At 41.4% G+C, this 249523-nt stretch overlaps 14 protein-coding genes and 3 long non-coding RNA genes across 26 annotated transcripts in view; 11 read left to right on the top strand and 6 right to left on the bottom strand.

The window, feature by feature from the left end:
- nlrc3 (NLR family, CARD domain containing 3) overlaps positions 1–743 on the bottom strand; it is a 21108-nt gene extending 20365 nt beyond the window's left edge. The window contains exon 1 of the mRNA XM_085170652.1: positions 627–743. The gene's annotated coding sequence lies outside the window, so the exon portion shown is untranslated. The remainder of the gene's footprint in view (positions 1–626) is intronic.
- LOC146512891 (uncharacterized) lies at positions 627–20628 on the bottom strand. Its single transcript, XM_085170653.1, has 12 exons — positions 20157–20628; positions 18617–19473; positions 18301–18481; positions 17536–17675; positions 10841–11406; positions 10443–10716; positions 10136–10331; positions 8798–8982; positions 7934–8029; positions 7440–7604; positions 5366–5459; positions 627–3715 (listed from the first exon to the last, which is right to left on the bottom strand). The coding sequence occupies exons 2-12, from the start codon at positions 19437–19439 to the stop codon at positions 3652–3654; spliced, it is 2784 nt and encodes a 927-aa protein (XP_085026779.1). The 5' UTR covers positions 19440–19473; positions 20157–20628; the 3' UTR covers positions 627–3651.
- A 43695-nt stretch (positions 20629–64323) lies between these two features.
- Positions 64324–79035, bottom strand: sbk1 (SH3 domain binding kinase 1). The gene is made up of 4 exons (XM_085169594.1): positions 78138–79035; positions 71340–71581; positions 70434–70636; positions 64324–70006 (listed from the first exon to the last, which is right to left on the bottom strand). The coding sequence occupies exons 1-4, from the start codon at positions 78173–78175 to the stop codon at positions 69182–69184; spliced, it is 1308 nt and encodes a 435-aa protein (XP_085025720.1). The 5' UTR covers positions 78176–79035; the 3' UTR covers positions 64324–69181.
- Positions 79036–84042: 5007 nt separating this feature from the next.
- LOC146512889 (uncharacterized) lies at positions 84043–84639 on the top strand. Its single transcript, XR_014875603.1, has 3 exons — positions 84043–84135; positions 84227–84370; positions 84586–84639. It is a non-coding gene; the product is annotated as an uncharacterized LOC146512889 (long non-coding RNA).
- A 2143-nt stretch (positions 84640–86782) lies between these two features.
- On the top strand, positions 86783–92170 carry LOC146512888 (retinol dehydrogenase 13-like). 3 transcript variants are annotated; one of them, XM_085169595.1, is made up of 7 exons: positions 86783–86978; positions 88501–88619; positions 88734–88889; positions 88963–89067; positions 89145–89357; positions 89486–89587; positions 91546–92170. In XM_085169595.1, the coding sequence occupies exons 1-7, from the start codon at positions 86914–86916 to the stop codon at positions 91866–91868; spliced, it is 1083 nt and encodes a 360-aa protein (XP_085025721.1). In that variant the 5' UTR covers positions 86783–86913; the 3' UTR covers positions 91869–92170. The 3 variants fall into 3 exon arrangements, with proteins under 3 accessions (XP_085025721.1, XP_085025723.1, XP_085025722.1); XM_085169597.1 differs by lacking the exon at positions 86783–86978 and adding an exon at positions 87662–88399 and having other exon boundaries at positions 88498–88619; XM_085169596.1 differs by lacking the exon at positions 86783–86978 and having other exon boundaries at positions 88555–88657.
- Positions 92171–93323: 1153 nt separating this feature from the next.
- decr2 (2,4-dienoyl CoA reductase 2, peroxisomal) lies at positions 93324–97931 on the top strand. 3 transcript variants are annotated; one of them, XM_085169589.1, is made up of 10 exons: positions 93324–93612; positions 94128–94229; positions 94315–94383; positions 95292–95343; positions 95428–95563; positions 95955–96079; positions 96273–96366; positions 96483–96587; positions 97235–97423; positions 97611–97931. In XM_085169589.1, exons 2-10 carry the CDS (start codon positions 94129–94131, stop codon positions 97643–97645), a joined length of 906 nt encoding a protein of 301 aa, XP_085025715.1. In that variant the 5' UTR covers positions 93324–93612; position 94128; the 3' UTR covers positions 97646–97931. The 3 variants fall into 3 exon arrangements, with proteins under 3 accessions (XP_085025715.1, XP_085025714.1, XP_085025716.1); XM_085169588.1 differs by having other exon boundaries at positions 93325–93612; positions 94120–94229; positions 97611–97930; XM_085169590.1 differs by having other exon boundaries at positions 93325–93612; positions 94120–94229; positions 97235–97497; positions 97611–97930.
- An 874-nt stretch (positions 97932–98805) lies between these two features.
- Positions 98806–126819, top strand: rab11fip3 (RAB11 family interacting protein 3 (class II)). Of its 2 annotated transcripts, XM_085169583.1 has the most exons (14): positions 98806–101718; positions 107724–107817; positions 110431–110507; positions 113767–113939; positions 117338–117538; positions 119472–119609; positions 120438–120473; positions 120616–120709; positions 120882–121126; positions 121527–121608; positions 122326–122463; positions 122622–122777; positions 122897–123037; positions 123121–126819. In XM_085169583.1, the coding sequence occupies exons 1-14, from the start codon at positions 100123–100125 to the stop codon at positions 123232–123234; spliced, it is 3285 nt and encodes a 1094-aa protein (XP_085025709.1). In that variant the 5' UTR covers positions 98806–100122; the 3' UTR covers positions 123235–126819. The 2 variants fall into 2 exon arrangements, with proteins under 2 accessions (XP_085025709.1, XP_085025710.1); XM_085169584.1 differs by lacking the exon at positions 119472–119609.
- Positions 126820–127831: 1012 nt separating this feature from the next.
- Positions 127832–134576, top strand: telo2 (TEL2, telomere maintenance 2, homolog (S. cerevisiae)). Its single transcript, XM_085169585.1, has 20 exons — positions 127832–128546; positions 128622–128899; positions 129002–129070; positions 129492–129639; positions 129745–129847; positions 129923–129991; positions 130117–130258; positions 130611–130747; positions 130861–130946; positions 131155–131265; positions 132025–132113; positions 132208–132299; positions 132405–132521; positions 132607–132678; positions 132772–132942; positions 133022–133113; positions 133194–133293; positions 133370–133434; positions 133534–133649; positions 134021–134576. The coding sequence occupies exons 1-20, from the start codon at positions 128206–128208 to the stop codon at positions 134140–134142; spliced, it is 2520 nt and encodes an 839-aa protein (XP_085025711.1). The 5' UTR covers positions 127832–128205; the 3' UTR covers positions 134143–134576.
- A 3235-nt stretch (positions 134577–137811) lies between these two features.
- On the top strand, positions 137812–143214 carry LOC146512884 (uncharacterized). Of its 2 annotated transcripts, none has more exons than XM_085169592.1 (3): positions 137812–138371; positions 141321–141365; positions 141458–143214. In XM_085169592.1, exons 2-3 carry the CDS (start codon positions 141326–141328, stop codon positions 142198–142200), a joined length of 783 nt encoding a protein of 260 aa, XP_085025718.1. In that variant the 5' UTR covers positions 137812–138371; positions 141321–141325; the 3' UTR covers positions 142201–143214. The 2 variants fall into 2 exon arrangements, with proteins under 2 accessions (XP_085025718.1, XP_085025717.1); XM_085169591.1 differs by lacking the exon at positions 137812–138371 and adding an exon at positions 139938–140053.
- On the bottom strand, positions 140443–146658 carry LOC146512883 (uncharacterized). 3 transcript variants are annotated; one of them, XR_014875600.1, is made up of 4 exons: positions 145927–146658; positions 144203–145706; positions 143580–143813; positions 140443–143504 (listed from the first exon to the last, which is right to left on the bottom strand). It is a non-coding gene; the product is annotated as an uncharacterized LOC146512883 (long non-coding RNA). The 3 variants fall into 3 exon arrangements; XR_014875602.1 differs by having other exon boundaries at positions 145644–145706; positions 145927–146403; XR_014875599.1 differs by having other exon boundaries at positions 144203–146397.
- Positions 146659–147626: 968 nt separating this feature from the next.
- On the top strand, positions 147627–176051 carry ift140 (intraflagellar transport 140 homolog (Chlamydomonas)). 2 transcript variants are annotated; one of them, XM_085169581.1, is made up of 31 exons: positions 147627–147800; positions 148230–148393; positions 148475–148696; positions 149418–149539; positions 149623–149753; positions 150168–150343; positions 150496–150587; positions 150665–150771; positions 150908–151050; positions 151316–151519; positions 151624–151696; positions 151794–151885; positions 152003–152130; positions 152232–152349; positions 152468–152589; positions 152688–152814; positions 152894–153025; positions 153191–153226; positions 153560–153792; positions 171564–171741; positions 172107–172297; positions 172409–172504; positions 172584–172716; positions 172911–173051; positions 173146–173274; positions 173442–173624; positions 173716–173919; positions 174104–174316; positions 174491–174657; positions 174803–174944; positions 175102–176051. In XM_085169581.1, exons 2-31 carry the CDS (start codon positions 148247–148249, stop codon positions 175279–175281), a joined length of 4362 nt encoding a protein of 1453 aa, XP_085025707.1. In that variant the 5' UTR covers positions 147627–147800; positions 148230–148246; the 3' UTR covers positions 175282–176051. The 2 variants fall into 2 exon arrangements, with proteins under 2 accessions (XP_085025707.1, XP_085025708.1); XM_085169582.1 differs by lacking the exon at positions 153191–153226 and having other exon boundaries at positions 147628–147800.
- Positions 158483–170707, bottom strand: tmem204 (transmembrane protein 204). The gene is made up of 3 exons (XM_085169593.1): positions 169308–170707; positions 165467–165622; positions 158483–159782 (listed from the first exon to the last, which is right to left on the bottom strand). Exons 1-3 carry the CDS (start codon positions 169585–169587, stop codon positions 159538–159540), a joined length of 681 nt encoding a protein of 226 aa, XP_085025719.1. The 5' UTR covers positions 169588–170707; the 3' UTR covers positions 158483–159537.
- A 3019-nt stretch (positions 176052–179070) lies between the features above and the next one.
- On the top strand, positions 179071–185613 carry ccdc78 (coiled-coil domain containing 78). Its single transcript, XM_085169586.1, has 14 exons — positions 179071–179471; positions 180537–180668; positions 180757–180843; positions 180941–181297; positions 181428–181478; positions 181569–181657; positions 181906–181984; positions 182129–182254; positions 182334–182530; positions 182851–183025; positions 183868–183911; positions 184017–184098; positions 184193–184293; positions 184375–185613. Exons 1-14 carry the CDS (start codon positions 179325–179327, stop codon positions 184475–184477), a joined length of 1770 nt encoding a protein of 589 aa, XP_085025712.1. The 5' UTR covers positions 179071–179324; the 3' UTR covers positions 184478–185613.
- A 9033-nt stretch (positions 185614–194646) lies between these two features.
- Positions 194647–199769, bottom strand: metrn (meteorin, glial cell differentiation regulator). The gene is made up of 4 exons (XM_085169587.1): positions 199182–199769; positions 198096–198529; positions 196691–196750; positions 194647–196367 (listed from the first exon to the last, which is right to left on the bottom strand). Exons 1-4 carry the CDS (start codon positions 199286–199288, stop codon positions 196054–196056), a joined length of 915 nt encoding a protein of 304 aa, XP_085025713.1. The 5' UTR covers positions 199289–199769; the 3' UTR covers positions 194647–196053.
- Positions 199770–207747: 7978 nt separating this feature from the next.
- On the top strand, positions 207748–216008 carry LOC146512878 (uncharacterized). The gene is made up of 3 exons (XR_014875627.1): positions 207748–212122; positions 213957–213993; positions 215347–216008. It is a non-coding gene; the product is annotated as an uncharacterized LOC146512878 (long non-coding RNA).
- A 3630-nt stretch (positions 216009–219638) lies between these two features.
- On the top strand, positions 219639–225257 carry stub1 (STIP1 homology and U-Box containing protein 1). Its single transcript, XM_085170751.1, has 8 exons — positions 219639–219791; positions 220526–220741; positions 220905–221103; positions 222285–222450; positions 222557–222632; positions 222768–222824; positions 223836–223952; positions 224699–225257. The coding sequence occupies exons 2-8, from the start codon at positions 220628–220630 to the stop codon at positions 224822–224824; spliced, it is 855 nt and encodes a 284-aa protein (XP_085026877.1). The 5' UTR covers positions 219639–219791; positions 220526–220627; the 3' UTR covers positions 224825–225257.
- Positions 225258–227405: 2148 nt separating this feature from the next.
- LOC146512876 (C-reactive protein-like) lies at positions 227406–230988 on the top strand. The gene is made up of 3 exons (XM_085170752.1): positions 227406–227764; positions 227888–227963; positions 229587–230988. Exons 1-3 carry the CDS (start codon positions 227597–227599, stop codon positions 230195–230197), a joined length of 855 nt encoding a protein of 284 aa, XP_085026878.1. The 5' UTR covers positions 227406–227596; the 3' UTR covers positions 230198–230988.
- The last annotated feature ends 18535 nt before the right edge of the window (positions 230989–249523 follow it).

The raw sequence follows: 249523 nt of genomic DNA, 5'->3' as shown, positions 1-249523 counted from the left end.
AGCGGAGTGAAAGTAGTGCAAACAAAAATTCAAGTTTTGTTTGAGGTTGTGCCGAGAAAACGGGAAACTGCAAATGTTTTCCTGTGTGGTTTGTTGCTCATTGCATCATGTCTCTAAAAGGAAGACGCAGTTTTAGTAGCCAGAGTAAAAATTTATATCCTTAGCAGCCTCATAAGAAGGTCCTACATGTGATATTTTGGAACTATGTTGTATACAAAATAAAGTACACGTCACTGTTAAAAGGCCATCCAGCACAGATAAGTCAGTAAAGATCATTAGGAGACTCAGACAGTATGAAATCTTCCAAACTACGGTATTTGGTAGCAGCAGCAAAAACACACATTACAGTAGCACAATGTGCTGATTCAAGAATGCCAGCATTACACAGCAAGAATTAAAACCCAGGAATATGAGTGTTTGCTGGAAATGTATCAGTATATGTATAGTAAAGTAAGTAAAAGTAAGTGAAAGCCTGTTAAGATTACGCATACTCTATTTTCACTTGCAGGAGCTGATGCTGACTCAAAGCCATGATGGAAAAGTAACGTTTACGACTCTTTAAGCTGCTGAAGGCATGAAGTCAGACACTCTGTAGCAAAGAAAGTAGGAAAACTCGAGTGACTCACCATGGGTTAGAGGAGGTTGTCTGAACGTTTCAAAGGATGAAAGATGCTTCCTTTACCGCGGTCTCATAAAGTAGCCACATGATTATCACAGAAAGCACATATCTGAAGAGTAGAAGTGCAAATTTGACGAATCTTTAAAGATTATAATACAACTTTAAGTTGGCAGGCGAGTGAAGTGAGCCTCAAACACACAGCAGCTGAAGTAGGTCTAAAATCTGCTGCTGGAGATTCGCTTCGTGCTGCACCTCCTTTCCGGTGCCTCATCTGCATTTTTGCACTGTGGTTGGCAGGTTGAACAGTGACAATAAGAAAGAGAGAAAGAGTAACTGCTTCCTGTGTGTGCAGACGAAGTCACGCTCTCCAAAACCTGAAAACCGCACTGTAGGCCTCGTCTCTCCATCGACTGTGCAGATGCTGTCAAACCACAGGCAGAGGGGCTGACACGACATATCAAGGGTCAATAGGAGGAAGTACAAAGAGCTTCAGGTCACTAACATGTCAGGCAGTAACAGAGCAAGGTGATAAACAGTAAACATGCTGTAAATATGAGTAACTAACAGCACCTGCTGTGTTCATACATAAGTGTAGGAACATCTGCAATCAAGATTATATTAATTCATGTTATTTCAGGCTGTCACGTTGTACTAAAAAAAGACTGCCGAAACACAACTGCACATATTTCAAATTTATTGACTTCTTTTTTCAAATAAATGTGCAAAACATTTGAGGAAAAACATGAAAAATAAACCATTAAAAAAAAAGAAAAAAAAAGAGAAACATATTGTAATTCATGACTTGTGCATGCAGATGATACAAAGTTTTTTATTTTTTTAACTTTTCCAGTGTTTTTTTGTGACATGTTGTTTGTTGTGTAAAGTTCTGAGAGTACTTGCTGCGTGTACACACCGTTTTAGTGCTCAGTCACATTCGCACGCTTCTGTTTTCACTCCTAGTTTTGTTAGACTTTGAATACTGCAAAAACCCGAATCTGTGAATGAGTCAGCTCAGGTTTATAAAGCAAGAAGCGGACACGCAGTAGTGTTGCATGAGCCATTTTCTCACAATAGTTTATTTTAGGTTAGAGACATCAAAGTTGCACTCGGCGGCGAGCTCATTTGCATGTCCGTGTATAATCTGTAATCTTGAAGAGCAACTTCTTCATCCTGTCTTTTCATTTTCTAACCTATCAACATGCACTGCGTTTCACAAAAACCTAAAATATACCAGAAAAGACATTTAACAGGCATTACAAGGTGGAACGCCACACCACTAAATCACTGCGAACGCTTAAAAAAAACAAACAAAAAAAATTTAATTGCCTTGACTTGGCTAAATTGACGTAAAAGAAAAGAAGTTGCATGAAAGCAGCAGCGCATCTCTAAAATAAATCAAGCACAGTAGCCCACGAAGTCTAGCTCGGCCTCACATCTGATCTCGACGAGAGCCCACGTCACGTCAGCTGATGGCACAGCTGATACCGTTCTGTGCATCCAGTCTCACTTAGGCCACGCTACTCAAGCTGCTTTAGCCTTCATACACTTGCCGTTGCATGTGCAAACCTCCACCCACAGCTCCTCCTTCTTCATGCCGTTTCTGACGCAGATCTTGCTGCTGCTCTCCCCAGCTCTGGCTTTCCACTTATTTACAAGCTTATCTAGAGCTACATAAAAAATAAGGTTTTCTTTTAACTATAGTGGCCCTGACTGAAATCCTATTTGACAGGACTGATGTAGCTTTACATGGTTGTATTAAGAAATGTTACTGTGAGATTAGAGTTGACGAGAAAGGTACAGGGAGGTGGGGGTGGGGTCATTTCATTGATGAGAAAAGCAACACAAAGAGGCAAACAGCACATCAACACTATCAAAAACAGCATACACATGCTCATTCATGGCACATTATCTTGGCAATTTTGACGATTTTAGGTCTGATATTTATAATCTATTAAAAGTGAACTCAAACTAACTCAACTGATAAAATTCTCTCCGCATCCCTGCAATAACTTATCATTTCAGACTGCTAAGAATGTCTTCCCCCCCTGAGAATATCGACGTCATATTTGTAGTACTGACACTTATGGCTAACTTGTGCTGTCCCCTCTATTAAGTGGAGAAACAACTGATCAAACGAAACACCGGGCAAAGGCACAAGAGCGGTTTCCGAGCCACTAAGAACACAAGCGAAACACAGAATAAGCAATATTTCATCTCTTATAAACAAATTCTCCCCATTTAAGGAATTACTTCATACGTCTCGCACAATCCCTTCTTCTAATTTTCAAAAACGAGACACTGTAAACAGTTTTCTTTGACCAAGAGTACAAAAGTGGTTACAGACACTCATTACAGGTTAGAGACATTCACATTTAAAGGGCAATCAGGCCCTTTGACTACAGTTCAAAGTCATCTATCAAAATATAGAGCAGAAAAACAAGGCAGGAAGTCAAAAACATAAGACATGAACAGAATGTAATCTTGTTATACAGCCTGGTGTTAAAAACACTTTAGTGCCAGCAGGCATTCCTGCAGAAATCAGAAGCATTGTTGTTTTAAATGTCTTAATTTAAAAGCTTCATTCATAGCAACGAGTAACGACTCAATAAAAGAAAAACAATTTAGGACTCAAGTACTTAAAAATAAATCCCTTTCTTATATCTTCCTTTCTTTTAAAAGTAGTAACCAGCACTGTTCACAGGCAAAGGTTGCACATCGATTCTTAGGAAAAAGAAGAAGAAGAAGAATGTTATGACTTTTAAAACGCAGCACACTGGTTGCCTAATTTCATGTCACTGAAGCTATAAAATGTCATGTCACGCACACACTGGATGCAACCACATAGTTAACAATTACAAGTCATTTTGACAGAAGGACACTTTGTGGCGTTTGTTTCACAACAGCCGCACATTTAGTTACCCACAGGTCAAATTAACCCTTTGATTACCCACAGTAGCTCTCTCTCTCTGCTGAAGTCCTCCCCTGCACGTGGCCACTGCCACATGCAAAAAGCTGCTGGCCCAAAGCCTGGATTATAGATCAGACAGTCCCTCCCCGTGCTCACTCAGTTCCATGGTGTAATAGTCCAGAGGACGCCTGGGAAAGCACACGGCAGCGTTACAAAATGTAAAACTTTTATTTTTTAAACAGCTGACAAAAAGTGTCTTTTAGATGTAGCTGAAGAAGACATACTGAAGGGTTTTCACCTTAATTCTGCAATTCATAAACCTGAAAATGTGGGTGTTTGAACCTTAAATCTGCTCTTGTGTTGTTTCGCTCTTTGATACACTAAATATACCTCTAATAACGCATAACGCATATGTGTGATCAGAAAGTTGTAGGACTCCAGCACTCCTGCTAGTCCCAACGGTGACCCCTTAGCTCATGAATTTCATTTAGAGGAGAAAGTCGCAGAGTAATGGATTTCTGTGAAGTCATTTCCTGACTTTTTTTTAAAATCACTGGTCTTTATATAGTGCTGTGAGTTTTACTTCCTCCCTGTGGTAGTTATTCATTTTTGATAATCAGTTAGTCTTCCTCCATGCGCACTGCATGCAGAAACCCAGTTCTTTTAAGCAGGATGGGAAGTGAGTGAATGAAGGTTTCACAAAAAAGATGAGGATATGTCAGGTACCATAACTCAAAGGAACTGTATCCTGATCAATATTATTACAGAGACACACACACACCCAAAAAACAAAAAACAAAGCATGCTCCTGGGTTAGACACTGTTATCTGGTGTCTGGCTTGTAGCTCTCGTTACTAACCGTAATCCTCAAAATGAAACTCAGGTCAGCTCATCAGGCAACATTGTGCAAACTCTGTGCAAGTTTGAGGTCTGCAGCTAAATTGAAACACATGCATGCAAGTGGCTAAAAAGAGTTCAATGTAATCTAATCAGCAACAGTCATGGAACTTCACAAGTAGTGCTGACAGGAAGACGGTCAGTTTTTATAAATAGTTACAGAAGACGTTTACAGACACTCAGATGAGCAGGAACTTCATGGTAATTTGGGGCTTTAATGATTTCTTTAAATTGCTCTTTCTCCATGGTGCAGTGGTTGTGTTTAATTACTTTAATAAACAAGAAGTGGAAGCACAAGTTTGAATTTATTTTGGATTTTCTCTAATCTGCCTCTAATACATAGAGGCTCAAAGATAAACACAGACACCAACTAATATTTTTTTAAATGTCTGTTAGCACTTCGGCCAGATGCCTCTCTTATAATTCTGGCTATGTATTTACCAATTCTGCCAAGAAGTGTGGTCAAAGTTCATTTAAATCGGTTGGTTGGTTTCCTGGCACAGACCCGGCTTGTAAGAGTAGTCCACAGATTTTCAACAGGTTTGAGGTCAGGACTTTGGAAAGGCCGTTCCAGCAGCTTCCTGTTAGCCTGCTTTATCTGTTCCAAAACCAGTCAGTACATGTAAACTTCTGACTAGAACTGTTATTTACTCAATCTTTCACAGCTGGAAGCGTACACCCAAAAGTCAGAGCTCAAGGCTGGATTATAACTTGGACACGTGGTCTTGGCTAAATGAGCAGTGCCCATTGTGGTGTAGTGAACTCTGTCACACATATTTTAATCACTACAAATCAAAACGATTACACACATTTCTGAAAAGATTTATATAGCAAATACATCCATAAAAGGCTTTAGCCATATTGTGATAAGATATTTAAAAATGTCTATAATCTACATTCATATGTAGTATGAAAGGGGGAGATGATGCAGGAGATCTCACCTCCTCCTGTAGAAATACGTGACCAGAGCAGCTCCTAGTCCCAGCACCAGGATCACAGCTACTATCAGCCCTATCTGTAACCCCAGGGCAGATGCTAAAAAGAAGAGCAAAGGTAAGTTACACTGTCCTGGTCGTGATTGGTGTTGTAACATTCAACCTCCTACATGCAGCAAAAAGCCAACGCAGCCATCGCCCTGGACAGGTGGTTCATTCGCCTTTCCCACGTTCCAACCAGCCACACCTGTGTTCACCTGCAGCTCTTGCCAGTCTGAAGGTGTTTGAGGGGGTGAGCTGCTATTTGCTATGACAAGGTTTTCTCATGCTTATGTTAGATAAGGAGGCAATTTGTTTGATTTGTTTGGTGCTCTTTGGTTAGCTTATAATACTTTACAGATTCATTTGTTTTGCCCACTGCTAGCCCCGATTCTCATTCCAACTCCTACACTTCTATAAATCTCTAAAGCAAACAAAATATTTTAACATTTCTAACAAGTTGTTTCTGTGGCTGTTTGGAACTTTGGGAAGGTTGATGTTATGGTCCTGCTGTGTTTCGGCCAGACCTAAAAGGCTATAACATACAATTTCTGAAAATGTAAGCGAAGAATAACAGCATTTTAAACATTAGGAAGGAAATTTAAAAGTGCAACAGAATTTGTTTTATTTAGATATTTTGATGCATAGAAACCTCATCTCTTTTTGCAAAACACAGCTTTCTGGGTCACAGAACACAATACAAAGCAGAAGGAGTCCAAGCAACACTGAGCCGAGAAATACTTCATACGGCAGTGAAACAGAAACTCCAACTGTCTTGTGGAGAGTTTTTAATTAACAGCAAATTATTTTCTCCTCAGTCTATTTTCACTTTGTACTATTAGTCATGTATTTGTATTTGTATGTGGGATCAGTTCTTTATAAATCGTTCCTTACGCTGCCAAAATTCACAGGCACAAGACCCTTTACTTGATTGATAATTACATATTTGGGCTTAAATGTTGCTGTGTTGAATCTAAACCAGGGTCTTTTACTTCTTATGTTGAACTTTTTAAAATACTCTTGTTTAAACCACTGTAAAAAGTGTGTACCTACTATAAAAAATGTGCATAATGTTCCAACATTTAAACTAACAGAAGAACTTATTATTAATATAAATATAACATAATAAGAAGTTACTTTCTCATTTCCTTTTTGTTACTACGGGTAAATACAGGTCAGATTTCATTCTAATTAGGGAGGTCCTTCAGTATTTCACCTTTATAAATCATGCATGATCAATTATATGCTGCATATACTATCTAATAATTTCCCGCAGAGAGCAAGACCTAGTAAAGTTAGGTAATCAGCCTGCTGCAGCATTTCTAATCTAAAAATTACCAGTTCCACTTTTTTTTAAGATAACTTTCTGATGAGCAATCACCAGCTGTCACATTTCTTGCGACTGGTTCACAATAAAAGCCAGGATGTAAAGTGTGGCAGCACAGTACTTTAAAAATGAACTGTATGTAATTAAACATAGTATCAGGATGGCAGTTAACACTTAGGCTCGTAATGATTACTTTAAGTACTTTCAGACTTCGTGGCAGCTGGTTGCTCTCCAGATTTTACATTTTCCACTATTTTACATTTGACAGATTTTCCCTTGCTTTATTTTTGTTTTCAAAGAGGCAAATTCTGTCTTACATCAGACAGGTCATGCCACGATTACCTTTTAAAACAAGTGGAGACACAAGAAATTTCTTTGATTTCATGCAGTGAAATTTGGGATCCGAAGAACCAAATTTAGAAGTATAGACTTATGCCTGATTAAGGCTTCGTATTTCTTACATAGCCTACCAAAGTAGTCGATGACGTTTATGCTTATGTGTGCTGCATTACATGCTAATTACCGTGTGGTATGTGCCAGCCAGTTCCACTTCTCGGGAGGCGGACGTCAGGTAACTAGGTGGGTTATGATGCAGATTTCCTGCTGATTTCCCGCTAAATTGGGCACTTCACTGCAGACTACAGGGTCCTGACTGATTGCTGTAGCTAATCTTTTTGAAACAATTATGCTGAACTGCTACAAGGTCATTCTTACATGTGCTTGTGTAACGACCGGTAGTGGGGGAGGAGCAGACGTCTCCCTGGGTGGACGACAGGTTCATATGCGATGTCTGGATGATCAGGGCCCTCTGATGGGCCGACAGAGCCTGAATGCTCCCCCAAACTCGCAGCCAGCCAGACACACAAGAAACGTTTGCCCCTTGAACAAGAACAGATAGACAAATTTTTCACCTTCTACAAAAAATTGCTCAGGATGTGCATTTTTTTGTATACATATAGACTCTGTAAAACTGGGAGGTTGGAGCTTACTATTGAACAGCAGCATTTGTGGCGGTTTTTCAGTGTTTATGAGGGACATGGGGCATGATGATGAAAGGAAACAAGCCACACCTGAGCCCGCCTATCTCCTAATGATTTCATTCTCCAACTATAGGTTTCTAGAGCTGTTTCAAAGAACAGGGATGAGCTACTACAGTCTTTCATTGAATATGAGCCTAATGTGGTTGGTTTTGTGGATAAGTGGCTCACCTTGGAGATACAGAGCAGAAATGCCACAATGACATCGCTGCTCTAAGTAGTCTGCCACCTCAGAGACCCCCTTCCCCTGGATAAGACCACTGCAGTCTGTGAAAAACAGAGTGTGAGCTCTTAGTTACTGCGTTATAATGAGACCAAAAAAACCCCACAACAAACAAAAGCAATGCATCTCTGAAACTGTAAAATTATCCCCGGGCTCTCTGTCCTGGTCGTTGTGTCCTTGGGCAAGACACTTCACCCTACCGCCTACTGGTGCTGGCCAGAGGGGCCGATGGCGCGATATGGCAGCCTCGCTTCTGTCAGTCTGCCCCAGGGCAGCTGTGGCTACAACTGTAGCTGCCTCCACCAGTGTGTGAATGTGAGAGTGAATGAATTGTAAAGCGCTTTGGGTGCCTTGAAAAGCGCTATATAAATCTATATAAATCTGTATATTAAAATTATACATAAAATACCACACGAGCCACCATGTCATCATCCATTAGTTTACAGACTACCATTTAGGTTATTGTCATCTTGATTTTATTTATTTATTTATTTATTTTTAAGCCGGACGCCAGGAGCAAGGGATGAATCTGACAAACGAAATAAAATGGGCATTAAATTGTGTTCAATGAAGCTAAAAATGAGCACAAACTAACATAAAATTTACCACGAAAATAATGTCTGATAATGTCAAAAATGAGAAATCAGACTGTTTTTCCATTTCTTCATAAATTTGGACTTCTTTTTGCAAACACAGGAGTTGCCTTCTGCTGGCAGTCAGAAAGAATGCAGGTATAAGGCACTTCCATGTAAGTTTCCATATCCTGTAACATTTTTTAAACTTTTATAAACGTTCATTTTAAGATGCCTTACCTCCCACCTGCTCTTGCAAGTCAGTGGACAGCGGTCCGAGGCAAAGATCAATCTGACTTGAGAAGGTGGAGCTAGGACAGAGGTTGGTGCTGTGAGGTGTGGCAGACGAGGTGGTCCAGGATGAGGGGCTCCTCACCTCACAGCATGAACACCGGCTAAGTGTGACGGGACCATCTTCCACTGACCTGCACGTACAGCGTATGTTTGAGTACAGTGATTTTGAATGGTACACATACTGACAGTAATTTGAACAAACATTCCTCAAAATGCCAAAGGTGCATTAGGTACATTTTTAAATGCTTGTCTGACTCAGTCAGTGTTAAACAGCTTAACAAAAAACTGTTTCTTAGAAAATAGTCAGTTTTATTGACTTGGCTGAAAGTGAGTGAAAAAGCAGCCAAGCAAAGAAAAACTTTGGAAAACATTCGGAAAGCCTGGAGAGCCACTGCTCAAGTGCACTTGGAAAAAAATTATATATAGATATGTGGGGTGGCTCAAGACTTGCACTATAGTGTGCATTACTTCAGACGCTTATCAATCTTTTCATCAATTGTCTTGTCTCAGAGACACTCTGCTATGCCTCTTGGACCCTGACCTCTGTTGATCTCTGCACTTGTCCATCAGGCCAATCTTTTCCAGAAAGTGTAAAAAAAATTAAGCCCCCCAAAATAAAATTCTTAATAAAAACAACTATTACTTTGCTGTATGGTCGAATGGTGTAGCCTTTAAACATAGACAGTATAGTCTCAAATGTCTGTTTGCATTTGGCAGTCATTCCTCTTGTTCTCCAAATCTGTGCTGATAGAATATGAGCCGAACTCCACAGTTCAGCACAAACACACACACACACAAACACACACACGCCTCCAGCTGTTTGTTCCTGATTGAACCTTTTACCACCACCTGGAGAAATTTTTTTTTCTACTTTCACTTCCAAGCTCCAATTACCTGAAGTGACGCATGTTTGAAATGTGTTTTTTTGATCAAATCATAGACATGTGCCAAGTCTGACAGACTTTGATTAATCAAATATGGCATTTGCTGTGATTAGGAAACATTTTTGCTACAGGTTTCTATGGTTATATTTCACTGAGTTATATTTGTATAGTAAGTAATGGAGGCAGCTATGCCTACTTAAAACGTATGAAAAGGCTAAATAAATGGTTACTTTCTGTGTTTAAATGTGTTGTTTTATGTTCTTTGGATCTTTTTTCCTGTGAATAAGGACATCTTTTGTATTAATGACAAAGTCTTGAAATATCTCTACAAAGCTGTGGTTTTGAGCGGCATCGTTAATTATAAAGTGTGTGATTCATGTGTTGAGTCATGTGTGTGTACCTGAGAGCTGGCATTACTTGTCTCCCCCTGGTGGTGGACAGAGAGGACAGCAGTTGCCGGTTCTCACTGAACACAAGCACATCTCTGAGGCTGGAGTTGGTCAGAGCGGTTCCAGCTCTGCAGATGCTGAATAGGTCGTAGCACAGGACTACAGCTCCTCGCCCGGGAATTGTGGAGCCCTCTGGGAAGGTCTGATCTATGCAGAGAGAGAAGGTGAACCGGTTACAGACAAAAAAAAAGTGAGGCGAGTCAAAGAGGCAAATAGATTTGGTTGGTTTTAAGAAAGAAAATCTTCAATTGCTCTCACCTGCACCGGTGACATTTCCAATGATGTAAAATCCGTCCCGGTCAATAGATCCGGTCAAGGGAAGGGCAATGACGGTCCCACTACGCTCCTGGTCAAACACAGAGAGTACCAGGCCCTGCAGATCTGTCATAGGTGGCCCGTGAAGCTCCACAAAGGCCCGCTGCTGGCTGTGATTGGTCCAGTGGTTGCTAGCCACCTCACTGATAACCACACCCTCAGGGGCAGGAGGAGGGCGAGGGCAGCTGTTTTCCCTCAGAGGGGTTGGTGGAGCCACCTACACGGGATGACACAAGACGCAGACCTTTATTAACTTCAAAAATGTCTGTGACAAAACAGAAAAGATAATAAACCACCCAATCCTGACTTAGTGCTTTATTGTCTGAAGTGTTAATACTCACTGAAAAAGCAGACAGGTCATAGGGGTAAAGGCCTCTACAACGGCTAAGGGCCTCATCACCAGGCAGAACCTCCGGGTCCTCCAGCAGTGGCAGCTGTCCTGGAGTCAGAGCTTTACTCAGCTCCTGTGCCTCCCTGTCTGACCCTCTCTGTCGATAAACCACAGCATCCAGCAGGCCTTTAGTAGGAATCCCCCTCTGTGTGGCCGACGGTGGGCCGAAGGGGCTGCGATACAGCGCCACAGCATCTGGTCCGTTCTGGATGGTGTTGGGAGGCAGGCGCAGCGATGGGGCTGGCACCAACCTGTCGCTGCCCAGCAGAAAATACCCTTTGGAGGTGGTGAAGTGTCCGCTCAGGCTGATCTCCCTGTACGGTTTGTTATTGTGCGCACTGAAGAGCAGTATCCAGATGTCCTGCAAGGAGACTCGGCGGCCTGATGGGTGCCACAGCTCGATGTACTCTCCGTCCTCAGCTGCGCCGGGTGTATCAGTGTTCAGCTCGTTGATCAGGAAGTCAGTGTTGCCCCAGGGTGGGAGGTGAGGCGGCGAGTCTGTGCCTCCTGGAACCACTGGAGCATAAAAGGAGGAATTTATTAGGGATTTATTAGGCCACTGCAGCTCAGCAACAAGGTGATGTTTTCCTACAGCTGACAATGTCCCCTCTTAAACTCCCACATACAGCGCAATCATGAAACATACCACCGTGGTAAAAGTAATTATGATGTCACCTCTACTACTAGTGATCTCATGATCAAGTTTGTCATCATATTCAAGATGGTTTGATTTGTCATAGGGCTGAACAACCTTAATGGAAACATAAGCTGATCACAGCTGCTTCAGAAGGAAAATACTACGGAGCAATGTTAAAAATATTCCAGATAAAACATATGAAATGTCTTAAATAGATGATTGCACCTCAGAGCACAATGGAAACACATGTAAGGAAGTCCTTAACATATTTATTATGCATTTAATAATTGATGTGTTCATCAGCTTCAGACACACTGCACAGCTTCAGAGTTCACTCATCCACAAATGAAGAGGAATTCCCTCAACAGCAGACCTGGACAGGTAACTGTTGGCATCACATTCAGAGCATATCTTATAAAGTCTTCAAAATCTTGTACATGCTTATATTAGGATACTGAATTATAAAAATTCTATTCAAAACACAAACATTTCTTTTTTAATGACTATTATATATCAGTCGCAAGATTTATAGTCACTCCATTTTCTACACCGCTTACTGCAACAGTCGCTAATAAGACCTAATCTACAATCTATTAATACCTAAATGACAGCCAGTGTTACATAATACACACAAATGGTTTCCAACGTGATAAAATAGGTTATGCAGTCTGAAAATATTTGATTGTTTTGAGATGAGAGATTCTATTGATATTTTTTACATGAGCAGCGAAAGATGATTCTGATGTGATGTTTGGGTTTAACACGTTTGTATGTAAACTTAAAAACAAGTATGATAGCTGATCTTTTGTGTGTGTGTGTGTGTATGTGTGGCATGCAATATTTATGCAGTGGGTTATCATTTAGGGATGCAACAGAACACTGAAACTGAAAATATCTGCATTTGTCCCAAACTGTGACTTCTGCAATGAAGTACCGAAACATGAATTTTTATAGCACTACATCCTTAATAAGACTGACACAGTATCATTTATTAATGAAGACCATATTTCCCCAAACACCGGGATAGCTGCCTGTTTTAGGAAAGCTCTACTTTAGCCCGGAGATGCACATGGATAGGCTCAAGAGAAGCTTCTTCCCACTGGCCATCTGGGTGCTCAATGAGAACACTGCTCGGGGCTACAAAACCCTCCATCAGCTCCACCACTATAGAATAAACAGCCATATCCCATAAAACCAACTCATATCTTCATTGCCTTACTAATCATCATATGTAAACACCTAATTTACCCTAAAACCAACTTAAAGACCTTCGCTGAGAAGGTTGGAAGTTCACAATGCAGAAATACAAACACCTCACTGAACTCTGACCAATGACAGCAAACAATGGAAAAAGCACAAGGTTGCTGATCATTATAACAGTCATGACTTTCCTGCAAAGTCTGATTACGTGTGTACATCTAATTAAACTTCTTGGATGTGTCACTTTCTGATTTGTTGTGGTTTACAGTTTAGTGATATGTTATTGTGGAAAAATATTCATGCACTACATTTACAGCTCATGGACCCAGCCTTCATGAGGCTACTACTACTACCACCTACTAGTTTCTGAAATTTGGATTTTTAAGCCTCAATGTTTTGTTGACAGCATGAGAGGGTTTTTTGTTTTGTTTGTTTTTAAGCCAGAATTGACCATATTTGGATGAGGACACGCACTGCTAAGTTATTAGCTAATGCTAGCAAGTTCCATGTGGATGTACCACACAGCGAGCCATAATATTTGACAGGTAAGTACATAAAAACGCTACAAAAGGCAGCAACAGCACAATAGAGATGATCAGTTCAGTGACTTATGAGGTGAGGTCACATGCCCACATGGCCATGATTGCATGCCTGTCAATCAAACTGGCTACAGCTCTAACTTTAACTCTTAACTGGAAACAAATTGACCACTTATCTCCCCCCCCCCAAAAAAAGAAAAAAAAAATCATCCACCACACATAGTGTGACTGCTTTCATATTCACTTGGTAATTTGAGTACTTCAGCAACTTTTCTGTCTTTTTTTAGCAGCGATTAACTGAAATTATTTTGGGGCCTTAAAGAAATGGATTTGATTTTTTATCATTATTGCGACCTCACTAATTACAAACGCCTTGAAAGCTCTTTCTTATTTGTTTGATCCTAACGGTTGTGAAGGCATGCCCAGGCAACGCATTTGTTAGGCAGCCACCACCACACAGAGCATGTGCAAAGTGGCGGGCGTTGTGCGGTTCCCACACACTGTCACAGAGGATAAACAACCCAAATCTCTGCCTGAGGAAGAATCACCATGGTCATAATTAAGTAAATACATAACAGCTGCACAGACAAAACTCTTGCATTGTTTACTTTGTGAGCAGTAACCTTTTTTTTATTAAAGGATTCTCTCCTATAAATAGTGGGACATTTAGTTTTTTTGGTTTTATGTATAGCCTGTGAAGCGGACATTCAATTTTCCATTTTCTTATAACCTTTATTTAACAAAAAATATTTAATAATAAAAAAATAACTGAAAATACAAATAAAGCTAAACTAAACTAAACTAAAATAACAATAAAATATAAAAATAAAACAAGTAAAATAATAATTAAAACATACAATAAATGACAGACAAACTGATAGATTTTTTTTTAAACCAACCCTGCTGCAAAAACATGCATAAAGGCTAATCAAAGGCACATGTTGGCACGACAAAACATGAGAATCAGAAATGATTGAGCCACATATGCTCAACTATCCCACTTCGAGCTTTAGGTTATTGTCTTGGGACGTAAGACGAGCTAATAAACCTCCAGCTTCTCCTGAGCTTTCCCTCTAATCACATGATCTACATAAAATCTTTCATTTCCAGTTTTATCTAAACAACATAATATTTCAACGTTTGCATCAACGTCTGGTCACAACTCTAACAGCACGCAAATTCTGAATAACCAAATTCATCGTCTCCTTGGGAAAATTCCTGCGACGAGATGAAAAGGAAAAAAAATCAATTTGAAAGCATCCATGATTGCATGCCTATGCATGTAGCTCCTTATGTTACACGTGCCAAAGAATTCAACAATCAAAAACTGTCTTTCCCTGCAAACAGCTCACACAGATTTTCCCACGGACACTCATTGGATGTTTTTTTATTATGGCAATACGTCTTCTTGCATCACTCCCATCTGTTGGAATCAAAGCTGCCAACCAATATCCTTCCTGCCAGTTGTGTTGGGATGGTGCATGTGACGACTCGTCGCGTGAAGAGACTGGCAAATCCTCACAATACCACACACCAAGGCACCACAAAAACTTGGTGGGTGAGCAGCAGGATGAAGCATTTTTAGCCAGCTGCATTATTTACTACACAGAAAAGTCTTCTCTCAAAAATACATTCACATGTCTGTTCTACTATTTATGACTCGTGGATTTTGATACACCATGAATCCAACCTTGTTTCTTTTGTCATGTTATTGTTTCACGACGCACTAAGGTCTGGACCAACCAGCGCAGTTTAGCAACTGGAGTCATGTTGTTGGAATATGTGCAAAATGTGGTTTGGTGGCATCAGGCCTTTACCTGAAAATAAGTCTTCTTAGTTTGGCAGTTTAAAACCTGCAGGCTATAAACGATGGGGAAAATAATTATTCCACGTTATGATGAATTTGTAAGTTTGCTCACTCACAAAGAAATTAACTAAAATTTTTATGGCCTGTTTAATCATAATGGACAGAAAGAGAATATCAACCAAATATAAAGAAAAAAAGTATAACAAAAGTTATAAATTGATTTCCATGTCACTGAGTGAAATAAATACTTTCACTTTCATACAAGCAAAGCATGACTAAGTACTTGGTGGAGAAATCCTTGTTGGCAGCACAGCGCTAAGACATTTCCTGTAGTTCACTCCTCTTCAGAGAAACTCTAAATCCTTTAGGTTTTTTGGTTCCCACTCGGAAACTCAAAGTTTCAGCTCCCTCCGCAGATTTTCTAAAAGACTGAGGCTTGAACACTGGCCAAGTCACTAACCTTAACCTCCTAGGACCTGGCGTCCACATATGTGGACATCACATTTTGGGTTATTTAGACCAAAAACCTCAATTTTGCTCTACAAGGACCTGATATCCACTTACGGGGACATTATACTGCTACTGTTCCATCGAAATTTTCAATGAATATCCTCATATGTGGCTCTCATTTTTCTTAGAAACAAAAATTAGGTAAAAAAAAAAAAAAAAAATCTGGTAATTGTTTGTTTTTACATTCATCAGGTCCCAATCAGCCCAAATATCAAAGAGAAATTAAAAATGCATCCCGTGGAAGAGTTCGGGTCTTAGGAGGTTAATGTGCTTCTTTAGCCAATCCTTTGGTGCTGGTATATTTTGGGTCTGGAAGCTTATTGTCTAAGATTTTATTGCACATGGTCCATTGTGAAAAACAGCCCCAACCATAACTGTTGACTGTGGTGCTCTTTGGGTCATATTCAGCATTTATCTTCCTCCAATCACGGCGGATGGAGTTGATGCTTGATTTTGGCTTCATCTGACCACAAAACTTTCTGCCAAGACTTCAGTTAATCATATAGATGTTAACTGGTAAACTTAACACGGGCCTGTACATCTGCCTACTTGAGCAGGGGAACCTCGCAGGTGCTGAAAGATTTCAATTCATTTCAGCGTAATGGATTGCATTTGTGTTCTTGGTGGCTGTGGTCCCGGCTGCCTTCAAGATCTCTAACTAAGCTCCTCCCTTGTCGTTTTGGGATGATCCACCAACTTTCTAACAGTCATCATCACCCAATGAGGCAAAATCTTGCATTGAGCTCCAGACTGAGGGCGACTGATGGACATTTCATCCATTTCTGAATAATCGCACCAACAGTTCTTCTTACAAAGCTTCTTCCTGAAGGTCTTGTAGCTCATTCCAGCCTTGTGCAAGTTGACAGTATTGTCCCTGACATCCTTTGGTTCTTACCCATGGTGGAAGAAATTGATTCTGTGGACAGGTGACCTTTATACACATAAGGAGCTTAGATCAGGAGTATCTGTAATTGATTGATTGATTGTAATTAATCTGTTCGAGCCAGAATTCTGGCTGGGTTTTAGGGGATTAAATACTTATGTCACTCAACAACATGCAAATCTATTTATAAGTTTTATCTAATGTGTTTTTTCTGGATTTTTGGTTGATATTCTGTTTCTCTCCATTAACCTCTTAAGCCCCAAGCCTACCTGATCTCCTGCTTTTTGCCCCCGTATCAGGGGGCGTTGGGGCTTAAGAGGTTAAAATGAAACAACCATAAAAAATGAGACTGGACATTTCTTGGAAGGTGAGGAAACTTGCAAATTCAACGGGGGATCAAATGCTTATTTACCCTATTGCATCACTCAGCATTAATGGTGCCATGTGCTCTGATGCACCCAGATACCATCACACAGGCTGGCCTTTGAACTGTGTACTGACAACAACCAGGATAGTCTTCTTCCTTCTCTTTAGCTAAGAGGATGCGGTATGTGTGATTTCCAAAACCAGTCTCAGGTCAGTTTTCAACTTTCCCTTAGTCCAACTTAAATGGGAGCTGTGTTTTCTAGATTTTGTTCGCCTTCTTTTACATAGTTTTATTTTGAATTTGTAGACCCAGCAACAATCTGTGTTCAATACTGGTTAGAAATCGAGTAAATTAAAGCCTCTGCTGTTATATTTTAAACCCTCTTACATCTGAGAACTTACTCCGGTCTGAGTGATGTAAATTTCACCATCATACCGTAAGCACAAGCATCCATGTGGACGTACGCGTGTCTGCCTATTTTTGAGACGCCGCTGAGAGTTTGCATTTCAATACACCAAATATGCACACGCCACAGGTGGCAGACCTAAAGTGGACTTCGAAGAAGTATAACAGGAACTGCTACATCGCAATCGGGACTCCAGCTTTGTGTGTCTGCAATGGAGTATAATCGACACTTAAGATTTTCCATTAGAATAATCCAAAAACGTGCATGCATGCCTGGAAAGCATTCAAAACACTTACCATTGCTGTGAGGGCAGATTTTTGGCCAGGGGCACTGGTTGGGCAGCCCAGGAGTTTGTGGAGCCTCCCAGAAGATGCCAGGGTCTCTGGCCCAGGTAGCCACACCACAGCGACTGAGATAGAAGCCGCCCTCCCTCAAACTGACAAAATAAAGAAATCATATGGAGAGCAATCATAGTGAACTATGGGCAAACACATTTAACTCTTGATGCTACCCAATAATAAAACCTTAAATTTTAAATGCAGTTTTTCCATCAGGCTGAGACATTTTTGGCTTTAGAAAAATGTCATTTGGAATTTGGAGCTAATTAATTCCATAAAGTTTGATAACTTTGATTGTAGGTCAGAATTCCCACGAAAACCATACATTCATCCGCTCAGAGCACTTAAGTACAGCCACACAGAGCTAAAACACGGTCATATTTTTATCAGGGACGCGTTAATGAAATGCAGTGTTCAAATTCAAGTGCAAATATCAGCACAAGTCAAAGGCTACTTTTCACGACAGCTCTGCTGTGACCACACAGTGAAGAAAAGAGGAACACTGGTCACAAGCTGACCCTCTCCCCTCCATTGAGTGACTCAGCCTCATGTTGCACAACAAAACTACTGGCTCAAAAATAACCACAGAACATTGCTGACAGTCAAAATATACACACACACAGATACACAAATATATATATATATACTTTTTTTTCCCCCCCCCACAGTTTTACTTTTGAGCTTAAAATCGAGAAAAAACACTAAACTGTCAACAAGTCTTGCCTGTTGCTGAGCTGATACGGCTGCCTGCCCGGTATGAGAGTCTCTGTGAGGTTGGCACTAGGCTTGTTTCCGGGTCCGGCATACACAAATGCATCTAGAGGCTGTATCTGGCTCAGTGGACTGCCTACAGGAAAGTCTGTAGCTTTTCCGTTGTAAATGGCCACTGCCCCAGACTCATCTCCTGAGAAGCCATAAGAAAAGACGAATGAAAAATGACCAACGCACACCCTAAATCTACAAAAGCAGAAGAAACCTAGACCCACAAACAATAAGCTTAAACTACTATAAGAAAGCCATCGGATCAGTACACACTGACCTTTCATGTAGCTCTTCTCTATGGTTACAGAGATCAACCCGTTCCTGGAGGTGTCCACATCCACGTCCACGCTGACACTGACCCGGTCTGTTTTCCCATCCCACACTACCAGTACCAGAGAACCTGCAGAGGGAGCCTCCGTCAGCTCCACCAGCCCTTCCACCTGCCCTCCGCCTAGCTTCAGCTCAGTAATTAAAGGGATGGTCAACGGAGCAGTAGGAGGGGTGCAGTTGTTTCGCTGACCAGGGGAGGGTGAGGACACCTGAAAGCCCCACCGATCTTCAGACAGCAGGCACCTTTCGATCGATTCGTCCCCCTCGAGCGCCATTTCATCCTCGACGAAAGCCGGCTCCCCGGGCGTGAGCATCTCCGCGAGGAACTCTGCACCTCCAGTACGGCGGGTCATGTAGACGACGGCATCCACTAACCCAACAGCCGTGACGTTCATCTTCTCATTATAGCGAGCGGCAGGTGTGCGGTAGAGGACAATGGCGTCCGGGCCGTTCTGGACTGTGTTTGGCGGCAGGAGGATGGCCGGTTTGGGGAGCATGTCCACCGAGCCCACCAAGAAGAAACCTCTGTCATCCGTGCTGTGGCCCTTGAGGTCCAGCACCTTGTAGGCTATATTTCCGTTTCCATTATAGAACACGAGGGTGTACCCGTCCAGCGGGGCCCGCTGTCCGCTGGTGTGATACAACTCCACGAACTCAGTGGTGTCCAGTCTTGGGTTGTCAGCATTGATCTCGCTGATGATGAGGCAGGGGTCACCTCCAACCATCGCCACCAGGCAGAGACAGGCAACGCAGGCTAGACCGACCGCCATGGTTCACAGCTTCACTGAAGCAGCTCGGACGCTTCTGCAAAGACAAAAAAAAAAGGGGGGGAGACCACCAGTTGCATTCCTCAGTGAAATAAACTTAGTTAAGGAGTATTAATAAGACTGAGTGACATTTCACAGTTGTTCACCACTTGAGGAGAAGCCTCATAATATCATGAATGAGTCCTCTATGAGTGTATTTTTTTTCGTTCATGGTGACAGTGGGAATGCACGTCTTCTGAATGAGTCATGAATTGTTGCGAAACGCAGAGGCAAGCAGAAGGAAACTTTGCGTGAAACGATGAAATGCCACACAAGTGAATAAATGGGATTAAGAAACTAAACGGCCACATATAGTTTGAACTATACGAGAGAGGCATCAGCCTTCCCAGCCTTCCTTTCTTATTTACTTATCCCATTTCTGAGTCAATCTAAAGCTTAAGTATTTAACATTAGCTTTTAATTATTTTTTTTTAAATGTGTGTTAAAGAGACTACATTAGATTGCACGGCAGTCACTCTTCTTGGTTGGAGAGAGGAGGGGAAAAACGCCTGTGGAGTTAAATTCTTTCACCAAATTATCTCCCATCTCACTGCAGTTATTCCGGTCACGGTTAGGCTGCTATGCATGCATCTTTCCGTCGAAAAGAAGAAGAAGAAAAAAAGGCTGTCAATCTGATTTCTATCATTGCCACACAAGGTCCTAAAAAGCGTCGCGACTTACAGATTTTTCTCGGTCCTCTTCGTTCAGGTGTCGCTGGTTCGGCAGCTCAAACTTCTCGAGTGGATGTAAAATCACTTCCCCGTCGGAAATATTGCTAAAGTTTGTTTTCTGTGCTCTGCCGCTCCCGTCATTCACAAAGCAGCACTTTCTCCCCCCACCTCCGACACCACCGTGCTGTGGGCGGTCAGACTGACTGAGGGGGATGATGCCTGCCAGGGAGGCTCAGGCCAGTCGCAGCTGAGGACAAAACGCCAGTAAAAAAAAGAAATAAAGAGAGAAACAGAGAGAGGCAGTGCTAGCAGGAAGGAAAAAACAAGAAAACAAAGATTAGTCCGCAGCTGTGTGTGAATGCTGTAAATATGTCTGTCTGTCTGACTGACTGTCTGCAGCGCTAAGCAGCCTAATAATCTTCCGTGAAAGACGCCTTCAAAGACCTGAAGGGGGCCCCTGACCCCGCTCTGTGAACTAGGGGAGAGTGGCTTCAGTAACACTTCAATGAAAGCACAAGTCCCTCCCAGCGCCAGGTTTACTGTTTACTGCTGGTTTGTCTTTTAAAGAGAAGTTCATTAAAAAGCACAACTTCACAAGCATTTCTGTGGACTAGAAAGCTGAGCAGGTATATCTAGTTATATACGCCTCATGCGCAACAATAAAGCTCCTATTTGTTTTTGGGCATAGGCATAACAAAAACTCACGGGGAGATGAATACAAAGCTGGATCACCAACTGGGCCAAGCAGACCACTGACATGGGGCCCCTGACCCCCACAACAAAAGCCCCGGCTTAATAATGTGCCAGGTTGCTTCATTTTTCAAATAATATAAATCATTATATTCATATATAGCCAGTGCCCTCCAAATGTAAATAAACAACATAATTTGTATTAAACACCAATTTGGATCTATCTATCTATTGATTTTCTATTATATTTTATTGCAGTTATTCATAGTTTGTATTATTACTACATATCTGTGAAAAGTGCTTTATAAATAAACTTTACTTAACTTTCAAGAAAAGTAACAGAGAAGTTACTAAAATAAAATTGGTATAAATGATAGTAATCTTAATGATTATTTCAGGATATTTCTTTAACTATAAATGTCCTCTGTACAAGTTTTCTTCCCCTTTCTTTCAATGCTACTCAGGGTGTCTGAAGAGGGTTAACATTTGTGGAAATGAAAAGTCCCAAAACACCAAAGTTACTGTGGTACTTTCACCCTCACTACTCCCGCAGCCTTCTGCTGGGATTTGAGCTCCCAGAGGAATCATCTGATACAAAACTGACCACACCAACCGAGTCCAAGGACACTGTTTGTGTAATACAGAGAGTGAATGAGACAGTTTCATTTCTGCTCTCTAGAAATTGCAAAATTACTGCAGTTGGTTGTTTTTGTTATGATGAAAGTGCGTATGCTTTTCCCCTTTTATTCCTTTCCTAATATATATTTTTATTAGGGCGACTGGTTTAGCAGTAAGTGTCAAGCATTAGGTTTCTTTTTATCTTTTACAAATTTCTCTTAATTTAAATTTAAAACTAAATATGGAAGTATGATTGAACTTTTTCTTTTTTTAATCTCATGTTTATATGCCACCCCTATATGACTCATTTTTTCCCAGCCACACCTACAATAGTTTCACTTTATGAACATCAGCATCTGTCGTAGCAAACGTTGTCCCAGTGTGACTGTAATAAATTTGAAATACAGTTGGATTTGGGGTTGTTGCACCTTGAGCTCAGGTGAATGAGATTACATCATTAAAGACACATTTATGAGTAAAAAGGGAGATTATTGTCGTGTATGTGGCGATGTTAGAGGCAGGAAAAAGAGAAAAAAACTGAGAAAATTCCTTTCTAATGATATTTCCTATGAAAGTAGTCATATGACGGCATTATTTGGGAGGTGGGAGGATGGGGTACGATGAAGGTGTCAGGAAGATCACACAGCCTAACCTAAAAATATGAGCTGCCAAAAGGGAAGTGGAGATGATGCGTATCACACATTAGATATGTGGCAAGCTTGGATGTTCAACATGAAATGAAGACTTAACTTGGAGCAACTCCCGTGATTTTTGCTCATCATCATTAAAAGCGCACTCTTCGCCCTGTTTTTAAGACTTTAGAGGTGTTTTTGAAGTGCTTGGTGACTGGGTTTATTGCCTATGAGCACCACAAGATGGCCCTATAATCATTGGAGTGTGTCTGATGGGTTGCACCGAAGATGAAATGAGACTGTCAGCTGGGGGAAAATAAGCAAAAGTGTCTTTAATAACTGTGGCTCCCTGAAGTGAAGCCTTTTAAACGTGACTCTGATTCAAGGGCGGGTGGTATTTCCTGGTGTTTGTGTGCCTCTGTGTGTGTGTGATGCTATTTGACATCACCGGGTGTATTTTGACACAGAAAAAGGTCAGTTGAAATGTTAATGATGTACGCGTTTTGTTTGTGGTGTGCACACGGTATGTTTTTTTAAAGTTTTTTTTTTTACCGCAGAGCAAGCAATTGAATTGCTGTCAAAAGGGGTGCTCTCTTTTCAGGAGTCAGCCCATTGACAAGGTACATCTAATTCATTTGGCTGGTTTGTTTTGATGACTCACGATTTAGATGTCATCGCCTCTGATTCATCACCGGGCCTCTGCCTGTGGTGGAAAATGCTCTTCCTCACAGATAATATGGAAAGACAGTATGCTATGCTGGGATGCATACCACTGGAGATGGATTTAATTAACATGAAGATTTAATGCCGGGCTCATTTGTCCAGAAGAGTCTTTAAGTGAGATAATTGGATTTCAGTTAATTCTTAGAGGTAACCAATCTAGTAAACTATTAATTATGTATAGCTTTAAAATACCCGTTCAGTGTAATACGGAGTCTTCTTCCTCATAGACCTTGACCCCTGAGTTTCCTTGAATCTGGTGTATTTACTCATCAGAGAAACAAAAACTAGTGGTGTAAAATGGTGTAAAAGTGTACTCGACTCAGCACAATACAGCAGGACGGCACATTTTTATTTCAGACGAGTGTGCTGTCGTGTCACTTTCCGATCACAGCAAAGACTGTGACATCGACTGGATGTGAGTGGTGGATCTGAGCACAGCCATCAGATGAATGTGAGGGCCAGTAAAAGCAAAAGCATGCTTGGTAGGATATTTTCACCCACTGGGAGTGTGGTGTAAATGCCAGAGCGAGCACGGTCTAATAAAACCACAGAGCATCCTAGCCCGGACTCAACACAGAGGGCCACCTGCAGCTCAAAGCAAGGCACGCTGCAGTATTGCAGTATTAGAATTACTCCTCACACCGAAGCTCAAAGCTGTGTTCGGATGCAGAGTGATTAACCTGAGGGAACTTCAGAGCAGAATATAACCTGCTGAAGTCAATCTAAGAGCATTTCCTTCGTGGGGATTTCTTTAAACTTTCTAAACCACATTTCTTATGAAATCCTTTCACCAGATAAATGAATAGTGGTGGAGTAGTTAATTACTCTAACATTTAAGACAGGATTATATTTGACAACCAAACCTCAAGGGTACTGTATATTTATTACAATTGTTGAGTCTTCAACTAACACCCGCTGACGGCAGGAATTAAAGAATAAAGAATAAAGATTAGTTTTATTGCCAATAAATACTACTGATGATTTCTGATGTCTGTCAGTTGTGCACTGTTAGTGTTTAAAGATGGCATTACTGTCACGGCTGGGGCAACAGTCGTGTGGTGGAATGAACGAGGACCCAAGATGCAGATGGCAGTGGAGATGCAGGTGGAGATTTATTTACAGTGAAAAACCCAAGGTGAGGGCAGAACTGAACATAAACCTAAACTGGGAAAACTAACACAAACAGAGGACACGAGGCGAGGAACAGAGAGACACGGAGATATACCAAAATGATGCAGAGAAATGCAGACGACGCGACGAGGAGCACAGGCAGACACATACTATAAATACACACACCAGGTAATCAGGAAATGGCACACAGGAGGGGACACAGCTGGAACTAATGGGCATAACGAGACACAGACCAACAAAGTAAAACAGGAAACGCACAGACTGTTTTACAACACAAAACTCGGGCACCCGAACAGAGCACAGAGGGAAGACACAGGTAGGGATAATAAACGCGACAACCAAACCCAAAGAACTAATACAAAATCAGAATAAACTAGAAAATAATAACAATAAACTCATAATAAACTCCAGTTCCAAATAAGTTGAGGCGCTGGGTAAAATGTAAATAAGAACAGAATGCAACGATTTGCTTATCTCATAAACCCCTCACAACAGAACACCGAGAAGGTTAACAAACAAACGAGTTTAAGAAAACTGTTGACTCAGTTTGAATTTGATGGAAGTAACATATCTCTAAAAAACAACAAGAACAACAAAAACTGGAGCACCTGCTCTTCTTTAACAATAGTCCATAAACCTCTGAGAACTGAGACCAGTAGATTCACAACAGTCCAGGGATTTCTTAGTCATAGTTTTTGTTTCATGATGGACAAATGTTTTCAGAAAGGTCCTGACTGCAGGTAGGGCAGTTCACCATCCAGACTCTATTACTGCAAAACCACGCTGTTGTTATACATGCAGTATGGAGTTTAGCATTGTTTTGTTGAAATTTACAAGGCCTACCCTGAAAAAGTAATCACCTGAATGGGAACATATGTTGTTCTAAAACCTGTATATGATGTCAACTTTACAGACACAAGTGCCATCAGAAATGCAGGCTTTAAAAACGGAGCACTGACTATAAGCTGCAGGCTCTCTCTCCTTGTTACTCCAGAGGGCTGACCACAGTTTTTCATTTTGTCTCAGTCCTTTTTAAACGAGCTTTGGCTCAGAGAAGACGACGGGTCGACATGTGGTTTCTTCTTTGCAACGATAAAACTTTAAGCTGTATTTGTAGATGGTACAGTGAACAAACAGACAGTAATTTCTGGAAGGGTTCATCTCCCAGTGATTGATTGATAGAGCCCGTTTATAATGCAGTGTTGCCTGAGGGCCCACAGATCTCAGACATCCAAGACTGATTTTCGACTTTGTACTTTGCACGTACAAAGATTTCACCAAATTTTTGTAATCGGTTGATGAGACATAAGTCTTCACAATTATGCCTCTAAGATCTGTAGCTGTAAAATGTTCCTCCAGCTGTATTTCTTAGTACTCCTTATTTTCCAGGCTTTTGTCTTTTTTGTCCAAATCGTGTTTTAAGATGTATTGCCTCCATCAAATTCAAAATGATATAATATATCTCACGAAACAATAAACGTGTCAATTTTATCGCTTGATATACCCTCTGTGTTGAGTTTTTCCTGTGCTTTTTTTTTTTATATTTTACACAGCATCCCAAATTTCTCAGATTTGGTTTTGTAGAAGTAAATAAAAAAATGGAAAAGTTTCAGGTCATTATGCAAGTTTAAACTGCAGTGCGTGAAATTTGTCTTCTTCCACTACCCTTGCCATGGACATCAGCTGCTTCAAAAACAGCTGGTGGCATTAATTGTTCAGTCACATGGCATTAAGTCGTGGCAGAAAATGAGGGCACCATAAAGTGATGCCATTAACAGTGTGGCGGTCCAACAATTTAGAAAACACGTTGGAAATATGGTATTTATGTTTGATTTTCTTGTCATTAATTTCACTAAATCTATGAGTATTGCACATTCCTTAAAAACAGATGCATGTAAAAGATTTGATGGTGTGCATTTTAATGATTTAAAGACGACGGTGGAGGAAAAATTGCTACTTCAGACCTTGACCTAAATAATCTGACCTGACACACAGTGGTTTTATAGATGATTGGTTGTTAATCCTGTGTATTAACTCTCAATGTCCATATATGCAGCTGTATCACACCAGAAAGTGCTTTGCATGCCGCTGACCCGAAAACCTTCCCTGGTGTGCCTCAAGCTAATTTTTCACCACATTAGCCTGGGCAGACATAAAAACTGGGCCACCGTGAGGACAAAGCCAGCTTGTGTATACATCCACAGCAGGAAGGCATGGGACAACGCAGCGGAGAAAGAGCTGGAGTGTTCTGAATACTTCACTTCTCAGAGGCATAAAGACAAAGAATTAGGTGATGAGAAAAAAATCCCCAAAACATCAGAGTGACACGTGAGTGCGAGGAAGCATTTCCTGCCTGTGTGTGTGGATATGTGGCGGTACACAGAGACACACACCAGTACAGGCTAACCAGGAGGTGAGAGCAGGGTTTGACATTGATGAATGCCACCCTCTCCTTTCCGTCCTCTCTGTCTTAGAGGCACAGAGGAAGCTTTCTACCGCTTTCCTTTTTTCAAGAAAGAACCTCATCAGCATTCAGCATGCATCACCAGCTCACTGCATCCAATCACGTGCTCTCACCATACAGAGCGAACATTTGTGACTGTGTGTGTGTATAAAGTCTGTGTGTGATGATGGGAGAATGGCAGAGACAGGCAGGGAGAATCCCTTTGTGCTGCCTGTGAATGCCCAAGGTCATGTATGAACACATCTGAGACAGGCACCAAGAGGAAATAATGACATTCCAGGTCAAAGTGTGTGATTTGTTTGTTTGCTTGCAGTTCGTTAGGGTTAATGGAAGCAAAGGGAAGATAAAAGGGTGCTTCTCGTTGGCTAGATTTGCCTTAGATTATTAATCTAAAGTGATGCTTCATCTCCCTTCTCTCCAAGAAAACCCTCCAAAGCTCATACATTTAAATTTATATTCCATCATAATCTTGGGATAATCCAAAATGGTTAAGTGCTAAAAGGGGGATTAGAGGTGTGGGAGCGAGAGCTCGGCCACAAGTCGATTTCTCCGAGAGATTGCACTCATGTTTGATACCCAGTTCCCATGGCAACCAGTTACTGTGGCGTACCTGACCTATATATGTGCTATATGTACACAAACATGTGCTAACCATCTGTTACTGTTGCTTCGTACAGTGGCTCATGGGGACTTTGAGGAGCTGCTTAATGAGTTTTGGTAATTACAAGAACAAACACAGGAGCCATAAGCTGCTTTTCACCATTTCTCATGAGCTGTGCAAACAGAAACCGCCACTCACACTGATGTATGTTGTGTGTTTGTAATTAGCACTTTAAACATAAGAGGACATGATTTTAGATATGGTGACACCTGACATGTAGTACCAGCAAAGTGCTCCAAAAACGTACCACTAATAATAAACCGCCATAACTGCTGCAATGCTGGAAAGTAAAGTTACTCAAGAAACTTAATTACAGTTTTAAGGTAGATTTTACCTCAATTTTATCTATGTAGCACCAAATCACAACAACAGTCACCTCAATACTGTAAGTTACTTACTCTTCAATAATAAAGAGGAAAAACAATTAGATGACCGCCTATGACCAGGTCTAACTGTTGACCTGGCCTATGAGCAAGAACTTGGAAGAACCAGGCTCAGGGAGTGGCAGCCATCTGCCTTAACCGGGGGGACAGGACAAAGACCTGCTGTGGAAGAGAGCTAGAGATGATAATAACCAGAGCTGGCAAAAGTACAAACAATCTGTACTTATGTAGTACAAATCCTACTGTTAAAAAATACTCCAGTAAAAGCTGAAGTACTGATTCAACTTCTCGACTCAAGTAAAAAAGTACAGACTCTGAAATGTATTCAAAGTAAGAAAGTAAAAAGTTTGGAGGATGTTTCCATTTTGTACGAAGCTGAACCTTGTGCTATATTAACATAATGATAAAATAATATCAGTAGAATAAAAACCTTAGTCTTTTTTTAAAAAATTCTAATCATATTGAGCTTGAATCTGAGGAAAAAGAAGGAAAATATAAAATATAGATCTATTTTCTGTTTCCTACATTGTAGAGGGCATCTTTGCCTCTAAACAGGAAGACGTGTACAGTCAGGGGGTTAAAGTGGATTCAGCAGGTGGAAGAACCCTAAAATTTGCTGTAATGGTTCAGTGTGGGGAAAAGAATCATAACTCATGATAATTTCTATTGAGAGCTCCAGTAGATTTTCTTAGTGTGCAGGCTGTGATCAGCTGACCTGCTGCTCTTGGTGGATGTACACAACTGAATTCAACAACATGTCAGCAGATGTTTCATGAGTTGTCCTGGCTCATTTCCATCTTCTACACTGACAGTACACTGTTTATGTTGTCTTTTTCCTAGACGGTATAAAGTTGGAATTTAGTGAATGGATCTCAGCATCATCAGCTAAAATTCATACGAATCTCTGCTGCACTTTATGTAACCAAACTCTGACCAAGAAAGCACAGCCACTGTCCACCAGTCACACACTGTTCTTTACTTTAAATCCATCACAGTACAGCAACCTGTTTATCCTGCACTAACCTGCAGAGGATTTTCATGCAGTTTTTAAATAACACAGTTAGTCTACCTCAGTTTGTTTTGCAGCATGTTTCGCAATATGAAAAAAACCCATAATGTCGCATGTATAGACTCAAAATCTGATTTAAAAACTTACATGTAAGCACTGAGCAGTCCTTACCTCTAAATCTAACCTCTCTTCTTCTTCTCCTGTCCTGTTTTTCTTATCTTTCTCCATCTCTGAATAAAGTTAGCTCTCTTCCTTTTCTCTCCCTGTGAAATACAGCAGTTGACCCTTTAGCTAGCAACACACTGTGTGACAAACTGCACACAAACCGTTTGTGTGTTTGCTGATGTTTGTTGAGCTGATAGGAATGCTACATTTGAAATTCCCTGCTACTTAAAACAACATTACTCCCTTTATGCTCGCTCCTCTTCAGTAGAGCTAGCTAGACTTTGCCGCATCTCTTTTTATGCCACATCTTCTGGTGATTAATACAAGAACAGGACTGCCTTTCACGTGTTACTGTTTAGGCTCAAATCGGTTTGTTTGGAGGCAAAATTATAACTTCCCTCAAATGCGTTAAAGAAGAAGTTTAAAAATGTAAGTAGTAGAGTAGAGAGTAAAAAAGTACAGATATTTGTTTAAAAATGTAGGGAGTAAAAGTTAAAAAGTAGTTAGAAAAAAACTACTCAATTACAAAAACCTGAAAATTGTACTTAAGTACAGTAATGAAGTGTACTTCCTTACTTCCCATCTGGCTCCAAAAATAAACCATCAGTGGCTTAAATGCTAAAATCAAGGCTTCAAATATGGGACATTATAAACCAAGTTTTGCATATGTCAATATTAACCTTACCTCCACCTTTATTTGAGGCAAAATTGGTTACGTTATACATCAACTCTGAAACAGAATCTCTACTTTCACGTCATTGCAGCTACTAGAATAAGCAGCTACCCATTATTAAGACATTTCGCCTTTTAATCACTTGTAAATATAAAATAAGTAGCATTAAAATGAATAAAACAAACCTCAGAGCCTATTTTCATTTGTTTCCAGCACCGATCCACATAAACGTACACACTCCGCTTGTCACCAGATGAACCTTTTGATGTATTTTTCCACTTCCTGGTTGTAAATTGCTTTTCTAACACCATCCATCACTCCAGTTCAGAACAGCACAAAGTGGAGCCTGCTGATAGATTATCAATAGCCAGTGAATGACAGGGTGGAGAGAACCAGACAGGTCGGTAATTTGCTTTAGCTGACATGATGAGAATAAATTACGATCTGTGGTAATAAAAACGTAACTAATGTAAATTAATTATTTTTGATTTTCTGTTTTATCATGACAGAAATGGCACGGCTAACATCAGCCCTATGAGCTGATAAATGAAAGTCGGTACACAAGCTTTTAATTTGCTCACAGACGAAACAAGCTGTGACACTGAGTTAATATGACTCACAGCTATCTGTTGCCATAGAAAGAAACCAAACTACCCCGACACTTATTTGGACACATGTTTCCAGGTGTCTGATGAATTTGAATATGAATTGGACACCATAGCAAGGAAACATCCAGGATCCTGCACAGAGGAAATGAGAGACTAGAAATCTTTAGATAAACAACTGAAAACAGACTTGCAGGCCAGCAGGCTCACTAACGCAGTGCGACACTCAGATAAGCAGTAAAGGGTTGGCTCCAGCTTAAGTGCGCTGCCAGCAGATTAGCTGATGACAAACAGGACGGAAATCCAGGAAGACCCCGCCCCTTTAAGGTAAGGTGTGGTTATCCAGACACACACACACACATCATGTGTCAGAGAGGAAGAAAGAGAAACAGCAGGCAGAAATGCCCATGAGAACTGGAGGACCATGACATATTTAGGTTGAGGTGGAGGCAGATGACCCAATGTGGCATCTCCTTAAGAGAAGCATCAGAAGAAGACAATGCAGGAGAAGTTGGATTTCTATGCCATGAGGATGCCCATCAGTTAGTGTAACAGCATGCCATACATACTTGTGCTGTGTTGGAAATTAGAACCCACAAGGACCCTTATATCTGCAGGGTCGATATACCAGACTATCAGCTGATATATAAGTCGATATTAGCTATTTGCCAATATATTGGTACTGGCATTTATAAAATCTGCAAAAAGAAAATGTAAAAAGCAAAGAAAGTAGAATGGAGAAACTAATATCGGCCAATATATCAGATTTTTGGATTTAACGCGTGAGAGATTCCTGGTTTGAACTGCGGAGGAGACACAAATCTCTCTGAGAAGAATCTCCACATACAAATCTGTGATTGATTTAAAAAATAAATACTGTGACAACCTCTTAGGAATAAAGGAGCAGCTGAAAGAAGTTTGTATCAGATTTTTCTATCAACAAATATCGGTATCAGTATCGGTCTAAAAAAATCCCATATGGGTGAAGCTCTATCGCAGGTGATGCAAAGCTGTTGCATAGTCTGACCTAGAAAGACTGTTCTCACTATTGTTCAGAGAACAGTGACCATGCAGGGCGCTCACACCAACACGAAGCCGAAAAGGAGTGCATGTCAAATAAGGGGCTTAGCTGTGTCTGTCTGCTGTTTGGTGAGAGTAGAAAATGTACAGCAGGAGTTCAAGAGATTTTTGCTGAAAACAGCTGCCAGCTGTGACCGTAAATGGTGCAGTCACAGTGGCAATTTGGGTCACCATGCAAACCTACAATGTTGCATTAGAGCCATTTGTCGGAACAACTAAAATAACTGATTAAAAAGTGTTTTTATTCACTCAACAAGCATTTTAGTTGAGAATCATATCACCACAACCATCTGGACTTGGAAGAGAAACTGCAGTGAATTCAGTGATTCAGAAGCGAACAAGATATGCTGTAGAAATTAATCAGTTAATAAGTTTTGTTGATCAGAAACGCAGACAGATGGACGGCTGTCAGTGAGGATGGTTGCTGTTGCACGGAACGATTGATTGTAGCTGCTTTAAATCTGTTGGGGTTATGTGAGCTTCATTTTCATATTCTGAATTAAAAAGTTTTAAAAGCTGAGAACGACTGACATGTTTCCTCCTAAAAACAAGTAGAGCTTCTCTGCCCTTCATGTCTCATCTATATAAAAGAACTCACTGATCATCTTGCTTCTGCACTACGTGCTCCTTTTTTCTTCTTCTGGATTTTAATTTCTTTTCAAGATGCTCTCGCTGTCTCTCTCTCCAAAATAGCTGTAACTTCATCTCTTTTTCTCTTTTCTATGTTTCATCGATTCTGCGTAGACAGGTCATGGGACAGTGTTCCCCTGTGGGGCACTCTGGGTAATAAATCTAATTCCTGTCTACATGTGGAGGCTCATGGGAAGGTTCTGGCCCACTTTTCATCCAGACAAATATATCCTCAAATTGGAAGAAAGTGGGCCAAAAAAAAAGTAGCATAGAGTAACACCTAAATTTTTTTTGTTAAAAACCAGCCAAGTCACCAGCTGAACTAACTATGATAACTTTAACATTTCATATAATCCAGATTTCTTTAATGGATCTGTAAGTTTTTCTTGCTTTCAGCACAGTTTCCTTAAATAGTGTTTTACATATCAACTATCAATGTCCTATCTTCTAGCTTACTAAAATTATTCACATTAATATATAGAACGTCATAAATAATGGAGCTTTTCATTAATGCCAGGCTTTATAAAAGCGAGTGGTCATTATTAACCTAAAGTTCATAAGGCTGGGGATGTGCCATGTATGACTCACGTTTCCTGAGACCTCAGTCCCCTCTCTGCCTCATTTCATTCATAATTTAAAAAAGGAGGGAAAGAGTGAGCACCGTGCACGTCTCCTGGGACAAAATACATGAAAATATAGGACTGGAATCGACGTCTATTCGCAGCTGTTGTGCTGACAACTAGGTCAGGAGAATCAAGCCATGTAATAAACGTGTCTAGTCACAGTTTTGTAAGAGAAAACTGTGCAGTGTTTGCATGATCCCATGCAGTGAGTCACTGTGATTTTGTACAGACAAAGTTTCATGTAAGAAAATCAGAGCAAAGATGGAAAGAGTAAACTGAAATGAGCATGTCACTTTCAGTTATATGAACCTGAGCATGCTATGAAGCCCCAACAGCAGAACTGTGAATCCTTTTAGCAAAAATGTATGACATCTTTTTTTTCTGCTATGCACAAAGACTGCATGTTTTTTTACTGAGACTTTTTTATTTAAAGACAAGAAATGACCAAAAAAACCCAAACAAAATCTAAACACAGTATTTTTATGTCTTAAAATTATTTATTATTTAATACTTTTGTTTTTTTGCACTGTAAATTCACTCCAAAATACACTATTTTCATTGCTGGTTTAGATATTTGAATTATACATAAATAAAGAGCATAAATTTCTGCGTCTTCAAACACATAGTAACACTTCTTCTGCTGAGGGGCGTTATGTGGGTGTTGGTTGGCCTTTAGCCACATTTTCACACCTTCACCTATAGCCATCTCCTGATCCAGGAGAGGGTTTGACATCTTCAGTCGCTCAGCTGAATGCAGCTATGAGAAACTTTCTGCTTGAATGCATGATAATAATTAAAAATGGAATTTATAGTCTAGAGACCGACCATTTCCGTGGGTTCATTAAATTTTAATGGTTTTCCAGAATGGGAATAGGGGGGAAATTATGTAAGATAATACATCATACTTCAGACGTCACAAGCCACAAACAATGGTAAGTGACGCTGTAGCCACTTCAGACCACTTTAGTTATTTTAAATTTTTAAAAGCTTCCTGTGGAAGTGCATCAGATGCTTGTGAATAATTGCGTGTTGCCGCGTCTCGTTAAAAAGACACAAAAGTAGACTGCAGCATAACGGCTACATTTCTTACAGTTGTGTGATTACTCTGCACCTTGGCCTCAAGATGCAAAAACAACTTAGTTGCAGTTTCTGATCTTTCTTCCATGTTACTTCTGCAAAGAACACTGAGCACAGATGCTCCCATGCTTGCATTCTGAACACAGTTCATTTCCTCACAGCTTCCCACAGAGACTGTATCTGCTGGCACAAAGTCTACCGACACAGCACTGTGCCTGCTGACACACTATGTATGAGAAGGTACCACAATTAGCCTGCAAAACCTTCCTTCTCCCCAAAGTGCCTCCCCCTCCCCTTTCCTCTTTCATCTCCCCATTTGCAACATGAGCACGCTATTTTTTGACTGCCTCACACATGATGAATATTTCTGCAAAAAAACAAAAGAGGACAACCTTCTCTGTCGGGAGCCTTTTGTGTTTTTACGCTAAGCTGAAGGCGAGCTGGTTGACTTGGCACCCGGATTTATCACACTTGAATGTTCCTTCCATTTAGCGATTCCTCCATGCCTAGTCATATTATTTCCCTCCACAGTCACATTATTTTCATCGGGGAAATCTCGGCAGTCAAGGCCACCTCACTTAAAAATGCGATGGCATCAACAGATGTCATCTTGAGAGAAATGCGACTCCAAATTCAAAGTGTAGTGATCTAAAGTCACAAAAGGACTTAAATATGTATTCTGTAATTTAGAATGCTTCAAATATCTTGTCTAGTCCTTTTTATTTACATCCCTGTTTGTTATGAGGAAAAAAACTTTTATTTGTTTATTTGGTACTGAATCCTGTGAAATATAAGGATATCGAACACCATACTTTCTGCTCCCTGCTGATAATCAGCAGGGTTCCCTTATCTTGCAGGGACTTGCTACAATGACTGGATCCACATGTTTGATTTGCACAGATTTTTACAAAAGATGCAGTTCCTGATGCAGCAGTCCCATTTATTCGGGCTTGGGACGGACACCGGGAGAACACTAGCTTGCAAATCCCTGAGGATGAGCTTTGGTTTCAAACTAAGGATCTTTCATCTGGGTGTGATTTTGTAGCTCGAGGGTGCTCATCCTGTTCCTAATTTCACAAAGGAGCAGATACCCGACCTGTTGATGGGTTAAGAGCCTTCAACGGCCTGTCCAGCTCTCCTACAGTAACTGTCTGTGTACCGGAATCTCCTCCATGCTCTTGAGACTGTTTTCAGAAACGCAGCGAACCTTATGACAATTTCACATATTGATGTGTCATCCTGGAGGAGTTGGAATATATGTAGAGTTCAGGTATTGCCTCATGCTAGAAGTAGTGACACTGATCCAAAGGATGAAAAACCGTAAAAATAGTCAAAAATGATGAGGATGGATGGGAACACTCATTTAAAAATGTTTTTTTAACCGGTGTAAAAAAAAAACTAAATTCTTTCTCTTTTCTTCCCTGATTTTGCTGTTCTCTGACTCTTTCCACTGGCCCTAACCCTTCCCGTGTTTAACATAAAATAACTGAAACATGCATCACAACACTTCTACGTTAATGCTTTGAACATCGAAATCTGTATTCCCATGAGTCTTTTGCAAGAGGAGAAATAACATGTTATGCTGTAACATTTACAGTAACTAGCTGTTAGCATTTTTTCCCCTGACATACACAGGCTTTTACAGTTTTCAGCACACATAATGAAACAATTGATGTTGCCGTCATTTGTGCAGAGGACAACACTAACTGATGAAGGAGTTATGTGTCGGTTTATTCTTAGAAAAAGAATGCAGTCTCTTTTTAAAACTGCATTTAAAACTATGAGTCATAACAAACAGGCTGCAAAGGTGCAATTCTATTTCAGAATCTTCAGTCACCCACGTTTATAAAAAATATCCTGTTTTAAATGGAAACCTGAAGGTTACACGGCTGTACATTTAACAAGTCTCTGGCTCCAGGCTGTCACCAGAAATGAATCTATTGTTAAGTCTAGGTCTACTGCTCTTTGACAGAAGTCCTGATTGGTCACCACCCTGGGAATATTATTCACAGTTACAGACGGGATTGGCTGCCGCTGGTTGTGCTGAAAATGATCACAGCAGGTTTAAGGATGCTTTCCCCATGCATAAAGCTCCGGTGCTTTCCCAGCCTGCAAGGTCACTGGCTCATAAGCCTCACCATTTACACGCCTGCATATTCAATCACTGCCGCCTAATGAGTTGTACAAATTTAATCATGTGGAAGGTTATTTTGTACTCCACCAGGTCCTCATTAGAGTTTGAGAAGGACAGAGTTTTCTCAGTGAAAACCCGGCTAAAACAAAATTGATTACCAAGTGAATTATTAATGATTTCACTGGTGCGTGTTGTTGTTGTTAACCACACAGGTACACACAAGCCTGGATGTTTTTTGTATTAGTCACGCTGATCACACAGCCATAATTGTTATTCACTTTTGGTTTGTTTTGCATGTGTGATCAGGTAGAAAAATCCAGTGTTTACTGCAATCAGGAAGTGCACAGATCCTTAGCTTCATTACTGGAGATCCATCATCTGGATGCTTTGGGATCATCATCGTTTTTTTAGGAACTTTCTGTTGGCGTAGGGAGTAACACTGAAAACGAGAGCAGCTTCTCTCTTTGTCATCTTTGGTTCCTATCCACCTCTAAAGTCCCCTCCTCCTAAAGCTATATTGGGGTCTGCATGGCATAGAGACGCGCACAGTCCCACTGCCACTGTCAAACTGGACATGTGACTTTGTTGTGTTCTGTTAAAGATCACCACCATAAATGTGACTTCCTGTTGTATTCCTATACACTAACCATTTTGTATGTTAATCTAACACATATGCGCATTGATTTTCTTGATTTTAAGCCCCAGAACAAGCTGACATGATGACTGTGTGCATCTAATTCAATGTCCATAATAAAAGTTGTCCCTTCATGTCGTTCGTGTTTTGTTAAGCAAACCTGTCATCACCCAAACTTTTCACACTCCTTGCTGCATGCTGTTTATTTATTTAAAGGTGAGCTAAAAAGGCAAAGGTCCCGGGTGAACACGGAGCTCCGCTCGTCTCTCTGCACGTACAGCTGCTTGTTTGAGTAAGTGCTTATGTGGATGAGTACCGGCGTCCTGAGAGAGGACAGGTGTAATATGCCTTTTCAAATATGTACTTTTGCATGCCAAAGCCAAAAGAGATTTTAATTCATAGATGCTTGGCATTTTGCTGGGCTTTTATTTCCATGTTCTTGCGTTGCATTATATAATCTGTAGTCCCAAACTTTATTCCCTTCAAGGAAAAAAATCCTGCACACTAAAATGTCCCACGCCTAATCCTACCCATCCACTGATTTCTTCGCCATTTATCTAATACTGGGTTGCCATGGCAACAGAGCATTAGAGTCACCCAGGCATCCGTCTCCTCGGTGTCCTTCAGCTCCTCCTGTGGGATCCCAAATGTTCCAAGGCCACCTGCAGTATTTCGCACTGTATGCTGTATGCACTAAAGTCTTTCAGCCGTTTCAAAGGTAGACGTTAGCAGGTGAAGTTTGATTTGTGCTTTGTGACTCAGTTGTTACTTCACTGTTACAGGCCAAAAAGATGACATCATCCGCAAACAAAACAGATACCAGCATTATGTCATCAAAAAAAGACTTGGACTCCACCTCGTTCTTCAGGCTGTTTTCACTTTTTAAGTTTGTTGGTGCTTTGGCAGGTTTTGTCACTGCTATAGCATTAAAACTGTTCGAGATTCAGTTACAAAACTACAAAATACAAATAAACAATAAAACGAAGACTACAAAGTGGGGGTGTAGTTCACCCTGTAGGTAAAGGGCCCTAGAAGTACCTCGAGAAGTATCTTCAGAGTTTATCACCATGTTAATCTTTTTGCATTGTCAATGCATTTCAGTAGCTGGGCCCACATCCAGCTAGTGCACATCCCTGTGCACTAAATAGAAATGAAGAAGTTAAAGAATTGAGAAAAAGGACGGAGGCAGGGTGGGGCACATAAACGAGAATGAACAGTTTGCAGAACTGGGGGAACCTATATAGATGACAACCGGAAGGAGCGTGTTTGGAGGCGTGGTCCTGCTCCTGAAATTCCGATAGATAATCTCCAATAGAAATTTACCATATGGGATATCCAGGGTTTTTTTTTTTTACAGAGGTTTGTATTATTTTCTGTTGGACTTGTGACTCAAGAAAATTAGAATCACTGCTAATGTGATGCCATTACATAATCTTTAGATAAAATCAGCTCTTGTTTAAGAAACAGCCCCTGTTCCCTTGTGCTCAATCCAGCAAAACTAATCCTGCCAAGCCGCCTCTTCTTTGCAAAATCTTCTGCCTCATTCTGGTGCACTAAGCCATTATAGGCTAATTGCTGCCCCCAATGCTAACAGGCAGTGAACAGTCACTCTCGCTAAGCCTGGCGAAAGATTTGTGCTTTAAAAATGTTTTTCCAACGCTATATTTTTCTTTGACAAGACTGAAAGCTTCAAGGACAAGGTGGTTGTTTTGCTTTCCAGTTAATGTGTTAACTTCTAGTAAAAGCAGTGCACAGCTGCTCTTTTTAAGTAAGGGGAAACATCCTGTATTATCTGTAGAACTGCAACAGAAGTGTTGCATATAATGATGAATGCATAGTCAACCTTTCTACCCGAACCTTAATCTCACCACAGATCTTCACTCGGCTTAATCCACTCCTGTTCACACGTTGTTTGTTTCCTGTCCCAGTGGCCTAAGTGTGCTAAAGAAAATAGGTCAGAGATGGTGAAGTAGGAAAGAGACGCTGAAAGACGCAGCTGGCTTCAGCCTGGTTCTCCAGCATGCAACTACAGATGCACACAGTCCTGCGCTGTGGGTGCGAGGCTGCATGGTGCGAGGCTGCATGGTGCATCAGTGAAATCAAATGTCCAGAAGAATAACAGCAAGATGCTGATGGAGGTCTGATCCTGAGAGAGGAGCAGTGTGCTGGGGGGGACTACGCATTTAATATGTCTATTTTGCAGGGAAACAGTGTCCATCAATGCTCACTCATTATCTGGATTCCTTCAGATAAATTCAAAGGAAATTCACACCAGCTGTATTTGCACACAGACTTAAAAACGTGCAGTCAATAACAGTGTTAGCGCATTTGAAATGACACTTACCACCGTCGCGTCATCCTATTTAATCTGTGTTTCCTTCACATATGTCAGGATAATATTTATAGAAGCTCATCAGAGTCAATGCCAGGATAGATGTCTGCCAATGGCAGATGGCGCTTCCTCTGGAAGCCACAGCTTTTTAATAATGAGCTTGACGTAAAGAGCTCAGACTGAGGGAGAAAGAAACAAGGCTTGAAAAAACAAACAAAAGATAAAGATAATATATATATATATAATATACAGAGACAAATAAATCAGAGAATTGTAAAACATAACAGACTAAATGTTTCAGTGGAGGTTTTTTTATGCATCTGAAGCTCAGAGAGTCATATCTGCTGACACGTTTACCTCACTGGGTCCTTTTTTATTTAACCACAGCTACCTGAATTTCCGACTCCCTGTTTAGATTTCCTGGCAAGTGCGTGGGGTAGTGTATTTTTGGTCTTCTTTTATTAACTGCCAGTTTAGATGTGATCCATCTTTAGAGATCCAGACTGGGGCATCTGTGATGCTGATGATGATGTAAGAGCTTCTGTGGGCCAAGACTGTGGGAGACCCACCATCTTGGCATTTTTGCAGAGACAGGAAGCCAAACACTTCATTCAAGTTTCTGTCGGTAAAAGACTTCCAGGAAACAGATTTCGAGCATCATTAAAACAGATTTTGCCAGCATGATAGCACTGCTATCGCATAAGATACAGGCCTACAACTTTACAGTGCTCCTTTCCGTGGGGTGAGGGGTGTTGCTTATAAGCCAGTGACCTACAGTTGTGGGACAGAAGTTTATGTCCAGTCAGCATGGGCACAGATGTCATGGTCATTTTGGGCTTTTAATTACTTCTTTGAACTATTCTTTTTCCAGGTTGGAGTGATTTTACAGCACACATCTTTAATGACTTTAAAAAACAAGAATTGGGTGCAAAGGTTTGGATTTACTTTGTTTATCTAAGCCTGACAGGATCAGAAGTATACATACAGGCTCAAATATTGTAGCCAGGTGGAATAATCGGGGGGAGGGAGACATTTCTCCTTTCCACTAGTGAGTGGGATTGTGAGATATTGTGAGCATCTTCTCTGCTTTTGGTAAACAGTAGCTGAAGGGGAATGAAAAGTACAAATGCCTGGACACGAATCAGTCAGGCCAAGGAAGAGGGCCACAGCTGACACTTTTGGAACAAGGCATTCAGTTAACTGAGGTGAAATGCTATGAAATATGCTTCTATCTATCTCCAGATTAATGCTTCGTGTGGATGGGCTGTTCAGCATTGTATTTACCAAGGATTTATAGCTTTTTGCTAAATCCGCAAGCTTGTTGGTGTGGTTGAAGGTTGAATGACCTTGCAGGCCTGAGGGGATGAAGGCCACTGGTTTTCCTTACTGTTTGCAGTATATTTTGTGGTGTTATTTCATGATTTACTGTTCTATTTTATTATATCTGTTGATGCACTCAAAGAATACATTTCACTCTTAAATCATTCAGTTTGTTCAAAATAAAGGACCTTTATTTATTTGTCCAGACAGGACATATATGCATACACTCAAATCTTTTAATAAGTTCTACAATGTCTTTTAATTTCACAAGGTGTATTCATTTCTGGTAGTTTCTCTTAGCTAGCATAAAAACGATTCATTTGACAGCACTCGTCGGATTGATAAAACAGTTAAAAAACTCCTGGGATCTCAGTGAAGATCAAGACGGAGGACAGTAGATTCACACAAAAAAGATCCAAACTCCTTCAAACAGTAATTGTAACTGTCACCTTGGCCTACTCTAACTTGTCCTCTTCTCTTTGGCAGAAATCCCAGCAAAGCTCCTGTAAGGAAGCTACTCACCTGTTCTCTCACCTGTTCCAGCATCCGGATTCTGTGAGTCTTGTTCAGGCTGGACGCAAATGCAGACTCAGAATGCAGTTCTGTGAATTTATTTACAGTGATGTGAAAAAACTATTTACAGTGTCCTTCAAAAAAGGTAAAGCATCCACAGACTCTATGTAATGTATCCATACCAAAGGTCCCGTAGAGTCCACTCAGTCTTTACACTCAATAGTAAAACTTCACTCTCCAACTCAAACACACAAATCCTCCTCGAGGGAAACAGGCCAGGCTTTGCGACTGTGTTAGCACTATGACAGGTTCCAGAGTTTTCTGTAAATAAACCAGAAAACTTAAATTATTTCTGGTCTGAGTCCTGAGTTTGGATCCATATTTTCTTGTTGTATTGAGGTGTTTTATTAGTGTGTTGGTTCGAACTTTCTGTCAGTGTGATAAAGCGATGTCGTTTATTACAGTTTCATTTCATTCCAAAAATCTGTTCAAAATCAAATGAAAAGAGAGCGTGGCTTTCTTTAGGTCTGAGCACCGCGACAAGTTCAATCATCTCAACATTTGAAGGCTGCGGCTCCCTTTTTTTCTCCGCTGCTTCCACTCTCCTTTGAAGATAAGAGAGAAGCAATTAATGAGAGGTAATCCCGGAGCAGCAATAATAACCAACCAGCTTTCAGTGTCAGGGTTGAGCTTCCCATCTGCCATTACTCAAAAGGCTGCCTATTTGATGTCCTTCTAATGCCATCAACTTCTAGGATTTGTGTAATGTTTGGCAGCCTATTCATGAAAGCATACAGGCTCATGAAGAGGATTTGGATGATTAAGCCGAGAGAGAGCCACATAGTATTATATTAAAGGGGAATTTTTCATGCGGGCCGTCGCGCAACTGCAATGTGAAAGAGCAAAAGTCTCTGTCTTTTGTGTTAGACTTGTATGTCTGCCTTCAAGTTAGAAGTAAAAACATGCACCTAAAAAATGTTCTTACAAGAAACTAGATCCAGTAAAAAACTTTGTATCGTGCACCCCATTACCTTTATCTTTTCCTCTTCTTTATTCTCCCTAATTTTCTTTTTGCTTGCATTCTCTAAAGATCCTTCCAGCCCCCCTTTTTTCCTTCCACGCCTATACCTGTCTGTATGCATGAGCATGCATTACAAAAACCCCCGTTTGCCCCCAGGATTCTTAAGTAGGTCTGACGTAGTTGCATGGGAAGAATGACGCAGATGCCTTAATGGGAGTAGGTGGTGTAGTTCTCAGGAGAGAAACACAGGGGGGGGGAAGTGGCAAAAGGGAAACAGGGCACCGTGCAGAAAGGCACGGAGAGGAGCGAGAAATGAAAGGAGACGAGGGAGCGGGGCTAAAAAGGGAGGTGACTGAGGGAGACAGATGAAGAGGGGGAATGTGAGAGGGGACAGATTGATGAATGAATGTTTGTGCGTGCCACGGCGAGGCAAATGCCAATTTACTACACCAAGCAAGTGTTTCAAATTGAAGTGATGTTTAGAAAGTGGCTGGAGGGAGATCCACTCAGATTCAAAGCACCCCCTTTTTATTCAACTTCAAATCCTGCCTGAGTGGAGTCTGGAAAACAGCTAAATGAACTCAACCAATTATTCAACCATTAGGGAGTGATATTTTACTTCTTTTTTTTTAAAAACATGAAAATACCTGCAAGTGTGCACCAGCAGAGTGACATTTGACGTTAACGGCACCTTGGTTCTGCATAAGAAAGTAACACCAGAAGCACCTATAAGATGGACTTAACTGTTAGTGTTCACAGTAGTATGTTTTCAGGGATATTCTTAAATACAGTCATTTAGGTTTATCTAAAAAGTATGTGTCATCAAGATCTGAAAGCCTTTTTGTGTCCTCAGTAGCAGCATGAGCCCAGTGAGTATAAAAACATTTATTCGAGAAAACACATTCTTGTGCTTTTCTTCAGATATCGACAGCCTTCCCATATCTCTTGATTTGTGTGTATGTGTCTTTTTTCCTTTCCTTTTTCTTTCTGTTAATGTGTTCGTTTGCAGTCGTTTTAGGTTTACTCACCTTTGTCAGCCCTGTTACCTAATCACTTCCAGGTCTATTTATAGTCCATTTTTAATGATTTTTTTATGATACAAACTTAAAGAAGTGCTCAGTTGGGTTGAGATCTGATGGTTGTGCAGGCCGTTTGAGTGCAACTCATTGTCATGTTCGAGAAATCAGTTTGCGAGCCTACGAGCTTTGTGACATGGTGTGTTATCCTGCTGTGAGCAGCCATCAGGAGACAGGTTCACTGTAGGCATAAAAGAATGGTCGTGGTACTCAGATAGACTAAATCCCTCACACCAGTACGCCACCGTTGCCGGCATGGACTGCTCATACAAGGCAGGATGGATTCCGTGGTTTCTGACCCTACCATTCAAATGTTGCAACAGAAATCAATTGAATTGTAATGTCTGCTTCCTGTTTCTTAGCTGATGGCAATGGCAACAAACGCTGTCTGCTTCTTTAGCTTATCTGCTTCAAGTTGAAGAGATGCTCTTCTGCAAAACTTAGTTGTAATGAGTCATTATTTGAGTATCTTCCTGTCAGCTTTTTTTTTTTTTTTACCATCAACTAGGGATTTTTCTACAGTGAACTGCTGCTCACAGATATTTTCTCCATTTGATACCATTCTCTAAACTGACACGCGACCTTGAAACGGTTCTCTGAGAAAATCTCAGTAGATCTGCATAGATCTCCATCACTCAGATCAACTCAACTGCCATGCCAAGCTCAAAGCCATTCATTCTGATGCTCAGTCTGACTTTCACAGGTCATCTTGATCATGTCTAATAGCTAAACGCATTAAGTTGCTGCAAAGTGATTGGCTAGTTAGATTTTTGCTTTAGCAAGCAAACAGGTGTGCGTAATAAAATGGCCAGTGAAATACACATTGCTTTTTTCCAGTGTTAAAGAATTTTTGCTCCTTTCCTTGGTTTGTTTTGACTTGAAATGTTTTCACTTGTCTCTTTGTAGCCTTTTCATTCTCTTTACTCAATGTTTCATTACACAAAGCCAAAGAAATACCTACACTTACAGAACAAACTAAAACTCTCATCATAAGCTTCACCATTGTTCTTAAATAAAACAAGTATAAATAAAAGAGGTAAATTAGTAGTCATTACTACCTTTATCCAAACCACCATGATGATTCTTATGTGTGTACACATAATTATGCATATACACAATTATAAACAAGTACACACACCTATGAACGCTGTATATTTATGAAAAAATGTAGGTATATTTTTTTAATTTGTCATTTATACAAGCACAAAAATGCTTTTGTCTCTGTCTTTAATCTATTAAAACTTTCTTTTGAAAACTTTCTGTGTAATTTCTGCACATGAACATGAATACATAAAACGTCAGGCTTTGTTATTTCATTGACAGTTTTCAACAAAGCGTTTTCAAAGCGTTTTCCTTTTCAAAGAGCCGACTCTTAACATAATGCATTTGTGTTATTACACATTTGATCTTAATCCATAAATAACAAAGTGTATTCATTTCTTAAATGTTGCATAATGTAAATACGTATTCAATTCTTCAGCAAAAGCAGAGCAGACTTCAATCATCGCCATTCGGTGAGATTTTATTCAAAACTATTTATTTATTATTTCTACTTCTCCTCTTTTATGGTGTCACTAATTTAGCTTAAACTACTGTCTCAAATAAATTCTTGTTGTTTATAGCCTCGGCACTGTTGAAGCAGTTTATTTGTGGCCCTTTCTGTCCTTGCAAGCTCGTGTGTTACTTCCTGTGTCTCTGCACTTTTCTCTTCTTCTTACTGCTTAATGATTGCGGCAAAGCGCAGCATGAGAGCGCAGACTCTCATCAGGACAGCATGAAAACACAATTACCGCATTTTCCGAAGTGATCCAACTGGCTAATCGGTGGAGTGTGAAGTGACAAACGTTTTGGATGTGCACGAGTCATTTTTTATACTCGCTGCATTTCGTGGCTTTTTTACGCTGTTAAATGAGAGAAAAAACTTTGTGCCCGCCCCAAGGAAAGAAGGAGACAGAGTAAAACACATGAAAAAGTAAAGTATGCTAATATGTTCTTGGGTAACTTCCTTTAGCTTTCTTTTCTTGAAAGCTCATATTTATCAAAAGAACAACATTATCATATGCAGAAAAACCGAGACGATGTATATAAGGCGAGAAAAACAGCGGATCTGAAGGTACAGTGAATTAATGTGTGAGTAAAAAAACAATTTAGTGCAATGACTAATGCAACATGCTAATTAAATTAATCTGGTATGCACAGTGCTCATTTGTAATCACCAGCATGATTTCTTTGGCTGAAAAACTGCAACATTGATCTCATACACTGGGGTTGTGTTGGCCGAGCATCCTGAATGGACAGGATTTTTATGTTATACACTACAAAACTTTAATGAAGGCCATGGTGAAGATTTCCTGTTGGATAAAAAGCTGTTATTGTGATGAACATTTTCTACCTTGCACTCTCAGTATCTCGGTGTTTTCTCTGGATCATTCTCACTACATTGAAATGAAGAGACTTGTACAGAGAAACATGAACACAGCAGACAATGCCTCTGATTCCATTCATCAAACTCATTTATTCAAAGGAAAGCAGGAGGAGGGTTTCATAAGGACAGCAGAGAGGACGCGTGTAGGCTACTTTTTGTTTGCTGGAAGGAGATTTCAGCTTCAAAGCTGCTGATTGACTTGTGAGCGTGTGCGGGTGCGCACCAAAGCTACACTTCATTTCCCGGGGTTTCATAATGCCGAACACCGGCTTGATGGTCGCCTGAAAAACAAGGTCTGCCCGAGCCATTTCTCAAATGAGAAACATCCTAAATGTTTACAGTGGCGCATGCTTTTAACTTCCAAGTTGTCCCCCCTCCTGCGTGCCTCCATCTGTTCTGATTTGGGCCAAGACTCAGTCGGTTCAGTCAAACAGGCCAAAGTACTTTTAAGAATGATTAAATTTTAAACTCTTATTCTGGTGCCAGCCATTGTACGATGTCTGCAAAAACAGCTTTCAAGAAATGCTTATGCAATGTGGCAAAATTTAATCAAGCACTGAGTTGCGTAACCAGCTTAAACCAGAACATATTGTAATTATATCTGGACCTGATTCCTATACACAGGGCATAAAGGCTTATTTGATACTTAATAAAAATGCTTGTATTCTGTTAGACTTAAACGTATTCCCAGGTTAAGGTCTGATTACAGATAGCTCAGGTCTGATTGCTGTAGGTGGAGCTGCAGAGATGAATTTTCATGTGAATCCAGCCCAGTGAAACTTATGTAATCAATAGGTGAAGACTGAGGTTCTCATTGTTCTTCAACACTGGAGGAAAATGACACCAGGGGATTATATAACACAGAGCATTATGCTGAAATTGACTGCAATGTAACAAAGGCTGACAAGCTGTCATTAACAATGTCATCAGTTATTTTAGCTTTACGGGTGAACGGTAAGCTGATCACTTGTACCTTCCTGCAAGGAATTGCAGCCTCATGTTGTCATGGTTGTTTTGACCCAATGTTTTGAGTTTGTTGTTCTTAGTCTTTAGTTTAGATTTTCTACATTCTTTTAATTGTGTTTTTTCATTATGTGATTAAGGTTATTTTTTCATGTTCCTTCCAGGTTATATTTAATTCCTTGAGTTTTCAGCTTATCCCGTCTCCCCTGTGTTTACTGTGTCTAGTTGTAAGGTCTCCATCTGTGTAAGGCATCTCATATTTTAGTTATTTCCTGTTTTATTTTGATAGTTCATTGTCTGATGTGTTGTACTTAGTTTCACTTCCCCTGTCTTGTTTGATCTGATTAGTTTTGATCAGGTTTCTCCTTATACAGCTGAGCTAGAAAAATCAAAGTAATGATTTTACTTTTTATTTAAACATATTTATTGTAGTAATTTTAAATATATTACAGAAAAGTCTCAGCTTGAAATTTGAAAGAGGTAATGGCATCCATCCATTAAGGCTTTGTGCAGATCCATCCAGAACTAAAACTGCCTTTAAACAATTTTATAAATCCAAACAAAAACCTGCACACAGATCGCCATCTGCAACAATGACATATTTCTCTTTCAATTAGTTTTTGGCAACACGGTGATACCAGAACAAGTTGAACAACACTAACATATTTCATTTTAAGTTGATATGGCAAAGCTTCAAAACTCATTGGGCAGTATTTTCCTTTTCTTTTCTTTAAACTTGATTTCTGATGAACTGATGAATCATTTCTCTCCCTTTTATTCCCGTCTTCTGTCTGTACAAACTTTTCACCAGCTTCTTGACTTTGACCGTTTGCTACGTGCTGCTGATGGGTTGGCATATGTTTTGTTTTTGTCTTTTTTTTCTCTTCATCTCGGCGAAGATCTTTCTGCTGTTGCTGAAAACGACTACATTTCAATACAGTTTCAGAGAAGTTTGTGAAATACTCCTGAAGTTTTATCTACAGATTTTCCCGGATCGTTTCGTTCCCTTTATTTCATACTGTTCAACGAAAAGGTTGCTGAAGGTGTGATGTTGTCCTTGATGTTGCTTTTACACTTACATTGCATTTTCCTTCATGAATTAGTTAGCTTTAGGCAATAAAACTGCTCAGTTGTGTTTAGGAACCAAAAGTAATTGGTCAGGGTTTAAAAGTTTCTTAACTGGCATTCTTTTTGCTGCCTTCCAGACAAGTGTTAAACACATATAGTGCTGTTTCTTGTTTGTTTGGCTTTTTTTTTTCCGGGGTTACATATTGCTCATGTTTACAAGATTTCAGATAATAAAAAAACCCCTTTAAGACAAAGCTTATAAATTAACTTTCAAAATGTCCCTGTGTGAATAAGTAATCACAGTTTTGCAATACTTGGCAATGAGTCTTTCACATCACTGTGGAGTTCTGGTCACTCATATTTGCAGAATTGTTTTATTTCTTTGATTGAAGGTTTTCAACCACAAACAGTCTGTTTTAAGTTCGTGTCAAAGCATCTCAATCGGATTTAAGGCTGGACTCTGACTAGGCCACTCCTTTTTTTTTTTTTGTGTGTGTCCCGTTTGGATCTTTAGCCATCAGAATTGTTGTCTTAAGGCCAAGAAAGATGCCAAGCGGATTTATTTTACAAAGTGGATCATCGTGGCCTTGCCATATTGGTCCATTTGATTGACCTTCATTATAATTATGTATTTGTTTTACAAACGGGACAGACATGACTGGGGGATAGGACAGGGAGAAAGAATGAAAGAAAGAGAGGGAGAGAAAGAAAACCAGAGGGGAGAAGAGATGGTGAGAAAGGGGGGAAGAAAGAAAGAAAAACAAACAAAACACCTGGATCACCTGTATGGAGAGAAAAGAACAGAAGAGAAAGCAAACAAAAAAAGAGCAACATAATAAATACAGCACCATCACAATAAACTAGCTAGCAGTAGATAACAGTAGATACTAAACATTAAACGATATTGTGCAGCACGCAAGATAGACAGCGCACAATATGCTTTGAGGCAGCAGCCAAGAAAGGTGTAGTCCGCGTCTGTGAACACCCGTGTGTACACCTGTGTGGATCAGCATGCTTGTATTCCAAAGGTTTCTCCATGTAACGATCTGCTAGGGAGTGTGGGGAGCCATAGCCCCGTCCCCCAGGGCATGAAGCAGGAATGGAGGAGATCCAGGCCCCAGACATCCAGAGTGACTAGGCCACTCCTAAACCTTTATTTTGTGTTTAAGACATTCAGAGGTGGATTTGCTGGTGAGTTTCAGATAATTGTCTTGCTGCGTTGCCTGAGTGCCCTTGAGCTTCAGGTCAGAACTGATGGCCGGACATTCTCCTTTCTTCTCTTTCAAGATTTTCTGGTAGAGAGCAGAATTCATGGTTCCATCATTTACAGCTGCTGAAAGAGGACAACAGCCCCAGACCATCACACTACTTCCACCATGGTGGATTGTTGGTATGATGTTCTTTTTATGAAATGCTGTATTAGTTTAACACCAGCTATAACGGGACTCAAACGTTCCAACAAGTTCCTCTTTTGTGTGGTCAGTCCACAGAATATTTTCCCAAAAGTCTTGGGGATAACCAAAATGTTTTTTTTGGAAAATGTGAGATGAAGATTTGTGATTTAGTTCTTTGAGGGTTTCGCCTTGGAACTCTCCCATGGAGGTCATTTTTGGTCGGTCTCTTTCTAATTGTTGAATCATGAACTCTGATCTTAACTGAGGCAAATGAGCCCTGCAGTTCTTTAGATATTGTGATTCTTTTGTGACCTTCTTGATGAGCCATTGATGCGCTTTTGGAGTAATTTTGGTTGGCTGGCCACTTCTGGGAAGCTTCACCGCTGTCCCATTTGTGGATAATGGCTCTCACTGTGGTTTATTGGAGTCCCAAAGCCTTAGAAATGGCTTTTTAACTCTTTCAGACTGATAGATGACAACGACTTTGTTTCTCACCTTTTCTTCAGTTTCTTTAGATCATCTCACAAGCTCATCAGCCTGCTTCACAGTCAGGTTCTACTACAGGTGTGGTAGTAATCAGGCCTGAGTATGGCTACTGAAACTGAACAAAAAAGAAAAACAAGTGGCAAATCATAGTTGATTAATTATTCAACAAAGGGCCAATTACTTTTCACATAGGTCCGGATAGGTTTGGGTAGCTTTTTTCCCTTTGATAAATGAAACGTCATGGTTCTGTACTGCTCTGGGGCTCCTGCATCACACTTTTTACTGGCCTCAGACCCCAAACCAGTCGCTTGAGCCGCTGAGCTTCCTTTGGAAGGAGAAAGTAAGCACATTCCTCAGTCTCTCTGATAAATTACTCACTCCACACTTGGACTAACCTACTTCTCTCTCCCAGAGCAACTTACCTGCAGTGCCAGTCCCAGTTCCTGAGAATGCCCTTGCCTTCTTCAAAGTTTCATTTGTGTCTGATTCAGTAAACCATTTGAACTGTGCTCATCTGTTCCTCGGGTGCTGCTTTAGAGTCTCCCAAAACCTTGTACGTCTTATATTTGTCGCATCAAGTCATCATATAAAAACTGCCTTTTGTATTTACTCGGGTTATCTTTGTATGTTAAAATCTGATGTTAAAATTTGATGATCTGAAACATTTAAGTGTGACAAACTTGAAATCGAGAAGTGGGCAAATACTTTCCAGTTCTGTACATGCACAGAATTTCTTCCAACTGAAATATATGCATTTCAAGGTCCTGCTGACTTAGATTGAAAATGGGACGCTTCCTGTCCATGCAAACGGGCAAATAGATCCAGATAGATCTTGATAACTATTTAATGTTTTGACAGGATATACATTCCTACTGCAGACATAAATGGCACAAATCTGATTTTATTTAATTTTTATTGTCCATATGAAGGCCCTGGAGATTCAGAAAAACTGTTTTAGTAAAGACATTCATGGCACAATGCTACCACTCCCGGCTGCCACTTATCCACAAAAAAACCCATGCTGAGGAGCTTTCTCTTAAACCTCACTGTCATCTGTTCAAAAGAAGGAAAACGAAAAAGAAACAGATGTTTGTGATGTCTTTGTTTTTGTTCTTTTGTGTGAATCAGTTCAGGCTCTATTAAAGAATACTCTGTTCCCTTTAAGGGTGACCAAAACAAATCACCCACCTCCATATCATCCTCTTCCCCCACACTGACCCTCTGCATGTCCCCCTTCACTACATCCATGAACCCTCTTTGTTCTTGCCTGGCAGATCCATCTTTAATATCTTTTGTCCAATATATCCACTATCCCTCCTCTGCACAGCTGAAAAATTACATGATCAAAATAGGAAAAAAGTGACTTGATCAATAAATTGACTACTAACCTTGAAGAGTGAAGGCACAAAGCACGGAGAGAGAAAAACACAAGAACAAAGCTGTAGAGCTGCAGCTCACCCTAACTTAATGGTGGCAAAGACCCACTGAGAGACAGAACATATAACTAATTTAGAATCAGCAATTAAACACAACATGAATGAGTCTGACTGGAAACACTGGGAGAGCAACAGTTATAGCATTAATTAAATTGTTTCACAAAGGTCGTGATTACACATGAAAAGATTGGCGAATATTTTAAGAATGTGTGCACACAGTATCCAGAGGTGCACATCTGTCACTGGATGCTGTGTGGTTATAGAGTTTAAAGCATCCAAGATGCAGAATATAGGCACATATATAATCATCTCCAAAAATCAGAAGTTTAAAGGGAAAATCAAAAGTCCACAAGCATAAGGAGCAAAAGTAATCCAAGGCACAGGAAGACTGAACACAGCAGCATAAGGAGAGGAAGTGACAACGACAAGACACACAAGCTGAAGGCTGACTGGGGATGGGACACAGCTGGAAGAAACGAGACACATGTGCAAACAATCAAGGCAATCGGGAGGAAGTAAAACCAGCACTGGATGTGAAAATAAACAAGCCTTGAGACCGACACCAGCATGAATACTAACACCAAACAAGGTGTTCAGGACAAGGAATGGGCACAGGGACCTGACATGAAGCACAAGTTCAGAAAACACCAAGAAAATGAAAGCAGGGATCCAAAACTTCAAACAAGAGAACAATAAAACCAAACACCTTATTACTAATTATGGAAATAAATGTGCTGGATGCTAATAAGAAACGACTTACTTTACCATTCAGATCTGGATCAGTAAGGTGATCAAAATACCCTTAAATTAAAAGTCAATTCTTCTTCTTCTTGTGCTTCTTCTGTCCGGTCACAGCCATGGTGGTTATATATACAGTACATCATCATGGCTAATACAAAGGACCATAGAGATTATGGAGATTAATAGTTTTCCTAAGACAGTAGCAGTTTATAAATAATATATATGCAGTCATGAACTTGATCTGTGAAATGTAAAACATTAAAATATTACTTATTGAATACAAAAACTAAATTGCAAGTCTGTAACAATGATTTCTTATTCTAAAACAGTACCATACATGTAAATATTAAATTGGCCATTCAATTAGGCATTCACTTTCTTTCTATTATTCTTTCCTGATGCTGTACGTGAAGCAAAGTAATTAACTGGACACCCTCTCACTTTCCTAAGTATGATTTCTTTGTGTTGAAGACTGATATTCCTCCTCCTTCCAAGAACTCGCTTCACTCATACCCAAATTATTGATGTCTTTCCAAATCAATTGTAGCAACAGCGTCCGAGGCTTTTCTCAACACGTTCGAAAAAAGGGGAAGAGAAATCGCTTTTCAGCCTCGGTGTGAATATAACAGATATGACAAGGAGACAGGGGCATTTTTCTAGCAAACACAATAAATCTGCCGCTCTGTGTGCAGCAGTCACTTTCTCTCTTTACCTTTGAGTTTTTAGTTATTTTTTGTTTAATGTCTCTGTGAAATGAGTTTGCAGTGATCTTGACCCTTTTTCCCCCGTGACCTCATCGTTAACAGACCCCTGACTCGCTTTAATGATGTGTTAAAACTGAAGAGCGAGTAGAACTACCCTAATTGCATTATATACAATGGGATAATTAATGAGGCAATCTGTGCTGCCTTGTATTTTGGGGCGTTAGTGCAATTAATGAGACAGAGCTGTTGTTTCTGTCTTCCTCTGCTTTGAGAAGAGTGAATCACTTTTCTTTTGCAAACTCAAAGCACTCAGATTGGCACTCCTGGAGTCAAATCCCAAAAAGAAAGAAAAAAAGACCTCAAAGCTGCTAGTTTTCAAAGCATCTCATCTTTTTTCATCATGTATTATCTTTGACAAGGAGTGGATGGCTCTCTCAGTGGGCTTCCTGTTTGCTTCATAAAAGCTGTTTCTCTCCTCAGCCGTTTTAATGACAAACAACATGCATCCAGTCATATCCTGTTACCAGCCACGCTGATTATTCGAGATTACCCTGGCAACATAGGCGTGTGTATTTACACCAGATGCAAAGCAACCACTTCAGTCTGCGTGGAACACGTTTTAATCACCTCTTGGAAAACAGCGGTGTGTGTTTTGCAACCCAATCAAACTTTGTCTCTGCTTTACAGAAATGAGAACGGGCTCACAGTTTGTGATAAGAAATCCAGAGCCGGGCGCTGTCGGTAGTATAAGCGGTGACCGTGATTCACTTCTTCATTTCATTCACAGGGGTGCGCAGTATGACTCACTCGGGTCTCGACTCGTGTTACATATGTCTAAGATTTTCAGTTCATTTCTATTTTCAGCCTATATCTCTGCCTGCCTCCTCGCTCAGTCAGTGCAGCAACCAGTGGATGCAGTGGTGGAGCAAATCATAATATCATGTATTATAGATTGTTTTCTGTTGCTGTGTGATTTTAAACACTTCATTATACCACTGAGCACTGAATAAATAGAGTAATAGTACTGGAAGCATTAAATGAAAATACTCCCCTTACCTGATACAAAACATGACATATTTATTAAATTTAAATCCTCATTTCTAATCTAGCTAATGATTTTATGTATGTGTGTCGCAAAGTAACTCAACTGTACTTACAGACCTTTGTAGTAGTTGTGTAGTAATTTTGTACTCCCAGAACCTCTTAGGTGCCTCCATGGCTGATGGCAATGCCAAGGGTGCTCAGGTGAGAAAAAGCTCAGGCACTGACTTTATCTGTCAGTGCAGCGAGGCACAAAGTTTCAAAAATCTTCCAGTGGTGGAGACAGTATAAAGGATGTCACCAATTGGTTTTGGGATGTGCTTTTTGAAGCCTCAACTTCAGTGTTTTGTCTACCAACGTTCAGTTTTTTGTTTTTGGAGCAAAAAGTCACCGCATGCTAAGTCACCAGCTAACCCTAGCAAGCTACATTCATGAACTGTATGAGAGCAGTACACAGAGAAAGACATGCAAAATATGGCTTAGTAATGACTGATAAATGCTACAAAAGGCACTACTGGGAAGAGGTCCAGTTCCAGAGAAGACCGGTTCAGGTCCAGTTAGCCAAGGTGAGGGCTAGCAGACACTGAAATGCTACAGCTGCCTGGAAGGATTCCTGTCAGTAAAAATTAAGGGCCCTAACACCAGAGGTGGGTGGATTGATACTGACAGTATCAATACCAGCGCTGGTATTGGTATCGGTATCGGATCAAATAAAGTTTAACATTCAGCATCCATGAAAACAAGGATTTACAAGGCTGAACAGAATTAGCAGGAAGTTAGCTACAAAGTTTCCATTTAAGATGCTATACCATGTTCTGACTGAGGGATTTCTAAATGAAGTCAGAAAACTAAACAACAGCAATGTTTTTGTGGTTATTGAAATTTGGCTAGCAGGCTTATTATGGTTTTAGCTGGTGGCTACCTACAGAGCTATAGTTAAGATAATAAAAACATTAGTGCAGTGAAGAAAGAGGATGAGGGTTAACTTTCTTTCCCTCAATAAAAGTTAATGTGAGGGTCCCCGATGGGCAGAGACAAATGCAATAATGTGGCAAGAAAACGACGCTGAAAACGAAGCAAAGTTCAGTCAAAAGAACATCTGAGGTGATCCCTCCACATCACCTGGTTACTCACTGATATAATGTTCAGCACTGCAGCCCACACATTAAAGCCGAACACTCTCCCTATCCGGTGTTGTGTTTTCATAGCTTCACTACCACAAGCAGAGTAGTTGGAGTGTTTGCAGACAAGTTGTAAGAAAGAATATCACACCGTGGTCAGCTGTGTTACACCACTTTTCTATTGGACCATAAAGATGCTTTTAAATGCTTTAAAGCATTTTAACATGGGCCTCCACGTTGGAGCCAGCCCCTTTGTTAATACTATATTGGTGTTTGGCCTTGGAGGTTGAAGTGCAGGTGGAGCAAGACAATTTTCAAATGATTTTCCAGACTGAAACCACAACTTACATTGTTGTGACAGACCAACCGATGCCTTGTTTTCTGTTATATTTTGTTTCCAGTACCTCATTTATTTGGAGGCTCATTCTTAAAGCATGCTTATGTATGCATGACAGACACTTTGAGGATCCGTATTGGATAAACATAAACCAAATAAAAGCATCTGGAAGCACTGCTAAACGGATTCTTTTTAATTGCTTATAAAGCCCACAAAGTAAATACAGTTTAAAATGGTTGGTTGCACTTTTATAACGTGACTGATGTTTGTTGTGTGGTTGTGTGGGGTAGCAGGAAGCATTGCTTTGTCTCCACCCTACTACAGCAAGCCACTACTGAATAGGCTCAACCCTCTAGTGACAGGGTATACTGTAGCTGACAGTTATAAAAGAAGGAGGCCAGCAAAACAAATTGAAATCACTAACCTGTGTGGTCTGAGATCACTGCAGCTTCAGACAGCACAAAAAGTGAGGTAAAGAAAATGTGTGCTATTTGTAGAAAAGCCTGTTTTGCATACTGGACACTTCAGGTTAAAAAAATAAGTTAAAATACACATTCAATACATGCCCGGGGCATAGATGTCAATCACGTAGGTGCTCAGAAGTCAAGTGCAAGCTGTAAGTGTTTGTCCATAACTCTTCTTGGTGTCGTTTTCCACCCACTTCCATCCAATAATATGAAATAAATGCATTTTCAAACTTTATCCAAACCACCATAAGACCAAATTTTGCCTGCAGGTTAAAAAGAAGAAAACATAACACGAGAAAAACTAAAACAAGCAGATGTTTGATACTCAAGAAGAAAAAAACAGCTGAAAAAATAATATATTAATAGAATACAATTTGTTTCTTGCTTGTTTTTTAATTAAGTAATGCATAATTTAGTTATAATTTAGTTTCTCCCAGATTTGCATCTCAGTTTCACCCACTCCTTATGTAATCTACTGCCTGTGAGTCTAAACTGCTGAAGGGCCTCACTTGACACAAAGTAAACGGTCGTTGCTACAAAAGACGGCGTTGTGGCTCCAAATAAAACTGATTTATCGACATTACAAAAGAAAAGAAAAGTAACAAAACAAAGAACTGCAATGGATGAAAGGACCGAGGCTGGTTCTTTAATCGCAGCGTGGAGTGAGGGGACTTAGTGACGGGACGGGCTGTTTTGTCAATAATATAAAATCTATGCCCCAGCAGGTGTCTTAAATACCCTTCACACTAATCGAGATGCTGACTGGAGGGTGCTCACCGAGCAGGGCTGTAAACGAAAGCATTGATGGGAGCTGTTTCCTACGATATTGTTGGTTGGTTGTTAAATGTCACGGCTATTAGGTGGGCAGCTTACGGCTTCCCGAAAGAACAAAGAGCATTGCACTGTTCTGTTTGTGATCTCAGAGAAGAAAATAATCTTTGCTCGTCTTAGCCAAATAAGGAACTATTAAAATGTTGCATTCGAGACAATGCAGGAAATCATCTCCCATGTCCACCTTGCAATGCTGATTTTGCTGCCTTCCTCTGTCAGCGAGTTTGCGGTGAACATGAATCATCTTTACAGAGCCGGTAGCTGTAATTCCTCTGTCACAGCTGCACCTCTTGTTTCCCCACTTATTACAGAAACTCATTAGCAGATAATTGAAAGTAACGACACTGATTATGAGAAGCGCTTGAACAGCATCCCCGGGGTCTTTGCAATTTACAAGCTGGCAATGACATGTACATGATTGCTGCCACAATCCAAAAGGGAGCACTGCTGTTTACAGGCAAGAGGGAAAAAATATGTTGGTTGTGATTAATAATTGTGTTTTGTTTCAGCATGTCTATCTCCATATCACCTCCCAAGACGAACCATGGACTTTGCTTTTCCCATGTTGATTAATAAACAAAAACACTGAGTGGCTGAGGGATTTAAATAAATAAAACTTCAATATTACAAAAGAAAAATCCCTCCGAAGGAGTTGAAATCAATTTAGTAAACAAATATCCCAGGTAATTTCAATGTCAATAAAGTTCAGAGCAGTAAAATTCGAAGGAATATTATGATCTTTAGTAAATAAACTTTCTGTAGCAATTTGCCGAAAGCGTGCATTTGCTTGATTGTTCCTAAAGACCAAAATAACAGCCCACCTAGCAAAAAACCTTCCTACTGGGCAACCAGCAGAGATTTCTTACATTCAAGAAATTTTAATAACTAAGACCAATCTGTAAAATGGCAAGATGGCAAGAATGCAATTCCAAAACACAAACTTAGCTGTGAGTATGAGAAGCAGCTGGTTGTAGTGGTTCAAAGTAATTGCTATCAGATGGCTGCCACTAGAAATTCTGTGCTGCTGCTTGCCTGATGTATGAAATCAAAACGGCAAATGTCATGAAGTGTCTCACAGTGCTGTGCATAAACAGTAAAAGACACTAATGTGGCTCCCAGGTCTGAAAGCTGAAGCCAATATTTAAGTGCCTTAAGCCTCCATTCTATTTAATGGTCACCAGTGCACCACCCCTGGTTTTTCTGTTTATATAGAAGTCAATGGGAAAACATTCCTTGGTTCTTTTGTTCTGTGACCACGTCTGTAAACACTTTCTTAAGGAATTTTCAATTATAATCATTATATGAGTCAAAAAGGAGGATCCAAGGATCCAAGGTATGCTCATTGGCTGACAACTTGCCACCCATATTATAAAATATTTATAAATATTATATAAATATATAATATAACTAAATATTACAAAACCTATAAGATTAAGTAGAATATAAACGGACTATAGAACATAATAAATGCCAAAGAAAACGTATGAGCAACACAAAGTCCTGGGTCCAAGACCCAAAGACCCTCACACAAAACGATTTCACTACAACTGAAAACCCCTGGGAAAAAAATCAGCACCACCTATCAGAAGACAAGAATATGATCATGTGACAGACTGTTATTATCATAATGCCATTTGCCAGTTTCATACACTACGTGGTTTCTTACTTTTACATGATAACAGTACACTGTTGTTATAGTTACTAATTTTTGGATTGTTTATTTATTTATTTTGATATATGATTTATATCATCAATTTTTCACAAGTTTCATAACTTATTTATCTTAGCAAAGTGTATGTTTCAGTTATTATGTCATGTTTCTATTTATCTTGATTTTGAAACTGTCACGGTTCTGGGTCGGTTTCGACCCAGTATTTTGAGTTTTGATTGTTAGTTTATTTTTTGAATGATTGTTGTGGTTTTGGGTGCTATGAGTGTTATTATTATTATTATGATGATGATGATGATGATGATTATTATTATTATTAGATTTCAATGTTTCTGTTTATTTGTGTTTAAGATTTGTGTTCTCATGTTTTGTGTGGGTTTAGTTCCATGTGTCATTTTCTGTCTGTCTCTCAGTGTCGAGTCTGCGTCTTTGTGTAGTGTTCTTGTTTTCTGTTTTATTGTGAAGGTCTGCGTCTCATGTGAGTGTGTTCAGTTTTACCTCTGTCTCATCTTGTTGATTACTCCCAGTTGTGTTCCCCAACTGTGTGTAATCTCCCTGTGTTTCTCTGTGTGTATTTAAGTCGTGTCTTCTGTCATTGTAGTTGCTGGTCCATCTGTGTGTTTCCCTGCTGTCAACCACCATCTGTTTCTGCTCGCTCTCATTCATGTTCATGTTCATGTTCAGGTTCTGTAGTCAGTTTGTTCCTAGTATAGTTTAGTCTTTGTTCCGTTCGCCTTTTGTCCATTTTTATTTTGTGCTTAATAAACCACCCTCACACCTTTACAAGTGCCTGCATTTGGATCCTCCTTTATTTCCCACACGGCTCATCTCACTCGCCGTGACAGAACATTTGAATTGTTTCCAATCATACCTATTGTGATTTTGTAACCCCTTTCCTATAGTGTGCTAAAAGAGGTGGACTTGAAGGTTTCTGAAAAACAAGTGCACAAGTGGGTTTAGCAGCAGAAGGTTTGTTAAAATTCAATGATCAGACTTAAGTTAAATTTTTGAAAGTAAAATGTTTCATTCAACAACTAATAAACTTATAATTAAAATGAACGTATCAAAGCTGGACATAGAGGGTTTTCCACCTACACTCTCAATCCACCCTTTTGAAAAATAGTAAAAGCTGGCAAAGAAAGAAAAATACGATAACGCCACCGACCCCCTTTTTTTAAAACTTCTCTATCTTACAAGAACCACCTATGAAAACAAACTCTTTGAGAAAATGAGCTCTTCTGTTAATTCTCTAATATTATACTTTTACAGTTTAAAATTCTGAAGTCACTGAGTCTGTAACATTGCCAACAGATAACAGAAAAAACAGCAGTTAGTCAATTAATGATTGCATCTGCAAGGTCGTGGAGACATTATCCCTTTAAAAAAAACAGTATTAAAAACCTGTGGTGTAGAAAAGAGAACAAAAAAGTCATGTTTTTCCTAGAGAAGGGACTGAACGCCATGCATAGGAAGTATGGGAATGCTATAACTGTGTAAAGTGTACGGACAACATCAATTTAAAGTCACTGCAAATAGCACTTTATAAATAAATGTTACTTACTTAGGGAATAAGTCTTATTTTACATGAGAGCAGATATAGAAAATATATTCAGTTTATCATGACAGATCAAAGCATCAAGTAACAATGCCACAGGCTCAGCAATACTAATCATTTAAATCAGACCTTCTAAAAATATAAGCCACACTAGAGCTATATGTAATTTTACTGGCTTTAGGGTGGATGAAACAAAGTTGGGGAAGCAAAGCACTGGTAAACAGTGACACTGTTTGTGCACTGGCAACTTTAAATCAGTCTCACATCATAATATCAGAGCTTATATGAGATAATGCTAATATATTAATGTGGGTTCATATAGGCAATAATAAGAGACAAAGGCTGGCCATGCAAACTGCTAAAAAAGGAGAGACAAAGAGAGAAAGTAGATATTAATATCAAATTCTCTATATCAGAGGCTAAAGGTAGCTGTGTGGAATCAAATTAATAAAAGCTAACATTAATACTGGGCTCAGCAGACAAAGGGAAGCAGTAGAAAAGAGACAAGACTAATAACATGTCAGCTACCTTAACAGTACCTCTATACCATAGAAAATTATGATTATGTGAAACAATAGAGCGTGTTCTCATACTTGCAGAAGAAATATGTGGTAGAGAGTATAGTAATGCTAACAGGAACTGGAAGTTTTATTTTCTTCATATAAGTGGTCTTCTAAGGAGAACTGGGGGATTTCAGTCTGTGACTAAATACAGAAAAATGGCAGTGATTCAGCTCCATGGATGCAAACAGCTATGTAAAACAAAGAAGCTGAACCGTTAATTTCTGTCAGGCTACTCGGCTTGGTTGTCGAGCTAAGCTAAGATAGGATAAGCTAAGCTAACAGGTTAGCTGTAACCTTATATTTAGCAAGATTAGCATCAATCTTCTCATCAATCTCTTTGGTCAGAAAAATCTGTGGTTTTTCCTCAAAAACAAGTATTATTTCTTTAAAACAAGTCCTAACCAAGCACATTACTTTACACATGAGCAGCTTAAAACGCTATGCTGCTAATTAGCACTGCACAACTGATCAAATTTTCTCAATCTTGATGTTGCCATTGCACAATAAAATAGATATGATCAAATGATCTTGAAATAGCATGCTTCACAAAAAATAAAATCAAATTAGATCAAGCACTCCCTAAATCAACACCTGCCCTTACCTGAATTACCTTAATCACAGCAGTCCCTATATTAATCTGGAGGAAGAACCAGACATTAAATTAGATGTACATTAGATGTACCCGTTGTTTAGAAGTACTGTAGATTTAGGGTAGGTGATGTTAACCAAGAAGAAATCATATGGAAAGAGTGCTATGTGCCTACAACGCAAAGCAACTCAATTTATTCAACCACATTCAAACACACTACAAACTGCAACATAATTATTGAATGGAAGACAAGAAACACAAATTAATGGTTGCTAACAGGAAGCATCTGTAACAGTGATCCTGTATGGCACATCAGCATATCCATCCAACTCACTGAAACCAATGCAATCACATTCCAATGGGCCAAAGATATGTGCTCGTTAAACACAGTAGTAACAAATGCTTTAGGGAAGTAGCGATAGGTTATTCCCTTGAACAGTTATATTTCCAAAGTGGCAATACCTGCACTGTATGCAAAATATGGCAGCAAGCACCTAGATATGCAGCTTACATCCATCATCCAGCTGCAATGAATAGGGTGCTTCTAAGAGGTGAATTAGCACCTAATTGCCTGCAAAGGTTTTTAATTAAGAGGAATATAGCACAACTTAAAAGTGAGAACTGTGCTGTGTTGACTGTGAGTGCCAAATATCCTCAACATGTATGTTAATTTTCGAGTAGGGTCATGTTTTAAATCTTGCTACACAAGCTGACATAACCTCCTTTTAGTTTCAAAGAGTCATGAAGGGGAATTCCCAAAGTCTGGGTCGACCCATCCACTCAGTGTCCTCTTCAGTCAAGCTGCTTACTATGATTTCTGGAAACTCACTAAGGTATTTTGAACCAAATAATGAAACTGAGGTCGCCCTGCAATAACTTATGAGCGAAATGGGTGTTTTAGATTTTCATTACCAAATTGTATGAATTAGTGTAACTTATAGTTGAAGTGCATCACTAGAATTCAGCTGGACCCCCGAGGTCCATTCACAATTAAGTCATTTATTAACATTTATGTGACTTTCAGGCAATATTCTGAAACCTGGAATTAATCATGTATTATTTAAGGTCTTATTATTATTCTAGGGAGCATAGAAAGAAAGCGACTGGACTTCTCTAAGTTTCTGGAAGATATTGCACCTCTCATCCGAGAAGCTTCTTTGGTTCTAAGACCAAATGATAGAGAGTCCCGTGCATATAAATCCTAGTGGGGGTTGTCCCTTAAGAAGGTCACTGACTCACTATTAATCCCGTGCATCATCACGTGGCCCAAAGTGTGAAAAAAGGCGTGTGTCATTATCACCAGAGGTTTCAGGTAAAACCATTGAGACCTTGCCCCACCCTATCACGTGACTCATTGAGGTCACCTGACGCAAGACCACCCCCTCTGTTCAAGATGGTCATTCACAGTAAGCATACATGGACCTCACAACCCTCTTAAGGGACAACCCCCACTATAGGAGCCACCATTCGGTTTTAGAACTGAAGAAGCTTCTCGGATGAGAGATGGTGAAACGTCTTCACAAAACTTAAAGAAGTTCTTTCCAAGCTCCTTAGACCATCATGACCTGAATGACTGAGAACCTGTACAGTCTTATTATTATGACAATCGTACCACTTTTTTCCAGTTTATTCATAATAACAGGCATTATAGAAATAAAATGTCACAAAACTTATGATTACTGCTTCTCAAAGTAGAGGTGAGGGAGGCAAAAGTCTGGAGGCATATTTGAACTTAAAGTTTTATAAGTGTGATTGCCTGATATTCATAAAACTAACAGTAAATTTCTCTGTTGTAAGCATGCGTGGTGGTATTTATCCTCTGGGCTGGGTGTGAAGAGATGGAAGAATCGAAGCATGGAAGATGACAGATGTTGGTGGGTGGCACACTCAGGTCTCGTGGCAACTGACAGTACACATTCAGGCTTCAAAATGCAGGGAGAATTTCTGCCCTGAGAGTTGACAGCATGAATATGAATGAAAATATGCAGCTTATGAGGTTCTTTGACAAAGTGGAATGTTTTTTTTAAAAAAAACAGGACTGCTTAATGACTGGCAATATTTGAATTCGGACAATTTGTGGCCATGTGGGCCCAGATGTGAGCACTTCATGTGATTATTTCATTGAACACACCAGCCTTCTTATCATTATGTTTACATTTTACCGTGGTTTGTCCCTGGGCTCACATAAACACCAGCTGTTGTGCAACTTTTCTGCCCTTTGATTTTGAGCTGTGTTTATTTTAGGATTTAATTAAATTACATTGTATTAGACTTCCACAGTGCATGTAAGATGAATCTAAAAAGCTATTAAACAAACACAATTTGCAATTTCTGTTGTGTTTGGAGATCTGAGGGTGCCGTGTAGACTTAATCACTGATGATAGAGTGTGCAATGTTTTTAGCTTCGGGGTGAGCATGGATGATTAATTTTATGGCAACCTTTCAATTAGATTAAGTCTGATAGTACCACTGAGGGAAGATCAGGAGGTAGAGTCGGATCAAAATCTAGATGGAAAGTCAAAGGGTCACTAGATTCATTATGTTTCATACTTCCTTAGAAGTTTGTGAGATATTTGATTCACGGCATACTGTATGTGATATACCGAGACAGCACTGGATGCTTGCCTGCACCAAGGAAGCTAGTTGTGTATATGGGAAAATGCAGCACCAGCAGAAGCCCTCCAGCTTAACGATCCATCTGAGTGGGAGACAATACACTAACAGAAATAAACAAGATTTTTCAGTATCATAAACCGAGATAAAAATACACAATGAAAAGCGCCTTAAGTGCTCGCAGCACCTCCACAAGAAGAAATGTGCTGCGGGTTTCTAAAACAAGGAGACAATTTCAGAGCTCTTCTAAAACGGGATCATCTCAGTTGCTATAGCAATAGTGGCAGACGACCACACACTGAGAATTTATGTCTGGCACAAACAAAATTTAGTAGCACACCACAATCAAAGCACATACCATATTCACAAATGGAAATATCCAAAAACATCTGACAAATTTAAGATAAACGTGGTGGTTACGCTTTATATTATTGGGCGGAAACTCCACTTTGTCCTCTAGCACACAAACACATTTCCTTTTTCTTTTTTTTTCCTCACACACTTGACACATCTCTTCCTGCTTGTAGCTCTCTCTTCTCTGCACTCTGACATTCTTTTCCTCCCCTGTCCTTTTTCATCCCGCTGTGATCAGACACTATTTCCACATCATGTTTGAGTGTAGATCTGAGGGAGTGGATATCATCCCTTCGCGCTCAACCCCTGCTGAGATCACTATCACAATCAGAGTTTTCCGACTTTCAAATCTACAGCTGCTTCTCCGGTGCGATGCCCGTGGCTGTTTTGGAAAATGCATCACGGGACGAAAGGAATAGGTAGCGGTGCAGCTGACAGTTTCAAAGTGAATCGTCTGTAAGGTGCAGAGGCAGGATGCTGAGGAGATACGGGAGGTTCAGCTCGGTACAGTGTGTGCCTCGTGGTGTTAAAATGAGAAGAAAACGATACTACTCTGCAGCCTTCAATATGGAAAACTAAAAAAACAGAATACCTCCCCTCATTGTTTACTATGCATTTAATATGCAGAGTGCTTCTCCTGTACTTGTTTGTACTGTACAGCTGAATTGAAGGAAATGGTGGCTTATGTAAAAATTTAACAGCTGAAGCCGAGAGTAATTATTCTTTGTACCTAAAGCCTCTGTCTGCACAATTGTTTATCTTTATTGAAACCAAGCACTATAAGTCACTGTCCCATCTCAGCTGTCACGAGGCAAGAGGTAGTGCCGTGCAATACTCCAGATTTTGGTATGATCCGATACCAAGTAAATATAGGTATACCAATGCTTTAACCGATAAGATTTACAGTAGGGTACAGCAGTAGAGGTGGTGGGATCAATCCTAATATTGATAGTACACTTTTTCTACTCTCTAAGTTCAGTATGTAGGCCACTGAATTTTGTTAAAAAAAAATTGGGGGGGGGGGGGGGGGGGGGATAGAATAATATCGATAGAATCGATATTTGGATCAATCTGCTCACTTTGAGCGATAGATGGTACAACCTGGACAGGTCAGCAATCTAGTTGCATCCACCCACATGCAACTTTTAGGATTAACTTGTGCCGTGTTTTCTTTTTTCATGTTAAGCCACTCAGCTGCACCTGGTATACATGCTGCAAGTGCACCTGTCCAGCGCTTTGATTCAATGAAACTGCAAGGTTCTGCCAGCCTCTTTTTTTCTGAGAACCATTTCACGCTGTGATAACATAAAGCTGCCGACACTTTGAAATCTTGCCACGTCTGCTTGAGCGGTGTATAGAGGAGGTGAAACCTGGTAGTTAGTGGTTGAGATCCGGTATTCTGACACGAATCTGTGAATGGTCTCCTTGTCAGTCAGCCGCACAGGCCCCTCACGCTGACATTAGCTCTTGCTGAGGAAGCATAACCAAAGAGGATTTAACACTTGATCTCACAGAGACAGCTGCATCCAGGGAAGATCACTTTCCTTTGTGAACTACCTACTGAAGGCTTAACATCCAGCCATCTCCAGCCCTGGGATTCAATTTAGTTTAGCTGTCAGTCTTTAAAAAAAGCTAAAGTTAAGGAATAATCTGGAAAGAAAAAAATGCTTTTGGTATTTAGCCTCTCAGATTGTTGTTGAGACAGCTAATAATGGAAAAGTGCATGTCCTCAGAAGTCGCTGTGAGGGATAATGTCCTGTCTTGTGCATTACATTCTTCAACTTTGAGTCAGTTTGACTGTTGCAGGTAACACAATTACCACACCACCACTAGGGCTGCTGTAGGCTTTTACAGGTGGATAATAGGCCATCACAAAGGACAACCTTCCCCCTACTACACAGGCCCAGTGTGCCAAGGCTGACCTTTCCTTTTTCTTGCAGTGTCTGAACTGATTAGCTTCGCTCTGTGACAGATATGCCACCCCTTGCTGCCCCACTGTCTAAAGTCAGCCTGATAACAACTTGAGCCAACTCCTCCACTCTGACACAACAGTTGAGATGCAGCATGGACGGCTGGTGGGCTGATAACGGTTCCCATCTTCATATTCTAACCATCCTTGAACTCACTTGCTCTTTGAGGGCCATAGATAGCTCCTATCTACTGATGTGTTAATTGAGCTTTTTCAGAATGAAGTCAGCATATTCAAGTAGTCTAGGGGGCTCGCTGGCAAACCAGACGAAAGCCAGAGCCTTGGGAAATCACATGATTGTAGCTGACCTTCATCTAATGGTCTTGGGACAACACAAAACTGCGGTGAATAAGCTTTGCCTGCAGTGACAGAAAAAAAAATCCCACAGTATTTTAAATTACCCTCAGAAATATCCAGCAGCCATTGAATGTGGTGCATAAATTTATTTCAACATATATTAACATTTTGTATATTCCTTTTTAAATTTTGTTAAAGACACAGTACATACAGTATTTACACGAGCTTCTACGATTTTTCAACAAAAAAACAAAAAACAGGCTAAGACGAAGGCTACTCTCTCTAGAGCTAAAATAAAACTCGATAGATTTTGACACCTCATCATTAAACTTGACAATTCCTGTCATAACAGTCCATGAGAAACAACAGTACACATTAGAACAATAGATAGCAGTTTGATGATGCTAATGGCTCTGATTTAAAACAAAGCAGCAGCTGCTCACGTCTGAAATTCGCCCCAGTTTACGCACTGTAATGCCGTGTTGCACTTTGCAATACACCTTACTCGGTGTTGTGCTGTTATACTACTACTTTACATTTCCTAATGCACACTGAAGGTCAGTCTAATCCCTGTCTTTTTCTTTTATGTAGATCCTACATAGAGTAAACAACAAGTTCTAAGGCAGAGCTAATTCACATTTCACTACCATCTACTCAAGGATTACCCTTTGATTAATTCTTTGAGGCAGCCAACATCTCAGTATACAGTACATCCTTCTGAGAGGCCTTGATATGGTCAACTCTACAGAACCACAAGTAAAGATGGAAAGAGACAAGGAAACTGATAGGGACCATCATCAGCTTTGATTATTTGCTGGAGGAAAATGTGTCATTCAGTACAATAAGTTAAGTCAGTGGTTCCCAACCCTGTTTCATATGACGTGACCCTATAGCCTCTGAAAAACACTTCAAATCCACAGCTTTCAAAATCGGTCCGCTTTTATATTTAAAGGTATTCACCTGAAATAACTGAAACTGGACAACTTTAGCTTGCTATACGCTCAGCTAGTCAGTTAGCTATTTTGGCCATCCATTACTACTATTGTCGTACTTTAATCCTACATTTCAGTACATTCATTTGCTTTCATAAATTATCCATTATGTTTAGGTAACAATTTTGTTGCTACTTTTAGCTAACAGATTCAACTGTGAATTATACTTTCATCATGCTATTCCAGTTGATACTCAGTGCTGTTATCTAACAATATAACTGCTAGTAACAATTTTAGCATTGACAGTTTAAAAAATTAGCACAGCTTCTAAAAGCCTGCATTCTATCGGAACGCCAGCAGGTGGCGCTAGCCGTGGCTGCAAAAAGACTACCAGTCATGTAGAAGTCTATTTACTGAGTTTAGGGACTCCATCATTTACTTTGGTTTATGCTGAACAAAAAATTAAGTCTGTTTTGTAAATCTTCCTCATACTATGTTTCAAAATGAAGATTAAGTTTGGCGTGGAACCAAAAACTCATTAGCTAGCGACCTGGCAATCACAAGTCGCATCTGTTACTTTGCAACCAAGATGACAGCAGCTCAACTCGAGGCTTCAAAAAGGACTTCAGCAACCAGGAGGTGATGTAGCAATAACCACATCCATCATACACAGTTTTTAGTAATTTTTTTTAGAAGGTACTTTTTTGTTGTAATCTTGCTAGCTACTGTATTCATTAGCTAACTGATAAATTGTTATTCAATATACTTGGCAAAATATTTTTGTCTTTTTTTTTACTTCTCTTAACTAATAATTCATCCATTAGCTATTTAAGCAATCTATTTTAATCATTTACTTTTCTATTTTTAGCTTATCTGGCCCAAGAACCACTGAGCTTATGTAATCCCCCAGGCCTTCCATAATTAACCAAAATTACTACTCCTCTTAAAGTATTGGTCAGGTTATAGTTAAACTTGTACATTGATGTGTTTTAACCCAAATTGTGCTCAAGACTAAATTAACAATTGTTGTTTGACATTCACTTATCCAGTTTAATAAGAATTGCGACTCCTCTTAGAGTAGTGGCCAGATTTTTTCCAGGATACGATTAATTGTGAGCCTCCTTGACTTTTCAGATTATTTTAATTCATAGTGTGTGAAACACAACCAACAGATTAATTTAATGCCTGATTTGTGATGGGTCATGGGCCGGATGAGCTACTATATCAATGTTAATCTGGTGATAATTTATACATTCTGCTTGGTTGCCATTTACTTCTCAGTCCTCTTCAGCTTCTTCACCTAATATTTCTATGTACCCTGTGACTACCGCAGAAGTAGCTGGGGTTCATGAACTCAAGGTTGGGACTCACTGAGCTAAATCATTGCCATGAAGAGCTGTGGATGAGCACTTTTTTTTTTTTTTTTTTTGTTCACTGGAGCTCAATTAGTCTTCGAGAAGCGGGCAGAAGCTATTAAACCTGAGGAGCGCTGGTACCAACAGTACAGGGACAGAGGTGATGAGCTGTCACAGGAGGAGTCGTTACATGAGACGAGAACACATTCGCACAAAGCTGAGGTGGACACACACACCTGACTGACATAAGAGTGAAGCAGTTCAAGCAGAGAGAAAAAAAGGTAATTAGCACGCAGTGAAGCGTAGAACACACTGCTCCGGTTAGATGCATTCCTAATAAGCAGTATCTCGATGGAAGCTGAAGCCGGGGCTCTGCTCCGGTCGGGAACAATCAACAGCTCGCTCATTGTTAATGGCTGAGACTTAGGTCATCCTTCCAGACAATGTTTAAGTAAGCAGAGGGGCTGCGGCGACATATACCGAGTAACAATTGCAAGGTGTTGACCTGCATAGGGGCTCTCGTTAGCCTTAACTGATCAAATTAAGACAGTCTGCTGCTGCAATTGACAAACAGGAAGCATAATGATTTTTTTTTACGCAGGGAATGTGTGTTGCCCGTGATTAGGCTGGGGTGAAAGGACACAGCAGGAATAAATTAATTTGTGTGTCTGGCCAGGGTGAAGACCCAGTCAAATTAAAACCCAAAACAGTCAAAGAAAAAAAACAAAAAAGGGGACCAGCAGCTGCTACGATGATTTAGAAAGTGATATTTCTACATAGCACATCTATTTTTTTAATGATAGACTCTACACTCTGTCATGTTTTGATGCTACATATGATGCATTGACCCCGACAGTAACCGTAAAACCCTTTCCTGTTGTAGAAAATTAGTACAGCTACATCATTGAACTACCTGATATTACGGTGCGCTCCTATCAAATTATGTACAATATCGACTTTTTCTCCAAGAGTTCATTTACAAAAAAATCTTGTGCTTTTTTTCCTGTTGTTGTATTCATCCAAAACACACATACACGTCCAAAAACGCACACGGCTGGTAGAAAAGAAACAATAAAAAGCCTTTTCTCCTCCTCGCCTCCTGTGTTCGCCACCATTTTCACTCAGAAAATGCACAATCCCTGCATTCAGTTGCGTTTAATTGGAAATGAATCTCACTGAGAGCAGTTCAAGATGTGGCAGATGTGTCTTCCAGCCACTCAAAGGATTCTCGTTAATAATAAAACAGGAAGTGACCCACTGAAGTGTCCTGAGCTGATGCCTTTTCGCTGAGAGTCTGCCTCTCAGTCTAGACACCTACATGAAAAGATGCTTCATACAGACTGCTACTTTTTTTTTTTCATTTTTATCTTTGTAAAACTTTATCTTGAAAACATCTATGAGTTTTATGCACTGGAAGTTTGCAGGAAGTCCGAGAAATGGCAGTTGAATGTAATTGCGTAGATTGCCTTCTGATAACAAGCTTCCGTCTGAAAAGGTCGCCTGTTCAGAAGAATTTGGGGGATCTCCTGGACATAAATAAACACTAAAGTAAAGAGACACGGAGTGAATCTAAATATAATATCATAAGCACCACCACAGTGTATGGGCAGGAGAACACAAATGTTAGGGTGGCAATAATGAGCTGCCTTGAGGAGTGACAACAGACTCTTAAACACGGCTTCTCAGCTTGGGAAGCAGTCTTTGGTCACAAATCAAAAGCTGAATAGTATTGAATGTCAGTGTAAGCTGTCCCAGTGTGCATCACTGACTGATGATGTCCATTTCCACTGCTTGGGATTGGATCCTGAGCTTCTCTTTCATGTCTAAATTCTCCTTTTTCACTGGGCTCTCTGTGCTAGTTATTAACACCTCTTCACAGCTTGTTATTACTGTGAAAAGCCCTCTAGTCTCCAGTGTTAGCGCTAGTGTGATCACACACATATTTCTATGGCCGTCGCCATCACCATCTGGCTTTTGTTCTTGTCTCTTCCCGGAGACTGGTGCTGTCCGGACTCCTCTCTGGGAGACAACGGGTCGGAGAGGACGCTCCTTTTGAGGGGAGCCGGGCGCAGGCAGGATGTTCCCGGAGGCGTGGAAGGCTCGGGGTGTCTGTGGGAGGAACGCGAAGAAGTGGACGTCGAAGAGGTGCAGCTGCCGGTGCACACTCCAGAGCTTGACCTCTCACCTCTCTTGGCTCGGCAAGACGCTCTGCGCCTGAGCTCGCTGACCAGCTCGTACTTGACAAAACAGAAGACATCCTTGACGCCGCAGCGTTTTTCCGGCTCAGCAGCGAGCAGCCTCTGAAACATGCGCAGAGCATCGTCGGTGAAGCGGCGCCACTGAGACGGGTAAGTTCCCACGGGACACCCCGCTTTCTGCCAGCGTCGGAACTCCTCGTAGAAGGCGTCGGCGGGCATAGCTGCCTCCCAGGGAAAGTTGCCCGTCAGCATACAGAACACCAGCACGCCAAACGCCCACACATCCAGGCTGGTGGTCACCAAAAAACCCTCTGAGCGGTTAGCGCGGCAAACCTCCGGAGCCGTGTAGGGGATGGTGCCACTCACCCGTTTCACACGGCAGCCCACACGTCGGGTCATGCCAAAGTCAGCCAGCTTGATGCGGCGGCACTCGCGGTCAAACAGGAGCACGTTCTCGGGTTTGACGTCGCGGTGCACCAGGTTTTTACTGTGCATAAAGTCCAGGGCCAACCCCAGCTGCTGCATGCAGCGTTTGACCATTTCTTCTGGAAGACCCACCTAAGAGACACATACAGAAAAGAAAATCAGGCAACTTTGATTAATACAATCTGACGGGTACATTACATGGAGGAGGTGAGAGGTGACACAGAGAAAAGAGCCTTATAGTGAGAATACAGTACCAATAAAACATCGATGTTATATAAAGAAAAACTGAAACACGCAGAACCTCAGTTCTAAGTCCCGGTCCAGCCATTTTTAATGAGTCTTCAGAAGAACCTTGAAGTCGAGCATTCCCTGCACATCAGCCGGAAAAGCACTAAAGGAAAGTGAAACGCTTTGCACAGAGAGGAAACCGGGACAAAGACGAGGCTCCAACCCCAAGAGAGCTTGTTAAAACTGCCGTGACTGAACATCGTGACTGATTGGAGCAGCTCAGGCTGACTATGAGGACGGTGATTGGTGGAAGGATGAATGATGGCGTTACCTGTGGGGGTATGATGTCGAAAAGGTCCCCGGCGGGGGCATACTCTTGTCCAAACACGTAGCTGTCCTCCGTTTCAAAAAGCACGTCCAGGACTTTGATGATAAAAGGACTGCAGCTAAGTGAGCCTGTTAGGCTGTATTCCCGCAGGAAACTTTTCAGCTTTGTCTTGTTCTTGGTAACAAACTTCAGGGCCATTTTGGTGCCTAAAACATAAATGAAAAAAACAAAATCACACATTAACACAGAGAGCACACAAACACAGTTAAACTCTGGTGTACTAAACCTGTGTCTCACATAAGTACTGCCAACATTTTGCTGTCCAACACTGTCCATGTGTTACCCAAAAAGCACTTAATGTGAATTTGGAAATGTTTCCCAATACTCTCGGGGACTAGAAATATTTCTGACTACTCAACCCTTTCTTTGTGACAGCTGCTGTGTTCATTCATCATTCACGCAAATGGTGCACGGTGAAGGAAACTCACCTCCGTCACACACATAACCAGCTGTTCACAATCACAGCTGGAGGATCTCTTAATGCTCATACAGCTCGATAAATCTCCAACACATTGTCATTCTGCTCCACACCGCTTTAAACACTCCCTTATACTGCGCTTATACTGAGCCAACTCTCTAATCTTGGGTTTCTTACAACAAAAGATTAAAACCTAAACCTGAGAAATCCTCAACCAACCCTTCTAACTCTGCTGAAATTAATTCCCAGCAAAGTGCCTCGAGACTTTGCGGCGTGCTGATCAGCCTTAAGTGGTTATGCTCAACTGTGAGGCCCGCTGGCACACCGTGGATGCTGAGATTATAACAATCTGCTATCCTAAATTTCAATTTTCACGCTTGATTAGTTTGGAGACGGGATTGGCGGCTGGAAGAGCTTTTGCACCAACTCACCCTGCGTCCTGTGCACCACCAGGTCCACCTTCCCGTAGGTGCCCTTCCCCAGCTCGCGGATGTGCTCGTACTGTTTGGTTACGTCTGCGGCTGATAGAGAAGTGATGGCCAGGGCCTGCATGTCCTCCACGGGCACCCCTCCACAGTAGCCCATTTTTGACGTAGGGGAGCCTCCGCCGCTGCCCACCCGCCCCGGTCCAGACGGAGAAAGAGACAGGCTCGCCTTGACGCTGTGGGGCAGACTGATGGGAGAGGAGAAATCTGATTAGAATCAGATTACTATGATGATGCTTAGCACTTTATACATGTGCTATACTGCACGTGTTTATCCTTCTTGAGTGTCATATCCATGCATTACCCATCTAGACGGCCCATCCCAAGGGATGGTTAAATCAGGAACGCCTTAATAGACCTTAATTTCCATACAATCAATGCAGGGAAGGCATCTACAGGGGGAAACTTTCAGTAAATGTATCGTACTTCCTGCTGTCTCTCTGGATCACTTTGTCCAGCTATCAAATGTGGCTGTACTCAGACAGCACTTACTGGCAGACAGCAATGGGAAAATCAATAACAACAGGTAGAAGGAAAAGGAAACATATCGAGAGGGCTGACAGCTTAAAGGTGTAAACATGCTGGTAAGACATGCATGCCTATCTGAGACGGCTCTGAACTGATCGTCGTCCGTATAAGTAATTAGCTTCGCCTCAACAACACATCTTACTTTTGCGCCACAGTCGCCCTGGGCATTTCTGTCAAACTGCTCAAAGTGAGGAATAAATGACTGCAACGGCGAAGTTTTGGCCGCTTTTCAAAAGCGCTAAGTTTGAAATAGGTCGATGCGATCCTGCGAGAGTTAAAAATATATATATAGGCGGTTTAATTGAGTGTTCAGACACACATCGCTGGTAACAAATTAAATATCAGGGATGAGTGGATGCACACGTATTGGTTACAAGGTTTGAGCGAATCAAAGGAAAGTGAAAGAAAACCGAAGCTATCAAATAAAGTACACAAAATTGAGCATTTGGTGAAATGAAGCAGAACACCCTAATGATCCCATCCATTGTCTCAGTCTCTGTTCAGCCCCCTCCTCCCGACACACACAATCAAATTTAATCATCCAATCATGCACAGTGAGCACACACACACGCACACAAACACTAGTAGGAACCAAATCAGCACAAACAATTTTTGCTGATGGCCTTTTTCATCCGTCATTCAAAGCCAGCTGCCTTGCTCTTTGTTCTTTTTCCCCCTGCAGCCTGGTTTCTCAGCGCCGCTGCTTTAAAACCAGGCTCGGAATAAAGAGCATCAACTCTGTGTTTCCATTAACATTTTGGTACACTTTTGGTGAGAAACAAAAAAAAAAGACTCTGACTTATTGCACAGTACTAGATGTTCAGCTGATGAAAATATGGCATGGGGTATATTTTCGAGGCATTTGGTTGGTGCTGCTCTTGTGGGTAGAATGTGTTAAATATAGCCATTAGACAATGAAGCCTAAAATAAGATGCAGCCATTTGCAGCTTTGTGTTCTTGGCTCAACACCCTTTCTCAAAAGAAGAAGAAGAAAAAAAACCCAAGACTGCAAATAGAACGAGTGCCCTGTGTACCCCATGTACTGTGCAGATAACACTTGTTTCTTGATTTTATCATAACCGTGGAGACGGTTATATAAGAAGCTATGAATATTGTAGCCATCTCGTGCTGAGCGTCCTCGCCGCATGTAGCCTTCAGCGAGTCGACGCACGAGGCGATGACTTCCAGATCAGAGTGCAGTCCGGGTTTGGTGATACACAACACAGAACATTTCCTCTGACCGCCCACCCCACGTGGTCCCCACAGCCCTCGATCGGGGCTTGTTTACCCGCACCTTCCAGTCAGCTCCACAGGCCGAATGTGGAGCATTCCAGCATGGATCCATAATCGCGTTACTCAGCAGCTCCCACAAAGACATCTTCCCCCATCCTGCATTTCCCTTTGCAGTGGTGAATTAAGAAGCCTAAAAATGCGACGGTGGATGGTTGGAAGATGCCCCCCCCCCCCCCCCCCCCAACTGCGCTCTGCAGAGATGTTGTAAATGTGAACAACAGGAAAAAGGCAGTGCAGTGAAGCCGGAGGTGGAGGTGAGGTGTGGGGATGAGGCTGTGTGTTTTTTTTCCGTGTGAGTGTTTGCATGCGAGTGTCTGGGAGGGGAGGCAGGTGTATCAGTCCCACAGTGACACTCTATTAAAGGCTCTTTGTGTTCCTACCTCTGAGAGGGAGCAGCTGTCAGCCTCAGCACGACTCAGCGTTTGTGCCCGACCTACTGATCTGCCCCGCCGCCCTCTGCTCCCTCCTCGTCCTCTCAGGCGGCCACAGACAAGGTAACGCGCACATGCTCCACATACAGATGAAGATTGGGCTCGAGACGAATTTGCATATCTGGGGATTTTTGGAGCCAGTCTTATTCATTTCAATCAAAATAAAACAGCTCCCTAGATTGGCTGCTTGTTCTCATATTTGTGTTTCCGTTTTGTGAGAGGCCTAAAAACAACTGCAAAAAACAAATGATTTTTTTTTATGTACAAGAAAGAAACAATCTGTTTTCCAGATTTATTCTTATTCTGTTTGGGGGATATTGCACTGTAACAAGCTGTTTCCCCTTCTTACTGTTTTACTTCATTATCACCACAGCGATGGACTGACATTTCGTGTTTCCTCATCCGAGCTGTTCACCTTTTGTTCTAGCTGGAGACAAACATAGTTGAACCCTGTGACAGATGCTCCTAGCTTTTTCTTCCACTGTCAAATGCTCAGAGGGTGTAGCCCTAAAAGCCAGGGTTGGCACTGTTAGTCCATCTGTAGGCCCACTGCATCAGATTAGACTGAAGTCTCTCCTGTGTGCAATGATAGTGTACGGAGAATAAATCCTACTGGGATGATCCTTTGATTTTAGCTTTTAGCTCTCATATAGTACCATCAGCAGGTCTTAAATCTTACCAGTCATCCCAAAGGAAGTGCAGCCAGCTAACATTACAGCTCAGCTAAGGTGTCACACACAGGTAGATGCAGGCAATTTTTTTTTCTTGGAGTATCCAAGTCAGAGCTCCTGACATTGATAAACACTGCTGGAGAGCTTTTCAAATATATTTTTATGGCACTTTGAGCACCGTCACGCAAGCAGGAAAGCAGACATCTCTACTCAGACGGAGTGACAAATTTCATATTAGGTTAAATCCCTGCAAAACTGAACTCCATCCTCTGCCTGCGTTTGTGTTTAGTGTCACCGTGCAAACAGGGTATGCCAGCAAGTCAACAGGGCAAACGTTTTGTTGGCATTGATCTGAGCATTTCAGCGTTTGCTTCTTCAAGTGCAGCTTCACAGAGATGTCTGGAGACTCTTAACGGAGCGATTTGTCCTTCAAAGATAAACTGTAATAATGTCAACAATTCATTACCATAAGAAATCAGAGCTCGGAAGCAGACAAATCCTATCTGTCACATTAACATGGGGCTCATTAGGGAGAATTATTGTGTATTCAGTGAGCTACTGGATCTCCTGGTGTGATGAGTGTGAACGGCACAGCTGCAATGAACTGTGGCCTGACTTTGATCAGGACATGAAGACTTTATGAAGGTAAGATTCATATATAAATAGATATAAATAAACATCATAGATTATATATAATAATGATAATAATAATATTTTTTAAGATGAAAATGTATTAATCAATCTCCAATTAATATGTTAATGTGCATAAAGCGTATATATTATGGAGAGCGGAAACAAATCCAGCAGCTTTACACACACACACACACAGAGTGTGTGCTTTTAAGTCCGTCCCTGCTTCCTCCCTCCTCTCCTTCATCTCTTTTGTCTATTGATGAAAATGTAAACAAGGGGCTAATGAAAGAATAAATAGATTGCAGAGCCTGCCTCGCAGCTTTACCTCTCTGTGTTACTAATGGACTAGTTGCTTGGCTCTCGGCAGAAGAGTCATTATGGGTGAGGACTGATCTCTTGTGTCCAATTTACTGTCAAAATGCCCAACGTGCCTCGCCTCTGGGTCAAAGTGAAACCAGCGAGTGAAACGCGACGTGACTAATGCGGTTTCTCCTGCTGTCTGTCTGGGGGAAAAAAGCAACTGCACGCAGCGAACAACATGTACAGTATCTGTTGGTCTGTCTGCATTTCCTTCCTCCTTGTCTCGCTATAGGTGGGCAGAATAAAAACACTGATCATTCAATCTAAACTAAATGGCTTCCTCCTGACAGCCACTTGCAGGGAGGACACTCTGTTCTTTGCCCAGACTTTTTTTAAAAAAAGAAGCTGAATCTCCTTCGTCAGCAAAACAAAACTTCATGCCCAGTGAGTTGGTGGGTTTAGTGCCTCCGTCCTGCTGTGCTGTGATAGGTGAACCAGTATCCACAGACTGCAGACGCTCACAGACAAATCACCTGCTCTCAGCCCTGCACAGCTGCCCATATGGACGAACCCCTGCTGGGACCGAGCCTGCAGTAACCTGCTCCTGGCTTGCCTCGCTTCTGCCCTCTTTCCCCCATCATCCCTCCCTCCCTCTGCTGTATGTCACACAGCCTGGAACAAAAGCTGCCTCCTGCTGGAAAGACCAAAGACTCTGTATGGGATAACCCAAGGTTAAACCTTCCCTAACAAGGACTGAGAGCGGTGGTTAGCTGTGAGGGGTGACGCTGCAAAGGACATGTCATTCAAAGACGACAACCAAGGCCTATCTGTGACATAAAAGGGCAAAAAATATGAAAAAAACAACCTTAAGAATAGCAGCTATCATTATTGTAGTTTACGATTAAGGCCTGAGGTATAAGAACTTGTAAACATCTGATTATAAACGCCAATCAAAAATCAACGTCACCCTCGCTGTGATGTCTGTCAGCGGTGCAATAAGCTGCCTATGGGAGAAGCTGTAAGCTACCCTCACTCTCTTACAGCCTCACAATCCAGTAACCTAAAGTGATGAGAATGAGAGAGAGAAAGATGGTGTGGAAATCCAGTGAGAGAACTGAAGCATTGCCTCCTCAGTAACCACACAGCTCGTGTCCCTGTGATGTCACAAAGATGGGGGAATGTGACTTTAATATGAGCTCGGTAAAATGGGGTTTAAACGGGGGTGTAGCTAAATGATGTAACAGCTCCGTTAAGGAGGATGTTGCTTTTTTTTCTCCCCCCAACCCTGAAAAAAACAACCTCTACTTCAAGGCAAGCTAACAGTATATGGTGCTTTGTTATCTTGCACAAACACAATAGCCTCTAAGCACAATTACTAATGCTGATTGCTCAGGCTGCATTCACTAACTCTGCTTTATCTCTCTCTAAATACATCGGTGACAGATTATTCGTTTAAATCTGAAGCTGAAGACAAGAACAGACACAATTCAAGAATTGACTGACCAGTTACTAGAATAACGCCATATTAACGCAAACTGAAAAAAGGCCTTAAATAACAGAGTCTATAGAGTGTTATTCGCACAGGACGAAGAAGGAAAAGAAGCCAACAGAGAAAACACAAGCACATGTGTCACAATATGTGCACTAATTGGGTGTCATTAGATGTTCTAGGATGTAATCTGCATGTAATTGTTTTGTTTGTGTATTTTTTATACCCAGCAGGGGCCAGACATCTGAGCAATGGGAGTAAAGAGCTTCATGTCTTCTATGCATTTTAATTGACAATCCATTTGCATTCTTTGTGTCCTCTGGGCAGCCATGTTTTACCGTGACAGCCACTGCACAGGCAAACCGTGCCTGCTTAAACGGGATCTTTTGATAAAGAGATCTAAATCGGGCAAAACTTTATTAAAGACAGCGTATTAGTCACGTGCACGTGGGTGTCAATGGGCGGAGATGGGTTTAGTTGGAGCTGGAGCTGGTTATTGCCCATTATAGCCTAATGTAGCTATCTGTGGAAGCTGGAGAAGTTCTGCAGGGTTTGTTTGGAACATTTTGGGTGACTTCACACTGCTTTTTCTGTTTCAGCTAAGAGCGTGGAGCCCAAATTTAAGATCACATCATCTCTGGGGTGTTTTGTTTTCACACCGTTCAGGTCAATAATGTGCGTCTCCTACTTTACCAGAAAAAATGAAATAAATCTGCCAAAGAAGAAAGAAATCTCAGCAATTGCAGCTCCTTTATATACAACCGTTGGCTGGTGTTGTGTTTCAGTTAGAGTCCATTACCAGCCTCCAGCTTGTGCTTTATATAGGATTTTCAAGTCAACTTCTCATTTAAATGCATTAGACAGCATTAAGGATGAGATATCACCTGTCTGCTCTGGACAAAGTCTGAAAGGGCCATTAAAGACCAGGATGCCCTCACATCCACAGTGCGGACTGAATAACAAAAAGAAGGGGGGGGGGGGGTTGATATATGCAGGTATCACAAATAATGTGGATAAAAACACAAATCGGGTCGTTTCTCAACCATTAACACCAGTTAGAATGACTCATAGCCTGGTGGTGGGGAAAAGATAAAGCTGCTGTGCTGTATAATAAGTGCTGACACCGGGATATTTTTATGTGCTCCTGTATTATTCATGCACGGATATGTTGTGAGTGGGTCAAAGTTGAAAGTCGCTCAGAGTGGGGAGCACCAGATTTTAATTGCACAAGCGTTTTATTACATTTAAAGTATCGCAAATAAAAATTGGGACACTAAAAAATAAAGATTTTCTACTTCAGCTGTTTCTTTCCTTCCTCTCTCATTTGCAGTGTCATGCATCATGAAGGCTGACCCGGTTTCAGTCACCTCGGGGTGCATGTAAGATGTTACTCACTCACCTGCTGGCGACCTGTCTCTCTCCTCCATGGTCCTGCATCCGCTCGGCGAGCAGAGCCTCTGCGCTCTGCTCTGCTCAGCGCCGATCCGTTTGATCCGGTTCTCCTCGTTGTTATCGATTACTCAGAAGCGCCACAGAGTTCTTAAAAAACAACAACAACAAAAAAAAACAAACACCTTAAAGCCTTCGCAGTTTCACAACGGGCAGCCTGCTAGCCAAAATAAGACGCCTTTCTGGAGATGCTCTTCAGTTTGAGACTTTCTTTGGAGGCGGATGGAATCAAAGCAGCATCTGATGCTCAGTGCTGAGATGGGGACACATGCTGGGATCCCTCCTCTGTGCGCCCACCATCTGAACCTGCCGTGCAGCGGGAGGATGAGGACGAGGAGAAGGATGAGGAGGGTGCGTGTTTATCTTTCGCTCCTCCAGTGGTCCGCATGACCCAGTTCAGCACCACACACACATACACACTCAGAGGCGAACCCATTCATTCGCATCCACGCAGGAACCTCAGCGCAGCTCCGCTCTGCACGCACGGACGCGTTTGCGTGCTTCCTGCGCTCCTCTCTGAACTCAGCCCAGCGGCCCCGCTGTCACTGACGGCCGGTCAGTCCGTACTGTCCGTCGCTCTAGAGTTGGACAGTGGGTGTAGGAGAGAGGAGGGGAGGGGAGGGGGGTGTCTCAGATGTTTCTCCTTTGCAGGTCCTACCAGTCAGTTTCTTCATTGTTCGCCGTCTCCACCCCTCCGGCAAACTAATACGCTCACGTGTCCTAGGTCCTAGCGCCGGACGCGCCCACCCAACGAGCCTAAAATCACTCCAGGGGCTTCTTTAAATTTTGATTCATGCTTTGAACGAGCAGGCTTCTCCGCTCTTGCGTAATTCAACAGCTTATGGCCCTAATTGCGTGTACTTCACACGGTGACTTTGCCAACTGTCCTTATTAGGTAACAGCGAGGCAAGACTTTCGATTAATTCACTGCCGGCAGCTCCCCCTTTACTGTACATGTTAATCAACAGGCCTCCCGCCACACTTGTTTGCCAACCACAACAGATTGGACTGAGGAAAACGCCGTGATGTAATGGGAATGACTTTAATGCATCATCAGGGAAGAGCAGACATAGCTGGGTTTGTTTGGAGAATGCAATGCTTTCACACGTTTATGATTTTTTAGTGACATCCACTATTGATCCATGGGGTTTAATAAGATGTTGGTCCACCTTTGGCTTTCCACAAGGTTTAGGAGTGTGTTTATTGGAACATTTGACCACTCTTCCACAAATGCATTTGTGAGGTCAGGCACTGATCTTGGATGCGAAGGCCTGCCTCACAGTCTCCACTCCGATTCACCTCAAAGGTGTTCTCTCAGGTTTAGGTCAGGACTCTCAAGTCAAGTTCTTCCAAACCAAATTAGCTCATCCATGTCTTTGTGGACCTTGCTTTGGGCACTGGTGCGTAGTCATGTTGGAACATGAAGGGGCCATCGGCAAACTGTTCCCGCAAAGTTGGGAGCTTGAAATTGTCCAAAAGTTCTTGATATGCCGAGGCATTGAGAGTTCCTTTCGCTGGAATGAAGGGGCCGAGCCCAACCTCTAAAAAACAACCCGACACCAAACTTTACACATGCCACAATGCAGTCAACTGCCAAACCCAGACTCATCCATCGGATTGGCAGACAGGAAAGTGTTATTCATCACTCCATAGAACACGTCGTCACTGCTCCAGAGTCCAGTGGTCATGTACTTTGCAACACTACAACCAACACTTTACATTGGTGATGTAAGGTTTTCATGCAGCTGCTTGGCCATGGAAACATATTCCATGAAGCTCTCTACGTGCTGTTCTTGAGCTAATCTGAAGGCCACATGAAGTTTGGAGGTCTGTAGCCAAAGACTGCAGAAAGTTGTTGACCTCTGGGTATTATGTCCCTCAGCACACCGTGGCTGAGTTACTGTCGTTCCCAATCACTTCCACTTTGCTTTATATCACTAACAGTTGACTATAGGATATTTGGTATTAGGCATTCACTAAACTCCTTAATAGTGAGCTTTACAAGATTGATTTTCGTGCCAAAGGCTGGCTCGCTTATGACCACTAGAGCTCGAAACAAGACCTCAAGCAATTGCTAATGCTAATTAGCATGGCTAGCATTTTAAAAACATTTGTTAAATGTTGTCATTGCTAACATATAACTGTTTAAAAGTATGGTGAGTAGCGAGAACGCTAAGTTATTGTTAGCTTTGAAAAGAAAAATGTGAAGATGTAATATTAGCATGAGCTTTATGCTAATGTTAGTCACCAGATGTTTGCTTGAGTGATTTGCTGCTTTCTAATATCTGTATTTATTTCCTGGTATATATACCTATACCTACGTGGTTAGTATACATGCTACATAAAGGCTGACAAAGTCAGTAAGTATAAATGATCATGAATTAACTGTAAATTACATTGCGGTGAGCTCCATTTAGTTGTATCACGTGCATGTGCACGCGCATGTTGGCAACCATAACCATGGCCTGCAGAGGGTATATAAATGCTGCACAATGTTCCATTCGTCCCTTTACACTTGCTATTGGACTTGTTTTGACTTGCTCCAACCTCAGCCTGTGGAAAGCTAAGTTTTAGAAAATATTTTTCTGAAAGCGGATTTTACTTGCAAGCGACAACAAGTACTTCATCTTTGGATCGTTTGTACTTGTTTTTCATCTCAGCAGCAAAGCCTGAAAATGGCTCGTCGTGGACCCCGACTCCTCGACAGTCCCCTGGACTTCGCTGCAGGTACTTTTAACATTTCTTCAGTTATTTTAAGAGTTACTAAATGACTGTAATAATGTAATAAGTTCCAGTGTGAATGTCACGTTTTAATGTTATCAAAATATGTGTATTCCAAGATTTTCCCCCGTAAATTGTTTGTATGCTTTAAGTTTTCCGGGAGAGGTGTAGAAATTATTAACGACTGGTGTATGAATTTGAAAAAAAAAGGTGTTACTTTGATTTGAAGGCTTCAAACTTTTTAAAAATGAAATGGTTAAAAATATCTTAATGGACAAAAATTTGTAAAATGCCCCAAAATCAGTCTCTTTGGTAACAGCATCTTCAGGGTGTCATGACGTCAGAACACACAGGTGTAAACACACCAGATCCCGGTCCCCTCCTAACATCCTGTTCTTCTCTGGATCAAAGGCTTTATTGAAATAAACTATAACTTTTTCCCTGCTACAAAACGTGATGATAAAAAAATAATAAAAATAAAAGAATATAAAAAAGAATATGAAACCAGTCATCATAGTATAGTAGTAATAATGGTATTAAGACCTATCTTATGTTATGGTAATACTTTATAATATATCTTATTATATAGCAGAAAGATATATTGTATTACACAGGGATAGCATGTGGTAAAAAGATTTCATGTATCTGTCCTTATGGCAGATACAGTGCTTGTGCACATTCCTAATAATGCAGATTTTGTGTTAAGAGTTTTTATTTGTTTGTTTTTTGCTTGACCATGGTTTTGAGACATACCTGCACAGCTTTGTGTGTTTGCAATTTTTACTTCTGCCAAGGAGGTTATGTTTTTAGTAACTTTTGCTTGCCTGTTATTTGTTTTGTAAACATCATAGCTGAAAAAAATTTAATTAATCCTGATCAAACTTTGTAGGGGTGTAGAGTGGGGTTATGTAAATTTAGCTTACATCTACTTCAAGGTTAACTTTATTATTGGTCAAAAATGAACAAAAATCTTTATAATTTAGAAGCTATGATTCTTAAAAGTGTGGAGTCTGTGGTCAATATATAAAAGTACTGTGTAAAGATTTAAAATATCACATTACATCTGACCTCTGACCTCTCCTTCAAGGTCAAATAAAGTCAAACTTGTGTCATTCAGTCTGACATAAATGTAGCCTAAAATGCTTTTCTCTCATCATCTGCTGAAACTAACAGATGTAGCTCTGTTCCTTTAGCACTTGGTGTTTATTACATTCCTAATGTTATTTTAAACTTGTTTCCTCACATGTCGTCTTGACTACGTGGTTGAACGCCCCGCAGAAGAAGGCCTTCCTGAAGTCATCAGGATCCTGGATGACAGTCTCCCGAGCACCATCTCTTCTGATGAAGAACAGGACACTGATACCCAGCGTATCAGTGAAGGTGAGTATGGTGAGTATATCCTTCTCTCATCCTCCCCCTCTTCTGATGAAGAACAGGGCACTGATACCCAGAGTGTCAGTGAAGGTGAGTATGGTGAGTATATCCTTCTCTCATCCTCCCCCTCTTCTGATGAAGAACAGGGCACTGATACCCAGCGTGTCAGTGAAGGTGAGTATGGTGAGTATATCCTTCTCTCATCCTCCCCCTCTTCTGATGAAGAACAGGGCACTGATACCCAGCGTGTCAGTGAAGGTGAGTATGGTGAGTATATCCTTCTCTCATCCTCCCCTCTTCTGACGAAGAACAGAACACTGATACCCAGAGTGTCAGTGAAGGTGAGTATGGTGAGTATATCCTTCTCTCATCCTCCCCCTCTTCTGATGAAGAACAGGACACTGATACCCAGAGTGTCAGTGAAGGTGAGTATGGTGAGTATGTCCTTCTCTCATCCTCCCCCTCTTCTGATGAAGAACAGGACACTGATACCCAGAGTGTCAGTGAAGGTGAGTATGGTGAGTATGTCCTTCTCTCATCCTCCCCCTCTTCTGATGAAGAACAGGACACTGATACCCAGAGTGTCAGTGAAGGTGAGTATGGTGAGTATATCCTTCTCTCATCCTCCCCCTCTTCTGATGAAGAACAGGACACTGATACCCAGCGTGTCAGTGAAGGTGAGTATGGTGAGTATATCCTTCTCTCATCCTCCCCCTCTTCTGATGAAGAACAGGACACTGATACCCAGCGTGTCAGTAAAGGTGAGTATGGTGAGTATGTCCTTCTCTCATCCTCCCCCTCTTCTCACGAAGCTTCTCCTTCAACCTCAGTTCTCACCTCCTCAGCAAAGAGAAGCAGAGAAGACATCTGCACTGAAAAGGTAAGTGCAAAGAGGTGCATGGTAAGTGATGACACGTTCTGTGGCCCTTCAACATCTTCTTTTGGTGTCAGACGCTTCTGGGAAAAGCCTTTTAACCTTTCACTAGATGACAGTGACTCTGACTAGGTGATGTTAGAACTTGTTTTTAAACTTTAAACGTTTAAGTTGGCCTTTGCGTCTTGCAGTGTTTGTAAGACACTTTCTTGTTTTGAGGACAGCTTCTTGTAAAATGGTAAATGGCCTGTATTTGTATAGCGCTTTTCTAGTCCCTAAGGACCCCAAAGCGCTTTACACAACCTGTCATCCACCCATTCACACACTGGTGATGGCAAGCTACATTGTAGCCACAGCCACCCTGGGGCGCACTGACAGAGGTGAGGCTGTCGGACACTGGCGCCACCGGGCCCTCTGACCACCACCAGTAGGCAACGGGTGAAGTATCTTGCCCAAGGACACAACGACCAGGACTGTCCAAGCTGGGGCTCGAACCGGTACCCTTCCGATTACAAGGCGAACTCCCAACTCTTGAGCCACGATCGCCCCGTATAGTAAATATCCTTTACTTTTTTATTAACTTACTTTTTATTTACTTTTTTATTTTATTAACTTTGTAATGTTTAAGTTAAGCCTTTGTGTCTTGTGATGTAACACAGCTAACTAAGAATATCTGACTTTTAAAGAATATTAACTAACACATGTGAAATGTATTGTTTTTTTCTTAATATGTGACACTGCCTGTGTGACTGTAAGGTAGTGTTTTAGGTGTTGTTACTTCTATTTTTGTTAATATCACAGATGACTGTTTAAATGACTTTCATATTTTTTCTCAAGCTCTAGCTCACCATGCAGGACAAAGGTAAGTCTGTACTTAATGTCAACACAAATAAGTAGAAAAGGTTTTAAAATGATGTTGTGAACTGACTTTAGTCTCTTGTTTTTACATAAGGTATAGCCTGTGGCTAAGGGATCAGAGGTAAGGTAAAAACACATAACAGAAGAAAAGTAAATTGAACAAATCGGTGATCTGTGAATTCATCTTTTTCTCTTTGTCTTTTTGTCTTCAGGTGCTTTACACTTGTCCTCTCCCAGCATTCCAGATGGTGCTAACACAGAGAGATGCTCCACCCAGAAGACAGCCTTACCCCAACCCGATGAGAAGGATGGATGACCAAATGACAAACTGGAGAGTGGTGCTGTGTTCCAGCTATGTAAGTTATCACCTCACATTGGCTACAAACTGTCTTGAAGACTAAATCCTTCCAAAAGCTGGTATTAATCCTACAGTACTGTAGGTCTAAGTTTATTTATAGTTATTGTGTGTATATGTTGAGTTTAAAATAGCATTTTAACAACATGCTGCAGCTACCTACTATGGAAATGTTTTGTGTTAAAATTACGTCTTTCTTGTGTTATTGCTTTGCAGGGCAGCTGAGAGTGGACAGAGCTGCACAGAGGGTGCACCCAGGGTGAGGAGGGTCCTGACCCCGCCTGCACAGAGGGAGTTGTGAACATGCACTTCTGTGTCGGTGGGTTTAGGAGCCTCCTCACACTCACATGGATGAAGACTGTCACTGGAAGATGTCTCCATTGCATCAGCAGGACGGGACGTAAGCATTTGTATAATATTACAGTTTGTGATGTTTTACACGTTTTTTATTGCTTCATTTCAAACTAGGAGAAATAAAATAAACCAGTTTTCATAATAGTTTCTGTCTCTTTAGTTGTTTTCTTAAAGCAATTCATTCTTTCACAAATGTTTGTAGAAGCAGTCTGCACGTCTAGGTGTTTGGTTTTATACACCCGCTTTTTTTATGTGTGGAAGTGATTGGACTGTTAATTTATATCAGACCAGCAAACTGTGCTCCTTATATTTTTCCTTATTTTCCCTTTTCACCCAGCATTGAAATAACAAAGAGAGGCAAGTTAGACTCAGATTACATATTGACAGTGAAAAATAAGCTGTTATGGCAGCTAAGGTTTTAGGAAAAAGAAGAATGACTCGTATAAAAAGGGGCAGCACAGGGGAATGTGATCTTTAGTTTCCTGAAAGTGAGAAAATCTGACCCATGTTGTTTTAATCCTTGTTGGGGAAGTGCTGGATATTGAATAGCTGCTTCTTCAGCAGCTCTCGGAGGCATTCAGGTGTCTCACAGTGCGCTGCACCATTAGGCCAACAGGCAGCGAGGCGAAGACTTTCCTCGGGCTTATCGTGGGAACCGAGCTGTCATAAATCATTGTGAAGGTCAAGAACTGTGCGCAGACAGCAGAGAGCATGAAGGGTCAAATACACTGAGGACACAAACATACACACACACCTCCAAGCTGTGAACAACTAGGGCTGCTACTCCTCCCCTCCTCACTCCTTTTTTTTCAGGCACAAAACTCACGTCCCAGTTTTCACTTTTTTGTGTGTCACCTAAAGTTTTCCGCCTCTTGAAAGATGATGGCCTTGTTTTTTTTCCATGTTCTCAAATTCATCTTCATGTAGTGTTTACTGCATTACTTTGTATCCTAGCTTCACTTCGAACTGCAGTGTCCTAAGAGCAATTTACACAAGGCCTCAAGAACCAGAAAAGCCTTCCACCCACAGTCCAAAGACAGTTGATTAGGTTAACTGGTGATTCTAAATTGACCATAGGTGTGGCCGCAAATGTTGGGTTTTTTTTGCCTCTCTCTGTGAACCTTGTGACAGGCTGTTAACCTGTCCAGGATGTGCCCTCTCACCCAACAGCTAGAATAGGCTCCAGCCCCCGTGACCCATATTGGGTAATTGGATGAGCCAAGAAGAAGGAAAAGTACAAAAGCAGAAAGTTCCCTCAGAGATGGGACAAACTGTTCTGTTTAGCTACGTAGTTAGCAACCTTAACAACCCTTTCCATCAACTAAATATCTGGGAACTGTTGCAACATTTGCTTTGAGTGTTAATAAAGTATTTTAAAGAAGAAGATTTTCTTATTTAATATCATACCCTATTAAAATGTTAGATGCTCATATATAAAACATGGACGTTTTAAATAATGACATCAGCATATGTCTTCTTAGGCAAAAGCACAGGTTTTAGACTCCTGCAAACATGTAATTTCAGATCTTTCTTTTCTACTTTTGGTCCTGTGTGATGTCAAAGAAGTACAGCTGTTTGTGAGGAGCAGCCAATCAGAAGAAAGCTGGATTAAAGGGAGTGTGGCCTTAAAATAAGAGAAGCCAAAGTGAGTAGCTGAAGACACAAGACAAACTACTTTTTGGCTTCGTGTAGGTTAAAAGGGGATTATTTTGAACTGTGGAAAACCAAAGCGTGTGGAAACTTGACCTTTAAATAAATACTGGAGAAGAGTACCCTACTGAATTGAAACTTAGGCTGGTGGATTCTTGCTGTCTGCTGACTCTTATTCCTTATATTCCCACTTTATGCCATTTCTCCAGTCTTTTATTTTGTCATCAGAAAGTACTATTTTATTTTTAAGCGAAATAAAACCGGTCAATGTTGACTATTGATGCGGTCACAGACATTAAGAAAAATTTAATGTCATAATCAAAGTGACACAAACCAGATTGTCAAAGTTTCAAGCCGTTTCCTTGTCTCAGAAAATAGGGTTTAAAATGGGACTACATTTCCCACATTGCAACGGGCCCGTCACAGGGCGATGACACAAAATTTACGCGCGTGTAACCTTGTCTTCCTACTCAGTAGTGTTTTTAAATCAGGGGTGGATACGTTAGTTCGTTTTTGATTGTTTTTTTTTATTCCGAAGTTATGAGCAGATATATTGTACCCGTGTCTGTCTTTGGAACAGTGTTTGGATGCGCTGTTTTACTGAAGTGAGTAACTAATCATCATCATGATGACACTGTGATGTTTGTGGGTGCTTAATTTACACTGGAAATGTGTCATTTGCTGCTCAAGTGCATTTAGTTCAGTGACAGAGAGTCGTCGTACTGCGTATTGTCACGTTATTTAGTAGTTTTTGGAGTAACTGAAAGGGAAACACTTCACTCTTACACAACCCCACAAGGTACAGCCTTCTTGGCTAAATGGTATAGCTGAATATAGCAGATTTTACAGATTCAAAAGGTGTTAATGAAATTCTGTTCGCACATTAAAGAGCGTGAAGGCAGGGTGATTTTTGATTTTCTGCCTTACTTAATTAGAACAAAAGCAAGAGCATTTTGGGTATGCTGTGCAATACTTTTAACCTATAAAGGAAGCTTATTATAAGAAATTTATTTATCCAACACAATTTTTCGGGCTATATACTGAACTTAGAGCAGGCAATAAAATATCAAGCCGATACCGGATCAGGTATGAATCAGAATGAACATTTCAGACACTGTGTTAATGCAGGCTCCCTTCTCAGACTGACACACTGTAAAGCCTCTCTGATTTCATTTCATTAACTTAACCCATGGATGTGTTTGGACTGTGGGAGGAAGCCAGAGAAGCCAGAGGCAGGAAAAAACCCTGCCCTGGGTTCTTTCCTCAGTCCAAAGACCTGCATGGGTTTATGTTAATCTATGATTCTAAACTGGCTGAAGGTTTGAATGTCAGCATCTATGTTGGTCTATCTTTTTCTTTGTGTTTGATCAAATATAGCCTCATAGCTATGTCCAGAGTGTTCCTTACCTCTTGCACTATAACAGCTGGGATAGCCTCCAGCCCTCCCACGACACTGACTTGCCCAGTGGTTAAGAAAATCGATGGCTGGATAGAAAAACAACAGTAATGCTGAGTTATAAAAGCAGCTGTGTAGATTAACTGCTGCAGGCCAATTAAGCTGTGAACTGAGATCTGAGGGTGGTTATGTAATGTTCACAGGTGTGACGACCTCTGGTTGTTTGCTCGAGTGAAATAAATCTTGCCGCTCCTCTCATTTCTTACTTTCTGCATGCCCTCGCCTCCTCTCCTTGTGTTTTAGGCTTACGATGTTGATTTATTCGCCTGAACTGAAGAAAAACCCACTTTAGGTCAAGTCCCGTTGTTTTTAAACGTGGCGTATCGATAAAATTGACTTGACTTAACCTCCCACCTGAGATGCAAGCAGAGCAGGCGAGAAAGGAGTCAGGGACTTTAACAAACTTAGATGTTGCTTCAGAGCTGTCATTCTAAAGCAGTCCCAGCATAACGTGAGGTGCACCTGAATCATCTGCTCACTGTTTTGCTGATGCTGCCAGATGAGTTGGCAGAAAGTTTTGACACTCAGTGATCTGTGTGTCATGCTCACGGCTTCTTTTTGCTCCTTCTCGAGATACATTTAAAGAACTGAGACATCCTTCAGGAGGGTGAGTGGCAGTCTCCAGTGTTTGAATAAGATACCAATAAACCTTTGTTTAATTATTTTCATAGAGACCGTATGACTGGAGGCCGGTGTCCTAGTAAGGCCACCATTAATGAAAAGACTGTGGTTATAACAGGAGCTAACACAGGCATTGGGAAAGAGACTGCCCGAGAACTGGCTAGAAGAGGTAGAGAACCGGATTCCCCTCTGATTTGGTGCAAAAAGGTGCAACTACTTATCTCTCACTGACACACCTTGCCTTTTTTTAAAAATATATATATATATTTCTCAACATCATCAGGTGGTCGGATTATTATGGGATGTCGTGATATGGAGAAGTGCGAAGCAGCTGCAAAGGAAATTCGGGGGAAAACCCTGAATCCTCATGTTTATGCACGTCGCCTTGACCTGGCCTCCATGAAGTCAATCCGAGAGTTTGCAGAGAGGATCAAACAAGGTGATGAACCCAGAACAGTTCAGTTTATGGTACGGGAGTAAAGCCTGCTTCTGTAACACTGTTTCTACTGTAGAGGAGCCGCATGTGGACATACTGATAAACAATGCCGGGGTCATGAGGTGTCCACAGTGGAAGACAGAGGACGGCTTTGACATGCAGTTTGGAGTGAATCACTTAGGTACACACTAACCTCTAAAAATCACAAGCTAGACTGACTATCCGTCACGAGCTGATTCTGAGTTTGTCTCCCACCAGGCCATTTCTTACTGACGAATCTTCTGCTAGATAAGTTGAAAGAGTCCGCCCCCAGCAGAGTGATCAACCTGGCCTCTCTCGCCCACATTGTTGGAAAGCTTGACTTTGAGGACTTGAACTGGGAGAAAAAGAAGTTTGATACCAAGCAGGCGTACTGTCAGAGCAAGCTTGCCAATGTTCTGTTCACCAGAGAGCTCGCCAAGCGATTACAAGGCAAGTCTACTGGCTGCTGTATATGTGGGCATGTGTGGGAGAGAGTACGGCCTGTGTTCTTGTTTGTAATTGGCCAGTGGACACGTATATGTGCGGTATGTATTTTTAAACAATGCTGTGTGCAACAGGCACAGGAGTCACAGTGAATGCGGTGCACCCGGGAGTTGTTGCCACGGAGCTCGGGAGGCACACTGGCCTTCACCAATCACAGTTCTCGAGCTCTCTGCTCAGTGAGTATCCCGTTTTCTCACTGGATCCCGAATCAATAAAAGCTCACCACACTTAGCCCAGTCTGTGTAGACGCTAACACATCGGGAGAGTAACTTTTCTTTTTTTCTTATTAATTGGGGGAAAATTTAAAATAATGTAACACACATCTAAAATAAGTTCTATTTAATTTTAGTTGAATAGCTCAACACTGTGACAAATGAATTTTAACTGTAACTCACGTTACCGCTCAAAGTCATGTAGTTTTTAATAGCACAATTACAGACAGTGTAAGACATGGTTGTAGCTTCTGGGTTGGAAAAATAAAGCTGATGCAGAAAGCTGATGCAATCTGTCTGAACACCACCAGATGGCGATAGATGTGGTTGCAAAAAGACATCTGAGGGAAATCTGCTTTCTGTCTTCACCTATGTAAATGCTTTCCTGCTAAATCCATGTCTTTAGTTATACTGAATACAAACTTAAATCTATTTTGTAAATCTTGGTCATGCCATGTTTCAAAAAGTAGGATTATCTGTGGTATTTTCCACTCGCTTATTGACTAACGACACATTCATCATAAGCTGTTACCCAAAATGGGACTTTTGGATGTCACAGTAGCTATGTTCATCTTTTATACTGTTTAAAACTAAAATGCAGATGTTGCACATTTATTTCTCTGGTTCTCGACTTACAGTGCTGTGCAAAAGTCTTGAGCCACTTCCCATTTCTTTATATTTTGCTTTCAATGAGCCATACTTGCTCTTTTATTATGGTGGTCTTGAGGAATACTTCCCCAGGATTTCTAAAAGACTTCTTTGAACACAGAAAAGTGCCATCAGATTTCAATCCACCACGCAATACCATCTGGAAAACATCTGAGTGGTTATGGCTTTGTTTTTCAGCACGACAATGATCCTAAACACACCGCCAATGCAGTAAAAGCATAGCTGGATAGAAAAACACACAGGGGAACACAATCAGTCATGGATTGGCCTCAGCAGAGCCCGGACCTCAACGTTATTGAGCTAGTGTGGGATCATCTTGACAGAGAACAGAACAAAAGCAGCCAACATCCAAGAAAATTATGTTTGCAGGTGTTTCAATAAGTCGCTGCACATATTTCACATTTTCCAGCAAAATATAAAGAAGTGAAGGCTTGCTCAAGACTTTTTCACAGTACTGTAAAATAATCTGAAATATTAATCAACAAAGAAATGACATCCCAGTTCTATTCAAGCCTCTTAAATCAAACAGCAGCACTGTGGCAATGTTGTTTACTTACACTGTATATAAAACACTGACGCAGCCCCCTCCCTATATTCTTTCTAAGTGTATAGTGTTACCCTGGCAACTCCAACATAGGAGATGAGGATTTCAGTGCTCACATTAAAGTGGTAAATTAGCATACCTCATGTCTTATCAGAACATGTGCTAATTATTTGAGTAAAAGACTGAGGTGAAGGAGTTTCTTGCAGCTACTCATTGTCTGCTCCCCAAAGCCTTCCCTACTACCTCTTCATTTTCACTCTTATTAGCCAACCTGAAGAATACCAAATGAAAAGATTTTGGTTAACGACAACTTCCTTCTATATTTTTAACTGCTGGATATTTTTTAAAGCTGTGAATGTACTTTACAGCTAAGGGAATGCAAATTCCAGGGTTTAGACTTAATAATTAAAGCCCTTATCTGTGGATAAGGGTTAGGCTACAATACTAATACTTCAAAAATAAATAAATAAAAATAAAAACACCTTAAAACCTAAGAAAGAGGGCCTGCAAGTTCCCGGTTGCAAGTTGCATCTGATAGAGAATGATCTTGTAGGAGGATAAAGCGGCGTGTGTTTAAAGCTAATGTTACTCAGTCAGATCCACCTCCTGCTTTTTTACATCTGGTTTGAATCCCCTTGGCTACGTAAACATTTTCTACTGTAGAAAGCAAAGTTTTTGGTGTTGAATTAAAATGAACCTTTCCTCCCAGGTCCCTTTTTCTCATTGTTGGTGAAAAGCCCAGAGCACGGGGCCCAGCCCAGCGTCTACCTGGCCGTGTCTGAGGAGCTGGAGAGGGTGACGGGGCGGTACTATGATGTTATGACCGAAAAGGAACCAGCGCCCCAGGCCCTGGACAATGAGGCAGCTTGTAGGCTGTGGGAAGTCAGCAGCAGGCTGGTGGGTCTGGAGCACGAAGGACAGCCCAGCGTGTCAAACCCATCAGCGGAAGGCCAGAACAAAGCTGCACAAACAAACCCAGTGCAGACACTCGGGCAGAATGTAGGAGCAGCTGTCAGCACTGTAGGCCTGTAGGTCCTCTGAGCCAGCAGGAAATAATGGACCTTTATCACTTGAGCTGTGCCAGACACAGGAACAATTCTCTGTCTCAGACTTTGAGTCTGAGTGTCTCTGTAATGGCAGTTCATTTATGTTCCTGCTTCAGGATGTCTCTTTTAAAGAGAATCTGTAACTTTGAAACACACTTACGGATTCAAAGTTACATCCAGTTTGTATATCTGACTTTTCTCTGCTTGTTCTAGTGATAAAATGCAAGAAGTGCTAAAATAAAGTGCTACCATGTCATTATGAGCAAAAAAGTGAAAGAGGGTTTTCAACATACTCCTAAAAACCTTCCATAAAACATTAATGTTGTTTTGTTTTGTTTTTTTTTTTTTTATGTCAAAATCACACCAACTTCCTGCTTTCTGTGGAGTTGAAACATTGCACATTAAAATACACACCAGCAGAGGCTGTGTATGGTATGCTTTCTTTCACAAAGAGAGTACAAAATCAAATCTCCTTTGGTTGAATCATGTCTGTAATTGGAGAAGAAAGCATTGTTATGCAGTCTTACTGGAGGACTGGAGCTTTGAAACTTTTTTTTTTGTGAATTCCGTCTTGAAAAGTTGAAATAAAGCGCCATCTGCCTGCTTAATATTAAAATACATGTGCTGAAAACCACATGAAACCCTATTTAAGAGTTTGTGTTTTTTTTAATACATGCAGATTTGGCAATAATTTCTTCAGCTGTACAGCTGTGTTAATTATTTTTATTTCAAATTAATTTGGCTTAGAAAGCATTTTTTTTGTGCACTGAAACTTTATATTAAAAGAACTTTAAAAACGTAACTGACGGATTTACACACTAACCTTAAATGGTTCCAATTTATTATTGGAAGTATTAGAAAATATCTAAAAATACAAAGTATGGCACTAAAGTTAAATGCAGGATCGCTTATTTTAATGCACACTCTTATGAGTTCTGCTTCATCGTCCTCACAAAAACAAATCAAGTTACCAAAGAACTCACAGTGCAGGTCTGATCCTCTCAGACATGCAGCCTGAGTGCAAAGAAAAATATCCATCCCTTAAGTATTTAGAGGATCCATTGCACGGGGTCCTCTCAGTGTTTTCCAAAGTAAAGATCAATAGGGGGTGAGGGAGGAGGACACTGCACTAATGCACACTGATCAGCATCAGCCGTGAAACCGTAAACCCTCGATCGTTTAATTCGGGGTTGGTTTACAGGTGGAGACCCTCGCTGGTGCCATCCTAGAAGCTGATGGCGATTGTAGACGAGCAGCAGAATAATAACAGGGTTTTCCTTTGCTGGGGAGGAGACTGCCTCCAGAGGATGGTGCCGTCTGAATCAAACCAGCTTTGACCTCTAAAGTTTAGGACTCACGGCAGCTTTTGAATTTTAACTTTGCTTTATTTGTATATTCATATATATATATATATATATATATATATATATATATATATATATATATATATATCCCCCCTGTCTGCCGTTTTTAACGTGTTTCGACCGGGATGTATTCATTGTCTTGAATGCACACTTGTCGGACTTCATTGCCCACAATGCACCACTAAAGTAAACGTCCAAGGTACAAATCGTTCCTACCAGAGAAAAAGTGCTTATGAGTGAACTATAAATGCAGATACGGGTGGGCCTGGTTGTGTGTTAGTGTTTCGTGTTCCAGTCCGGGTTCAGCACAGAGTCATTGGACTGTTGTTCTGTCAGCGCTACTAACCAGCTCGTCGTCTTCTTCAGGTAACACGACGAAGTGCTGCAAGTACACGGAGCCATACTGTTAATTAAAGGTGTTGGCAAAAACAACAACAATAGTAAACTCTATTTTAAAGAGACGAACAGCTCACAGTACTCTGGGGCAGAGGTAGACCACTGCTTTGACTGAGGCATGTTATTTTGCAAGTCCTCGGCTTGCCGTTTTTTTTCTTTTTTAAATGACAGTATTTTATTAAAAACGTTTATTAGTGACTATAAATGACAGCCTGCTTCACAATTTTCACTGTTCCGCTTTGGTAATGCGATTTTCTTCTAGTATGACCTCTCACCTTGCCAGGAATTACGCAAACGTGTGTTTAAATATGCTGCTAACTAGCATTAAAGTCTCTGAACTCTGCAAAGATTTCAAAATAAGAGCGTCATACTGGATAAAACTCGTTTGAATACATGACAGTCCCAATTTAAAAATATATATATATATATATATTATTTGTTTTTACTTTGCATTTCTTTTCGCTATTTATCTTACAGACAATCAGCATGGCAGAGTCGAAAAGAAAGGCAGAGTTGCTGCCTGAAGATGTTGACACGGATGACTGTCTGACTTCATACACTTACATCTACAGTCCGGATTTACTGAAGTAAGCATAAAAATATGTGTTTCCATCAGCACGTGTGATTTAGTCTCTTTCCTGACCGTTACATGGGGTGTACTGTATTTTACAGAGACCAGGTTGCTTTTATCACAGGTGGAGGATCTGGAATCGGTCTGCGCATAGCTGAAATCTTCATGAGGTGAGAACATCTGCCTGCTCATCTCCGTAACAGCCAATCCTGTTGCAGTCAGTAAAATATCACATTGAATTCTAACAACATTTTAATTATTGATCTGTGCATGGTAATGTGCAGAGGTCTCGAGCAAACCCTCAATTTGTTATATTTTGCTTAGTTTAATCACAGTTCTCCAGGCTTTCTGAAGGTCTTTGAAAGGTTTTCTTTGGACATTGGCTCCTGTCTCACTCATTTTCAGTCCACTCCTTGCACCAGACCATTTTCTGAAGGATGTTTTTAAGTGTTTAAGCCACTTAACACTAACCAAAGGTGGTGATGTTTGTTTTGTTTGTTTGTTTGTTTGTTTTTTGCTTTAATGATTCAGACTAAAGCAATGAAAGTTCTTTATACATAAAATAAAACTGTGCAAAGAAGCAACTTTAAATGGCATCTTTAAGGGTGGTAGACAAAAACCCTGTCTACAGCAGATGAACGGTATCTGAAAATCCAGCAAAGAACTGACAAAGCACCAGAGAGATGACCCTTCAGTTCATTCTTCTGTTTACTTGAGCCTCAGTTGAAGGTTCAGTGGTCTCAGTGAAAGGGTGACTTTCAAGAAACCATTTATAAGGAAGGGCAACTGGGCGAAAACGCCAAGGTATTCCTGATTACACAAGAGCTAGACTGAAAATCAGGTGCATTTTCATAGCAAAATACACAGAAATGAGAGGGGGCCCAAATGAAGCTCACACCATGATGAAGCTACATTTGCCTAACCTTGTGCTCTTCTACCCTTTGTTACCTTACTTTCCTCCAGCCTGCCTGCCTCATATCTACCTTCTTTATTTATAGATTGATGATCTTTTCCGGTTCTGATCGGCACAATGCAGCATGTGTTCTCTCTGCAGTGTTATACATTTTCTGTCTTCCAGGCATGGCTGTGACACAGTGATTGCCAGCAGGAACTTAGACAAGCTCAATGAGGTTCCCTTTTCCTACTCTTTCCGCAATCATAGAAGATCATTATATAACACCAAGACGCCAGTGTTAATGAATATTTATCCCTAGGCTGCTAAAAAGCTGTCAGCTGTATCAGGGCGGCGCTGTCTTCCACTGTGTATCGACGTGAGGCAGCCCGACAGCATCATGGCTGCTGTGGATGAGATCCTGAAAGAGTTTGGCCGTGTGGACATCCTTGTTAACAGTATGTGATGCCTTGTGCACAAAGACCAGCTTTATACATCTCATTCATCTTATGGAAAAAAAAACACACAAAAAAAAAAGGCGGGGCACCCTGCCACAAACAATTCCTGACCTTTGCAATCCGACCACTGAAGGTCCAAATGATTTTTAAAGCCAAAATAAGTGCAAATGTACTCTGTTCAAAGGTCAAGTGTGAAAGGTTTTTGTTTAATCATCAACCTTCCTGATACTTCATCTCTTTATCTTGTATTTTTACCCTGTTGCATCACTGCAGCATGATTAAGTGTTAGATCCAGGTCATCTGTGCAAACTGATCTTTATGTCAGCAATTAGGCACTGCAGAGTTCTTTGCCTTGGAGTTGTCATAATTACTGTGCTGGTTTCAATCACAGATGCTGCTGGGAACTTCCTCTGCCCTGCTACCGCACTCTCCTTCAATGCCTTCAAGACCGTTCTGGAAATAGACACGTTGGGTACATTCAACACCAGCAAGGTGGTTTATGAGAAGTGGTTCAAGGTACGGCGCTCGTTCTGTTTGTGTGATGCAGCGTTTCTGAGCTCTGCTTAAAGAGCCACAAGTGCAGGTGTTGATAATGCTTTATCTGCCACAACATCAAAGCCTTCAATAAGATTGTTTTCCTGCAATACATGCTAGTCACCAGAAGAGGGCAGTGCACATTAAATTACTTATTGCATTACGATTCACTCAGGATCATGGTGGCAGCATAGTCAACATCTCTGCAACGCTTGGATACAGAGGACAGGTCCTGCAGGTGCACGCTGGCTCTGCCAAAGCAGCAAATGGTGAGATTTTTTTCTCTTCTTTTTTTTTTCTTTTTTCTTTTTGTGTGTGTGTGTGTGTTGTGTAGTGATATTAAAATGCAAATCTAATATCTCCATGCTGTCTTTCTTGTACCCAGATGCCATGACCAAGCACCTGGCTGTGGAGTGGGGGCCCAGTGGAGTGAGAGTCAATGCTGTGGCTCCAGGTCCCATCTCTGGGACAGAGGGCTACCGCAGGCTGGGTAAACACTGAGCTTAAACAATGATCCGTCAGTTTAAGGGATCTGTATTTGATCTTATAAAGTCTAAAACAACTTCGGGCAAAGCATTGATACTGTTGCCACTGTGCAGGCTTCTGCTGGAAACGAGCATTTATTCCTGATTTTGTCCATTTTCCACTATAAAAAGTTTTTGTACAAAGCCACTCTTTGGGATGAGCTGCCTCTGCAGTGTTAAATCTACAGCATTGATTCTCATGGGTACTTCAGATTAAAAGCCCTGAAGAATTTCATTTGGCTAGAAACACTCTGTGAATCACGTGCACCAGCATGATCAATTTAATTTTTAGTTAAGGGAGTATGATGTTTATTATGGTGTGATGGTATGTTTGCTGTATCCAGTTAAAGGAATTCTAGGAAGTGTCAGAAATTGCTAAGTAGGGTAAAGCATATTCAGCCACATTATTATAACAGATTTTATCTTAGAATTCTTTAAAGAAATCACTACCTCATGATGATGATATCAATCTTTACAAAATTATTTAAAAGCATGAGCTCTTGAGGTCACTTAAGGGCTGTTGGGTCAACACAAACATAAAAATACTGTAACCATGGTGTATAAGTGTAGCTTACATCATCTGAGGATGCTCGTTTCTTCTTAAAACTTTCAGGTGGTCTTAGCAGGGAAGCTGCTGTTGCTTTCCAGTCCATTCCTTTGCAGCGAGCTGGCAACAAGACAGAAATGGCCCACTGCGCTCTCTTCCTGGCGAGCCGGGCGTCATCTTACACGACTGGAGCCATCCTGGTGGCGGATGGTGGGGCCTGGCTGACCTCAGCCAACGATGTCTCCATGCTGTTGGGTATAGCTTCCTCTAAATCTGCTAGACTCTGAACGGGGGCTCTCCTTTCCTCCTCCTGACGATTCTCTCCCCAGGTGTGTGGGAGGAGGTGAAGAGAGAGTACAACTAGGAATGTGATTGTGCTGTTTTCTGTTGCAGGAATGCAGTGAAACCTGTAATAATTGATGTGTATGTTATTGTCTTTCAGGTTATTGGTCAGCTGAACAGAAAAGAGACAAGTAATTGCTGAAACAAAGAAATATTGCAGCCATCTGTAGTACTGAAATGCTACGTGTACAGTATTTGTAGTTCATGTAATCTACTGGTGCCTTAAGTCAGTATTGAGACTCATGGAGTTGAACACTAATGTACTATATTTGCTGTACTATAGTAGTTTACAGTCTTAGAAATTAAAAAAAAATACTTTATTACAAATAACCAACTTTGTTTCTCTCCATTCCACTGCTGTAAGTGTGCATTTAATGAAATCATGTTAAATAAAATATTTACCTAATATCTAACGGTGCTGTTTGTATTTGTGGTCAAAAATCTGGTAACTGTATCACTCCATCAGATTGTGCCTGCACCATGGAGCAAACTTTTAATTTTAAGTTACAACTGTTTAGGTTTTGGTCTTCGTGGCTGATTCAAGGGGGACAAAAACTATGCTCATACAATGATTTTTATTTTTTTAAAGTCTTACATGGCTCTAAAGGCTTATCCAACAGGTGCCCAACGCAAGAGTGAACACAAGGTCAGTAGGTGGGGAAAGAGTTTCTGAAGCACTCTGTTTAGTAAGATTTATTTATTTATTATTATTATTAATGTTATTATTATTGCTGGAGCAGTTCTGCAAGTAAAACTGACCAATGTGTAGTGACTTAAAGTCTTCGTCAAGGCCTGACAAATGCACCATACCAGCTCTGGGACGTTATTTGTGTGTGTGTGTGTGTGTGTGTGTGTGTGTGTGTGTGTGAATATATATATTTCATACACAAATTTAACCAGTTTGACAGGGATTCACAGTACCGCTGAGAGTCAGATGGGGGCGCCAAAACATTACTTTACATCCAATAAACAATTCTCCACAATCGTTTGTAATTTATAAACATATGGGTTAATATGTTATATGAGGAATATTTGTTTTACCCAGACAACCGTGCAGCCTGCTGACTCTCACTGATCACAGCACTCTGATCTATGTATAATGTGGAAGCTCCTCTGCTGAACCTTAACTTTGACCTTCGTGTAAATAAACATGAGTGCGGACCAGTGTTTTGAAAACTGGCTGTGGGCTTTCCAAGCAACGAGAAGACAGAAAAATAAATCCCAGTTGGTGGCTGCTCATGATGCCAGTGATACTGCGGGGTGTTTAGTACGCGTGCGTGAAACGTCAGTGGTGTGTATGCGGCTGGAGGAGGAGGATGGGACACTGCTGATGCTGATGCGAGAGCTTTCGGCGTCTGTAATCAACATCGGTGGCCTGACTGCCAAAACGATGGAGTTTCTTGGCCTCATTTGACACCCTGTTGGTTTCACTGTGGTCATCAGCGGGGGACGCTACCACAGGTGTGCTTTTGAGGACAGCGGAGGGATTTGATGAGGGAAAGAAAACGGTTTCGTCTCGTCACTCGTCTGGCCTGGCTTCTGAGGGACACAGGTGGACCGCCGCTGGAAAACGGCATCAGAATTAGGCAGTGATATTTTACAGCGAAGAGGACGATACTTCACGTAATTACCTTTTGAACCCCGAAGCTAGCATTTTGGTATTGTTTTATCAAGAGAGGACGAGAGTTAAGCTTGAGGGGTTTTTTGGTGTGTTAGCCAGCTAATAGGCTAATTTCGTTAGCAAGCCTGTTAGCAGCTTCCCCGACCAATGGCACGGGAGAAGTGGGATGCTCGAAGGAGGAGTTAACGGTAGTTGCTGGCTTAAATTCATTCGAAGGAAAGACGATCGGTGACACATGTGGGAAGCCGCTTTGCAACAACAGATTTGGCGTTAACGTTTTACAGCTTGGTGTTAATTCAGCTTCGAGTAACGCTGCTTACGTCGCTTCCCTCCGAGGCGATTGATAAGATTAGATAATCGGCTAATAAGGCTAATGTTGACAAACACTCTTGACCTAACGCGTTAATTCGTAACTCTAGTGTTTCATATCACTTCTCTGTCAGAGATGCTGTAAAGTCGTGTGCTTGTCGGTTCAGTTTTGAGACGTTATTGAGCAACTTTCAGGCCGCAAGTGAAGCATGCTGAAGCTGGAACATCTGACAACTACCAGGAGCGGACCTGCCATGGCAGAAAGGGATATAGTGAGTCCAGACGCATTTCCATCAGCACCATATTCAGTATGGCCAGGAAATCAGTATGATTTCTAAATTTAGGTAATGCTGTTCTCGAGATGTGGGGGGCAACCACAACCACCAAGTCAGAAATAGAGTCTTAGGCGTTTTTTCTAAACCTGCATATCTTCTTAAAACTATTGTAGTTTGTACTTCGTAAAATCACAATATCTGATAGCATCTTTTAAATGATAAAGGTGGAGAGGGCTTGTGGGGGCTCTCCACACTTGACTCACAATTTCACTAGAGATGTGCTGTGCCATATAGAAGCATGGCATTAAAATTGAAGGATTGGATCTTGACAGTAGTAAGATAAAAATAAATAAATAGATACGAATCAGCAGCTATCATAGGTTTCCAAAGGTGAACAGCCAGCATAAATGGAGCCGACAGTTGTGTCTGGCCCTTTGGGGCACACACAGTGGGAGCCAGAGCAGCCATTTCCTCTTGGATTTGAGACACTGGATTCAGACAATGCAGGTGTGCCCTGTCAAAACAAGAGTGAACAGACGGGTTTGGACTTCAGGAATGGCGACCAGAACAACATATCCCAACAGAGTCAGAAGGAAAAGGATTTAGTGGACAACCACCTGAATGTCTCAAATCTTTCTTTTGGAGATTTGCAGTTTGAGGGAGATCACACCACTATCTCCCAAACCTTTCTCCACAGTACTCACATTAAGGATTTGTCTTGCACAGAAAAAACAGAGGGACTTGATGAAATTAGTGACTGCACATTGTCCTGGCTATTTTCTCCCAACTTCGCTGATGTGATTGGAAAAAACTCTGCTCAAAAGGAGCTGACTCTTAAACGGGATTCCCCTCTGGAGGACTTAGAAGTCCTCAGTAGTCAGGTTGCGCTAATAACCCTCAGTGTGCCATCATCTCCAGTGAGGACCGATACAGGGGATCCATTTTTGCTTGTAGATCTCTCCAATGAACATCCTGCTCCCAACTCAGAGTCTTCAGGCGAGTTAAACCCACAGGGTGTCAGTGAGGAGCTGGTAAAGGTGCCATGTAAGGAGCAGGCCGACCTCCCTCCCTTACAGAGCAGGGAGACTTTTTCACCTGAAATTGGAGACAAAGGTTTATTCCCTGATCAAGTGACCGATCTGCCTGTAACCAGTAGCGCTACCCTACAAGGTTTACCTGAGAACTGCCTCCTTCATAACACACACAGCACACCGCTGGAGTGTTTTGAAGGATCTGTGCCTTTGTTGGATTTAAACGTTCCAGATTTTGACAGCAGCCTAAGCCTGTGGCCTGCCAGTGCTGCCTCTGTTATCTACACAGGAACTCCATTAGATGTATCATCAGAGGAGTCAGAAGTGGTACATGAAGAAGCTGCTGTTATTAGGAATCTTACTTTGGAGCAACAAGGTGAGAATGACCTGCTTGCTCTGGGTTTATTAAACGCACCTTCATCACTGACACTGCCTCTGGTTGAAGATGCCCTCATCCAGGGTGATCTCAGCAGTCAGAGTTCCTCTGTGGAAAACACGCCTAAGGATTTGATGGAAGACAAAATCTGTTCTGAAGTCAAAAATCAGGGAAATGAGGCAATGGCTTTAGATCCGTGCTTGACTGTTGAAGAGGTCCACGATGACGAATCTTGGGACTTGAAACCCCAGGAGGGTGTGCGGAATGAAAACAGTCCAGCAGCTGAGGAGAGGCTGGCTGACGCTACACAGCTCCAGGGTTCAGGCTGTGACGAAGTGGCCTCTTTTGATTTTTCAGTACAGGATTTAAATACAACTTCTTCTGAGCCTGAGTGGACTAGTGAGCAGGCCGTGGAGACCATCTCCCTCTCCAACATGGTGGTAGATGACTCACTGCCGATGGTCTCAGCTGTGAATGCAGGGGAGGAAGACGTCTCCCCTCTGAAAGCTGTGTTCGATGCTTTAGACCAAGATGGTGATGGCTTCGTCCGCATTGAGGAGTTCATGGAGTTCGCCGCTGCCTATGGGGCCGATCAGGTGAGAAGCTTGGTTTTTTTTTTTTTTAATTAATTTTTTTTAGTCTTGCCATTTTTGAGCAGGCAGCTTCTTTGTACCGTATGTTGGGTAAGATTCAGTGTAACACAATAAACGGCTCCATATGTGTAAACTCTTTAGTATTGATTTTTAGCAGGAACTTGGAGTGCTTCCTGTAAAACACTGGTAATTAAATCAACTAAAATCCATCTACTGAAGACTGTCTCATGTCTGTGTTTTAGAATGTGTATGATCCAGATTTATTTCAGATAAAACAAGTCTTCTGTCAAAATGTGGTCATTTCTCTGATAGGTTTTTGGGTGAATGTTTAAAACCTTCATACAGACATGAAAGCTGGCTCAGGTGATGTTACAGTGTCACGTAATGGAGTGGTAACTTAACCCCTGCTGAGGTGCTGGTATGATTCTCTGCAGTTTCCAACACTTAGTGTAACAGACAATACTGAAAGTGCAACTTATTATGAAAACCATGCCTGGATTAGTTTGTCATCTATCTTCAGTGAGTGTTGAAAGGCCAGGACTTGTTTTTCTCTCTCTGCCCTGATAAATCTGTTAAACATGCTGTCTGTAATGAGTTATGTCAGGCCTGAAACTCCATATGTCAAATGACAGAATGCTCACTTCTTCATTTGTACACTCTGTGGCTAGGGGATTACCCCTTGTGGTATAGCTGCTGTGTGTCTCTGTACCCATTAGCCTCACTGGTTTGATGTTATCTTCCCCTTTACATCAGGTATTCAGTTTTATTTCCACAAAAATAGGCCTGTCTGTCAGGGGTACCTAAGTGAGTATACATTAATATTAGAATTTTTAACATGATCTTCTTTAGCAGTTTTTGATATGTATATATCAGCATGAAAATAGCCAGCTCAAAAGATGTAGGTCAAAAAATTTGGGCAATAAGTTAATTTCCGCTACTTTAACCAGCTTGTTTTTAACACTGTGAACCTTTGGTTCACACACACACACACACACACACACACACACACACACACAAAACGTAATGCGTGCTCACTAATGCTTTTTAATCCCTTCTTTCTCAGTTCAAAGCACCTCTATTGCTGCTGCTCTGTCCCGTGTCTAGCCATAGGTATCTGCAGCTCTCCAGGCAGGGAATTGTGAAGGATTAAGAATTAAATGTATTTTCCTGAGTCGGAGGGACTTCGTGCTTTGCGTGCAGTTCACCAGCCGTCGATGACCTTGTTTCGAGTGACACAGGAGCACAACGTCTCATGTTTGGTGTAATTTAAATAAGTTGCACCTGCTGATTGAGAGAGTGCTAAAGTTGACACATCTATGACACTGAGAGTTAATTTTTTTTCCCAGAGGTGTGGTCTGTTTGACTGTTATTTCCTGCCAAAAGGTGCTATCCAGATTGTGCAGATGGATTACTTTTTTGTTTATTTTTTTTTCATTGTGTTAGCTATCCAATATCTGGTTTGCAAGAGCTCCATAAGCTAAATGTGCCCTCACAGGAAGCTCCTCTCAGATTTGTCCTTTCCTGAGACCAAGGAGACAAACGTTTAGGCGCGCTTGTTATTTCTGACCTTATTTTTTTCATTTACAGTTGTCGAGCAGTCAGCAGACAGACTTATCTATAGAATTTGTGGAATGTTTTAAGCATGTTACCTTTTAGGTGAGTTTATCATTCAGTAGCTCACACAAGGATCTGTAGAAAAGTCAGCTCTGCTTCAACAAGGCAAACATATTCACTTTATAATTTGTTTCTTTGCTGAGTGTTGAAAGTGTTTTTCTCCTCCCATATCAGTGCGAACCACATATAAATGTGCTTTTAATATTTAACTAAGCCTTTCCCTGATATGTCATTGTATTTCAGCTATCTGGAGATAAAAGCAGTTTGAATAAGCTCTATGCCTGACCGAGTCCAAATGGGGAAATTATGACCTGGGCCTTGGTGGTAACACAAGTGTTTTAATATGTTGGTTCGAAAACCACAAGGCAAAAAGTTATACAGATTCATAAAAAAATGCCCATTGAGAATTTATGATAAGCTCATCATGTCATGTTTGTTATGTCATAGTTTAGCTGGCAGCTAGGACTGTAACTTGGGTTTCTCTTTGCAAATACCCCCGACACCTGATAAACACCAGGAAGGTATTCATAAGACATTTGCATGCATGTTCAGATGGCGTTTGTATGCTAAGCATGCAAATGTTTCCTCTAGAATTATTCCAGGATGTGATACCGACCATAATCGCACACAAATGTAGTGTGTTGCGAATAACATGAAAATATGGCGGGGGAAACACTGAGCACCAAATGTCTCTCTGCAGTAGTGAATCCACTCTATGAAACCTTTTTGACTATTTAAAAAAATTTAAAATAAATGTCCTGTCTGGCAGGTCTTAGTATGGCGCTATTGAAAAGACTTTTCTAACTCCCACTCACTCTATGGTTTTGACCCTGATTCTGCACAAAAGCCGCATTGAACTTCATTGAGTTTGGGACTCTCTTCTGAGTCGACATCACCAAACCTACTATGGTCAGCCTCCCTCCCATCACCCACTGCTATTATGCACCACCCCTCTAATCCTCAGTGGAATGCCCCAAGCCCTGAAACATCCCCTCTCTTTAGTTCCCTTTTGTTTTCATCTGTGTTTTATTTACAAAGACTACTTATTTATTTTCATCCTGAACCTGCCAAACTTATGATTATGGCTATCAAAGTTTCGTTTGGCAACTGACTATTGCGAAATGCCCTTTAGGAAACGCTCTCACCAAAGGGTATTCTTCTCAGCGGGGTTATGCACAAAAGTGGTCTGTGTGGAGGCGGTCAGGCGTGCCCCGGCACTGATTAGACACAAATGGAGGAAAGAGAAAAACCACAGTGCTTTGCTCTGCTGAGCAGTGGAACCATTGAGCTGCATCTGACTTATCTCAGTCTTTCCTCTGGGTCTCAGGGCTGTACATCTGTCTAAAAAAAAAAGACACTGTAAAAGCTAAAAATGTAAGTTACCTTTTAGAAACGGAAGAAAGGATTAACACAGACAGAAATAAACATGAAAAGTGCTTAAATTTATTTAATATAAAATCTTTCTGGAAAATAAGTGTTTAAAGAAATTACTTTTCAGAGAGATTTTGTATTAAATAGATTTATCAAGTTGTATGAAATGCTTGTTCCATGTAAATAAACTATGTTATTGTTTAATATGTTATTGTATCAGGCTTAAAATAGTAAAATGGGTCATATAGAGAACATAGCAACAGTCAAAACAAGGACAATGATAAAAGTTATGTGAGTCTTAGAAGAGGATAATCTGACTTCTTTGCCCGATTAATAGGTTGATGCAAAAATGAAATCACATTCACCTTTCAGTTTTTAGGTTAGACCTAGGAATAGCCAGCAGGCTCCACTAACAAGACCTGAGGGGCCTGGCACTGCTGTACAGACTTAACAGCTGAAATGTAGGCCATGGACACTTTCCACAGGATAGTAGCTTAAAACTGATCTGGGAGCTTTGGCACTGGAGGCTTTTACAGTAGCGTATCCTACTCAGCTCAGTGGTGCATTTTTTTTTTTATTTTTTTTTCTTCTTCTTTCTAATGCCACAGAAACGATACCCAGAAGCTGTTCTTTGCTTTTTATATCAGATGTGCAAAAAAACGTCACTGAAACCACTGATGCTCGTTAACTCCCCGCTCACACCTCAGTTTTCTCGCCTTGCCCAGAAAGAGGTGTTTGTGAAGAGCTGCGTGGAATAAACCCATTTCCTCTGAGCTGTGATGTTCTGTGATGTTGGGATGTGGAAAAAGCTTCAGTAAAACACCTTACGCTGACCTAAAGCACACTTTGTTTTTCTTCTTCCGTGGACTTGCATACATGAAATCACTTGCTGTTTTGTGGTTGTGTTTTGAAGCCCCAGTTTTTACACTACAGCTGTCACCGTCTTGGTTTTGTTTAGTTAGAAGTGTTTGAGAGTGTGTAGAGTGTCAATTTATCAGGTAATTCAGATAACTTCTAATTTAGGCCCGATAGCATGCAAATAATATGGTAGAATTTCTACCATCAAAGGAGTATTTTTGCATGGTCTGTTAGAACAACCAGCGGGCATTACAACCTACAGCCTTTCTGTCAGTTAAAGCAGTCACTGTGTAAAATGTGTAAATGGATACAATGTAAATGGATGAAGTTATAAACCAAGTTCTCCCTTATGAAAGGAGTAATAACCTATGGAACCTAAAAGCAGCAGGCTGGTTATTTATGCTGTAGAGATGGGAAAGTTAATCTCATGCATTGTAGGTACTTTGTCCATGTTGGTTGTTTTTTTTGTTTGTTTTTTTTTAAATGCACAAAGCCACTGTGATGCCTGAGGTTTTGGATTCTACATTTTGAAGCGTCAATGTTAGCATTTTAGCTGTTGTAGCGCATAGATGTTACTATATATGGATGAAAGGTTGCTAAGCTATCAGCTAACTCTAGCAGTCTTGGTTAGCAAGCTGTATTCATTAACTGTGCAGGGTGCAGTGAAGACAGTCTGTGTGGATTGATTTTTGGTCATTTAAGGAACGGCAGTTTTTCGCACTTATGCTTCGGCCCTTGGGGTCCTATTGATCAGCATTTCTGACAAAAAATACTTTGCTGTATTTAGTGAGGATTGGCCCTGCTTTCATGTGACTGTGCATAGTTGTAGCACACATGTGTTATGCTAGCTATACCCAGTAATTTTTGCCTTTGCATGTTTGTCTTGTTTGAACAGAGCATTTAATCACGCATGATTTGCCTGGGAAGTTGGTAATCTATCCTTCTGTTTTTTGTTATTGTCCAATAACTTTTTAGTGCATAAGTACCAAAGAGGCACGGATAAAAACTTTTTTTTAAATTAATGTAAGGGGGGAAACCTAACAATTCCTAGTTGCTAGGATTCAATACTAGAAAACTATGTCTTCATCTGTGCTCTTTTTAAACCTAGAAAATGGTGAGAGTATCAAATCTGCTGTAAGAAAAAGGTTTCACCATAGCAGACATGCTTGCTGGATGCTTGAACTCAACATTGCTGCATGAACTCTTATTTAGCGATACCACTCACTCCCCCTCTCTCACCCAGTACAGCTGGATTTAATTCATCAAACCCAGATCATAAGCCACAGGCTTGACAGAGTCAGTTTATGAGTAGTTTCAGCCTTCTCAGCCTCTTGAGTAGGAGCTCAGTATTGCTAAGAAGATCAAGTTATTTTTACGTGTAACTGATATAAAAAGTGTTCCAGAGAACACGCACAGAACAGCAATCCCTTTAACATGTTCACACTCTGTGCTGACGTTCTCAGAGAAGAAGTGATCCCAAACCACAGAAACCTCACGTCGCTGGTCCTCCCACCCAGCTGCTCTAATTCTGTTACATGCTTGAAAGTATGCTGTAATCATGTGTTAGTCATTTTTTTCCCCATGTGTGACATTTTATGCTCAGAGGGTGAGATACTTTTGCTGATAGCTAGTTCCCAAGTTAAATCTCTGGAAGCCAGATAACCTATTCAAACAAGCCCTCTTGGTAAATTAAAAAGATTTATTTTTTTTTAAAAAAAGAAGAAGCTATAAAGCTAACATCCTTATAAACTTGTCCAGAATTCAATAAAGTGAAGCTCTTTACATCTGCAAAAGTTGATTTTTCTTCTCAAGCTCTAAAGTGTTTTATTGGTGACTTTCTGCTCCTGTAATCAAAAATGGAGCTTGTGTAATTGTGCAGTTAAACTGTCAAATGAGTTGAATGATCCGGAGTATGACTTCTTAACAGTTTTATGAAGCCCAAAGCAAAAATACTGCCCTGTTATTTTGAATGCAGTGTGCTTTTCCCACTGAAGTCAGTATGCAAACATTGTAGCTAAGTAGTTTGTCGTTCTTTGTGGAAAACTTCCCCTTATGTCAGTCATTACATCTCCCTGAAGCATCTATGCTGAACAAATGGTAGGTTTATGAAAGAGCCTTTATGATGTCAGTGTAGTGAAATCTTTCTTGTTTGTGTCCCTCTTTAGGTGAAGGATCTGACAAAGTTTTTGGATCCAAGTGGGCTCGGTGTCATCAGCTTTGAAGATTTCCACCGTGGAATCTCTGCCATTAGCAATGGAGGTGAGTCATCGCGCATCTCCTTTTATTGTTTTTCTTGTAAACTTGTTCCTTAGTACCCTCTTTTTGTGGACCCACTACATCTGTTTGTTTCAGACACTTGTGGTACAAAAATCTCTTGAGCTACCCCTTGCCTCCATTTCTTTACATTTTGTTTCCAAAGAGGCAGACTTGTCCATTTCAGTCCAGTCTGACTTTTATTTTGTGTGTATGTGTGAAGCCACTTAACAATAATCTATGAATTAGTCAAGCATTAAAAAAACCTGCTTCATACCTGGGCACACATCATTAGAGATGGCATGTTGCATCCTGAGTTTCTCATTCAGATCAGACACAACTCCTAATCCTCTCTTTGTGGGTTTGTTATAACATCAAAATTAAATCTTATCCAAATATTGAATTAACGTTCACATTTGCTCAAAAGTGGACATCAATTCAAAGAGAGTGCTGGGTGTGTGGTGATGTCATTGCAGCAGTGAAACTGATGCCTCAATCTGCCCGGCCTATTGATTTGAAGAACTCATTCCCAAGGCTTTCTAGGTTGCACATATCCAGTTTCTCAAACCATTAATAAGTCATGCACTGGAAAGTGTTAGATGCACAGACACATGGGCTGACTGGTGAGGTTTCAGAGCGGGATTGGCAGAGAGAGAGATGAGGTTTGGGCAGAGCGTCCTGTTCATCTTAATTATTTACCGTCTTCTCTCTCTGCCCTGTCCTCTCAGTCTTCTCCCACTAGTCACTACTGTTGATGCAGAGTACAGTGATGAAAACACAAAGAAAGGACAGATACTGCCTATATTTGCATGCAAGGATAAATATCTCAACGTAAACTCTGCTTTTGTGTACATTTTCTTACTAGATGCTCTTATTTCACTGCTCAAGCAGTCTCAAGTAACTGGTTTAATAGGCAGTTTTTGTGCTCCTGTCATTTGAGCAGAGTCGTTCTGGTTTGTTTTGGTGTTTTTGTTTGATTAGTGCACATACCGTATTCAAGGAACAAGGATGATATTGTTGAAACTGGCCACTAGTATTGTCCTGTGTTTCCCTTACTGCCTCTCCATTACTTTAGGTGCGTCTAGCTCTGTGGTTAATGAATCAGATTTTTCCTCCTAGGTCTTCACACACCAATGAGAAACTTTCTCCTAACTTCCCAAGTTGCTCACACACTGCTAACAAAATCACAGTGTGCTTGTCACTTTTCAGCTAAACTATTCCTATTTAGAGCCACTGCATCCATGTCGTATTCATTACCCCAGCAGTGACCTCCTCTTGTTGTAAACAGAGGCCAAAATCTGCTCCCTCGGGTCCCAGCCTGGAGTATACATTCATCATAAGCTTCACTCAACTTTCTTCTTTTGTTTCCACCTCATTTTTGGATCACTCCTCACGGAAAATTGTACCTTTTTAATAAAGGGAAGTCTGCAGGCTATGGAAATGCCTTGTATCCCAGTGGCTGTGGCATGTCTGGAACAACAAAACATTGCCTAGAAATATTTGTGCTCTGAAATTTTTACATGATGCCAAGAGACTACAGGTGGGCAGCCAGCTTCTCAGGCCCATTCTTTGTGCACTCCTTTCGCTTCAATAGCCCACAATGTCTGAGTCTCCAAGAGCAAAGGGTTGCATAAAAACCCTTGGGTCTACTGCCAGGACACTGTTTGTGTTCTGTTCTCCCAGCAGGGCGCTATTCATTCCTCTGTTTACTAGATACGAGAGCTGCAATGGCTGATGGGACTGTCGTTGGTCGGTCTCAGGTTGCACTGTTGGTGCTTTCAGTGGAGGGTTTTATTGACAAATAAAGTGGATATGGTTGCTTGTTGCCCTTTTTACAGTTTTATTGTACCAGTCGCTTGACATTCTGTAGCCCCACAAATATCTGTAAAAGTTACATAATGTTTGCTGTCACATCACTCTTAGATTGCTGACTGTAAAATATACAAGTAGGGCAGCTAAGGTGTAGACTCTGAAATGTGCTGATTAAAATGCTTAAGTCAGCACAACTTTTTTCTCCCCCCTCTAAAAGTCAACATTTAAAATGAATCTTTGTTAACGGTGACACCTTTACTCATTTGCAAATTGAGGCTAATAATTTCATTCAATGGAGGTTTGTTCTTTTTACCACTGGTAGGGAAAAACAGGTTTCATGGTTTATTTAAAAAAAAAAAAAAAAAAAAAAAAGAGAATGTTAATGTAAACTGAAGACTGACATTTTTAATAGAACCAAAGTAAGGCATGAATAGATTTAATAAATGCAGTTTTGTTATTGTGCTGTGCATGTAAGGGGAAACAAAACAAATGCTGACAGGCTCTTCAATTTTAATGCCAAATTGTGCACAACATATGTTACATAAACACCTGAATCCCTTGGTGATAATTTACCTGCACACTTGCAGGTATTTAGTATAATGTCTTTTTTTTTTTGTTTTGTTTTGATTATATATTCCTTCAGTTGTTTCATACACCTGCAGAGACATAATCCTGCATCCTGGCTCTCTGCTTGCTCATGGACATTGTACTGTGCAGACCAGTCTCGTGTTTGTTGAGCCTTCTTTTCTGTTTGGCTTTGTTTGTTCTGTACACATTAAACCTGTCTTCCTCCTGTCACATCTGCAGGCCCGGAGCCACAGCTATACAGTGTAAACTACAGTCCAGGGGATGGAGCTGTCGGCTGTCAAGAGGAGTACGATGAGGTGAGGAGCCATACAGGGAGGCTTAGTTGCTCTCAACTTGTACATGCGGTCCAGCTGTTGTGCTGTCAGTTCCTGGTGGTGCATGCAGCAGCACAGTGTGAAGCTTGCAGGCTGAACTCCCTGTGCACTCTCACGCTTCCCACTGTAATTCACCGAGTGGCTTGCAGAGCTATCATTACTGCTCTATGAATGCTCCACGGGTTGAACACCCTGGTTTGGCTGACACTAAATAGCATCTGGCAGACGAGGCTTTTGAGTATTCTTTGACAAATATTGAATTAGCTGGAATGTGAGTTTGTTTTCATGTCTCTGGAGACTTTTTTTTACTGTTGTGGGCAGCATATCTAGAATTCCTGTCTTCTCTGGTGTATGAAACTTGTATATTTAACGATCATTTTTGCTGGCCTCTGCAGAATTGAAAGGTTTCTGCTATTATGTGTGCCTCGAGCTGTGCTGGAGGACGACTGTTGTTTTAGTGGCTTCACAATGCATGATATCGGCGCCCTCTCTTGATGTTGTGTAGAAGTGCAGTCACGTATGTGAGAGACTGATTGAATAAATATTTAAGCATTATTCACAAATACTAGGATATAAAAAATAATAAAAACAGAATTGATCTTTGTGTACTTTTTGTTTTGGCTAATCTAATTTGAGCACAATAACTGTTATAGAGCTTCACTTGATTGACAGCTGAGGCTTAAAATTACAGTCATGGCCTTGTTGCAAACTACATTTAAATGCATTAAATGAATCCACTAGGTTGACAAGTTGCTCTGCACAGTAAGGGCTTTACATGTGAAACCTCTCAAAAGCTTGGTTTTCACCTGAGTTGCTTAAGGTTTATTTTCAGATGAGGTTTTGCTTTTCGTAGATGTGAGACTTCTCTATAGATGACAAGAAATGCCAGCCAGTCAAAGGGAAGGAAGCGAGAGGGCTCTACATGTTTGCAAAGAGAGGGGGGAAAAAGATAAGAGATACTGCTGGTGGGAGCAGTGTTTTATTGTCTGGCCATCTGTGAGTCTAGATGGATTCACACTTGTTGGAAAGCCTTTAGTTGTAGTTAAGAAAGCAACTTGTTATATACTTTAAGGAAATGAGTGCACATAAACTGGGTAGATGACATACTTGCATGTGAATTATACTTCTGCATCAGGTCTACACTGTGACTTAAGCCATAACCAGAACCACATTTTAATCCCACACCACAACCCTCTCTAAACCTGATGTGGACATCCTGAGAAATGCAACTACACGCCAGGTCGACGTATACCAGAACAACTTGAGTAAAAGGTTGCAGTGTAAGGATAAGAGGAGTTTCTGGTTGCTACATTAGTTATGACATAGATTTCCAACAGAAGTCTTATCAAGTTTCAAAGTACTTTTTTAACAGGGACAAAGCCTGTTATGAATTGTATTATTTCTCAGTGTTTTTGTCTTGTCATATCTGTTGATTCCTTGGATGTTTATGGGTGATTTCTTTTTATTATTTTACAAAAATAGCCATTTGAATTACTTACTACCTAATTACTACCAATAGATGCGGCTATTTGAAAATAACTGTAAATTATCATCACCGAGGTGACTATACCCTAGCTGTAGCAGTCCACACAGTGTTTTGTTTTATTCTCTTTAGACTTTGGTTCCTTGTTTTTATCCTTGATGCAATTATCTATAATATTTTTTCTACTTAAAATATCCCAGCCGCTTTGGCTGCAAGTTTTTGGAACCCATAAGCAGAGTCCGGGGGTTTATTCTGTGAATGTTTGAAGGCGACGCCACACCTGTGTCCATGGCCTTCTTTTTTCCTCGAGTTTCTGGCAGGAAAAAGTTCCCCTTGCTCTCGCTCTCTGTCAATGGCCGTGCTGTTCTGTCCCTGTTTGCTTTCAAAACAGGCAAGGTGAGGCTGTTCAGCTCGAGCCTGGCATGAGAGAGAAATGCAACACCCAGTCCACCACATTTTTCCTTTATTAAATAACTTCTGCCCTTGCTGATGTTCACATTTCCACCTCAGCTTTAATTGCTTTACAGTGACAATGACAGGTGTTGTTGAGCTGAAACTTTGTTAAACACTGCCCCCTCAGTGTTTGCACACAGACTGTTTAATGTAGGTGGTTGTAATGTGGAGACCGCGTTCGCTGTACAGTCTTAGACATGCAGAACGTGGCGTGATCATTTAAACTTTAACACTGTGGCACTAAGTGAAGTTCAGAGGGTCGAGCCGGGAATGATTAAATTGTTAATCTTAACTGTTAGCTGATTGTGTGGCATTTTCACTCAGAGCTGTTAGCAGCTGATTGAGCATTACAGCTGACTTCTGTTGCTCTTTGGACTTTGTCACTGTCTCCACCCCTCTGACCACCCAATGTGCAACAGTATTATTATTTTTTTCCCTTCCCTGACGCTCTCTGCACTCTCTCTGAGAGTGAAGGTGAGGAAGGAATAGTAGGAGTTATAAGTGGGCTCTTATGGCAGGCCAGCTTTTCCGTGAGTGAGCCTGGGCAGGAAAAAATGGTTTTTGGCATGGTGGATACCCCTCAGGGTCCCTCATCTTCTGACACTCCATGTAGACTGGTATGTTAAATTTTCCAACATAACTCACCTTTGTCTTATTATCGCTTCACAGCTCTGATACCTGGTGAGTCTCTGGTTGCTGATGACTTCAGATGTCTATTTTCTGGCGTGTATCAGTTTTAAGCAGTTGGTATTTGTTGTTTGCAAAGCATTTTGTTTGAACATGTTGCTTAGAGGTGTTGATGCAGCAGGTTTTGCTTGGAACTGCCATCAGAAGCACAGAAACCTGTCTCTGAAGTCTGTTTATGTGCTGAGATTTATTTGCTCGCTGCTTTAATTGGCATCAGTACCTGCTGGCTAGACAGGAATATTCCAGATTAGCTTATCTTCGAAATTACTGCCTTGTTGACAGCTGTAGTTTGTCAGTTGTTGTTTATTTGACACACACAATCTTATTTATCTTCCCCAAAACAACCAAACCACCATGGTGGTTAGTCTCATTCAAATTCATAATCATAACAAATGTGTAGAGCACTGTGAGTGCTTTGTATTGGTGCAGTGGGGTAGTGTTTGCTCGATGTTAATACTTACATTCGGCCAACTAAATTAATATTTGCGCATATTAAATTCCACCCATAAATATACCTAGCTAGTACTCCGGTAAATTATTAAAATTGTGATGGATGTGGAAGTTTACTGCCTGAGTGCTTTCCTGTAATGCAACCTTATTCTGTTTTTGTGACTGCAGCAAAATGAGGTGACAGACAGTGCATACCTGGGCTCCGAGAGCACTTACAGTGAGTGCGAGACCTTCACTGATGAGGACACGGGGGCACTCGTAGCTCCTGAGATGCATGAGGATGTGGAGACGGACAGCGGCATCGAGGCCACGCTACACGACCCTGAAGATGGCAGCAACAGGTTGGTATATAAATTTCATGTCAGTGTTGGCTGCTTTGCCTTTATTTCCTGGAAAAAAAACAAAACTTGTGTGTTTGTTCAAGGCTGAGAAAATTGGATTGTAAACTTCAGTGTCTTGAGTCATACATCATCCCTTTATTCCACTTGTCATGAGATGTAGAAATCATGTTTGTAATGGCTCCTGGCTACAGAAATCTCCCCCAGAAATGTGTGTTAAATCTCTAGCTGAGGGTTAGCCCTGGAGCTGCCCTGCACTGCCCTTTTACACTGATCATGTGGTTTATGGGTCTTTCGTGCGTGACACTGGATCACTTGGGTTCTATGTGGGTCAGCAGACAGGCAGATTAAAGAGAGGCAGTAGACTGCTACCACTAACTTAATGCCTTCAGTTCCCCTGAGGTCATCCATGCGTTACTGTGTTTGTTGTCCTTAATGGAGACACCTGTATTTCAGCAAAATATCAGTATAGATGTCAGTGGTTGATTTACTTGCTATGACATAAATTATGTGCTGGTAAATTTCAAAAATGGTTTCATCCATACAGGAGACAAAAGGTTAGTTAGTAACTCTCTGTAATAAAGACTTTTGTTGTTTTGGCGAAATTGTTGTTCTAAGCTTCGGTATTGCCTCAAAACTCCACCGGGAGAACATCAGTAATGTTCTTTAGCTTTTTTCTTTCTTTCTTTTATTTTTCCTAGTGAAATCATACATGCTATAGAGTATTTGGGGCAAAAGTTCATAATCAGTGAGAACATTCACTGTTAGTGTTTTTAGTATGACTGAACCGGAAAGCTTATTCAGAGATGACTTGGAATCTGCACAGTGTAAGCACAAGAAACCTTGAACACAGAAAGCCCTTCTGCTATTCTTTACCTACGGTGGTCAGAGTGAGGGAGTCTTTTTACTGACCTGAAAAGAGGCTGAGATCTACTCATCTTCTCTGGTTATTTAGTAAAGCTGTTTCTAATAACAGCAGGTGAGTTGTTTTAAAAGTTCTCTTTGCTAAAATTGGTCATTGTGTGTTTTCAAAAATAGTTTTTTCATTTTTTTTTTAAATCCATTCATGGTGAATGTGGGTTTAATCGTTTTGCTCTGTGGACTTTCTTTTAATTGGTTTTACTGTTAAATTTGAGGTTGTGCTCTGTAAAGCGTTCAGTTATCTCAGCACCAGTGCAGCCCACTCACAGTTGACAAAATTAGTAAAGTCTGCATTCCAGATCTCTTACAGATTAGCGGGAGGTGAGGGTTGGTGTCTGATTCTCACATTAATATTTTCGTCAGTAGTCCTTGTTGAATTGAATTAAAGACTGTAAGATCAGTTTGTTTGTTTGTTTGTTTTTTTTTTTGTCTCAAACAGTCGGACACTTCAAATGACGGCCCACATAAATAACAGGTTTGGCAGATGAGATTTATGTCGGCATGCAAGCGTTCTTGTTGATACAGTTTTTAGGGTAAACACGAGAGAGGAAGTGCACAGCTATGTGGCTTCATCTGCTGACTGTGTGACCTGTCTGTCCGGCTTGGTGACAGATCGAAGTGGACTGCCTGACATGGATGTGTTTGGACTTCCCATTCCATGTGTGAACCTTGAATTCCAGGAAGTGTTGAGTTGGCTCTTTTTTTGTGTTGTTTCCCCCCCATTTTTTCTTCAGTAAGGCTAATCTGATTCTCCCTCTCCATTTACTCAAGCCATCACCCACACCGCTAAGTCTGACTCAAAGTTACATTTTAAAGTGTTTATATTCACTCACCTGCTTACTAAAAACTGGAAATGCATTAATTGCCAAAAAAAAGGACCCTTCTGTAATACCAGTGATATCATCAATCCTGTGAAAGGAGATTAGGTCCTATTTAAAATGTTATTACTGTCCAACACTGATGTCTATATAAGCTTTTTTAATACAGCTTCCTTGTCAAATACAATCTTTGGCTTACTGTGAGCATTACTGATGAAATGAAACTAAGTGGACGCTACGTCAGCTGAGGTTTTGCCATGTAGCATGGTTAGCTGAGCAAACCCTAGCTCGGCTATGCATTCAAAAGAGATTTTAGCATAGGAGTATATGCACTGAAGTGGGGATTAAGAATCTAACAGGATTAGCCACCTCCTCCCTTCTCTGTCCTACCGCTGTGTCCCCCACACACATTTGGCCCTTGGACAGTCAGCAGGGCTGTCTGTTGGTCATTGCTTAGCTTCAAATCTGATTAAGCCACTCACAGTCAGCCCTTACCAGTACACGGCCTTAAGTCTTTGCGGCAGCAGCATCCGTCATGTAGCGCTGGCAACTTGCAGCTCCGCAGGATTTGTTTTCTCCACACTGGAGAGTGGTGGTTTTTGTTTTTAGATTGAGGTAAACTGTGAAAATTCAGGATTCCACTCTGGTTGTCAGGGGTTTTAACTCCAGTTGCTCCGAGGCTTTCACGCCAGGGCAGCGGAGGGCGTTTAAAAATGCGTTCTCTCTCGTCACCGTCTCTCTGTGCAAGGGACCTCAATATGGGGCCAAGTAGCAAGAGCCTGAATAAAGGGTGAGTAACAATAACATTGGTTTTGTTAAAATTTAATCCGTTCAGCCCGATGCGTTTTTGTTTTGTTGTTTTCGCTAAAACTGAATTATTACTTCTTAAGAGTGCTTAGGAGTGTTGGCTTTGAATTAGACAATAAGCAAAACAAATCATGTCACGATGCGCTGAAAAAGCAGAGATTTCTGCTGATTTAGGCATCCTCTTCCTGTAAGAGTGTGTGTTTGTGCACATTTAAGACATCCAACATCCTGCTGGACTACAGGAAAGCCCTTCTCTGAACCTTTCCTGGTACATGAAAGTAAATCTTGTTTTGTAACTCAAATTTACTATAAAGTCCTCAAGACCAGCCCTCCAGCTGAATTATGTTTTGCTGCACACAACAGCCAGAGCAGTCATGTGGGTGAAAGTCTCAGGTTTTTCAGTAAGCTTGACCCACATTAAACACCACAAAGACTCCAGTCACATGTCTCAGGTGTTGCCCTTGAGGTTTTCCATTAACAGAGTACAAGACATGTTGTTTCAGCCAAAAGCAGGCCTCGGGATTAATGTGAATTAACAGATTACCTTTGAAGACGAGCGATCGAACTCGTCCAGACTGTTGCTCTTCTCGGGGAAAGATTAATTGTGCTTTGTTTTGATCTGGTTAGATCCAAGATTCTGAGCTTTAGAGATTAAGGTTTGTTAAGTTTATGGAAGTGTGGCTATTTATGCTCAGACAGATGTTACTTATTTAATCTGTCTTAACCTGGCACTCCCCCCCCCCCCCCCCCCCCCCTTTTTTTTTTTTTTTTTTTTTTTAACTTTGACTTGACATTAACAGTGTTGTTGTTTACGCCTGTGGGCACGCTCAGCAACTCTTCCACTGTGTGTTTCAGGTTTTCCCTGAACTCAGAGCTCCATAATCACTCCCTGGTGACGGTCATTGGTGGAGAGGAGGAGCACTTTGAGGACTTTGGGGAAAGTAACACTTCAGAGTTGCTGCTGGAGAGCACCACAGAAGGGCCCGAGGGAGAGGGCGACTCCCATCTCACACAGACCCCCGAGCAAGTCAATGGCTCAGCATTGCGCTCCCCCAGGTATGAGCTTGTCTTCCCTACACAACTCAACTCAGGCTTCCTAAAATTTAAGTTATTTGTAGTGCAAGTTATTTCAAATTTTAACCCAAAGTCTGTAGAACTGAGATCCATTAATTAGTGTAACCTGCAAAAAGGTTATTTCTAAATGACATGAATCTATGAGAATTTAGGCTGTGAAATCATGGCTTTATTTTTATCAGCCCTTCCTGATAAGAGGTGTGAGACTGTCACATTCTCAGATGTGCTGTCCAGGCCCTGATGCGTATCTTTACATTCTTCAGAGAAAATGTTTCTCTTTTAACAAAGACACTGAGGTCAAGCATTGATAAGACATATCTGGAGACATCCTTGCCACCACTGTCTGCCTTCTTTTCTTGCCAAGGGAAAGATAAGATGGCCTGAACACAAAGTTCATTCTGGTTTAACTCTGCTTGTTGTAACAAAACTGAAAACGTGGATTTATTTCTCTTTTGGATGCTTCTTGGTATCCTTGGACTAAATGTGTTTTCAGTCAGTGTGTCTTAAAAGTGGCATCTGTTAGTGCAGGTCAGACAAAGATGGATGTTTTTGTTGCACTGAGTTTAGACGTCTTTAAGAGGCTCCAGCTGTGTAAAGTGCCCATTTAAAAACAGAAACGGCACCAGACACAAACGTATTCACGCTCTGCACCTTTATGTTGAATAAAGCTCCTGTTTTAGCCTTTTCCCGCTCATTTGTTCCCTTCCCCCCTCCTCTTTTTCTCATCAGAGACTCTAAGCCGGATAATGTGTAATATCCGCTTGGGTGATATTTCAGTGACTTGACTTGCCAGGAAGCTCTTAACAGCTAACTGCCTAGTTGTTGTAGCCTACTGACAATGCAGAAATAAGATGGGGTAACTGGATTGGCACTAATAATACCATTTCAGTTATCACTATTAAAGACATCAAGTACAGCCTCACTCAGTTCCTGCTGTTTTAGTAAAGCCTTTGTTAACATTAGAGGAAGGCTACATCACTACAGATGTATTATAATTCTTAGATTTTTGTTAAGTATATAAGCTCTAAAGAAATATTATATAATATTTTTAAACAGAAAATGCATCTTTCCCTTACAAGTTGAGCAAAAATCTGTTTAGTGGATAGACTCGAATCTCATACACAGAAAATAACCGCATCCCACAAGCTTCACCCACTCGGTGTGAATGCGTCACCGTGTTTTGAGCAAATCATGCTCATTGTTGGCGCATGTATCACTGCTGCCTACACACACACACGCCCCCACATTTATCTACATATTACCGTCCCGAGTACATGTGCACACTCTGTCGGGTTTGTCCTGTTCTGCACAAACACACATCGCTGTGGGCATCGTTTAACACGCTGTCAGGAGAAAATTGCTCAGTATGATGCTGCATATGGCCATCGAGTGACTCTCAGTCTGTCGTGTAACGCAGCCTCTCTGCCTCCAGGAACCGAAACAGGTGCCAGTTTATTAGGTAATTCAGGTCTGACTCTCCCTGAATAAACAGCAGCTGGTAGACGTGATGTGAAGAGAGCAGCAAGGAAATAAAATTCAGGCAGGCGACAAATTAATGGGAAAAACTGTGTATTATTAGGGTGTTGGATCAGATTTGTGAATCTCTGATTCGATGTGTTTCGAAGTTGCATCGTGGTGGGGGGGATCTAATCACTCAATAAAGATAAGCACAGTCGTTATCTAAGAGATGTTTTGTTTCCTTACACTATCCAGAGCACGAGTCACAGCCACACTGCAGTCTGTCTCACGTCTCCTCTCAGCACTGCAGCCTTCACTCGTCACTCTTTTCAAACTCTTCTGTGGATTTCTCTGATACCCCAGTGGTGTCCCTTCCCACCTGTGTTCACCCCCTTACTTGTCCAGCACTCACCACATCCTCCCCTTCCTTTTCTTCCTCCTTGTTTCCTCTTTCCAGTGCACCCACTTCTCCCCCTGGCTGCTTTCAGAGCTTCCTCAGGGAGGAGGCGCTGGACTTTTTCTGTAGCCAGTGTCACAAACAAATAAGTCGTCTGGAGGACCTCTCCACTCGCCTCAGTTTCCTAGAGATGACTAGGTAACACGTCATTCACAACCTCCTCTGGGTATAAGCTGTGTGACTGTGTGTGCAGTGCTGATTAGATGCAGTGTCACGCATGTCGTCATGATGTTGCATGACATTGGCATGATAGATAGCAGCGTTAGCATGTAGTATATATTAATGGAATAACATTGCTGATTTATTTTTCTTTTTTTTTCCATCGTTGCCATCTTAACAAATGATTTGTGACTCTTAAAGAATGCTCATTTGAAAATAAGCATCATAGTCTGATTTTCACGTTTCATTCATTTGATTGAGACATTAGCAGTATGAAATAATCACAGGTGAGTGGTGTCTGTTTCAGAGTTTCTTTTTGTTCCTCACATCATTGACTTCATGCTTCATTTGACTTTGTACTGAATCCTTCTTCTAGTCAAGTGAAAGATCCTGCTTTTATTCCGACTTACTCGGATCCATATTACAGAAGCACAGTAATTCCCAGACTTGGTTTATTTACAAACTGTAAATTCACAAGTATGTAATTCATTTTTGCCAAGTGCTGAAATTGATATTTTATTTTAAAGGTTTCTGTAATACTCACATGGGTGTGTGTTAATCTGTTTGATCCTACATCAGCACCTGTTGGGTACGATTGATACATGCTGGTTTGTTGGTGTTCAGAGTGCTGTGGTGTGTGAATGCCTTGTAGCTTTAGTTATTATTCATCAACATGTTTTGTTTTGCTAGTAGATCTGCTAGTAGACAAAGGGATGAGGGGTAGGGATACCAAGCTGCGGTGTCTCTTTCCTTTTCAACGTTTTCTCTTCCTGACCATTTTTCCTGTTGTTCTGTCTCCCCATCCAGCGCTGGCAAGCGGCTATCCAGCAAGAAAGTGGCGAGGTAAGCCAAACTTTAGCTCTGTATTCTGTAGATATCAGCTCGTTTTTCTAGTATTATTGTAATTAATGGTTGTTTTTGGAAGCAGTTGTTTATCAAATATGAGTGGATAAGATGGAGTGACGTTTTTGCCCTTTACATGCAGACACCTCCTCCAGAACAGCTCGATGACTCTGGACACCATGAGCGACTTGACGCGGGACATCCTGGAGCTCGCTGACAACGACATCACAGACAAGGTGACAGTTGTGGTTATGCCGAGTGAGCTGCAACAGTTTTCACCTGTTACAGTTGTTGTGAAAGAAAGGAGGAAAAATTGTTATTGGCAGCCAGATCGATAGGTTTAATTGCTAATAAGTCAAAACAAGTGTTTTTAATTTTTAATAACTGTGAAATGTGTATACTGTCCAGGTGCTCCTCCTTGAGCGCCGAGTGGCAGAGCTGGAGAAGGAGTCCGAGGCTTCAGGGGAGCAGCACGCACGCTTGCGCCAGGAGAACCTTCAGCTGGTGCATCGGGCCAATGCCTTTGAGGAGCAGCTTAAGGAGCAGGAGCTCCAAGCTGACGAGGAACTGCAGCAGGAAACCCGGCGTCACAAGGAGGCCCTCAGCAAGCTGGAGAGAGAAAGAGGGTTGGAGATCGAAAACATGCAGGCGAGGTGAGGAGACTGCGAGGGGGGGAAATGGGTGTTTTTTACACCTTTGTGGCTCCACGAAATATCAAAATATAGATTTTTACTGTATTTAATTTACTGCTTGTAATTATAATTATAAATGCACTTTGATCCCTTGTGCCTGCAACAGATGGGTTTTTGCGTCATTTATATTTAATGGTGTTTTATAACAGCCTTGCTCGTTGTGAGAAGAGGTTGTGTCTTTTTTTATTGGAGGACTCATGGCTCTGCACTGCCACCATATGGCAATAATCTTCCACTGCCGCTACTTTTTTTTTTTTTTTTTCCCCTTGTGCAGTCAGATTGTTAAATATTAATCAACTGAGCTGTTGTGGAGTTTTTGGTTTTGGTGTGTACTTTTGACAGATCTGTGCTTGCTCCTCAGGCTTCAGCAGATGGACGAGGAGAACAGTGAGCTGAGGTCCTGCGTTCCTTGTCTTCGAGCAAACATCGAGAGACTAGAGGAGGTGATGACATCATTGTCACATTGCTTTGTCTTTTCTCTTTTGTGCTCCTATCATAATCTTATCTCTCTGTAGGGACCGTAGCTCCCCAATGACAACACAGTCACGGCGTCCTCAAGACGGCGCTTTGCTTCTATTTATTGAACGCCGTGAAAACTATAAACATAAAACACAAAGGCTGTAGGCATTTCAGTCACTTAAAAGTAACACATGTGCTTTAACAAAAATTACCTTGTGGTCACCTGTCACTTCAGAGGTCCTAGATGAATAACCTTATAGTCTTGTGCTTTCTAAATTAAATAAATAATTAGAACACCATACATTACAAATTTGCACAATATTACACTTATAACAAATACCTTGTACAGCTAGTACACAAACCAGACTTCTGCAGATGGCTCACTAAAATCCTTTGTGTGATTATCAAACACAGGCCTCACAGCGATCACACCCAAACCTCGTGATAATAGCGGTGCAACACAAAATTGTTCTTTGTGCCAAGACAAACGCATCTCATACACCAGATAAAACACACCTTCACAATATGTTCCACAGAAATTTACAAGCAAAAACATTTTAACTGCTGGAACCAACTATTAACCTCTTTTATGCATAAGCCATTTCTGTGACACTTGCAGGGAATTATTTTATAATTGTTTTTGTCTCTTCTTGCTAACACTTCACCACATCTTTATTTTTTTATTTTATTTCCTTCCCCAGGAGAAGCGGAAGCTGCAAGATGAGGCTGAAGCCATGGCCGACAGGCTGATGGACGAGACAGAGTCTCGCAGGAAGATGGCCGACAAGCTGAGCCATGAGCGCCACCAGAACCAGAAGGAGAAGGAGTCCACGCAGGAGGTCAGACATGTTTTGTTTCTTTTATCTGTTTGAAATACGTAGCACAAAAATATAAAAAACAGTATACAGCTAGATCACATCCATATTAAAATTTTACATCTAGTTTTTTTGTCATTAACATCATTTTTCCTGACATCCTTGATCTGTTTGTGCCACAGCTGATTGAAGATCTGCGAAAACAGCTTGAGCACCTGCAGCTGTACAAATTGGAGGCTGAGGCAAAGAGAGGACGTTCACCTGGAGCAGGGCTGCAGGAGTACCAGACCCGCACCCGTGAAGCCGAGCTGGAGCAGGAGATAAAACGACTCAAACAGGTAGCAAAAGAATCCTCATTCTGCTGTTTTTGTTGTCTTTGCGGTTTTGAGATGGAGAGGGGAATAATTTAGCAGCTGCATGGATTCACAGTGTGATACGTCTGACTTAATCTCTGCAGGACAACCGTACTCTTAAGGAGCAGAATGACGAATTAAACGGCCAGATTATCAACCTGAGCATCCAAGGAGCAAAGAATTTGATGTCTGCATCCTTCTCTGACTCCCTGGCTGCAGAGATCAACTCTGTGTCTCGCACAGAGGTAGGTTGAGGAAATGGGGAAAGAAGTCATGAACCGCATTCGCTGTCGGCTTTCCCCTCACTTCTGCTTCTCTCTGTTTCCAGCTGATGGAGGCCATTCACAAGCAGGAGGAGATCAACTACAGGCTCCAGGACTATATTGACAAAATCATCGTGGCCATCATGGAGTCCAACCCCTCCATTCTCGAGGTCAAATAAACAGCCAGAGGAACTCTACGGACTGCAATTAAGAAAATTGGAGATATTTCTAATAGAGGATATAAAAATATTCTGGAAGGAGAAAATAAACAGTAACGCCCAACTCCCCCCATCAGAGAGGATTTGACAAACAGTTCATGGCTGTCGTTGACAAATAAGCTAGTTTATTTTTGGTTAAGTACCCATCGAGTCTGTGCTTTTTATGAGCGTCTGTGTCGGCCTTCCTGATAACACTTGGGTTCTGATGACGTCCATGTTCGTGGCTAGAGGGACCCAAGATTCCCCGTCTGAGTACATGAATGTGTAAATGTGTGTGAGAGGGAAATATCCTACAAAGTAGAAACCCCTTTTCCAAACGATGCTAGAGCTAAAACCTGATCAGTTCTACCTGAAGGCCTTAAGTAAAAGGTGATCAAAGTCTTCATTAGCTATGCCTCAGTTCAGTCAGCAAAGGCTTGCTGGGATGGTGGCAGCATGACGGCTCAGATCATCTGAGCCGCGCTGAATCGTGTTTTTAAACAAAAGCCGTATGAAGCGCCGCTCAGGAGCCGAGTAGAATCTGTCCTTAACATTTTAAAAGTTTGCAGTGCTTCGTAGCCCCGCGCGCTTCTCTCCTTTAACAGAGTTCAGCCGTCTTTTCCAGGGAACTTCTGCTGGGTCGCAGACAAGGAATGCCTCAAGGGGGGTTTGTGTGTGTGTGTATTTGATGTGTTCACCATTCCCCTTTTTTGCTCTGGTTTTGGAAGAAGCTTGGCAACACTAGGAGTGGAAAACATTCTTGAAACCTTTAAGTAAAGGATCTGTGTGCTTTATAAGTTGCTTAATCATTTATTTTTACAATGAAACAGGGTCCTGCGGGTCTTCAGGTGGGCTGGAAACACTACGTTTCCCATCACTCACTGGCACAAACATTTAGATATCTCCCATTTATTGCACAAAGTATAGGCTGGGTATACTGACTTTAACTCTCCAGACACTTGAACTGAACTTGAAGGGAAGCTGGCGAGTGATGGTGGAAACTGTAGTTTGGCTTCAGTGAAGTCCAGCCCACCTGACCTCTGCGTTCTCTTGCTGAGTGAAAGCGACAGGGAAGCTTATCAGTTTTTGTTTTTCCTTCACGAGCGATTTGTTGTCAGTGGAAATGTCGTTGTGACTGAAACGCTTACAAATGACAACTGAGAAGAATCCAGACTTTGTCTTTTGCACTACATTTTGATTTAAATATTGTTTTTGTTGATGGAATAGAAAAAAAAAATATTGTAAAGGGATGAAATCATAAATGAAGATTGTTAAGTGTGGGATTTGTTCCTGAAGGAATCTCACTCATGCTGTATTGGGGGAGGGTGTTACATTGCTCTAATATAATTACATTAAATTGAGTTTATTTAGGGAAAATCCTGCAGCCATGACTGCAGATTAGTTTGTCATTGAGAGCTCAGATGAGCTTTCTGTTGACTGTCAGCCAGACCTAATCTGCATATAACATTGAGGAGAAGTGGCAGACCTTGGTAGCAATAATGCTGGCCCATGAAGTGGACATTGATGGGTGGGTTGAAGGGACAGGATAAAGAAAAGCTGCTCTTCATTTCCTCTGCTTAAAACGTTTCTCCTTATTGCTGTAAATGAGAAGGACGGCAAGAAGGAACAAGGACTGATTCTGTGCTCATCGGTACTCTGCAGCCATCTTCAAACACATGGACATTTTTTTCCCCTCTGACCTGGAAAGTGGATGTTTAAGTTGGATTTACATGCCAGGCATCTTGTTGGACTCGTATCATGAAGACTGGGGGGAGGGGGTTATTTTTGTCCAAACAGCATGGCATTCTGCACACACACATGCTAAAATGAATTCCTGTTTTTCACACGTTCACCTCTGAAGTCTATCTCACCGCTCCTCTTCTTCACCTGCCACTCCATGAAAAATGGCCTTGGATGTAAATGACTTGTACATGTAAAGTTTTTTCTACACTCATTCTAGATTCTAGGTATTTTTATAGTCAGGAGAAAAAAATAAGAGCATTTCTTTTTCTTGTCTTATGCTGAGAGACAGCTGCCTGTACTCTTCTCTAGCATGTAGCGTGTACAGTATCGTTTGGGTTTCTCTTTTCTCTCATTTTAAATCACATGCAGATATTTATTCGACTTACACTCTGATCTGTGATCTGTTCTGCTGAAAATATATTTGTACATTTTTGAATTCATGAGGGGAGGTGATTAATTCACAGTGAATGAATCTGTGGGCGAATTTACCGAATTCAGAGAGTTTAAAGCAAAGTTGTATAATGTTTGGGGCAGTCAGCAAACACACAAAACAAAGCTTGAATGTGACCTGCTCAGTGCGGTGATCTGTTGAGGTCTGGGCTCTCTTCCATTGTGCTGATGCTGCTCTGACCTCTTGGGTGTTGTGATTTAGATACGGCTGAGTCTGCAGTTTTCTACTGTCGTCTTCCCAGATGGAGTCAGGTACTGCATGGAAACACAGATTTCTTAATGTATATTTTACTTGTTTGACTTGTTCTCACTGAAGAATCATACGTTGAAACATCGGTCGGCAGAGCTGTAGGTTGAGACCTCGACGTGACACACAAAACCTCGTATCCAGGCTCTCTGTTCAGCTTCCTGCCCTTTTTTTTTTTTTTTTTTTTTCTTTTTTTTCTTTTTCTGTGGTTCTGGTTTTGTTTCTTTTGGGGGTCCACAACAGATTCTTTATAATACTGAACCATTATTATGCTATAATGTAGAAACAGGACGACACCTGCGCACAGCGGGATACATGACACTCGATTGGTGTTTTATTGTCTTTCTGACAGACAGTTTGATGACTGGCGACAGTTTGATTAGTCGGTGAAGCCACAGAGCTGACAAAATCTTTTCTTTCAGCAGAGCTGAAGGTGATTGCACTTTAACCAGATCTCTCTTCATTTTACTCCTGCCTTTTAAAAATGACCAAAGACATATTTAAACATTGACGGATCAAGTTATCCATTAGGATTCACTTTTATTAACACTTCTCCTGTTCTAGTAAATGATCAAAACAAGCTCTCGGCTTGGAAAGGAAAGAAGAAGAAACTGGCCTGCTAGTCTAAACACTGTGCCTCTGTCTCAAACTTTGCCTCTAAACTAACCTGATCATGAGCCCTGGGGAAAGCACTGACCACGTGACTGTCAGTTTGTTAAATTATAATGATGAAATCTAAACTGTAAATATGAATTGTCTTTTTTTTTTCCTCCTCTTTTTGTGGATTTCTTTTATTTTTGTTTCTTTCATCTCACGCTCACTTCCAGTGTCCAAAGAAAGTTTGCTCAAGGCACAAACGTCACTACTGGAGTAGTGCATGGCTTACCATTATGTGACATGGGAAGATTAAAAGAGAATATTGTAGAGGAAAAGAATAAACTGTAAAACTATTTTTGAAGATAAATGTATAAATTATAACAGTATTGGTTACAGCTGTATTTTCTTTTTTTTCTGAGATCCCCAAAATGATCTAATCCTAATTGTTCTTGGGGAGCTATAATTCAGTCATTGTAAACAGAGAAAAGGTAAAGGTGAAAGTAAGATTAGAAAATAAAGGAATAAAATGATCTGTGTGGTATTGGCTCATTTTGTTCGCAGACTCGATGCCTTGTCTGATCAACACACCACAGACCCCTCCAACCGGCCATTCACCCCCAGCTGCTGGAGTCGGGCTCCTCTTCACCTTTCAGCACCATCTGCTGGTTATGCTCAAAACAACACAAATCTCTCATGCTCAGTGTTTGAAAACTGCCCAAACTCAGTGTGTCTGTTTTATTGTATTTTACACTGCTCAAAAATATTTGAGTACTTGATCACCACAGTATAGCATAAATCAGTTAAACTCCATGTAGGTGGTATGAGGTGCCAATGTCCTGTGCTGACACCCCAACACCATTTCTCTCAGAACACACCAAAATTGGAGCGGTTGTCTCCTTGTTCCCCCAAGACACCAACAAAGAGACCTGTACAAACATAAAATTGTCCAGTTCTAATGAAAGTCTGTATTTGACATGACCACCTTTACTCAGCACAGTGAAAGGTCACTCTGAGCTTAATTTGTCGTTTCTTTAAGTAGTCTTCAGAAATGGTTCTCCAGGCTTCTTGAGACCATTTCTGAAGATGTGATGAACCGTAATGATCAACTGAAAGTCCAGATGCTTGGTTTAACTACAGATACAATTTAAAACTCGTTGTTTGCTGACCACAAATCTTTTGCAGTTTTCAATAATACTTGTGTACTATTACTTATGTAGCATAAAGACTTTTACTTAGATAAATTACGTGAAGATTCGTCAGTTTGCTACACAATATTTATCTCGGATCAGATACTCTAGTTACCAGCTGCTGAAACGTCAGTAATGTTGAAATGTACTTTTATATCTTCGCCTTTTGATGTTGGCATTAAGGCACGAAGTCATTGTTTTATTTCTTGTTATATTTACAATAAATTATGCGTATCCAAGTGTGTTGTTAATCGATATGAGGGAGGTTATCCACTGATTAGACAATCTGCAACGTTACCAAAATAGATAAAATAAATCGTAGGTTTCTTGAACGCCACATCGGACTGTTTATACCCGGAACCAATTCTATCCTGCTCACCACGAGCGTATTTTGGTGCTGCACTCTCGGAGTCACAAACAGCTACGGCGGAATGATTCTCTCGCTGAATCCACAGCTGTCCGTGGGGACGGACAATTTCCCCTGAAAATAAAGTCCTCATTTTACTGTGAGTGTAAATCGTGCTCATGAAAGCTCGTGTCGTTATAAAAATGTGCGGCTGCACATCAGCTTGACAGGCTAACAGCTGAAGCTAATCCATTCAACATATGGGACTCGAGTAGACTTCATTCTTTGTAGTTTTTATTTCTCTACTTTTCTTCGTAAGTTGGAGGCTAGACCTTGGTAGAAACACTGCTGCTTGTCATTATAATACAGTTAAAAAAAAAAAAATGGAGTCGCTAACTACAAATACTGACGTGCGACTAACGGTGACCCGGTGTTTCCGCACACTCAAGTCATCCACGGACAGCTCAGACATCATTACGGCTCTTCGGACACTCCACTCCTACTTGGATGAAAGACCGGACAGCACAGCCACCTCAGCTGAGCGTGCAGAGTTCAGGAGAGCTCACTACTCTTCCGCTCTGCAGCTGCTGGTCAGCAACATTCAGGCTGACTGGTTACACGAGCTGACAGCAGCCCAGCGCGCAGAGCTGTGGGACGGCCTCTTCCTCGCAGGACCTCCAGAGCAGGCGCTCCTGGTGCTGATGGATGCAATAGGAGAGCTGAGGTGGGTGGTGCTGGGTTTGACGTGCTTATCATCATCTTGTTTAATAACCTTAATGCCTGTGTCTCGCCCCTGCAGACCCACCTCAAATCTGGACCACGTGGTCAGCATCACTGAGAAGTTCCTTCAGCGTGGTCGCCTGGCTGAGCTGCTCTGGTCCTACTGTCTGGAGGCAGCGCCCTCTGACTCGCCGCAGCTCAGAGAGACGCTGCTGGGGCGTATTAGCGCGTTGCCAGACATTACCGCCAACAAGCTACAGCTAAACAACAGAGCTCTTTTCCGTCCTCAGCAGTACTACCCACTGCTGGCCACAGAAATGCTCACGGCCCTGGAGCACACCTGCCAGGCACTCAGAGGTGAGGGGCATCTGTAAAGCAATGATGACACATTATTAGGAATACTACAGTGTGTGCCAGGAGACATCGTAATCACTCATTCTGTGTGTTTGTAATTTGTAGCTGGAACGGACTGTAATTTGACTTTTGTGGCTCAAACACTTGGAAAAGTGTGTATCCAGGGGCACAGCGGTGAGTTTAAGGATGTATTTGGTTATAGTTGTTTGTCTCTGTACTGCAGGAGTCCTTAAGCTTTTTTGGGTTGAAAGCCAGCCTTCAGAACCTGAAAAAAATTCATACTCACGCTAAATTAAATAAAGATCAGCGCATTAGAAAACTTGTTTTTCCTAAAATAAACATATCAGTTTATTTTTCACCTGGTTTTCCAGTGGCTCTGCTCCCCACACTTTGCAAACCTCTGCAGCATGTCCTCCCATTGTGCCACAACCTCCTGCATGTCTTTTGCTGTCAGAACATCCTATTATTACTTATTCTCCCCCAGCTACTTTATTAAATGCACCTTGCTACTACTAGCTTTGCTCTCTTTTGCCATCAGAACTTGTATAAATTCTGACCATTCTCATTTTTTTTCTTCACTTTTGTCCTGCTGCAGGTTTGGTCTTGGCTGTGATGGCTCCTCGTCTGTCCGCGTGCACGCGCTCAGACATGGTGTGGCAGAGGGTTTGCTGGAAGCTGCTGGAAAACGTTCCCCAGCGATGGATGGAGAGCGTGCTCACTGGGCTGGTGCAGGCTGTTAGTGGGTGAGACTGTTGCAGATTTGGAGAATCTGGGAAAGTCTTTTTAATTTATCCAGCTGTCAGATCTGTGTTTAATGGCGCACGTTTGTTGTGTTTTTGTTTCTTCAGGCCGGACGCACTGGGCAGGATCATCGGAAACCTAGTGCTGACAAATAAAAAGGCTCAGTTTGTCATCACTCATAAACTTCTGTTACTGCAATATAAGTATGAGGTACTAGAGTAACTTCCTCCCTGACAGTTATACGTGTTATGAATATCGTGCTTTAATCTGCGGCTCTTTTCCTAGACTCGTGTTCTGAGAATTATTCTTGGTTACCTCGCAGCAGACAGGGATCGCAGACCTCTTCTTACCCAGGTGGGTGGATGGGAAGTTAAGCAGCCTAATATTATAAACATATTAGAATATAAATAACCACTTCACACCCTCACTCAGCAGTGCTAATGTGTTAGTTAATGATTTTGGTATATGTGCGTTTTCAGGTTTTACGGTCTGTGTCCCAGGCCTGGGCTAACTCCAGCGCAGTGAAACACACGCCTCTGGAGCAGCAGTTATACGTCAGCAAAGCCCTCCTGCTGAGTGTGAGCCTGCTGAAAGACTCTGAGATACAGGAGCTACGCTCAGGTATAACAAAGCCTCCTGCTTTGTGACTCTGAGGACGATGAAATTAAACCATGAATGTTGGTCTGTTTTTGTTTGTTTGTTTTTTAATTAAGAAAGACCCCACGGAGCATAAGATCACTTCAAACTCCATTATTAACTATTCTGGAGCTTCTGCATGACCCTTACTAGATAATTTATTGGTTATATTTTTACATCTTCATATTTGTGTACATTAAATAAAAATCAGTCAGAGTTTTCAGCAGTAAAATTACTACTGATACTAATCAGATACTACAAAACAGCTACTGAAGTAATAAAATACTTGATTAAACTGAAGTCAGTTACACTGACCGGTTGAATCCGTCTCTCTCAGAGTTACTTCAGTGTATGCTTGGCGGCATGCAGACCCACCTTGACAGCAATGTGGTGCGGATCAGGCATATGGGGATGGTGATTGGAGAGTACCTGAGCTCCCGCATGGATATCAATGGAACCAAGCTTAAATTTGAGGTACGGTTAATTTATAGCAGAAGCAAATATAACAAGCCACCACGAGGCAGCCTGTCATTTTTTGTACTGGACTGTGAGGCTTGTGTGTGAGGTGATGCTGTGTCGTGTTCTAGTACGATCAGGACAAAGAGACTCGTGAGCTGCTGTCTGTATTGGCTCCCGGCGCCTGTGACGAACCAGAGGCTGAGCCCGTAAATAGGTAGGTCATACTCTGTCTGTCACTTCTGCTTAAAGATGTAAAAAGATGAAACTGCCAATTAGCTGACTTGCTAAGTGATGAGAATGTTATTTTTTAAGGATCCTGAAATTTTTTACCTAAAATTTTAAAAATGATCTGATTCATCTTAAATGTATGCAATATGTATTAAATACAAATACATAAATATTGTGTCATCTGTCATCTGCAGAGCTGACGGTCCTCAAGAGACCGCTGAAACAGCTGAGTCAGCTCAGAATGCATCGCAAACTACATCAGGAGCTCAGGCATTAAAAACGGATCCAGACTCTGATCTCGATAGGTATGTCAAGTAGGGCCGTGCGATATGACCAAAATCTCATATCCCGATAACGATATAAATCACAAAAATGTAACATTTTCTGTAAATTCTGTGAATCAGCTCGTCTTGCGGGAAGTGTTTCCAGCTGCGCGTCATGTAGCTGGAGTCGAGTGTTTTAACAGATGCATGAAACTATACATTTTTAGACATAAGTTGTAACGTCCGCCGTTTTCTTTGTGAGTATTTATTACACGGCGTGCTGCGGGGAAAATCCTGTTCTAATGTTTCAGTCTAAGGTTTATTTTTTAGTACCTGACGGCTCTTTTGATTCAGTTTATTTTGAAAAGTCTCAACAGGTTCTTGAGCTTTATTGTGAAAGGTTTATGTGGAACATAAACAAGCGGACACGCGATGCTGTTACCGTCGTTGTTGCTAACCACAACGCATAAAAACAGGCGCTTGTCCGTCCATAGTGTGGTTATATTGAATATAAGAGAAAGAGAGAACTTTAAGAAATAAATATAGCCACTACAGTGACCATCAAAATGATTAAAAAATATTGCCGTAAACAGTTTATTTTGCGACACCACGAAACAAACAATAGCGTAAAATGAAACCATAGACGTTTTTATATCGTCATCCGATATATATCGTTATATCGAACAGCCCTAATGTCAAGCATTCAATAAGAATAACATCCTTTAAAGATTTTTTTTTAAAACAACTTTTACATGTTTAGAGCATATATAAAAGTGCACGATTAACCTTTTATCACTCCAGTGACGATGAGCTCACTCCATATGATATGTCTGGAGATCAGGAGATCAGTAAGGCTTCCCCACCTCGCTACCTACGAGACTGCCTGGAAAGTATGGCTTCACCCATCTCATCCCTGTTTGCCTTATGTGATCACCTGTGTCATATTCTCACTCCAGCATGTCCTCATGTTTCAAACTTATCTAGTTTTAATATCCTCTGAGGACCCAGTGCGCGTGGAGCTCGCTTTGAAAGCTGCTGAGAGTTTGGTGCGGAAGAACAGTTTTGCAGCCAGAGAGGTACGACGGGAATAACAGAGGCTCTAAGATTTGAATATTTCCTCTGGAAGATAGGGGTAAAATTAATTGATGTTATAATGTAGGTGTTTTCATTCTTGTTTTCAGATCAGTGTCCAGATGTCCAAAGTCCTCCTTCATATGGACGACAAATACAACATTAACGGCTTCCTGTACCTCAGGCAGGCGACGATGGTGGCTCTCACTGTCACTGACTGTATTCCTGTATGTTTGCCTTCTCTTAACAAACTACACACAGCTCCACAAACTTTCATTCATAACCAAACTGCATTTCTGTGTCCTTTGGTAGGTGGCTCACTATTTAACTACAGAGTTTTACTCCTTGAACTACAGTCTGCGCCAGAGGCTTGATATCTTGGAGGTAAAACGAGAGGTCATAGTGGTTATCTGTGTGATGGTCTTTGATCATTGCTACATATCATGTAATTATGGCCTCTATTATTTGATATCACAGGTTCTTGCCTTAGCAGCTCAGGAGCTCTCTAAACCAGTCACTGAAAAGAAAGCTGCATCCATAAGCTCTGCTACAACAGCTGAGTCGACTCCATACCCCGGTGACAACCCTGTTCACTGGCAACAGGTGGTAGAAAAGCGAATCCAAAGCAAGACAAAACGCCTCACTAAGGTACTTCCAGTCTCTCTTGTGATTTGGAATTTGAGTGCAAGCTCACTCTGAAAAGTAATTTTGTGTGTTTTTGACACAGAAAGCCGTCCAACCTGTTACTAAGGCAACACCAAACCACTACGCCCCTGTTGCCGGGCACTTCTTTTTCCCTCTGCTTAAAAACTATGACAAGTAAGCATGATCCTTTTTTTCAAATCCATGAACTCAGCTGTAAGAGAACATTTGTTTAATACATGATACCTTCCTGCTAGGCCTCAGGTGACCTTTGACCTGTTGGGCAGTGACCACCTGGTACTGGGCAGGCTGATCCACACTTTGGGCCTCTTTATGCATCTAGCAGTCAATGCACCGGTACATGAATTTCTCCTTCTCTGGCCTATTATAGATACTGTATTTGTTTTACAATGCCTCTGTTATTTTGCTTTAGATAGCCGCACAGATGGGCTGCGCTTTGCTGGACTTTGTGTGGGCAGTGCGGTACCATGCTGACCAGTATGTGTGATTCATTATCTCTGTTTGTCTCTGTTGTGTAACACAGAAAAATATCTGTGGACCTTTGTTCTCATCTAACCTGAATTCTGTGTGTTAAAGGATGGTGAGACGAGGCGTCCTCTTCGCTGTTTGCTCTGTGTTTCTGAGCATGCCCAGTCAGAACCTGCTGGTGGACATCGGTGATCAGCTGTTTGAGACTAGGTCTTGGCTGGCAGGTATTAAAAAAAATTGTGGTGTGACCTTTTTAATGACAGAAAAGAAAAAGCCCGATGCCACACCTGCACCTGATAACTGTCAGCAATCTGTCTTTACAAACACACAAAAAGATACTGCACAGTCATTCACAGCTGGACTGGACATTTCTGGGAAGCCGATGAGGAACCAGGATGTCCTGTAATACAGGGGTGTCTGTGATTTGATTGGCTATATATATATTATTTTTTTATCCCAATGGGAATAAAACTCAGAGCTGAGTGATACAGGTCAGAGGGGTCACAATGTCCGTTTTACAGGTTGCAAATTGTTTGGGAAAAATGCTGAAAGCTATCAATACTACTACTAATAATAATAATGTTACTGTCCACAGATGTTGCTGAAGGAGACCCGGATGCAGATTGCAGGAGTCTGGCGGTGCAGAGCCTGGTGCTGCTGGATAAGAGCTTGAAGAAGCAGCTACAGGATCCACAAGCGCCGACTGTGGAGACGTGACACAACGTCAGCAATGCACAATGACATTCTGGGTGTGTGAATACCCACACATGAAGAGAAATGCGTCTTTAATGTAGATATGGATATTTGGTGGCCCAAGGGGCCAGCCTAAGGGAAATTGCTGATCCCAATGGTCCAGTGGATGTTAAAGGCTGTTCCTTTAGCTCAGGCATGAATCTTACTTACCGCAGGTGCTGCTTTTTTAAAATATCCTGCAGCATAGTGCCACTCAGAAAACATCTTCTCACACATGCACTAATGGCACATACGCTGGTTTGTGTATTCAGTGTCCGATTTACAAACCAAATGAAATATTAGATTGAAGATGAAGTTTTCCTTAAATAAAAAAATGTTTAAAATGTATTAAAATATTTTGTTATGAGGATATCCTTTCTCTGCTTTTTTTTTCTGTATGGATACTCTCTGTACTTTGGTTGTTTGTTTGCAGAGGACATCCTGTGAACATTCACATGAATATCACACTGACAAATAATGGAAATACTATTAGTACTTCCTGTTGTCATGGTCAGAGGAAAGTCCACCTCTGCATTGTCTGGTAAAATGAAACTACGTCTTTTTTTATTAGTCTGTAATCATAAGATTCTTAAATTCATCAAGTCTCTCTGTGCCTGGGTCCTCGTCACAAAACATGACATCACTGTTTTGTACATTTTAACACAATTTAATCCCACATTTGTGGAAAAAAAAAACACTTTTTTGAAAAGTCTGTAACAAAACCATCAAATCTGATAAAGGTTATTTAAATGCTGCTAAAAAAGAATGGATTGGAAAAGAAAAACATATCCTAACCTTAATTACTGCGGGAGAATGATGAATGATGCTCACAGTGAGTAAAAAGTAAACTGAGTGCATTTTTTGGACAGAGATTCTCTTTTAAAGTGTATGTATAATACAATACAGATACATAAAAAATACACTCCAAAAATAGAAGAGTCCTTGAAATGTACGAAATATTATTAAAAAATGAGAAAAATGGAGACACCTTGGCCTTTGGTACAATGTATGAAAAGATCTTTACTGCAGATACTATGGCTTTGCAGATTTTTTTTCTTTTCTTTTATCCTATGTCGCCTCACCTTGAGGTTGGTAAATCTGTCTATCACATTTTGGTGGTCAAGTCTCTCAAGCATCTCTTTCTCAACTGACATCACAGCCAGGTGCTGGAGTCTGCTTTGACCCATGGTCCTTCTCAGCCAGGCATGGAGCTGATGAAAGACACTAAAAGACCTCTCACAGCTACAGCTGCTAACTGGGTTTGTTAGGGCAACCTGAATAACAGTTTTCAGTGTGGGGAAGATCTGATTATCCAGAAGATTGTACAATGTTAACATATCTGGAATGGCACCAGCCTCACTCTTGAGCTTCAAAACTTTTTTGGCAACTGTGACTTCCTCTGACTGAAGCTCAATATGGTAATGCAGTGCCAGGGCTGACAACTGTGAGGGATTAGTTTGTTTAGCAGATTCTGTATAGCAGCTTTAATATAGGGAGAACACAACTTTCAGATTGTATGAATAAAATTAGTTGTTTTTTTTTTCTTTGCCAGTTTAACAGTTTGTGTTGTGCCTGTTAGTACTCCCTGTCTGTTTTCTTACCTGGTTCTTCCTGAACTTGTACTTTCTCCTCATGTTCTCCTCTTTCCTCTCTCCCTCTTTGGACTGACAATCATACACAAATAGATTGTATTCAATTAGATTAAAAAAATACTATTAAGATCACTAATAAAAAAGTCCTCTCTCAGTTTACTTTTAACCAAAAAAAAAAAAAAATCAGCCTGGGCATTTTGACTAGAGACCGGCCCACCAGGTATTATAGGAAAACCATAAAGCCTTTGAATGAAAACAAACGTTGTTGTGACAATGATGTACACTGTCTTGTTGGTATATATGTATCAATCTAATAAACTTAAACCTACACCATCCTCCCTATTCTGGTATTCTAAACAGTACTTAGCCGAAACCCAAAGACTGCTTGGTTGAGTTAACTTCCTGAACTATCTACAACATATGGTGGAAACCTGAAATTAAGACAGAGAAGACTAGAGGTAAGACATCACCATTACTGAATATTAAAAATAATAAATGACAGATTTAGTGATATTTTCATAAACTATTTATTTACCACATCAATAAACAGCATGGCAGGGCAAAGTATTTTTTCCTAACATGGCAACCTTTTAAAAGTGAAAGGAGACAGAAAGACAGGTGAGAAAGAATAAAACTTAACTGACTTTTTGATGGCATTTTACACAAAGTACTAGTACAGTATCTAGAAAATGTGGGAAAATACTGGCATCATGTACAGTACTTTCTTCTGAAGAAATTATGTTGGGACCCTGAAAAAAATTACTATGTACAATAATGGATTTCTATAAATTTGACATCAGATGAAAACTTTGGTTGTAAGATTTGGATAATTATTTGTTAAAAGCTAGAAATTTTAAATGAGAATAAGAAAGAAAAGTATTTCTTTGTGCCCCCCTTTCCCTGTTGATGCTCTACCTGGCCCCCTGGCAACACTTTGCTAGACCCGCCCCTGCACAGTTACCAGCTGTCAGCTACATAGAAAAGGATCCTGGTGTAAGTTGTCTCTCAGAAACAGTTTATAGCTTTCCTTCAACCCATTCATATCACCTGTTCAACCTGTTTCTCCATCACCTGTTCAGCTCTGATGATTCAGTAAGGATCATCTCCTGGTTTCATCTTCATGTTTCCCTCTCACCAGATAACCAAACCGATATCATGACCAGCAGCTTTTACAGCTGTGGCTCCAACAAACATCAGCTGATACTAGAAAGTAATATTAAATAAATTCTAACAACAGCTGATCAAGCTTAAAGGCGCTTCTGCGGTTTAACGCGACCTCCGCTAGTTTCCTCTTTCTGGCGCAAAGCGGGAGATAAACAAGCAAGAGAGGCAGAAACGGCAATCAGCTGATCATTGATCAGTTTCATGATTGAAGTAGCAGCAGGAGAGGGAGGGGGGAGAATGAGAGAAGAAGAGGCATAACATACTGCACAGGTCATGAACAAGATTTTTTAAAAATTTTCATTGTAAGTGGGCTGAAGCAGTTAATTAAAAGTAGTCTAACATAAATGCTGTAATTTGATTATTTTAATAAACCATGTAACTTGGATGCTGGCGTGACTACAGTGCACACATCTGCTGTTGCTCACAGTGTCCAAGGGACCACTCAGGGAGTTTGTGTGTTCGCTCGGACACATGAAAAATTAGAGGGAACATTGCTGCTAACTGGATAAAAAACTGCATATTTAACGCTAAAGTTGTTTGAACTACAGATGTCATCATCTTGGGGCCTTCAGCCTGTTTTTGCTTTCTGAACCATGACAAATGGAGCTGAATATGCATTAGAAGTTCATATTTGCAATGCTCTCATGTTTGATGATTCTCACTTGTAGAGTAACCAGGAATGGGGAAGTGTTAAAGATCATCTTCTTGAGCATAAGTCGTATTCAAACGAATAAAAACCACATCTGTGTATTCAAATGTCGACTGAGTTGTAGCTCGGTGAAAGAGACCGACTTTGGCGATCCTTACACGATCCTCCCTGTTTTGCATTCAGACAGCTGAGGTGCAGACTCGTGCTATCTTGTGCTTGATCAGATGAGAGTCGAAAGTCGTGGCGGTGGAGCACTTCCTGCGACCATCTGTAGACCATTTGCATGACTCAGCAATGAAGGGGGTAATTCAGCAGAATTCTACCATGTCCAGTTGATACAAGTCTGCCTTGGTTTAATTACACTTTTATTTTAATTGGAGATTGACAGTAACAACACTGTTTTTCTTTGAGCCAAAATTTCATTGAAGGAAATTTCAATGCAGCTTTGATGCTGGATGGAGACAGCAACACATTCTAAAACCCCTTTTAAACCCATTTTAAAGTCTTTACAATACACACACACACACACCATATAGTGCTACATAGGGTGTATGCTGAAAATAGAGGGTGATAAACTGGGAAGGTGAAAACTAGTGAGTGAGTGACAATGAAAAGGCAGTTTTCATACCGCTGTAGCTATAATGGAGCAGACTAACAGAACTAATGTTTCTATTGTTGTCCTCCTCTGTTTCATATTGTGCTGAGTGAGCATGCTGTCAGCCTGACCAATAAGAGCCAAGAGTTGCAGTGATAGGCAGGCTGAACCAGCAAATAGCCAGAAACAACTGGTCAGTACAGCACCGCCTCAGGTACCACGTACAGATTTTAACTGGCTTCTGACTTTGTGTGGTGTGGAGTATGCTAGATTTTATATAAATATGGATGAGATCAGCTGGGGATGAACAAAATCTCCTTCAGCAACTATTAAATAGCCAGAAGGGGCCAGACAGTCAATATATTAATTCAGCGTTCCTACAGAACAGACCGTAAAGCATTCCCAACACCAAAAGTTAAAACAATTATTTTAGCAGCTGATTTCTGTACTTAAAAAAACCCCAAACAAACATTTGTTATCGCTCTATAATGTAGGAAATGTAGGCGACGCGGACACAAATACACAGAGGGTTAACGAGGGGGGTGGGAGCACACGGGGGACACAGGTGACACTGATAATTATAACGAGACACGGCAGGAGTAACACAACACTGACGGGAGACTATCAAAGTAAAACAGGAAGTACAGAGACGCAGACCAGATTGGACGAGAACACAGACATAGCGGGCTGGGAAAACATGGAATAAAACACAAGGAGGAGAAACGCGGCATGGGGACTGGCAGATACACAGAGGGGGCACACAGGGGGTAAAGTCACGAGGGGAAATCAAATAAGCAACATCTTAACAGAACAACCGAGGGACCCTAAAACTGACATCAAACAACAACAATACAAGACACACAAAAAACCAGGTAGAAGTCCCGGGACCATGACATGCAGGTGGTTACATATGGTTACAATGATTCAAATGCAGTAAGTATGCACGTTTCTCATATCAATATAGTCCATAACTTCATTACTGTCTGTAGCCCACATGATTAAACACTTTAGTTACATAAAACATGTGAGTTTAGATCTATTAGAATTCTACTGTATAGCCTGTATAGTAAATTAATATGTAGCCCAATAAGTATAAAAACCAAAAAGCTACACTACATGAGGTTAAAAGGTTCATTTACAAACACAGGTCTAACTTGAGTTTCACACAGTTTTTATTAGAAAACAATCAAATTGTTAAATGCTTAAAGTACACAAAATGTCAGAAATCTGCACCGTCATGAACAGAAATTTAAACCTAATTTTTCGTGATTTGTTGATTAACCCTCCGAGGTCTAAATCCCACATTGTGCACATCAACATCACAGATTTGTACAAATAAAGTTCATAACAAAGACATATTAAATATTAAGCACTGGAAACAGCTTGGTTGTTGTTGTTTGGAACATGTCGTTTTGTTGCCATAGCGATGCCTCCAGGGAAAAATTAGGGAGCAGAGCAAGAATGAGACCATGTTAGTGGATATATGCTTTGATAACTTTGCCTAACAATCATAAAGAAATGTTTTATATTTTGTGCATGAATCCTGCATGAAGGCCAAGATGAATCTCTTAGAGTAGAACTATTAGAATAAATAAAAATAATAACACATTGACTGCTTTAGTCTTTTAGATTCACTTCTGTCTGTTTTGTTTTTGTCTCCATTTAAAAGATATCAAAATCTGAGCAAACAACTTGATGTAAAAAGAATCTCTGCACATTCCGCAGTCTTTGCTGCTAAAGTGACATCACAGCATTTAAGCATGTTTTGAATGACAACAGCAGCATATGAACACAAAACTGAAGAGACACTGCAACCGAATGAAAGCAGACCACTATTTAGTGACATTTCGACGTTTCCCTGAGGATTAACTGCTCTGTAATTTACCAAGAACTAAAGTAAGCTCAAATTTCAGTTTATAAACTTAAGATCATTTACTTAAATATATAAAGCCTGATTTTCCTGCTTGCCAGGACAGTATTTATATACTTTACATTGTGCAAGACTAGACTATATTTTCCATCATAGAGAGGATGATGTGGATCTATTATTCAGGAAAACAAATGAAGACTTAACTATTTGTCAGCTGATGTAATATTTGGCAAATTATACATAAATGAGAAAATGTTCTTAATCATATGTTAGAGTGACAGAAGCTCTTTTTAACACGATTATTTCTGAGATTATTTTGTTCATTTAGGAAAATAGAGAAGACTTAAGTTTTGTTCTCAAACAAACTATTAGAATTTCTGAGAAACTGAGGCTGCGTCCACATTTTTGAAAGCGCAGCTTTGTCTCTGCATTTGGGCCTTTCGTCCACACCTAAACAGCAGATTGAGTCACTGAAAGGTGAGATTTTTGAAAATGACATTTTTGTGTTTAGGTGTGGACAAGGAAAACGGACATTTACTCAGGCAATGTCAAAAGTGTGCGCCGCTGTTGACATCACGCTGTGGCCACGTTAGTGTTTACATGAGATCAGTTTCTACAATGGCGGATGTAGACAACATACTGTGTCTGTTAATCTCAGTATCTGCAGTTTTTACACGCTTACATATACACACACAGTTACTGTGCCTCCATTTAGAAACACAGAGGCATCAGACGTGGATTCTACATTCAACACAGACGCTCTCCCAACCCAAATCCTGACGTCGGTTTGGAATAAATGCAATTTTAAAAAATGACATTCATGTATGCTGTATGCATTTTGTCCATTCCAAAGTTGTAAGTCTGTTCCAGCCAAAAAGCTGTCTTTAGTTATTAACATTTAAAACGATGAAGGCACGTGAAAGTAACACAAAATTAGCTGCTTTTCCAGAAAAAGACAAAAACTTCTCAGAAGTACGTAAGGTTTTATGAGGTTTTCCCACCCAGGCTTCTGGACTTCTGATTGGCCAACATTTCTACACGGTTAAGATTTGGCGTGTTCTTGACAGCGTTTCACTTTGTTTTTAGCGTTTAGATGTGGAAGGAGATATTTTTTCTAAACTGCACATGTGGACTGGATTTATTTTATTTTTTTTAAACAAAAAAGGAAAACGTCCGTTTTCAAACATAGCCGTGTACGTTCGGACGCAGCCTAAAGTCATCACAAAAAAAGCAAATTCTCTGAACATTCTGAGTTGAGGTTTAGTGATCATTGTTGTTTTGTGTTCCTTGTAGTCAAAATGAATGCAAGTGGAGATGGACCACAAAATAACCAAAACGGTAAGCACATGTACTCAGTCTTGAAATTGATGAAAAACAGATTTTCAGCAGATAGTTATGGATGTTAATTAAAAGATTTAATGATCTTGCAGGCCACCAGGTTAACCCACAAAGGTTTGCAAATGGAGATCAGCAACCTGCTTATGAACCAATTAATGGAGGCTTCGTGAACAATCTGTATCTTGCTCTTCGTGATATTTGTTGGTTGCTGGATGAGCTAATAGCTTCAGTACTGCGACAATATGACAATTACCTTTACGGTGACGATGACGATGATGATGATGACGATGACAATGATGATGACGATGACAATGACAACAATGTCAACGTTCAAAATAATAATGTGAGGGACAATAATGCCAATGCTGACAACAATGAACAGCACGAGGATCATAATGCTGTGGTTGTTGTTGGCATTGAAAATGAGGAGGCATTTGAAGACCGTGTGGATGTTCACCAGTACATCCTAGAAGAGGACCCTCAGCCAGGTGTTTCCAGGAGGAGGTCTAGAGAGATGGATGAAGAAGATTTGGAAACAAACAAAAGAATCAGATGGAGCGATGATGACTCTGACTACTTCTCTGCTTCTGACACTGACAGCGTGGGCTGTCCTCATGTTGGTAATATTGCCGATGAGGACATCAATCAGCAGGTAACAGAAGAAGAACCGCAGCCTGGTGGATCCACGAAAAGGTCCAGAGAGGAAGATGTTGACGAAAAAGAGCGTAATGGCAAAAAATCCAGGCTTGCACACTCTGATTCGGGGACCAGCTCAACTATGTACGACCACTCTGAGAGCAGCAGTGATGAACTTTTTGAAGATGCGCACGAATAGCTTGACAACAATGAAACTGGAGGCTCGAGGAAGTGTTCCCGACAGGATTTTGAGGAAGAAGAGGAATACTTGCCTGTGTGCAAATTTCGGAGGTGTTCAATTGAGTCGACCAGCAGCGATGAAGACTAAGACTACTTCGACGGGTTTTTTCAGTATCCTTTTAGTAGGCTGATGGCCTACTCATTTGACCCTGAATCCTCCATGCTGCAATAAGCTGGGCATACACTGTGCTGCGATTTTTTCAGTCGCGTTATTCAGCTCCTCATCAAACTGTACAATTGACTCGCAGGGGTGACAAGTTTGTGCCATGGCTTGTGTCCAGATCACACGCCGCACCGCCGTTCTACTCCGTCTTTTCACTCTCATTTCTGCGTTTGCGCGTGCAAGACGCTGCGGTGACACCCTCAGGACGACCCACAGGATTTCAAACAGGTTTGATTTTCTTACGATTTCTTACGACCAGCTCCCGATTGATGATCGGGAGCTGGTCGTGAGGTGATAATCGCTTCTCGTTACCCTCGTTATGTAGACGATGCACGACACACGATCAAGGCCAAACTCAGGACAATCCCCAACACGGTCGCATGACTGAAAAATCGGCCCAAAATGGGCCAAAATTCGCACAGTGTATGCCCAGCATTAGGCTGCCGGGGGATTCCCATGATGCACTGGGTGTTTCTTCTTCACTCACTATGTTTAATAGACCTCTCTGCACTGAATGGTACTTGTTATTAACCTCTGGCTCTCTTCCACAGCATGTCTTTATACTGTTTTCCTTGTCCCTCCCCAACCGGTCGCAGCAGATGGCCGCCCCTCCCTGAGCCTGGTTCTGCTGGAGGTTTCTTCCTGTTAAAAGGGAGTTTTTCCTTCCCACTGTCGCCAAAGTGCTTGCTCATAGGGGGTCATATGATTGTTGGGGTTTTCTTTGTAAGTATACCTTACAATATAAAGCGCCTTCAGGTGACTGTTGCTGTCATTTGGCGTTCTTTAAATAAAATTGAATTGAAATTTGAATAGATGTCACTGTGATGATTTCTTCCCTCCATAGAAAGCTTAGACCCAAATGCAGATTCAATGCACATGGTTAAACTATTTATGAGACTTTGTTTAAAGAGAGGGAATGGAGAATGTGGCTCGAGCTAGGAGTGTCAGCAGAGAGCAGGAACCAGAGGAAAAGCTATTGAGAGACTGAACACCTGGCTCCTGATGGGAACAATCCAACGGGAATTCTGCAACAGAGGGAGAAGAAGTTGCTGGACGGTAAGGGAGTTTGAGGGTAGGATGAGTATGTTGGCAGAGGAGACCTAAACACAGGGAAAACAAGGTTAAACACAGGGAAGGAGCAAGCCAGAACTGGAGCAGAGGTGAAGCCTAGTTACCACTGGAGATGGCAGAACAAACTGGCGAGGAGTAGCAGGCAGCGCTGGTTTAAGAAGCCCTCCTGCTGATTGTTTGCAGATGAGGCCCAGGTGAGATGCTGGAAACTCCACCTCTGAAGTGTGGACACAGTATTCCCGATTCCAAGTGGAAAAGCCCTCAGACACTTCCATGGTGCATGACAAGAAGGATGAGAAAGCATTCATTGTCCATCCGTCCGTCCGTCAGCGTAATGCCTAAAAGTTTATTCAGATGTAAATGTATTACATATTTAAATAAAGATCATCAGTGTTTTTAATGATGCTGCATTTCATTCATGCGTCTCTATTGGACAGTGTTGTAGAAGTTACAGAAGACAGGAATCAGTTCCAGCTTGGCCTGACATTTGATCACTAGTGATGTGTGATACCACTGATTTCCTTTCCGATCCGATACCAAGTAAAATTCAGGGTGCTATCAACGATACTGATCCGATACTTTGTACAAAAACTTTACTCTTTTATTGTATCTCAAATTATAGCGTCATAATCATTACAGGACATCAGATTACTTGTTCTTATCACTTAATAATGCAGAATTCATCATATAGAAATAAAAAACCTGAAGTTGTGCACTATGTGAACACCTTGCCTGCCTGCAGCACTAAAGGACTCCCTGAGAGACGTCTGTCTCACCCTAGCAGCACCTGTCCTTCTCCTCCTCTTCAGTTCGCCTCAACATAAGCTCGTCATATTCTGTGATATGATTTACTCTGAGGTGTTTGACAAGGTTAGTGGTGTTGCCACAACACCTCACTTTCTTGCCACATGTATCGCAAACCACGTCTCGGCTGTTTGTGGATGTAAAATAAATGACTCCAGTTACGCTCAGCCCAGGGGCGATTCTAGGATCAGAGCTTTGGGGGTGCTGAGCACCCAGAGAGCTGCCCAGCCAGCCAAGATACGCTTTACTTGTCACAATGAGACTTCTTCCCTGTCTCTTTCGGTCCCTGCATCCTCCCTGTCCTCATCGTCTGTTGTATTCATCTCCGTTATCAGTCATCATAATTTTACCATCTCTGTGCAAGTCTGCAAATTTCTTTATTAAATCACAAGATTCTTAAATTCATCAAGTCTCTCTGTGCCTGGGTCTTCGTCACAAAACATGACATCACTGTTTTGTACATTTTAACAATTTAATCCCACATTTGTGAAAGAAAAGCAAAACACTTTTTTGAAAAGTCTGTAACAAAACCATCAAATCTGATAAAGGTCATTTAAATGCTGCTAAAGAAGAATGGATTGGAATAAAAAAATACATATCCTAACCTTAATTACTGGGGGGGAATAATAAATGATGCTCATAGTGAGTAAAAAGTAAACTGAGTGCATTTTTTGGACAGAGATTCACTTTTAATGTGTATGTATAATATAATACAGATACATTAAAAAAACACTCCCGAAACATAATAAATTATTACAAATAAATTATTACAAAATATTAAAAAAAAATAATATAAAAATGGAGGCAACTTTGCCTGTGGTAGAATGTATACAATGCATGAAAAAATCTTTACTGCAGATACTAATTTTGTGTTGTAAGATTTACGAGTTTCATGCTTTCATAGTGGTCCTTAGGAGAGCTTGACATTTTTATCAGGTGGTACACACTGTAAAAAGTTTGAGAAACACTGACAACTGTATGTGTGCTTTTGGAAAACATTTGAAGCTGCAGTACAGAATCTTTGAAACAAGCTTAAAACATTTTTAGAATATAAACAGAGCACTCTGCTTCTCTTTACCGCTCCTCACTCCACCAGGGCTGTTTGGCACCTTCTGATACTGTGCAAATGTGATGTACGTACTGCGGCAGTCATACAGACAAGTGGACGGTCCAAAAGTTGGCCTACTTATTACTGGCTGAGGTTTTAGTAGAGTTGTGGCTGAACCACATAAAAATATATCGTTAATTTTAATCTCCCCAATCCATTATAATGTTATATGAGTATGAGTAAAATCAGGTTTTTTCTCTTTGTCAGTTTAACAGTTTCTGTTTTGCCTGTCACTGTTCCCTGTCTGTTTTCTTACCTGGTTCTTCCTGACCTTGTACTTTCTCCTCACGTTCCCCTCTTTCCTCTCTCCTTCTTCAGACTGACAATCATACACAAATTGATTGTATTCAATTCGATGATAAATTACATTAATATAAAAAAATACTATTAAGATCACTAACAAAAAGTCCTCTCTCAGTGTAGTTTCAACCAAAAGGCAAATAACCAAACCACATGAACATCTAATAAAATATATAAATATTGAAACACTGATCCAACATTATTCTTGATTAACAGATCATTTGATTTTACACTTTTACCTGAATGTGACTCCTTTTTTTGAAAAAACCTCCTTATATCCATTATGAACCTGGCTGTCTCTCTGCACACACACACACACACACACCAGGAGTTATAAGGTTAATGGGCATTCAGTCAGTTAGCTAGTTAGTTTCCATTTCAAACAGGACAGTGGTAACAACAGCAGGCTAGGACAATTATAAGTTTTAGATTTTAAATACGCTGTATAAATTTCAATGGGAGCAACAGGACGGTCAAGTATCGCTGATTTTACTACAGAGCAGGACGGATTGTAGGGTAGCAAACATCATCGGAAAACGTGTTTTCAACACTGCAGGTTACCTGGGTGTAATGTTTTTCAGCTAAAAAGAAACATGGTCTGACTCCTACCTAACTATATAAAGAGTAGCTGAAGGTTAAATGCAGCCAACATGTCCTGTTTTAAGCCAGGCACTTACACCTCCGCTCTGCTGCTTCTCAGACACCATCGCTCTGGCAGAACGGGCGCCAGAGCCAGAGCAGGGGAGAGGTGAGCTGGAACAAACCATTTTGGGTGGGGGGGAGGTTATCTATAATTTTGTTGCTAAAGTGTTAAGTCTCAACCAAGTACTGTATGCTTTTATATTTTTAGTAGTGTGTCACACAAACAGCTGAAGCACCCCGAAAATGGGCTAAAATCGCCCCTGGTTGAGATCATGTGACTGATCGGCCAGTTGAAGAATATTCCATTTCTTTGTCTTGAGAAACTCTTTGCATTTGCAGTTTGCTTTGGGGTGCTGCTATCCATTTGCACTGTCAACTGCTGGCCGAGCAGTTTTGCAGCATTTGGCTGAATACCAGCTGAGAGCATAGCCCTGTACAGTCACATCACCAATAAACACTAGTGACCTGGTTCTATTGGCAGCAAACTCTAATCTGTCCTTGCTAATTGTGAGTGTAACCAGTGGTTTGCACCTTGTAGTAAACCCTCTGTATTTCCATTCGTGAAGACATCTTGACTGTAGACCATGACAAATTACTTTTAGGTCTTTAAAAAAGGAGCACTATGCAAAAAAAAATTTTTTTTTTAAATTCCTAATCAGTTAATGTAGTACTTTTGTTAAACCCCTTGAATTAAAGTCTTCATTGTTTGATCTAAAATCCACTATGGTCATGTGCAGAGGCAAAACTACTATAAAATGGGACATTATCCAAAAATGCAAAGGTGTAATTGTGTTTATTGTTATAATGGTTGATGCTCGTTAAACATTAACAGAGCTTCAAATTAGCACACTTGCAGGTAGTCCTTGCGAGCCAAAAGGCGCTGGATGAGCTGATGGGCTGCATTAAGAAGAATATAGATAAAACCTAATAGACTATTTTGTGTGTTGAATCATGCAACGCAACTTGTAGGATCGAAGAATATTAGGTGGAAAATAGCATAATAGGCTACCTTTAAAACCAATGAAAGCCACCTCACTGATCAATTTAAAAAGCTTTTTAAAATATGAAATGTTTGCGAAATGACAACAGACAACAGTAAACATGCAAATGTCACACAGTTCAAGGCATTTTCGGTTTTGCAAGGTTATCTCGGCTAAACATTTTCGTAGAACTGACAATATTCATTTAGAATGAGCAAAGCCTGTGACAGCTCCATCAGAAATTAATACTCTTTGTGCCTGATTAGGCTTCTCTCAGTTTAGAATTAACTTCGACAACTGTCGGGTTTTTCCGTCGTTTCTCTACACTCCACCTCCTGTGCAGTCTGTAAGGTTGTCAGGGGCAACTGGGAGAGACGCTTTACGCTCACACCAGAGGCTACGCGACAACACTGGAAGTAACTGTCGATGTCTGAAGCCCTTTTCAGTCTCTACAGATAAGTTGGCGTCACTTTAGAAGAAAGTGAGCTGAGGTGGGTTTCGACAAGATGACTGACTTCGTTGAATGTTAGCAAGGGCCAGCCATAAATGCTAACTTTGACTAGCTTATCTGGCTTAGCTAATGTTAGCTGCTAGTTGAAGCTAATTTGGATTTATCGTCTTTCCAGTGATACTACTATCTCCTGTAATGCTACAGTATCAGCCGGTTTTGTCAAGTATTACGGTGAACTTATAGCTTCACTTAAGTCTGCATTGTTTACTGTTTGCATGTATCCATTAATGAACTAGCCATGTCAACTCCAAAAAAACTAAACAAAAAAAACTAAAACAAACACACAGCAACCTAAAGCAGAGAATGATACTTGACTCTACATTTTAGGGCTAACTTGTAATTTTTTTCCCAGAACTTAACAAACAGAGGAATCCATCTTTTGTCTTTTGTCTCTCCTTTTTTAATATAGAGAAGTACACGGGAGATATGGCGGTCTATTTTGATCACAGCATTGAGGCCCCTGACAGCAGTGATGTACCCTTTCAGTTGACCTGGCACTCAAGTCTTCCTATATTGGCTGTGGCCTCAAGCAGTCCTGCCACCGGTGGAAAAGTAGACCTGTATCTGCAGCAGGTAACCTCGGACATAAAAGTATGTAACATTTCTCTCATACTGACACACAAATATCGTCACACCTATCTGGTTCATGTTCAGGGGGAGCATGTGGAGAGCTGCCATGTAGTTCGTCCTCACCAGCCCACAAGGCTGCGCTGGCATCCCACAAAGCCAGTTTTAGCGGTAGGCTGGGATAATGGAGAAGTAGTGCTGCTGACACACCCCTCTGGAGATCAAACAGTCTTGCCCGGTGTACATACAACCACCATCAAACTGCTGGAGTGGAGCAGCTTTGGCAGCCGCTTGGTAACAGGTGATGAGGTGAGTTTGTTGCAACAACGTCCTGGCATATATTATTATATTACAAGTCTTTTACATGCTGATGTTTTCATGAATGATGGATCAGTTTTAATAGGATATAATTACTTATCTTTTCTGGGTATGCACTCACTGTAAAATGATGGACTTGTTTAAAAATGGCCTCATAACCCTTTCCAGATTGATGGAAGCAACAATTGCTTCCCTGAGATTGTTACTGACATGGCGTGAACACAGACTGGAAACTACCTAACCTTTGTTTTTCAAAGTGTGTACAGCATACCTTTAGTGTCATTTAAATCTGAAGTGGACATTGAAAAAAGTCATACATCCTTTTATCTCATTGTGTTTGAATAATTGTAATTCCTTCTACTGGGATCTCAGCCAGAAGTCCATCTTTCACCTCCAGCTCATTTAAATCTCAGCTGCCAGACTTATAACAAATTCAAAGAAATAAATCATCATTCTCGTCCTCACAACCTTTTGGGTATACGATACATGGGTACAAGCCTTACATGTTACAGATTTGGTCACTTCTTATGAACCAAGTCACTGCCTGGCTCAATGCAAAAAGAAAACAAATGTTTCTTGTTTTAACTCTTTGAACTTTTCTTTTGTATTTTTAACTAAGATTTTATTGTGTTCTTTAACACACTTTGTAACTGTTTTAAAAGTGCTATGCAAATTAACTGTTAACTATTACTGTTATTATTGTTATTGACAGTCTGGAGCTTTGGCAGTATGGAAGGTGGATGCGAGAGGGAGACTTCACGGAAACCACCTTGTAAAACATGAATACAAGAAACCTTTAACTTGCTGCATCTTCAGACCGTCCACACCTGGAGAGTAAGCAGCCTTCAAAGTCCCATATCAAGTGGAAGAGTATGACATTTTTTAAATCAAATACTATTTTTTGTTTTTTATTATAGTGATGTGGCAATGCTAGCTCGAGCATCTGTGAGAGGAGATGAGCATGCGCTGGACAAGTTTAGCTGGAAGGGGGCACCTCTGAAGATGGGGCCACAGGAGGGACTTGGATTCTTTATCTGCACTGCAGATGGTAGGAGTTCGTGATTTCTGTTGGAGTTTGGAAAATTAAATCATTTGTTATTTTGAATGCATTTGACCATACTTTCTTTAAGAAACAATTTGTTTTTTCATTGCCTTGTATAATTTTGTCTGAGGCCAGCAGTCTTCTGCAGTCACAGCCCTCAATGTATAAAGGCTGTTTATTTTATTTGTTTGTTCTGTAAATTGCATTGATGATACTTTGCTTTATTTTTGAACAGTTACGAAGAACAGTATGAGAAAAGTATTCATGGTTTCAGAAAGTCTGATTAATCCAGCAGACTTATTGAAAATTATATCAAAAGTGTATTTTGTTTATTTTCTTTGATAAATATGAACACTTTGTGGTTTGAGCTGTCAGATATTCCACTTATTTAATCTTTAATCCCGTGTCTTATGCATATAGGTAAAGTCCATAGTGTGGATGAGTATTGTAAGACGAGTGTCCTTCTCAGTGTGGAGGGCTCCATCAAGAAACTTCTCTACATTGAGAAGACAGAGGCCCTCGCAGTGATCACAGAGAACCTCATGCTGTCACAGTATGCTCTCGGACCTGAGGGTGGAGCACAGGAGATTATGAAGGTATACAGAAAGATTTTTTAAAAATATATATTAACCAGTAATATCAACATGAATGATCAATCTCAGTTACTTTAATTCTTACTATACTTGAATATGTGAGCCCTTTTTATATTCTGTGCCAGGACTAAAGTGCGTGACTTTTTTTGTGACAGGGTAAGTTGAGCAGCAAATCCGGGCAGAATGTAGACGTTGTGTGGACAGAAGATGGCCTCCTCATCACTGCATCCAGGGAGCAGGTCATCAGGTCAGTATACACACACTGAGAAAAAAAAACATGTAAATTTCAAACTTGAGTAATAATGTCCCTGTTGAATATTTTAGGCTGTGGGATCTGGAAAGAGATGACAACTATGTTTTGTCTCTTGATGAGACTCTGGGATATGAGAGGGGAGAGATGATCAACTGTGTTTCATACTGTGCAGGCAAAGGTAATGGTGAAGTTTGCAGAGAACTGTAAATGAAAAGAAGCTTTTTCTTTCACATCACCATATTCCTGAATGTTTCCAAATGCATAGGTTAAAAAAAAAAAACTTGTTGCTTTTTTAAAATTTGTGCAACACTCAGAAATCCTAGCAGCTGGCACCACCAATGGACGCATAGCAATGTGGAGGATGGTGGTGCAGTCGGGTAGCAGTAGAGGTGACACTAAGCCCCAGTGGAAATTGCAGACACCAACAGAAATTGGAGGAAATGTCACTCAGCTACAGGTAATGTCTTGACCAGCATTAGTACATTACTTTCGTTCCATCCATCTTCTACCACTCCAGGTCTATCCCAGATGTCATGCCAATGAAGAGTCATCAGTTAAACTAACCAGTACAGTACTCTGAACAGATACTCTGGCTTCCTCCCACAATCCAAACATACATGGGTTAGGGGTGTTTCGATTACATTACATAATTTTTTTTAAGATTATGTCACAAACCATCTGTAGTGTTCTGTTTAGAAATTCCACTTTGATCTCTCCTTCAGTGGGGCTCCAACCTGAATCTCCTGGCGGCAAACAATTCAAACACAGTTCTGATCCTCTGTGAGCATGTGATGTCAGCCCACTTCAGCCACCAGGTGGCAGCAGTGCAGCTTTCCCCAACACAGCTCAACATCACTCAGTTCCACACAGGTCTGCACTTTTCTCTGCAGTCTGACATGCATGTCAGAGGGGTGTGTGTTACTAAGGTAAGGGTAGAGATGAAGGCTTTCACAAAGTATTCCTGTTGGTGACAAGCAGAAGTTTAAACTGCCGTCATGTCAACATGACTTTCTTTTTGTCACACTGTCAGGACTCAGTGACGGTCTGGAATAGCAAGCAGGTCACTGTGTATGAGCTTTCAGGGACAAGTCTGCGCAATACAGGTACAGCACTCACTGAAAAAACAGTCTAAACAGCACGGTTTCCACCTTTAATTTCACCACATCTGCTTTCTCTGCCTTACGTCTTTCTAATTCCCAGGATCATTTCCTTGTGATTCGCACGTGGTGGCTGTACACGGCGAGAATCTTTACACTGTAGAACCAAACCGGGTACAAATCCGCACACCTCAGGTCTGTTTGCCTCATATATTTATATAAACACAAATATGAGACAGCATATTTGTGACGTTAAGTCAGAGTGGATTTTAAAGAATGTAAACATATTTGGATCTTGGGTATTGCTTTCAGGGCACAGTGAAGCAGCTTTTAACCTTCTCCAAGGCAGAAGGTAACCCTGTACTACTCAATGTGCGCCAGTCCTATCTGGTGGTGGGCACAGACACGGCAAACATCAGAGTGTTCGACCTCTCCAGAAGGTTGGCATTCACGTGGATGTTATCCTGGTTAAAACAATTTAAAAAGAAGCCTCTGTGCTTTTTTTATTGAGTCTTTATCAACATGTTCTCTGTCCTTATAGAGATGCCAAAGCTCACTGCAGCACCAAGAACCTAGCTGACCAGATTCCCAATCTGGGAGCACTAAGGTCAGTTAAATGTAATGCTAATGGGAGCCAAGTCAGCATCCTAATCTCTCAGGTGAGTGTACTGTGAGCACATCAAACCTTGCTTCTATTTCATATTGGAAATGTAATGTCTTTATATCAAACTGTGCATATTTAACTTAAATGAACTGTGCGAGATTATTTCCTCTCAGGTGAATGGGCGACCTGATCACAAAGTGTACTTTTATGATGTTGAGATGGACACTGTGACACACTTTGACTTCTTCACTGGCAGACCTTCTAGTGGTATCTCACAGCAAGAAGAAAGTGAAAAGTAACCAAAGTAGCTTTCGTCTGTTTTGATTGTGTTCGTGCACATTACCTTTTTCTCCCTTTGATTACATACTGTGCTCACTCTGTTCTGTTTTCCAGGCAGCAGTGGTTGCTCAGCGGTCGCTCTCCTGTGTCTCATTTCTGGGATGAGAGTGAACCTCGTCTTTTTGTCTGCGAGACTGTGCCAGTCAGCTCTGAATCCATATTAAATAGTTCCTTGGATATGGTAAAGACCACTCCTAAACACTGTAATATAGTAATAACTAAGGGGTAGTTAAAAAGTATGATGGCTTCCTTTCACTTAGGTGGATGTGTTGGTGGTGACCCTCTTCTGCACACAGGAGCATGGGCTCCTCCTGCAGGACTGCTCCCCTAGACCTCCAGGCATGCAGGCGCTCCTCGCTCTGGATGTGCCCTACTATTATTATAGCTGCAAGGTGAGGACTGAGAGCACGCTGCTTGTGTGTGTTCTCCATTTAGCCGGGGTGATCCACATATAAATCTGTTGCTTAATTTTTTTGTGTCATGTATCATGTGTCTTTTTATTTATGCTTGTCATTATTCTTATGTGCAACTCTGTGTTTGATCCAATACACCCCCAGCTATTATTTCGGAGGGGTGATGTATTTCTGCCTGAAGTAAGTGTCTGCTCTGTACGGTTCGTTCAGAAAGCCTCAGTGTTCTTTGTTGTGCTGTGATTGTGTGTGCCTTGCGTTCCATATAAGAAAACATGAAAACTCCAGCCAGCACAAGTGCATCTGTGGAATATCTACAACTCTAATTGTGCACAGCTACTAACCACTTAATAAGATGACATGTTTTGTGATCCCTCCTACTCAGTCTCTAGTACTCATTATTCCCCTTTGTATTTCACATTTATTTTATTTTTCAGTTCTCACTTCACAACATGCTTATTATGAGTGGGTCTGAATCATGTGGGTGCTGATCTTACTGCTACATATTTTTACCAGCCAGGTGAGAAGGATCAAGGGTTAATAGAGGTTTCGGCATCGTCATACCAAACCCAGCCAACGACAGGGACGCCCTCCCAGGTCCCTCATATGGTGTCCCGGAAAGCTCTTAGAGACTTTGTAGGTCTGGAGAACTGTGAGAAGGCCACTCGCGACGCCATGCTCAACTTCAGCTTCTACCTGACTATCGGTGACATGGATGAAGCCTTTAAGTCTATAAAGCTCATCAAGAGGTATGTTTACATCACAGATGCATGTGTCTGCTCAGTGGTATTTGCTAATAGAGGAGGCATGGGGCATGGTATTTGCTTCTGTTTGATAACCGTCATCACATCCCCACCAATCCACTAATTGTTTCCACAAGGGCTTTAGTTCAAAGACAAAGCACACAACACACAGGGGGTAGCATTGTTAACACAACCTTGACAGTTCTTGGAATGCTTTCCAATGCTCTGCAGTGGGAGAGCTACAACAAACTGTTGATTTTCATTTTTATCTCATTTTACTCAGCACCTTTGACTGTTAAGGTCAAACTCTTACAATAGCTCTGTAACCTTTAGTGTGCTATGCTCTCTTAAAGTCTCATGAAGAAACTGTCCCTGCTTTTTCAATATTTTCAAAATTTGTCTTGCCTCTAAAAAACATACAGGGTATAAAGGATGGATGTAGGTGTCTGTGTCATTACCTGTTGGTAGGTGCCGCCTGGTTATGAGCTGAGAGTTTTCATCGTCACCATTTTGGCGTTTTATAACCTTACATGACAGTTGAGAGGTGGATCTGACTGTCAAGCACACCGCACTCTCATTCGTTAACAACTTGTGATCGTTAAGTCATTGGCCAATGAGCACGCACAGGACAATCCTTCTTTCTGACTCTAATGATAAGTATAATTTACAAAATGAGCTTAATTTTTTATTCAGTATGAGCTGAGTTGGAAAAAGCAGAGTATTTATTGATGTCTATGGGAACCACGGGAGCATATCAAAATTATTTGAAAATTCTGACTCAGTAACTAAAAATTACTATTATTATGTATTTAGAAGTTTGAGTTACTTTTGAGATACTTAACCTGAAATTTGGCTTGAAAAATGTTTTTTTCAATTGGGTTTCTATCGCTGGTCCTTGCTGACAATTACAATGAATAGACGTTTAAGGTACGTTAGCCTTAATTTTTCAGTCCCAGAAACGACGTCCATCATTAATACTGTTAGTCTTAAGCAATGAGAGCCTTTGTAATTAAACACCTGGCAACAAAAAGTGATGACACACCAATGATCTTTCAATTTGAAATCTCTATATGGATCCTTTAAAATGAGCAAACTCACTGTACATGAATTAGATTAAAAACACAGGACATGATTAAGGGTTTTTTGTGTGTCTTTGTTGAGGGAAGGAACTCTTCAGTGTGTATATGTGTGACTGTTTCTGTTAGTGTGCGGGTGTGTTCTGAGGGGATGTACTTTTCTAAACATTAAATCTCACACACACACACAGGTCCCCCTGCCAGTTTGGTCCAAAGCGAGTGCCCCTTTACCATTCTAGATGTAGTAGATTTATTTTGAGGAAATATCTGGTGGAAACACTAAAGACAATATGCCTTTAATTCTTACAAACATTAAATCAGGTCACTAAAAGGATGTGTGTGTTAGTTCCTGCAAGTGTGTGTGCGTCTTTGAGAAATTTATGTGATATCAGCGATAATCTGATATTATCTTTAGGGGAGTACGTGATCCAGGGAACAATTCTGCTGTAGCATTGCTTTCACACGTACAAACATTACCCAAATGGGAAAATAGCATAAAAACAAACAAATGGGAAAACGGCTTACACCATTGGCCGGATATTCCAAACTGTTTAATAGGGATGATGACAGGTTTACTTGGTTCCTCATTGAAGGCTATTTTTACTGCTGCACATATTTTTTTTTTTTGAAGATTTGTATTGTGTATGATTCCCGCATATCTCCACCCACAGAATTATGCATTTCCTGCAGTACTAACCTGTATCTTCAGGGACTTGTCTCTATGATCCAGGTCTGAATCAACAAAGGGTCTCATATTTAAATCTGACTCTAGCTCGTGAACCAGAATTCATTCAGATGTAGTAGATTTATTTTGAGGAAATATCTGGTGGAAACACTAAAGACAATATGCCTGTTTGACATGTGTGCATTAAAAGGTGAGATCACCTGAGTCACAGCTGCATCAATGTGCACTATAAGAGGCCTGTCCTCCCTCTGATAATGAAACCCACAGTATTCGCGGATGAGATATAAAACATGTAACACACTTTGAAGGTGATGTTGTCAGTATCAAAGTTCCTCCTGCCGTTAAAAGCAGTGTGTCACATCCAGGTTGGGATGTCTTACTCAGTGCACACTGTGCTGCTTCCTCTCATTCACATTGTCCTTGACTTTTAAGTGACATGCTGCTACAAGATTATCTTCCCACACACAAAAAGACCAGTCTGTTACAGTCTTTTTCTTTTGAATTTACTCTTCAGAGCCAAACTTTCCTTGGAATTAAATGACTCAAGAAGGTGTTCAGGCTGAGACTGGTGTGATACATTTGACCCTCATGACCCCCATTTAAGCCAGTTGTCACTGGAAAGAATGAGCTAATTTTAGTTGTTCTTCCCTGTGAGGTTTTCATTCTCCAAGGAACTGATATCGTCATTCAGTACTTTTTGTACCATCCTTTGATGCTTCAGGCTCGAGTCAAGTTCCTTATTATAATAGTACAACTGGAAGTTACTCTGAGACTAGGTTGTTTTGGATTTGCTGAGATATAACTGCTGGACATGGTTTCGGGGTTCAACAGCTGTGGTGCAGCTGTACGTGTATAGTACTATGAAAAAGTGGATATATTGGAGGCTTTTCAACCCTGAACAGCCTGTTTAAGGTCAGGCTAAAGCATCTCAATTAGATTTAAGTTCGACTAGGCCAAAACCTTCATTTTGATTTTTGTGAGTTGTTTAGAGGAGTGACGCACCAGGACATGCTGGTGTGTTTTGGATCATTGTCCTGCTGCACTACCAGAGTGAGCTTGATTTTTGTGTGATGAACTGATGACGGACATTCTCCTTCTGGATTATCTGGTCGAGAGCATGGTACTATCGTCACACTACCACCTCCATATTTGACTATTAGTATGAGATTCTTTGTGTTAGTTTTACGTCAGCAGTCTCTTTCTTATTGTTGAATAATGAACTCTGACCTTAACCAAAGCAAGTGACCCTCGCAGTTTTTTAGATGTTGTTCTGGGTTCCTCCTGGATGAGTCGTAATTTTGGCATACCGGCCGCTACTGGGAAGGTTCACCTCTGTTTCAAGTTTTCTCCATTTGTGGATAATTCAATTCAATTAAATTTTATTTATATAGCACCAAATCACAACAAAAGTCGCCTCAAGGCGCTTCATAGATACAGAGAAAAACCCAACAATCATATGACCCCCTATGAGCAAGCACTTTGGCGACAGTGGGAAGGAAAAACTCCCTTTTAACAGGAAGAAACCTCCGGCAGAACCAGGCTCAGGGAGGGGCGGCCATCTGCTGCGACCGGTTGGGGTGAGAGAAGGACGACAGGATAATGGCTCTCACTGTGGTTCACTGGAGTGCAAGAGCCTTATAAAATGTCTTTGTAACCTGTTCCAGAATGATAGATGTCAATTACTTTGTTTCTCAGCTGTTTCCTTAGATTGTGACATGATGTGTTGCTTTTAGATTTATTAACATATTTGACTTTGTCAGACATGCTCTGTTTAAGTGATTTCTTGATCCAGCAGGCCTGGCAGTAATCAGGTCTGGGTGTGGGTAGTGAAATAGTTAATTCATGATTAACAAGGAAGGCACACAGAGCCAGGAGGGTCTGGATATATATATTTTTTTACCTTAATAAATGAAACCATCACTGAAATCTTTTTCTAGATTTAAAATTTGTTTGATGACCTGAAACATGTAGGTGTCACAACTGTGCAAAAATTTTTCACAGCATGTTGGTCTGATGACTCAAACAAGCTCTCCTCCACATAGTCCTTATTCATAAAGTGCTTTACAAAATCAAACATTACAGCTAAGTGCTGGATATTCCCTTTTGAGTGCAGTTAGCCAAACAGCAAACAGCCACTTACTACTAAAGAGACAGTTTCTTAACATAAAACACATTTTTTCAGCCAGGAGCAGCACAAAAGTGATCCCTTAAACTGGTTTTTAGTTTTAGTGTCCTTATTTTCCTCTGAGTTATCGATTCTGTCACTAGTTAGCTAACATAAACTAATATAGAGCTATTTGCTGCAACCAACCAACCACATTCCTTACTAACAGAAGATGACGCTAAACATGTTTTTAAAACTTTGATTTTAAACACTTATTTCTTAAATCCAGCTTCACAAACAGTGTTAGATCTATGTCAGTTTTTGAGAGCAGGCTCAGTGATGTAAATTAACCTTTAAATGTGTAGCGTTTCAAGTCCTCTTTAAATCAAATCTATTTTGGAAGCAGCCATCTTGGATCAAATATTGAGGAATACAGAGGAATAAAAATAAAAATCCTGTAAAGAATCAGCAGGCAAATCCAATTTAAAAAAGAAATGCAAAAGTTTGTTGACTTTGCCCCGAAATTTTTTTTTTTTCAACACAGTGACATGATTGGCTAATGTGTTTCACATTAAGATAATTAATCAGCTCTTTGGGAGCATGGGCAGGACAACTGTCATCTTTAGTTTTTCTTCAACAGATTTCTGTCCCACTTCTCCTCTTAATGTGATTTCTGGTTACGTGTTATGAGAAGACAACTGCTGATAAAGAATTTCCAGTTGATAAATGATTAAAGTCACTAGAAAAATGGTAATTCATTAAAATAAACTTTTAATGAATGAGCCTTTGTCATGATGTTGGGCACCAAGCAGCAAAGACAACAACCACTGCTTGATTATACTTACCAATAAATTTATTGAATTTACATGATATACATGGTATATTATTATTTTAATGTGGAAGTCCCACAAATAACCTGGAGTTTTTTGCAGAAATATGATATGGTCATTACTACTACTTATGATAGCGCTATGGTATTATTTTTTATATATATATTATATTAATTTAGGTATTGAGTATGTACCAAAGCAAGGAGAGAATCTTAAAGGAAGCATCATGAAAAATGAACTTAACTGAACAAGTTGCAGTACATCGGCAAAATAGCTACTAACAATTGAAAAAAAACGAATCCACAATTATCCATACACATTGTTTAGTGGGTTATTTGTCTTTTATCTTTGTTAAATTTTCTTGCTTCAAAGTATTCTTGGAACATTATAATATATCCTTGTGTTCTTCTTTCATTTGTTCAAAATGCCATCTCTCACTGGCTATAAAAAAAAAAAATTAAATATTGTCACTGATTTGGCAAAGCACGGTCCAAAAGCTAACTGAAAACTCTGTTCCCTACATGTAACATATATAATTATTATGTGCATAACATTTCTTAATAAACTTTAAACTAGTGAACACAAATATGAGGTATTCTAGTATTATAATTTCAACATCTTTCATTTTCTCAAATTTATGATTGTGCAAGAGACCATTTCATAAATGCACCATTAATAAAATATGTCAAGTTCCAGCTTGATCTTTTCATATGAATTATGTTTTATGAAAGACAGTCCTAATCCATCTTCTTTACTTAACAGATTACTCTGGCTTGAATACACGATTGAATCATGCAGGATTTGAATTTCCCTGGAACTCTAGGGCTGCTTTATACATTAACTTTAGTTAAAAATGTGAAAACTGTGCACTAAATAGCAAAAATATTTAGCATATCTCTATTGTTGGAATGGGAGAAATAGAATACAATTGCAAGCGTATGTTAGTCCAGCTGTTGTGGGAGCGTCGTCTTCTTTTGAGAGTCGCATTACTGTCACGTAGCTGGAGTTAAACATGAAGGGTCTTGTCACTGGCGTGTCATGTGAGATCTCCTGAGTTCAACAAGGCGACTCCACATAGTCATTGTCCAGACGCGGGTGAAAAGGTGACGCTAGTGAGGGACTGATGATTATAACTCGAGGTGCAAGGCAGTCATCACGGCGGTGTAAAATGTTCCAGATGAGCATAGCCGCAGCCATAGTGGCCAGCAGGCAAGCTGCTATGTCCATATAGCAGGAGTAGGAAAGGTGGGTGTTGGGCCCGATCTTATAGAAGGTCACAAGTCCAATAACCAGAACAAAACCTGCATGGGAGCAGAGAGAGAAAAAATCAGTCAGCTGTTATTTACCAATATCAGGATCCAGTGAAATACAGTATGTGCTTTTTCTTATTTAAAATTTTGAGGTGCTTCTTGTTTCACACTGGAAAAACAGACAAGGTCATGTTTCATCTTGACATAATTACTGAGAGACTCAGAGTGCAAACACTGTGTTGGTGAAATGAAGCGTTTACAGGAATGCTAGCAACTCCTGTGCACATTAAAACCAGGTGATCGAGGTCAGCATGACCATGAGCTGGCAATATTGTGTTGTACCAGATGAGACTTTTCACAATTAATTGTAAGGTTGAGACAGAGTCTCTGGGATAGTTTTAAGACATTTTAGTTACAACAGTTAGTTAATAAAATGAAACCTGCAGTGGTAGAAGAATCCCATTCTCTCAAATTTGGAAATGTATTGGTGAGCTGAAGCATTAAGATTTCCTTTCACTGGAACTGGCCAACCCAAGAAAAACAACAGTTACGATTTTTGTTTTTTACCTTTGATACTTAGAAGCCCAAGTGAAAGAGACTGCTTGGCCTAATGTACACCTGAAGTTTCTCTGTGGCTTTTAAAAATGACAATTAGACCCCATCACTGTAGTCACTGCATTGCTCAGGAAGGCCAGAGCTATGTGCGCAGCCTTTGATTTGGGAAATCTGTTTCCTCTGAGGAAGAACTTCAGAGATCTCAAGATTAAAGTTCTCAATAGCAGAAAAATATCAGAGCATGAATACAGGCTTGGAAAAGCCTTTGAGATGTTTTATCTCCTGCTGTCTTTGATTCACAGGAGCTCGACTGAAGCAAAGAGGAATTCCTGCTTGCATGCGAAGTTATAAAGCCTTAGTCTTTAGTTTCATGCTGTTCCTTTGATCTTTATTTGGTTGTATCAACATTTTTCACTGTCTCCACAGCCGCTGTTGTCCTACTTCTTTACAGTTAGGTACAGTGTGTCTTAAAGCAACACTTCTTGGGGTTTTCCTCATTCAATGCCTTCAAGTGTGCTCTGGAGCCATTATATAGTTCAACAATGCTACATGTCTAAAAAACCTGCCTCATCCACAGTGGTATAAATACAGGGACCAAAAATAATCACTGGAAATAGGGATGTTAGTGCATTAGGATATGAATCATTCGGTTTCCTGAAGCAGTCAGTGGCACCAATGAGGGAAGTTCATTTATATTTCTTTCTCTACCTCTACTGTAAGATGGTTGTCATTGTTTTAAGTGAGGATGTGGATAATTGTGTCTGTATATCAATATGTGTCCACTACACTGTGTATGTAAGAATGTAACTGTTTGCTCATGTCTGTTCATGTTTAACCTGTCTGGCTCCTTATCCAAGAAAATGAATAATCTCCTGTCCAGCTTCCAGCCAGGGTGGGCTGTGTGAACCTCTTTTCTGGCAGGGACTTATCTCTCAAGCTTCCTTCCCCTGCTTCCTCTTTCCATCCTTCCTTCCTCGCCTCCTTGCCACACCCTGAGCTCCGAGGTTAATACATTTACTGGACATCTGACACAATCTGTCACAGAGAAAATCTTAATGCTGCTATGTGACTGGTTCTTGGAAATTCCTTTGGCCCTGCATTTTCCTTTTAGCTAGTAGTGACCTACTGGAGTTGTCATGATGTCTTGCTTCTCACCAGGAATCTATTGAGCCACAGACTTTAAGACACAAATGTGACTTATTTTGGAGCCAGGTTTAAAATCAGTGAACGGATCATACAAATTCACTAATCACCCGCTTCTTAGTGGGATGTGATCTGCAGTGTTGACATTTGACACGTTAGAGCCGTGTCCATTCAGAAAACACATTCCAGAGTTGTCTCACGGGGTGAAAAGACCACTATTGTGCTTTCAGTCTGGACCAGCCAATGTTGCTGAGATATGGCTCTTTGCAGCTTAATATTGTTATTCCACACACTCACACTCTGCTTGCAGTTGTAAAGCATTTTGGCACGTCTGAAAATGAAAACATTCCAGTGAAAGGGAGCGATGGGCAAAAATACCTCCATTCATTCAGAAGTGAGCCCCATTCAGTGACTCAGTGGGGGAGGGCTGAAATGGGAGTGGGGAATGAATGAATGGTAGAGGCCTGCATAACTATCTACACTCAGATGATTTGGTCTTCTTTGGAATTTTTCAACCTTTATTTCCAGGAATTGTGACTCGGTCACTTCATTATTATTGAATCTGATGGTTATTTTTAGAATTGATTAATTGTTTATTTGTCCAACTGTCCAAACCTCCAAAAATGTTCCAAACTGGGTGGCATTTTTATTATTCATGTTACTCTTGTGGTTTTAGGGATGACACTGTTAGTCTGTTGTTCGTTTAGTTGGGCTACCACTGTGGCCCAGATTACGTGCTGTGCAAAAGTGTTGAGCCACCATCATTTCTTTATATTTTCCGATGGAAATAGGTGCAGTTATTTATTGAACCACGTGATACCAGATGGTATTGTATGATGGATCAAAATGGGACTTTTCTGTGTGCATTTCCATCTTTTTTTACAAGATCTTCAACACCAGTGGTGAAATGTAGCCACAAACCATGAGAGATCCTCCACCGTGTTTAGCAGATGGAAATTTAAACCCATCCATCCATCCATCATCATTCTCTTCTGCTTATCCTTATTAGAGTTGTGGGGGGCTGGAGCCTATTCTAACAACCCAAAATTTAAATTTTGGATACATCACTCTATCAGACCTGTTTTTACTGATTTCCAGCTCAGTTCTTGTGTATTTTGGCAAAAGCCATCAATTTATTCCTTTCCCTTCCTTCCCTTCCACTGACACCATTGAGGTGTCACTGCTGTTCATGAGGCTTCAGTAAACAGTAGATGGATCATCTGAAGGGCCAGATGCAATTCTCATGGTCCTGTTTCAGGTCTTTTCTGAAAGTTTTTCTTTTATCTGTTCAGACCATGATTTCCAGATGCTGTTCATCTGCTGTCGATGGGCCACTTCTTCTTCTTTTGTCTTCTGTTTGTCCAGTTTCAACAAATCTTTAAAGACTCACCATGCTAAAAATACGCCAAGTTTTAAGCCTTTAGCACTTTGAGAATCGCCCTATTAGTGCAAAAGTATTATTTTATGCCTGTTAAACAATCAAACAAAATGGTATGGTGCAAGGACTGAAGTAAAAATGAGAGCAAGGCAGACAATGTCTGAAGAAAAACTTCAGCTACAGAAAGCATGAAGAACTATTGCTGAAGACCACTTTAATAAATGACCAGAAAGCCTGGCTTGAAATAAGAGGTGGTTTTTTTTCATAGTGCTGTAATACAATAAACATTGGATGTATTTTCAAGAAATTTGGTTGAGACGGCCAAGCTTAGGATGGTGTAGGATTAATGTTACTGACTTATATCTAATGACTCTTGACTTACATGTGCAACTACCCCACCCATTAGATCAAAGTTTACTCTCATCTAGTGACACATCTATCCAGTATTCAGGAAATACACATTTTTCCCAAGTGATTGGTGGGTACTTGGGGGTTGCTGACAAGTCTTTAGGCCGGTGTGACTGGAGCTTTAGACTTCTAGTTTGTCTAAAGAACAAGCCTTGTTTGTGACCTTGAGAAACATCTTGCTGTTATCCATACAAGAAAAGGCTTAAAGAAATGTGCCTTTTTTTTTATATTGAATTTATATTTCATAGGATAATATTTGGAAGTCATATCATTTTCTAATATGTGAAAGCATCTGCCTAGCCTAGAACAGATAGGTCTGTTTGGTCTGGATTGATCTGTTAAAATAATGCTCTTCTGCCTTTAAGACATATTTATTGCATGCCACAGAGTTTTCACGTAGCAAATATTAGTGGATTGTTGCTTTGATACACGTGTTACGTGTATGTGGATATGGGAGTGTATTTTAAAAACATCGGAAAATAATATTAAGTGAATAATATGAAATGATGAAGAAAATAATATAAGTGTAGCAGTTGTTGAGTTTATTTTTATGTATGTAATAAACTCAAACAGAAGACTTCTATCAGCTGGAAGTACCAAGTTAACTTCAGCTCCAGTCGTCAAAATTTGAATTTTTAGTCTTTTTTTTCTTAGTTTTGGTAGTTGGATCTGACGTCCATGTGTTAAAGATGTTCTCTGGAGCAATCTGTCTTTAAGAAAACAAAGGAGCTCAGTATATACAAGCGACACTTGTCATCTGATTTTTTTTTTTCTTGTGTCGTGTCCCATGAACGACTATGAACTGATAAACGTCTAAGCTCAAGATTACATTTTGATAAAAACCTTTTTGTGTCAGAAGAGTAAAATTGGAAGATCAGATTTTTCCAGAGAACGTTATTTTTTTTTAATGTCAGGGAAGTAGGTGTGTGCTGTAAATTTCTTTTTAGAATGCCAAATCTATTATGCTGCTGCCTTTGGTAATCGTTCTTTTGTGAGATGAGCTCTTGGCCACTGAGGTGTTCCTCGTGTTGTTGTCTAATATAGGAAAATGCAGTAACACTGGGTGGGCCTCAATCCTCTCACCAAGGTCTTTAGATAAAAGCCATCAGCCCCGCTGGAATTTGTCCTGAATAGACTAAAGATAAAGAGGAGATTCTTTACTTGCAACTACTCTTAGACACTTTGTAAACAGACATAAAAGCTAGGTCAGTGTATCTAGAGTGAGGCAAGTCCCACCCTGCTGTCATGAGTACCAAAGGACATTTCTTCACCGAACCTCACTATAAACAGAAAATCACACCACAACACACTCTTAACATACACAAGCATATATGCACATATCCCCTCCTGCCAGTGCACACACAAACACACAGTCCCCGTCGAAAACTGTCTTTCCCGTTAATTCCCCCCTCCCCTCTTTTTCCTTCTTCAGCTCAGGGGTTTGCATAACAGGTAGTTACAGACATTTCCTCGTCCTGAGCAGGGATATCCTGGCGCCCGACAGTCGCTCCCTGGCTCACTGCAGCTTTGGTCCATGGATTTTGGACTGGGACTAAATTTAAACCCACAGCAGACCCCCTTCATGCTGCTCAGAAACCAAGCAGCTGAGTGACCGCAGCGCACAACACACTTCCTCAGCAGGGGCACCGGGACAAGTCAATACTAGGGGACACTTAATGTCGATAGTGGTGGATGGATAGATGGATGGTGGGATCGACAATGGATAGATGCTAATTAATTCCAATTGCAGTTAATCCTGAGGATAGTACAGGTTCTATCTTCCTCTCGTTTTAATAAGTCTGTGGTTTAAACAAGTAAAGTTTGAGAAATTTTGACTGAATTGATGGAGAGTCTTATCAAGTCAGATTTTGTTTCCGCTATTATGACCACTTTTCATTTAAATATGGATGAGTATCCACATTTAGTAAAAATATGGTATATGATGCATTATTTTTTTTAAATTAGGGTTTACTTTTTCTTAGGTAGACCTAAAGGATGAGATTTGCTAGTGTCTTAAGTTTTTCACAGTAACTTCCTGCAGCATTTGAGGCTTAGAAGTTGATCTTCTTCAGTATTGGAAAGTTGCCCAGTCCAGGTCCAGCTGTGATTACAGCCCAATTTTATGGCACTCGGCCAGACACCGTGTGAACTTTGGTCTGTAGCATTTGTATACATGGATATGTAAATTTTGGGTTTGGTTAAATCTTTGCAAATGGCAAAACACTTAAAAAGAGGGGATGCTGGTACTTACTGGTTAGTTGGAAAAGTGCAGCGATGGCTTCTTCCCACCACTGGGATTCGTGTGAGATGAAGGGCAACTTCATCAGGCCTAGAAGGAAGATCAGCTGACCTGCAGTCAGGGCCACTGTCGCTATCAGGTTACATGCTCGCATCATGTTAAACTGCACTGAAGGACAAGAAGAAAAAGTTGTGTCATATTTCTGGCACTGTGGTGTAAAAGAGTCAAATATACACATGAAAAACTAAATGGCAATAATAGTTTTTAAAGGATAGTTTTATTATATGTCTGATTTTTTGAAGGCACCATAAAACCAATTTACTAATTTATTTAAAATGTACCCACGGTTTCTAAAAAAATAAAATAAAATCTAGTGCAAAAGCAACACAGAACATAGAGGCTGCCACATTTTCTTCTGAAACACTGAAGAATTTTTGAACTGTGGAGTATAACTCATCTACTTTTGAAAGCAAATATAGGATTTCAGCTCCACAGCGGTTCAGAGCTGGTTTGTCTTGTTTCATTTTTTTTATGTGTGTGTGTGAAGGCAGGAACGCTCAGGACTCTTTTCCTCTGGAGAACTGCTGCTATACTTGCAGAATTGTAATTATGTGCAGAATGTGGTTTGGCATTGTCTTGCTGAAAAAGACAAAACTTTCCCAGAAGCAAACGCTCCCCTGATGGCATCATACGCAAGTATCCAGACATTTGCACTTTGCCAGTGCCTTGTGTACTACTCCATCCCTATACCATCACAGATGCTTTGGAACTAAGCTGGATGGATCTTGTCTATAGCCTGCTGGACAGACTGTCCATGACTCTATCTATCTCATATAAGATCATTCCCAGAAAAGGCAGCTGTGTTTCTCAGTCTTGTTTTTTTACATATTAATATATTTTTTGTGTGTTTGTTTTACTGGTTGATGTGACTCAGCTATCATATACAGCTACATATATATATATATATATATATACAGTGGGGCAAAAAAGTATTTAGTCAGCCACCGATTGTGCAAGTTCCCCCACTTAAAATGATGACAGAGGTCAGTAATTTGCACCAGAGGTACACTTCAACTGTGAGAGACAGAATGTGAAAAAAAAATCCATGAATTTACATGGTAGGATTTGTAAAGAATTTATTCGTAAATCAGGGTGGAAAATAAGTATTTGGTCACCTCAAACAAGGAAAATCCCTGGCTCTCACAGACCTGTAACGTCTTCTGTAAGAAGCTTTTCTGTCCCCCACTCGTTACCTGTATGAATGGCACCTGTTTGACCTCATCATCTGTATAAAAGACACCTGTCCACAGCCTCAACCAGTCAGACTCCAAACTCCGCCATGGCCAAGACCAAAGAGCTTTCGAAGGACACCAGGAAAAGAATTGTAGACCTGCACCAGACTGGGAAGAGTGAATCTACAATAGGCAAGCAGCTTGGTGTGAAAAAATCAACTGTGGGAGCAATCATCAGAAAATGGAAGACATACAAGACCACTGATAATCTCCCTCGATCTGGGGCTCCACGCAAGATCTCATCCCGTGGGGTCAAAATGATCATGAGAACAGTGAGCAAAGATCCCAGAACCACACGGGGGGACCTGGTGAATGACCTGCAGAGAGCTGGGACCAAAATAACAAAGGTCACCATCAGTAACACACTACAACGGCAGGGAATCAAATCCCGCAGTGCCAGACGTGTTCCGCTGCTGAAGCCAGTGCATGTCCAGGCCCGTCTGAAGCTTGCCAGAGAGCACATGGATGATACAGCAGAGGACTGGGAGAATGTCATGTGGTCAGATGAAACCAAAGTAGAACTTTTTGGTATAAACTCAACTCGTCGTGTTTGGAGGAAGAAGAATACTGAGTTGCATCCCAAGAACACCATACCTACTGTGAAGCATGGGGGTGGAAACATCATGCTATGGGGCTGTTTTTCTGCCAAGGGGACAGGACGACTGATCCGTGTTAAGGACAGAATGAATGGGGCCAAGTATCGTGAGATTTTGAGCCAAAACCTCCTTCCATCTGTGAGAACTTTGAAGATGAAACGAGGCTGGGTCTTCCAACATGACAATGATCCAAAACACACCGCCCGGGCAACAAAGGAGTGGCTCCGTAAGAAGCATTTGAAAGTCCTGGAGTGGCCTAGCCAGTCTCCAGACCTCAACCCCATAGAAAATCTGTGGCGGGAGTTGAAAGTCCGTGTTGCTCGGCGACAGCCCCAAAACATCACTGCTCTTGAGAAGATCTGCATGGAGGAATGGGCCAAAATACCAGCTACTGTGTGTGCAAACCTGGTAAAGACCTATAGTAAACGTTTGACCTCTGTTATTGCCAACAAAGGTTATGTTACAAAGTATTGAGTTGTATTTTTGTTATTGACCAAATACTTATTTTCCACCCTGATTTACGAATAAATTCTTTACAAATCCTACCATGTGAATTCATGGATTTTTTTTTTCACATTCTGTCTCTCACAGTTGAAGTGTACCTCTGGTGCAAATTACTGACCTCTGTCATCATTTTAAGTCGGGGAACTTGCACAATCGGTGGCTGACTAAATACTTTTTTGCCCCACTGTATATATATATATATATATATAGAGAGAGAGAGAGCATATACAGATACAGCTGATCATTCCCTGATCTGAAGGTAAATAAACCTGTTCTTAGATAGTGCTTTTCTACTCTATTTGAGCACTAAAAGTGCTTTGTACAGCATGTCTCATTCACCCATTCACACAGTACCTTTTTCTTCATCTAACTGCTTTCTATCTAAGATTTACACACACATTCACACTGTGATCATGCCAAGGATAACAAAGCATCCATACTTATGAACCATCAACCTTTCAATTAGTAGATGACCTGCTCTACCTCCTGAGCCACAACAACCGCTGAAACATCCATCTACAGATTTCCCTTGAAGACATTCATGTATTCATACAGTCCAGTAGATACATTAAGTGGTCAGTTAGAGTGTAAAACCTCTACATGAATACCAACTCATGTTCAATTTATGTTTGCGTGGTAAAGCTTGAACTTTTATTTGTGGATGCAAAAACTGTGTTTAGAAGTATGTAGATTTCTCCAGATTATCTGAGTCTTTTACTTATGGCAGTTTATACTGCAGATGATGAAATCATGCAAGGATAAAACTCCTACATTGGCTGAGATTTTCTGAAATTGTTGAGGTTTCTATGTTATGTTTTTTGAAGTTTTGTGGGGGGAGGGGTTCTGTTCTTTTGTGACCTATATTCCAGTTTTTTTGTTTTTGTTTTTTTGGAAACAGGGTTATAAAATACACTTCCAGCACAGGGGCATTGACACGATTACTATTTTTTCATGAATGGTAAGTCACTTCTGCCATTAGTTGGCAGCGCTGCCCAGTGACCAGTAAAGCTGGCCAATGGATTTTCAGCATTTCCCAGACTTGTTCTTGAATGACAGTTTGGAGCTTATTATCAGAAGCACATAAATCCATTGTAACATTGACTTTGACTGAAAAATGTAACTGTTTCATGGCGTACATGCTACAGATTTTTGGATGGTTGAATACATTGGATAAACTTGAAAGTTAGGAACTTGGATTTAATTCATGGATGTCAGTTTTACCCCAACAGTGAAATTCTTCAGAGGTGTGTTTTCATATGAAAAAGAACAAAACTGACTACTATATAAAAATATGCAGTACAGCAATATCTGCAGCATTAAGTGTATTTCTTTTATTTATAAGGATGTACCAATTTATCAGTCAACAAGTTTAACAAGACAAAGGTTAGACACTTTTTTTTAAAGCAGACATAAGCATGCTGTGATGTCGAATGTAAAATCTAAAGTAAAGTTAAAACTTACATTTGACAGTGCTACGGGATTCTTGGTAGCCTGCATACTCAGAGCCCCAACCAATGCTTTCACATTGCTTCTGTGTGCCTTGCCCCCTTCTGTCAGCCTGGAGGTCGTCACGGCCCCTCTCCCCACCGTTGGGGCACATCTTCCATAGTCCCACACTGCGCTTTCGGCCGTCCTCCAGAACCTGCAGAACCCAGCTGGGTGTGACGGCTGCCACATTGTTTAGGACCAGGGACAGCAGGGCTACGGCCACCGCTGCTGCCACCAGCCTCTGCAAGGCCATGTGATGCCCGGCACCTGCCACCTCTCCCCCTCCGTCGTGCCCCTGCTCCGAGTCCTGTTCGAGCTCAGTGGGCTGCCAGCTCCCTCGCCTCTCCTCTGGGCCAGGAGCACTAGCAGTGCTCTGGGCCCCCTGGCTACTCTCCACCTCCTCCACCACCACCTTCTACTTCTTCTTCTTTCAGCTATTAGCTAGTGTAGTCCCAGCTCACCCAGAGGTGAATTTGGCAAGAGTTTTGTTTTAGGGCTTAGCTAAAGGACATCTCCATTCATCCTCATTCAGGAGTCGGTTGTCGTTGCAGCAGATCCTCAGCCCTCCTCCTCAGACAGCAGTGTGGGTACGTCGGGATTGATCCAACTGGCACCTAGGTCCATTCCACTGGCTCCGGCTGACTGCAGCTTGACTCTTGGATCTCAGTCCTTGCTTGTACTTTTATCTTCTGCTTTTCCACCCTCCAGTGCTCTGTTTAATGCACTTCTCAGACTTCTGGGTTTGCAGTTGGTTTATTTAGGTGTGCAGTAGATGGACTTTCCTTTTCTTCTTCTCAGCAATGCCACATTTCTTCCAGAAAAGTACAGATGACAAAAGTAGATTCTTCGGAGAGCGTTGCTAGGAGCTGACTCGTAGGTGGCTTTGCTTTGACTACCCAAGACTGTCTCTCAACGTGAAGAGCCCCTGCTGCTTGCCTGGAACAAGAAGTCCTCTAGCCCACCCCCTTTTGCCTCCTTCTATCTTTCCCCCCTCTCACTCTCTCTTTTTCTCTGTTGCTCACTCGCGCACACACGATTTCTCTGCAAATGTTTGCGGTCAGAGTTGAAATGCAGGGGAGTTGCAGTTCATCATAATCCGAGGAATCACTTAGCAGCTGTAGCAAGCACTGAACAAACAGCTCCCTCCTTCATGATCACTTTAAATATGAGCCTGTGTTTGTGCCAGTGCGTTCGTGTGACAGAATGTCCAAAAGACCCCCTCTTAGACGTCACTGTTCGGTATATTCTTTTGTCTGGAGACCAGGGGGCGTTTGCTAAAGTCCGCACTCTCATGTACAACAAACATAGTGACTGCCACAGTCGGCCAGCAACAGGATGTGTTTCCTGAGAGGAAAAGAGGATGGGAAGAGAGGCCAAATGTAGACCTGTTTCTTCTCTTGTCTTTCCTTTTCTGGCTCTCTAAATCTGGCCACTCAGAGTGCTGTGAACATGATTTTCTACTCAACATTTTTAAATAACTCAGATTTTTCCCTTCCCCTGTTTTGTTTTCTATTACCATAAACAGTAAGACTTTGGCTGCCACCTATTACTATTGCTTTTTTTCACTTTGTCTCCCTTCTTATAGCAGGGCCCCTAAAGATTTGGGGTATTTCCTGTTGCCTAACTTTAATAAACAGCCCACATCTGTATCAGCTAAAGCAAGGAGGAGGGAGGGGATGGAAATAGAGACCAGATGGCTGTGGAATCTTATATTTGGAATTGAAACTGAACTGGGGGATGCGGTGTGTGTAAAAGACTTGATTTACGTCATAGAAAAGGAAAAAAGAAAAGGAAAGCTAAAGAATGTCCTTTGCTTTGAGTTTAAAATCCTGTTCTGCATCTTAAAATGTAATAATTTCTAGGTTATGCTTTTATCAGTAAACAGGATTGTTTGATGGACATTCATTATCATTGTTATGATTGATATTGGAATGATGCTACACCACTAAAAGTCTGACCCTAGTGACATAAAACCATTTAAAGCCTTAAGTCAGGTTTGTCCCCATATTCACATGCATTCAGTCTAACTATCAAATATAAGCTTAAATGGAACCAGACATAAGTGGAAAATATTAAATACCTACCAACTTTTAATTTTTTTCTATGTATATATTTACTTATTTGTGTATGTGTGTATAACTGATCTTGCTGTTGAATAATAAAATGCCAAGGCAGTGAGCCACACACACATCATCCTTGCAAACAAGCCATTTCTCCTTTCTCTTGTAGTAAAGCGGTGTGGGAAAACATGGCACGGATGTGTGTGAAAACCCGCCGGCTGGATGTGGCACGCGTGTGCCTTGGGAATATGGGAAATGCCAGGGCAGCAAAAGCACTAAAGGAGGCGGAGGCTGAGCCTGAACCAGAAACCCAAGTTGCGATGTTGGCCATTCAGCTCGGCATGCTGGTGAGATATTAAAGAATCTTTTTATTTTCGCCCTAGACTATAACAAAGAATTGCAAAAAGGGTTATTCTTCTGTATTTGGGTTTAGGTTGCAACCTAATGTGAAAACTCCATAAGAGAAAAGATTACATTTCATTTAAAAAGACAAGGTAACTTTAAAAAAAAGGAACTTGAGTTTATAAAATCATTCTAGAAGATAATTTTAGCCTTTTTTAAAACAAAAAACCTGTGATCCAGCTCACAGAAATGCCACATGCTTTGGCTACAAATAACACATCCTCCCTTTAAGTTGTACCACGCACAGACTAAGGGACTTTCCGGGCCAAAAGCATTTATCTTTCCATCATCTTTTCCTGTCTTCCAACAGGAGGATGCAGAAAATTTGTACAAAAGCTGTCAGCGCTATGACCTGCTGAACAATTTCTATCAGGCTTCTGGTAAATGGCAGCAGGCTTTGGAGACAGCTGAAGTTCACGATCGCATCCACCTGCGCGCCACGTACTACAGTTATGCCAAATACCTGGAATCCATGGGCGACAAGACACTGGCCCTCACTTAGTAAGGAAAACAAAAGCTTATTTATTATTTGGTCAGTAATGTAGTCGTGTGTGTCGGAACAACTATACAATAGGAACAAAGTGTGACTAATTGTTATCCTTTTTGTTACAGCTATGAGAAATCAGACACACACAGAGTTGAAGTGCCCAGAATGCTCCAGGACGACACATCATCTCTAGAGATTTATGTTAACAAAATGAAAGACAAGTAAGTCCCGGTTCTCCCTTTATGGTTAAAAACATCTGAAATGCTTTTAAACACCAGTCCTTCCATCTGTATAACTCAGGAGCATCTATAAGTGGTGGGCCCAGTACCTGGAGAGCCAGGCAGACCTGGATTCTGCACTACATTTCTACGAGTGTGCTCAGGATTATCTTTCCCTCGTTCGAATCTTCTGCTACAGGGGGGACATTCAGAAGGTGACTCAGTTTGTAAACTTGTAATTTTAAAGAATTTGATCTTGAAGACTTGAGTTTACTGATTTATATATAGTGTCTTGTGTACTTAGGAAACATGTATAGGCTTGTACCACTGTAAGCCACTGTAAACAGTATTGTTATTCTGACTAATTTACATGCTTCTTTTATATGATAACATTTTTGAAATTTCCTAGGCGTCAGAGATAGCCAACAATACGGGAGACAGAGCAGCTTCTTACCACCTGGCCAGGCATTACGAGGGACATGATATTAAACAAGCTGTTCACTTCTACACACGAGCCCAGGCCTACAATAATGCTATACGACTTTGTAAAGTAAGGGTTTTTCAGCAGCCTCAGTTAGAAATATATATCTATAAATAAAGCAAGACTTTTTCCCATCGTTGTTTTCTTGTGTTTGTCTGATCAGGAGAACGGCCTGGATGACCAGCTGATGAACCTGGCCCTGCTCAGTAACCCAGAGGACATGATGGAGGCTGCGTGTTACTACGAGGAGAAAGGCTCCCATTTGGATCGTGCTGTTGCGCTTTACCACAAGGTGCATCACAGCTGTCTGTGTTTTTTTTTTTCCTTTCCAGTGAATGGATTGATGCATTGTAAATCATTCCACAAGGGGGTGGCGGTGGTATTGTTAAATACATTTAAAGTAAGCAATGTGAAGTAGATTTTCAACTGTGGCTATATTTATTCATTTCTTTCTTATAGGCTGGCTATGTGTCCAGAGCTCTAGAGCTGGCCTTTGCCACCCAGCAGTTTGGTGCTCTTGAGATGATCGCAGAGGATCTCAATGAGAGCTCAGACCCAGCCCTCCTGGCTCGCTGCTCTGACTTCTTCAGCACACATTCCAAGTATGAGAAGTCAGTGGAGTTACTGGTAGCAGCCAAGAAGGTACCACTGCGACACAGCATCACCTGTCTGCTCGTAAATCCATTCATATGTGCTAACTCCTGCTTTTGTGTCTCCACATTTGTGTACCCAGTACCACCAAGCCCTGGAACTGTGCGTGACGCAGAACCTAACGATCACAGAAGATTTGGCCGAGAGAATGACTGTACCTGATTCGAAGGATATGTCCGAAGAGGCCCGCAAGGAGCTGCTGGAGAGGATCGCTGACTGTTGCATGCGGCAGGGCAATTACCATCTGGCCACTAAGAAATACACTCAGGCTGGCAACAAACTCAAGGTATTTATCAGATGTGCTGTACACTCATTAGGAATTCTGTGCATAGGACGTATCTTGTCTGATACATATGCAACACCTAATGTGTCTCCTTGAGGGGAAAAAAAAAGTATGCGTCATGCTGTTACACTGGAAACGAAATAATTGTGACTCTAAAAACTTAAATTATTTTGTTTCTTCTTAACAGGCAATGAGGGCGCTCCTGAAGTCAGGCGACACAGAGAAAATTGTTTTCTTTGCCAATGTTAGTCGTCAGAAAGAGCTTTTCATCTTGGCCGCCAACTATCTCCAATCTCTAGACTGGCGTAAAGATCCAGATATCTTAAAAACAATTATTGGTTTCTACACTAAAGGCAGGGCACCGGACCTGCTTGCTGGCTTCTATGAAGCTTGTGCTCAGGTGAGCAAAATATCAGTTCATTTGGCCGGTTTGTTTTGACGTTTATATTGAATTATATAATTGGAACAAAAAAACAAAAAAGCTTGCCTCAGTATCAGAGCACATCAAGCAAAATACAATTTATAGATAAATTTTGATGATTCAATAAAACGTTATTTTGTTATCATTTAAAAGGTGGAGATTGATGATTACCAGAACTATGAAAAGGCTCTGGATGCTCTGACTGAGGCATCAAAGTGTCTCTCAAAAGCAAAGGACGCTTCAAGCGGACAACAGGAAGTGCGACTGGCTGATCTGCAGCACAAGATCGCCTTAATCAGGAAGTTTGTCCACATACGCAGGTACGAATATGAACTCATTTTGATTATTTCAGTTTTACCGTAAGTTTTGGTTTTCATCATAGAACGGGTCGTTTTTGATGGATGTTTCGTTATTGCGCGGGTCAACCCGTCTGCGAAGCTTTGAGCTCATCACATTTGTCTACAGTTTGTACAGCGAGGACGCCAGCGAGGCGGTGCAGCTGTGTGAAGCCCTGCTGGAGGAGCCAGAGCTGGACCCTGCTGTGAGGATTGGAGATGTGTTTGGTTTCCTTATCGAGCACCACTGTCAGCAAGGCAACTTCCAATTGGTGACTGTCTTCTTTTTCTAGATTTTTCAATAGTCAAATTACACTAATCACATTAATGTAGGACTGTAATGATTCATGATGTAACTCAATTTAAAAAAAACAAATCCTTGGTGCTACTAAATTTTTTCTATTTGTGTCCTTTGTAATTCTTTTCCAGGCCAATCGTAAACTGGAGCAGCTCCAAAAGCTGTTGCCATCCCAGAATGTTAGCTACTACATCAGCCAGGCCAGCCTAGTGGCCCTGCAGAAAGAGCTTGGTATACCTATGGATCGCAGTGACAACATACACATCTCAAAGGAGGAAGACGAAGTGGAGGAGGAGTTAAACATGTTTTAACCCAGTGAAACTATATCAAATATAGCTGCACTTTTTCAGACCGGAAATAACTGTGAAGTTAGTTTTGTCCAAAACAACTTACATGGGAGATATGAGGGTTGCCAAAGTCACATTATGTGGACTGAGCACAGCATCTGTTTGCATTCAAAGGCACTCGACTATCAGATATTGAATGAGTACTGTGGAAAACACGAAAACTAAAACGTTCAAAACTCATCAGGGCAGTTGGTCAGTGTGTGTGTGTGAGCTGCAAAACATCAAAAACCTACACAAGAAACTGTAATATGGAGTTAATGTATATGACAAACTTGGCCGAGGTTGCAACATTTTCTAAAATGCTGAATATCATGAACATTGAACCTCTATCCTCTGCAAAGGGAAATCATGTAATGCAGCTGTTTTATTCTTAAATTTAAATCCTATGTTTAACCTTTTTCCAGCAGCTTTTGTGAACGCAGAACGCCTTTGAGCTAAACTTGGCTCTGAATGATGTTATAGATTTATCTCTGTGGCTTTATGAACGACTGTTTTTACAGGGATTGATTTATTCCTCATGTCTGACTGTGGTTTACACACATTTGGTACAATTTATTTTCATATTCAGCTGATGTATTAAATGTAAATATCTTCTCAGTGTCTTGACTCATCTCTGTAAAGCCTTTTGGAGCTATTTTTGATAACACGAGGCCACGTCTAGCAGTACCGTAGACTGTGAATTAATTGCATTGTTCTTATACATTGTAAAGTTCCCATTAAAACCTAAAATAAAATGAGATGGAAATCATAGTTTTTGTTTTAGCTAGATATGCAAAAAAGCTCACTGCACACTGACTGAGGTGTAAAGCTGTTTTTTGTGTTGCAAGTGCTGCTGGAGTTTTAACCTTTTCAGACTTTTTTAAGTATCAAGGTGTAGCAGAAACCTCGACGGTGCTTCTATTTTTTTCAATTATCATGATCACTTTTTGTGTATGAGAGATAAGATTGTTATGTTTAGCTGAGTTAGCATAATCCCCTGTCAGTAGTTATGATGTAATATAATGAGCGTATGGTACTATGTTGGGTTGTTAAGCTAGATTGTTGAAGTATTATAGAAGAGCAGCTATTCCAACTGTGTGCTCAAGAGGGCGCCGTTGTCCATAGAATTGTACTGTAGTTCTTTGATAAGGGACTGAATTAATACAGTATAAAGGATAAATAGAAACAGCGGAGTCGCTTATAAAATTGTTACTGTTACCTGTAGGGGAGACCGGGGATAGTTGTAACATTTTTGACATTTCTGTCTGTAAATTGGAGCTCTTTTAAGGTAGTGGATTCAAAATGTAATGCAAAGTATTTACATGTCTCTGCTATTAAATAGTGCAGCTATTTTCTCTGCAGCACAATTACCCATGGCATGGTATGGTCTCAAACACAAAGAGTGAAATGTTACAATTAACCCCATAGTCTGGGTTAGTTGTAACATATCCTGGGGTGAAATGTAACACAATGAAATAAGGGTACTGACAAAACATTACCATGTAATCTTTGTTTATTCAACACATGAATGCACTTAGAGCCATTTATGTAGCTGTGTGTGTGTGTGTGTGTGAGAGAGACAGAATGTAGAAATCTAGCTTTTGAACATATTCCAACCCCCAAAAAAGACAAATTATGGAATTTTCTGCAACTGAATATTTCATTCATTTTGGTTGGTCTTCCTTGAGTTTGGCCTCATTGGCTCAGTGGGCATTATAACCTACAACTTTTGCACCAACTTTTGAACATAAAAATGAAGCTGAAAAAATGTAGTTGTTCACCAGCATCGCAATTCCATTACTTTTTATCATGGCTTACCTTGGTGTGGTTTGCAAAGTGCTTCAGAAAGATGAGGAAATCTGTTTCTTGCACCCATCCTGATTTATTTCCACTACCAGTACTTCCTACTGGTCCATCTCTGACACAGTGGTCTGCATAATGTATGTGTGGGAACACAAACAGTGGAGGAATTGTGTTGCCAATGGCATTAACTGCATATACAAAGGTGACCAGTGAACCTCTCTCTGCTGATGTCATTGCCCCAACTTGTTTAATATAAGTTAAAGTAATATTGTGGCAAGTTGTAACATCTGCATTATTGTTACAACTGACCCAGACTCCTATAGCCATGAACTAGCTAACATTACAGCCAACGGCTAAAACATTAGCACTAAAGACCTACACAGAATATATCCCCATAGACATACAAATAACATAATTTAAGTTTGATGAGTTTAACTGCAAAGCAGATAATGCTATTAGAAATTGAAATAAAGTAGAAAAACTTACTTTTTGGCATACAAATTACTTTTTTTTTTGTGTTAAATTGTCTGTGCTTTAGTGATGGGCCGACTCTTTGAGGTGAACGACGCGAGCCGGCTCCTTATCGCGAGCCGTCACGTGGGTTTTTTTTTTTCTTCTTTCTCTCAGCCTCTCTCTCGCACTTTTTTTCTGCTTCACTCAGCACGCGACCCTTGTGCTTTACCCTGGGCAGAGGGGGGAGGGGCGGTAGTTACACTCAGTAGCACAGGAACAGAGCCAGAGGGAGAGAGAGAGAAAGAGAGCCAGGGACAACAACGTCACATTAGAAAGGTATAGTAATCATCCACAACTATTTTCAGTTGCAGATGATAAAGGATTCAGAAAGTTTATTCATGCAGGCCCATATGACAGAGAATGTGCATCTTATTTTTTTCATGTTTTAATTTATATTTAATTGTGTTGTGGTTTGCAGTGTTTTGTGTTGTTTCACTTTAAATTTGTAAAAGGAAATAAATAAAAGTATATTTACGGTGGCCCCTAGAGACAAAGCACATACAAACTTCAAATCACGTACAAACTCTGAAGCACGTACAAACCCTGCAGCACGTACAAACTCCAAAACACGTACAAACACGTACAAACTCCAAAACACGTAAAAACTCCAAAGCACGTAAAACTCAGAAGCACATAAAAACTCAGAAGCACATAAAAACAAAACACGTACAAAAGACAACAGAAGTGCTCCAGGATGCTGGGCGCAGTGTTGAGCTTTTGTTACCTAGTGGCTACACAAGCCAGCAAGTACCAACGACCGGCTTTGGTGTGTGTTAATAACAGGTAAATGAACATTTATTTAAATTATTTGAATATATATGAGTGCCTGTGTATAAATACCCAAACAATACACACATGCTTTCAATTGTTATTAACTGTTATTAACCTCTGTCTCTCTTCCACAGCATGTCTTTTATCCTGTCTTCCTTCTCTTACCCCAACCGGTCGCAGCAGATGGCCGCCCCTCCCTGAGCCTGGTTCTGCCGGAGGTTTCTTCCTGTTAAAAGGGAGTTTTTCCTTCCCACTGTTGCCAAAGTGCTTGCTCATAGGGGGTCATATGATTGTTGGGTTTTTCTCTGTATCTATGGAGCGCCTTGAGGCGACTTTTGTTGTGATTTGGCGCTATATAAATAAAATTGAATTGAATTGAATTGAATTGTGTAATTTAAGTGATCTAGTAGCTCTGCTTTGGACGTTCAGTTCATGCTAGAAATGTGTTTTGGAGTTTGTACGTGTTTTGTCTTTAGGGGCCACCGCATATATTTATATATAAACATATATAAATAAAACCACTTTTTTTACGTTAGTAATTCCTTTTGTGCATAATTTTATATTATTGTTAATAATAAAAAAATTAAAGCAACAAAACAACCTGAAGATCCGGTTCGGAACCGAAAGAGCCGGCTCTTTTTAGTGAGCCGAACCGAAAGAGCCGTAAATCTAAAAAGAGCCGGTATGCACAGGATGAGTCACATCATTTGAAACTTAGCCCTGATTGGAGAAATTGGAAGTGTTACAACTGACCCACGTTACAACTATCCCCGGTCTCCCCTACTTGATGTTTTACCGAGCTAACTTTAGATGCTAACAGGTTAGCAGGCTAAGAGCGGTCAAATATGCACCAGAATACATTTACTGTGACATGTGGTGGTGATAATACACATTTATTCACGATTGGTATTAAGTGAAATCTGAAGAAAGAGTTTCCACACATGAGTTTTGTTTGTGTTGTGAAGTCATGGAGACGTTGTTGGTGGATACAAGCAACAGCTGACAGTGGAGGGAAAGAAAAGATGGACGGCCAAGACCAAAATTCAAATCCGCTTCAGGAACGAGTTCAAGCTCTGACAGGAGAAAATGTGAGTAAGACCTTTCCCATTTGTCTTCTTACTAAGTAATCTCGCTTTTGGCAAGGTAGCTTTACCAAAAAGGGTGAAATGATCACACAGCAGCACAACTGGAGGCCTTAAGACTAGTGCTTTTTATGTTTTCTTTCTTCCAAAGAAATGAACAGTCTTGAAGTTTCATAATAGGTTCGTTTTAATGGACAAAGAAGAAAAAACAATCTAGAAAAAAAAATAAGATTAAATAAAGTTATAAATGTATTTTTAATGTAATTGAGTGAGATACCTGATCTCCTTTAACCCAGCCACAACTGACTGTGTGCCCATGTGGTGCACAGCCAACCAATCAATTGATCAATTAATGATACTCCTGATCGTAACTGTTATATTTATAGAGCACACCTGTCCACAGAATTCTAACCTTTCCAAAGAACGTCAGGGACAGGATTTTACACCTGCACAAGGCTGGAATGATCTACAAGACCATCAGCAAAGAAGCTTGGTGTGAAGGTCACAACTGCTTGTGGGATCTTGTAAGGCCCCCCTATGCACATGTGTAGGCAAACTTGTCTGTTTGCCCTAAATGATTCAGAGAAGTCTTGGCAGAAAAGCTGTGTGGTCAGATGAAACCAAAATTGACCCGTCATGTTTGGAGACAGAGCAATGCTGAGTATAACTTAAAGGACACCGTCCCCACAGTCGAGCACAGAGAGGTGGAGGCATTGTAATTTGGCGCTGTTTTTCTGCGAAGCACATCCTAACTTGCACACATTTCACCCTCCTGAGATGTGAAATTACGAAATTATGAACTATGCCACTGTCTGACTGCTGTGCTGGCCAACAAGTACTAAGTCATATTTTGTTTGGGGATCAAAAGCTTAATTCACTCAGTCAAAAGAGAATCACTTTAGAACTTTTATTTTTTCTGGATTTTTTGGTTGATATTCTGTCTCCCTCCATTACAATTAAACTGCCATAGAAATAGAGACAGTTCATTTCTTTAGAAGTGAGCAAACTTACACATTTATCAGGGGATCAAATAAATATTTCCCCCTCTGTATAAAATGTGTGCGTGTATAGTTGCAGTGGCGTGGCAAATACGAGCGTGTCCTCACCAAAGTGGGCTACCTGGAGACCAGACTGAGCCACCTGGCCAGCTCCAACACAGACCTGTCCTGCAGGCTGATCCAGAGTGAAGAGGAAAGACTGAAGGTGCGTTAAACAAACATGAGTCATAATTTAATTGTGAGTGTATACTACAGAACTAACCTTTTTATTTTCTCTCCCAATGTCTGTTTAGATCTATAAGGAGCTTGTAGAGGAGAAAAGTAAGACTAATAAGATAAGAGAACAGTATGAAGAAGAGACATTTGAGCTGAAAACCAAGGTGAGGGTTTTTCTACAAATCCTTCCACAACAAGACTGCTGGCAGGATCATCCTGAATCACTTTTTCTACACCTTTTTTCCTTCTCACTCTGGTTAGGTACTTAACCAAGAAGGTGTGATAACAGAGCTGGAAATAGAGCGAGACAGGTTGCTCAGGGAACTGCAGTCCACTGAGACATGCCTGAAAGGGAAAGAGACTAGTGGCCAGGACTTGACTGAGGAATATGCCACATTAAAGAAGAACTACCAGATTCTGGCTGAGGTCCACGATAAAGAACTAGCCAAGAGTGGAGCGCTCACAGCAGAGCTGCTGGTGCTGGCCCAGGCCCAGGACGCCCTCCGCAGGCAGCTGGAGGAGCAGCATCAATGTGTGAAGACCAGTACCGAAGGTCTTCATGGGGAGCTAGACAGGGTGCGGGCTTTGATCACCCGCATGTCACATGACACAGTCAAGGTAAGGCAGTAAATATCGAGCTCCACCATAAGGAGAACATGCATTTCTTTACTTTAAGTTGTTAGAATTAGAATACAGATTCTCATGTTTTGCTATGTTCATTTGAAATGCTTGTATGTTGTATTGACAGCCCGAGGAACAAGCAGAGATGGACAAGGAGCAAAAAAGCATGCAGAAAACTGTGAGTTCTTAAGTTTCAAAATAGTAACCGCCGAAGTTTATAAGTCTCTGACTGCCTCACTCAGCCTTTTCATTCATCTCCCTCACGTAGCTGCTTGAAAACCAAGATGAGATCAAAGACAAGCTGGAGGAAATGAAGAGCAGCTACAAGGAGCAGCAGAAGAAACTAGAGGAGAAAGTGTGCGAGTGTTTGTCATTTACTTGTGCAAAAGCTCAATGAAAATAAAAGATCATTATCTTTGCATTTCCAGTCAGGATGTAGTGCGTCCCAGTGTTTGCCCTACATGCATCTGCTTTGTGGTTGCCTCTTTGATTTTTTTCTGCTAAGCTGTGGCTTTACTTGCTCTGTGCATGTGTGATGTGGTCTCTTTGCTTCTTCTCTGTGGATTTTTGCTCTCTTGTGGTCGTGGCCTGCGTTTGGTCACCAGGGTGGCGATGGGTAAACAGCACCAGCAGATCCACAGAGCGATGCATGTTAGCCAGCAGAAAGTCTCTGAGCAGAGTGCGGTGAGCATTCCTAGTTATTACCACTGTTTGTATGCTGATTTGTAATGCTGTGATAATTTTGTATATCCATCCCTTGCTCTGTTTAAACTTTAAACTTTATAGGCCGGGGGTAATCATGTTCTGTATGTGCTGTTTCCTTTGAAGGCCCTGATGTGCTCTCAGAGACAATTAAAGGAGGCAGAGGAGGAGAACTCCAAGCTGCAGCTGCAGGTGAAAGAGCTGATTGAGGAATATCGCACAAGGCTCGTGTGCTACTTACAGGACATAGCTGTGAGTAACGGCACACACAAAGCAGGTTTGATAGTAAGACGTGGCAGTATTGATAAGACCTCTGCTCTGTGTAATCCAGGACTACACCGATGGGCTTGAAGAAAGTAAAAGGCCGTCAGAACCGAGTAAGATGAGAGGATTCATCGACAGCATGCTGCAGGATGTTCGTTTATCCTACAGGGCAAGGGAGGAGCAGCTCGCCACCGCTGCTCGCTCGTATAAGAAGAGACTACAGAGGATCACCCAAACTCATCATGCCCTCCTGATTGCATACAGGTGATGCTTTCTTTGTTTCATTCCTCTTTGTTTAGACGTGATTGTTTATGAGCTGCAGTTTAACAATGGTCTGATCCACTTACTAAAATTTATTGTAGTGTGTATGAAAACATTCCCATAATTAGAGACGGCATGTAGGACATGCTAAATCTTGCACATACAGCATAATATAACACGACTACTTTGGATCATTTTGTTGCAAAGTTATTCTAGCCCGGCAATGTCCGATCTTTGTTTGAAGTCTGTGGGCGGGGCTGAACTCAAGCTCTGCCATCAGCGGTGTAATAATACCTGGTTTGTTCCTACATGATGGTCTTTAGGCTTCAGAGGGAGCAGATCTTGGCCAAACCAGAGAATGGTCTTGATCCCGGACCTCCAGAAGCCCACTTCAACTTGGAGCCAACTGAACTGAAAGATGCAATGGAGAAGGAGCTCCAACAACTGCAAGAGGACAAAGCAAGGCTGGAAGGTCAGCTGCAGGCGGCCCGGGAGCAGGTAGCACAAAGCAAAAGTCTGCTTTGAAGTGGAATGATTTGCTTTTGTTTTGTCTCATGAGTGCTTATTTTCAGTCTGTAGGGAGTCGTCTTTGTTTCCATACTTCCCGTATTAAGCCAGAGACTTTCTTTTGTTGGGAGTGGTGATACTGAAAATAATGACTTTAAAGTTTGTGCTGCTGTTTCACTGCTGCAGAGTTGGATTCGGATCATGTGACAGCACTCATATATAAAATTCGCTGCTCTGAATCAGTTTTGTTTCTGCTTTGGTGCCATGCAGAGCCGATTTTACTTAAATACGCTTTCAGAAAAAATAACTATTTGAGAACATGACTGTAAATCAGAGAAATACTCACTGACTTCTCTAAAATTAGAAGTTTAGACTTTTTTCCAGTTTAAGGAAAGATTACGCTTACTGACACCTTTATTATTGTTCAACTACTTGTTAACACAAAAATCAATTAGCCAATCATAGGGCAGCAACTTAATGCATTTAAGTATAGAGTCATAGTCAAATCAAGAAGTTTAAACTCAGGATAAACTTAAAAACGATGGGCTGCACCAGCAGAAGACCACAGTGAGCAAAGAACAGGAAACTGGGGCTTCAAATTCACATAAGATCCCCGAAAACTGGACAACAAAAAAACATTTCCTGGTCTGAGAAGTCTTGAGTTTTTGCCTGTTGCTAGTCTCTGAACCTTGCATAAAAACAAGGTGAAAGCATGGATCCATTCTGCCTTGTATCAGCTGTTCAGACTGGTAGTGGTGGTATAATGATGTGAGGGATATATTTTCATACAGAGAGGATCATTCCTGATCTTACGCCTGACTTTTCCGTTTTAGGTGGCTACGTTCAAAATACCCATGCAAAATGTAAACCGTCAGCAGTGAGTGTCACTATTTTTTTTTCTTGCTCTTATTTTTATCAGATGACAAATGTGGTCAGCTGTGCATTTTGTCAAATAAATATTTGAAAAATGTGACTTTACCAGGCTGGACAAACCGGAGCAGCGATTCGAAGAATCCTGTGGTGACATAAGAAAACAGCTGAAGGAGCCCACTGACTCCACGCCGGTAAACAAATCACTATTTTCAGCTTTTTATACTGTCTGATTACATGCTTAATATAAAACAAAATGCTAGTAAAAGGTTATTTCACTTCAAACAGGTGTCCTTTGAGAAGGAGCGTGCCCTTCTCATGACCAGAGTGACAGTTGCAGAGGCTCAGGTGCTGGAGTTGCAGGACTATATTGAAAAGCACCTGAGCAGGTCAGGAAGTAGCTTGATGTGTAGGTTATAAAACGTCGGCTCTCAGACGCATGCTACATTGGTCTTGACTACTGATTGCAGGTATGAACAAGAGATCGCACATCTGCGCGGATTACACGGGACAGTAGAGGAGGCGGGGCGTTTCCAAAGCGCCAAATCAGCTCAATGCGAAGGAAACAAGTAATAAAATTAAAACATTAAAATAAAATTAAATATATAACATTATGAATTTGTAAAATTCTCTTTTTTTTCTCAGATCTCAATATACTCTGTGTAAGTGTATTTAAATAGCTCATTTTAAGCATTTAAACCTGTCCCATCAGTAGGTGGTGCTGCGAGCACTGATGGTCCCCGCTATGAAAGCGCCCGTCCTCTCAAAGAATCTGGCCTTGAGAAAAAAATGCCTGGAATGTTTGTAGAGCTTATGTCAATTTCACGAGCTCGGGAGAAGAAAGCGTTGTGACAATGAGGGGTCACCGTGGTGAGAATAATGTCATTACATGTTACCCAGACACATACACGCCTGTGAATGCTTTCCCCTCAATACAGCATTGAGAACTGTCAGGCAGACAAGCCAGGCTTTTTCCAGAATGAGGGTTCATATTTATAACCTCAGTGATGGTGTGAATGGTCAGCTATTCCCTTTAAATCCCTTTAACAGTGAAAGGGTCTGCTTTTCTTTTCTTGTGAGATTGGTGGCTGGGTGTCCTGCCACAGTTCACAGGCAGAACTTTAAAATTATTAAAGTCTCTTTAGCGTTTTTTGAAATAAGAAAAAAAAACAATGTCAAACTTTACATTGAATTTTTTTTTTTTTAAATGTTCATGCTACCGTACTGTAGAGGAAATGTTGAGAAAAGAAGAGATTGAAGGAGTCATACGCATGTCACCCCAATTCCCATTTCTGGGGGCATGCCAGCCATGGGAGAAAAAGAGGGGGGGCAGGGGTGTGAAAGTTTGAGAGGAATGGGAAGTGGGATTTTGTTAGTAATGTATTACACTCCCAGGGCCCTGGGAAAAGGGGTAGGGGGTGTTCAGCTTTGGGTCTGTGCCAACATAGTCACTGTGCCAAAACGCTGGGCACTGGAGACCACTCCTCTCTATCTGTGGGAGAGCCGTCTGTGGGAAAATCAAATCCAGGTTTGCCGCTCGGCCACCGGTCGTTATGCGTAAGCGCGGACACCTCCGCAAACTTGCACAAAATAAATTTGCTCTTAGTAAATAAATACAGAGCACGCAGTGGAGATTGTAACATAGCAAGTGCAGAGCGCTCTGCTGGACCACAGCTGGTCCCCGAGGCAATGTGCCAGGACCCCCCCCCCCCCCCCCTTAAGATGGGAAATTTTGACTCCATAGTATGTGAGCTGCCATTTATCTGCTGCCACATATGTGACCGCTATTATGAAGTAAAAACTGGCCATAACCGTTATTAGATTAGATTTAGATTGTAGACATCTAAATGGAAAATTTCATTCATGGGAACTAACAAGTAAAATATGGCAAAGGCTTTGATTAAATCGTATAAATGAGTGTCACAAGAAGGATTGGTTGGTAGTTATTTTAATGTAACAGCTGCGTTAAACCACACAGAAATCCCGTTAATGGCTTAGTGAAGAATCTGGCTGACAGTAAAATACAGAAAAAAATGTTAATGACTTTTTTCCAGTTGAAATGGAGGCAAAGTGCCTGCTTCCTGCAAAACCTCCAAAAATACGAGCAGTTAGACAAACTGTTTATGTGAATCCGGTGCTCAGTTGATGAGAAAGCTCTTTGTGAGGTTAATATGAGCTCATGGGGAGAAGCAATCATTCAAATGAATCCACCATCAGTGTGATGGGCCGTATGTCTTTTCAGTTATAGCGATATTTCTCTTAGAAGGATTATAAAAACTTCTATTTATAGCAATTTTCAGACCCTTAAAAAGAAGTGAGCAACAGAGTCATTTTCTTTTATTTTTTATTATCATTTTTGATATAAAACAAATGTGTACTAGCGTGCAACTCGAGGAGTCACCCCCTGGTGGCCATTGGAAACAATGTTGTTTGAAGGCAATTGTACTTTGGGTTCCTTTTTAGACGTGGGTGCCAGTCCAAGGCTGTTGCCTGCAGAGGCTATGAAAGGCCCCAGTCGCCCACGAAAGCAGTCAGTGACCATCTGGCAACCACCGGTCGCGAGGGAAAAAATGTATTCCTCGGCTGGCTGGCAAGTGACTGATGGAAGTTGATGCCAGTCGCTGTGAAATTGATTGCTAAAGCTTCTGTCACACTGTGCTAGAGACCAGTCTGTGACCCCCTGGAAACAACAGGTTGCTAAGGAAAAATGTACAAGTGGTTGGTGAAAAGTTCCTGAAGGTTTCACAAGGTGAAACTGGTAGAGAGTTATATGGTGCTTTGTTTGCTAGCAGACTGGAAGATGGCACTTTTGCCTCACAGCAAGAAGGTCTTGGGTTTGAATCCACCGTCTGGTCAGGGACTTTCTCTGTGGGTGGAGTTTGCATGTTCTCTCTTCCTCTCACAGTCCAATGACATGCAGTTAGTGGGGTTAGTAGGTTAAGTGTTTGGTGTAAGGTGTTGGGGTTAGGTGACTTGTCCAGCGTGTGCCCTGCCTCTTGCCTCATGGTAGCTGGGATAGGCTCCAGCCCCCTCACAAACCTGAACTGAAGCGGATGAATGGACTGCTAGCATCTGCCAGCAAACACTTGCCAATGGTTTGGGAAATGCACATTTTTCCCTAGCAACTAGAGGTCACTGACTGGTCTCTAGGCCTGCATGACCAAGGCTGATGGGTGTAATGGGTTAGACTGCAACATTTTAGATTTCAGCATCAAAATCCAAACTCAACGAACTCTGTTATTTCTGATCAAGGGTGAACAGTTTAAACGTCACAAAGGCGAAATTTATTTCAGTTAGATTATGATACATTCTTTAATATTTCTACTTTACTGATACCAAATTAAAACTGTGATTAACACATCCGAGCTCATTTAAAACTGTATCTCCCTTTTTCTGTCTTTTTAGGCACACACAATCATACAAACAATAATTTATGATTTCAAATTTATTTCAAATTTTTCTTTTTTTATGTTCATGACATATTTATTTTGTTTCTGTGTGTGGGTTTCTTGGTGAATTGTGAATGAAATTGTTTCAATAATTTTAAAAAGTTCTGTTTAAAGTTACCCACATAACAATATCATTTATATTGTCGACAGAAGGTTGCGTCACATTCACGCAGCAACTATAGGAGCGCATGGACCATTATCACTGAGCTTTACATGGAATCCTTGCAATGCAGGACCATGACCTAATCAACATTAGCAACTGCATGGAAACATATGATGCTTATTTACGTTCCCTACACTCTTCTGTTTTGTCGATGATACTTTGGGCGCGCATTTGTTTTGGTGGTGGGAAAGTGGTGAAAAGGTTGCACGAATGTGTCGTTCTGAGGATGGGAAGTGGGGTGTAGCGATGCAGAGGAAGTACCTCACATGGCTCGCGATGGGCCGCTCGTCAAGAGCCCCTTTGTTTTAGGAGGTTAATGCCTAATTGATACAAGCTTAATGAGAGTGGGCTGTGTGTGAGCCTGGGGTGGAGGGGGTTGGTGGTGGTGGTGGTGGTGCTGCACGGCCCTGTTGTAATTGGAACGGACAAGCCTTGTGTGGTCGAGGGGTGTACGGGGAATGGATTTCTGGGAACGCAAGGAAAGTTGAGGAAGAGTGGGAATGAGGAAGAAAAAGTGACAATGAGTGCGAGGAATGTGGGAGAAAAATCTGGTGTGATAGTGAGAGCATCGTGAGATCATGAGAAAGAAATGTAGTGATGATGGGGGGGGACTCGCTGTTCTCATGGATGTTTAGTGCTAATGGAGGTCATTGGAACTTTATTGTTTTATGAGCTTCCCATAAATCGCTCGTGCAGTGTACGATACAACAACTGCAGACCTACCAACATCAACTGTAACCGTTCTCTGAGACACCTGTCGTTTCTGATGAGCTGTCTCTTCACCCCCTCTTTCAGTCTGACAGTCTGAGACTATTCACGCAAGAGTCCTCAGCTTCCCTCCAGACAAGCTTTCAGTATGAAGGCTGGAGAGGCATTAAGAGGGAGGAGGGAAGGGGGCAGGAGAGGGGTGCACAGAAGAGAAGAGCCGTGCACTTTAGAAACCTTGAAGAATTAGGACTGAAGGCTTTGGAGAGTCTGGGTGGCTGCAAGAAAAGGGGGTTAAAAAAATTGTAAACGGGTCCTCGTTGCATAACTATAAAGATGAGAGGGAAAGCAAGATTTCATAAATTGAGCTTAAGCTGGGTGTGCTTCAAACAGCCGTACTAAATGATGATAGAGTAAGTGTGGAAGACTGGAGAGGAGGAACAGTTACAGTACGGGTGAGAAAGACGGGAGGGAGGCGGCTCGATGAACAGGAGTGAGTGAGAATGAGGCTGAGTGTCGGTGAGGGAAGGAGAGAAGGGCAGACCCTCTGCGTTCCCACACTCAGCAGGTTCCCACAGTAGACCCAGCTAATCCCTGTCTTAATTGGGGGAGAATTCCAGCGCACATGTTCCCCTGGAATGAGCAGGGAAACTCGGGGAGCATCTGACACATCAGACAAGCTGCAGCGGCTGAGCTGATGCACAGTGTGCCAGTGCACTTTGTTGGAATATAAACACACCGCCCGACTGTCAGCACATCTGATGCATAAATGCTTTCACAAGTTACACTTTTTTCCCCCCTCCCCACCCTTTTCACTCCGTCCAGCGCGAGAAGTGTTCTCGGCAGCCACTTAGCATCGCTTTAACCACATTCCAAGAGTTAAAATTTTGATTTTATGAATGTTAAAAGCAGGCGTTGGTACTTCAAGACTTTCACGCTTTCAAATGTTTGGGTTTCACTGAATTCCAGGAGCGATTTTTAGTCACGACAAGTTTCTGTGTTACGTCTCTGAGTTTAAGGATGTTTGGCTGCTGGTGATATTGTTGAAAGGAATACACTGAAGCTCCAGTTTGGACTCAGGAGCTAGACAATGCAATAGGTCTAGGCTGCTGAGGGCTTCCCATGATACAGTGATGAATGTTTCTTTTTCATTCAACCGTTTTTTTCTCAGCATGTGTTTATACACCACTCTGCATTTAATCATTAGTTATTACTCATCTCTGGCTCTTTTCCACAGTGGGTCCTGTTTTCCTCCTCTCACCCCCAACTGGTCTCTCTGAGCCTTGTTTCTGCTGGAGGTTTCTTCCTGTTAAAATTGAGTTTTTCCTCCCTACTGTCCCCTAAAGCGCTTGCTTATAGGGGGTCTTCCCAATGTTGGGCTTTTCTCTGTGTTATTGTAGGGTCTTTACCATACAGTATAAAGCACCTCGAGCCAAATAAATACAATAGATGAAACTGAATTGAATTATTGCTATAGCAGCAGAGGTATGAGAAGTGATTATGTCTTAACATCAGATTTCAAATACATTTATTTGAAGGATAGTCTTCATTTTGTTACAGTAAGAAAAACAGTGGTTGGAGACGTGGTGTGACCAAAATAATGGGTGACTGACTGTATTAAGGCTAATGATTATACAGGTGGAGGCCAATACAGGCAGCTGTAAGCGATGTCTGTCTGCGATGCCTCACCTCAGCTAAACTGATAACCAGACCTCCCGACTGGGTTTGTGATGTTGGTACCTGTGGTTGGAGCATTCTTAAAGCAACTAACTGACATGTGGTCTGACTAAATAACAATACAAATAAATCTAAATATTTGATCTAGTTTTGCTGAATAGTATTTTTTTGTACATTAGATTAATTACAGTAAATAAATGAGGTCTCTGCTTTTTTTTTTAATACCACAGTAATTAACCTCTTTAAAAATCTATTGTTAGAAAGTATCATTGGTTTTTCAGCTAGCTTTCAACTAGCGAAATACTAGAAGTGCTCATAGTAAGACTAGTATAAGATGGTAAGACTAGATTTTAGTGAAGGATTTTTCTCCCCCACCACACACACACACACACACACACACATGCACACACACACACGCCTTTCTGCTGAAGAACCTGTGCTTTCTGCAGGTTTAGTTTTTAAAGCATGACGTTTACATTCGCACCTACCTTGCATCGTGTCTGGCTGATGGTGCAAAGGTATTAGTGTAAGGAGGCTTTGAACTTCTCTGTCAAGCTTTGATTTAATTTTTTCCCCTCATTTTAATCAATACTCAGCTGTTTCTGCTTGTGGAGCACAATTGACCCCTAACATGAAAGCGTCTGAGGGTGTGCACCACTATTCTCATTTTTTGGATTATTTTGTCTACTGCCTCTCACGTGATGGCTGGCTTCACCCTTCCCTCGAGGAAGGCTGTTCTGAACAAGTATAAACACCATTCAACATAAAGAGACGACCTTCTGATTTTTAGCTTTCCAAATACTTAAACATAGAAGATGTAACATTATGTATTAATATGCCCTTATGTTAAAAGCTGGCTATTTTCTGTGACATGCAGGACAGAGGTTGGAAATCAAAACTTTACACCAAAGCTAGAGAACCTCGAGAAGCAAGACAGAACGACAATTTTTCATTATTTTTCGACTGATATCGACTAAATTTCTGTGTCAAGCTACTTGTTTTTCCTCAGTGGAAATAGACAGGTTTTACAGCCCTGTACACCAAATGTATCTGCTGACAAATCTTGCCTCGAAGCTGTGTTGGGCAAGAGAACATTGCAAGGAGATACTAGTAACACAACAAAACTGCAGTTTCGCTCCTGCCTACCTCTTTCCTTAATAAACAGTTCGAACAATAGGTATAGTGCAATACGTCTCTGAGGAGGTAACCCAAGACAGCTACTCCACGGAGCAAGATAACAGGCGAAAAAAGCCCAAAACAAAATAAAGAGCAAAAGGAGAGGCAGGCGGTGCTGCGCTGCAAGATTAGATGGGAGAAAGATAGAGTGGGTGGGCACTTTGTGAGAGAAGAATTCAGCTAATCTTCTGGGGAAGTTTCTCCCTTTTGTGTTGACAATCAGAGAGGTTTTTGTCAGAAAACCATAATCCTGTTGGTTAATTGGGAGCATTTAAAGGCCCGGCTGAAAACAGGTGTATTTGTCTTTGGTTGGTAGACCCTCTGTTTGGAGTTTGTTATGAAGAAGGCTGACGTCAGCCGCACGAGGAGGCGAGACAAAGACATCAGTCGTCCTCGCGTAACACCGAATTCTGCTGCTATGTCAGGTTATTCCAGGAAACAACTGCGCAGAAATGCAAGTCACACCTCAAGCATGATCGCATCATAGTGAGAATATTTCAGAAAAGGACACTGTGATGTCATCTGCTGCTTGGCGCGCTCTTGGTTTGAAGCTGTAAGGCTGTTTTCCTGTATAGACTTCGTGCCATAGGACACCAGTCTCAGAATAAGCCTCAAGTGGCCATTTGAGGAACTGCAGCTATTAGCTCTGGCGCTATAGTGATTTGAATTCTGATGTGAATTTTGTTCAAGTGCAGCAGAGGATGAATCCTAATCAGTCCATCTGCCATGTTTCTCGTCTTCCTTGAGCACTGAGTGACCCTAAGTGGCATTATTAAGGTGTGATGTAAGTGTGTGGAGGGTTTTGTGGTTGTACCCCCTGCCGGCGATGTCAGCCCCAGCTGTGTTCAGCTCGACGCGGTGCTAGCGAGCCTTCGCTGGAGGGGGTTGCAATTCATTCCCTCTGTCTTTTCTTACAATACTTTCTTTTTTGGCGGGAAAGCACCAAAGACGCTTCTTTGACCCAACTTGTGTTTCTTTGCGGCAGGGCCCGCCTCCAACCTCATACACCATGTCCACCCTGTCTTGATTGATTTTCAGTGCACATTTTGGAAGGGATTAAAGCCATCTGCAGCCTCTCGAGGAACAAAGGGTGCTCCTCGCTCTCCTCCCTTTAGCACTTCAGAGGGATAACATGGGCAGATAAACATGCTCTTGCACCGCTATACACTTGTTTTCTATTCTGCTTTGACCTCTCAACCCACCCAAACTGCCCACTCTACGTTTTTGTCTCCCAAATGTCGCTCCGCTCTGTGGACTTACCAGTTTTTCCACAGTGCTCAGTGCAGAAAGATCGGTGATTTAAAAACACTGTTGCATGTTGCTGTAGAGGTTTTTCCATGCATATATCAGCATGGCATGAAGCGAAGTTTCCTTTTGGAAATCACCTCTTCCAGCTGTTACGGGGTGTTATGGGAACAAGAAATTGTCAGCTGGGAATCTGGGAAGCCAAAATGTGGTCATAGAAGTCTACAAGGACTCATCCTCAGCTGGTGCCGAGCTGATGGAGAGGCAGTAGGAATCACAACCACTGAGTCAAACAAAGAGGTGGATGGACCAAGTTTTGTATGAGCTAATGTTCAGTTACCGTGAACTATGGAACAACCATTTGCATCTGTGGGAAAATAAAGCACATTGAAATCCCTGGCTGTGTCTTCATCACTTCTTTGACCACCTAACTTGTGCAACAGTGTAACTCAGAGCTTCAGAGGTCATTTAAGAGCCTTCAGCGCCGTTTGGCACAAAGAGACTGAGGTTTGAGATCGCTGTCAAGTGTGTGTCAGAGCATCGCAACCACTGTTTTGGATCTACGACAGCACAACAACCAGCAGCTGTGGACACAAGTTATGGGAAAGATTAGATGACGAACCCGTGAAAAGACAGCTCCAGTGAGGGGAAAAGGATCCAGATGAAGGATTAATGTGAGAAGCCGCACTTAGAGATCTGGCAGCGAGCGTACCGAAAGTTTGTGTAAGAAACGCAGCTGATGATCTGGCAGTTACACAACCACAGAGAGAGAAGCAAAGCTGGTTTCAGCTCTAATAGATAGCCAAAAACAAAACAAAGAAACAAGAAAAAACTACGTTATAACGCCGTAAGCAGTGCTGTTGAATATATTTAGGCCTTAAGTTGCGATTGTGTCAAAAATCCCCAGAATCATTTCACATTAGGAAAACTGCAAAACTACCTCCGGGTTTATTATTAAGTTTGATTCATCCTCTGATTTTTTTTTTTAAAGCTGGATAACAGGAAGAGCTTGTGCTGAGCCTCAGCAGTGGGTGGGTTGTTCTGCTGTGCCGTGTTTGGGCGCACCTTTCCCCCTGTCTGCACTCTCATCTCTGGAGCTTTGTCTCCGGCCACTTCCCTCTAAAGTCCGCACCCTGGAACACTCTCCCACTGCTTTGGATTCTCCTTTCTTGAGTGCTTCCTGCTTTGCTAAGCTGAGCATTGAAGGAGTCGCTGCCATCAAAAGAGGATATTTGACTACAATCCCCAAAGTGTTATTGGGATTTTTTCTCTGTTTGTGTGCATTTAAACTGAGCAGTGTAACTGTGTCCTTTTTAAGGGGTTCAACCTCGGGTCACAGACAAGTGACAACAATGCAGGAAGTCGAGCTTTGTCAAAATGTCACATGATGTATAGGTAGGGAATATAATTTGAGTGCTCTTTGTTTTGGCTTATCAGCTCTGCAGCAGTAAGCTCAGATGGACTGGAGGGGAGGGGGCTGAGTATTTTTATGTGTATGTGTGTGAAGAGCCTGGCAGCTCGAGGCCACCCAGCCAAAGGATGTTATAATGGGGCACTGAGGCAGTAAATGGTCGGGGAGGCTGGAGGTTCACTCACATCAGCTCCTGAGACAGTGGCGCCAAACCTGTGCCTTTCTACGGGAGCGCAGCCAGACGTGGGAAGCATTCTTTTCAATTAAACTTAAGCACCAGGTTAATTCCCCCAGCTGCTCTTTTCCACATGGTTTTACTGCTCACAGTAAATCGGAGAGTTTTCTGGAGGTGTTTATGCAGCAGTGATCACAGTGATTCCTCATCTGTCCATGTTCCAAGCAACTCGACCTCTGAGCAGAGTGGAAAACACATTGCTTTGATTGTCTCCTCGTGCACACGCGGTCAGGATAAAGCAGGCGACTGTGTGGCACCTCAGCTCAGCCGGGCCTGCCGTGCCACTCCCTTAATGGCAATTTATTGCTTCCTGTCCTGAAAACGGGAGGCCGAAGACAACAGAATTCTTCTTGCTGTTTTTCGACCTTCCCTTCCCTTCCCTGTCCAAATACCCTCAGGGTCCCAAACAGTCCCTAAATCTCTCCACCCTTTCAGGCCCTCTCGCTCTCTTCGGCCACGCCATTTGTTCTGCGCTTTCAGGAATCTGATTCATGAGCACTTGAAGTGACTTATGTTCTGAGAAAAGGTAGCCACGGAAGAAGCCTTACATGCTCTAATGGAGGCTGACCAGTTTTAATGATTTGGTTCTAAGAGGATTAGGGAGCACGAAAAGCTCAGTAGAGTAAGAAAACCTTAAAAAGTTAAAGAGAAACACACACACAAACACACACATCTGAAATCTGTTTTTTAACAGAATATTTTAATAACACAGACAAACATAAAAATAATCCACAATACTGAGACAATACTTTTTTCATGCTTTTGTTTCTAGACTTTCTTATGAACATATTTACATTATATTCACATTTACACACAAAAATGGCAGTGTACGCATTAAAGGCATACCGTGTCAGCAGATTATGGTCATTTGGTACGAACCCCTCCTCCTTGCTGATATAGTGCACATCAGATCATTCTTTACAGAACTCATTTCACACATTAAATGCATATTTTATTGTTTTCTTGAGCTAGCCTCGTCCAACCAGAGTAATGTCCTTCCAATGAGAGGTTTTTTATTTTTATCATCAGTGTACGAAGTTTGCTGATTATAAAGAGTCGAGTAGCGTTTACTTTCCATCAGTATGTGAGAGCAGAAAGCAGAAGGCGATAGGACAACAGTCAGATTTGCATCTGCTTTGGCAAGACTCAAGCAGCTTTGCTCTTTACGTTTAAATACTCTTCAAAATCAAAGGCAGTCCAGTCAGCTGTAGTTTTGCAGAAATATTGCATGCAAATTAAACACGTCTTATCTTACATGACTTATAAAGTTTGCGTCTCCTCGCGGAAGCAAAAACGAATCTCAGACAGGCTACAATAGGAAGGTGCTCTCAGCACTATATCGAGCTGTGAAGCCTGCTCAGGTAGCCATAGCTTTGTTACTGTTGTACGTGCTCGCATTTATCTGAACATATATTAAATTCTCAGTTGTTTCACTATGCTACATATAGTTGCTTTTTTTTTTAAAACATTTATTTGGTTTTCAGTGCTTGCAGCATCACACTTTCTAGATCATTCCCTTTCATTCAGTGCAAGTTGTTTTTAATGTTTCTCTTAGCGTGGACTTATATAATCTCCTTCATAAAACTAACACTGAAGACAAGTGTCACATTGTCCTGTTATTATCTGATAAAATACATTATGAATAGACCGCAGCAACACCTGTGTGACGCGTACGCTCCACAGGATGTCAGCTGATAGCCTTGAGCTTTTTATAGAGCTTTTCTTTTTTTCTTTTTTTTTCCCTAAGTTTCAATGCGATGACTCTCAGTAGGCCTGAATTAATGGAAAGCTTTTTCATCATTACATCATTTTACTTTGACCATCTTTATGGCATCACTGCTTAAGCTTCGTTTCAGCCGTGTCCCCCCTCAGTGTCACGAAAACCACTGGGCTCTTTGCAACAAGTGACCGCGTATTGCACTGAAATGGTGTCTGAAAAGTCCATTTCACTCCTCAGGCCTTTGGGAAGACTACGCGAGCTGACAGTCGCCCGTCTCAGCTTCTTCCCGAACGTGGAACAGGGCTGAGTTTGGCCTGGCGCTCAGCACAGCTTCCAATTTTGCGTAGCAGACGAGCTGAGTTTTTGCCTCAGTCTACGGGCAGCTCGCAGGGTATCTGCTGGGCTGCTTTGGCTATGGTGTAAGCCCTCTGGAAGTCCTTGTAGCGCGGAGCGCAGCCCAGCCAGGCCTCGCCGAAGTGGACTCGGCCGGTGAAAAGGAAGCTCCCGGGTCCGGGTTTGACGCCACACTGGAGCAGAGTCCTGATCTCGCCCCGGCTGCTCAGGCGGCTGTTCCCGGTGAACAGCGTGTACTTCTGGCGAAACACGCGGGTGGCGCTGACCTTGATCACGGCCGCTCTTAAGTTCTCGTCCTCCTCCACTGACTTGATGTTGCCTCGCACCACTGCAAATTAGGAGGATATTCAGGTTAACATTAAAGCTCATTTCCAGAATAATTATCCAATGCATGTTTTAAGCCTTGGTTCAGACTCTGCGAGCTACCAACAGATAAAAAACCTTAAGAAGTCCCTGACCTGCGTACTAATCAATGAACTTTTGTTCAGTCAGCTCTACTTCTCCTCAGCCCTTTACAGCTCAATCAGAGGCCTGCAGATTAGTCCACTACTCCTTCTCTAGGGGGTTAGTCCACTATGGTGCCGGGGGGTTGAGCCAATCTCACGTCATTAAGATGCAGAGGTCTGGTTTGATGTATATGTAGTAACTTACCAAAATCACTGGTGCAAACAGCCATCAGAATCTCAGTGTTGTTGCAGGGTCTGCAGGCATCTGGAGGGACAAAAAAAAGAAAAGAAAGCTGGAGTCATTTGGTGACCTTAGACAAGACTCTAAACTCCTGAAAGAAACCTGTAGGCTAATGTGCTTGAAATCAGGCAGTGCATTTGCAGATCACATGCAGAGGAATGTGATCCAAACCATAAACTGTGCAACAAAAAAGAAGAAGAAAAAAACCCCAGCAACAAAGAGGAGAAAAACCTGTAACAAACAGCTGCTACTTTTCCAGTTGGCAGCAGAGGTCCAGAGGAGCTGTAAGGTGTGAGGCTCTCCTACCCCAGGCCAAATGAAACTTCCCCCCGTAAAGCCTTTCAGGGTGTCTGCAGTCACATCTCATCAAAGCCTAGACAGAGGCCAGGGAGAGGGAGAGGGGGGAGGACTTCAAAGAAGCCCGATCCAACTTCTTAGAAAATCCTGTACTTTTCTGTGGAGGCTTGACAGCTTTTATTGAGAACTAAAAAATAGTTTGGTGCCTTACTAAAACACTAAGATTCATAGTGGGTTTTACTGATCAGGCCCAGAAAAGCTTCAGACCAAAACTGTTTGCATTGATTCAACTGTGGAAAAAAAAGTTCTGGCACTTTTTAAAAAGTTCTCCTTGCGGTTCTTTGGAAAACCTCTTGATAAATGAGATTCCTTCCTCTCCAGTCCACAGCACCCCCCCCCCCCACCACCACCACCACCACCACCACTTCCAAACCTAATCAGTGTGTGCCCGTGTGAGTGTGTGTGTGGAGGGGGGGTAAACTCCTACAGACAAGAGGCAACTCAACAAAAGAGGGGAGCATCTCAGCTGGGCAGAGGCCTCCCTGTTGCCTAGACAACGGCAGTAATCCCAGAATACTCATGCGCCAGCCATTCAAAGGGCTCTGGACTCTGGAGAAAGCCCCACATACTGGGCTTTTGTACCCCTCCTCCCCACGTCACCGCTCCCCTTCTCCTACTTCAAACCCTTTGGGGGAAAAGTTTGGCCACTTCCTTCTCTCTGCACGGCCGTGGAAAGTCCATGCAGACCGCAGAGGCCTGTTCCGAGTTATGAATTATCCTCAAAGAGGATTTTATGGGGTAATAATATCGTCAGTGGTGAATCACAAACTCGCATCTGCCAATTTTACAGAAAGGAAGCGAAAGACCTTTTACAGATTTAAGAACTGCATGCAGCTAAAGTCCTATTTTGGACAAACCTGTGAACTTTAAGGTGTTACGCAGCCACTCATGGAGGAAATGTTGATTCATTGATTCATAAACACAAATAATATGAAGAAAGGTTCAAGCTTAAGCAAGACCCTCCTCAGCACCAACACGGCAGACCTCGTGCAACCTGCTCTCACCTACTCACCTTCAGTGCTAATAGGGTGGGAGTCCAGGGACAGGCGAGCTGTCCAGTCCCCTCTCAGCTCGTAGCGAAATGAGGCGATCCTCCTGCTGATGTCCTGATGTGGTGTAGCCTGCAGGAAGAGGGCCACCCGCTCCCCAGGCAGGCGGCTGAAGCAGCGCACCCTCGGCGGGGGGGAGGATTCCAGGCGGTCTCCTACCAGGAGCTCGAGGACCCCATCTCTCTCCAGGTAGAGCTGGGCTCCGTGGAACTCCTCAGAGGGCTTGACGCAGGCAGTGATGAGCCCAGAGCTGCTGCCGCTGGGGCCCACCACCATGGAGGGCAGGCGCGGGGACAGGGTGAGGCGCAGGGCTCCTTTGGGATAAAGCCAGTCCAGTGTGCCCTCGGAGCAGTGGAGAGAGATCTGCTCCACGCTGCCCTGCTGCTGGGACAAACCGCTGTGAGCAGGAGGAAAAGGGAGAGGAGACAAGGTTAAATAAAGTTTTTTTATGAAGTTTGTTCAGGCCAAACTTTCCTGAAACATCTGCACACAGCTGCAGGATGGAGGGAGAGGGGGTTAAATGTGATCACTGCACATCAGCAATAAAAGTTTGATGTCTGGTGAATAAATGTCATTAAAAGTCAACTTTAGTTTCAGAAGAGGCGCTGCCTACTGGCAGATCTGCAGAGATGATGACCCTGAGTGGCATCTACACTCAACTGTAGTGTTTAGAATTTAGAAATATATGTAAACAAAAAATTATATATATACTGAATACTGAAAATTTAAAAACATGTCTGTAGTAAAGAGCAGCCTCCAACAGCTGCACATGTAGTGTATATTTTCTCCATGCATGTGATTTAATCTTTCAGTCTCCTGCCCGTCTGCCTCCCGCAGACACCCCAGAGGCGCAATCGCAGCAGAGCCCCGCAAACATTTAAACTGCACCGCAGTGACAAGTCTCGACTTGTCGCATTCACTCAAACACCGACCACACGAACAGGAGGCACCTGTAAGCGTCTCTGAGCGGGCATTTTTAAATCCTCTTTTCTATCGTGCCCAGTGAACACACACTCACACACACCACAGATCAAATGTGAAATACTTGCCTGCCTCTCCAGCTGCACTGGTCTTCGGAATAGTTTGAAAGGCTCACGTGGAAAAGGCTAAAAAGTAAAATCCACACTGCGTAAATCCAAACCCCAAAGCCGGGCATGTTGGATGAATGATGCAAAGTAAGGTGGAGGGAAAAAAAAGATTATTCCAAACTGCCGATGTCCTAAATCTCAGTGAGTAAAAAAAGGTCTATAAAACAAATAATAATCTACCTCTGATAACCTCCATAACTTTGTACCCTCTTATCCTGATGCGTATGATAAGAGAATACAGCTTCTGCACTCGCTCTCCGGGGCCGACGTGAGCGTGGAGGTGCGGAGCTCTGAACTTATCCCCCCTCAGGAAAACTTCACGGACCAATCAGAATGCAGCGAGAGAAACTTTAAACCACTCGCCCAGCAGAGGGGGCAGGGAGGGAGGTCTGACTCTGAGAGTGAGTAACTGTATGCAAGGATGGAACCGAGTAACAATTCACTATTGTGTCTGCATACAAGATAGAAACGAACTGGCCTGAGTGAGGAGTGAGTGTACAGAAAGTACTGCAGTTTAAAAACACACCCACCCCTCCTCCTCCACACACGACTGAGAAGTTTTATCACCTCCATTAGTTTCACTTCATCCTACATCGTCACTTCTGCTTGTACTTCATTTAATATTTAATATTCTAAAAAATATATATGAATAAATTAAGAGTATGTGTAGCTCAGAACAATGCTCTTACTTTTAAAGAAAGCTCTGCAGTTTTATTTCTCAGCCGAAGAACAGACACAACTCATGAATGCGAAGTAAAAGTCGGCGGATGGATACAAATATCGATCATACCAAAGCTGGTTTTGTGTTAAATGTTCTTTTTTGGAAAAGAAAAACTAAACCTCAAACATGCACCATTAACCTTTTTGTGTTGACTGCAGTGCCTATTTTATGTATAGCTTATAGCACATTTAAACAGCAGCAGAAGTGACCCCAAATACTTTAGCTACAGGCGTATTTACAGAAAAACCCAGTTTCAAACTACATGGAAAGCTGAAAGGTGTGTTTTGTTGTGTTAACTAATTATTGTGAAGTAAAAAAAAATCACAGTGGTCATTAAAATGTGTTTGAATTTGAAAATTAATGATGATTTATAGATTAGAAGTATCGGTATACTGGCCCTGTTTTTACTTGGCACAGCACTGACGTTAAGGTCAAATATTTAAACGAGGCGGGATAAAAACTTGGCTAAAAGAAATATAGAAAGTTGAAAAGCTTGGTTTTGTGCAAAAAAAAAAGAAAGAAAAATCCCACTTTGTGTTGAAGCCATGGTTGTAAGATTTAAGCAAACACAGAACAAGTTTATTCAAAGTTATAATTAAGTATATTTCTCTACTAAAAGCTTTTCAGTGCTCTGATTTATATTGTAGTTCAACCCTGCCCTGGCCCACTTCAAAGACCTCTAAATGTGCAGCGAATATGTAACACCTACTATTATAGAAGTAAATATCAGTTGAAACAGGGCAAAAGGGCAGACATGCAGAGTAGTTCAATAACGCTGCCCTCATTTTCACACATATATGATGGTGATGAAGATCTAGCCACCTCTGCTGGTTGTGCCCTCTGCCCTCACCGCCCCCCCGCCGTGCTTCTCTTTCATGTCGCGGTACTTATAACCAAATCAAATATTCTTTTGTGCCAGTGCTGCCATCCATCTCCCTGAGCGAGCAGCTTTCTGTGGAAGTGCATGCATTCTTGCGCCCCTGTGTGTGTGTCTGTGTGCGTGTGTGCGCGTGTGATAAATGTCTAGACCCCTCCGATGGAGTTATGACAAGGCCTCAGAGCAACACAAAGGCACATGTGCAGAAATCCAGCTGCTTTATTGTCTGTGGCAGGACGGAGCTTTGCTGTCTGTGGGGCATTTCAAAGGAGCAGAGTTTAAAGCACAAAGCGATGGTGGTGGTGGTGAGTTGGTGAAAGACACATGAATATATTTAGTACCTAAACTTAGTTATAGACTTCAAAGACGTGCCACTGCATCCATGTGTGCACAGTCAGGTTTGCACACTTCCACATGTACATGTGTCTTTTAAAACAAAAGCTACACACACGCCTCGTGACCTTGTTATGACCTCAGCTGGAGTTATATCCAGCCTGGATCACATTCAGCGCTTTTATGTGATGTGGCTATATGCACACAACAAGTACACTTTAAGCACTGATGTGGTTTTCTTTTTTTCTTTTTTGATGTGCAGCACTAAAATAAAACCAACGGCGTGAAATAACTCGAGCTGTGTCCAAAGCTAAGATTCTGGCCTTTTGATTTTCTTTCTGTCTCCATCACATATTTTTAAAGTAAGCACTTAACCTGTGCGACAAAGATGTGGCATTACTCAGCACGCCGATTTCACAGGACCCTTGTGTTTGATGCACACAGCGAAAGAACAACAAATTACATAAGCCGCAATCAAACCGTGTGAGCGAGTTACGATTAAAGGTCACGTTGTGTACGTGAACCGACCGACCTGGTTGCTTCCGTCCTGCATCCAGAACAATGCCATCTTTGACTGTAATGAAACACTGCCTGTTTGTCCTCATACTTTAACCACTGAACCAGATTCCCGCAGTGGTTCCTCTCCCTCTCTCTGTGTTTCTGCTGCTGCGTTCTCACCAGCATGCCAATGTGAATGTCTTCAAACAGTGCTGTTGTATAGATACGAGACTTTGCGTGCATGTGTTAGTCCTGTGTCTGTTTGCTTGGTAATCCTGTACTCCTCTGTAAGGGGGGACTTCCCAAACACAGAGAGGATGTAGTGGCAGTGTGGTGTTAGTGGTATTTACGGGGCCTTGACATTCTGTAACTTTCTCTCACTGTCTCTTCTCACTGCTACGGACATAATGACAGGGGTTTAAAAAAGAAGAAGCGAGCAAGAACCACGTAGATGATGTCATATTGGGATTCTAGTGTGAAAAAAGGGGCCTACAGATTTACAATAGAAGGAAAGTGAGTGTAAAGTATGGATAAAGCCTGTATAAATGCAGAAAGACACACAGCTTAATCGACATCTTACAAATTTATAAAGCTTTATCACCACTTTCAACTCGTTTTGATGACTTTGATCATATTGGAGGACCACAAGAACCCTGAGCTTTGGACGTTGGTGGTAAAAGAAAGTGATCACAATAATGTTGTTCAAGTTTGGCGTAGCGGCAGTAGTCTCTGAAAAAGACTTGATATGAGTCGAAAAGTTAAAGCATCCTTGTTCCCAGACTATTCTGCAGCTTCCCATGGCACCTTGGTTCTAATCTGGTTGATCTGAAATCATTGCTGTTTGTTTTCCTGCACAGAGCCTGCTGGTAATGAGATCTAAGACCTTGTCAGGATGCTCTGATAATAAGCCTACGCTAAGGGAGGCAGTACAAATATGCCCCTCTCTCTACAGGATTGTGCTGTGTGCTGTGTTTTGCCTGGAAAATTTGTTAGGTTAGTCATGGGAAATGGTTTTAACATAACTTATAGTCTGGGACACATGCTGAGAAAAACCTTGAGACGCCAAATGTCCAAATGGATGGTGGATGGAAACGTCAAGGTTACATTGTAATGAGGGAAAAGGAGAAGGAAGAAGTGGAAAGCAGCTAAAAAAAAGTGGGGTCATGGTAGCCAAAGAGTACAAGAATCAATTTATAATAAAGCGAGCTAGTCCCGAGCTAGTCCCACTCATATATTATAAGCACAGTATTGAAATAGATGCTCTAGCACCAACCATCACAGAAATCACTCTTTTCACTGGTTGTGTCTCGCTGAGGAACTCCTCCGCCATATTTGACACCAGTCCCACGGACAAGACCAGGGCCAATCTCTTTGGTATCTGTCTATATTCTCCATCCTGGTGTTCTGTAGTCTTCATGCTTGCGACACTTGTGTACATGTTCTGTGACTCCTCTTCCATGACTGCCCACACCTCCCGTCTTTATGCAGTGTGAGCAGGTGTGGAGATTTTCTTTGATTAATGTGTGGGTAGAAAGCCAAAACCCCCCCAAAAAACACAAATCTATGGAGCTTGAATGTCAATATTTGGTATGAACACCTTTACTTTTCTTTACAGCCTCAATTTGCTTCTTTTCTTGTAGTTCTACAGTGTTTTTGAAGGACATTTAAAGCTCTTCTTAGGATGTTTGCTGCCTTTTGATCTGCTTTCTGTCAAGATGATCCCACACAGTTCTGGAATCTGGGGATGCCAATCCATGACTGATAGTGCTCCTGTCACGGTCCTGGGTCGGTTCGACCCAGCATTTTGAGTTTCTTATGTTTTGGTTTATTTTTGCATTATGGATTAGTTTTTATTCTCTGGTGATACTGTTTTGATTATAATTATATTCTGATTCTTTAGTTATCCGATGATGATGATGTTGATGATGATGACGATTATTTCTGGTTTAGGTTTTGTTATCTTGCCCTCATGTTTGGTTTAGGTTGCCTGTGCTTATTCTTCTCTGCCCGTATGTCCCTCTGTCTGTCCGTGATGTCATTATGCCTGTTTACGAGTCTGTGTCTCTGTCTGTCGTGTGCTTCCTGTTTTATTTTGTAGGTCTGTGTCCTATGTCAGTGCGTTCAGCTTTGTGCTCCCTGTCTCGTCAGTGTAATCAGCGTCAGCCGTGTCTCCCAGCTGTTTCCTCTTCGCTCCGTTCACCTCTCGTATTTAGTGTCTGTGTCTTCCCCTACTCGGTGTCGCGTCGTTAACGTCTGTTCATCCTCAACTTGCTGTGTGTTTGTAATGACCAGTCCTCTAGCACCTCGGTTTAGAGTTTTGTTTTGCTTTTGTAAGTCTTATTTTGTGAATCATTCCTCCAGCAATAAAGCTGTGTTTTCAGTTTATTCCCGTCTCCCAGAGTCCTGCAATTTTGGGTCCACCACTTCTGCTTGCCTGCCACACAGCCAACCATGACAGCTCCACTGTGTGTTTTTCTATCCATCGCTGTCATGCTGAAAAATGAAGCCGTTACCAATCAAACACAAAATCTGACCGAACGTTTCTGCAACGATGTTTCCATCAGGACGTGACATGACTTTCAGACACTGTTCATCTGATGCAGATAGCTTTTCAGGCCTGTCTTTTCTACTTTAGTCCTTCATTTGTTAATAACTGTGTTATCTTTGGTGTTTTTCATCATTTCAGCTAAAGAAATGAGAATAAATGATGGCTGCTAGTAATAAAGTGCCTAAAGATTTGTTAAGTTGTCTGGTGTGTGTAGCCGCAACACATAACACGTGGGTTTGCTGCTTACACGGTATCTAAGCATTCATATTAGGAATACAGGCTGTACAATGAATGCACAAACATCTGTGATGCCTCTAATAATAAAAAATTCCCACATTTTGTTAAAATCCTTTTAAAAAAATGTTAAAACACTTTTTTTTTAAACAAATGATAGCACATCTGTTATCTGAAATCAACCCTGCATCAGGACATACAGCAAAAGCATCTTTCTGAGCCACTGCAACAACTCAGTGAGAGGACTCATTACAGTGGCGTTTCCCCACCTCTCTCTGCAGGTGACGGGCTCCTGTTCTGGGGTCAGAGTCGAATTGCGGCCCGAGGCTGTGAGAAAAGCCGTCGCTCAGAGCTCGGAAAAAACTTGTGCTGATTTTTTAACCGTCCGGGACCTCATGAGAGCCGCATGTGAAAACTGACACCTGCTCTCTCATTGCACTTTCTCAGGGTCCTGATTGTGTGTGTGTTTGTTTGTATGACAGTAAATTTCTCATTGTGCCTCTCATGTTGGTTGCATAGTGTGTGTGCGTGCTTGTGTGTTAGTGTAAAGCCCAGTGGGGAACAGAATACAAGAGGGTCCTACACCACATAAACAAAGTCAGGCAGGGCTGATAGCAAACGCAGCTGGAAACGCACAGAGGCGCCCTGAGAACGCTCTCTAATGCTTCCCTAAACATGTAATAGATCACTTAGCTCCACTGTCACAATCCTCTCATACTCTGTGTGCTTTAACGTTCTCTGTTGGGATCTCACATAACGTTTACAGTAAGATAAGTATTGATATAATTTAATACCGAAACACGTAATGTTTCAGAAATATGATTTTCTCTCTCCGCAGAAAGCTCTCACCTAAGAACTCCTTTTGATTCCTTCTTTCATTTGTGACCAACGCACCCGACCCCCGTGCTTTTATTTTAGCTTAAATACGCTTTTTAAAAAATTAGATGTGTCACTGTCATCCATGTTTGTGTCTCTTTGAGGCACTTTCTGCAAATTAATTTTTTTAAGTGCTTTTAAGATGTTTCCTTTTTTTCAGCAACCCCAAATATAACCTAATTATAGTGTCTGAGGTCAAAGGTCAGAGCTGGGGCCGCTGGGGGACATTTCATTAGCAAAATGGAGGGAAGAAGCTGCTGCTGTCTAAAAGGGACGTCTCCCTCTATTGTGCCGAAATTTGAATTTTAGGTTTTGTTTCCTTTTTTTCAAATGAATATTTTTTTCAGCATTGAGTAAACACTTACAAATAAATGCATTTAAATGGGTTCTTTAATTTTATAGTACTTGAATTACATGTTACCATTTTTTGCTACTTAATCCTTCTCATCTCTTACATTTCTTGAGGAAATATTTTTCTTTGTGCTACACCGGACATCTAAAGTTACTACTGTTGCGACCTGTGGGCTTTAAATTGTGTGAGATGGTCATTATGGGAATTTTTCCGCCTCCACCTGTATTTCTATGTTCTTAAATGGATCCAGATACTGGTCTGGAGTGCTGATTAAAGCAGTAAAGGCCTGATAATGATACCAGTACCATCCTGTGTTATCTAATAATAACTTTGTTTTCCATAACCATCATAAATGTCTCCAGACATTCGGTTTCACTTTGCTATTAGATAGCCTTTGTGCACCGCTGGGACAAAACCACCAGCCTATCATTCATTTATTTTATTCATTTAAATGAAATGACACGTGTAGTGGCTCCATGGTGTAGCGGTTTGCAGATTTGCCTGGTTTCATTTCAAGGGAATGGAAACAACATATGCCAGCTATAAATATGTGGACCTGCTGTGGTGAGCTATTGTGAATGAGGGAATAACTGAAAGTGGTTTTTAGTGTCTTGTCCCTCCAGCTCCTTCAAAGTGTTAACCTGTAAAAGTGTCAGCGTGATAAAGAGTGATTATCCTTAAAGCCTGATAAAGATTCCACCTCTATCCTTCCAAGCAGGTCAGATCCAGCTGCTTATCTTAGTGTAAATACATGATGTGTCATTGGACTGAGAGTGATTTAAACAGGCAGAGCGTCACTGCTGCAGCCAGCCTCGATGGCCTTTGTGTAGATTCTCACATTCTTTAGTGCTCAAACGAACACGAGGGAATAGCTGAGCTTGGGGGTAAACAGATTCTTCTTTAAAGTGGTTTTTAACACAACGTCGCCGCTGTTAACTCTTTTCTTCTCTTTCTTTTTACTCTTTTGATTGTAAGCAGCAGGGAGGGAAGAAAAAGGGCCAAATAAAAACACATCGTAGCCACCAAGGAATCCAACAGGAAGTTTCCTGTGGTACGTGAGGTTTGGTGGTAATTTTAGACTACAAAGCTTTTGGAGACAGCGCCACAGCTTTTGATTGTAGCCAGATTAAAGCAAACTCCTTTACAAATACTACATGCCTTCATTAGATCACAGTGTGTGGGCGGGTGAGCTCATCTTGATTGTTTGGCATTTATTGGCCAAATCAGGTCTGCAAATGGTTTGCTTTGCCTGTTTTTTGGAGGGAAACCCACGTTAGTTGTTAGCTTTTAGAGCACAGCATCTTCAGCCTCTTTCACTTTACGTTTATGACTCTCATTAGCTGCAATTACCAGTGCATCTCCCAATCCCACTCTTTGTAGTCCAGATGAGAGTATTGTTATCAGCGGCCCAGTGGCGCTATAATAGCGCATCAGGCCAGGATGTGTTTGATGGGCAGTGTGTTTGCCGGAGCCCAGCTGGGGGTCAGACAGGGCAACCCCGCTGTCGGTGTTAGTGTGCCGATTCTCTACCCCCCACACTTCTTCTAATTGGCCGAATAAGTTTGGAGGGAAAACTTAGGAAGAAGCAGGATCCCTCCAAAATTCACAATAGGTGTAGTGTTTTACATATGTCCACGGAAACACAGATGTTGTCCCACTCGACCACATCCACATTTGAATACCTTTATTTGGATACAATGGGGGAATATACAAAGGGGCTATGTTTTGGCGGTCAAGGCAGATGCATAATTTTAGCAGTCGAGAAGAGTCCACGCTCCGAGTGATGGGGATTGCTTTCAATATGCACTTTTAGATTTTCAGATTTTTCACCAGCAGATATTACATAGATACAACATTGTCAGTAGATCGCAGGACAAGTTCCTAATTTTGAAAATGGGCTATATTCCAACATAAGACATATATTTTTGTGTCCTTACATTAAGGAAAGTCATGGAAATAATATATGTGTTTAAGAGAATATACACTTTATAAACTACTTTAATATTAATATTATAGTTAATATTAAGGAAATAATATGTTTTAAAGTTTCTATAAGTAGTTAGCTTAGTAGTTAAGTAGTTAGTTAGCTTAGCTTAGTTAGCCTAGCATAAATTCCAGGAAAAAAAAGGAAAGTCTGCTCTTTTTAAAGACATGAAACGAACACTCAGTACCTCTGAATTTTTTTAAACCTACCATAATCTGTATAAAGATCAAAGTATAAAAAAATTATTAATTCAGCAGGAGTTTCTAGACTGAAGGCTAAGCTAAGCTAATTGGCTGCTGGCTCCAGTATAATTAGGGGAGGGTCATTCTTCTTTTCAAACTCTTGCCACTGAAGCAATTAAGCATAGTCAAACTGTTCCTTTAATGGAACTCACAGACTATATGTGCGTCACCAACAAAGAAATGGCAACAAATATTGTCTTTACACCCCAGAATATCTCACTCTGCTTCAGTTTTATGCAATATTACGCATCAAAAGTCCCCGCTGTATCACTCTCAGCTCACTTTTACACAATCACAAGGTCTCAGGCTGTTTGAGCAGATCAGAAACACGTGTAAAAGGCTGAAAACTTCCAAACAAAAGAACTGAATGGTCAGGTTTTTTTTCTTTCTGCTGCTTGGCTGTACTTCAGCACCTCCTCCTCCTCTTCTTCCTCCCCTGCACTCCGTCCACTTCTGAATTGAGTTTGGTCAGCCCGGGTCATCCTTGGCTGGGCAGATTATAATTAGTCTGCCTGCACGCATACAGAGACACATACAGACTTTAAACTTTAAACCCCCTCTTACAATGGCCCTCTCAGACAATAGACACATGCCAGTACCACAACCCCCTCGGATATCTCTCCATGCACAAAAACGCCACGGTTACCCTAAAAAACCCTCCACCATCAGTGCTCGGCAGAAAAAGGCAAAGAGATGTGACAAGATTACATTTTCGTCTATCACATTTGACCTTGTAGCACTAAAAATAATGAAGAATTTAACAGGTGCTAAATCTCAGCTGTGAAATGTTGCCGTCACCTTGATGTCTTAAGTTTCAAGTGATAAAGTTGATTAGGTGTCACGGTTTCAAAGCTGGGATGCTGTGAAGTTTGCACCCAAAGATGGTTTATTGAGCTTTACGTTCAATCAGCACTAATTATAATGATCGGAGGTTGCTGCTTTCTGCTTTTCCCCAGTGTTATTGAAATCCCGCTGCACGCACCGTGACATGCTGTGATTTTATTGTGCATTAAAATGTGATTATTCACTCTGAGAAAAACATCAGAGGATGGCAGGTGACAGTAAAAGTGACCGCATCAAGTAACAGTAATTCTAAAAGAATGAAATTAAGTGATTTACGGATCAGTCGTCCAGCCTTAGAAGTAACTTGAGAATCTTCGCATTTCAGCCCCCAGGTGACAATTAAAATCTCTGAAAAGAGCCTCAGTAGGGGCATAATTGTGCACTGAATCAGCATCCAGAGTTTCCTTTATCTCTCACCATCTTTCATCAATTCCATTCAGACTCCTCGGTGACCTGCAGCTCGTCCCCCGAGTCCCTTTTGATCTAATTTTTTAAAAATGCCATTGCACATGGCCCTGCCCTCCCCTTTGCTCTCTCAGCACCTGTGCTACAGTGTCCTCCAGCTCATCAATGAACATGCCTTTCAACGATGTATACATCTGTTGCAAATGAGCTTGCCTTTGTTGAGGGGAGGAAGCCCTTGAGGGAACCGCCAAAAACAAAGTTTGGTGTCTCCCCGGCTCCAGTAAACCCCGACATCCCCCCTCCACGTCTCTCTCACATACATGCACACCTCTTACTTCAGGGGTATCATATCACCAGCCCCTCGGGGTATAGCTGTGCGCAGGCCTCGGATGTTCTTGTGGTAACAGGTGTATTTGAATGTATACAACAGGTGGCAGAAGGGTTTGGTTTTTTAGCTTTAACACAGTTTTTTCTTGGTTTTATTTTTTAAAAAGGTCTATTTTTTTGTCAAATATTGGACATAATGAACAATATGTTTACACTTCGTACAAGAAGATGGGATCTTTGCAGGATATTAGGAATTCCACAAAGCATAGCTAAGGCGATAAATATTTATCTCACAGCTCCAAGTGGTTATTTGCCTGACCCGCCACTGATGAACAGTGGAAGCTGACGGAGGGGAGGGGAACGACCGGAGACAAAACTGAGTCTGTCCTCTCACTGAGTGACTCCTCAATAGACATGGTTTCTTTCTGCAGTCAACTGTGCAGGGCAGATAAATGAGAAAGCAAAGAAGGGATCGAGAAGAGGAAGCGGGAACTTGCTGAATAATTAGAAGCGTGAAGTATGGTCCTGAACTGCCTGACACATTCATGCGTGCACGCATATGCATGAGCTCACACACTCACTCATATTATTCCTCTTTATGCCACGAACGCACCCACACACACAAACACGCACACTTATATACGCACTACAACACGCATTCATACTTGGTCCCAACTGAAGGATTTGGGCCCTATCTGCACATGTATGCGGGTTAATCAGGGCCTCTTAACAGACAGAAAGCAAAGGGTCACTCGGGGTGAGGTGTTTGTGATGGAAATTTGGACGGCAGGCGTAGGAAAACAAAGCTAGAGACAAGACGCCCCAGAGACGACATACTTTACACATGAGATAACACACAGTGAGAAGTTACAAAAAAAACCCAAATCTTCCCTTAAAATAGGATCACAAAGACTTTTTCATTCATTCTACTGATAAGCATCGCTGCAGTGGCGCTTATCAGTCAATCATTGAATCGGGTGTGGAAAAGCATCTCATCGGGTTATAAATATCTTACATTGGAATCCACACGGACAATTTTGGTGTGGCCTCCACGGCTCAATATATGACTATGAAACCAGGTTAGTTGTTGCCCAGGTTGCCACGGTAATTGCCACAAACTTTGCTGACTCCAGGATCTGTGCCGAAGCTACGATGTTGGCCTGCTCATTCCTTCACATACAGGCCACGTCTCGCCTTCGCTGGGTATAGATGGTGCATTGATTGGGGACGACCAGTCCAAGGCTGAGAAATTTCACAAAGATGGGATTTAATGGCCCTTCGATTGAGCAGTTCTGAAAAGGTAACCTCTGACCCTACCCAGCCTTAACCCCCAGCATCTCCGCCCATCCTCCAGGGTCCAGTGCTTGTCATCGGTCATTTGTCAAACTCCTCGCACTGATCTGATTACCGTCCAATTTAGGATCTGCCGACTACACACTTCTAGGATGAAGACAAGCTGCTTTTCAGCAACTTTACATGACAACAAATAGCTGGATTGTTATGGGAAGACTAAAGAGACGAGTATTTGTTCTATTCACACAGAAAACTTTAGATAGAGGCCAAACTCGGTGTCTGCTAATGGCCATGCATTCTTCATCTAATGAAGAACTGATAGGCAGTTTGTATTAACCTGGTTAAGAATGGAAAGTATTGTTACCACAGGTTAACAGAGAAAAGATGGATTATGTAAAAGATAGAGGGGGAAAAACAAATCAGTCCCTTAAAGAATAATCCAGAGTTTCTCACACTGATTCCATCCAAATCTAATGATTAACAGCTGAAACAGGAACATGTTGTGTGTTCATCATTCAGCTATGCTGGTGTTTATATTAGTCCATTAGTCCAGCACAGTTAATTTTACACTCGAGCAGTTCTGAAATGACTCCCAGCATTTCCTGAGTGTCTGAAATGTATTTATTTTATAGTGTCATCCAAACGTTCCACTATCACATCAACATTCCTTTCTTTGTGATATCCACTTTCGGCTAAAAGCTGGCTAATTATTGTTGAATTCTTTTTTACTCAATCTTTATTTAAGTATGTAACTCTCATGGTGGTTGGTTATTTTGCAAGGGAGACTTGGTACAACTGTGGTACGTTTTTGGGCAGGAAAACAAATCATCAGGTGCATGAAAAAAAACAATAATGAAAGCCTGGGGACAATGTGTAGTGGCTGAAAGAATACATCATTAAACGTGTGTTTTTAAGATGTGTCACTGAGGCTAAAGCCAATGACTGTAAACCATACTTTGGCTTCAAAATTTTTCTCTGTGACTCATTGTGGTTACAATCCTAAACTCTGAGCTTCCTCCCAAGTGTGTTGGTGTTCATTTTGGACATCATTTCTCTAACAATCAGATATGTCGGCTTGGGTTGCTGCATTGTCTGGCTTCTCAACCACTTTGTCTCAGATGTCCATTTAAAGAAACAGATTTTTTTTCCAGGCCTCTTATTCTAATGTGCAAGTCTCTCACAGGATACCAACACTAAATAGTTTCATTTTTGTACCCAGTAAGCATTATGTAGTTTGCCAGTAATAAGCTGATAGGCTTCAGTCTAAAGATGAGGTGTTTTTTTCTGTAGTGGTGAAGATGCACAATGAAAAACACAGCATGATCATAAGCTGCATTTCTGAGGTTCAAATGGGCAGCAATGCAAACCAGTAAGTAATGCGAGTAATGCTCCGTTTTACCATTTTTAGTTATAGTGTGTGACTTCAGCGTGTTCATATGATTTAAATCAAAAACATTAAAATATACTTATATACTTTCCAATTTTTTTTCAACATGTATATATCAGTTTTCCATAGGAGAAACTAATTTATCCATCTTAATGCCTACAAGAGCATAAAATCGTGTATACTTTCAGGGTGAGCTAATATTATGTTGCTAACAAGCTAATAACTAACATGCTAGCTAAAAATAAATACTAGTCAGTCAAGCTTTTGTTCTTGGCTCTGGCTGTTTATGGCTGTTTATATCATTTAATTTCAGGAACAGTTTCATTACATGAGAAAGAAATATTCAGTCTAATTTTGTCCTTTCTTTATTTTATTTAATCTAGTAAAAGTTATTGAAGCGTAATCTTAGCTAACAACATTAGCTGTTAGCTCCTAACCATTTTCTCACATTCACTCACTGTAGTTTTGCAGAGGTCAGTGGGTTTAATCTAGTTTGTGAAATTTCTTAATCAAATCCATAGAAAAGAAAAAATGAAACTGGAGCTTTTTAACAGCTGCTTAAGAGCTATGTATAAATAAACAAATATGATTCTCTGTGCATGTACTTGTCTTTGTATATAGTTCTAGAATACACAAATGGAAAGCAATGGTTTCCATTTCTGTGTCTGACTCCTCTGAAAGGCATCTCCATTTCTATCTTTATTGTCACTTTACGTATATACAATGCGTTTCCCAGCACCCTACTATAAAACTATCATAACTAAATGTATAACCCTGATTTTAACATAATTCTAACCCCAGTGAGTGCCTAGTTTGGAACCCCACTCATATACTAAAACAAGCCCAAACACACACACATGGAGCACATGCGTAGCCCCTGGCTCATTATGGCTGCTTTAGCTCCTTTGGATTGTTTTGGATAGGGCTGTGGGGGTGGGGACAGGGTGGAGACCAGTGACCCTGGAGTGCCTGACCTGAGGGGACATTTGAAAAGTTAAGGGAGAAGCTGCACAAAGGCAGACACAACCACCACACAGGGAGGGAAAGTCACTTTTTGGGTACCCCTGCTGGGTCCTTCTCTCCTGTGGAGATCCCCATTGGTTTTCAAAGTTAAAAAATACAGTGATTAGTCATCACTGGTAAACTGCACAAGCTTTACCAGAACAACTGCTTTTCAGTTGATAATGTAATGAATTAGCCTACAACTGAGAAAAGTTCATTATAATTAAAACAAAGTCAGTCTGTCCCTGTACAGCCTGTAATCAGAAAAGAGAAAATAAAATGTTATTCCTAATTAGATGCCAGCAATGCTGATAGTTAACGCGGTGCTAAATTAAGAGTGGATGAATTTCCCAGTGCATCCCTGCAGTAGTCTGAGACAGCAGGTTTGATTTCCCTCCAAAATCTCGGTCCTATTATACAGACCACTAAGCAGCTGCCTCCATCCCCAGCCATCACACATCAATCCACAGTAGTGTGTGTGTGTGTGTGTGTGTTTTTGTTGTTTTTTTAAGTGAGGGTATTTCAGCTAGTCAGCTGTTAACCCCCCAGGGTGTGAAAGATTGTTGGACTAACACTGTAGATTTCCAACTCTTTGATTTCAGCGTAGTTGAGTAAAATGATGAGAAAGATGTTGAATATATGGAGATAGTTGCAACTAGTCTGACAACATGAAAAACATGTACTATTTAGAGTTTTAGTATTTGGTTTATTAAGAGTTTAAAAGAGTTTTTTGGTTATTTTTTTTAAACTTTGCAATGATTGATCCAATGCTCGTTAATAACGCACATTCTGTTCCCTGTTTGTGTTTGTGCAGGACCCGGATCCAGACACAGGATCCATCTTTTTAGGAGGTAAAGTTGATGAGCTGTTTCACCCCCCCTCCCTTTGTCAGAAAGTTTAATCAGGGCTGCAGAGGTGTGTGGATGACCTTTGACTCCTCTGGTATCTCTGGCTTTTCTCTTACTTGCCTGTGGGGCAGCAGTAGGATATCCCTCATTTAACTCTTAACCTGAGGAGGCAAATTTAGTAACTTTAGCACGTTTAGAGTTAAGATGCATTAAAGGCACGTTTACAAAGCCAGCAATGATTGCAAAACTATTGACAAGGCCAGAGGAAAATACCAGAGGAAACCCAATGCAACCCACATTTAATCCTATTCACATAACATAAAAAATATGGTGCTTCACTGGTATCAAAAATAATTTTAGTGGCAAGCGCTAATGCAGTTCATTTTATTTTGTATTTTGTTATTAAGATCACACTTAACAATGACCCTATTTTATAAGTTATTGGCACATATAACAATACGTGTGGGACTATGCAAGAATTATGATGATCAGGATTAACTGAGCTGAAGGCCATAGACCATATGGGAGTATATGCACGCTGTATATCCAACACATGCAGGTGGAAGACCATTTAAGGCTTTAAACACAAACAGTGCACTTGGATTCTGTAATCCACAGGGAGCCGGTGCAAGCCTGCTAACAGTGGAGTAATGTGATCTCTCTTTTTTTTTGTCCCAGTCTAAGGAAGAGTCTGATCTTAACCACTGCATTTATTTGTTTGTCAAATGAAGATACGTCCTGCACACAGACGGCCGCTTGTACCAAATTTGTGAAAAAAGGCAAAAAATAAAAATCATCTGTGTTATTGTGGGAATATAAACTTCTTACAAATTGATCAAATGTGTCTCAGGTCAGAAAGATCCAGCTGGGTGAAACAGGAAGTGACGTTAAATACCTGATGGATCTTCAAGTTTATGCATTTGACCAAAGGAGCAGGTTAATTCAATGGACATGAAGAGGAAAATTCTAACAGAGAGCTTAATGTGTGTTCATTTATGCATGAATAAGCAGTCAGATTGCAGTGTGTTTGCAAACATTTTTAGACATATATCTGAGAACATGAATAATTTACTCTTTTCCTGTGTTGATCTTCTTACAGAAAACAGAAAAAACAAAGTAGAACTACTTTTTGTGCATTTATTTCTCTACTGTTTTGTACACGTTGCATTCAGACCCACTTGAAGAAACTGCCATAAGTCTATAAAACGTTTGTCTGTTCAAAATGAGCAAATCCACCTAGGAGCCACCACTGTGGATAAATGCTGCTTTTGTGTCTCCCGTTTTGAACCTGGGGTTTCGCTCAGTCCTAAGGAGAGTGTGTTCACCCCCCTTTTTTTCTTCTTTTTGTCTTTTCAGGCTTTTTGGCGCTAAATAGTGGAGACCACTGCCAAATGGGAAAACGACTACACACAGAGAAAGAAAGACCAGACTCAATCAGGAAGTGGCAGCTTTTCAGCTGTGCCAGAGGAGCCGGGCAACTTCCTGGTCTCGTTGCCAAGGTGACTGGAAGCGCGGCCAGCTGGTGCAGTGGGCAGCCGTTGGGTTTGATGGGGGGTTGACGACGGTTGGTATATTGGACGGGAGGAGTTGGTGAAAAGCTGTGATGGAGGGAGTTTAAATGTAAGCAATGAATGCTTTAAACACAGCGGACCATTTTAATTGATAAGCACCGAATCTATTCACTTTCTCCCACCTTTTTAGCATGCAACTTTGTTTACATAGATTTTTACACCTGGGAAATGCACAGAAAACTGATTGAGTACTTTCTTACGGCCAATCCCTTTCAAATTTGCTTAATAAAATTGTCTGAAGAGGGTGTGTTTATGTTTATTCTTGCAAAAACTCAACAATGACCAAAGCATTTGCAAATCAAATGCACTTACATTTCTGGGAATGCAGTCCCAGAAATGATTTATTTGCAGTGTAGGCCTAATTTTAATTGTTTTACCAAGTTAGTCTTATTAATAAATCAGTTAATTTAAATTATGGGCCTTCTAATGTTTATTTTTGCTTATTTGATATAATTAATAAAAAGACAACTGAACAATAAAACATCCATCATGCACATCAACACAATGAATATAAAAATAGAGATGCAAAAAGGGAAGATTAATCCACTTCCTATATGGCCTGTGCCATATTGGGCTCTAATATGGGCCGTATTAGAAAGTGTTACTGTCCCTCATCATTGTGCTCCAGGGTAAAGTAACGAGCCATCCCTGCTGTAGAGACAAACACTACAAATATATTATAAGAGTATAATTATCATGTTTTCTGGACTGGGTGCAAATAAAGAAGGAATCTAAGTAAATAAGAAAATACATGTGAAAGAAGGTAATACTGATTCCTCACAAAACTTGTAACAGTGCATACAACAGATTTTCTTACATAAAATTATTGCTGACATGTAACACTTCATTTTATTGTGGAAAAATCACACAGTTAAGATGTAAGTGCAATTCATTAACATTTTAAATAGACTCTCACTTGTTAAAAAAAACAAACAAACAAAAAAACTATTACGTTGAGTTTATTAAAGTTTTTTTCCCGCAGTAAACTGTGAAGGTTTTTCTGATATTGTGTCCATTCAATTAAAATCAGGAGGGAAGACTTTTGTGTTCTTGTGACCTACAGATTAGTTAGATAGGTGGGTGTTCTGGAGGATCAGGGGACCAGGCCGGTGGAGATAGGTAAACACAGCTGGGGGACACACAGGGCTCGGTGGTTCTGTGTTGTAGAGGCCCCCTTCACACATTTATCAGTGTGTTTGCTCAGGAGATGTGGCTTAATCTTCACACACTGATCTCTGTGTGGAGTCTTTACAGAGGCCCAGCAGGCTGGGATGAAAGTGACCCTGTCCTCAATCACATCTTGCTAATTCCTCCACTGCTAAACTTGAATGTTGTGCATATGATAAAGGCCCATAAAGGTCATCTATAGCCCTCTCTGTGGGTGGGATGTCAACTCGCATATATGCCGAATTTATTTCCCTAATCGGACCCCTCCTTGAGCATATTAAACTACAACTGTGATGAAAGGTTTTCAATATTTTTGCACATCACGTATTACTTTAATGTTAGTACAATTTTACTTCGTTCACTTTTATTTTCATTTTCTCCAGTACCAAAGAAACTTTTTTAACCATTAAAAAGAAAATATGTTTGGAAGAAGTTTTATCATCCAGCACCTCCTGCTGGTGATTTGAGGTTGTGCTTCTCTTCTTCAGCCACATGATGCATGTAGGCTGTACAGTCGGCAGAGAAGAGTAGTGCAGTAAAGAGTGCAAAAATAATAGGGGGGGGGGGGGGGGGGGGGGGGGGGGGGGGGAATAAGGGATCATTGAGGAATTAAATTATATATATTTTAATAATAACCAGAAAAAAATGATTGGAAAGTACATCTGAGATTGAGATGATATTTTGATGCACTAATATCTCATTAGCCAATCACATGACAGCATCTCAATGCATTTAGGGATGTAGACGTGGTCAAGACGCCCTGCTGAAGTTCAAACTGAGCGTCTGAATGGGGAGGAAAAGTGACTGCTTTGAGTCTAATTTAACGAGTTGTTACAGCAGATGACTGCAGAAGAGCATCTCTGAATGTATAACATGTGAAACCTCTAAGCAGATGATCTACAGCAACAGAAGACCACACCAGGTCAACAGAAGATTGGAGAAATGTTGCCTGGTCTGATGAGTCTCGGGTTCTGTGGCAACATCCAGATGGTTGGGTCACAGTTTGGCATAAAGAAGATGGAAACATGGATCCAGATCTCAAACCCACACAGCACCTTTGGGATGTTGTGGAACAGGAGATTGCCATCATGGATGTGCAGTTGACAAATCTGCATGAAATGTGCGATGCGTTCATCTCAGTATGCACTAAAATATACCAGGAATGTTTCCAGCACCTTGTTGAATCTGTGCCATGAAGAATTAAGGCAGTTCTGAAGGCAAAATAGGTCTAATACAGTACTAGTAAGGTAAAGTAGTCCGTGAGTGTAGGTGCCTTCCTGAAGTTTATGGAAAAACATAATCTTAACAGTTCTCTGTTGAATTGATATGATATGCTTGCAGGATTTCTTCAGGATAATGATCTAACTCTTACAGAGGCTGGAGCAGCTGACTAGGAAATAATAGACTTCCTTCTTCTGTGTCTGTTTCTTGCTGGCTCACTGATTCACAACATGTTCAGTTTATATGAACCAAACAGGATGCACACTGTATCTGTATGTGCATCCCAGGGAGAACACACATAAAGATGAGGAGAACTCAACTCCAAGTACAAACACTCACAGGTGGAGGTGCGGTGAGGAGTTTTTTTGAGAGAGAGGTGAAGAAACAGCAAGGAATAACAGAAGAAAGATAGAGTGGCGAAATACAGAAAAACAGAGGGGGTAAAAGCGTGAAAGAAGGAGGAAAGAGAAAGAAAGAGGAATAACATAATGTGAAAGAAGTGGGTAGGAAGATAGGGCAAGGGGGTGATAGAAAGAGAAAAGGTAGACCGGCAATAAAGACAGATAGAAAGTGACGAGGTAATGGAGCGAGAGTAGAGAGGAGGTGGAGGAAGGATCTGGAAAAGGCTGGACACAGAGGAAGCTGCTGATGTCCAGGCTGAGCCACACAAACAGCATCCTTCTCCACCCTCCAGTCCCAGGAGCACTTCTTATTCCTGTGCCAGCTCCATAAGTCTTTCATCTTTTCTGTTTCTTTCATAAACACACACAGGTCTTATGTATTTGCCTGCTGAGGTACATGCACACAGTTTGACTCTATAGGGAGACAGAAACTGTGCAGCCGGTTGTAGCTCCAGCTTTCAGGTCTGCAAAGCCTCTACACTGCAGATTTAATATAACACATATTTTATCGAGAATGGGTTAGTCTTCATCAGCCCTCCTCTCAGTGTCAGCTGACTCTGAGAAGCGCTTTTATTCTTGTATTTGAAGTTGAACTAAACCAATTTGTGCAATAAGTGCAAAATGTTTCATGGTTTTGTTTTCTGGAAAAGAACTTGTGACCTCATCACTGTGACAGCGTTGATTTTTATGTATGAACTTTATGAAAAAGCAGTCATTCTTCTCTTCTCAGTTATTAGCTTTCTTTATTGTTCCCACAGTGGAAGTTCAGAAGGCTGTAGCAGTCATTTAAGAGCACGCTGGAGACATAATAGGTGGATATATTACCTCTTCCATATCATCACAGATGCAATTTTGAGATGCTCAAAGGTTTGGTCCCTTTTTGTTAACTGTAGATTTTGATGATTAATTTTCACATATGATATTTTTTAAAAAGGAAATGTATTCAAATGAATGTAGATTGTTAAAATTAAGGGTGTCTCCTCTGAAGTAGGCTAGTTAAGAAGTGAAAGAGACAGGAACCAACAATAGGAACTAGAATAGCACAAGAGGAGCTGAAGATGGTCAGATTTCCATTAGGAGCTTAAAGGGAGCAAGCGGAAGAAGAATGCACACCTTAGAAGACCGATTGCATGTATGCAGCTCGTAATTATGCTTATAGAAACTGTTTATACAGTTAGCTGGTCGTATTTAATTGTCTATTTAATCGGAAGTTCATATTGATGCGGTGTGAACTGGGTGAACTTAAGGGTATGCGCTGTATGGACATGAAGCTGGACTGGTCATACTCCCGGCTTCCGTCGAGTTCGCGTCAAAGCGCTTGACGTCAGCATAACAACAACCTGTCATGACAGCTCGTATGAGGGAAAAATTAATCGATTAAAGATTTGATCTTGAGTTACATAAAACTGGTTTCTCTTGGATGTGGGATTCCTGCTGAAAGGTAAGAGTTGAAAACCGTATAACCGCGAAACAAACCCTGTACGGGACAGAAGCTAAACTAAACCTCAGTGAGCTGTGTGGAAAATAAGCTAACGTAGCGTTAGCTGGTTTTTCTTTTCTGTGGTTAACAAATGTCGAGGCGACTCTTTCAGTCCCACAATTGTTACAGAACTCACCTACAAACTAGCTGCTGGTTATATCGAGTGAGTGAGCTTTACTGCCTTCAAACTAGCCAGCCACCCGGCATTAAGCGACAACATCGCTTACTGAGCTAGCTTAGCCATGCTAGCATAGCAGCGATCTCTTGTCTGCTGGTGACCAGAGTTAGCAGCATTGTCCGTGTGTGTGCTTGTGTAACGGCTGTATTTAAGTTTTAGTGCGTAAAACAATAGCGATATAGTTTGTTAATACTGTTCGTCTACAGCTTTCAGTGTAACACTGCGCTTAAATGCAATGCTAAGGACCGCGGCTGTGTGATGTTTGGTGATAGCCAGCTGTGCTGCTCATTGACTCACCTCTGATGTCCGTCACATGAATAGTTAACTCGCCGGCGGTGCAGCCACCTCGCTGTAGTTTTCAGCTGTGAGCGCAGTCAGCAAATTAAACGGATGCCTTTTGGGTGGCATCAACCCACTGCACCTAATTCGCTCAAGACGCGCATTGCAGGTGCATTGCAGTGAATGTTCACTGAAACTGTGTCTCTGTTCTTGTTGTTGTGTGTGTGTGTGACCCCAGGACGGACGGGGCATTCTTAAACCTGTCGTTTAGCCAGCCGAAGAGACGGGGAACAGGATAGGGAAGCAGGGCGAGGCGGGCCCCGCGGAGCCGGTGGAGAAGATGGCCGGCAGCCCGGAGAAGAGTTCCACCGCGCAGGAGCTGAAGGAGCAGGGAAACCGGCTGTTCCTCTGCCGCAAGTACCAGGAGGCTGCTACGTGTTACAGTAAAGCTATTGTGAGTAATTTCTGACACAAATGCTGCAGTGATGTCGTTGTTTTCTTCTTCTTTTATTAAAGCTAAGTGAAACGAAGTGGATGCAGATTCCCTCTGGATGAAAAATGAGGTTACAATGCCCTGAGGTTACAATGCACGTTTATTGTCCGCTGATTCTCTACAGAACCGTAATCCATCCGTGGCAGTATACTACACCAACCGAGCTCTCTGCTATGTGAAGCTGCAGCAGCATGACAAAGCCCTGGCAGATTGTAAGCATGCGCTGGAGCTGGACAGTCAATCAGTTAAGGCACACTTCTTCTTGGGTCAGTGTCACCTGGAGCTGGAGAACTACGATGAGGCCATCGGGAACCTACAGAAAGGTCAGAAAAAACTCCCTGGTGAAATTCATGGTGAAAATGCTGCTGGTGCATTGCACAAATTTACTCGTGCAGTTCCTCATTTATGTGAAAGTTAATTTGTTAAGATCAGTGAGGCCTCAGAGGGTTGGGAGCACTTCTCAGAGGCACAGCATATGTTTGCATGAGCTGTTGTCAGTGTAATGATATGTTAGAAGGAAAGAAAGCTGGAATTTTGTCTCCACTCAGTGTTATGGTTGCTTCTCTTGGATGAAGCTTCACTATATAAAATGATGTCTGAATGTACGGTTATGAGACTTTACAGAAAGTAATTCAGTGATAATTTAAACGCCAATCTAACGCTAACCATGATTTGTGACTACTAGTTTCGCTTAGTTTATTAAAAAACTGGAAGCCCGCCTATTACTCAGTCGTGAAAAATGGACCAAAGTAATTCCACAACTGAATGAGAAATAAATCACTTTTCAAAAGTGGAATAACTCACAGTATAGGAGAACCTTTCACCAGTTTAGCAAACTTGTTTTGGGATGTTCCTCCCTGCATGGAGAGCCTGTATCTTTGGCAAGTTTGGCTTGCAGATATTTCTGCAGGTCGAACTCTCTGCAGACTCCCTGAGCGCTTTATCGCAGTGCTTCGTGCAGCTGCTGACTTCCAAGTCAGCCCATGGCTTTGTTGTGGGCTGCAGCTGATCGATTAAGAAGAAAAGTACACAAAATATGTTAGATAAGTGCAGGTCATGGTTAGTCACTGTTAATGCAAACACTGATAGTGAATCTTAGGTGGCTACAGTTTAATCATGAACAAAAGAGAAACTCAGTTTGTTCTTTGGAGGAACTTTTTTTTTTAATATCAGCTTTTAGCAAACTGGCATTCTTTAATGGTTACACATGGCTAATTACATTATTATTACACATGGCTATTGCCAGTGCTATTTCCCATATGTATTTACATACCTGCTCTTTACAATAACATGATACCTCTGGCCTGTCTATAACATCAGTACGCTGATTAGTAATAGAGCTGCAAATCAGAGGGTTAGTGGGAACACTGCTGGATGTTTGTATTGTGGATTCAGAACTGTCGCACTCCTAATGAACATCTTTGAACCTACCTTGTGCAGATATTTGGAAAGCAGCATTTTAACTGCAAAGCCATGTTGCTGTAGCGGTGTTTTTCTTTTACAGCTTATAACCTGGCAAAAGAACAAAGGCTGAATTTCGGAGATGACATCCCCAGTGCTTTGCGCATTGCCAAGAAAAAACGCTGGAACAGTATTGAGGAGAAGCGCATCAACCAGGAGAACGAGTTACACGCCTATCTGACCAAACTTATACTGGCTGAGAAGGAAAGGTGAGACTTTGAAGCACCACATTCTAATGTTTATTTTGGTAATTTGGCATGTGGGTGTCATTTTGTCTTGCATGGATAAATTTAAATTAGCTCCTTATTTTTGCAGAGAACTAGAAGAATACAAAGAAAAACAAGATGACAATCAAAATGGAGGCGACGCTGCCAAGATCTCCTCAAAACATGTATGTTTTTTCATTTTGTTTACTCTTTGTAATTAGTGTCACCCTAATGAACAAATATTAAACTGGTGTGTTTTTTAAAATGAAATTGAATATTCATTCATATGTCCGGTTGTTCTGAAACCCTGACGTGGAAAGGACAAGTATCTAATGGATATGGATGAGCTCTTCTCTCAAGTGGACGAGAAAAGAAAAGTGAGTAAGATTTTTAACTAATGCTTCGTACTCGTACAACGCTGACAAATCCATGATTAGCCTACAGCTTGGCTAATACAGACAGATGCTAATAGTACACGCATACCTACATCACACTGAAAAATACACACATTTGTTTCTGTCTGCAGTCAGGCTACATGCTAACATAAGGCTTGTGATCTCTTTAAAAATCCACTTAGACTTCAGATAAACAGCTACTTTTTGTTTTCGACTGCTGCTGTTCCTATGGTAACGGTCACTGCTTGTGTGCCAAGGCTCTCGCTATAGATAGTTGTCGGCTGTGGCAATTGTCATGTAATTGAAACGACACCGGCGCGTCTGCCGAGTGTTTCTCTCCCGTCTGGCTCTGCTTAGATAAAAGTTGACTCAAAAAAGAGTTTCAACTTCAGTAGCTTTGGGTTTGTGGCACTTCTGTCGACATAATATATAATTGGTATAGAACAAAGCTGAAAAGGGTGAGAAAGGAAAACAGATTGCTGTGGCTATAATTTGTTACCATTTTATAGCAAGAAAAAATGAACAGTTTTAAGCTGTGACTCTAGACTCTGAGAGTTTACACCGTGGGCCACATAAACCCACTTTCATATTAAGTGGGCCCAACCATACGAACTCTCTCTCCATCAGTCTAAGAAGTTAAACTGAAAATTACAAAAAAAATCCCAGAAATTTCTATTGTAGAAAGTGAAAAAACTGGAACTTTTTTCTCATCTAATTGTTTATTTCTTACTCAGTTACTTTAGTGTAATATGAATAGCCATGTTGGAGGTATTTTTCAGTAGGAAATGTTATAAAACTTGTGATAATACAGTTAAAAGTTCAATATTTACATTTTCTGATGCCATCCAGTGGACCGGCTCAGAGTCTTTGCCGGGCCAATTCTGGCCCCCGGGGCTTGTGTTTGACACCCCTGATTTTAGGGGATCGAGCAAGGAACAAGATCTCTCAGTAGTAGGTCAGAGTGACGCTTTGTATTTTGTTTGTTCCCGTCAGAAGCGAGAGATTCCTGATTATCTTTGTGGGAAGATCAGTTTTGAGCTGATGAGGGAGCCCTGCATCACACCCAGTGGGATCACCTATGATCGCAAGGACATTGAAGAGCACCTACAGGTGAAATGATTGTTGCTTACAGTGCTGTGCAAAAGTCTTGAGCCCCGCTTCTTGACTTTTTTTTTTTTTTTAACGGTCTTAAGCAATAGTTCTTTAGGCTTCCTGAAGCTCTTTCAACTTCTTTCTATGGGCACCTGCTGCTTCTTCACTCATATGAACTCGTATTCATATGAATGCCTTTTTGTTTTGTTTAAGCAACATAAAGCATAAAAAAGCACCTAACTCAAAGGACGAACCAGTGCTGTGTCTACACATAACAGACAACTGAGCAAAAACACTATTTAAATTGTATCTTTAAGCTCTTTTTCACTAGCAGCCTGTCTCATAAACGCATCATTTGTTCCAATTCCTGTGGTTGAACCTATGAAACATGGTGAATGAATCCAAATTTTTCTGGTTCAGATTGTCATCAGTCGTCTTGACGACTACTTAAAGAAACGACAAAAGCTGAGACTGTGTTCAGACTGTGCTGAAAAATAAAGATGGTCATGCCAAATATTGAAGTTCGAGCTCCCTAGAATTGTACAAACTCTCTTTTGCCTTCTGTCCTGTATTTCAACGTATGCTGCACATTTATAATTAATGTATAATTAAAATAAGGGTAAAGGAGGACCTGTAATGTCCAGCAGCATGTTTTCATTCTGCCAGAGTAGCATTTCATAGCGCAGGTGTGCTGCTTTTTTTTCTTATTTTCATAAAATCATCCATTGATGCTAACACTGTGTCTTAACGTGTTCCCTGTGCAGCGAGTTGGTCATTTTGACCCAGTCACCAGGAGTCCCCTGACCCAGGATCAGCTGATCCCCAACCTGGCTATGAAGGAAGTGATAGACGCCTTTATCCAGGAGAACGGCTGGGTGGAGGACTACTGAGGAGAGAGCTCCCATTTCTCCTTCATGCCCCCAAACCCAACTCAAAGCCTGGATAACACAAGACTATAGAGAACAGATCACCCCTTGCCTGGATATGTGCTTTACACAAGCAGGAAAAGCCACACTAAGGACTACCAAACGGGAGCCACGTATCTTGGTCTGCCTCCTCTCCCTCCCATTTGCTCCTCCCTTATCTTCACCGTCTGAGGCATCCATGGCCTGCCTCTCCCTTTAAAACCCCCTTTCATTCTGCTCCTTCTAGTCTTTCTCTCTGACTTCCTCTCTGTCACGATGTTTCTGGTCTTTTCAAGCCTGACTCCTTTCTCTACTCAAATATGGGCCTCTCTCTCAGGTCCTCCCTCTTCTTCTCTCTTTCTCTGAGTGCCACAGTTGTCGGAAAGCATCACCATTGCACTCCAGTGTTTCACACAAACCATCAATTATTTTAAAAAAAGAAGAAGAAAAAAAAATCCACACTTTTGGTGGCCCAATTGATGAAAACATTGGCTTATTTGATGTTTACTCTAGTATTTTCTAGTCATGTTTTTTCATTAAGTAATTTAGCATTCATCCACTTCTTAATGTACATTTATCGAAGTGGTAACTAAAATGCCAAAAACCTGTCGCGAACGAGGGTTGTTTGTATGCAAGTTTTAAAATAATCGATAATCGGAAAGGGAAACGAGTCCCTTTCTCATATGGCCACCTCACCACAGTGTAAGTTTTTATTAGTTTGTTTAGTTTTATTCACATATCAGTCACACCCCATTACAGACAATTGAGATGAACTGAATGTATTCATTATATATTCCTTAGGTTTGGACTTAACCTTCAGTAATTCAAGATGCTTTTTTTTAAGTATCAGGACAATGTTAAGGTTTTCATGACGAGCCTTGAACTGAAAGGCCTTTAAACTGGAAGCAGAAAACAAAATGCTGTATTACAAAAAACCCCAATAAATAATGTGTTCTTTCTGCTGGATAATAATTTAAAACCTTTAAATGTTTGGATTGGACCGATTACATCAGCTGCTTTGAGGACTGGTCCGTGCTGTCTGTGTCTCGTGCTGTTTACCTGGTATGACAGTGGACGCTCGCATCAAGCATGAAGTGAATTTTGTTCTCCTTTGTATCAAAATGCAAAGATAAGCTGTGTTTCTGGGGTTTTTTGTTTTTCCACCTTCTCGCTGTTGATTTTTATGCACCTTCTCCTCACAGTTTCGAAGAAATCGGCTGCAGAAGCTTGCGGAAACCAATCGCCTGTGTGAACCTAACTTTAAAGTTTAAGAAAGTTAAAGTTCCCCAGTATCGTGGCCCCCCCGACCCGTTTCACAGAAATGCTGGAAGAGTTACAAAACCGTATCTCATCTGTACCTCAGTCTCTCTCTGTAAACCGCATTTTTAGTCGAGTGCTGTTAGTTTACAGGCTTTTTCAGCTGAATGTGTCTGTGTTGAATTAGGCCTGCTAGTGGATTGTATTGGGCTGCAGGTGGTGTACATAATTTGCTGGTGTATTTCAGGTTTTATTTCTTGACAAAATATTAATTTTTTTTTTGTCATGTTCTTTTTTTTTTTTCTTGAACTCTTAGAGCTTGAGAAACTGTATTAAATGTAGATATGTTGATAACATAAACACCTGATTCAGTTTTTGTTTGTCCCCATTAAACCGTGAACTATGAGGTCATTTGTTCTGGTGTTTCTGTTTATTTAAACAAACAAAAATTCATTAAAGAACACCACACAAAATTCCAGCTTTACAGCTCGTGATTTTAATCCTGCAATAAATGCTGATTTGGTGAATCTTATATTTGGTTTTTATTCTTTAAGGCATCACTGTGCGTTTGCCTCTGTAGTAGGCTGTAGTTTGATTCGATAGTGGTGGTTGTTTTTTTTTGTTTTGTTTTTTTTTTACATGAGAATGAAAGATGTTTAGATTTTCTTCCTGCTGCACTGCGCAATTTCCCTATTTTTGAATTTCAGTTAGCAGCTTTCAGTGTCTCTTTAAAATTGTGAAATCTGCATTAAAACCTACATAGTTTTAAAGCTGAGGCTGATAATTTATCCATTTTCTACTGCTTATCTTGGTCCAGGTCACATGGGTAAAGTATTTATTTAAAGTACTTTGTTGGTTACTTTTGGAAACTTGTGTGTGCTACTGAAAACGTTTTTAACTCAAGTCTACTCAGCCATTTACTTGTGGATTTTATGGTGCATAAAGGGACAAAGTGTCATACGCATTAACATCTATCTAGACCTGCTAATTATGTGCTGTTGACTTGTACTTCCAGCAGGTTTGTGCCACGCAAAGAGTGTACTGCCAGGAGGCTGAGGGGCAGTAACTAACATCCACTGTTCTGTCACAGTTCTTGAAAAATCTGTTTATCCATCTTTTTTCTTCCAGTCAAAGGGAAAACTATTCTAGCTGTCGTGTAAGAGGAGAGGTGGGGTGCATCCTGGAAAAAACTAAATTGCAGTGTTGCAACACACCGGCAACCTATCCAGGGGTGCCCAACTGCAACCCCGACCTGGTGAGGGAGGAAAGGAAGGAGTTACAAATTGTTATGAAAAATCAACAAATAACCAAGTATTTCACAGTCTAAAGCCCGTGTAACAACGAATGGACCACCAGCTGAAAACCTTTAAGGTTTGTCTGATGCAAGAGCTGCTGTAATTTTCATGCGTTCATGCTAGAGGCTCTGATGTAAACACTCCATGCTAGTTGATGGTGATGCAGACAGAAATAGATGAAACGATGTGAGCGTGGCTCAGTCACATGTACAGACGGTGTCACTCAGCCCTCACACACCAGGCCTATTGTCAGAGCATCATTGAAAGAGCTGACATCAGGGCCTGTGCAAGGAGGGAAGAGGACCAGGCACGGGTCACTGTTGAGTGGGAAAGAGTTGGCAGCAGAGAACATCAACAACACAACATTAAAATGGTAAGAAAAGCAGTTTTTCTCTGTAATTTTGCACATGCTTACATTTTTCTTTAATATAATTCAATAGTTCAGTAATTGATATCAGCCTGGAGCTGCTGTCAGATGCTTGTTCGTGTGTTGCAGAGCGTCAACGCTGTGAAGTTTGGTGAGGCTCTGCTGGGTGTTTTATTGCTTGTGACTTTCTCCTCATCCACACAAGGTATGGATTTAAAAACTACGTTTTATAGGCAAAAAAAAAGTCATTTTACCAAAGTTTGTGAACAAAACCCATCGCTAGAGATTGATCAAGCTATTTATTCCTTTTAATCATACCTAAATTTTCCATATACAAAGTCAGTTTTGAATAAAATAAATAAAGGTTTTTGGTAGTTTCTCATAAGCTTCCCAGCTCGTTTCTTATACTTCAAACTGAATGAATAAGTACAGGATTACTGATTTGCTGGAAAGCTTAGTGATGAGCTTTGGTGTGCAGGCCTTAACATAAGAAATGCTGTGAGTCCAGACAGTCACAAACTGGTTTTGTCTTTCCATACAACTGACTGCCAGATGTCCACAGACATATCTCGTTTCACGTTGCATGTTTATATTAATGTCTGTGCTCTAAAATTAAAGTGAGTTTTTTCTTCCTTCAAATCTCTAACAGTCAAACATTTTGTTTCAGTCGTTTTCAGCCTTTAATGATCAAATTTGTTTGAATCTGGTACGCCTGCTATCTTTTAAAAACTATTGCTCATTTAGTCCAGGTTTTAAAAAAAAAAGTTTTTTGAGGAACTCACTTGCCACTTTATTAGGTACATCCTGTTAGTTCCAGGTTGGACTCACTTTCATCCTTACTGCCTTAAGCTGAAAACGTTTTGGTCCTTACAGGCATGACAGCATCATGCTGCAGATCCATGATGCTAATCTTCAGTTCCACCACATCCCAAAGGCACACTTTTGGACTGAGATCTGACTGTATTTAGTGAAGTTGTGGTCATGTTCAAAAAACCAGTTGCAGATGATTTGCGCTTTGTGACATAGAGCGACATCTTGCTGGAAGCAGCCATCAGAAGACGCGTACACTGTGGACATAAAGGGATGGATTTAGTCAGGAACAGTACTTAGGTAGGCTGTGGCGTTTAAATGATGCTCAGTTGATACTAAGAGGCCCAAAATGTGCCAAGAAAATACGCCGTCTGCTTTAAGATTCAACATGTTGGTCATTAAGATGCTCTTCTGCATACCTTAGTTATGACAAGTGGTTATTTGACTCTCTTCTTATCAGCTCTAAGCTGTTTGGACATTCTGAACTGATGCCTGACAACAACAAGCATTGTCACCCAGAGAATCGCCGCTTGCTGCATATTCTCTCTCACTCTCACTCTCGGGCATAAAATCAGACCACTCTCTATAAACCCTGGAGATGGTTTTGTGGGAAAATCCCAGCAGCTCAGCAGTTTGTATAAACAAACACGTTCAAAGTCACCTAAGTCACCTTTCTTATCCTTTCCGATGCTCAGTTTGAAATTCACCATGACCATGTGCACATGCCTAAATGAAATGAGTTGCAACTTTGTGGTTGGTTGATGTATTTGCATTAAGAAGCAGGTAACAGGTGAACCTAATGAAGTGGCCGATGAGTGTATATGTTGCATTTATTTGAACTAATTCGCGGTTGTTTTAAAGCTTGAGAATCTGGTAGCCTTGTGTACTGATAGGCAATTTAAAAACAGCTTTAAAAAATTACTTTTATTATCTCACCTTCATTGGAACGATTAGAAAAGCTTTGCATGATCGTACCTGTTGTCATAAACTCACAGATTTATCGTCTTGTTAACCGCAGTGGGTCTGAGCGACAAAGTCCTGGTCTTCCCCTATGAGACGGACTTCAGCTACGTGGCCTTGATCCCGCAGAAGGAGATGGGGCTCAAGGCCTTCACTCTCTGCATGCGTGTGGCCACCGAGCTGCCGGAGGAGCGACAGATCATCTTGTTCGCCTACCGCACAGCCGACTACGATGAACTCAACGTGTGGCGCGAGAAGGACGGCCGCATCTCCTTTTACCTGAGCGGCGACGGCGTCTTCTTTCACCTGCCCCCACTCACCACCTTCCGCACCAGCCTCTGCCTCACCTGGGAGTCGCGCACCGGCCTCGCCGCCTTTTGGGTGGACGGGAAGCGTAGCACCTACCAGGTCTACAAACCCGGCCACACCATCCGTCCGAAGGGCACCGTCCTCCTGGGGCAAGATCCAGACAAACACCTGGGAGGCTTGGAGGCCACGCAGAGCTTTGTGGGGGAAATGACGGATCTGAATATGTGGGACTACGTGCTCTCCAGGAGCATGATCCAGGGCTGGCACTACGGACACAAAGTCCCCAAAGGGAATATCTTTGACTGGGCCACCATGGAGTACGAGGTAACCGGGAATGTGATGGTGGTGGATGATGACTGACTCAATTTGAAGTCCAGAGCAGAGACGGATGAGGCTTTGGAAGTCGGTGTGGGACTTGCGTGTCTTCTTTTCCTTCTTAGATTTAGTGTTTTATTTTGTGACCATTTAACTGTTCTGACGTGAAGTTCTTCACATTAACATTACATTAAAAACAAGGTAAATCTCAAACTCAAGAGTTGATGTTGCCAGATATGTCCATAAGGGGGCACTCTATGCCAGTTCACACCATTACAGCAAGCGGTCTAAAATTAAGCATCAGCTATATATCATCATTTTTTTTAAATTAATAAAATCCAGATTTATTTAAATGTGTCAATATTAGTTTTGTTTGCATATTTCAAAGAGAAGTGCCAAATGACTAAGACAACGCCTTACACCATAATGCTTTCAGCAGCTGTTAATAATATAGAATTTAAACTCAAAGCTGCAATGCAACTTCAAGTTAAGACAATTATTTACAAATAAAGATATGTATCTGCAGAATTAAACACGCTGTAAGAAAAACACATTTGTCAGTCTGTAACGTTGAGGTAAAACCGTGGAGGAGATACTGGAACAGCGAGCAGAGGCAGGTATTATTTCTGCAGGAGACCAAATGATTTAAAGCACACCGAGAGACAAATAGCAATCACTGTGTTTGAAATCCATTGCCGTTACCTTGCCTTTGGTTAGCGCGCTCACTCATGAATTTTCCATGTTTCAGCTGATGTAAGAGCGCTTTTGGGTCTGAAATAAAAGCCGTGTGCATAACTAATAATGTTTGTTATTAAAGAGAGTGCTCCATCTTTGAACTCTGGCAGCTTCCTCTTCATAATCGTCTGCTTCTTTTTCCACACAAATTAAAGAGTTTTTGCTCAGCTCATATATGGCGATATGGTTCAGCTCCTGATAGTAGGGCAAAAAAAAAATCACATTTTTATAGAAATGACATATGTGCCTCTCAAATCAGTGTGTTACCATTCTCCTGTACCCCCGGAGTAAAATCTCACTTTTAAGCTTAAGTGACAGCTTCTCATGTGGAGTTTAAAGTTGACATGGAAATTTACCGCACAGCGAACAAACCTAAGTGTTACTTGCAGAAATCGAGTCGTATGGAGTTGCTTCACTCACAAAGACGCCTCAGAATGAGCTCAGGGTTAGATCTCCTCCATCCAACTGTAACACAGTAACCCTGAGTTCCAGCGCGTGCTGGCCCTGCCTGCCTGCACTACCGCCGTGACCTCCTTGCAGAGACGGTGGAGAAGTTTCCAGCACTCAAGCCCATGCAGGCTTCCTTGAGGGTGGGAAAGTGCTGCGTTCTTGTGTGTGTGTGTGTGTGTGTGTGTGTGTGTGTGTGTTTATTCTGACCAAACCAGCCGTCGGCTCTCTCGCAGCAGCTAAATAAGGAGAAGGCAGGGCCAATGAGTTCTGACTGCGGGTCAGCAGCCAAATGTTCCACCTTCTTGGATGTTGCAATGCATCAATCGCAGTGCCCACTCACTGTGTGGTAACACCTTTGTAGACCATCTGCCCATGCCTGGCTTCTTAGCCCTCTGGTACGTACACACACACACACACACACACACACACACACACACACACACACACACACACACACACACACACATAAAAAGAGCCTGATTTTTCCTTCTTTTTGCATCTCTACCCACGAGGGATACTTCTTCTTTTATAGATACTTATAAATTTCTACCAATATAGTTTATATTGATAGAAATTCCAGTTTCAAAACTTATAAGATGTTACATAGTGGCAGTGATATGACCCCTAACAAAGACAGACAAACACGTCTTCAGCTAGTAAATGTTCATTTCTCCTAATTTATCTCCAATTCAGTACATTTGTTTGCTTTGCAGATGCGACGACACGTAGGGACCACACCCTCGCATTTCTGCAGCAAAGGAGGACTTGACATGAGGACAAAATCAGTGGCCTCCCCACAGAGAGGATAATTATTCCCTGTGTCCCCATGCGTTGCATGTATAATCCAACTGTACAAACAGTTGAGGGGCCCCTCGTCCCGCTTGCGGACGGTGCTGCCAGCTCGGGCCCACGAGATCTGCATATTGGCCCACGGTGCTGGGGAAGCTGTCGGAGGCGAGGCAGTGCCACTGAGCGCATGTTTGTGCGCACGGAGCTGGTGAAGATGTTTTCCACGCGAGAGGAGATAGACAGCAAGAGGGAGCCCCGTGCGAGCCGGCGAGGGGGAGACAGAAGGAGGGCCGTTCTGGCTTCCTTCAAGCAACTCCAAATAGATTTCCAGGCAAAACATATCTGCATACGCAAGACAGTGCTACGAGCTATCCGAGTGAGCCATGGCATGTGTGCACTGAACAGATGGGTAATTTTTTTAGAGCTTTCTTGCAGAAATTTCAGCCCATTAAATTGAGGATCTTGGGCATTATTCAGCCTGCTTTTTTTTCCTCTTCCTTTTCATAAGGCGCAGAAAGAATTATCCCGCTTTGTTTGACAGATTTAGTGCATGACGTATGAATCAAAAATATGAGATGAAATCTACAGATTCTCAACAAAAGCTTGGGAATTCATTCACTGACAAAAGCATATGACATATATAAAAGTGTAGCAGAGGGCGGAGAAGACTGTCACTTCTGCAAAGACGTCTGTCACTACAAACTTTACAAAACTGAAAAAAAAGCTTGGGAAAAAAGTGCACTTGGTCACAATAAACCAAATAAGCATGTGCACAACCGGGTTTTTATACAATCGTATGATTTCAAATCTATGACCAAAATCCTGATGTGGGGGCTGAAGATGTGACCTGATTGTCAGGTCGCTCTTTCTTTCTCTCTCCCTCTCTCTCTTAGAGGTTGTGATCTGCCAGAATGGGCGTTAAGTCCTCACCCTCTGGGCTGTATGAAAAATTCACCAGGCCTTCCCATTAGAGTCAGTCTGAATCAGGGAGCAGGCGTTACAGCGGCCACTCGCATGACACTTTTATCACTCGGCATTTAGAGACGCAGATGTTACGTTTATAAAAACACAAAACCACAGCAGAGGCGTTTCTTCAGTTGAGCCGAGCGTCTTCTGTGTGATCAGCGGTGGAGTGATGCATTAGAGTCCCGGTGCAGGATTTTCACACTGATGGTGCGAGACCTGACCTTTTCCAGGAGTGAGTGTGTGAGAGCAGTTGGCTGTGTCCACTGTGATACCTCCAGGCGGGACACCTAACACCGTACTGTCTACCTCTGAGTGCACCTCGTGTCCTATGTCGCTGTGCTTAAGGTGGAGGTGGGGGTGAATAGGGGTGGGGGCGTACCTGACAATAGCCCTATAATAAATAATATGTTCCGGCACTGTTTCAGAGGGGTCTGTCCCCTGCAAAGGCCACAAGTATCAGTGTCACTGCGTTACATTTAGGGGTAAACCTTTTAGAATTAAAGGGAAATTGCACTAAATTTAAATGTAAAGTCTGTTTTACACACTAATGGGGACTAGAGTATGTGATATATTCTGGAGGTTTTTTTTTAAGTCTTTCTTCTATAAACAAAAATTAACTGTCAAATGCAGAAAAAGAAGAACATTCATGCTCATTATAGTTTGAATAAATACACAGTTTTGATCTGAAAGAGGCTCAGATCAGCTGCTCCTCTGGGCTCAGCTTACCTTTGTGTTATCTGTATTATGTGACGCATTTGGGAATCTTTGGAGGGTCACTCATAGCCAGAGATGGGCAGTAACGCGTTACTTGTAACTGTAATCCGATTACTTTTTTCAAGTAACGAGTAAAGTAAGGGATTACTATTGCAAAAACGCTAATAAGATTACCGTTACTTTCCCGTAGGAACGCTACGTTACTGCGTTACTAAAACCGTGATTTTTTTGCGAGAACGTCTCATGACAGTGACGTAAGTGAGTGCAACGTTCGTGACAACAGCTGTGTGCAGATCAACAATGGATAATATATCGAGTGCGGAAGAGAGTATGAGCGTGCAGCGTTTAAAGCGTGGAAGTACTGACCTTACTTTAAGTTTGATTCCATAAAAAGTGACAAAAACATTAGCGTCCATTAGCATTGTGCATGGGACGAAAACTTATTTTTACAGCGAAAAAAACCCCCCTAAAGCACCGAGTGCGCAACGACATAATGTGAAATTCACAGAGAAACTCGCGGATTCTTCAACTGACCGCTGAGGCACACCTGCACCAGGGTAAACCTCCGCCTACCCTACTCCTGCTTTACAGGTTAAAATAGAGCAAAAGGACCGCTGAGTCTTTGATTTTATTTATTTTCTGCTGTGTTTTACTTGCATCTATTTGAAAGAGTGAGTGTAAACACACAAAAAAAATTATTTTATGTGCTGGAATGTGCAGAAAATAGGTTTAAATATTAAACAAATTTCTTCCAGTCAGAGAATGTTGCATATAATTAAATTTTTGCTTGATGCATAAAGTTAAAAGATTAAAACTAATAAAACAAGTTTTAAAAAGAGACGTTTCCATTTGATTACATTTTGTATGATGGATTATGTAGAAAAAGTAGAATTGGGCTGAAAGATCTATCGCTTTATCACCTATTCAGGTTGTAAATCGTGTTTTTAAAAAGTAACTAAGTAATTAATTACTTTTGAAAATAAGTAATCAGTAAAGTAACGGGATTTCTTTTTTGGGGAAGTAATCAGTAATTAGTTACTGATTACTTTTTCAAGTAACTTGACCAACACTGCTCATAGCCACAGCTTATGTATTTGAACATTAGCCGGTTGTTAAATATGCTTTTATTAGAAGCCAATTCAGTGAAGTCCCCCTTAAATTCTGTTTAAAAAACTATTTATTGGATTTATTTCAAAAATAGCCAAATATTCACTGATTTCAGTTTCTGAAATGTGAAAATTTGTCTACCTGTATTAAATTCATATGAGAGCAGCACAGTTATCAGTCATGTGACAGGGATATTACTGTTCTCAATGCCACTAAATAGCCCACTGTATCAATATATTTAACAAAACCAGCAATATTCGGCCAGACATTTAAAGCATTCCCCTGCATCCGTCCACCACAACATATTTAACTGTTCCTGTCTGCTCCACCCCAAAGGAAAGCAGCATCAGAGGAGGAGAGGAGCTCAAGAGGACCGCGAGAGGCTCTGCGGTTGAATGCGTTGCGGCTTTTAGCTGTGAATTCCCCTCCGTCGCCTCTGGGCTGGCCTCTGCTGTGAACATATGAGCCATGCCACAGCGTGTGGTGCTGGGAGATGGTCCAGAGCCTCCTGATTAAATATTACAGCCGTCTAAATGGATGGAGATTAGCCTCTGTGGGAATGTTAGGGCTTAATTTACCCCCGGGCCAGTTGTGTGTGTGTGTGCCTTTGTAGATGTAAAAGGCAGAGAGCTGTTGTTCGTGTGCCCCAGTGTAACGAGTCGGTAGGTCACTGGAGGATGTTCTGTGGTTTCACAGTGAGCAGCTTAACAAGATAAACAAGTTTAATCAACTTTAAGGTTTTATGTAATTTGCAGTTCTGCTTTTTAAGCTATGAAAATATATTTTTTTTCCTCCCTTCTAGTCATGAGAGAAACGTACCACCACACAGGATCTGGTTAAATGGAACAGTTCTCATATAGTGTTATACTCATCCACTTAAAGTGCCACATACAGCACGTCTCATTCACACAAGCACTTTTTTCTACAGCCAAGCCCTTGAAGAAACTTGGGGTTCAGTATCTTCCCTGAGACTTGAGCAGCCAGGGACCAAACCACCAAACTATTAGTGGACAACGTGCTCGACAACTTCCTGAGCCACAACCACATAGCAGCCAAAGGCAGAAATGATTGTTTTTTTTAATTAATTTAAAAAAAAAAAAAAACAACTAAATTTTGTCTCATGAGGCTGAGGCTGCACAACTATACAACAAGATAATAAACCTGGGCAAAAAACATTACATTAAGAAAAATATTGTGTTTGTTACTCTAATTTGTTTAGCTGATGTAATTTGAATAAGCTTCCAATAGCTTTATGTCCAAAATGTATGAAACTTGGTGAGAAACAGATTCATAGATGAAAGAAAGAAAAAAAAAAACATACGTTTGTCTGATTCTTTCTGGTTTTCACAACAAATGCAGCCGATGCTAAAGATATGACACCCCTAATCTGGCCTTAGAGGGCCTTTTATGACGAGTCTTCTACCCTGCATGTTTTTACTTATTTATTCCATGTACTGACGCATTTTACAGCCTGACTTCACATTAGGACATGTAGTGTAAAAAACACGCTTTCAGTACGATAGTCCATTTCTAACAGGATAGCCAACACGGGCTCAGGGTTTTGGCAGTCGTGTCCTCCCTCCACAGAAGAGTTCACACCCCGGCATCCACAGTCACTCTGTTTGAGTGCAGATATCAGTCAGAGCAATTTATTCACACGTATGGAATAAATTACTGTCATCTTAATTGCGGTCTGTTCTCTGTGATCTGTTATGCCATCTCAACATTTGCTGTGAATTATTGATCACTTGGTTTTGTAGTTCACCGTGTTCAAAGTGCTTTTAAGGATGTGAGTACATGTTTTGAGGTCTTTGCATGTAAACCCGGAATTTTATTATTTATAAACGCACATGTATGCTTTATGGAAAAAGCCGTCCGCCCGGTCTTGTCACCTTTATTGTGCGTGCTCTCACAAACACTGTCAGATAAACATATGTTCTTCCCACTTTTCTTCTGCAGAAGTGTGCATCAGATGTATCACTCCAAGGCCTTAATTCTCTCTTAATTTTCCTCTCGTATTGGGCAAACACATTCATCAGACTCCACATATGTGTACAGCATCCACAGACAATGACTGTTGGATGTAAACACTCCACGTGTGCACACGCACACAGAAACACCATGTCACACGCGCACAAACCCACACACACATGCGCGAGCACCCTGCGCCACTGGGCAGGGACTAGCCTGAAAGATTGAAAGCAATTAAAACTATCATCTGCAGTGGCTCTGGGCAGGCCTGTGGCTGCGAGGGGGGAGCTGCCACTGTGCATCAACCTCTCAGTCTCAGCAACGCACAGCGACATGAGAGGAAGAGTCGCAGCCCTCTTCCAAACACACTGCCACAGCTCCTCTGGTAACATACGTGCATGCATGCTCACACGGGGCTTTGTCGAACTGCCACAAACACCTGATCGAGCTGCTGATCTTCCGCCTGCTCACTACTCTTGCTGTCCTCTTCTGAAGGCATCCTATATAACACAGTCAAGTTGGATATCCGAGATGGATACCTCCACGTTTAGTGGCTGGACCGAGTTGTTTTGTAACACTCTGACATTTTGAGGATTTAGTGCAGGTACACTGTGCCCGGCTTCGTAATGGCCTGGCCTGAAGCAGGAGGAATTGACGTGTCTCTAGAGGTGAAGTCACACACAGTGGAGAGACGAAAAAGTTTAAGCGATATGAAACGATGGTGCAACGTGCCTTTGGTACCCAGATAAATGCTTGGGTTTTTTTTTTCATGTGCATACCAGCAGGAAAAGTCAGCAGAGCCTTGGGTACACGAGTTAGCAAACAGAAGAAATATCTATTGTTGCAGTAAGTACTGTTGTGCTTTGGGATTGTTGCATACAGGCGCACACACCTGCGCACACCTGAACACGGGGCTCATCAGTCTGATCTCATTAAGTGGGAGTACTGTAACTCCCAGCTGTTTAGGTCAAACTTGGAGCGGTTTACCTGCGTTCACACAGGAGCGGTGGCTGTCTGGTTCAGTCTGGACTGGCCCTTAACAAGTCTCCTCAGGACAACCAAACCGCCATTATCAACTACCGCTACTGCTTCTCTCCCTCTTCTTCTCCCTCTCCATCCTTTCCCTCCGATCGGCTCGCAACCTGTCACTCTCACTTAGCGTCGACATTAGCACCGGTGCTTTCCTCATCCTTCACCCCTCCCCGCCACCATCTCCTCTTGGTGCGTTTGAATACATATCTCCGATACTCAGCCCCTACTTAATTTGACAGGCCCCTGTTTTGTCAGTCTGACAGGCCCATAGCAAGACACTAATAGGCCACAGAGACCACCAGCAAAGGCACCAGCCAGGGCGGCCCCTGCGGTGCCAGTCCCCATCACCCTCTATGTCTCTCGGGGCGATCCAGGCAGGAGGGAGGAAGGGGACGAGGGGGTCATGGCTGGGATGGTCAAGCAGCGGTGCTGTCACACAAGTCCACAACAGACTGGTCTAGGCACGAGTACTGACACCCATCACTGCTCCTCTGTAGCCCCCACCACCGTGCACACACATAAGAGGGTAAAAAGAGCAGCCAGTGGGGGTATCCAGGGATCTAATGATTGCACCTGCCACTCACAGCCATGGCTGCAGTCGTCACAGAGATGGTTGCTCTGCTTGTTTTAGTGATGGACCCACTGAGGAGCAGCTGCGACAGAGATGTTTGTGTGTGTTTCCCTTTAGGCCACCTGTCTGACTGATTGTAACCCGCTGAACTCTGATCACAGTTAATTGGTGGCCAGTAGTGCTGAGAGGTAGTACCCTAAATTTGAGGCCGTGGCTATTGTTTGTCTTTTGTTCTCTTCCCATACAGGTGCCACTGAAGGTATGGCTTGATACTGACCTAATTCTCTTTAGTCGTCAGATATGCTCAAAATGGATATTTTTTTTAGCCAAACTAATCTCAAAGTGGAATTATCAGAATTCCATCACAGAGATTTTTGGCCTGTTTTTGTATCAGTCTGCTCTGTTTATGGAATAGCTGCGTATACAGCCATACGTTTGTATACAGCAGATATGTTTCCACAAAAAAGAGGAAGAATTTCTTGATGATGCTATCACTTGGTAATTCCCTGACTTTTCTCCTGTAAAAATTTTAGATGAACTCAATAATTAATGCCTTTTGGTTTGATAGTGACAGCTTCAAATGTTCACACCTAGTTTTATGGCTCAGTACTTGTTTTGTCCATAGACTGTATACAAAAGATGGACATGTTACCCACAATGCCCTCCACGACATTGTTTCGTTAAGACCCATTTTGCCATCTCAGATTCTTAAAGCCAGAAATGATACGGACGAGAAGGTTGAGCGCTAAGTAATCAGCTAATTATCACCTCGATTGCTAAAGTGGAAACATGAACATGAATAGAAACTTTTTGACAGTCTATTAGTTCAGCCAACCAGCCGAGCATATTAATTACCAAGTAATATTCAATTCAATTCAATTCAATTCAATTTTATTTATATAGCGCCAAATCACAACAAATGTCGCCTCAAGAACTGGATATCAACAGAGAAATCCAGTTCTGTGAGCCTACGATTCAAACTGACCATGCTAATTTTAAACTCTTTTGGAGCCAGTGGCATTCAACATTAAAATAACTGCAGTGTTTTGCTTTTCCATGTTGGCTTCATATTTCAGTCCCTGAAGCTGATGCTTTGTTTAGCCCTCATTTGTAAATATCTCCATGCTAACTCTAAGACATGGATCATTTTCATCGTTGTGCTCGTTTAACATTAGTATGTGAGTGTTGTTATAGTAAATGTGACATCTAAGCACCTACAATTATAGTAAAAAAGAAGTTACAGTGGCTTACCAGGACATAATCAAAATAATTTAGTTCTTAGTAGGTCTTAAAATGAGGTAAGTACAAGTACCTCAATCAAATCAACAACAACGTATGACATATCACAGCATGTCACTATTTATCTAACCAAAATTAAGCCAAAATGCAGAAGCAGTGTGTGAAAAACTAAGTACATCCTTACTGCTTTCATAGGAATTAAAAGAGGAAGTATTAAGAAGGTGTGAGCATCTCTATAAAGGCAGAAGTTTTGGCAGTTTGCAGGTCTGGAGCATTCAGGCGAGGAGGTAAGACATCAGTAATGATCTTACAGAAGCAATCGCTACTGCTCATCAATCTGGGAAGAGTTATTTCACATTTACGCGTTCAAGACAGTTGCCAGTCTTACCAAGAGTGGACATCCCAGCAAATTCACCCCAAGGTCAGACCTTACAACGCTCAGATAAACTGCAAAAAACCCCAAAAAACAAAAAACAAAACAAGAGCTACAGGCCTCAGTTAGCAGTGTGGCTCATTTGGAACGAATGCCAGGAAAACATTACAACGCAGAAAGGGTGTAGAGTCTATTTCACACATCTGTATGCACCTCTGTATTCATCTACTTATGAGCAAATGAATTCTTTTAGTATGGCATGTTGATAATATAATTTTTACTTTTATAACAGAATGATATGGTTGATCATGTGATTTCAGAATCACTTGTGTAGTGTTTAATATTTTAAAGGTTTGTCATTGGTGTCAACATTTTTAAAAAATTAATAAAATGATTTCTTCAGTCACTTCAGTCAGATCTCTTTGAATTCTCCTTGTCCTTGATTTTATCTGGTAACATCCTGTGATAGAGAGAGAGATCCAGAGGATGTCATGGCTGGGATGAGAGCCAGAGTCATGGGGTTGGTTGGGGGGGGACTCCTGGGGTCTTTCGTTTAGTGAATTATTAAGGTTTACTAATACTTCATAAATCCCCTCTTTGTCCTGTCCATTACCGGCCTGTCACATCCTCTCGCCGCTGCTAGACTGACTCACTTGCTTCATCTAAATGACAGAAGTTAAACTGTGTTCCAGAGGAGATGGGGGTGAGGGTGGTGATGGGGGGAGGGGGGTGGGGGGGGGGGTTGGAGCTGGGGAAGCAAGGAGGGGGCAACAGTACTCTGCAAGGAAGCCCCAGGGCTGGATGGCTTGGTGAGGGTGCGCGTGGGCTCGGATTGTGTGCTTGTGTGTGCTGCCGCTTGTATATTTGGTGTTGCTTTGTGCGTCTCTCCTCTTAAAATGTGGGTAAATGTGTGAAAGTGGACCTAAGGACAGCCGAGCGACCGGGTGGATCAATAGAACGAGTCGGTGTGTATCACTTCTCAGGACCACGCATCCTCATTAACTCTCCACGCATTTACACCACCAGTTCATTCCCTCCCCTCCTCCATCTCTTCCTCCTCCTCCTCCTCCTCCCAAAACAGCAAACCTTGCCTCAGTGCGTGCCTGGCGGACTCTCTCCGCAGTCTCGACAGCCGAGCTGGTCGTTGCCCCGAGCGCTGAGGAGCTGTCGCCTCTCGTTAGTGTCGCTGTGCCGACCGAGAGTCCTGCCTGCCTGCTCCTTGATTAGAGAGTGAGGTGGATGGAGTGAGTTTGTGTGTGTGTGTATTCAGTGCTACTCGACCCCCTCCTTCCTACCCACAGAGCTGCTTTTAAAGATCAGTGATTTTGGTCAATTGGCCTGGCAACTCCAATCCCACGTAAGGTCAGTGATGACTCAATGGACCGGTCAGTGAAGCAGGCTGTCATGTCACTAAAAGTGTATCCATATTTGTGTGTGTGTGTGTGTGTGTGTGTGTGTGTGTGTGTGTGTGTGTGTGTGTGTGTGTGTGTGTGTGTGTATACACATGTGTATTTGTGTGTTTACAAGGGTTGTCAAGGCCCTCGACAAAATCAATGGCCAAAAAGAAAAATGGAAATCTATAACGCCGTGATCACAGTGCTGAAAATCCCTCAGGGTTCTTCTAACACAAAATCACACACTTGAAATCCTGCATTAGATCAGGTGGGATCAGAGACTATGTGTAACTTCACATAGAAAGATCACAGCGCTGTGACCAACATTAAACTGTACTCATTTTTTGCTGCTTTTATTTCTGGTCACTTTTTTCTCCCATCTGTCATCTTTCCCACTACTGTACACTCGTCTGTTTTAATGTTTTATGACCCTGTAAAGCACTCTGAGCTACATTTGAATGAAATTTTGCTATACGTATATCTCAATAGACATGTTGACCCGAGAGCCTCAAATCTCTTTTTAAAGCAATCTCTCCAAAAATAAAAATAAATAATTAACCTCAACTATTACAGGTATCGACATGAATCAATAGAAAATGAGGAAAGAGAAGTAAAGTTCGGACAAACTCATCCTTTAACCTCACTGAACTAACTGTGATGGATGGTGGCTGACCTTGTGAAAAACTTTGGACTGCCAACTGTCTGCCTGTCTGCTGCTGGATACCCAGGTCAGTGAGTCCCCAGACCCTGAGGGGGCCATAAATACTGTGTGTGATTTCACTTCCTGTATGCCCTGCCCTGGGCACAGCTGTCCATCTCTGGACAATTTCTCTGCCCAAAGGGGCAGTCGACTGGCTCAGTGGACCTTGTATACACATGCTGCCCGTCCGTTTGGGGCTTTCAGAGTCAGACAACTTTGGTTGATTTTGAATTATACATGCTGATTTAGTCTGTGAAGTTTTATTGAATGGAGAGAGTAATGATACACTTCTTAAATCAGCAGAATTTTTTTTAACTGTAAGTTTAAAAAAGGGGTGTTTAAAAAAGGGGTAATGTAGTATAGCGGCATATATACAGAGGTTACATTACATTGGTTATATTTATTAGTACATATATTCCAGTGCAGAGAGGATAAGTGCAAATTACTTTAATTAGTACGTTAAAGGCGGTGGAGACGAGAACTCGTAGGCATTCACGTGTTGCACCTTCAGACTCAAAATAAAGAAGAACTGTATCAAAGATTTAAAGAGAAAACGTGACCAGTATCTGTATAAAACCTCCCCCTTTCCGTCTCACCTCAACTCTCATATCCTGAACTCAAGTCTAGGACACAAAAAGAACACGAAATGCTTCCTTTTTCCTCATATTGTCATTGTTACCTTTTGTCAACAGATGCCTCTCCAGACAGCTGACAACAGCTGGTTATGAGCTAATGTTATGCTAGCTAATGTTGGGCTCAAGTGTCCTAAAGATCACAATCCTGATAACTTTTCTGATAAACATTGAATGAGAGTTTATTTGCTGATTGTCCAAATCCAACAATGTTAGATCCACTTTAAAGAAAGTTTCACTAACTCTGGCTAACAACAGCTAACAGAGGCTAACAGAAGCTAGCAGCAGCTAACAGCAGCAAAACTTACTGACAGAAACGTTCAGAATATCCTCAACAAGTCACCTCAGTATTGCGGTCATCAGAAAGAAGTGAGCTTCACTGACTCATCGACATGTATCCTAATCTTTTCACAGAGTTTTACAGCCTCTTCCAGAGTAAACAGACGTGGATGTTTCTCACCTAGCATCGACAGCTGAGATAAACAACAGGGTGGATCTGGTCTAAAGTCACGGAAGGAAATGGCTGCACAGAAACTAACACCATGGTAGCCTACCTGAGTTTGACAAAAAGCCATACATCGTATAGCAGGTATACCATTGCCTCTACGTCAGCCATTCTTGTGTTGTGTTTGTGCCACATACAAATGATGTGCTGTGTTGCTCTAATAACCCCATGCACTTTAGGTGGTCCTCAATTATAATGGAAAATGAGCAAAATGAAACTGCGCTGAGTCAAGCTGAGATTGGTACTAGTCGAAAAGAGCTAACACTGTCATGATTATTATATTGAACTCAAACTACTGTAAGTGTTGCTTGACTGAATTTTGCAGACCAACCTTTGGATGATTTTGCACAATTTCAAATGAAGTTCATGGCAATGTTTAGTTTGAATCTGCAGTAAATGAACATGCACTTAAGGTGTGAGAAAGATAAGTTAGTTAAAAGTCAGTGTTACTGTTAATAACTCAAAATAAACTCAAAACTCAGAACCTCCACCCTCTCCTCAGCACCTTCTTGTTAAATAAAGGGGGTGCTAATTCATCTATCGGCAACAGATGTAAAGCCTGAGATGCAGACGTGTGCTGACTACATTAGTGCTTTTATTTTTATACCAAACTCACTCGCATTTTACTTAGGCAAGCATTCAAAAATGAAAAGAAAATAAGAGACTTCATGTATAAAACACTTCATAAAAACACGAGAAGAGTCTATCGTCCATGCACCGTGCATCGCAACTCTGACACCATTGGATGTGAGAGGACTGAGCCTGGAAGCTGCAGTGAGACTATGCAGGAACCAAAGCCAGTGAGAGGGAAACAAGACTTCCCTCTAGCTATGGCTTCCTGACTTGTTTATTTGCTAACTGGGTGGGTGGGTGGGGGTTTGGGGGAGAGGGTGAACATATGGTTTGCTAAAACATGGACTTGTAGTCGGGAGGCCAAGGCACCCTAAGGGATGGAGCTGACGGGCTTTGGTCCCTGTCTCCCTCAATTTCTCCCGCTTGGACAGCCAGAGCTGAACAGCCGTCCTCCAGGAGTCAGCAGCACTCTCTCTCTCTCTCTCTCTGCTGCCGCTGCTGCTCACACCCCTACACCCACCCTCAGTCAAACCCAGTCAAAGATGGTGAAGTGGGGGAAGTGAGGGGCCACTGGCTTTGGGGCCCTGGTTACAGCTGAGAAACTGCCTGACACCATCCTCTTGTCCCTGGTCTCCGAGTGTGGTGCTGATCTGAGGCCTGTTGCTGAGGGACTACAAGCGCTGGTCCTTGCATGAGGACACGCTGGTGGTTTTGGGGTCCTCAGCACATAATGATGTTCACTGTGCATCAGGTAACGGACGCCCTGGGAATTTGTCTGAAGTCGAAGGAGAGCGAGCCGACTGAGCGTGCTCAGGAGCTTCGGTTTTGGGAGTCAAGGGTTGTCAGTGACCTACCAGCTACTGCAGCTTCTTATACAGATCACTGCACTGATATAGACAGTCACACACACTCATACACACACCCTCGAGGTCTATGTGTTTACAGACACACTCACTTGCCGGGATAAAGGCGCTAATATACACACATGGTCTCACACACCCTGCATTGATGATCGAGCATATGCACACACATACACTCCCTGTGGGTCAGTGACTTAATATGCACATTCTTGCACACACTCGAACCCACTGCTGTTTGATAGACATGCACGCACACTCGCGCACACACCCCCGGAGGTCGGCGCAGTGATGGACAGCAGTCCTGATGTGCTCTGACAGAATCGGCTGCTTCCTTTCATTTCCACTTGCTTTTCCCCCGTCAGGTGACACCCACAGGTGCCTTGGCGAGAGAGACCCGGCCTCCTGCGGGCGTGTTCGCTGGGGTGGGGGGGACGACCGAGACGACGAGTGAGGAGTGAGGCACCAGCTGCTTCCCTGCGGTGTGAACTCCACCTCTCGTCACACTCAGAGATATATGAATGATAAACAGAGAATATCAGGCGTCAGCTGCATCTCGTTCCAAATGAATGCCCCCCAACACGCCCGTCGCGCTCGCTGATTCCGAGATGTCTCCGTCTGACGTTAAGGCTCAGAGAAGGGCACAGATATCTGCAGAGGAAAAAATCCAGAGAGTCATGACTGAACCTTGACATCTGCACTTTTCAGATATTAACCCAGCTCACATTCAAGGCTCCGTTTGTAATTTGGAAAGTGGCCAGCGTTCGTCTAGCGCCCCTCTGTATAATCAAGCTGAAAATGTCTCATTGTGTGCTCCCAGCACCGATCCCTGACCTACTGTGGGGGCGATTCACCTCTGAAAAGGACACTTGTCTGTCATGTTGTCAACACTTTGGATCTGGACTGTGGTTAATAAACAGCAGCCATCTAAAGGAGAATTAAATAAAAAAAAAAATGATACTGCAATACTTCTATCAGCAGTCGAATCATCATTAAACACAAGGCTCTGGTGTTAGCCATACATGCCCACACACAGATGATGTGATATCCTTTGGATCATGAGCTGTCTTCCCATTATTCTGGTTCAAGTTTGTCATCCAAAACACTGTTTTCAGAGCTGTGCAGGCTCTTTTAGATGTTTTCTGCCCTTTGTGTTCTTCAGTAGTTTCCAATGTTTTGCAACCGCCTCCCCATCCATGAAAGCATCTGATGATACAGCTACCACCCAGTAAATGTTTTTGACTTGGTTAGATGTGGAAACTGCTTTTGAGCCTATGAAAATTGGGGACTCTATAACTTAATGGCTGAAATTGCTAAATAGTTATTGTAATGCTTTTGTTAAACCACTGGACTAAAGCTGAAAAAGGTCATGGCTTTAATCACATCTTCACTGTTTGACTTTAAATCCGCTGGGATCGTGTAGAGACAAATGGAGCTTTGCCTCTCTGTTGTTTTGTTCATGTACTTTTTATTTATAGGTTGCTAAGAAACACTCGTCTTATTAGGCACACTACATTTGAGCCACATGCTCAGGTTGGCGCGTTTTAGTTTTAGATTGACCTTGAAATATTTTAAGGGTTTAATTCATTTGTTACATTTCTCAAAATCTGTCAAAAACATGTTTAGACCAAAAACTGATATTGCTTTGTATTTGGCAAATAGTAAACTGAGTTCACATACTCGATTTTAAAGCCGGCACACTGAACTTCTCTGAAAAGTCAGGAACGAATCAAGCGTAACATTCGACCACTAATAGTTTCAGCTTTTTTGTAAAACAGTAAATTTGAAATTTCATGCTTAGAGACATTAGTTTTATTTTAGCATTAAAATATGATTTGGATTAAACAGAGCGAGCTTAACATTAATTATTAACAATTACAAAAACATAAAAAATTACAAATACTGTTAATTTACAGCAGTTGTGGCACAAACCTTGCATGGATGGTGGTCTAATAAATTTGTTAAGTGTTGTATATGGAATAATAATTTTGTCTAAATTTTCTACAGACTGTAGAGATCGTTTTAATTTGAGGTTTTTAATTAAAAAGTCCTTCTATGATTGGTGATATAACCAGCTGAATGGGTGTGGTCTTTCTCAGTTTGCCAGGTTTCTGGTTTGGTGATGGTGCACATCATCCCACAGTCAGGCTGCAATTCAAATATCCCGATATTTACAACTTCTCCAACTTCTCCCTTTGATAGCTTAAGCTCAGTTTTAAAGAAGTATATTATTGCAACAATGATGTAAGATCATTATTAGCATGTTAAAGAAAATCATAATGAGGATTTTAAAATCAAAACATCCAGGATAAAGTAAGGCACCAATGGCAGGGGGTTGTTTTGTCACTGTGGCTGTGTGTCAGTGCAGCTGGAAGTGGCTCTTGGAGTGTTTCTCCTTTGAAAATGAGGGGAAAGAGGGGAGGGGTTGGTGAATAATTGATAGTGGCTGAGAGCGATATGAGTTTAGTTAATGTGCCCAGCAGCGCAGGCTAAGAGAGGAGCTGTTAGCGATTTCACCTCAGGCCTAAAAACCCATGCGGTGGAAAAAGCTTCGGCTTTATCCTGGGTAAGCGGTCGCTTTTTCCATCTTTCATCTTTCCATCTTTATATATTTCTTTTTAGAGCACACAGTCCATCATGTGGGACGGCGGGTGTATGTGCGTTCTGTATGTTTCTCTTAATTTGCATGGGTCTAAGTGTGCGTACGTTTGGAGGCATCTGCACAGCTGGATCTGGCTGGTAGCGGTGTTGTTGCAGCCCTCTGGTTCCTTTCTCTGTGTGGTAATAGAGTGCTGCTGTCAGCCTCCCCAGATGCTGCTCCATAAGGACCCTCAACTCGCCAGGAGAGTTTCGTGTTCACACTGCGAGTATCGGCTTCTGCACGTTTCTATTTTCTCTGAAGATAAAACGCTGCAGTTTACAGTCAGACTTGAAGGAAGTTTGTAAATGAGCTGTAAATATGTCAACTTTTCTGGTAATTTAGGAGCACGTGCAGCAAGTTTAATTTAAAAAAAACAGAGTCTAGAATATAAATACTTACACTTAAGAAAACAAAAAGCAAGAACAAAACGACTAAAAGAATTAATTTCAGACGTTACAGCCTCTGAATCATTTGCGATCTTCAGATTAACAATCAAATGCAGTGCCATACTCAGTACTATATTTCTGAGCAGCACAAGACAAACCCACGAACCATTTTAAATTCATATCAAACTGTGGCTCAGTAAGTTCAAAATGCAGCACAATAATTTATTATTGGAAGTCTAATACTTGGAAATAACAGACGACAGAGTGCGGTGACAAAATGTTCCCATTGATTGGTGATTCTGCTGCTGCAAGTTTAGATTGCTAACTGAGTTATCCACAGCTTTACGTGAGAACATTTATACTTGTAACATCGCTTCAGATGAGTGATACTTCTCTGTGAACTGTTAACCTGCAACCAATCTAACACTTTGAAACATGATCTTCTGGGAAAACATGCAAACTCAACCTTGGTGCACTTACTGTGATGCCAAACAGGATAACGGTGGTTTTGTTTTTGATATTTGGTCTCGTGTTAACTGCAGTTTTGTCACTGTAGTCCAAAAAAAGTTGTTGTTTCCATCTGTGATGATTTATATTTAGCTGTGTGGTTCTGTAATGGGGCCACACATATAAACTTGAGTGACATTGTTAATCCACAAGGTTTAATATGATGTCCAATAACTGCTTCAAATCTTCTAGGAAGGATTTTCACAAGTTTAGGAGTGTTTATGGGAAATTCTGACCACTCTACTGCACAAGTATTGATGAATTTATTAACAATAGAGTATTACAATCGCCTCAATTCAAGAATAAAACATATATTCTTAGATTATTCTTACTCTTATATCACACTAGTAAAACACTGAAAGCCAAAAATAAAGTTTAGACCCTTTGGTAAATAAAAAAAATCCCCTTTTCTCTCCTGTTACCTATATTCTGAGTAATTTTGCATGCAACATTTATTATACGCTCATGCAAAGGTGAAGCATTTAAACCTCTTTTTAAAAAAAGAAAGTCGGCGAGACGCTAATAAGACACTGAATGAAATGAAGAGGAAGGAGACAATTCTCGTTCTGCATATTTGAACTTAACAGGAGAAACTGACACTTTATCCGAAGTGTTCCTGCAGTTGGAGTGAAATGCTTCCTTACTCTCTGGGAAAAAACAAGAAAAAACCCTGACATCAGCTCCCACGTGGCCACACTAAGAAGTGAGGGATCTTTGTTTCTCCAGCTTCTCTTCCTTCTCTAGTTCCTCCTCGTGTCACAGTGCACTCCTGTCGTTCCTCCTGATTTACCAGACATCCTCTTTCCCCTGCTGTCACATTTGGTACAGATGGTTAGGCTCTATGGAGTGGCCTGTCAGTCTCCATTTGGCCGCCTCTGTGTGACAGCAGGCCCGATGGCTCGTGAAGGGCCCCCGACTTTCCCGGCACACGGACACTGACATTTCTCAAAGGGGCTCGCGTGCGTGCTTCCCACCCAGCCCGAAGAGAGAAACGAAGAACCTGAAGTCGACCCAAAGCCCGCCACAGGCTACGAGAGTCAGGGATGGATGGAGGAGGGAGAATGAAAAAGGGGTGAAGAGAGGAGACTGAGAAGCTGGGATTAGATTTAGGAGAGGAGTGAGAATGTCCGCGTTTACATGCACAGACATGAATTCGAAGCTGTAAAAGCTCTTGAAAAGGTTTGAGCCGGCAGTATTTTTGTATATGCAAAAACCGGTTAATAACCAGC

This window comes from Neolamprologus multifasciatus, chromosome 8 (genome assembly GCF_963576455.1).
Source record: "Neolamprologus multifasciatus chromosome 8, fNeoMul1.2, whole genome shotgun sequence".
NCBI classification, from domain to species: Eukaryota; Metazoa; Chordata; class Actinopteri; order Cichliformes; family Cichlidae; genus Neolamprologus; species Neolamprologus multifasciatus.
The sequence above is the reverse complement of the archived record's forward strand: the minus strand, read 5'-3'. Positions and strand labels throughout refer to the sequence as shown.

What these genes read in the sequence shown, in the direction of transcription:
- LOC146512891 (XM_085170653.1), bottom strand. Translation starts at nt 19,439, where the DNA reads ATGGCGGTCGGTCTAGCCTGCGTTGCCTGTCTCTGCCTGGTGGCGATG. An exon ending in TGGAAATGTCACCGGTGCAG is followed by an intron (nt 10,332 to 10,442) that starts GTGAGAGCAATT and finishes CTCTCTGCATAG; the next exon opens with ATCAGACCTTCCCAGAGGGC. An exon ending in CAAGTAATGCCAGCTCTCAG is followed by an intron (nt 8,983 to 10,135) that starts GTACACACACAT and finishes CTGTACGTGCAG; the next exon opens with GTCAGTGGAAGATGGTCCCG.
- sbk1 (XM_085169594.1), bottom strand. Translation starts at nt 78,175, where the DNA reads ATGCAGGACCATGGAGGAGAGAGACAGGTCGCCAGCAG. An exon ending in GAGAGACAGGTCGCCAGCAG is followed by an intron (nt 71,582 to 78,137) that starts GTGAGTGAGTAA and finishes CTCTCCCATCAG; the next exon opens with TCTGCCCCACAGCGTCAAGG. An exon ending in TCGACATCATACCCCCACAG is followed by an intron (nt 70,007 to 70,433) that starts GTAACGCCATCA and finishes TGTGTCTCTTAG; the next exon opens with GTGGGTCTTCCAGAAGAAAT.
- LOC146512888 (XM_085169597.1), top strand. Translation starts at nt 88,329, where the DNA reads ATGAGTTGGCAGAAAGTTTTGACACTCAGTGATCTGTGTGTCATGCTC. An exon ending in GTTTGGAGTGAATCACTTAG is followed by an intron (nt 89,068 to 89,144) that starts GTACACACTAAC and finishes GTCTCCCACCAG; the next exon opens with GCCATTTCTTACTGACGAAT. An exon ending in GCTCGCCAAGCGATTACAAG is followed by an intron (nt 89,358 to 89,485) that starts GCAAGTCTACTG and finishes TGTGTGCAACAG; the next exon opens with GCACAGGAGTCACAGTGAAT.
- decr2 (XM_085169589.1), top strand. Translation starts at nt 94,129, where the DNA reads ATGGCAGAGTCGAAAAGAAAGGCAGAGTTGCTGCCTGAAGATGTTGAC. An exon ending in AGAGGGCTACCGCAGGCTGG is followed by an intron (nt 96,588 to 97,234) that starts GTAAACACTGAG and finishes TAAAACTTTCAG; the next exon opens with GTGGTCTTAGCAGGGAAGCT. An exon ending in CGATGTCTCCATGCTGTTGG is followed by an intron (nt 97,424 to 97,610) that starts GTATAGCTTCCT and finishes ATTGTCTTTCAG; the next exon opens with GTTATTGGTCAGCTGAACAG.
- rab11fip3 (XM_085169583.1), top strand. Translation starts at nt 100,123, where the DNA reads ATGGAGCCGACAGTTGTGTCTGGCCCTTTGGGGCACACACAGTGGGAG. An exon ending in AGTTTCCTAGAGATGACTAG is followed by an intron (nt 119,610 to 120,437) that starts GTAACACGTCAT and finishes CTCCCCATCCAG; the next exon opens with CGCTGGCAAGCGGCTATCCA. An exon ending in ACAACGACATCACAGACAAG is followed by an intron (nt 120,710 to 120,881) that starts GTGACAGTTGTG and finishes TATACTGTCCAG; the next exon opens with GTGCTCCTCCTTGAGCGCCG.
- telo2 (XM_085169585.1), top strand. Translation starts at nt 128,206, where the DNA reads ATGGAGTCGCTAACTACAAATACTGACGTGCGACTAACGGTGACCCGG. An exon ending in AGACAAAACGCCTCACTAAG is followed by an intron (nt 132,943 to 133,021) that starts GTACTTCCAGTC and finishes TTTTTGACACAG; the next exon opens with AAAGCCGTCCAACCTGTTAC. An exon ending in GACTAGGTCTTGGCTGGCAG is followed by an intron (nt 133,650 to 134,020) that starts GTATTAAAAAAA and finishes TACTGTCCACAG; the next exon opens with ATGTTGCTGAAGGAGACCCG.
- LOC146512884 (XM_085169592.1), top strand. Translation starts at nt 141,326, where the DNA reads ATGAATGCAAGTGGAGATGGACCACAAAATAACCAAAACG. An exon ending in ACCACAAAATAACCAAAACG is followed by an intron (nt 141,366 to 141,457) that starts GTAAGCACATGT and finishes ATGATCTTGCAG; the next exon opens with GCCACCAGGTTAACCCACAA.
- ift140 (XM_085169581.1), top strand. Translation starts at nt 148,247, where the DNA reads ATGGCGGTCTATTTTGATCACAGCATTGAGGCCCCTGACAGCAGTGAT. An exon ending in TAGACCTGTATCTGCAGCAG is followed by an intron (nt 148,394 to 148,474) that starts GTAACCTCGGAC and finishes GTTCATGTTCAG; the next exon opens with GGGGAGCATGTGGAGAGCTG. An exon ending in GTGATGTATTTCTGCCTGAA is followed by an intron (nt 153,227 to 153,559) that starts GTAAGTGTCTGC and finishes TATTTTTACCAG; the next exon opens with CCAGGTGAGAAGGATCAAGG.
- tmem204 (XM_085169593.1), bottom strand. Translation starts at nt 169,587, where the DNA reads ATGGCCTTGCAGAGGCTGGTGGCAGCAGCGGTGGCCGTAGCCCTGCTG. An exon ending in ATCCCGTAGCACTGTCAAAT is followed by an intron (nt 165,623 to 169,307) that starts GTAAGTTTTAAC and finishes CTTGTCCTTCAG; the next exon opens with TGCAGTTTAACATGATGCGA. An exon ending in TGCACTTTTCCAACTAACCA is followed by an intron (nt 159,783 to 165,466) that starts GTAAGTACCAGC and finishes GCTCCCATGCAG; the next exon opens with GTTTTGTTCTGGTTATTGGA.
- ccdc78 (XM_085169586.1), top strand. Translation starts at nt 179,325, where the DNA reads ATGAGTTTTGTTTGTGTTGTGAAGTCATGGAGACGTTGTTGGTGGATA. An exon ending in GTGAAGAGGAAAGACTGAAG is followed by an intron (nt 180,669 to 180,756) that starts GTGCGTTAAACA and finishes ATGTCTGTTTAG; the next exon opens with ATCTATAAGGAGCTTGTAGA. An exon ending in ATTGAAAAGCACCTGAGCAG is followed by an intron (nt 184,294 to 184,374) that starts GTCAGGAAGTAG and finishes TACTGATTGCAG; the next exon opens with GTATGAACAAGAGATCGCAC.
- metrn (XM_085169587.1), bottom strand. Translation starts at nt 199,288, where the DNA reads ATGCCCGGCTTTGGGGTTTGGATTTACGCAGTGTGGATTTTACTTTTT. An exon ending in CAGTGCAGCTGGAGAGGCAG is followed by an intron (nt 198,530 to 199,181) that starts GCAAGTATTTCA and finishes TCCTGCTCACAG; the next exon opens with CGGTTTGTCCCAGCAGCAGG. An exon ending in TGTTTGCACCAGTGATTTTG is followed by an intron (nt 196,368 to 196,690) that starts GTAAGTTACTAC and finishes CCTAATTTGCAG; the next exon opens with TGGTGCGAGGCAACATCAAG.
- stub1 (XM_085170751.1), top strand. Translation starts at nt 220,628, where the DNA reads ATGGCCGGCAGCCCGGAGAAGAGTTCCACCGCGCAGGAGCTGAAGGAG. An exon ending in CATCGGGAACCTACAGAAAG is followed by an intron (nt 221,104 to 222,284) that starts GTCAGAAAAAAC and finishes TTTCTTTTACAG; the next exon opens with CTTATAACCTGGCAAAAGAA. An exon ending in ATACTGGCTGAGAAGGAAAG is followed by an intron (nt 222,451 to 222,556) that starts GTGAGACTTTGA and finishes TTATTTTTGCAG; the next exon opens with AGAACTAGAAGAATACAAAG.
- LOC146512876 (XM_085170752.1), top strand. Translation starts at nt 227,597, where the DNA reads ATGTACAGACGGTGTCACTCAGCCCTCACACACCAGGCCTATTGTCAG. An exon ending in AACAACACAACATTAAAATG is followed by an intron (nt 227,765 to 227,887) that starts GTAAGAAAAGCA and finishes CGTGTGTTGCAG; the next exon opens with AGCGTCAACGCTGTGAAGTT. An exon ending in TTTCTCCTCATCCACACAAG is followed by an intron (nt 227,964 to 229,586) that starts GTATGGATTTAA and finishes TGTTAACCGCAG; the next exon opens with TGGGTCTGAGCGACAAAGTC.